Raw genomic sequence first — 288,358 nt, 5'->3', positions numbered from 1 at the left:
GTGCATAACGCACAGGCAATCGGCGGACAAGGAGCAGAATTCCTACAAAAGAAAATAACAATCTACAAGCCAACGAGACCCCTCAGGTCAACCAACGAAATCCGCCTAGAACTAAAACCATATATCAACAAAAAACTCTGAGGAGTTTTTTAGCCGCAAAAGCCGCAAAAACCTGGAACAACATCCCAAAAGAAATAAACACTGAAGATCACCTAAAATTCAGAAAATTACTAAAAACCTGGCTCTTCAATAATAGAGACTAAAACCGAAACAACAGTAAGATAAAATGACTAAACAGGAAAGGACATTGACAAGCTCCCAGAACCGACTATGAAGCACCCACGGCACCTGGACGGGTGACGCCGGACAGAGTGGTTCACATGCGAGACCCATGGAGACGGAGGCAACAACCCCAGCCAACCCTTACCAACATCCCCAACTGCCCGTTTAGCTGCTACTAGGTACCACTGGGTTGTGGAACTGTAGAGATACCACCAATCACCACACCAACTGAGGTGTGGACACTGGCAGGTGCACTAGCCATGTAAGTGAGAGTGAGGAACATGCAGGGTTGTTGACGGAGCGGGCGGAGGAGGCAGCGAGTTGTTCAAGGGGCCTCGAATGCAAGACGGGCATGGACCATCCAGAGGCACAGGGTGCCCAAGCACCCAATCGGGTGAGATTACGCAAGCCCAACTCCTCAACTCAGGATAGAGATGCCAACTAACCAATACCACTAACAATTTCCTCCTCTGCATACACCTCTCAAACTCCAAACCAAACACAACCACAAAGCTCCAGCACAACAAACCGCACAAACTTCACTACACTGCAACAACAAAACAATAAACACACATACACTCGCACATCAGTACACGACGAATACCGGCCGCAAATACCCCAGGCCCAGCCGACGGACCCACCGGGCTGAGGTTGCCAACAGCACATCACTGCACTCTTTCACTTTTCCAGCCTCCTCCCACTAACTCACCTTCCCTTCCTCTTTCAGAGCCCCTCCGGTGGTGATAGTGCGCAGTACAAATGTCCTTTAACATTAACATTAACATTAACATTAACATTAACATTAACATAATGGGCTAAAAGCTGAATCAAAGTCCCCAGAGGAGGTCCTAATTTTTGTTTGTTTCTAAGGTAGACTCTGCGGAATTCCGTCCTTCAGTGGATGTTCTGTAGTCTCGGGAGGATAGCTCAGGTGCAACATGCTCGCCTTGGAAGCTAGACGATGCGGAGCAACACAGATCCGATCCCCGGCTCCGCACTTAGAAACCTCTGGGTTTCAAGCATGTTATAGATAACCAATTATAATTTATAATTATTATGTTAAGGTCCTGAACAGGATAACGTTTAAGGAAAGTATCCCCTACCTTTGATAATAGATAAGTGGAAAACAGTATTTAGAGTGCCTTATGGAAACCATGAATATTGGGGGATGCCCTTTGGCTTTGTGAATTCGCCCTCAGTATTTCAGAGATGTATGGGTCGCATTTTTTCTGATGGAATTGGGCACACCACTATGTGTAATTAGATGGCATCTTGGTGTTCTCTAAAGACGCCATCACTCAGGCTAAACATGTACAGTAGGTCCTGAGGAGACTACAGGCTAATCAGCTTTTGGTAAAACCAGAGAAGTGTGAATTTGATGCTGCCTCGGTTCTATATTTGGGTTACAGGCTGTCCTGAGTAGGCATCTCCATGGATTCACGCAAGGTTGAAACGATCCTTGAGGGGCTTGTACGGGCCCCGGTAAAGGAAGTACAACGCTATTTCGGACTGGCCAACTTTTACCAAAGATTCACCTCCCAGTTCGCTACCACTGTTCTTCCCCTTATCAATCTATTGAGGACTATGTCAAGTTTTGATGGACCACGGAAGCCGACAAAGACTCCAACTGTCTGACACTTTCATTTACTACATCACCGATCCTTAGGCAGCCTGTTCCAAACAAACCCTATGTAGTGGAAGCTGATACATCCAACACTCTGCTGGGGGTTCCATTGAACAAGTACAAGAAGACGCTTGGGAACATCCCATATCGTATTCATGCAAGTTAAAAGATTCTGAGAGACATTACTCTGTGATATCAAAGGAACTGTTGGCCATAAAGTGTGCCTGCAAAGAAAAAGGCAATATCTATTAGGGGTTCATAACCCTGTAGAGATCATGTCCGATCAGCTAAATCTACAGGTTCTACAACAATTTGAATGTTTCAACAGTAGGCAAGCTCATATGCGAATTTATTTGCCTAGTATTACGTTTTCCTCGCATACATCCCAGGATCGGCTAATGCCATTGCAGATGCCTTGTCTAAACGGGACTGCCCAGAAATCGATGACCTAAGTACCTAGACAAGATGTTGGAAGAAAAGAAGTTTGTTTATGAAATAGGTAATTTCCTGGATAGGGCCATGGACACCAATCTCTTTTGTTTTCTGGTCAGTTACGATGTTACTCAGTATTATGGTTCCACAGGAAGGAGATTTATATATCTACTCTTTCCCTGCAACAACAAGTCCTTTCCCTCTGCCGTGATAGTTCGGTGTCTGGCCACAAGGGGCTCTATGTCAACAACACTTCTGATACCCATCTTTCGATTGGATGTATAGGAGTATATTTCATCCAGTCCTGTACGTGCTCAAAACATCATCACAGCGAAGACCCTGTACAAAATGCCTTACTGTGACAAGTCCACATAGACCATGAAGAAATCCAACCCATGATTACACACTCAACCCAAGAGGATGGAGTAATGCGGCTCAAGCCTCCTTATCCAATAACTAGCAGTGATGGATAAAATCTGTCAGCAAGAAGAAGAAAGTGAGCAAGGTTCCTTGTTGCCTTCCAGTGGGCAAGTTATGCCAACCAGGGGCACCTAATGCTCCATGGTGGAAGTTATCCATGGATTTTATAGTGAAAATGCTACCTTCCCAGGATCACGCAATCATGATGGTAACCCTGAACGACCACTGTACTAAGATGGCACACTTTTTGACCATTGGCAGAGGGCATGACTGAAGTTTTTCTCATTGATATTTTTCGCCTACATGGCCTTCAGAATAGTATTCTCTATTTGAGAGGCTTCCTCTGATTTACCCAATCAAATATATGGGCACCCAGAGTTCAACAAGTGCAGCACCTGCGTTCCATCACGGAGGCATGCTACCCGACGAAGACCCTGGCCACTGGCCAGTCCTGCAATCTACATCTGTAGAGTCCTATGTCATCACGCACAGAGCGGGGAACCATAATAGGCAAATATCAATCCAGACGGGGCTCCAGGCCCTGCCGGATGGACCAATGCTCCCTTTCAGTGTATTTACACTGGGTTGAAGCGACCAAGCACCATTCCACCCCACCCAGAGCTGCCGCGCCACACTGACTTGGACCAAGCAGGACTCAACATCTGCACACTTTGCCCATAGCACCAAACGCTACACACAGCAGCAGAAGCCCAAGCACTTATGAACACCAAGTGGGCCCAAAGAGCCAACCCGGCATTCATATAGCACCCCATCTGTCCCCCGACTCGGGGTGTCTCCCTGACCTAGGCAAGATGTATGCCGCAAAACATCAGGGGCTACGCGGTGCGTTCCATTCCTGAACCAGTGTCCTTGCAGGGAGCCCAAGAGTACTGCCTTCCCTTTGCTCAAGTGCAGGCAAAGGTACTCATAATGACACCTAACATTTCCCCTCAAAGCCCAGCAGCGAGAAGTTGCAGATCCCTGCCCCGGGGACAGGACCATTTCAACTGGGGATTGCGAGTGTCATACCCAGGGGCAGAACCAGCCTCAAAATGTTGTGGGGCTGGATGCCGGTTTTGAAAACTGTTAGCGAGATGGGAAAAACCTATTGCCCTATTGAGGACTCCCTGCCACCTCCGGCCCCACCTGTCCTCCCCTAGCCCAAGAGGCTGAGTAGACATTATCCCTTCCTTTTGCTCATTAGATGCATCTTTCACCCCAACTCACCAGAGGCGCAGCCAGGATTGTGTACCAGTGGGGCCTGGAGCCAACATAGCAGGCCCCACACCCTTGTTTTTCCCCCGGCCAAATGTGCAGGGGTGACTGAGCGTAGCGAGGGAGTGTGTACTAATTAAGAGGTAGGTGTGGGGATTCTCCCCCTGAGAAAACGTTTTAAATAATGGAAAATCAGTTTTGTAGAGTAAGATATGAAAAAATCCATTAGATGCCAAGTCTAATGCACAGGAGCATTTTCAAGTGCATTTTCATAATACTTTTGCCCACTTTATGCCAGTACTCTGCAAGTGTCAAAACCATTTTCATATCGATTGTGCCCACTCATGTCCACTCTGGTGCACCTATATATGCCACTATTCCCACATAAGAAAATACTCTTGTTTGCTTTGTCATAATTCCAGTAATGATACTATAAAAAAAAACATGTTTATGCTGGGTCTGCCAACATATGCCAGTATCCCCATGTAAGAACATACTCCTGTTGGTTTTGCCTTAATGCCAGTAAAAAGAAAAACATGTCACAGTAAGAAACCACATCCTTGCTGGCTACATAAATGCAGCCTTCCCATGTAAGAACCCTCATCATGTTGCATTTGCTCCCTAACTGCAGTAAAAAAATGTCATGCAACATGAAGAAAAACATTGCCTTGCGGACTGCACAAATGCCCCCTCCCCAATGTAAAAAACACATACGTTGCCTTTGGGCTTACCAGTGATAAAATGAAATGCCAGAGTAATAAACATGTCCTTGCTTGCTAGCCGGTAAGATAATTCAGCGGGTTGAGCGTGCACTGTTGCAATCTGAGTGTGATTCGCAGGTTCAAACCTTGACCGAGGTTGATAAATGAGTACCAACTTCGGTTGGGTGATAATTGTATATAAATATGTTCTGTGTACCGTGTTTTGGCAAAAGCGCCATATAAATAACCTATCATTATCATTACACAAATCACACCCATTGTTTTGATTGGAGAGCACCCCTTGCCCGTGTTTTGGGGTTTTCTTGGTCTGCAGATTGAAGGCCGCGCTCTTCTTCTCATGAGTCCCTCCTTATTATCTGTGGGGGTTGCGCTGGTAAGTGGGATCTTATTTCCTGATATAATTTCTCCCTGTGCTCCATGTATCACAGATGTGACATCATTTCATATGAATGGAAGATTACGGACCCCAGATTGCAGTTCCATGGAAGGCTAAACTAAAATGGCCCTGAGGTTTTGTAAATGTACTTTCATGACTTTAAGACGCAGCAAAAGATAGCGTGCTGGTTTTTTTATAAAGTCATGCATTATATATCATGTGAGGAAAGTATGGCATTAAAAAAATGAACATGCGCTTGTATATCAAATAGGAACATTTATAAATGTAAGGTTTAAGATGTAAACCAAATGCATTTAAAAAAAAAAAAGAAAATAAGAACACATGGAAATAAGGGAGACAGTTTAAACATTGAGTGGCATGTTTTAATAGTCTTGGAAGAAGGTATATTATGGGTGGTTTGCCTGCAGTGTGTTTCGTGGTTGCTGTGGAGAAACCCTGTTGGAGCTGCTGATCGGAAAGTCTATTTTCACTTTCCTTTTTCAACGAAGAGGAGGAAATAGCTTTAAAGCACTGCAGGCAGAGCAGAGCGCGCGCGGTGTGCTTGCAGTGTGTTTGTGTTCCGTGGCTCTGGGCTCAGGACTTCAGGGTCACACTCTGTATTATAAGCGTGATTGAACAAAGCTGCACAAATAGAGCGACCCCATTCTTTTAAAAAATTGCATTCTAAAGGCCCTCCAGGCCCTTTGTGCCCCTCTGCCTCCGGCACTTTCTTCCTGCTTCTCCCTCCCGCCTCCCAGGCCCTCCCACCCCTGTGATTGGCTGTATCCCCCGTGCTTTCCAGGGCCTAGTGACCCTGCCGTGTGACCTGCCTCCACTTACACCGGAGCATCGGGTGAGAGGGGCTCTTAGAGCGACCCCATTTTTTTCAAAAATTGCATTCTAAAGGCCCTCCAGGCCCTGTGTGCCCCTCTGCTCCGGCACCTTCTTCCTGCTTCTCCCGCTCTCCTCCCGCCTCCCAGGCCCTCCCACCCCTGTGATTGGCTGTATCCCTCCGTGCTTTCCAGGGCCTAGTGACCCTGCTGTGTGACCTGCCTCCACTTACACCGGAGCATCAGGTGAGAGGGGCTCCTAGAGCGACCCCATTATTTTCAAAAATTGCATTCTAAAGCCCTCCAGGCCCTGTGTGCCGCTCTGCCTCCGGCACCTTCTTCCTGCTTCTCCCTCCCGCCTCCCAGGCCCTCCAACCCCTGTGATTGGCTGTATCCCCCCTGTGCTTTCCAGGGCCTAGTGACCCTGCCGTGTGACCTGCCTCCACTTACACCGCAGCATCAGGTGAGAGGGGCTCCTAGAGCGACCCCATTTTTTTTCGAAAATTGCATTCTAAAGGCCCTCCAGGACCTGTGTGCCCCTCTGCCTCCGGCACCTTCTTCCTGCTTCTCCCTCCCTCCTCCCGCCTCCCAGGCCCTCCCACCCCTGTGATTGGCTGTATTTCCCCATGCTTTATTCATATAACCCCAGTGTTCCCCTGTCCCTCCACCTGCGATTGGCCACCCCAAGCTCATCACTACCTACTGCCCGGCAGCCCCCTGCGGCTAAGGGCCCCAAGGCAAAGGGCGGCTCCAGCAGAGGCGGCTCCAGAAAGCGTCTGCAGGTGTCAGCAGGGGAAGCCAACGAAGCCAGCAGCTAACAGACACCAACAAAAACGGTAAGTGTGGCATGGGTGGGGTGTAGAGCAATTACTCTACACCAGAAAGCCCCCGCCACTCTACCTTATCTTCCCATATCATAGACTGCCATAGACTTAGTCCATGCATACTTAGCAAGCTGTGTAACCACCAGCCGGATTTCAACCATGGCAGTGTTTGAAATGTTGCCTGCACTGCATCCTAACATACTAGTCAATGTTAACAAGCGTCACGCCTGGAGGGAATTGTGGACGCTAGCATGCATCGCATCTAGGTAGGTTTGTAAGTGCCGGCATCTGCCTAATTGAATGGAATTAGGAAGGCTTAGCATACACCACACTTGATAGAACTCCTATTGAAAAGTCAGAAATGTGAATGTTGGCATGCACCACACTTAGAAATGAGAACATTAGCCTGTGCCGTATCTAGACAGAATTGTGAATGTTAGCATGGGCCACACTTAGATTTGAGAACATTAGCCTGCGCCTTATCTAGACAGGATTGGAAATGTTAGCATATGCCACACCTAAATGAAACATGAATGTTAGCATGTGCCACACTTAGATTTGAGAACATTAGCATGCAACATATCTAGACAGGATTGTGAATGTTAGCATGTGCCATGCTTAGAGTTGAGAACATTAGCCTGCGCCGTATCTAGACAGAATTGTGAATGTTAGCATGTACCACACTTAGATTTGAGAACATTAGCCTGCGCCGTATCTAGACAGAATTGTGAATGTTAGCATGTGCCACACTTAAATTTGCGAACATTAGCCTGTGCCGTATCTAGACAGGATTGTGAATTTTAGCATGTGCCACGCTTAGAGTTGAGAACATTAGCCTGCACCGTATCTAGACAGAATTGTGAATGTTAGTGCCACACTTAGATTTGAGAACATTAGCCTGCTCCGTATCTAGACAGAATTGTGAATGTTAGCATGTGCCACACCTAGACAGAATTATGAAGATTGCCAAGCACTACACTTAAAAGGAATTGAAAATGTTGGCATGTCCCGCACTTGGATAGAATTATGAACATTGGCCTGTGCGGTATCTGGATGGTATTGTAAGGGTTGGTGAGTGCCACACTCAGACTGAATTGTGTAGGTCAGCAAGTGCTACACTTAGACAGAACTTTGAATTCTTGCATGTTAAATGTCACATAACCCACTAACCAATATAAACACTAACTCTCTGCATACTTAAAAAACTCACACATCCATCTCTCGCACAACCAGCTGCACGCACGTCACCACACTGCAACAACACACAACAGCACACGTGGACTGACACCGATCCAATACGGGCACCAAAGCTCAGCTCCCGGTGTCTACTGCACGTCACCACACTGCAACAACACATAGGCCGCACCAACAGCACACGTGGACTGACACCGATCCAATACTGGCACCAAAGCTCAGCTCCCGGTGTCTACCGAGTTGAAGATGCCAACAGTACACCACTCCTCTCTCTATCCTACTCCCTCTTCACCTCACTAACCCATCCCACCTTCTCATTTCCAGATCCTCCAGAGCGCCTGGGGACCAATTCCGTTGGTGACGATGCGCTATATAAGTACCGTTAAAATAACATAACATAACATATAAGAACACTCATGTTGTACTCATGTCGTATGTACCCTGTAACACCAGTAAAATATGTGATGCCACAGTAAGACCACATTGCCTTTTGGGCTGCACAAATACCCCTCCATCCCACCACGTGGGAACAATTATGTTGCCTTTGCCATTAACACCAGTAAAATAACATGCCAGGCCACAGTAAGGGAGTATGCCCTCCCCCATGTAAGAACACTCATATTGTTGTTGCCCTCAATGCAAGTAGAAAATGCAATGCCACAGTAGGACCCAGCCAGCCCCACTGTAGTAGCCACCCACCACTCTAAGCCCACCTTCACATAATAACACTCATGTTGGCTTTGCTTTGCCCAAAAAAGCCTGTAAAACAAGCCATGCTCCTGCCAAAAAAATGTTCATGCTCTAATGACTCACTGCGGGCACCAGCCTTGAATAGACACACACGGATACACACATTCATACACATTCATCCACCGGTCATGCACCCATGCAGCATATCTGTCACTCACACGAGCACCCAGAACATTTACACTGCACTCTCATTCACATGCGCAGTCCCATCCATCTACACCATCCACACTGCATTCATTCATATGCGTGCACTTACAGACACCCCCTCACATACATACATACCACCACTTACACATTCCTACACATGCATTCCTACACATGCATTTGCTTGCATAGAGGGGTGTACTGACCAATAGGGAACTCTGGAGATTTCCAGGTAGGCCTCTGCACCCTGGGCCTCTTTTGTGTGGTATTTCTAAATTTCCCCATAGGAAATTTGCTGAAAATGTATAAAATGGGGATCACTTTGAAAATTAATTCCAGGGCCTCTTTTGGTTCCCAGTCCACCCCTGCTTGTATACACACAAACACAAACGTTTTTTTCAGTTAATGCTAATTATTGACAGCATGGGCCATGTAAAAGATGACCCAACAGTTAAGCCTTTAGCTTCACCGTGGGGGCTGGAGGGTGTACTGATATCCCATGGGCAGGCTTTTGTCTTCTGCCTCCAACTTTGCCAACGATGCCATTATTGACTGTTCTCTCGCCTCGGATAGCAGTGTATTTACTAAGAAGTAAACACACCTCTCTCCGAGGTGAGAAATGTGGCAACTTCTTGCTGTCTGAGCCCCGTGCTGGGCGTCAGGAGCAGCGTGAGCCCTGCTGCATCAAAGTGGGTTGGGGGGGGGGGTTGCCCTCCCAAGCCTGGCACAGCCCATTGTTATACCTCCTCGATGGAGCACCGGAACATTTAGTTGGATAAGAAATGTTCCTGTCATGGAGTCCGGGGCCTGAAAAGTAAGTAGTTGGGCGAGGAAGTCGGCACATGGAGGTAACACGGAACAGGGTTAGTAAGTGGTCATTTAGCATTTCAACTCCCTGCTGGCTGCCTTCCTCTGTTCTGTATGCAGAGGACAACAGACCTGTCCCATGATAATATGCAGCTACTCACCTCCTCCTTCCATTGCTGTCACTAGGATTTTGCGACCGGAAGAAGCTGCAAGGCTGGGCCAATGGTATATGTTTATTCCCTGCGGAAGCATCAATCTCCACAAACTAAAGGCCGTGTCCCTTTAAATGCGCACTTGCCGGTCTAAGTGAGGCCTCTTATAAAAGATGTTAACTTATCACAGACATGTGTGGCCGTGCTTTAAGCTCTTTGGTATGGGGCAGGTTCCAGGCGGGTGTTCTGCAACCTAAATGATAACGGCAGGCAAATAAGAAATTGGAGTTTGCATTAGCAACCGTCTACATTAAATGTGTCCTTTTTACAAACATGAGAACGTGTGGAGCGTCTTTGTCAGGCCACTCGCACCCAAGACCAGAGTCAACCATCCTTGAAAACCTTTTCCCCCAAGTCTTCCTACCTATCCTAACACCCCGGCTTTCACTTCCTCTCACGTTTGAATCTCCTAACCGCTTCGGCCGAACCTTTCTTTTTTTATCATCTGGTAACTGCAGCAGGAGAGGGGGTTCAGGGTATGCACCCCTTTGAAGGATCTACGCAGCTAAGGAGTGCGCGACAACATGACAACTATTTCGTATGTTTCTGCAGAGAGAAAAAATGAACGAGTCATATCTAATAGTTTTGATTTGTTCGTCGACTTCAGATTTCCACCAGTAGATGGCGACACATGACTATGCATAACACGGCAACTAAGACAAATGTGAACTACTACTACCAGATGAATACCGGAAGAGACAGTGCGTTTTATCAGTGTAATCAGGGCCCCCCGAGGGGTGCATGGCAGTCTGTGTGGTACACCGGGACCTCTGTCCGGGGAGGCATGAAGGCACCAGTGCCTACCTTGACTATATCATTGTAGATGAACATGATGTTAACCTGGTGTGTTTGCTGCCATTTGTTGATGGTATTGATGCTAGATGCCGCAATGTAAGTGGCGGTTTATAGGTGTTTGTGTGCCATGAGCAGGTGTGTGTGGTCTTTGAGCTATTCAATAATTTTAGAGCAAATGTGTTTCAATGTATTTCTTGCACGCAGCTGCGGTGAGGTGAATTTGACCTGGAATTGAAGTGCACGGAAAAAAAGAAAAGATGAAACTAGTTTTATTTCCATCGCAGGCGTGCATTTCTCTATTTTGAGGGATGCATGGGCGTGATCAACCCATGTCTGTCTGCGCGTCATAACGTATTGCTCCTTTAGCAGTCGCGTTTGTTTTCATGTTGCTTTTCTTTCCTTTCTTGCTTCTGTTTGTGTTTCTTAGGAGGGGAGGGGCGTTATCTATCCCTGCAAGTGTGTTGGTGGCAGGCGCTGCTGAGGTGCTAGTTCTATTGTGGAGATGCCGGTCTCTTGCAGGTGAGTGTAGTCTAGTTTGAGAGTGTACTGGTGTGTACGGCTCGGGTTTTTCTGTTAATATGGATTTGAGGGTAGTGATGATTTTATTTGGTTGCTTAGAGTGCGCTCGGGTGTGGCAGGCCCGTGTCCTGGGTGTGGCAGGCCCGCGTCCTGGGCGTGGAAGTCCCGTGTCCTGCGTGTGGCAGGCCCGTGTCCTGGGTGTGGCAGCCCCGTGTCCTGGGTGTGGCAGCCCCGTGTCCTGGGTGTGGAAGGCCCGCGTCCTGGGTGTGGAAGGCCCGTGTCCTGGGCGTGGCAAGCCCGTGTCCTGGGTGTGGCAGGCCCGTGTCCTGGGTGTGGCAGGCCCGTGTCTGGTGTGTGACAGGCCCGTGTCTGGTGTGTGGCAGGCCCGTGTCCTGGGTGTGGCAGGCCCGTGTCTGGTGTGTGACAGGCCCGTGTCATGGGCGTGGCAAGCCCGTGTCCTGGGTGTGGCAGGCCCGTGTCTGGTGTGTGGCAGGCCCGTGTCCTGGGTGTGGCAGGCCCGTGTCTGGTGTGTGGCAGGCCCGTGTCCTGGGTGTGGCAGGCCCGTGTCCTGGGTGTGGCAGGCCCGTGTCTGGTGTGTGACAGGCCCGTGTCTGGTGTGTGGCAGCCCCGTGTCCTGGGTGTGGCAGCCCCGTGTCCTGGGTGTGGAAGGCCTGCGTCCTGGGCGTGGAAGGCCCGTGTCCTGGGCGTGGCAAGCCCGTGTCCTGGGTGTGGCAGGCCCGTGTCTGGTGTGTGACAGGCCCGTGTCTGGTGTGTGACAGGCCCGTGTCTGGTGTGTGACAGGCCCGTGTCCTGGGTGTGGCAGTCCCGTGTCCTGGGTGTGGCAGGCCCGTGTCTGGTGTGTGACAGGCCCGTGTCATGGGCGTGGCAAACCCGTGTCCTGGGTGTGGCAGGCCCGTGTCTGGTGTGTGGCAGGCCCGTGTCCTGGGTGTGGCAGGCCCGTGTCTGGTGTGTGGCAGGCCCGTGTCCTGGGTGTGGCAGGCCCGTGTCCTGGGTGTGGCAGGCCCGTGTCTGGTGTGTGACAGGCCCGTGTCTGGTGTGTGGCAGGCCCGTGTCCTGGGTGTGGCAGGTCCGTGTCCTGGGTGTGGCAGGCCCGTGTCTGGTGTGTGGCAGGCCCGCGTCCTGGGTATGGAAGGCCCGTGTCCTGGGTGTGGAAGGCCCGTTTCCTGGGTGTGGCAGGCCCGTGTCCTGGGTGTGGCAGGCCCGTGTCCTGGGTGTGGCAGGGCTGTGTCTGGTGTGTGGCAGGCCCGTGTCCTGGGCGTGGCAAGCCCATGTCCTGGGTGTGGCAGGCCCTTGTCTGGTGTGTGGCAGGCCCGTGTCCTGGGTGTGGCAGGCCCGTGTCCTGGGTGTGGCAGACCCGTGTCTGGTGTGTGACAGGCCAGTGTCTGGTGTGTGGCAGGCCCGTGTCCTGGGTGTGGCAGGCCCGCGTCGTGGGCGTGGAAGTCCCGTGTCCTGCGTGTGGCAGGCCCGTGTCCTGGGTGTGGCAGCCCCGTGTCCTGGGTGTGGAAGGCCCGTGTCCTGGGTGTGGCAGGCCCGTGTCTGGTGTGTGACAGGCCCGTGTCATGGGCGTGGGAAGCCCGTGTCCTGGGTGTGGCAGGCCCGTGTCTGGTGTGTGGCAGGCCCGTGTCCTGGGTGTGGCAGGCCCGTGTCTGGTGTGTGGCAGGCCCGTGTCCTGGGTGTGGCAGGCCCGTGTCCTGGGTGTGGCAGGCCTGTGTCTGGTGTGTGGCAGGCCCGTGTCCTGGGCGTGGCAAGCCCGTGTCCTGGGTGTGGCAGGCCCTTGTCTGGTGTGTGGCAGGCCCGTGTCCTGGGTGTGGCAGGCCCGTGTCTGATGTGTGACAGGCCCGTGTCTGGTGTGTGGCAGGCCCGTGTCCTGAGTGTGGCAGGCCCGCGTCCTGGGTGTGGAAGGCCCGCATCCTGGCTGTGGAAGGCCCGTGTCCTGCGTGTGGCAGGCCCGTGTCCTGGGTGTGGCAGGCCCGTGTCTGGTGTGTGGCAGGCCCGTGTCCTGGGCGTGGCAAGCTCGGGAGAGAAGTGAATACGCTGTCAGGGTTCTGGTTGTAGTAATGAGTGGGTGGATGGTGCTCGGAGGTGGCAGCTTCGTGCTTCGGGGGTGGCAGTCCCGGATATGTGGTGGTGTGTTTTCCGATGGTTGCGAATGTTAGTTACGTGAATTGTTGAATACGCTTTGGTTGGCTGTGAATGTGGCAATGTTGATGAAGAGTTTGGCTGTGAGTATGAGGCCATGGGATTCTGTCTGGAATGGTTGAATGGCTGTTAACCCCTTCCTGTTACTTATAAGTTAGGGGGATGAGTAGCATGGTGCTTGCATTGGCCATAGCAATGCAATGCTATAGAATGTAGGGTAGGAATGGAACGCTGGGTTTCCTCAGGGTTCCATGAGTGTCTGTTGTGGGTTCAGGATGGGAGCCCTACGAAGAAGAGGGATGTTACCTGCTCCCCCTCCTTCCTTCTAACCTTCTCTCTGCAACTAAATAAAGTACCCGGTCTTATGCTCCTGGTCACGTGCTCCTGGTGTTCCTTTTTAAAAAAAAAAAAACATTTGTTTATTAGAGTTTTATTGTATACAAAAAAATATAACCTGCCCCGCCACTCTCAGATGGCCTCAAACCCCCATCAGTACAATGCCCGCCCACCCTCATTGTAGTTCTCACCGCAGACGTTCCCACCACTCATTCCTCTCTTTCAGGGGGTTTCAAATCTGCAGAAAAATGAAATTCCTCCAACTGGCCCTATTCCACCGTCACCCCTTCCTCCAGTGAGGTGGAGCTGTACCTCTCGTAAGAACAGTGAGCAAGGGGTCCACGTCTGGATTCCCCTGGTAACTGGGAAGTCCGGCGCCAGTAAAGTGTTGCGAGTCCGTCAGCAACCCACCAGAAGCACCGGCAGGGTTACCGCTGGACCCGTAATGAGGCCCATAAAGACTGTGCCCTTTGTTTAAAAATAAACATCTGTGACTCACAGCTACGTGGGTTTTTTTCAGATGGAAATGTCCTATCACAGTTTCAAGTGACTAAATATCTCTGCATATGAAAACTGCTGCTGCTAGCATGGAAATGTGTTACAGAAATAATTGTCTGGCCCTTCTTAACAGCGCAAGTCAGAGACTGTTTATCACCTGTGTACTGTCGTGCTCGCAGAGCCCTGTAGCTGAGCAAGGTGCAGTCACCAATGGTCCTCCATGTCATAGGAGAGTGCGGGGCTAGAAGCCAGGTAGCCCAATCATCATTGTGCGGCTGAACACAATCACCGTGGTAGCCCTCAGCATCAGCGGGCAGACTGGCAATATCTGTGCAGAGTCCATGGTGTTGGTCCAAGTCATGATGGTAAGACTTTCGGTCTAGGGCATCAGGAGTGGCTCTGAGGCACAGCCTGCAATATGTTCCATCATGTTCTGGGTCAGGGTGTTCCCTAGTGCTTGGTTGGGTTCTGGGAGTTCATGCATAGGAAATCAGGTTCGGACTGGCCTATAGGGCAATGCCGGAACAAGAAACGCAAAATGCTAGTGTGGCCCAGTTGTTTTGGTCAAAGTGGGCCACTTTATTGGTCAATTAGGGCCAGTTTGATGAGTTCCTTCACTATGCGGCTCATAGCTTTGACCAGTGTTGCTGAATAAATATTCTATAAAATGCACAATTTGCATCACATTTTATCAAAAAACTCCCCTTTGGATACTGTTCAAACAGCTGTCCCAATAGGAATGAATGGCAATTTGCAACTGGGGACCACTTTTCCATTGGTGCCCAACACAATTTTATGCCCTAGTCCGACCCTGTAGGACAAAGCCTTTCACCTATTCAAAGCAACCTGCAATGGATTACAGGGCGCGTCAGATAAACCAGAGGATAGGAGCTGGCGCCTAAACTGGGATACCAGATTGAATGGGTGTAGACAGGGAATCAGATTAATAAACTAAAGGGCCCTCTAGGATTACACACGGGAAATAGGAGGTTCAAATAGCATTTGGGAACTCAGAGGAGCCCTTTTCCCCTTCATTAGTCTGTTGCTCCCCACTAGGTTGGCCAACTTTATAAAATGGATACTTTAGGGGAGCAGGTGTAATACAAGCAGTTTGTGGTGTGTGTGGTTCCGTACCGTGGCATTCGTGCCCCCCCCCTCCTTTGTTCCTGTAACCTTTTGGGGAACATTAGTGGCAAATGGCATTTTACCACACATGCAGCACAATCAATACCAAAAAAACTGTAGGCTACTAAGCATACAGGGCACTGACCGGTTAGTTTTCACTTCAGGGTCATCTCGGGATTGCCAAGAACCTATGCAGAAAAATGCATGCAAACCGTGTCATCACAGAACATGTAAGGATATTACAAGGAGTACCATCAGTCATTGACACTCAAGGTCATCATGGGAAGGGACATTACAAGAAGCTGCCATGAGTACGCTAAAGACTAATAACGTTTTTTTCGGGGCAATATATGAATGGTTGATATTATTACACATGGAACAATTCTAGTAATACACAAGTGAGGCTGTTTTAGTAGTAAAAGATGGAACATGACTCAGATAAGACACAGAGGTGTACCCATTTCCACAGGATATCCATCTTTGGTTAAGTGGTTAAGCTGCATTTCACAGAGTCTGTCATCTAAGTACTTGACCACATATCTTTTCAGCTTACGGTCACATGAATATTTGTTATAGTTTTTTTTAGCATGCTTTAAAAAGTACACCAACTACATATGTAAGGGAGGAAGGGTCCTTTTGACCCCCCTACATCCCGTATGAAGTGGAAGTTATGCTCATTCAATTGCTGGAGACGTCCCTCTGTCCGGGATACCACCGACGTAGCTTGGAAGCCATTGCATGACACATAACAAACTCCATTTCTTACATCCCCAGACTCCATTTTGTATTGGTCCCGACTCCATCTTTTATTAGGCCGCACTATGATTCCTAATAAGCCCTCTCTCCATTCGACCAGCACTGCACACAGTTAACCCAAGCACACCTACCTCCTCCTCCCCTGTCTGCGCTGCAGCTGTCCTGTTCTCACGGAAGCTTGGGCGCAAATTTTTGCAAACTGACAATGTATTTCTTCTCTTCTTCTGAGATCATTGCCCTGTGTGTGACCGGGCGGAAGCCTGGCCTGTGAAAACCATTTGTCTCCACAAACATGCCCCAGCTCCCTGTGATTTTTGTACAAGCGCCCTGGATATCCCAAAGCGGATTCGATGCCTGTTTAGGGCGTCTTTGCCTACCCCACATTAAGTTCTCCCAAGTATATAGAAGGCCCTCAGTACTAGATTTCGTAGTACTAAGGGGGCATTTCGAACCACTCCAAGATGGAGCGCTGCACGCCAGAGAGCAGCAACACAGAAAATGTACAATCCCCTTGTTGATATCTACGTTGCTATGACGACGGTTACTAACGAAAGACACAAAGACGACGGCTAACCTAGCTGCGCACCACCGTGAGATAGAGAGCTACACGGACAGTAACGTACGATGCAGGTAAGCCCAACTAGACAGCTGCATGGTGCGTCCTATTCGGCTCAGATACTAGTAGCAGATCTTAATGGCTGCTTTCATTCATTTTTTATAGTAAGCACGCAACCACATACGAGCACTATCGATCGCTCGGTCAACACTGGGTAGTGGTTGCCACGTGAGTGGGGAGACGCAGGGAGATACCAGACTAGGACAGCAATTAAGGTAGGCGCATTTTTAACTTACATGACCGCCTATTGTAACAATTAAGGGATTGTATTTCTAGAGCTGACCCTGCCCCTTTTTCATATACATTTCTAGGGAATCGGGCAGCGATCACTAATACCAACATCCTCATTCAGGATACTACAGGGTAGACAAGAGTCCTCTAAGACCAAGGTAATTGTACCCGTTTGACTTACTTGAGAGTACGCAAGAAGGGGGTCAGAATATTCGGAATAGCCCGTTTCCAACATAGTGCTCCACGTTTATTCTGTTACAGCATGCCACCAAGATTAATCCAACACGCTCTAGCAGCCCGACCAGCTTTGACCTGCAGGAACGCTGCCAGGGTCCCTACCACGATCTTTACTAACCATCATGCTGCACTAGATGAGAACTGTTTCAGCACCTGATGCGATTGGGGGCTCGAGTGCTAGACAAATTACAAAAAAACTTTAATTACTGCATGACTGTGTATGACACTGGGGATTTATCCCTATAGTTTGTTTTTTGCGACATCCTAAGCATTAAATATATATGCTTTTCTCTTTGATAGGCCCCAGGAAGAATGCCATGAGCACCTCCCTTTTGTTACACTGAAAAAGGTCACCCTCTTAAAATCCTACGCAGGTAATAATTCATACCTTGGGTACGGTTCATTTACCCATTTGATGGGGACAACTGGAATTTTGAGAATTAATAACTCACTCCAGTGTTTTGTGTTTTGTTTTTGTCTGTTAGGGGTGGACACAACTGCAAAGAAAATGTCCTCCGCCAACACACTAACACAGGCCAGACGCTTATACAAATACCAGGGTTGTAATCCTGATGAATGTTCTTGATTCATTACCATTAAAGGCATGGTCTAGTAAAACATTTTATTTAAAAAATAGATAGGCAACATAAAAAAAATACTAGCATTCTCTTTTTTAAAACTTCCTATGTAAAATTTTGAGCTATTCAAGCTCAAAATTCGCAAAAGCAAGCACATGGGCGCATCCATTTTGTGAAATGGATGCCCTCCTGTGCTGGCTTTTGCTTTTGCGGCACTAATGAAGGAAAAGCCAGCCAGCTGTAGTAAACAAAAGCTACCGCTGGGTGGCTTTCCCTTCATTAGTGCTGTACGCGGAGGACGGGGACCGGAGACCAGAGCAGGAAAGCTGCAGCTGAATCTCGGTAAGTGCTATTTATTTAAAAAAAAAATAAGCACTAGCTGGGGTTTTTTCTCTAAGTTTTCCGGGCTGTAGGAGCCCGGAAAACTTAGAAATAAAACCGCAGCTTTAAAAACGTTGTATTTATGTTTGCGGTCGCTTTTGAAGCGACCGCAAACATAAATACAACGTTATTGTGTTGGAAAACGCTGCGGTTTTTCTTTCCAAGTTTCTCAGGCTCCTCCGGCTCGGAGGAGCCTGAGAAACTCAGAAAGAAAAACCGCAGCGTTTTCCAACACAACCGCGTTGTGTTTCTGTCTGAATCTGCTTTCCCATTTGGGGCTCTCGGGCTCCCCGTGGGGAGCCCGAGAGCCCCAAATGGGAAAGCAGATTTAGGCAGAAACAACGCGGCATTGCGGAAAACAACCGCGTTGTTTCTGCCTGAATCTGTTTTCCCATTTGGGGCTCTCGGGCTCCCCACGGGGAGCCCGAGAGCCCCAAATGGGAAAGCAGATTTAGGCAGAAACAATGCAGCATTTAGCATTTCCCATTTGGGGCTCTCGGGCTCCCCACGGGGAGCCCGAGAGCCCCAAATGGGAAATCAGCTGTAGGCAGAAACACTACGCGGCATGTAAACACATTTTGGTTTATTTTATTTATTTTAGTTTCATTTTTTGGGTTTATTCCATTGAATTATCCAATTTGATGGGGTATCAAGTGGTGCCGACACGTGTTTCTACCTTGCAGGTCTTTTTCAAGGCTGATGAGTAAAGGGCATAGTTATGCCATGGCCTATGCTGGGTGCATTGGTGTCTGGTCCTTCCAGTTGGGCCTGCATTGCTGGTGGTTGTGGGGCTTGGTCCGCCCTTGTCTTATAATTGTTGCTGAGGTAATAACCTCCTACTGTGGTCACGTCTCTGCCATCGGATCCAGCAACGAAGGGCGGACCCAGCATCGTGTCAGCACCATTTGATACCCCATCAAATTGGATAATTCAATTGAAGAAACCCCAAAAAAAATGAAACTGTGACCTTTGTGGACATCATTTTCTTCATGCCATAGAGCTGGAAACAATAGAGGACAGCTCTATTCTCAAATCAGCACACGCGCCGAACGAGTGGAAACTAAAAAAACAACTTCACCATAGCAAATGCACCTGTACTGCGCAGTAAAAATTAGATAGGGGGAAGACAGTGAAAAATGGCTTTTGAAACTGGGTAAGACGGTGCAAGCTGTCAATTAGAAATGTAAACTGGCAGCAAATGTTTGGTGTGCTACGGAGCAGGAATACTCACTCCATTTGGCAGCATTTATCTCCTGCCAGGTGTACGAAATCGGAGGCTATTGTAAACCCAATCAGAGAGGAGGAGTGGATCAGGCATGTAGAGAAGACCTGGAAATATAGTGCCATATCCACTCCCCTGGATAAAGAACCATCAGTTCGCTGGCCTCTGATATTAACCCTGGAGGTGATTGTACTAGCCATTGAAAAACGGAAGTGCTCCAAATCCCCGGGACCAAACGGCTTAGCAAATGCCAGGACCCCATAGGGTGGGCAAAGATGCTCGGGTTGCTATTTGAAAGGGCGTGCAATAGAAATAGTATTCCAACATCATGGCAGGAGTCTATGCTGGTACTTGTCTATAAGAAAGGTGATAGGAGTGTACCAGACAACTATAGTGTCATGATCTCTGCTTCCAAAAGGTCAGGGTTTTCCCAACTCCCTTGGAAGCAGATCCATAACCCAGGTTCCGAGTGCCAACCAGTCCCAATTGGGACCTTTTGGACCCAGTCCTGGCGCCAGTGGCACCAGGCTCATAAATATGCCCAGTCCCAGCGCTGGAAGCGCCGGGCTCATAATGCTTGGGTGGACTTACCTGCAGCAGACCATGCTGCTTACTTGCCTGCCAGTTGAGCCTCTGATCCTCTTCTGTTTGAAACTACTTTTCCTGTTGGGTGGGGCAGGAGCCACTCCCTAGGTTCAGAACACTGGAACTCTTCTGGAAAGCAGGAACTCTTTTCTTACCTAGGCGTGGCTGTGGAAGGAGACACCTAAGCACTACAGGAGGCTATTTAAACCACACCCGATGGATGAATCTTGCTTTGTGTTATTCTGCATCCTCTGCAGCAGAACGCTCATCGTGTCTTCTGCATCTGATCCTGGGCCTAAGGAAAAAAGCTTACCATCCTGAATCCAGTCTTCAGCAACACCTATAAAGACAAGAAAGAACAGGTTAGCATTACGGTCTTCAGTGACAGCGCTTCACTTACCTGGTCCATCGGCTGTCACCAACGCCTCGCGCTGCATTCCGGCATCTGAAAGACAAAGGCTTACCTACTCTTCGTGCGCTCCGGAGGTCTTCGCACTGCATTCCGGCATCTGAAAGACAAAAGCTTACCAACTCTTCGCACGCTCCGGAGGCCTTCGGCGCTGCATCCCGCATCTGAAAGACAAAACAAGGTGCGTTTAAAGACATTGGGGAACTTTAATACTCACGTGCCATTACTCCTTTCCACATCTAACCCAGTGGGTATTCCGGCACCCTGCAGCCGCTCCGAACTTGTTCCTAGCAAAATAAAAAGACAGTTAGAGCGCATCGTGAAGCAGGCAACAAGCACTTACTTACGTGCTTCCAGGCGCTTCTATTCATCACACGGGCTCCATCTTCAACTCACTTCAGCCCGTCATCCGCCATCGCCGGAACCCTGCAAAACAAGAGACATCATTACTAAAGACTTTTAAAGACATTAGAATTACTCGAAACTTACCGTTCGTGCAGTAAACGACGGACAGCAGTCCTCTGAAGTCAAGAGGCCTGCTCCCCTTATCCAGTGAAGAAACTGGTTACAGCACCCTGCCCCGAGGCAGATGGAGAGCACGGCGTTCACTTACCTCAGACATCTTACCCTTCGAGTCAGACATACAGTGCACAGAGGTCCAGCCCAAAGAGCCAGCCGTGTGTTACACATCACCTTTGAAGATACGGTATACGCTCAGTCAAGACCGGCGCCTCTACGGGAATCAGGTGAGCGTTACAGAACACAAAGCCTACCGCAAAACTCCCGTCCAGGCGCTATGGAAACCTCGGATACCGACCAGCTAGCCCAGTTACTTGGGGAACTAAGGGCAGAAGTGCATGCAGCCCGTCAGGAAACGAACGCTCTAAGAAGGGAACTGATTATTTCCAAGGAGCGAACAGATGATCTCGCTAGACAATTGCTACAGTCACAAGCCGGACAGACCCCGTTACCCGCATCTGGGGGAAATCTTCCTTCTACATCCTCTATGAATCCAGTGCAGATCAACCTACCAGGGAATGTACCTCTGGCTCCGCCCGAACGATTTTCTGGTGACCCAAAGAGGTTTGCAGTATTTATCAATCAGTGCCGGTTGCATTTCTTATGCCGGCCAGCAGCCTTTCCAACTGATCAAGCTAAAGTAGCTTTCGTGCTTTCGTACCTTAGTGGCAATGCGGCAGACTGGTCGATCCCTCTAGTAAATCAAGATGATCCGGTCCTCCATGATTTTCAAGCTTTTCAGCTCAGTATGGAAAAACTGTTCGCAAGACATTCACAGGGGCAGGCCTTGGACAATGAGCTTCTTTCGTTGCGACAAGGTAATCAAGACCTTTTGGCTTATATTGCGTCTTTCAACAGACTGATAGTGGAAACTCAATGGCCTGAGGACAAAAAGATTACGCTGTTTTATAGAGGTCTACGTGGAGAGCTCAAAGATGTGTTAGCCCAAGTAGTGAATCCCCCACAAGATTGTTCGGACTATATAGACTTAGTCGTTCAAATAGATCACAGACTGCAGAACAGGAAGGCCGATCGTTCCAAGTTTGATGCTCGAGTATTTTCCAAACCGCCAACTCCTTCCAAAGGAGTAGACTCCGGGGAACCCATGCAAATAGGGGGCCTGAAAGGTCCTCTAACACAAAAGGAGCGGGAAAGGAGAAAACAGTTGCAATTATGCCTCTATTGCGGAAACTCAGGGCACTTTCTTCGAGACTGTCCGGTGAAACCTGCCAAGAAGGCAGTAGGAGCTGCAGTTACCAAAGTTACAAACTCTGAGCAGGGAAACAACCTCGCCCGACAAGAATAGAGGTCCTCTTGCCGAGCGTGAAAACCAGTTCCGTGACCTCGCATTTCGTGATACCTATGGTCCTCATTAGCCCTGATAATCCGGATCGATTACATGCAATTGAAGCTTACGTCGACAGCGGTGCCATCGGCAATTATGTGGATCATGAAATGGTTTTGAGGATGAATCTAACTCTTTGTCCCAAGGCTGTAAAGGACGTCATTACTACGGTGGATGGAACGGAGATAGCCTCCGGACCAGTAACGCATACCACTCAAGAAGTGACGCTAGTAAGTCAAGATGGACACCATGAGAAGATCGTGTTCGATGTGATCAAGGCTCCTCAGTTTCAGATTATTCTAGGAATACCTTGGTTAGAGAAACACAATCCTCTGATCGATTGGCGAGCAAGAACGGTCCAGTTTCCAGAATGTGTCTCTACTTGTCACCCTCCACCTGGTGTTGCACTGGCAGCAATTTCTTCAGAGACTCCCCAGTTACCTCCCGAATACCTAGAATACCAAGATGTTTTCCGGAAGGATCAGGCTAACTCTCTACCTCCTCATAGGTCTTATGACTGCCAGATAGACCTGATACCTGGATCTACTCCTCCTTGTAGTAGAATTTATGCCCTCACCGAGCCTGAGAACCTTCACCTTCGACAATACCTGGATCAATACCTGGCAAATGGGTTTATTCGTCCTTCCAAGTCCCCTGCTTCTTCAGCTTTGTTCTTCGTTCCAAAAAAGGAAGGAGACCTTAGAACTTGTATAGATTATCGCTCCCTGAACCAGATCACCGTCAAGAATAGATATCCATTACCTTTGATCCCTGAACTCCTGGACCAAGTCAGAAAAGCATGCATATATACAAAGCTGGATCTTAGAGAAGCCTACCACTTGGTACGAGTAAAAGAGGGCGATGAATGGAAGACGGCCTTCCGCACCAAATATGGGCTATTTGAATATCAGGTCATGCCCTTCGGACTTTGCAATGCCCCGGCCGCCTTTCAATATTTTATGAACGATGTCCTCAGAGAGCTCATAGATGTGTGTGTTGTTGTTTACATTGACGACATCCTCGTTTATTCTTCATCGGAATCTGAACATCGGAAACACGTGAAAATGGTCCTCGAAAGATTGCGTCAACACAAACTTTTCGCTAAGTTGGAAAAATGTGTTTTCAACGTGACTGACGTTGAATTCTTGGGATTCATATTATCACCTAGCGGAGTGCGTATGGATTCAAAGAAGGTCGATGCAGTTCTCAAATGGCCATCACCATCCTCCGTAAAAGGTGTGCAAAGCATGTTAGGCTTCGCCAACTTTTACCGCAGGTTTATCCCCGAATTTTCTCGAATAGTCCAGCCCATCACTGCCTTGTTAAAGAAAAACAAACGTTTTGAATGGTCTACCGAGGCGGAACAAGCTTTCCAGGATTTGAAGACTAAATTTATCTCTGCACCAATCTTAAAACACCCTCGCCCGAACTCCCCTACATCGTGGAAACTGATGCTTCAAGCCTTGCCATGGGGGCAGTTCTATCACAAAAGGACCCGGTAACCAATCAGTTGCATCCCGTGGCATTTTGGTCCCGCAAATTCTCGCCTCCTGAAATCAATTACACGATTACTGACAAGGAACTTCTGGCTATCAAGTCTGCCTTTAAGGCTTGGCGGCATTATCTGCTGGGGGCCCGACACACCGTTACTGTGATTACGGATCACCGAAACCTGCAATATTTGAAAACCGCAAAAGCCCAATCCTCTAGACAACTCCGTTGGGCATTATTCTTTGCCGAGTTTGACTTCATAATTACCTATCGACCTGGTACAAAAAACGGTAAAGCTGATGCCCTTTCTCGGATGGGAGTGGAAGAACACTTGATCAACCCTAAACCGGTACCAATCATTCCCGAACAAAGAATTCTGGGTGTAATCGCCACACAATCCATAGAGGAAGTTAAGGATAAAGCCAGGCAACTTGTAACTCCAGCAGACATACAGAATTGGCATCTGCAGGGAAAGGACTTTGCAGTAAAGGACAACTTATTGTATTTCCAAGAACGATTATACCTGCCCAGCACAGATTTACAGAAAAAAGTAATCTCTTGTTATCACGATGCTTTAATGGAAGGACATCCCGGTATGGCCAAGACCTCAGAAAAGATCAAGCGCTACTTCTGGTGGCCGTCTTGGAAAAAAAGATATCAGAGACTTTATAATGTCCTGTGGAGTATGCGCCCAAAACAAGAGTCAAAAGGAAAGACCAGCAGGCCTCTTACGCCCTATTGACATCCCACCTCGCCCTTGGCATACGCTTTCTATGGACTTCATCACCGATCTACCTCCATGCTCCGGATACAATACGATTCTAGTAATCGTGGACTTATTCTCCAAGATGGCGCATTTCATTCCGCTCAAAGGCTTGCCAACAGCAGCAACTCTGGCCCGAGAATTTCTCGAAAACATCGTCCGACTGCACGGTTTTCCTTCGGTTCTAATTTCGGATCGAGGTAGTCAATTTATTTCTCATTTTTGGCGAAGTTGCTGTCGGTCGGCTCAAATTGATGTGAGACTATCGACCAGTCACCACCCTCAGACCGACGGACAAACCGAGAGGACCAATCAAACTCTGGAACAGTATTTACGCTGCATGCTGCAACAAACTGAAAACCTTGGAAAGACATCCTTTGGATAGCCGAATATGCCTACAATAACTCTGTCCATTCGGGAACTGGGAAAACCCTGTTTTTTCTTTTATACAGCAGTCACCCTCGAACCTCGGAGTTGGATCCCCTCCAAGATCTTGAAACACCAGCAGTAGACTACCTGCATTCTACAATCACCCAAGCCTTTAAGGAAGCTGTTTCTCACCTTCAAAGGGCTAAAGAACAATACAAGAAAGGAGCAGATCAACATCGGAAGGAAGCCCCTCAATATCAAGTAGGGGATCAAGTCTGGTTATCCACCAAATATCTACCTCTAAAAGGGCCACGCACATTCAACCCAAGATACCTTAGTCCCTATTCCATGACTACCATAGTAAACCTAGTAGCGGTCAAGTTGGACTTGCCCCCGCACATGAAGATACATCCGGTCTTCCACGTCTCTCTATTAAAACCCGTGCACCCTCAAACCCGACTAACTAAATCTCCAAAACCCATCCTAGTTGATGGAGAACTCGAGTTTGAAGTCAAAAGCATTCTGGACTCCAAGATCTCCAAATCTAAACTATTTTACCTAATTGACTGGAAAGGCTACGGCCCCCAAGAGAGATCCTGGGAACCTGCTGAATATGTCCACGCTCCTCGCCTAATCAAAAGATTTCACCGAACATTTCCTGACAAGCCAAAACCCCCGGAGAAGCCCGGTTTGGGAGGGGCCTTGAGGGGGGGTACTGTCATGATCTCTGCTTCCAAAAGGTCAGGGTTTTCCCAACTCCCTTGGAAGCAGATCCATAACCCAGGTTCCGAGTGCCAACCAGTCCCAATTGGGACCTTTTGGACCCAGTCCTGGCGCCAGTGGCACCAGGCTCATAAATATGCCCAGTCCCAGCACTGGAAGCGCCGGGCTCATAATGCTTGGGTGGACTTACCTGCAGCAGACCATGCTGCTTACTTGCCTGCCAGTTGAGCCTCTGATCCTCTTCTGTTTGGAACTACTTTTCCTGTTGGGTGGGGCAGGAGCCACTCCCTAGGTTCAGAACACTGGAACTCTTCTGGAAAGCAGGAACTCTTTTCTTACCTAGGCGTGGCTGTGGAAGGAGACACTTAAGCACTACAGGAGGCTATTTAAACCACACCCGATGGATGAATCTTGCTTTGTGTTATTCTGCATCCTCTGCAGCAGAACGCTCATCGTGTCTTCTGCATCTGATCCTGGGCCTAAGGAAAAAGGCTTACCATCCTGAATCCAGTCTTCAGCAACACCTATAAAGACAAGAAAGAACAGGTTAGCATTACGGTCTTCAGTGACAGCGCTTCACTTACCTGGTCCATCGGCTGTCACCAACGCCTCGCGCTGCATTCCGGCATCTGAAAGACAAAGGCTTACCTACTCTTCGTGCGCTCCGGAGGTCTTCGCACTGCATTCCGGCATCTGAAAGACAAAAGCTTACCAACTCTTCGCACGCTCCGGAGGCCTTCGGCGCTGCATCCCGCATCTAAAAGACAAAACAAGGTGCGTTTAAAGACATTGGGGAACTTTAATACTCACGTGCCATTACTCCTTTCCACATCTAACCCAGTGGGTATTCCGGCACCCTGCAGCCGCTCCGAACTTGTACCTGCAAAATAAAAAGACAGTTAGAGCGCATCGTGAAGCAGGCAACAAGCACTTACTTACGTGCTTCCAGGCGCTTCTATTCATCACACGGGCTCCATCTTCAACTCACTTCAGCCCGTCATCCCCCATCGCCGGAACCCTGCAAAACAAGAGACATCATTACTAAAGACTTTTAAAGACATTAGAATTACTCGAAACTTACCGTTCGTGCAGTAAACGACGGACAGCAGTCCTCTGAAGTCAAGAGGCCTGCTCCCCTTATCCAGTGAAGAAACTGGTTACAGCACCCTGCCCCGAGGCAGATGGAGAGCACGGCGTTCACTTACCTAAGACATCTTACCCTTCGAGTCAGACATACAGTGCACAGAGGTCCAGCCCAAAGAGCCAGCCGTGTGTTACACATCACGTTTGAAGATACGGTATACGCCCAGTCAAGACCGGCGCCTCTACGGGAATCAGGTGAGCGTAACAGATAGCCTGCTGTCCATGTTGCTTCTGGAGATCTTTTCTCATCTTCCATACTAAAGGAACTCCAAGCTTGGGTGTTAGCCAAAGGCATCTTGTATCCTTTCCAGACGGGCTTTTGGCCTGGGTCTTCTACCGTCCACAACATTCGGCTCCTTGATAGGTTGAAAAGGTGGGTAGAGGGAAAAGACAGACCCTCATTATATGTCACCTATGTCGACTTTCAATCTGCGTTTGATTGTGTCGAACGAGCAATAGTGTGGGAGAAATTGGCCGTGTTGGGATGTCCCCCCCAGGCTGCTATTTGAAATTGAACTCCTCCACTTTAACACCAAAGCACGAGTTTGCCTAGATAATGCAGGTCTTATGTCTTTCCAGATATCCAGGGGAGTTAAGCAAGGTTGTGTGCTGGCTCCCCTGTTGTTCAACTTATATCTGGTTGATCTGCCGTCAAGTCTGATAGCTAAGGCATTTTGTCCTCCTATTGTGGGTTTGCACAGGGTCGCCAGCATGCTATATGCTGACGACCCTGTGCTGCTAGACCACACCTACAGTGGTATGAAAAACATACTGAACGAGTTAGCACTGTTTTCTGACGAAAACAAATTGGAAGTGAACTTGAATAAGACAAAGCGTGTGCTTGTGACGAGCAGAACGACAAACAGAGCAGCAGTGAATGTACCATTGGGATGTACCGAGTATGTGAGAAGTTACACTTACCTGGAAATGGGCATAGTGGCAGACTATTACTACATAAAGGAGGCTACATCTTGTTGCCTGGTTCGCTAGGCAGACGGCAGGATACACCATGCAGGGAATTCGGATTCTCTATAGGCAGTGTTTTTGTCCTATGATTTTGTATGGTCTAGAGACCCCGACTATGGGGGAGGTACAGGCTTGGACTGGCTTATAGGGCAATAGGCCCAGGGCCGAACCAAAAACGCAAAATGCTTGTGTGGGCCAGTTTGATGAGTTCATTCACTATGCGGCTAATTGTTTTGACCAGTGTTGCTGAATAAATATTCTTTAAAATGTACAATTTACATCACTTATGATAAAAAACCTCCCCTTTGCATACTATTCAAACAGCATCAAAAAAGGAATGAATTTTCATTTGCAGCTGTGGGCCACTTTTTTTCATTGGTGCCAGAGACAATTTTATTCACCAGTCCGACCCTGGGGAGGTTTCCTGGCTGGATGGCGTGGAAGGTTTCTTCTGGCGTACCATTTTAAAGTAACATCCTTTCAGGCCAATGGAATATCTTAGATTTCCAGGTGGGGCTGATTTCGCTCAGCGGCCAGTTATTGAAAAAGAGGGGAGAATTATATATGAAATCCAAGTCCTCCCTGATATGTCCGCTGTTGAAGTCTATGGCCCTCATTACAACACCAGCGCTAAACCATGGCGCTATTAGCACCATGGTTGGTGCCGGTGTTGTAACGGGTCTGCCATGGTTCAATGGGGAATTACCACCCCATTCCAAGGTTGGTGGGGCGGTAATTCCCCATTGAACCATGGCCCTTCCCCATTCCCATTTTCGCCCCATAGGGCTCTATGGGAATGGGGAAGGTGCTAAGTACGGTACCGCAAATTGCGGTACCGTACTGAGTACCAAGGTCCCTTTGCGGGTCCCTACTTTAACGGCTGGTGTAGACCAGCCGTTAAGGTCGGGTCCCGCAAAGGGACCTCGTAATCAGGCGCTAATGGGTTAACGGCGCCGCAGCCTTTTTTACGGCGCCGTTAACCCATTAGCGCCAGGGTCGTAATGAGGCCCTATGAGTGAAAGTGAGGGCAATGAGTATAGAAGTCGGGCAGGAATTTTGAAGATCTAAACCTCGGCTTATTCAAGAGTATTGGCTGGATTCCAGGTTTTGACAATGGTAGTAACTATGATGACCACAAGGAATCCTTCCAACGCAAGGCTGACCTTTGGGATTGGAATAAAAACCACAACCACATAGCTAAATTGCAGAGTTATATTCAAATAGCAAACGTGACTCATAGCTACCAGAAAACCCAGCCTTACAGGTACAGAAGCCTCCAAGGTTACCCAATTGGGACAGTCAAGTCACCAGAGTCTTCAAGAAAGGAGGAGGCAGAGACAGATGTGTAGAAAGAAGGAAGGCTAAGAGAGGTGGTGCAGAGGATCTGATTGTTGCAGGGAGTCTAGTATAAGGACGAGAAAAGAGAAAATAGAATACACCAGAATACACCGGGAGGGCGAGATAGGGTCTAGAGGCCTTCACTGGAAGAGGTCTTCAGCCACCCATACTGGCTGTGACTATAGTAGAGTTTCTTGTCAGCACTTTGGGGCCTACAGCCAAAGCTCACCAGGCCCAAGGAGATCTAGAAAAGCCTGACTCAAGCGTACAATCATTAGATGCAAGCCCAAGCCTCTCATGCCGGGCAGATGAACAGGTCCACCTTAAACGCAGCATCCTGACCAAGATGGCAACTGTCGAAAGCACAAGCTAAGTCAAGAGCACTCAAAACCTGATTGGCTGTGAGAGGCTTTCTTTTGATCTTCAAGAGGTGAAGACCAAAGGGAGAGAGGGACTGACTGATGAACAACAGGCTTCAAGCAAGCTACAATTAGTCCCTTTTGATTTATTTGAAAACTTCGAATTTATTTGCGATTCAGGTGGTTTTGCTATGCGTTCTGCTTATTAACTGGGAGCCAGTCGGGTGCTCAGAGAGGTGGTTGGTGCGTTCCCATCTTTGGAGTCTCAGGAGAAGTGTAGATGTAACATTTTGGGCTCCTTGTCAGTAGCTTATACATTAATGTGGGATTCCCAGGTAGAGGCTGGTGGGGGGTGGGGGCCTGCATATTGCTAGCACTATGATTGTTGTGGTTTGTTGTGGGAAAGAAAGGTATGGCATAATATGCCAAATGGTGCAGACTTGGAAGAAGCACTTTGTTACCATGGATTTGACTTGAAGGGTCCGATGTTTTTGATGATCGGATTTGGTTGTGGGTGGGTTGTCATTTCTTTAGGGGAAGGAATTAATGTCAGGTTTGATGCAGTGGTTTTCGAAAATCATAAGTTCCATTTTCGTTGGGTTATGTTTGAGTTGATTTGCCATCATCCATGACTCAAAATGTGAGCGCCAGTTGCCAAGGCCTGGTTGATTTGTTGTTGCAGTCTGGGTGAGTTTGCAGATGATCTGAGAAATGTCCACATAGTTGAACATGTGAGGCCTGAGTTCTAGAGGATTTCCAAGAGAAAAATCATGTACAAGATGAAAAGTAGTGGAGGTAACCTGGCTATTTGGAGTACTCTGCAAGTTATGCTGGGACCTGTGGAATGTCTGTCATGTCCAAGAGGAAGCTGTGATCCAGTGAAGCGCGGCTCCTTCTAATCTGATGTCCATGAGACTTTTAAGCAGTAATTTGTGAATGATAGTATCAGAGGTCGCTGAAATGCAGAAGGGCAAGGGCACTAGGTGTGTTTGCATTGTTGTATTGTTAGGGTGCCACATACAGAAGAAAGGGTGGATGTCATTCCCCACGTATGTCTGAATCTGTGTTGTGACTCATGCAAGATGTTGGCTCTATGTGGTCCCAGATTTGTTGATAGAAGAATTGTTCCAAAATGTTTCCTAAATGTTGAATGGTGCTTTGTAGATAGGATGGTAGCTCAAAGGGTCATTGAGGCTAGCTTTGGTGTTCTTAAGTAGAGACTTAACGTAAGCAGTTTTAAAGGGTTGCAGGTGGGCACATTGCTCTATTGCTCAGCCAATGGAGGAGGAGGGCAATTCAGGTTATTGCATTAAGGCATTGAACATGTTTTGAGACAGAGATCCTGCTGGGCTCCTATTGAACGTGCTCATGAATTCTTGCATCAATATCTTATACAGATCTCTGGAGGTTGAAGCACGGGATAGCAAGGAAGTTAGTTTGGGCGCTTCTGAGTGGTCTCACGGAGGTGTGTAGTGTAAATCTACAGGCTAGGTAGATGGGTGCTTGGTTGGCGAGGCTTTTGTGTGTAAACTCAAGTGCTTTAAGAGAGACTCTTTGGGAGACTGAGAACCAGCAGAGACTCCGTCTAGTGTCAAAGATGTGGAGGTTCCTGGGTAAGTTAAGAGACGCTCTGATGGCATTATTTTGGATGATTTGTAGCTTTTTAATGTTACATCGGTTGGTGCCCAGGTAGAGTGCATTGCAGTAATCAATTTTAGATAGGACCAAGGTCCTAGCTAGTGTAGTGCAGTTGGCTGGAGATAGGAAGGGGCGGCATGCTGTGATAAGCTTGCATGTGTAAGAGGCAGCCGAAGTAACTGCATTAGTTTGCCTAGCTAGTGAGAGAGTGAAATCGATGTAGACTCCAAGTGTTTTTGTATCTTTAGCCACTTTGATGGTGTTACCATCAATGGTGAAAGATTTAAACGATGTGTCTAGCTTACTGAGTCTTTGATGGGAGCCAAGGATGAGAAGCTCGGTCTTTTCATCATTCAAACACAGTTCGTGCTGGGCCATCCATGCCTGGATGACTTGGTAAATGGCATTGATGGCTAGCGAATCGGCTTTGTGGTCACCTGGGGTAGGGATGAGTATCTGGGTGTCATCGGCGTAGTTGGTATAAGTGACACCCAGATAATCCAAAATGTCAAAAAGGGGTTTAGTAAACACATTATAGAGTGTCGGGGACACGCATGATCCTTGAGGGACTCCACAAGTGACTGGTGAGGGATCAGCGATGGCAGTGAGGGAGAAGACCCTCCTGGATCTATTAGCAAGGAAGGAAGTGATCAAGGCTGTGGCTTTGTCCGAGGAGTGGGCTGCGGTTTTGAGGTGGCGACATAGGATTTGATGATTTACTAAATCGAAAGCCACGGAGAGGTCTAAGAGTAGCAGGAGGGCCAGTTTACCCTTGTCTTTTAGGTCTTCAATCTGGGTTTTAAGGTCTAAAAGAGCAGTTTCTGTACTGTATTGAGGACAGAAAACAGATTGCCTCAGACCTAGGAGTTTAGTAGTTTCCAAGTAATCTTGGATCTGCAAGTAGGCAGCACGATCCAGAATTTTTAGAAGGAAAGGGTCCGTGGTGATCGGTCTGTAATTGGTGGGTATGTTAGCATCCAAAGTGGGTTTTTTGAAGAGAGGGATAACCCAAGCATCCTTGAGGTTGTCTGGGACAATCCCCAAGCTAAATGAGGAGTTTATTAGTGTGGTGATAAAGGGCGCTAGGTTATGCAAGGCCTCCTTGATAATGGTGGCAGGGCATGGGTCCCCCTGACAATTGGAGGATTAAGGTTATTGATAATGTGTTGAACTTCGATGATGGAAAGAGGTGCGAAGCTGAATGCTTTCAAGGATTCAGGGTTGGCGTTAATATTAACCTGGGGAGTTTTGTGGTGCAGGCTGTCCCACAAACTGATTATTTTTTTTCATTGATTTTTGTTTGGAGAGTGACAGTTTTTCCAAGGAGGGCCTTTTGAATGTTTGCACACCAGGTGCTGTCTTTAGGACAGGTGTCTGGTGGAGTGGCGGGGGATTCAATTCCTTTAAAATTCTGAATAGCTCCTTGGTGTTAGATTGGGCTGTTTCAATGCGTTTGTTGTACGTCTCTTTTTTAGCCTGACGTATGGCTTCTTTGTAATTTAGAGTAGGTAAGGCAGTACATGCTTTGTTAGCTTCCGTTGGATTACTTTTCCAGCGTGCTTCGCGGGTCCTTTTTTCCTTGCGTAGGGTTCTCAACTGTGGCGTGAACCAAGAGTTGAGGTGGGCCCGGGGTTTGGGTTTTCTGAGTTTGGCAGGAGCAATAATATCAAGGGCTTTCAGCATCGTCTGGTTGTACATGTCTGCCAAGACTGTAGGATCAGAGCAAGAGGATGAGAGATCATTGAGAGCAGGGAGGATGAGTGGGAGTGATTTAGCACAGGTTATGTTGCGCTTATTTCTTGTGGTGGTGGCGGGTGCAATATTTGGAGTAGTGTGGATGATTCTAGTTGGGCTGCTGAATGTGATTAGGTGGTGGTCTGTCCAGGCACATGGTTGATTGGATTCGATGATAGTGTCACAGTTTAGGTCAGCTATCCGGTGGAGAATCCTACCCTTAGAGTGGGTTGGCGAAGTGACCTGTTGTGTGAAGCCTGAGTTAAGTATCAGGTTGTTGATATCATGGGCAGAGGCATCATTGGGGTCTTGGTAGCCAAGGTTGAAATCACCTAATACAAGGATTTGAGACTTGGTCTTAGTGTTGTTAGCGAGGATGTGGGATAGGTCCTCAGCAAATGTCGATAAAGGACCGGGAGGTCTGTATATGATGTGGAGTGTGATAGTCTGGTTTGGGGTGATAGCTAGCTTGACAGTGAGTAGTTCGGCTGAGGTGATTTGTCAGGGAGTGGTGAGGCGGAGATTGATCAAGGTTTTGTGCATAGTGGCTATGCCACCTCCTTTGGATTGATCAGTGTTACGGTCGCTTCTAATAATAGTGTAGCTATCAGGGATAGCTAGGGATAGAAGAGGTCCTGAGACAGCATGGAGCCAGGTTTCAGTGACGTCTATGAGGTCCAGGTCATGAGTTATAATGAGGTCAGCCATGTCGAGTGCATGAGCCGTGAGTGACCTAGTGTTGATCAGGGCAGCCTTAAGAAGATTTGGGGGGCTATGGTGTTGGGTACTTGCATCCGGGGTGATGTCCAATATAGGTGTGGGTGTGTGGTGGGAGGCAGTGGGTGTTGTTTCGTGGCGAGAATGTTTGGTTGGCAAGCTGGTAATGGTCGGACGTTGGGAGAAGTGGGGGAGTCTGGAACCAAGTCTGAGGTTCCTCATGGGCACAGTGCAAGGTTGGTTAGGAGTGGGTTTCATGGCGAAGTGTTTGAGCCAGAGGGACGGATCGTTGAGGTACAGGTTGGTAGGATGTTCAAACGTAGTCATCAAGGTAAGATGTTGCTGCTGTGTGCTACACGGAGTGCCGCTAAACCATGACACGTGTGAGGTGGGAGACATGTTGGGTGCAAGTTGAGATGCACAGGATGATGAAGAGTGGACGTGTGGGCAGGTCAGTGGTGAGGCTACAGACGGGGAGTTATGCCCGTGTAGAAGTAGTCCAAGCAATTCAGCAATTTTAAAGGTGAGACGTAGAGCAAGGTGTGTGCAGCTAGTGGAGGTGCTCTGGGCAAGCATAGTAGCCGGTATATGACGGTGCCAGTAGTTTTAAGCAAGAGGGTAGCCTAAGCGCAGAGTGTGAGCAAAGGGCTGGGCATAGGTCTCAGAGCAAACGGGCAGAAGTAGGATAAAGTGCTGAGATGATTAAAACACTAGGCAAAATCACAATGTCTGCATGCTATCAGAGAGGTAGCACAGGCAGTAGTAGGCGATAGATAGGTCGGGCTAAACAATACAGAATGGATGAGGGGGCTAAGCATGAGGTACAGAGCAAACAGTCAAAGAGGGCAATGCATTACAATGACTAAACACTAGGCAAAATGGTAGCACAGGCAATTATAGAACGCTCGGTAGTTCGGGCTAAACAATACAGAGTGGATGTGAGGGCTGAGCATGAGCTACAGAACATACAGGAAAAATTGGAGAATGTGCTGCGGTAACTAAACAGAAGGCACAAATGCAACGGTCTGCACAAAGGGACAGTATATGGCAGTCAATAATGTGAGCAAGGCCTGACAGGACACATAGAATAATAACACGCAGCATGTATTCGCGGTGACCAACAGATCAGTGTTGCACGTGAAGCGATAAGTTAGGTTGTGCAGGGAGCGGTGTCAGAGTGCAAAGGGCTGCAAACGGCACGAGCGTGCATGACAAGTAGGCGGACCTTAAGTGAGTGCACATAGAAGGTAGAAGTGGATGAACGTAAGGAAAGTAGCTACGATAGTAGGCACTGATGCATAGGCAGAACAGGTAATGTGGAACAAGGAATCAATGTTAGAATAAGAGTCTTATGGTGACAGGATCGTGTCAAGGAGTCAGTGGCAGTGCGTCTTGACGAGGGCCCCATACACGATGCGGAGGGTCACGGAGATAGTGGACCAGAAAAAGGCCATAGTTTCTGGGAGAACGGCGAGGAAGGCTGAGGGCAGGCTAGGACAGGTATTGGCCTTGTTTCCCTGGGCCTTGGTAGGAGTGGGCCAGCTTCGCCTGCCGGCTCACGATAGGTGGCTAAGATTAGCTAAACAGCCAATCAGTGCTCAGCATAGTCTGCTGGGCTCAGTTAGGCACTGGAGGTTGCAAGTAGATTGCGGGCGGCCAACTTTGAATGTGCAGGACTCCTTGTGGTGGGTAAGGATGGCAATAAGCATCTGGCTGCTGTTAGCATCAAAATCACAGCACACGGGCTGAACACATATTCGAGCAGCAGGGCATCTCAAGTGGCGGAATATGCAGCAAGAAATCCAATTCTCGCTCGGGTGCTAAGGCGCTTACCAATATTAGTAGGCAATTGCGGGTGACTTCATCACGGGGTCCCCTGCTCCTGCAGGGTCAGGAGGAGCTCCTACTCTACAGCAGAGGAAGGGTGGAGTATGGTATGTAGTCGAATAGCCTTATTATATTGCCACGGTTAAGAATCAACTTGTCTTTTGAGTCGAATCGTTCAATCATTAGCTTAAAGACTGGCATCTTGTCACGTTCCATTCTTGCATGGTTACGTTTGAGAGGTTGTGGTCGAGTCCACGATTCAATTTGATTGCCCATCAGATTTTTGTCGACCCTCCCTGATCCTCTGGGTACTATGTGAGTACTACGAGGGTAAGCCTCCGCATTTCTAACTGTATCGTAGTGGTTGAGCACTATTCCCCCTGTGGTCGCTCCTTGGGAAATTGTGCTTAACTTCAGCCGCTTTTCGTGCAATGTCACGAAAGGTGGACTTAGTGGGGCGCGTGGTTCTCCTTCCACAACTACCGGTTCTCCAACAAAGCAACAGGTTCTTGCAATTTTCATCCCTTCCATCGGGGGAGATGGACCTCCCCCAGGTTGAAATACATTCTTATCCACCGCCACTATAGGGCGGGCCTCTGTGTCATCAAGTTGGACATTTATATTACTCTGTGATGCGATTGCAGGCAAGCTAGGCTCCAACGTGTTTTTAACACACTTCACCGGCATAACAGTTACCAGTGCGTCCTCATGTTCTATGTCATCATATGTGGACATATTTCAGAGCTCAGCCGGTATGTTGTGGGAGGGGCATTCCAAATCCACCACATAAGGATGTGTGGCCACTTCTTTTGTCATGTCAGGTTGAATCCTGTTGCTATTACTCAAAGGTAATACCAATGTAGATGTGTTAGTGTTGTTGGTCACAATTTGCACCATTTTTATGTTCCTCAAAAATGTCTGTGTTCCTTTTAGTTTGTTATTTTTCTTGCCAGGCACATTTTGGGATTTTAATTCCGACAAGTTCGTCGGAATCTGGGAACCAACACCAAAGATGGGAAATACGTTGGGCTTCTCAGCTGTCTGGATTGTAGGAACCGTACTTTTCTTAGGACTTGTGTGTGCTAGCATATTGGATGCCGTTGCTACTTGATCGTTGATACATAGCTGCCGCTTGAGCGCTCTGGCCTGTTCAAACGCAGTGTTGAAGGAAAAATCGACAATGTTGTCACTCTCCGATGAGTCACTGATCATTTGTCCTTGTGTGATTAGTGATGGAATTACCGGTAGAAGTCCTAGACGCAGACTCCATTATCCCAGCTTCCACGCGAGTAATGGTTAGTTCATGCTGGTCTATAACTAGAGTTGCTTTTTCTGGGATGGATCTACCTGAGCCACTATTCTCTCCAGTGAGATCTTGGTGAGTGGACTGTATCTTCGCCTTTGGGCGCACTAGAAAGGGCAAGTTCTGCTCCTTTGTTGAGGTTTTGCTGGAGTCAGGTTCGTCACATTGCGAGTTTCCTGATAATCCTATACCGTCGTGTTTAAATAATGAAAGTGCTTCTCTCGTCACTTCCGCAAAGAGTTTTTTGTCAATGGAGTCATTTTTCCTTTGATCACACAGCGATTTATAAGTTGCGTCTAGCCTTTTGATCCCTTCATTGTGGTCAGTGAATGAATGGCCACATATTTGTTCCAGATGGCCCACTTTACTGTTCAGTAGAGCCATCAGAGTTGTGAGGTCTTTGGTCGATTAGTTTAGATTTTCATATAATTTCATGAAAGGGGCCAAAGAAATCGCCATTGACGAAATTATAGTGGCTTGAAGCTCAGTTGGTGACACAGTCTCCTTTGCCTCTGAGTCAGTGATATGGTTCCCTCGCTGCCGAACACTCCTATGCGTGGACACTCTTCCACGCCTAATTTTTGGAAATGGGCGCTCTATGAATGAAGAGTCAGGAGAGTCGCCCATATCAGGTTCAGTATTGCTAGAAGATTGTAAATTTTGTCTAGACTGTTTGGTGGCCTTTGTCTACACTCTTTTCAAAATGGTTGACCTTTTTTGAGAGTTAAACTGGTTAAACAATAGGTCGTTGTTAGGCAGAAACCTGTGCAGTTCCCTCTGGGACCACTGCAAAAGATTTAGGACTACAGGTGTTTGGCAGTAAACCCACTTGGTAGCAGTCTGTACCACACAGATTCACTTGGTAGCTGTGGCTGAGCAGTCTCACTTCCCTCAAGAAGAGTTAGGCAGTATACAGAGTATTCACAATAGGTCAAGAGAACACAATACAACAAGTAAACACTGACCAGGGCTTGGTGTAAAAGAGATATAATTATTTGTTTAAAACCACATCTAGAAAAACACACAGGCACGAATAGTAAGCAATTCAAAAACACGGTCACTAAAAGATATACACTCCCTTAAAAGAATATTAGACAAGTCTTAAGTAAAGCCCCACTTATTTTCAGACAGCGGTGAGCGCTTAACATAGATGGCACTCTAATAATTCGTTTTAAAAAGGGAGAGAAAAACAGAGAATAAATTGGAACAGATCCCAACACTTTTTCACGAACACAACAAGAGAGGAAGGCAAAGTAACACAGTAAATTCAGAGTCAGTAGGCCGGATCCGCTTTGAGAGGATTAAAACGAAATGTGTCCAAGGTCACACGGTTGCAGTGCACACAAGTCTTGTAACGGTTCAAAAAGGAGTTGGACCAAAGAAAGGGACCAGTTAGAGGGTCAAGGCGGACAGGCCAGTCCAGAAGGTTAAGGGGTTATTATTACCTTGTAGCAATCTTTAGAAAGGGAGGCCTGGCGGACACGGTACCTTAAAGTGGTGAGAATACTCCAGCAGGGGCAGTTGTTCCTGGCAGTAGATGCAAGTCGGTGCTTCGTCCGGGGGAAGAGAGGATCTCGTCGGGGAGGAAGACAGGAGTCCGTTGCACTGCCAGGGAAGAAACCAGCCGCGGAGTTCCTCAGGTACAAGGAGCGGTCCGTGGATTCGCAGTCCAGTGGTAAGTGGCTATCCGGCTGCCGGGGTGCTTGGCACGGGCAATTCGACCACAGACCGGTCTGGGGTGCGAAGAGAAGAAGGTAAACTGGTTGTGCCCACCAGTCAGAGGAAGAAGCCTCTCCAGCCGGGAGATCTTCTCTATCGTCGGGAAGTGGTGAGTCGGTTCTGCAGGGCTCCACCGGTGGTGTCGTCGTGGTAGGTCGGCTCAGCTTCTCCCTCGTCGGATTCTCAGGTCCTGTGGCGACTTCTGAAGTTCCAGTCCCCAAAGCCCTGCTTTTATGCAGCATACCCCCATTCACTCAGCCTAGCTGTCAAACAAACATGCTAAGTGGTGAGCCGGCCGGCTCCCCACTTGGGCCAATCACACAAGAGTGCGACTTGAGTTACCAGAGTAACTCAGTCCAGGGTGCCTAAACCCCCTCCCACACCCCCTGTGATACCCAGACAGAGTGGCACCAATTTTGGAGGCTTCTGTGGAGAAGCCCGCCAAAAAGTGGAACAAAGGGCTCGACTTGGGTTGGAGTCACAGAAGAGAACACAAACGCCATTTTAGAATAGAGTCCTGGCAAAAAATACCAACCGGCGAATTAATATTAATTAAATAAACCGACGGTATGTTCGAGGCTATGAGAATTAAATAATTAAAGTTCGTAGCCTCGAACAATGGGAAAATCCCATAGGGAAATATTTGCGGTCGAATATAAAAAGTAGTATCCACTGCCACCAGCCAAAACTCGATCAGGGGGGACGGAGATGTGCCCCCTCGACTAACAGACCCCGGGGCAATCGAATTGCCCCCACCAGTACGTCCACAATATGATGGTTTGTACTGGTTTCTGTTAATAATTTGGGACTAGTAAAGCCAATGGTGACTTTACATGCCCTGGGAGACAGTAGTCAGTCCCAGGGTATGGAGTCTATGGTGGGGTGTCACTATGACACCCCTGTGTTACTGCACGGAGGGTGCGGTGTAACACACATAGTAAAAACACATGAGACCCTATGGAGTAAAGGACCCCATAGCCCATAAAACACATAAACAGTCAAAGGGACACCATAAATCATGTCCAAGAGTGGGAGAAAAAGAGCCTCACTCTTGGCAGGAGAAAAAAACAAACTCCAGAAATCCAGCAAAGCTGCTGGGGGACTCACTAGGTTAGGAAATTCAGCCTAAAGATAGAAATCTCCCTAACACTCGCCCTCCCGCCCCCAGACTAAGGGACAGGAGGATTTAATCCACTCCTGGATGAATCTCATACCTCTAGTCGATGATATACATCCTAGAGAGACCATCAGCATTTTGGTGGTGACACCCTGACCTGTGCTCAATGGTGAAATCAAACCCTTGTAGGCAGATTGACCATCTCAATAATTTTGGGTTGGTGGTCAGTCTGAATGACAAAAGTAGAACCATACAAGTATGGCCTAAACTTCTTCAGAGCCCACACAATAGCAAAACACTGTCGTTCAATGATTGCCCACCTTGTTTCAGGATCCTTCCATTTTCTACTGATGAAGCAAATGGGGTGCTCCCTACCTTTCCCATCCAGTTGACTGAGGACTGCACTTTTCCTACATTTGAAGCACCTGTTTGCACAATGAAAGTTTGGTGGTAGTCAGGAGCTCTGAGCACTGGGGCTTGGCAAAGGGCCTTTTTCAGGGTTTCAAAGGCCTGATTGCATTCCTCATTCCACCTAACCTTTTTAGGGAATTTAGGAGAGGAGATGACATTTAGTGGAGAAGTTATGGACCCATAGTTCTCAATGAAATTCCTGTAATACCCAGTGAGACCTAAGAAGGCTCTCACCTGGGTCCGAGTAGTAGGTGTTATCCAATTTTGCACAGCTTCAATCTTACTGGGCAAAGGACTTATTTGTCCACCTCCTACCTCATGTCCAAGGTAGACCACTTTACTCTGTCCAATCTGGCGTTTACTTGCCTTTATGGTCAGATTGGCCTTTCCAAGAGCCTGCAAAACATATCTCAGGTGGTCCACATGTTCTTCCCAGGAATTGTTGAACACTGCTATGTCATCCAAGTATGCCATTGTAACGCTCACCTGATTCCCGCAGAGGCGCCGGTCTTGACTGGGTGAATGCCGTATCTTCAAAGGTGATGTGTAACACACGGTTGGCTCTTTGGGCTGGACCTCTGTGCACTGTATGTCTGACTCGAAGAGTAAGATGTCTGCAGATAGAAAATATGGGATTAATGAACTGGGGTTATTGGGTGCCTCTCTCCTCTTCCCTTTCTCTTCTCCTGTAGAACCCCAAAGGTTAACACCCTCACCTTAGGTAAGTGAACGCCGAGCTCTCCATCTGCCTCGGGGCAGGGTGCCGTAACCAGTTTCTTCACTGGATAAGGGTGCAGGCCTCTTGACCTCAGAGGGCTGCTGTCCGTCGTTAACTGCACGAACGGTAAGTTCTGGGCACTTCAAATGTCTTAAAAGTCTTTTGTAATGATATCTCTTGTTTTGCAGGGTTCCAGCGATGGCGGATGGCGGGCTGATGAGAGTTGAGGATGGAGCCCGCATGAGGAATAGAAGCGCCTGGAAGCACGTAAGTAAGCGCTTGTAGCCTGCTTCACAATGCGCACTAACTGTCCCTTTTATCTTGCAGGTACAAGTTCGGAGCTTTAGAGAAGCTGAAGGGTGCTGGAATACCCACTGGATTCGGCGTGGGAAGGAGTAATGGCACGTGAGTAATAAAGTTGCCCAATGTCTTTAAACGCACCTTCTTTTCTCTTTCAGATGCGGGATGCAGCGCCGAAGGCCTCCGGAGCGTGCGAAGAGCTGGTAAGCTTTTGTCTTTCAGATGCCGGAATGCAGTGCGAAGACCTCCGGAGCATGCGAAGAGTAGGTAAGCCTTTGTCTTTCAGATGCCGGAATGCAGCGCGAGGCGTTGGTGACAGCCGATGGACAAGGTAAGAGATGCACTGCCACTGAAGACCATAGTGCTAACCTGTTCTTTCTTTGTCTTTACAGGTGCTGCTGAAGACTGGATTCCAGGATGGTAAGCCTTTGTTCCCTTAGGCCCAGGATCAGAAGCAGAAGACACGATGAGCGTTCTGCTGCAGAGAATGCAGAATAACGCAAAGCAAGATTCATCCATCGGGTGTGGTTTAAATAGCCTCCTGTAGTGCTTAGGTGTCTCCTTCCACAGCCACGCCTAAGAAAAGAGTTCCTGCTTTCCAAAAGAGTTCCAGTGTTCTGAACCTAGGGAGTGGCTCCTGCCCCACCCAACAGGAAAAGTAGTCCCAAACAGAAGAGGATCAGGGGTTCAACTGGCAGGTAAGTAAGCAGCATGGTCTGCTGCAGGTAAGTCCACCCAAGCATTATGAGCCCGGCGCTTCCAGCGCTGGGACTGGGCATCTTTATGAGCCTGGTGCCACTGGCGCCAGGACAGGGTCCAAAAGGTCCCAATTGGGACTGGCTGGCACTCGGAACCGGGGTTATGGGTCTGCTTCCAAGGGAGTCGGGCAAGTCCTGATCTTTTGGAAGCAGAGATCATGACAGCACCCCCCCTCAAGGCCCCTCCCAAACCGGGCTTCTCCGGGGGTTTGGGCTTGTTAGGAAATGTTCGATGAAATCTTTTGATTAGACGAGGCGCGTGGACATATTCTGCAGGTTCCCAGGATCTTTCTTGGGGACCGTAGCCTTTCCAGTCAATCAGGTAAAATAGTTTAGATTTGGAGATCTTGGAATCCAGGATGCTTTTGACTTCAAACTCGAGTTCTCCATCAACTAGAATAGGTTTTGGAGATGTAGTTAGTCGGGTTTGAGGTTGCACGGGTTTTAATAGAGAGACGTGGAAGACCGGATGTATCTTCATGTGAGGGGGCAAGTCCAACTTGACCGCTACTGGATTTACTATGGTAGTGATGGAATAGGGACCAAGGTATCTTGGGTTGAATGTGCGTGGTCCTTTTAGAGGTAGATATTTGGTGGATAACCAGACTTGATCTCCTACTTGATATTGGGGGGCTTCCTTCCGATGTTGGTCTGCTCCTTTCTTGTATTGTTCTTTAGCCCTTTGAAGGTGAGAAACGGCTTCCTTAAAGGCTTGGGTGATTGTAGAATGCAGGTGGTCTACTGCTGGTGTTCCAAGATCTTGGAGTGGATCCAACTCCGAGGTTCGAAGGTGACTACCGTATAAAAGAAAAAATGGGGTCTTCCCAGTTCCCGAGTGGACAGAGTTATTGTAGGCATATTCGGCTATCCAAAGGATATCTTTCCAAGTTTTTTCAGTTTGTTGTAGCATGCAGTGCAAATACTGTTCCAGAGTTTGATTGGTCCTCTCGGTTTGTCCGTCGGTTTGAGGGTGGTGGCTGGTCGAAAGTCTCACATCAATTTGAGCCGACCGACAGCAACTTCGCCAAAAATGAGAAATAAATTGACTACCTCGATCCGAAATTAGAACTGAAGGAAAACCGTGCAGTCGGACGATGTTTTCGAGAAATTCTCGGGCCAGAGTTGCTGCTGTTGGTAAGCCTTTGAGTGGAATGAAATGCGCCATCTTGGAGAATAGGTCCACGATTACTAGGATCGTATTGTATCCGGAGCATGGAGGTAGATCGGTGATGAAGTCCATAGAAAGCGTATGCCAAGGGCGAGGCGGGATGTCAATAGGGCGTAAGAGGCCTGCTGGTTTTTCCTTTTGACTCTTGTTTTGGGCGCATACTCCACAGGACATTATAAAGTCTCTGATATCTTTTTTCCAAGACGGCCACCAGAAGTAGCGCTTGATCTTTTCCGAGGTCTTGGTCATACCGGGATGTCCTTCCATTAAAGAATCGTGATAACAAGAGATTACCTTTTTCTGTAAATCTGTGCTGGGCAGGTATAACCGTTCTTGGAAATATAATAGGTTGTCCTTCACCGTAAAGTCCTTTCCCTGCAGATGCCAATTCTGTATGTCTGCTGGAGTTACCAGTAGCCTGGCTTTATCCTTAACTTCCTCTATGGATTGTGTGGCGATTACACCTAGAATTCTTTGTTCGGGAATGATAGGTACAGGTTTAGGATTGATCAAATGTTCTTCCACTCCCATCCGAGAAAGGGCATCAGCTTTACCGTTTTTTGTACCAGGTCGATAGGTAATTATGAAGTCAAACTCGGCAAAGAATAGTGCCCAACGGAGTTGCCTAGAGGATTGAGCTTTTGCGGTTTTCAAATATTGCAGGTTTCGGTGATCTGTAATCACAGTAACGGTGTGTCGGGCCCCCAGAAGATAATGCCGCCAAGCCTTAAAGGCGGACTTGATAGCTAGAAGTTCCTTATCTGTAATAGTGTAATTGATTTCAGGAGGTGAGAATTTGCGGGACCAAAATGCCACGGGATGCAACTGATTGGTTACTGGGTCCTTTTGTGATAGAACTGCCCACATGGCAAGGCTCGAAGCATCAGTTTCAACGATGTAGGGGAGTTCTGGGCGAGGATGTTTTAAGATCGGTGCAGAGATAAATCTAGTCTTCAAATTTTGGAAAGCTTGTTCCGCCTCGGTAGACCATTCAAAACGTTTGTTTTTCTTTAACAAGGCGGTGATGGGCTGGACTATTCGAGAGAATTCGGGGATAAACCTGCAGTAAAAGTTAGCGAAGCCTAACATGCTTTGAACACCTTTTACGGAGGATGGCGATGGCCATTTGAGAATTGCATCGACCTTCTTTGAATCCATACACACTCCGCTAGGTGATAATATGAATCCCAAGAATTCAACTTCAGTCACGTTGAAAACACATTTTTCCAACTTAGCGAAAAGTTTGTGTTGACGCAATCTCTCGAAGACCATTTTCACGTGTTTCCGATGTTCAGTTTCCGATGAAGAATAAACGAGGATGTCGTCAATGTAAACAACAACACACACATCTATGAGCTCTCTGAGGACATCGTTCATAAAATATTGAAAGGCGGCCGGGGCATTGCAAAGTCCGAAGGGCATGACCTGATATTCAAATAGCCCATACTTGGTGCGGAAGGCCGTCTTCCATTCATCGCCCTCTTTTACTCGTACCAAGTGGTAGGCTCCTCTAAGATCCAGCTTTGTATATATGCATGCTTTTCTGACTTGGTCCAGGAGTTCAGGGATCAAAGGTAACGGATATCTATTCTTAACGGTGATCTGGTTCAGGGCGCGATAATCTATACAAGTTCTAAGGTCCCCTTCTTTTTTTGGAACGAAGAACAAAGCTGAGGAAGCAGGGGACTTGGAAGGACGAATAAACCCATTCGCTAGGTATTGATCCAGGTATTGTCGGAGGTGAAGATTCTCAGGCTCGGTGAGGGCATACATTCTACTACAAGCAGGAGTAGATCCAGGTATCAGGTCTATCTGGCAGTCATAAGACCTATGAGGAGGTAGAGAGTTAGCCTGATCCTTCCGGAAAACATCTTGGAATTCTATGTATTCAAGAGGTAACTGAGGAGCCTCCGAGGAAATTGCTGCCAGTGCAACACCAGGTCGAGGGTGACAAGTAGAGACACATTCTGGAAACTGAACCGTTCTTGCTCGCCAATCGATCTGAGGATTGTGCTTCTCTAACCAAGGAATTCCTACAATAATCTGGAACTGGGGGGCCTTGATCACATCGAACACGATCTTCTCATGGTGTCCATCTTGACTTACTAGCGTCACTTCTTGGGTGGTATGCGTTACTGGTCCGGAGGCTATCTCCGTACCATCCACCGTAGTAATGACGTCCTTTACAGCCTTTGGACAAAGAGTCAGATTCATCCTCAAAACCATTTCATGATCCACATAATTGCCGATGGCACCGCTGTCGACGTAAGCTTCAATCGCATGTAATCGATCCGGATGTTCAGGGCTAATGAGGACCATAGGTATCACGAAATGCGAGGTCACGGAACTGGTTTTAACGCTCGGCAAGAGGACCTCTATTCTTGTCGGGCGAGGTCGTTTCCCTGCTCAGAGTTTGTGACCCTGGTAACTGCAGCTCCTACTGCCTTCTTGGCTGGTTTCACCGGACAGTCTCGAAGAAAGTGCCCCGAGTTTCCGCAATAGAGGCATAATTGCAGCTGTTTTCTCCTTTCCCGCTCCTTTTGTGTTAGTGGTCCTTTCAGGCCCCCTATTTGCATGGGTTCCCCGGAGTCTACTCCTTTGGTAGGAGTTGGTGGTTTGGAAAATACTCGAGCATCAAACTTGGAACGATCGGCCTTCCTGTTCTGCAGTCTGTGGTCAATTTGAACGACTAAGTCAATATAGTCCGAACAGTCTTGCGGGGGATTCACTACTTGGGCTAACACATCTTTGAGCTCTCCACGTAGACCTCTATAAAACAGCGTAATCCTTTTGTCCTCAGGCCATCGAGTTTCCACTATCAGTCTGTTGAAAGACGCAATATAAGCCAAAAGGTCTTGATTACCCTGTCGCAATGAAAGGAGCTCATTGTCCAAGGCCTGCCCCTGTGAATGTCTTGCAAACAGTTTTTCCATACTGAGCTGAAAAGCTCGAAAATCATGGAGAACCGGATCATCTTGATTAACTAGAGGGATCGACCAGTCTGCCGCATTGCCACTAAGGTACGAAAGCACGAAAGCTACCTTAGCTTGATCAGTTGGAAAGGCTGCTGGCCGGCATAAGAAGTGCAACCGGCACTGATTAATAAATACTGCAAACCTCTTTGGGTCACCAGAAAATCGTTCGGGCGGAGCCAGAGGTACATTCCCAGGTAGGTTGATCTGCACTGGGTTCGTAGAGGATGTTGAAGGAAGATTTGCCCCTGATGCGGGTAACGGAGTTTGTCCGGCTTGTGACTGTAGCAATTGTCTAGCGAGATCGTCTGTTCGCTCCTTGGAAATAATCAGTTCCCTTCTTAGAGCATTCGTTTCCTGACGGGCTGCATGCACTTCTGCTCTTAGTTCCCCAAGTAACTGGGCTAGCTGGTCGGTATCCGAGGTTTCCATAGCGCCTGGGAGGAAGTTTTGCGATAGGCTTTGCGTTCTGTAACGCTCACCTGATTCCCGCAGAGGCGCCGGTCTTGACTGGGTGAATGCCGTATCTTCAAAGGTGATGTGTAACACACGGTTGGCTCTTTGGGCTGGACCTCTGTGCACTGTATGTCTGACTCGAAGAGTAAGATGTCTGCAGATAGAAAATATGGGATTAATGAACTGGGGTTATTGGGTGCCTCTCTCCTCTTCCCTTTCTCTTCTCCTGTAGAACCCCAAAGGTTAACACCCTCACCTTAGGTAAGTGAACGCCGAGCTCTCCATCTGCCTTGGGGCAGGGTGCCGTAACCAGTTTCTTCACTGGATAAGGGTGCAGGCCTCTTGACCTCAGAGGACTGCTGTCCGTCGTTAACTGCACGAACGGTAAGTTCTGGGCACTTCAAATGTCTTAAAAGTCTTTTGTAATGATATCTCTTGTTTTGCAGGGTTCCGGCGATGGCGGATGGCGGGCTGATGAGAGTTGAGGATGGAACCCGCATGAGGAATAGAAGCGCCTGGAAGCACGTAAGTAAGCGCTTGTAGCCTGCTTCACGATGCGCACTAACTGTCCCTTTTATCTTGCAGGTACAAGTTCGGAGCTTTAGAGAAGCTGAAGGGTGCTGGAATATCCACTGGATTCGGCGTGGGAAGGAGTAATGGCACGTGAGTAATAAAGTTGCCCAATGTCTTTAAACGCACCTTCTTTTGTCTTTCAGATGCGGGATGCAGCGCCGAAGGCCTCCGTAGCGTGCGAAGAGCTGGTAAGCTTTTGTCTTTCAGATGCCGGAATGCAGTGCGAAGACCTCCGGAGCATGCAAAGAGTAGGTAAGCCTTTGTCTTTCAGATGCCGGAATGCAGCGCGAGGCGTTGGTGACAGCCGATGGACCAGGTAAGAGATGCGCTGCCACTGAAGACCGTAGTGCTAACCTGTTCTTTCTTTGTCTTTACAGGTGCTGCTGAAGACTGGATTCCAGGATGGTAAGCCTTTGTTCCCTTAGGCCCAGGATCAGAAGCAGAAGACACGATGAGCGTTCTGCTGCAGAGAATGCAGAATAACGCAAAGCAAGATTCATCCATCGGGTGTGGTTTAAATAGCCTCCTGTAGTGCTTAGGTGTCTCCTTCCACAGCCACGCCTAAGAAAAGAGTTCCTGCTTTCCAAAAGAGTTCCAGTGTTCTGAACCTAGGGAGTGGCTCCTGCCCCACCCAACAGGAAAAGTAGTCCCAAACAGAAGAGGATCAGGGGTTCAACTGGCAGGTAAGTAAGCAGCATGATCTGCTGCAGGTAAGTCCACCCAAGCATTATGAGCCCGGCGCTTCCAGCGCTGGGACTGGGCATCTTTATGAGCCTGGTGCCACTGGCGCCAGGACAGGGTCCAAAAGGTCCCAATTGGGACTGGCTGGCACTCGGAACCGGGGTTATGGGTCTGCTTCCAAGGGAGTCGGGCAAGTCCTGATCTTTTGGAAGCAGAGATCATGACAGCCATGCAGAGGTCCTCCATCCCATTCAGAACCTGGTTTACCATCCTTTGAAATGTAACAGGTGCATTTTTCAATCCAAAAGGCATAACCTTAAACTGGTATAAGCCAACTGGGATAGAAAATGCAGTTTTCTCCTTGGCATGGTCTGTCAGGGCTGTTTGCCAATAGCCTGACGTCAAGTCAAATGTGCTGAGGAACTTGGCTGCACCAAGTCTATCCACCAACTCATCTGTCCTTGGCAAAGGGTGGGCATCAGTCTTAGTGACTGCATTAAGAGCTCTGTAAAGAAAACACAAAATCTAAGTTCTTTAGATCCTGCCTTTGGTACTAACACAACTGGGCTAGACCATGGACTAGTAGAGGGCTCTATTACCCCGAGATCAAGCATCTTGTTGACCTCACCTTTGATGTGGGTTCTTACATTTTCTGACATTCGATATCCTCTGCTTTTGACTGGCAGACAGTCACCAGTGAGTATGTCATGCTGTCCCCAAGGGGTCAAGCCTGGTGAACGTGAGAACAGAGAGGCAAACCGATTTAACATAGATTTGCACTCTTCCTGTTGCTCAGGTGTCAGATTTGAAGAGAGATTTACTTCAATCTTTTCATCTAAAGGTAAGCCTCTGAGGAGATCAGGAAGAGCTTCACTCTCTTCTTCTTCCTCTGATGTTGCTAGAAGCAAAGCTCCTACATCAGGTCTGGAGACATACGCTTTTAGTCTGTTGGTGTGGAAGACTGTTGGAACCTCCTTGGGATTGCCCAAGTCCACCAGATAGTTGACCTCTCCAGGTTTACCCACAACTTTGAATGGTCCCATCCATTTGTCTTGCAAGGCCCTCTGCCTTGTGGGAATCATAACGAGAACTAGCTGGTCCTGAGTAAACTCGACCATGTTAGCCTTTTGGTCATGCCAGTGCTTGACCAATGCTTGTCCAGCTTTCAAGTTATCACTTGCTTCTGCCATCATTTGTGACATTCTCCTTCGGAGACCTATCACATAGTCAGTCACTCTGGCTGGCTTGGGGGAAGGAGCACTCTCCAACCCCTCCTTGATCAGGGCCAATGGACCTCTGACCGGATGACCATAAAGAAGTTCAAAGGGAGAATAACCTACTCCCTCCTGAGGGACTTCTCTATAAGCAAAGAAAAGGCATGGCAGTAGAAGTTCCCACTTTCTTTTAAGGGGGTCCTCTAAAGCACCTATCATGCTCTTCATGGTCCTGTTGAACCTTTCAACCAGCCCATTTGTATGAGGGTGGTATGCGGTTGAGAACTTGTAAGTAACTCCGCAGGTTTTCACCATGGCTTTCATGTAGTGGGACATAAAATTTGACCCCCTGTCAGAGAATACTTCCTTAGGAAACCCAACCCTGGTAACAATACCAAGGAGGGCCTTAGCCACAGCCGGAGCTGTAACAGTCCTCATAGGAATTGCCTCAGGGTATCTAGTAGCATGGTCTACTACGACAAGTATAAACCTGTTGCCTGAGGAAGTTGGAGGATCAAGGGGACCAACAATGTCAATCCCTACTCTCTCAAATGGGACTCCCACAACTGGGAGAGGCACTAAAGGTGCCACATTCTTGGAGCCAACCTTACCAGAAGTCTGGCAGGTGTGGCAGCTCCTGCAGTATTTATCTACTTCAGCCCCCATCTTTGGCCAATAGAAGTAGAGTGAGAGCCTTTACTTAGTCTTCTTGAAACTCAAGTGACCAGCCAAAGGAATCTCATGGGCTAACTGCAAGAACTGTGGTCTGTTCTATTGGGGTACCACAAGTCGTTTGTTGTCCCCAGGTGCAGACTCTGTTGGTTCACTGTAGAAGAGGCCATCTTCCCAGTGCAACCTATACTTCCCAGGCTCTTGCCCTTCAGCCTGAGCATCTGCCTGGTGGCGAAGACCTTCCAGAGTTGGACATTCTCTCTGTCCCTTACTGAAGTCTGCCCTGTTGGGTCCACCTTCTGCCAGTAAAGACTGCAGCTCAGGATAGTCAACAGGATCCAGATCTCCAATGAGTTCCTGGCCTTCCACTAGCTCTTCTTCAGAGTCTAGTTCAACCACACAGGGTTGTACCTCCCTCTCAACCTCAGCTGGGGGGGAGTTACTGGTGTAACTTTGGACAACCTAGGGGAAGTCCTTGTTGGCTGCACTGGAGTGCTGACTGCTTGTTTCTTGTTAGAAGTCTTAGGTTTACCCTTTGCTTCTTGTTGCTTAGAGACAGCAGCTGACATCTCCAGTGGATCGGGAGTGATATATTTCTTCATCATCTCCTTGGGAGTACCTTTCATGGTTCTCTCCCTTGCAGGTCTGGTGAGCTCCTGTAACCTTTTACTAGGAGGTCTGGGGGTATGTGACACTACTCCAAAAGTTTTCAAGTCATTACCCAGCAGAACCCTTCCTGGCACCTCACTTTGTATGCTGACAGGTATTTTCACAGTCATGTCATTACACTGAATGAGAACTGGTAATTGGGGAAGCATCTGCACAGGCCCTACAGCTAACTTGGTGAAGCGTTTGGGTGCCTTAGCAACATCCTCAGCCTCAAAAAACGATTTGTCCACCACAGTTATGCTGGCCCCAGTGGCCCTAATGGCAGGAGTCTCCTGACCATTCACCTGGACACTGTCCTTATAATACTCTTTAGTATTATCTGGGATAGAATTATAGACATCTAAGTTCTGTTGTTCCCACAAACCCAGAGACACTAAAGAAACACTGGCTGAGACTCCAATGGGTTCATCAGCCAGTAATAGAAAGTTTCCACTTGCCATTTGTACTTCCTCCTCTGGAGCGAAGGCTAAGGAGACAAGCTGGACCCCTGAAGGTTTACCCTTACATCTGGGATCTCCTTTCACGTGGTCAGTAGAGCCACAAACAAAGCATTTCCCAAATGCTTTCTGGAATGGTGGCTTGTTCTGACCTCCTTCTGGTTTGGCACCAGGAGGTACACTAGCCTGATTTGGTTTCCCTTGTGGCTTACCCTTTTGGTTTGTTTGGGGCCGTCTTTGGAATTGGAATTATTAGAATTCTCTTTGGAGTCCTTTTTTGGCTGTTTTCCCTCATCCTTTTTCTGAGTAGCCCCAGAATCCTTGTGAGTGGCCCTGTTGGCAACCCACAAGTCAGCAGCCTTAGCTAACTTCCTGGAATCTAATTCCTTTGAATCAGCCAAGTGCAGTCTGAGCTCAGGAGAGCAGACATCATAAATTGACTCCAACATTACAAGATTCTTCATTCCTTCATAAGTGTTAACTCTGTAACCCTTAATCCACCCCCCTAGGTTTTTCAAACTTTCACTCACCCAGGTAGCCCAAGGGGTACCATCATGCTTTTTGAGGATCCTAAACCTCTTAATTTACTGGGAAGGGGTCTTCCCAAATCCAGCTATCAAAGCTAGTTTCACACATTCATAATCCTTCTTATCCACCTCCCCCAACTCCATTACCACATCAGTTGCAACAGGGGGAAGCCTAGAGAACAACCACAGAAGTAACTCATTCCCTGTGATGTCCTGGAGCCCATGATTATATTCAAACTTTTTCAACCAATCCAACACATCCAACTTAGGTTCATACATACCCACTACTTCCTTAAACATCCGGGGTCTTTTGGGACTGGAACACCTAGAAGAACCAGAGGAGAGAGAAGCATTTTCCACAGACAACTTTTTCATTTCTAGTTCATGATTAAGCTCTATTTCTCTGAATCTTAACTCAGCTTGCTTCTGCTCAGCCTGGGCATTCATTCTTCTGAACTCTAGCTCTTGGTTTCTTTCAGATTGATCAATAAAACGTTTGTACTCTAATTCAATCTTAATTTTTTCAAGTTCAAAATAAGCAGGGTTACATGTAGGACCTGGGATAGGCCCAGTAGGTACAGTAGGTAAGGCAGACAGAGGCTCAGAGTGGCTAACTTCATTAGGTTCACTTTCCTCTTCTGACTCATTATCAAGACTTTGATTCAGATCAGTACCATCACTGTTTTCTACATTTGCTGGGGGGGTATATTCCTCTGTACCACCCAGACTTTGGATTTCTAACAATCTTTCTATAGGTTCCATTTTCTTGCCCTTCTCAGAGAGATTCTTATGTCTACACAATACTTTTAAGCAATCAGCAGTTTTGGCAGACAATGATTCTAGGGTATAACTCTCCATAGCAGACATAGTTAGAAAATCAGCTTTTTAGTGCTAAGCTCTGTGGTTAGTTGTCCTAAAGTGTTCAACAAGCACTCTAAAGTGTATACTCAATACAAATCCCACCGCTGTACACCAGTGTTAGGCAGAAACCTGTGCAGTTCCCTCTGGGATCACTGCAAAAGATTTAGGACTACAGGTGTTTGGCAGTAAACCCACTTGGTAGCAGTCTGTACCACACAGATTCACTTGGTAGCTTTGGCTGAGCAGTCAGACTTCCCTCAAGAAGAGTTAGGCAGTATACAGAGTATTCACAATAGGTCAAGAGAACACAATAGAACAAGTAAACACTGACCAGGGCTTGGTGTAAAAGAGATATAATTATTTATTTAAAACCACATCTAGAAAAACACACAGGCACTAATAGTAAGCAATTCAAAAACACGGTCATTAAAAGATATACACTCCCTTAAAAGAATATTAGACAAGTCTTAAGTAAAGCCCCACTTATTTTCAGACAGCGGTGAGCGCTTAACGTAGATGGCACTCTAATAATTCGTTTTAAAAAGGGAGAGAAAAACAGAGAATAAATTGGAACAGATCCCAACACTTTTTCACGAACACAACAAGAGAGGAAAGCAAAGTAACACAGTGAATTCAGAGTCAGTAGGCCGGATCCGCTTTAAGAGGATCAAAACGAAATGTGTCCAAGGTCACACAGTTGCAGTGCACAAAAGTCTTGTAACGGTTCAAAAAGGAGTTGGACCAAAGAAAGGGACCAGTTAGAGGGTCAAGGCGGCCAGCCCAGTCCAGAAGGTTAAGGGGTTATTATTACCTTGTAGCAATCTTTACAAAAGGGAGGCCTGGCGGACACGGTACCTTAAAGTGGTGCGAATACTCCAGCGGGGGCAGTTGTTCCTGGCAGCGGATGCAAGTCGGTGCTTCATCCGGGGGAAGAGAGGATCTCGTCGGGGAGGATGACAGGAGTCAGTTGCACTGCCAGGGAAGAAAACAGCCGCAGAGTTTCTCAGGTACAAGGAGCGGTCTGTGGATTTGCGGTCCAGTGGTAAGTGGCTATCCAGCTGCCGGGGTGCTTGGCACGGGCAATTCGACCACAGACCGGTCTGGGGTGCGAAGAGAAGAAGGTAAACTGGTTGTGCCCACCAGTCAGGGGAAGAAGCCTCTCCAGCCGGGAGATCTTCTCTGTCGTCGGGAAGTGGTGAGTCGGTTCTGCAGGGCTCCACTGATGGTGTCGTCGTGGTAGGTCGGCTCAGCTTCTCCCTCGTCAGATTCTCAGGTCCTGTGGCAACTTCTGAAGTTCCAGTCCCCAAAGCCCTGCTTTTATGCAGCATACCCCCATTCACTCAGCCTAGCTGTCAATCAAACATGCTAAGTGGTGAGCCGGCCGGCTCACCACTTGGGCCAATCACACAAGAGTGCGACTTGAGTTACCAAGGTAACTCAGTCCAGGGTGCCTAAACCCCCTCCCACACCCTCTATGGTACCCAGACAGAGTGGCACCACTTTAGGAGGCTTCTGTGGAGAAGCCTGCCAAAAAGTGGAACAAAGGGCTCGACTTGGGTTGGAGTCACAGAAGAGAACACAAACGCCATTTTAGAATCGTGTCCTGGCAAAAAATACCAACCGGCGAATTAATATTAATTAAATAAACCGGCGCTACGTTCGCGGCTATGAGAATTAAATAATTAAAGTTGGTATCCTCGAACAATGGGCGAATCCCATAGGGAAATGTTTGCGGTCGAATATAAAAAATAGTATCCACTGCCACCAGCCAAAACTCGATCAGGGGGGACGGAGACGTGCCCCCTCGACTAACAGACCCCAGGGCAATCGAATTAGCCCGACCAGTACGTCCACAATATGATGGCTTCTACTGGTTTCTGTTAATAATTTGGGACTAGTAAAGCCAATGGTGACTTTACATGCCCTGGGAGACAGTAGTCAGTCCCAGGGTATGGAGTCTATGGTGGGGTGTCACTATGACACCCCTGTGTTACTGCACGGAGGGTGCGGTGTAACACACATAGTAAAAACACATGAGACCCAATGGAGTAAAGGACCCCATAGCCCATAAAACACATAAACAGTCAAAGAGACACCATAAATCATGTCCAAGAGTGGGAGAAAAAGAGTCTCACTCTTGGCAGGAGAAAAAAACAAACTCCAGAAATCCAGCAAAGCTGCTGGGGGACTCACTAGGTTAGGAAATTCAGCCTAAAGAGAGAATTCTCCCTAACAGTCGTGTACAGTCAGCATCACTTAAGGCATGAATCGATGGCTTCATTCGTTTGTAGCTTACATTAGACTATATGTCTTCGTTTTGTTTCAGTCAACTGTGTATTATGAAGCTTCAAAGTTGTTTTTTGCATTAGGTCAGAATGCAACATTGACTCTTTCTGAAATGTAATGATACAGGCTTTGTTCATTGAGATCAGACTGTGAAGCACATTGTTTGCGATGTCTAGCGGGTCACGACGCTCATCTCTCTTTGAGTCCTGGCTTAAATCCTCGTGTTGAGGTAGAGTAGCAACCACATCCGAGTCAGCTGACTCTACAGGTGTCGGATGTGACACGCGGAATACCTCATCATTATGGTCTGCTTCAGATGACCTATCTAGATTGCAAACCGGCGAACTTGCACTAGTAGGCTCTGTCAGCTTATTTGCAGGACTTGCTAAATGAGTCGACAGTTCAATGACGTCAATCAAAGGTGCCGAAGTCCTTTCAGGCCTATTCAAATTGATGCTAACATGTTTCACTTGACTCTTTACAGTAATCACGCCCCCATCATTCTCCTTCTCAGACGTCAATGGGCGTGCCCCAAATTAAGCGAGAGAGGCTCACACGAAGCGAGAGACGGCTGCGTGAGTCCGTCCCCACAGGTAGCACCGTCTCCCTCACACGAAGACCCCACCCCCAGGCGAGCCGAGGGTAACGGCCCCCGGTCAGTGTCAGTGTGTGTGCACGACTCGCCTACAGCCGCCGCACTCGGTGAGTCGTCATATACAACTCCGTTACAATAGGGCGGCTTATTGTTTGTCTTAATACCCCCTAATGCTAAGTTGGAAGCCGGTTGTTGCATAAAGGTTTCGTTACGTGGGTGGACAGTACCATCAACTGTACACGCCCCCGAAACAGTGCATGCATCCGACACATCACACGGTCTCAAAGAGTCGGGCAGGGGGTCGCAGGAGATACAAGTGTAGCGTTCAGAGTGATAGAGTCATGCTCATCAATAGTTGAAGTACATGAACAGTAGCGACTTACTTTACTAGTACTGGGTCGTTGTACCATTCCTCGTCCTTCAATGCCTTCAGGACACTCACGTTTTTTCTGAGCGCGTGTCTTCAATACAGGTGTAACAAGTATAGACATCATGGAAAGTACGCTGTTCTCTCACGGCCGGACGCCACTCGCCAAACAGCCTAACAGCAGGAAGCACAGTCCTTTCTCCACAGAGAGCATATTTTGACAGTTGGCCCACTGAAGGAGACTGTATACCCTGAATATCATGTCTTTGGTTTCTTGATAAAATTGTTTGTAACTGCGGTGAACGTGGACTTTCGCAATCACCACTTTGCCAATTGCGCGACGACGCACAGGCGCAATGCCATGGCGACGCCTGCTCTGCCGTGAATTTTCCTGCAGCTACTGAAGTGTACACGATCTACTCTACTGCTTTGTTTCCGTTTTTATTCTTGTTAAACACCCTCGTTGATGATAGTTTTCCAGACAGTAGCAACTGAGCAAAAGAGAGAGAGAGCCTAGACACTAGAGTTTATTAAACATAGGCTGAGTCCGAGAGTGGAGAGGCTTAGGGTAGGGCTTGAGCCCGCAAGGCCCACCCAAAATCTGTAAATGCCCACTCAGCAGCGCTGCGTGGACCTTTACAGACGTTAATGGCACTGCACTGGGCCCAACTACATTAGCTTCAGGCCTCACTTGTTAAATAATCCTGGCTACGCCTAACAATGGATGAGAGTGAACTTGTGTGCGATTTTGAAACCCCAAAACGCGAGGGCCTATGAAAAATAGATCCGTGATTTCGGTGTTGAGACATAATACAAGCAGTTGTGGAAGAGAGTGTTGTGCAACCTTGCCCTGTCTCCTTCCGAGGTCAATCCAAGGAGCAACATTCAGCTTTCTATCAATAAGACCATTGTTTGAGTGCCAAGAGACAGTGCACTTGGCGGTGTGCGGAACATGATTCGTCACATTCCTGTTATCGGAAGTGACCTCAGCTTGCTATCTTTAGAGAGGCTCGCCATTAAAAACAACGCTACAACTTGTACCCAAAGCAGTCGCGTTTACAGATTTTCGCATGGGCGTTGTTATAAGGTCTGGAAGATAAAAGAAGCCTTCCCGGGTGGTCGAGGGCGCCCTCCCAGGTGTTTTCCGTAGCCATAACACAGAGTTAGGGAAAGGCTTTGATACGTGCGGCTGGGAGGTTTTCCCTTTGTTTTGCCAGCTAGGCTTTGAAGTCTGGCTTGGGAGTGAAGGGGTTACAGCCGGGCGCTGAGATTTCATGGTGTGGAGTGTTATATTACCTACCCCTCATCCTTTTGAGGGTTGGGGTGTAGGTGTGGGGAGAGACATAAGACCTGGGAACTAGCACGGCTCTCCACTGGCAGCAGATATCGATTGACAAGTGGCATGAGTAGGGGAGGGTCTGATGTGGGGACGAATTATGGGAAAAGTCCTGTTTTTTTATGGGGAAATCGGGTTCTCCAAATGTGTAGTCAAAGAAGGAGGCATGACTTAACCAGACATCCTCATGGACTTCCATGCCTCATTTCCACAATACTACTACAGTCCAGAGCAGTGCCAGCTGGTACATTTGTAAAGTTGTGGGGTCTATAGGTTTTACCTGAGTTGACCTGAGTGAGCACATCTAAAGGAATCCAGTAACGTTTTGGGCAGTTTTCCCCCTTAGAAATATTTTAAAATAATGGGTTGAATAATGGGTTACAATTCTAGTTTCAGGAGAGGCTTCAATTACCTCACTGCCTTACAAAAATGAAATGCACACATCAGCCCCCTCCCCACGGATGCAAGTGAACATATAGCAACGCAATGTGTTCTTTCACATCCGAGGGGTGGGGGCTGGTGTGCACACTTGCTTTTTGTTAGGCAGAGAGGCGAGGGAAGCCTTTTCCGAAACTAGCCGTGTGAAAGGGTGTTGCATGTTAGCTCATTATGTATGTATGCATGTATGCAAGGAGTGTATATGTAATGAATGTATGAGTGAGTGTGTATGATGTATGGGGGGCTGGGTGCGCATGTAAATGAGAGTGTATGGTCAATGGGATGTTGAAATGAGTGAGTGAATGTGTAACTGTGTGTGTGTGTATATATGTATATGTATGTGTGTATATATATATATATATATATATATATATATTGCACGGCCACGGTAGTGGGCCGTGTAGTTATGGTTAAGTTGCTGTTTTCATAGGAAGAGCACTTTTTGGGCTGCCTATAACTCTGCTCCCCCTGGACGATTCCTCACCAAACTTTGCAAAAAAAGTTTGGTGATGTTTGGTCCAGGGGGGCAAAAGTTATAGGGGGGGTCCCAAAATGTTTTTTTTTTCCCATAGACTGAATGGGGGAAAAGCTTTTTGCACGCCTACAGCCCAAACCGCTGGATGGATTGTCATCAAATTTGCGGCAGGGGCAGGATCTTGGTCCCAAAAGCGTGCTTTTGTAAATTTGGTGCCAATCCGTGCAGTAGTTACCTTTAAAACAAACAAAAAATATGTCAAATAAAATTAGTGATATGTATGTCCGCTCCGCGGTCACAGTTCCCTGTTCGCTCCGCGGACAAGATACCGAATGGCCAGGGGGGTGGTGTCATGACCGCGGACACGCGACGTCTTCGCCGATTGGCTACAGCGAGCCGTAATGTGCGTTAGAATATGTGGATGCGGCCGACATCTTGGATCCGAAGACCGCGCGGTCGCCACCAGAGGCGAAATGCTGTTTTGGAAACTGTTTTGCTCTCCTACAGTGCGTGGGGAGGATCACAGAGTAAGAGATGGCTTAAATACTGTATTTGTTTGGGCGACAGGTGGTAATGATGTATTCGCCATGCAAAATGGTGTTTGGGAAAGTCTTCTGAACACCTACAGTGCTTGGAGAGGTTCAGAGCGTAAGAGATGACTGAAATACTGTAGTTGTTTGGGTAGCAACTGTTAATGATGTATTCTCCATTTCCGCCTTGTTCAGGATATTTGTACATACAGAAAATGAGGGGTGCGTTAAGGGTAGTATTTTAGTCTGTGCTGTGTAGAGGCACCTTGAAAATGTTCGAAGGACACGCGTTGTGTTACTGACCATTCAATTGAGTACATGACTTTATTAGATGACATTTTCCTATGGGTCTGTTATTGATTAGTATGCCACCATGGTTATGACATGCTGCAGTGGTTGTGGCCAGGGCCTACAGCCTTGGATGCATGGCCGTAGGCCGGAGGCCATACTTTCAAGACTGTTGGCCCTGGCCACAACCACCGCAGCATGTCACAACCATGGATACACCTGTAGTATTGACTAACGATTACATGGTTGTGGGGAATGTGTACAGCACCCAAGAACAAAGTTATAAGCGCTGGAGGTGTAAGCCAGTGCACACCCACACATTGCTATATCTATGGACATACAGCTAGGAGTGCAGTCTCTGGCCAGAACAAGTGAAGCAAACTACACCTACCAATACACCCGTACTACTGCACATCACTGAGGTGGCTGTGGACAGGATGTACAGTTTTGGTTGCATGGCTGCAGGCTGTAGCCCATACAACATACTCCTAAAACCCTAGGCCCTGCCCATATCCACTGCATCATATTAGAGCAATGCACACACCTGTAGTATATGTTAACATGTGAGATGGTTCTGGGGATTCGGCCAGGCACCCAGAAATGACCTTCTAAGCAGTGGAGTTATAAGCCAATGTACACGTATACATTCAGATGTATGTGGACATATATCCAAATCTGTAGGTCCAGCCAACAAGCACTAGAGCATATTAGACAGGCACGTTAGTGGTTATGTTATGGTGGAGTTGCTGTTTCCATAGGAAGAACACTTTTTGACTGCCTTATACCTGTGCTATACTTGGAAGAATCGTCATCAAAGTTTGCAAAAAAAATTCCATCGCTCACTGTGACTTTATTTGGAAAGTTTGATGATGGTTGTATCAAGGGGGTGCAAGTTATAAGGGGCAGGGGTTCTGAAAACGTCTCTTTTCTCCTTAGATTGAATGGGGGAAAAAGTACGTGCACGTGAACATGTGACTCATTGCCTGATAGGTTGTACAACAGCATAAAGTAAGTGAGCTTTTTTTGGTGCCTCCCCTATGTTTTATTCTTGTTTTAGTGTATGCGGATATCGCTAGTAACACATCGAAACCAACACTGCATTGGACTTCACACACTCATGTAACAGTATTTCGGAAGTTGACCTTTGAGGGGGCCGGAAAGGGATGTGGAAGTACAAAAAGAAAAAGTGGAGCTTTTTTGTCACCAAAGTTATACGTTTAAATGGAAGTTCCTGCTTACTGTTCCACGAGCAATTACTGCATGTGGGTTCTAATGTTTACGTTTTATTCATGTTTTAGTGTACGCGGATATCGCCAGTAATACATTGAAAACAAGACTGCATTGGACTTCACACACTCATGTAACAGTATTTCAGAAGGTGACCTTTGAGGGGGCCGGAATGGTATGTGGAACTGCAAAATTAAAAAGTGGAGCTTTTTTCTCACAAAAGTGATCCGTTTAAATGGAAGTTCCTGCTTACTGTTCCATGACCAATTACTGCGTGTGGGTTAAAATGTTTTTGGAATAAAATTGCCGTCAGACTGGCGTCTTCAGTTTTGTAAACTACGGCACCCATCTGCAGTGTTTGCTGAAACATCTCTCCGGGATGTGTATGGGAGTAGCGGTTCTCATAATTGGATTGCAATATGTCGCTTCAAAGAAAGAATGTATTTGGCTTCTGAGTGAAGGCCACGAGTTGCTTTTTTGGTTGACCGCTCAATACGCCCTCGCATCTGAGTGAATGTATAAGGGGCAATTGTTTTTTGACCTTGAGTGAAAAGGGAAACTTACTGGCAGTTCACGGAATGAAAGGGTAAAAAAAATAGCAATTGATAACGTTATGTTTCAAAAAGTTTGTAAGGGACATGGAACATCAGTATACGAAGAATCTTCCATGTGAACACATTAGTGTACCTTGCAAAAACAGAATGGAGGCAGTAAATATTGTGTAAGTTTAATTTTGCCCACTCTGCAGCGAACCACGCTTTATTGTTCTCTTACCACACATCTAATTGTGCCAATATAATTGTCGTATTATCTTTCTGCGCTATTACATTATTGCAGTAATATTTGAGAGTGCACAGGTTGTACATTTGTAGTGTATGACTGCGCTCATTCTTTTTTAGCATTACTATTTCTTATTTGAAACCTTAACTATCTCCACATAGCTTTTTGTAAACCTTTGCATGCTTTTTTAGTCTTTTTTGAAATCAAGCGACGTAATTTTTTTTCATTCTCTCTTCCTTTTCAATTTATAACTGCATTATCCTCTTCCTTTGTAGTTGGCCTTTTTTGTTCTCTGACGGCGAATGCAAAATCGCAGCGTTTGTAGCTTTGCACTGTAGGTACAAATGGACATTAGTAACATTTTATTAAAATGTCATGTTTGAACACGTACCTTTGTGCAGTACTTTGCACATTTTATGTGTCTTTTTTGAATTTTTTTTGGTACAGGTTGGTTATTGAAACGTATTTTCTGTAACCTTGCCCGTCTAGGTATATCTTGCCGTATTGTGCGTGTCATGGGTTTCACTTGCCAAGTGACGGCTTCTTCGGACGGCAAATGCAGCTGCTGGTGAGCGGTTGCCTGTCCATAACAATTATGTGGAATGAGACTTTAAGTCCGTTTTGTCCATACACTAAACTCGCTATGCGGAGCAACGTCACTTCATTTATGGTGCTGTAGGCTGGAGGTTATGACGACTTTTGGGAAATCACTGTGGAAACAAAGCGACTGCTTCAACGAAATCCCAAAATTTTTGTCTGCCAAAAAAACAATGTGTTCGTGATCTTCGACATTTGCAATGCCGCCCTTAGAACTATTGTTATGATTGTACTAAAAATGCCCTTACTCCGATGGTCTCTGCCACTTTGTTGTTAAATAAACATACTTTGCAAACTGTAAAATTTTCACGTTTTCTTTTACATTGGACTGCATCATTTCCAAATGTTAGTTATTAGGTTGTACGTCGCTGTATGTTTGTTTACAAGTGCGGCGTTACGTCACGTACTTGTGCTTTTTGCAGCCTACCATGGAAAGGGAAGAGGGACTATGTATGGAATAACCGCCTTCCATTTCTATGGTGGCCATCTTGAAAGAGGATTTCGTTTTGTAATCCGAATTGCGACCGCCGCCCCGGATTACAACTAATCGTCCTTTTCAGTAACACATGTTACTGCTTTGCTAATTTAGAGTATTACTGGCACAGATTATGGCGTCTCTGTACTTTACTGAGAAATATGCAGTATTTGGAGTGTATTCAAATTATTTATTTTTTTCCCTTACACTGTGAAAGGTTGTTATTAACGCATTATTATCCTTGTTGACGGGTGGGTTTATTTTTTGGCACGGCAGACAATAAGGGAATTTGCGAACGGCAATGAGCAAAAAGGCAATAAACGGTAATATGGGTTGGCAGATGTACGGGGATACATTTTGTCCGTTTGTTATGTGCAAGGTAGAGCCATTTGTTTCTTATGCTTTCTCATAACACCAGTGCTGCTGTTTCTTAGGGAGGAAGGATGCTTTTAGCTGATGTCTTTTTCAGATAAGTACAACTTTTGCGAACAATATATAATGTGTAGTGCATTGGTAATCCCTGCATACTAATACATGTTGGCGTTGTGTACAGCAAATGTTGAGGGTAGACGTTCCGACATAAATATAACATCTATTTCCACACTGCCCACGAGGCATAGATGGTACAGTTAAGTGTGTACTAATTCCGGGGACATGTCACAGTGCTGTATGCCAGCATACTTTTATGTGGCATTCTTCGCAAGGTGTATACTGTTTGCCAAACGACTCTTGGTCAAGGGACGTTATGGTTACGTTGCCCTACTGAAAATCTGTGACATGCAGTACACAATTTCTTTCTTTGCAAGACCTTACACTTAAATTGTCCTACTAAAAACCCATACAATTCACTAAAAAAAAAACTTTAAGCGGACATTATGGTTACGTTGCGCTACTAAAAACCTGTGAAATTCTCTAAAAGTTTTTTACAAACGTGACATAATACAAAAGTCTCATTATGGTTCAAAGTAAAACCTAAAAACCCTTGAAATTCGTCAGTTATGGTACGCTAAGCAACACTAACTACCCGCAGCACTGTGCACTACTAACAGTAACACCCAGGACATCAAAGATGACATCACAAATGTCATTGATGACATCACTGTTGACATCACATGTGTAGGCCCTTCGTTTTTCTTCAGTGCCATATGTAGGCAAGGTGGCTTTATTTACTGACAGTCACAAACGTAGCTTTCAAAAGGTATTACATTTATGGATATTGATATTCTCACATGTTCTTACACTACTTTTCTTAGAAATTATTTGCATCTCATAATGTACATATATAGGGGAAGAATCAGGCCTGCAACAAAGCAATCATTTTTGTGCGTCAATACTATCATGTACATTCTATACAGTTGCTAATGATACGGCCTCTTGTTTGGTTACTTTTCTCTCAATATATAAGCCCCATATTTGTATGCATTGTAGTCTATTTGCGTTTTGTGTGTATTACTAGAAATATATACTAACCAAAGCATTATTAGTACATGTTTCACAGACCAGAAAAGTTTCATACAGAAGCATTCACCATTACACAACTTTGGAAAGTACAAATATATGTACAAGTATGTGGTGTATGCTGCAGCCAATACCTACATTTCTGTATGAGCAGATTCCTGTACTAGAAAGAACACTGCAATGGAGTTTTCTGTTCACGCCTACATTGCGTGATGAAGTATGAGGTTTATTACACATGTCCCGATAAACCCTGATACTTTTTTGCCAAAATTACCTACACAACCCCTTGTCTGAAAAGTAAATGCACATGTGATGTCATCAGTGACATTTGTGATGTCATCTTTGATGTCCTGGGTGTTACTGTTAGCAGTGCACAGTGCTGCAGGGAGTTATGGTTGCTTAGCGTACCATAACTGGCGAACTTCAAGGGTTTTTAGGTTTTACTTTGAACCATAATGAGACTTTTGTATTATGTCACATTTGTAAAAAACTTTTAGTGAATTTCACAGGTTTTTAGTAGCGCAACATAACCATAACATTCCCTTAACAAAGTTTTTTTAGTGACTATATATATATATATATATATATATATATATATATATATATATATATATATATATATATATATATATATATATATATATATATATATATATATGCATATATATATATATATGTATATATATATATATAGTAAAAAAACTTTGTTAAAGGGACGTTATGGTAAAGTTGCACTACTAATCACCTATGAAATTCATTGAAAAAAATCTGTTAAAGGGACGTTATGGTTCCAAGTAAAACCAAAAAACCCTTGAAATTCACCAGTTATGGTCAGCTAAGCAACCATAACTCGCGCCACCACCGTGCACTGCTAAGACTAACACCCAGGATATCAAAGATGACATCACAAAAGTCATTGATGACATCACTGATGACATCACATATCTGGCTACTTCTTTTTTCCTTTGCTTACATATCTAGGTCAGTAACAGTCAGGAACTAAAAATTCACAAAGTACTATATTTGTAGACTTATACTTTAAATATGTTCTTACGGTAATTCACTTGGGGTTCACTCACAGCATATGAAACATATACATAGGGAAAACACACACTTGGAAGAGAGCAATGCTTTCTATGTGTGAAGATAATCAGTAAGGTTATGAACACTTTCTTATAGTTCTGCTGTTTCTTTATTACTGTACTTTCCCTGGATATGCTCATATTTGTACACATTGTACTCACACCACTTTCCATAGGGTCCAGCCACATTATGTGATAGTTATCCTTAGGGAAGTAGTAGCTTTAAAGTAGAGCAATCATTTCTGTGCATGAAGATAATTACTTAGGTATGAAGATTGTCTGGTAATACTTTTGTTTTTATGTTTACTTCATTTTCCCTGTATATACTCATATTTGTATGTGTTGTTGTTTGTTTGTGTTTTGTTTGCAATAATGCAATTATGTAGTAAGTCGGTTTTATTAGGTAGTTACTAAATGTTTACAGTATGCAGAACTCTAATAAAAAAGCATTTATAATTTTTGTACTTAACATAGCAAGAATATTAATATTGCACCTCAATCATGTCTGCTGCTCACTATACCCATGTTTCTACATGTGTACCTTAGTATACTGGAAAGAACTTCATAATAGAATGCTATTTGGATTAATGCATTGCTTAATGCACTACGTACCTCACGATATTTATTCCAATGATCCTTGACACTTTTTTATTAACATGACAATAAGAATCCCTTGTACAGACTTTTCATAGAAAGTAAATGCACATGTGATGTCATCAGTAATGTCATCTTTGATGTCCTGGGTGTTAGTCTTAGCAGTGCACGGTGGTGGCGTGAGTTATGGTTGCTTAGCTTACCATAACTGGAGAATTTCAGGGGGTTTTTGGTTTTACTTGGAACCATAACATCCCTAAACAACGTTTTTTTTCACTGAATTTCATAGGTTTTTAGTAGCACAACTTAACCATAACGTCCCTTTAACAAAGTTTTTTTTACTGAATATATATATATATATATATATGTGTGTGTGTGTGATGCTGGCTGGACCAAGGAGCTGATTCTGGTGGGTAGAGGATGGGAGGTGGGGTTGTGGCAGTTGATAGGTGAGGGACAGGTGGGGAAAGGGGATAGGAAATATGGGCTCCCAGCCAGATAACCCTCGGTGTAGGACACAGGGGTTGGAGCCTTTAAGTTTGCCACGCTCCATTTCTAAACTGGCTCCACCCATAACCAGTTAGCCCGCCCCTGTCCCCCCGAAATGTAGGTTTCATTGCACTCCTAATTTACACTCGGTTCTGCATAGCAACACATGAAAGACTACAGTAGATGCAAGGTCACCAACAGTACACTGGATCCTTTTGCAACACTTGTCGGTGCTTGCTGTCCCCAAAGAAAAGCCTTGCAGACTCTATAAACAATATATGTCATCATTGCTCAGCTTTCAAGCAGGTTCTGGCCAAAATCAGATCATAGGGCCTGTACCCCTGTCTTTCATTTTGTGTCCAAAGCAAGCAATGCGGCTGGTCTCAACAGTACATGCCAGCAGTCCTGCAGTAGAACACATGTTCCTGCTGTTACTGCCCAAAGAAAACATGAGACCCGTCTCAGCAATATAGGTCTGTATTGCCCACCTTTCATGGTTGTAGTGCCCAAATTAAATCCTTTGGTCTGTCATATGACTGCACTGCCCCAAGTTCTGCATCATGCTGCTCCCGGAGGAGCCTTTGTGATAAACCTATCTACTTGTAGTGATCGTTTGACAAAGGTTTGCATCATGTACACAACACATGCACATCAAATGATCAGGTGTAAAACTTATGGAGAGCTGAGAATCTTGAGAGCAAAGGGCTATCCCTCCATTTGTTGCCATGTCTGCTGCCAGGGAAACAACTAGACTCAAAATAACTTGGGCAGTAGGAGGGGGAATCTCACTTCAAATGGTGGCAGAGGGGCTACATTCCGAGATTTTGTGTGGGCAGGACAAACTTACTTGTATGGAGCACCCTTCCCGTTCTCGCGAAGGAATGCTTTTGGGAACTAGTGTCACATTTGCCATCTATGGTGCAATTTAAAATACAATCGGCAAGTGACATTGGCCAAAAATGTGATCGGATTTAAAGACAAAATGCACACTTTTAATGGTACCTGCCATTATGGTTATGCTATGGTTGTGCTGGTGTGCATGATTGTCTTTGTCAATTACTAATTCATGGCACACAACCATCTGTATTATACCATAATTGATAGCCTAGTTTGGATCCTTCTTAACTGGCCGGGCTCAGCTTCTTTCTCTTCCTACGTTTCACTCTGCTCCAGTGTCTTTCTTGTGGTGTTCCCCCAGGGTCTGCCCTGTTCCCCACACTATTTGACATCTACATTCAGCTTTTGGTGAAGCTCATCCATGCACACGGCCTCCGGTGCCATTCATATGCTGATGATATGCAGATCATTGTTTGTATCAATCATCATCAACATGATGCTGCGTCTCAGCTGCAGAGCTGCCTGGAGGCGATGGGAGGGTGGATGAGCGATATTTGGCTTAGGCTGAATGGGGACAAGACGGGGGGCTTGGTAGTGGGTCCCGCTTCTGCTGTCTCTTTGGGGACCTCTGATTTCTGTCCCGTCTCCCTTGGTCCGCTCCCACACCCCGTTTTGGGGGTGAAGGATCTTGGCGTTAAATTGTGTGCCTCACTTTCATTGGATGCACAGTTGGCAGCTGTCTGCTAGTCTGGACACTTTAGACTAAAGATCATATAGAAAGTCCTACCTTTTATTCCTGCTCAACATCATGCCCCTATGGCTGCTTTTCTTGTTTTCTGCAGTGCAGATTATTTCAATTAACTTTTTTTAGCCCAGCTGCAGTACATGCTACGACAGCTTCAAGTCCTACAAAATACAGCTGCATGAGCTGCCTTCATGTTCTGTTTGCTTCCCACATTTCTCATGTTCTCCGCCAGCTTCAATGGCTCCCTATTGGGAAACAGGTACAGTTTAAATCCCTGTGCCTTGTACACAAGGTCTTTAATGGGCTGGGCGTAGAGTGCCTTCAGTAGAAATTCCAGCCATATGTTCCCTGTCACCTGCTCCGATCCCGGGAGAGTGCAGTTACCCTTCTCCCAGGATTCAACTCTCTTGTGTTGGCGATCCCGTCTTTTCTGTGGCGGCTGCCAAACTGTGGAACCCACTCCCTCAGTGGTTACGAGTCACAGAGAACCACTTGCCATTTTGGCGAGCCCTAAAAATATTCCTTTTTTAGGCGATGGTTGATGCTGGTTAATATACCGTTGTTTTTTTAGCACCAAGATGCCTATGACTGAACACGCGCTTAATACATATGTTTAACATAACATAATTCAATGTCAGTGTGATTGGCACTACATTTAGGGCCCGATTCATGCAATTGGGTGCAGAAAAGGCACAAGGGCAGCGCACCGATAAGGAATCTGCGCGAGCTGTGGCGCAGAGAAATTCTTGCGCGGCACGCGTATTCATGGATTCACAGAGACATCAGTAGCCGTCGCACAAGTAACAGCAAGCTGCGCGAGTAATGCCCCCAACACCCCTCCACGCACACTAAAAGCAAGTAAAATGGCTAACACGGTGCAAGCCTCTGCGCCATCCCTGGCCCAGCATACAGCACCCCCCAGCTAAATCGTGCAGAAACACCCCGCTATTCCCGGGTGCACCCCATCAAAAACACGATGCTCCCACGCAATGGCAGTCGCTACACCAGCCAAATCGCATGCCAACACCTCACAATGCCCGGCAGCACCCCAGCGTAATTGCGTGAAAACACCCCACAATGTTACGCTCACCTGGTTCCCACAGGGGTGTCGGGCGGAACTGGACAGCCACGGTCTCCACCAAAGTGATGCTTAGTGCAGAGATGACTGACTGGACTGGCCCACCTAGCTTCATCTGCTTGACCCGTAGAAGTAGTCTCCTAAAGGCGGAGAAAGGGAATTAGCCACCCGTGGAATTGAGTAATAGCCCCTCACTGTGTCCCCATTTATCACCTGATATTCCCGTTCACAAAGCTCACCTTATAGTTTTGAATGATGAGCTCTCCATCCTGCGAGGAACGCAGGGGCGCGTTGATGGCCAGTTACTTCACTGGCTTGAGGATATTGGAAGAGTTCTAGACAAATCTTGGCTCCAAAACTCCTGGTGAAGGACCGTAAGTATATAGTTCTTAAGAGTTCAAAAATGTCTGAATAATCACTCTTGTCCAATTCCTTTGTTTATCTTGCAGCTTAGACCCAAAAGAAGATAGTTCTGTGGCAGCTGAAAGCGTTCAGGTAAGAGTCTGTGCTATCCCACACTGTCCGTTAAATGATGCCAAAGTTTAACTCGCTGCTTTCTCTTTTCTTACAGGTGCAGCGTAAGAAGATTTGGCGTGCTGGTGAATAATACCTCTGGCGGTAAAATCAGGTAAGTATATGGTGGCAAGAGATTGTCCTTGTTTGTTTCCCCTCGACTCACCTTGTTGTTTTCTTGTCCCCCTTAGGTGCTGGAATGCGGCAACATAATGATGGAGACTGCGCCGGATCGTAGAGATGCTGCGAGGAACGGTGAGTATGACGCGGCGCTGCTGCTGGCAATGCGAAGTGTTTAAAATAAAGTATTTTTCTCGTTCAAAAGTGCGATGAATCCGGAATCGGGTAAGGAACCCAATAATGTTCTTGTTCTAACCTTTCTTATCCTTTCTTTCCCTTCTTTCTAGGAGCTCTGGACTCGAGGCGGGCGTGGCACGAGGCTGGATGCTGACTGCAGGCACAGTGAGCGTTCCGCTGCAGGATGCAGAATAACGTGAAGCGTGTGCTGCTCTTCGGGCGTGGTTTAAATAGCCACCAAAGTAGTCCCAGGTAAGTATTCCTCCACAACCACACCCGAGTAACAAAATAGCCCCTAGGTAAAATAGTCCCTTCCAAGCCTCACATTGGCTTGGATCTCTTGCAGCATGGTCTGCATCAGGTAAGTTTTAACATATGAGCCTGGTGCCAGGACTGTTCCCCCCATATGATCCTGGCGCCATAGACGCCAGGACTGTACCCATTTAGCCCCTAACAAGGGTTGCTGGGCTTTCTCTGGGTAACATGATGCCTGCTTCCGGGGTTGCTGGACTTGGTCTGGATGCCCGGGGGTAGGCATCATGACACACGATCCCTGGGCGCACTCCACAGAAAACACGTGCCCTCACACGCAATGGCAGCTCCTACACCAGCCAAATCATGCAAAAACACCTCGTAATCCCCGGCCGCACCCCAGCGTAATCGTGTGAAAACACCACGCAATCCCTGGGTGCACCCCATAGAAAACCTGTGCCCTCCCACGCAATGGCAGCCCCTACACCAGCCAAATCACGCAGCAACACCTTGCAATCCCCGGCTCGGCCGCACCCCAGCATAATTGCGCGTAAACACCCTGCGCGCCATGTGCACGCCCCATAGAAAACACATGCCCTCACACGCAATGGCAGCCCCTACACCAGTCAAATCACGTACCAATACCTCGCAACCCCCGGCCGTACCCCAGCGTATTCGCATGAAAACACCTTGCGATTCCCAGGCGCACGCCATAGAAAATGCATGCTCTCCCATGCAAGGCCAGCCCCTGCACCAGCCAAATCGCGCGTCAACACCTTGCAATTCCCAACTGCACCCCAGCCAAATTGTGCATCTGCACCTCGCAATCCATGGCATGCAGCCCCCTCCAGACCGGACACCCCCATCGCCCATGATCCCACCCTGCAGGCAGCCACCTCCACATGGGATACCCCACCCCCGATCACCCGTGACCCCACCCAGCATGCAGCCCCCTCCACATGGGATACCCCAGCCCTCTTCACCCGTGTCCCTACCCTGCAGGCAGCCCCCTCAAGGAGGGACACCTCCACCTCAGCCCCGATCACCCGTGAACCCACCCTGCAGGCAGCCCCCTCGAGACGGGACACCCCCACCCCAGCCCCCATCACCTGTGACCCCACCCTGCAGGCAGCCCAGTCCACATGGGATACCCCAGCCCCCTTCACCCGTGACCCCACCTTGCAAGCAGCCCCCTCCACATGGGAAACCCCAGGCCCCTGCACCTGTGACCCCACCCTGCAAGCAACCCCCACCACATGGGATACCCCAGGCCCCTTCACCCGTGACCCTACCCGGTAGGCAGCCACCTCCACATGGGATACCCCAGTCCCCTTCACCCATGCCCCCACCCTGCAGGCAGCCCCCTCCAGATGGAACACCCCCTTCCAGTCCCCATCACCCATGAACCCACCCTGCAGGCAGCCCCCTCCCGACGGGACACCCCCACCACCTATGACCCCACCCTGCAGGCAGCCCCCTCCACATGGGATACCCCAGGCCTCATCACCCAGGACCCTACCCTGTGGCAACCCCTCCATATGGAACACCCCCACCCCAGCCCCCATCACCCATGACCCCACCCTGTAGGCAGGCCCCTCCAGACGGGACACCCCCACCATAGCCCCCATCACCCGTGACCCCACCCTGCAGGCAGCCCCCTCCAGACGCGACATCACCTGCATGCTGTATCCTGACATAGTGACACATCATCACTCCATCGACTGTGTGTTGTGCACCTTGACTGCCGTGTTGTGACACTAGCCAGAATATCCACAGGAACATGTATCCTGTAAACTAAAATTAATGCATTCACCTGGGCCACATCCATGAGTGTGGCACCTGCTCAAACACAGTTGCTGTCCACAACCATCTCCCAACATACACATGTAACAAGTTAATGTTATAGTTAGGCCCTGCTGGCCATGTGGCAATGTCATGTCATCAATACCCAGGGACAAATTGTTCAACAATTACAGAATCAAAACCACCCTCAATATGTGTCACATAAAAAAAATCCTGGCCAGGTGTCTCACGGCCTTTGCATCATTGAGCTGCTGTTTCTTGAAGAGATTTCCTAATGTACACGTCACTGGTCTGCCCATGTGTGAAGGCCATGGCAATCAGACAGTGCACCACGCACAGAGACAGCTGCATTGGGCAGCCAATGGGCCTCATCATGAGTTGGGCTGTAGCCCTTAAATGCGGTGGTAACAGTATTACTGTCGCATTTAAGGGCTGGCCCTACCACGAGTTTGGCGCTAAATCGACTGTTTTACCTCCAGCTTTTTTCTGGAGGTGAAAATCCCTGTTTTCGGCTGTATTAGCCCGCAGTATTAGCACCGAAAATTCCCCATTGGATCCAATGGACCCAATCGGGAATGGGGATTTACCGTTCAGGCCCAACCTGTGATCCGGTGGTAATACCACCGGACTGGTCAGTGCTAGGGCTATTACAGTCGGCAGTATTACAGCCGGGAATACAGCCCAACTCGTGATGAGGCCCAATGTGTAAATACAAAGAAATGCCACTAGTGTATCCCAGTGCAAGAGGTTGGCCAACACCAGAGATAATGATAACTGTACAAACACATGCTGGTGAAGGGGAAAGCACAACATGTGTGTTACACAGCATCAAGCACATCATGTGCCAATATCCTGAACATGTAACACTCCAGCAGTCCCCCTTCCCAGCTCCCCCACAATCACAGAGAGGGCTAATTCACAATGATGCTGCCCATGTGAAAGGAAATGCCATTTGACAGTGCACACTCAAACTCCCACTTCACACACAACCACCAGACAGCCACATGTGCATACACATCCCTCAAATAAACTCTGAACATTACACATGCATGTAAGCAACCACACACATGACTAACAATGAACAGACTGGGCTACTAAATGGACTACCAAACAGGCACACTGAAAAAATAACTGTGACAAACAATGACTGTGAGATAATAAAATAAATATATTGAACAGTTGTATAATATGCATGCAGACTGTAAATACATTTTACAGATGTCCATGTAAAAATTAGAAAACTAAAAATGTTCATGTGTATACAAATATTTACAATAAAAAATAAGAAAACATACCAATAAAGCATGGTTTACAGGATCCCTCAAACACACCTTAAAAACTATGTACAAAGTAAACATGGAGGATAGTCCAAAGAGTCCACTCCAAAGAAAAACATAAATAAAAGGAAACTTACATAGAAATAACTATGTACAAAGAAAATGGAGAAATGTCTGAAATCCAACATCCAAATAATACAATAAATCAAAGGAAGCATACATCTACAAAACTATGTACACAGGCAGTGGGCGAGTCCTCCTTGTCACCAATCTCACTCAATGTCTGGACCAGGGCATCACCGAGCACTGCGTCCACTACCCACAGGCTGGCCTCTCTTTTCTCCTTGAGGGCTTGCAGGGCCACCAGCATGCTCCTCTCCATCCTCTCCGCCTCCCTACAAGTTGCCTCAAGGATGGCAGCCTGCCTCCTTGCCTGATGCAGTGCAACCTCCGCCATGGCCATGGTAACTCTCGCCTCCCAAGCACGCTGCCTCTCTGTGCTGATTCACTGCCGTTATCGCACGAACACGGAAGACATCCTGGTTCTCAGGTCCACATTTGCGTCCCACCTGATGTCGGATACCTACCCCCTTGAGATGGTATGCCCTGAGTGCAATAGCCTCCTCCTCAGAGCCTGCTGCTGCCATATCGTCCGGTGCCTGCTGCGTGTGGACACCCTCCGGGCTGATGACATTACCCGGGGGTGTCTGGCCCATGCCCTCCTCCTGGGTGCTTGCTCTCCCTCCATTGTCATTGCTCCTGTCGTAGCCTGGATCGGCATGGTGACCACCTCAGCTGATCCACTGTCGACTCCCAACTCATGCAGGGATGTTTGCTCCACCAGATGGGCCAACATGGGTGGGACTGGTGCACAGGGAGCCCTGGTGGGATCTGGGCTGGAATGCGCCCAGGAGGACGACTGGAGCACAGAGGAGCAAGACGAGGAGAGGTTTGCAATAGTGGTCAGCCCATGCAGCACACCCAAGACCAGGAATGCTGCCAGGCAGTTGAGTAGACACCAGACGTCATTGTGATGATGTGCAAGCACATGCAGGAAGCCTACACTTAATCAATACCGAGCAGCAGGGGTACCACTTTGTCCCGAATGGCAACAGCCATTGGCATTGGGTCGTCGGTCTGGCTGGAAGCATCCGACACCTGGGGCGGGGTCCGAGAAGGCATGCCGGCAGGTGCATACAGCTGTAGGTGCTGTTCCAGGGAAAGAATTTTGCACATGCATCTCCAGGGTGACCTGCACAGCCTCTTGCCCCAGTAGTCACACCCACCTCACCACCCCCACCCCCAACCCCACCCCCACCCCCACCTGACCCCATGGACTGGGGTATTACGGCCCCATCCTCCTCCTCCCCCCCCCGACATCCTGGATACCTCCCGAGCATCTTCAGCCCTGGATGGCCCCTGTGTTGGCTCACCTGTCCTCCACGCTGCTGAGGATTCCACGTCCACCTTCTCCCTCTTGGACTTCCCCTCAGCAGCGTTGGCCGATGGTCCAGACGCGGCACCAGCCTCCTCGCTCCCTGATGGTGTTGTGTCCAGGGAGCATGGCTGTGCCTTGCGCCTATGCCTGGTGGAGGCATCCCTGCTGTCTTGCTCCACAGCACTGTCTCTGCCCTCTTCTTCCAAAGCAACTGCAGATAAGGAGACATAGAACACAAACATCAGGGTACTGCAACGATATGTGCTTGACACCAAAATCTTTCCCATGAAGTCTACTGCTAAAGGGTACAACCATCATCACCCTACACAACACACAGGTACATGCAATGTACATACATGTCTGTCCTTCACAACAGACAATCACATCGGGGGACATGGCACTGTCACAACCTATCAATTGTGCATGCTACACACACATGCATCCTGGCCTCATACACATGTCATGCACAAACATCACCTGACAGTCCCCAAGCAGTGTACTGAGCAATCACATCAGAGTCCCCTCAACAGCAGTCACGTAACATGACTAGGTCTGTGTTACATATATCCAGGAGTGATGGCCAGTCGCACAGTCACATTTTAGACACATACACATGAACACTATGCATGCACATGAGGATGACAACACCACCTCACACGGGCATGTCTCAGACACATGTAACAAACCATGTGCACGTTGTGAAATGGTGCAGTACAACACACAATGCAAATGTAAGACCATTGAAATCACACATGGTTCACTGAACACATGTAGAGCACTGCCTGGGACATGAACACAAACATCCATACAAGAGGCATCCCACCATACATGAACATGCACATGCACTGTGGAGCCCATCAACACATGGACACTCACCTGACGACTCCAGACGTTTCTGCAAATCGCTGAGCTGGGTGTGCAGCGCTGGGTAGAACTTCTCCAGGACCCGCATGTCGGTGGTGTTCATCTAGCCCCTGCACCCCCCTTGTTTGGCATCAGCCTGGAGGAATACAGGGCCTTTCTGTGGGTCCTGGATTTCAGGTCCTCCCAGCGCTTGTGCACGTGGTGGTAATCACGGGATGCCACCCGCTCTGCGTTGATGGCATCCATTAGCCGGTCCCAGATCAGCTTCCGTCCTTCCTTGCCAACTCGCATTGGAGCTTAGAAGAGGACATCATAATGCCCCAGGACATGCTCCACCACCAGGATGCTAACTTCCCTGTCAGTGAAGTTGACAGCCCTCTGCCTTGCTGCCGAGGGGTTGCCACTCACCTCAGATGATGTTGATTCAGACATGGCAACCGCAAAGGCATGTGTGGGTGGGAAAGGTGGTCCTGGGGCAGGGCTGGGCTGTGGAGTGGTGGTGATGGAATCACCATCAGCTGAGGTGGTCACAGGGCCAACAACAGGAGCACTGACAATGGCTGGACAGCAGGCACTCAAATGGCAGGGCCGGTGGGCAGCAGGCACACACAGTGGGCAGGCAGCAGCAGATGGATCATAGGAGGCAGCTCAGGGCAGTAGGAGGCAGGTAAAAAGGCTCATAGGCAGGAGCGTGGGTCTTCTGTGTCTCTCACGTGGGCCTTCTGTGTCTCTCGCATGGGCAGACGGAAACAGAGTGATGGTTACTGTGCATGTTCGAAATTAGCGCGCACATGTGAAATCAGAGGAAAGGCCCTCATTGCATAAATTACGTGACACGCGCTGGGTGTTTGCGTTCAGATTCAGGATAAGGAGTGCGTAGGAGAAAATTAAACCGTACGTGCGAATTGGAGTGGACGGACAAGTGCATTACAGAGAATTTTGGAGTGCCACGCAATACATTCACCACTGTGACATTGCAAACATATTATTTTGCAGGAGGATTTGCCTCTGCGCACACGCGCATGTATTTTACTTTTTCTAGAGGCTACCGGTGAGTCACATATGCATTATTCATACTCTGGGTGCCCAAGTCACATATGCATTATTCATACTTTGACTGTCTGTCTGCTATCCAAGAATGGTGTGCCGCCAATGACCTCTGCCTTAATGCCAGTAAGACTGAGATTCTACTCATCGGTACTCCCACTCCCTCCTTCCCTGCAGCTCTCTGGCCTGCCTCCCTTGGCCCCCTCCCTGCTCCTACCTGCAAGGCAAAAAACCTTGGGGTCATCTTCGACTCCACACTCTCCTTCTCTCCTCATATTTCTGACGTCGCCAAGAGGTCACACTACCAGCTGCACCTCCTCAGAGGTATTCTTCCCTTCCTCTCCTTCCCCCAGAAGCTCACTGTCTCCCGAGCCCTGGTTCTCTCGAAGCTGGATTACTGTAACAGCCTCTATCTTAATCTGCCTGCCTCCACTCTCCGCCCTCTGCAACTCATCCAGAACAGAACTGCGAGACTTGTCCTTGGCCTCAAGCCCAGGGACCGTATCTCTCCAGGACTGAAATCTCTACACTGGCTCCCAGTGGCTGCGAGGATAAAGTTCAAAACCCTCTGCATTGTCCACAAGGCCTTCTGGGGCATGGGTCCTAAATACCTTCAACTCTCTCTTCCCAAATATCTTCCTCCCCGAGCCCTTCGCTCATCCGCCTCCAACTCCCTCATGGTCAGCCGCTTCTCGAAGCAACGAGCTGGGGGTAGATCTCTCTCCGCGGCAGGGGCCTCCCTCTGGAACAGCCTTCCTGCCTCCCTGAAACTTGAGGAGAACCACCTCCGGTTCCGGAAGCACCTCAAAACCTTCCTCTTTGCTTCTGCTTTCTCTCTCCCTCTCCCCTGCTGAACGGCTAATTAAATTCTTCACTAAACTGCACTGATCCTGCAACTTGACCACTCTAAACTGCCTTCGGTCCTGGTCCCAGTCACTGATCCCCTGGAACCCCTCTGCACTACGGGACTGTCTCTGTATCCCTACACCCCCCCCCCTTCCCCAGCACTTGCTCTGCACTTACCTTGCACTTGCCACTAGCTGGCCCTTTTTTATTTATTACTTACGCCACTTACCTTTACTGCACTTCCCCCCCCCCCTTCCCCTTTTCCCCCCTCCCCCACCCCTGCACTTGTGTGATCTGAATGACACCTGGCCTAGTAGGATCGTTTGTTTTGTCTCCCCTTGTTCCTCCCCTCCCTGCCTCGTCGCGCCTTGAAACACCTGTGTATAGGCGCGTTACAAATATCATATCATATCAAGTGTATTGCATACCACCATTATTAGCATTGCAGTAGCTTTCCTGGGCTTCACGTACGCATTTTTTGTGTTGGTGGGTGCCACAGCGTATCATGTTGAGGGATCTGCAGGGGCAGCTGCTGTCCCCGGCAGCCAGGGTCAGGGAGCTTCAGCAGTATCTGTTGTTGCCCCCTGGTACACAGACACGCAGGGGCAGCTGTTGTCCATGCCCCAAGGGACATCCACGTAAACCCCTGTCCCCAGCTCCCATGTTGAGGGACCTGCAGGGGCAGCTACTGTCCCACCATCAGTGGGTGATGGCATGGCCCAGGCCACCAGTGGTCCAGCCCCCACTGTTCTGAGTGGTCCCAGCCACACAGGGTCTGCACCACATGCCAAGAAGCAAAAGCGTGCAGAACAGGAAAAGGCTCAATCCCAATGCACGGCACAGGACACTGCCACGTCGAGGAAGAGGAGCTTCAATGATGAAGAACTCTAAATCCTTGTGGACTACGTGCGCGAACACCACAGTGACATGTGCACACAGCCAGGGAGCACACATACGCCTGCTCAACGTATGGTCCACTGGCAGTGAGTCACGGATGACAAAGCAAAAACAAAGAGGTGATGGCTGGAAGGTTTAGAATGAATCTTAACCACTTGCATTGCTCTGGGCAACCCTCCAGGCCACCGTTCTTCGCCTGCCTAGCAATTACAGAAGGAAAAGACAATATTCAAATCAGGCTTGGCCCCACCCCAAAAGGGGCAGTCCAGCCCGAACTGCTAGGCCACATCCCTTCTGCACGAGACCACAAGCATCCCCAAACATGTTTTGCCCTAGTTGGGGCTCATCAGTGAGGAGTAGCTTGGGTCTCTAGGCCCAGCAGGCACGGGACCCACGTCTGGGCATACCCGTCCCACTCGGGGTGACAAAGCAAAAACAAAGAGGTGATGGCTGGAAGGTTTAGAATGAATCTTAACCACTGGCATTGCTCTGGGCAACCCTCCAGGCCACCGTTCTTCGCCTGCCAAGCCAGGCAGGCTGTTTTGCCATTGTCACCCCGAGTGGGAAAGGTATGCCCAGACGTGGGTCCCTTGCCTGCTGGCCCTAGAGACCCAAGCTTCTCCTCACTGATGATGCCCAACAAGGCTGAAACATGTCTGGGGATGCTTGTGGTCTCGAGCAAAAGGGATGTGATCTAGCAGTTCGGGCTGGACTACACCTTTGGGGGTGGGACCAAGCCTGATTTGCATATGGTTTTTCCCCTTTTGTAATGGCTTGGCAGGAGAAGAACGATGGTCTGGAGAGTTGCCCAGAGCAATGCTAGAGGTCAAGATTTATTCTAAACCTTCCAGCCATCAACTCTTTTGTTTTGCTATTGTTACCCCGAGTGGGAAGGGTATGACCAGACGTGGGTCCCTGCCTGCTGGGCCTAGAGACCCAAGCTTCTCCTCACTGATGATGCCCAACAAGGCTGAAACATGTCTGGGGATGCTTGTGGTCTCGAGCAAAAGGGATGTGATCTAGCAGTTCGGGCTGGACTACACCTTTGGGGGTGGGACCAAGCCTGATTTGCATATGGTTTTTTCCCCTTTTATAATGGCTTGGCAGGAGAAAACGATGGTCTGGAGGGTTGCCCAGAGCAATGCCAGAGGTCAAGATTTATTCTAAACCTTCCAGCCATCAACTCTTTTTTGTTTTGCCAGTGAGTCAAGGATGACATCAACACCTTGGGCAATGAGAGGCACACTGCTTGTGATGTCATGAAGCGGTGGAATGACCTCCACCACCTAACCAAACACAAGCTGGGTTCCAACCTCGCCTCTGCTCTTGTGACTGGAGGAGGGTCACCACAGGAGCAGGAGCTCACACCACATGAAGATGCCATGAGTGAGTTGATTCATGTGGATCAGGTGCAAGGCATGGGAGGCCTGCCAAATTACAAGGACATGTCCGGTGAGTGATGAAGCGTGTGCATCCTGAATATGTGTATGTATATTAAATAAATTAGTATGATTGTGTAGCCCTTATGCCTGCATTTGTACGACTGCCATGGGTGAATCATGTCAAGGTGTACTGACTTGTGCTTAGTGTACTGCAGAGTGCATACAACCCATGTGCTGCACATCCGTTGAACATGGCTTTGGGACAGTAGTCATCACCAACCGTCTGATACAAAAAGACATTTCCAGCATGCCAACACAACATGGCATCTAGATATTTTCATCAGTGATGTTAGTGACTCGGCTATGCCAGTGAAGTGCTTGTGTCTGAAGCACCTGCTACACATCATGCACTGCATGTAGTAGAAAGTCCATCCACACATGTCCGTAGGTGGTTTCATGCTACCCATACCTTCCATAAACACTGGCAGCGGGTGTGACATTGTGCCATGAGTGAGATAGCATTTTACTATACTGTGAAAATCCTATCCGCAGCTAAGGCACCCCCTTGTAAAACATTAATCATGTGTCATTCCTGTTGACCTGCCACTCGCAACACACACTCCATGTGTCCATGGCCCAGTCCCTCTTGTGTATTACTGTCCCCTCTTCCTATCTCCCAGCACATGTCATTACTCTCTCCACATCACACACCTGGCCCTCCACACTCGGGGCATTTCCACATTGTGTGCACTCCCTGTGCCAGTGGTACACTGGAGGTACATGTAATTGTAGTTTACTTGGCTGTGATAATGTGTGCACATGCTCTCATGTACGTTAATGTCATGATGCATATCCACTTGATAAGTCACAATTAGCATGTTTTACTCTGTTTGCTGTGCCATGGGACAGGATGTGCGTCCACAGATACATGCCTGTTGGCAATGTTTGCAGTGCTTACATGGTCAGGGATATGGGATGTAGTGGCAAGTCTACATAAGCCATGATCTCAGAGCTTTTTGTACATAGTGTGTGTATGCAAATTATAACATGTAAACAGCATGGCAATGTGTTGCAGGACAGCATTGTGATAACAATGTATGTAGTCGATGCAATTAACATTATTCTTCATGTCTTTATATGTCCATGTGCAGGTTATGTGCCACTAGATGCAGGGGAGGAGGTAGAGGAGGAATGGGAATCTGAGCTGGAAACGAGCACCAGTGGAGGACGTGTTGTGGCAGCCCATGAAAATCCACTGGTGCTACAGGCCATCCGGGGCATGGCTCAGTATGAATCTGACTCCAATTAAGCCAGTAGCTCTGGTGGTGAACCGGATGTCCATTCTTCTACGCTGTCGGAGGTGAGTGCATCAAGTTTTGGAGCTGCTCTAGCCCATGTGTCTGCAGGGGGTCATGTTCCCTCACAGGGCCAGTCATTGTTGTCACGTCAATCTGTGGTGGTTACGGCTGCAAGATCACGCTCCGCAGTATTGTTTTCCAGTCCTGGTACGGATGAACAAGGGAGGTATGCAGTCCTGCAGCCACAGACAGCAGCATCACATCAAGGGCCATGCTCCCTTGGGTCAGGCAGGTGTGAGGCCTGCACACGTGGTGGACGTGTGGCAGCTGGGGAGACAGTGTGGGAGCAATCAATGTTGCCTGTTGCACAGCAACAGGGTGCTTCCTATGAGATGTTGGCTCAGGGCATGCATAGAGTGGCCAATTCCATGATCCCCCAAGAAACACAGGTAGAGCACCAGCTGTGGGCATTGCAGTCTACATGCCGCTCACACAGGCTGCACATGGAGGCCAGCAGCAGGAGCTGATGAGCCGATCTGAGGTCTCTGCAGGCATCCCTGCTTGCAAAGGGTATGGCTCACACACAAGCCCTAAGGCAAGAGTTTCTGGCCCACAGAGCTTCAATGGAAGTGCTAGAGGCAGCCCACAGTACACAGCATCAACAGAAGATGTAACTGTTGAGGCATACGATATTGGAGGTAATTTGTGCATTCCGTGAGGTGTTGCATGAGGACCTCTGAGGCTTCATGTTGCAGATGCATTCATCTGAGTTCCGCCTGGCCACTGCCCTTGAGGACCAGGCCAGTGCTCTATGTGGTCAACCTCCCTTACCACTACCACTATTGGATTCCACACAGGATTCTACACAGGAAGGTGGCCACAGCAGTGACAGGCCTCCCAATACAAGATAGCCGTGCGTTCCATGAGCCCATGGGGGGAATTGTTTTTTTCAACATCCACCCATGTTGGAGTTGGCGTGCACCCCCACTCCTTCCCCCTCCTGGGTGCCCCCCGGTCCAAGATGGACATTTATTCTTGTTTTTTTTTATTTTCACCTCCTGGCCAGATGTTGGCATATCATATTTTCTTTTGAAAAAGAAAAAGGTAGTTGCACTCTCTCTTTCATGCGCCAACTTAAACAAAGAAAACTCCACTCAATTGGAATATAGAAATACATTTCTATATTGGTGCGGGTAAGTGCCCTTTGTGATGACACATGTTTCAACGGACCACACCGTCTTTTTCAAATCAGGGCTAATTGGTTAAAAAATAATACAATACAAATAAAAATAAAAAAGTTGAAGTCCAAAAAAAACATTCAATGTGTCAAGTGTAGCACAGACAGAGAGGGTGGGAAATGGGAAGGATTGATTGGGATGAACAGTGTGACATTAAGCATCAAGGCAGAAATTGATTCATTGTGTAATGCCATTCAATAAACAAATTGGAGACAAAAGCGGGATACGAATGGAAAAGGGTTTGGTTGGAGAGAAAAAAACAAATAAGATGCCATGAGTTCATTTGTCTCTGAAAACATGAATATGCAAATTGAATATAAAATCGTTTTTTGGAATAAATGAATCTTACCAAATATTATAAGTTTCTTAATTTGGAACGTTGCTTTTCAGCTTAACAAAAAGATTCACAGGATCAATCCCAGCCTGCCAAATAATATTCAGGTTATTAGATTCTGTATTGGCACATCTGTTAGCGTATGGCTGTCTAGTTAGTGTTCTTAGAGGTATGGTTACGTTCATATAGAGTGTAATTGACCGTTTAAATACATCATGTTTATCTTTTAATATGATTAAGTATCTCCGTTCGATTGTGTCTTATTGTGAATACAGAAACAAAGCACATCTTTCGTGCTCCTAACTAACGAGAGAGTAAAACATTCCGGGTGTCTGATTCAGTAGTTGTACCATTCAATCTAACAACGAGCTGCTTAGAGAGTGCGCTTCTATATCTCCTTGTGCTACGTGTGCTCATTAGATCGGTCTTTTCCCATGCCGTGCGGGCTGGGGCAGCAAGATAATCTGTCATGATGCCTACCCCCGGGCATCCGGATCGAGTCCATTATCCCCGGGAGCTGGCATCCAGATACTCATTAAAACCCCAACAGCCCCAGCTGGGGGCTGTTTGGATTCAGTCCTGGCGCCTTAGGCGCCAGGCTCATAGACTTTACTTACCTTATGCAGACCATGCTGCAAATGAGTCCAAGCCAACGTGAGGCCTGGATGGGACTATTTTATTACAGGGACTATTTTTTACTCGGGTGTGGTTCTGGGGAACTTTTTACCTGGGACTACTTTGCAGGCTATTTAAACCACGCCCGAACAGCAGCTCATGCTTCGTGTTATTCAGCGTAACGTTCACCGTGTCTGCAAGTCAGCATCCAGTCTTCTGCCACGCCCGCCTCGAATCCGGAGGTCCTAGACAAAAGGAAAAAAAAGGAGAAGAGGTTAGATCGCAGACATTATACTCACCAGTCCACCGCATCTTTCAACTCGGCGTTGCCTCCATCATTTTCTTCGTCGAAACCCAGCACCTGGGGGGAAAACAAAAGGAATAACAAGGTGAGCCGCGAAAACCGACAAAGACAATCTCTTTGCCACCATAGGCTTACCTGCTTTACCACCGGAGGTATTATCCTTTAATTCGCGGCATCTTTCTATGCCGCACCTATAAAGGGAGAGAAAACAGCAAGTTAAACTCATGCAACTTTTACCGGACAGTGGTTGGTAATACAGACTCTTACCTGAACGCCATCAGCTGCCTCCAGGCAATATTCTTTTGGACCCAGCTGCAACCTAACGAGGGAATGGAACAAGAGTGAACATCGGACATATTAAACTCTTTGAACTTTATAGACACTGGAGTCAATATTCCTCCGGAACTCCTCCAGTACCTTCAAACCAGTGAAGTAACTGGTATCTACGTGCCCCTGCATGCCATGCAGGATGGAGAGCTCATCATTTAAAAGCATAAGGTGAGGTTACCAAGAGGGGATATCGGAGGTGATTAGTGGGGAGAACGAGAACAGTTGGGGGGGCCATCACTAAAGTCCACGGGGTGGCTAAATCCCTTTCTCCACTTGTAGGAGAATACTTCTATGAGTCCAGCAGACAGGAGTAGGTGGGCCAGTCCAGACTGTCATCTCTTCACTACGCATCACGTTGGTGGAGACCGCAGCTGTCCGGGTCCGATCGACGCCCCTGTGAGAACCAGGTGAGCGTAACATAATCCCTTAAGCGGGTCTTACCTCTGCAGTACCGCATTAACACCTCCGTACGATTCTGTCCGCGTTCGTGGAAGAATCCAAAATGGCGGCTTTAAAAAGTTGTTGGTGTGGTTGTCACAGCAACCGCAATGCTCCTTTGTTAGTTACTAATATGAGCGCCATCTTTTAGTGTTGTGTAAACGTACCGCCTATTATCCACGGTTACGTGTGATCTTGCTTTCAGAATAATACAAATTCCATAACGTGTATTCAAGGTATTTGTGAAGTGAAGATAAGAAATGTCACCAAAATACAAAGGAAATATGATTCAGATTGAAGAACGATTATCCCGGACGTTAATGTTCTGGATTGATAAAATAAGATGGAAAATAAGAGCACTCATTTTAAACATGTTAAATTAAATTTGTTGCTTACAAAGTATATCTTTTGGAAGTGTTATTAAATCAGATTACGATACAAATAGACTAAATAGAAAAATAAAAGAATGTAAGGTAATTGCGTATTACAGAATAAAGTGAGGGTGAACCAATGTTAAGGGATATACCTTCCTGTCCATATATGCAATTGTCTATTGAGTTTCAAATACTAGCATTCTGAGCTGTTAATTGGAATGCGGGGTAAGCTTGTTATACGTTGACTTTGTAATAAGTAACTAGCACAAAATACATAGCTTATGCAAAATTCAAATGTCTCATAAGAAGGAGGACATCTCATTGTCTGAGTTCAGACCTCTATCTACTGTCCGAAATCTACATATTAATTTCGCCTCCTCTTCTCTCAGTCTCTTCTCTTGATCACCTCCTCCTGGTCCAAGTGTTACTTTTTTGAGACCCAAATATGTAATGTCTTGTTTGTTGCTTAATTGATGTTTTCTTTGCCAGTGAGCTGCCAGTGGTAAATTAGTGTTTTGACTGCCAATGCTGGACATATTTTCATGGATTCTGATTCTCATTTCTCTAATAGTGCTCCCAATGTACATCTTTTTACATTGACAAATTTGCGTGCACCACAAATTTAGTTTTGCAATTAATAAAGTCAGTGATTTTGTACTTAGTGCCTCTTTAAAAGCTTGTGTAATAGTAGAATGCAGATGAGTTACTGCCAGCATTTCTAAATGCTGGGGCGAATCGAGTTCTGAGGTTCGAGGGTGATGTCCATATATGGTTAAAAGGGGCATTGTCCGGTTCCTGAATGTACAGAGTTATTGTATGCGTATTCAGAAATCCATAAAATGTCCTTCCAATTACTTTCGGTTTGGTGGAGCATACAACGTAGGTATTGTTCAAGTGTCTGGTTGGTTCTCTCCGTCTGACCATCGGTTTGAGGATGGTGACTGGTTGATAACCTTACGTCGATTTGTGCCAATTGACAACACTTCTGCCAAAATTGCGAAATGAACTGACTACCTCAGTCAGAGATCAATACGGAAGGAAATCCATGTATTCGAACAATATTTTCGAGAGTGCTGTGATGGGGTGTACAACATATGAGAAGTCAGGAATAAATCTGCGGTAGAAATTAGCGAATCCAAGCATGCTTTGCACCCCTTTAATTGAACTGGGTGATGGCCACTTGAGAATTGCGTCCACGTTTCGAGAGTCCATTCGGACTCCTTTTGGAGTCAGGATAAATCCAAGGAATTCAACTTCTGTAGCATGAAAAACACATTTTTCCAATTTTGCATATAACTTGTGCTGGCGTAGTTTCTCAAGGACTGCACAAACTTGCTTAACATGGTCTGATTCTGAGGAGGAGTACACTAGAATATCGTCTATGTATACGACAACACAGACGTCAATGAGTTCACGAAGGACATCGTTCATAAAATACTGGAAGGCTGCTGGTGCATTGCACAACCCGAAGGGCATCACCTGATATTCGAATAATCGGTACTTGGTGCGAAAAGCGGTCTTCCATTCGTCGCCCTTCTTTACACGTACCAGATGATGTGCCCCTCGGAGATCTGATTTAGTGTAGATGCAAGCATCCTTTACTTGGTCTAGTAGTTTGGGGATCAGAGGCAATAGATATCGGTTCTTCACCGTGATCTTGCTGCCCCAGCCCGCACGGCATGGGAGAAGACCGATCTAATGAGCACACGTAGCACAAGGAGATAAAGAAGCGCACTCTCTAAGCAGCTCATTGTTAGATTGAATGGTACAACTACTGAATCAGACACCCAGAATTTTTTACTCTCTCGTTTGTTAGGAGCACGAAAGATGTGCTTTGTTTCTGTATTCACAATAAGACACAATCGAACGGAGGTACTTAATCATATTAAAAGATAAACATGATGTATTTAACCGGTCAATTACACTCTATATGAACGTAACCAGACCTCTAAGAACACTAACTAGACAGCCATAAGCTAACAGATGTGCCAATACAGAATCTAATAACCCAAATATTATTTGGCGGGCTGGGATTGATCCCGTGAATCTTTTTGTTAAGCTGAAAAGCAACGTTCCAAATTAAGAAACTTATAATATTGGGTAAGATTCATTTATTCCAAAAAACGATTTTATATTCAATTTGCATATTCATGTTTTCAGAGACAAATGAACTCATGGCATCTTATTTGTTTTTTTCTCTCCAACCAAACCCTTTTCCATTCGTATCCCGCTTTTGTCTCCAATTTGTTTATTGAATGGCCTTACACAATGAATCAATTTCTGCCTTGATGCTTAATGTCACACTGTTCATCCCAATCAATCCTTCCCATTTCCCACCCTCTCTGTCTGTGCTACACTTGACACATTGAATGTTTTTTTTTTGGACTTCAACTTTTTTATTTTTATTTGTATTGTATTATTTTTTAACCAATTAGCCCTGATTTGAAAAAGACGGCGTGGTCAGTTGAAACACGTGTCATCACAAAGGGCACTTACCCGCACCAATACAGAAATTTATTTCTATATTTCAATTGAGTGGAGTTTTCTTTGTATAAGTTGGCGCATGAAAGAGAGAGTGCAACTACCTTTTTCTTTTTTGATTTATAAAGCTGAGTGGAGGAACCACATTTTCTCCGCTGTTGCGCAACTCATGCGACACAAAATATCTCTGCAATAGATCATAGGGCGCTAAGGTCCATTTTGATAAGTGTCCCTTGGAGAAAGGTTCCTCATCATATTTTGTTTTGCCCTTTCCTGGTTGTTTTCTTTGTAAATGTTTGTATTGATTGCCCTTGAGGTGTGCCATTGACTCCTCATGGACTTTACATGTGTAGTGGTGTATGTGCAGGCATGCCTAGTGAAGTCATCTAGCATGTTAGCATGGGGGTCCACAGGATGGCATGTGCAGGTAATCCGTGGCACGTGTGTGCTGTGTCAATGATACTGCAGAATGAGTGTTTTAATATGTTCTTCCATGTTGTTCCAGTAATATGTGATATGGCGGTGACTGCTGTCCCGGGTGAGACATCCTGCACCATTGGAAGTGCACACTCCTCATGCCCTCCACCAGACACTGTCCTTCCTTTGACGAATTAGGAAACATACTTACTGGTGAAGATCATGTGGGACTTAAAACATGCAGGCACAGTAATTTGGTAAGCGTTTGCACTGTCTTGCATGTTGGGAATGCTTCATTGTTGGGCATCTTTGCTGCATGTGTGGGTTGTCTCATATGTCCTTTGCATGCTAACATGGCATTGTGGTAATTCGATTAGAGCTCATGTAACCTACCTATGTGGATACCTCAATGGGGGCACCGACTGTGCTGTGCAGCATGTCATTGTACATTTGATAACCAGGCCATGGACTCCTTGATCTGTCATTTCCTTGTTATTCACTCTGTGTCACTCCCTCTCTCTAGTGTGGTACACTGTACTCCTCTGCAAATCAAAATCAATGACCATTCACCCTGTGTTGCTCCTGCACTCTGTGTTCTATGCATATTTTCTTTCTGTGATCAATTATGATCATCTATGTGCATGTAGTTTGTGCTGTTACTCTGCATTGCATTCCATTTAGGTAAAGCGTCTCCCAACGGTGTGCATCGTATGCAATGCAGGTGAGTTCCATGGATAGGTGAGTGCATGCCATTTGCAGACATTTCGGTGGTGTTTGCATGGGAGCGGGACACTGTGTGTGTTCACTCTGGATTTACTAACCTTTTGCTCAATCACTATTCCTCAAGAGTGTCATTAATCAGCCAGGGGTGATTTCAATGATGGTTATGGTCATGTTAATATGATGTATTACTGGGGCCACTTTTCACTGATTATGATAACTGTGCTTTCTAACTGTGTGTCTGGCTTTCATGGTTGTTTGTGAGTGTGTAAAATGGTCGACAGTTTGTGGACTGTGGCAGGTGCAGATGTTTGAGCTGAGGTGTGGCTCATTCAACATGTATCAGGTCTAATGAGTGACACATCTGATCCCTATCAGGGTTTGTGGGATTAGGGATGTTTATCACATTTGCCGGGTCAAATTTATGGTTCAACTATTAATGTGTGCTACAGCACTGTGAATCCACGAACATGTTGCTATGTCTACTGGTATGTGGGCTATTTGGTTTTACAGCACATCAGGTTTCTCATTGTTAGTGGGATTTCTTCCTTTTCTCAGGCATGCTGCAACATGGTGTATACAGCTTCTAGTGCAACGTATCTAGGTGCATGGTGGTGCAGAAAAGGAATAGATACAGCATTACACCATTGGTATGCAGTGACAATGAAGTCTGCATTGACCATGTTCTGGTAGTTTACAGTGTACTTTTACCATTATTTGAATCTTCGGTGTGTAGTAGTACTTTGTCCCATCAAGCAGGGTTCCGGTGTAGAAGCAAGAGGTGAGTGGCTGATTGTAAAGACATCCACTGTATATTCTCCAAGACCTCCTTCACAATACCTTTGTTATGTGCTTGCACCACATATGTCTTGCTAATACGCCTAACTGACTGAACCAACTATTGACAGACACTTCATGCACAACTCTCCGCACCTCGACGCACCCTGAGACTCACCATCATCATTATTCATTCTCCTCATTCACTCACGTCTCCCCTGAAGTACTCAACCAAGTTCACAAGTACATGAAGGTGTCATCCCTAATGGTGTACAGCTGCTCCTACAGAACCATCATTGCAAAGTTCTCCTGTAGGTCTAATGCTCTTGCTGATATATGCATACCCTTCTTTACTGGTGTTTAGTTTCAATCCTACATCAGGCACTCACATGTGTACAACATTGCTAATATTACATATGCACAGCCTTCCTGCCCACCAACATACTGGTGAATAGATTGATACACCTTTCGGGAGAAACTGCTAGCAAGGTTGGTCCACCCACAAAAGTACGGCCATTAGGGCATTCTTGGGGATGTACGTCAACACCAGTGTGCATTGGAACAGTCCGGGGCAACAGACACTGGGGTCACATGATGAATGGAGGCATCCCTCCATTCATAATGCTGTGCGGTCTTAATCATCCTTGATGTCTTATTTGCTTTTAGACAGTGATGCATTCCAATCTCATTTTGATGATCCATGAATGAACGGTGGACTTGCTTATGTCATTCCAGAAAATTGATTCCATGAAAACCCCCTTCTGTGTCCTTTGTTCTGCTCTACTTCAGCCGCCACCTGTACCATCATGCAGGTGTCCATTCCTTTTCCATGCATCTTTGACCTATACATTTGCCTGCTGCAACACATATTTTATACCTTTTCATTATGATTAATTTGCTATGATGAGGACAGAGTGCTCTTCAGCACTGTTCCTGGTGACACACTGGCACCCTTATTTACTATGTCTGCCACACAGCCACCCTGGACTGGTGCCCTCAAAATGACCTTGGCTTGTGCACCATTTACAAATGTGCACGTCCCAGTTGGCTCCACTGCAGCCTACTTCTGCCATTGTCCTTCCTACATGTTCTCACTCCCTGAACACTCATTCCAAGGCATGAATGTTGCATTTATGTTCGACTACCCCTTTCCATTACTGCCACATATTTGTGTGATTGTGAAAGAGTCCTACTTGCAGGTGTTGATGCAGAGAGTTAGTGTACACTTACACAACATCACGCAGAGGTGCAATGTTACACGTGCTGTGGTACTCTCCAGGCTACACTACTGCTACTGCCTATTGCACAAACTCCATGCTTCTAATCCACACCCTGTGTAATTCATTTGGGACAAGACCGCAGTTATTATGCTTGACATCAAGGCCAGGGACCACATCTGTCTGCCATTGATTGTCCTCCACTGGCTAGCCGTGGCAGACAGCGTCGAGTCATAGGAAGTATGCATTGTGCTCTGTGATTTGTGAGGCCTGCGTACTCCCTATCTGCTAATATTCCTACCTCAATGCTGTCCCTCCATACCCATTTAATCATGTTACTCCCACCTTCTTCAGGTGAGCCAGTTCTTGATGGAGATTTTTTGCAGGGGATCTTTATCATCAGCAGGGTCCAACCAATGGGATACCCATCCTGCCGCCCTCTGTTTGTAGACTCATATCCTTAAAGGAATAGTGCGCTCAAAAATATTATTGTCCCGAGCATTCGGCCAAGTTGTTTTAAGCATACGTTGATCGATTGTAAAAAGATTTCCTATGCACCGTACCTTAGTTTTCCTCACTTTTATACATGCAAAATCAGGCAGCCGGGCGTGGCCATCTGTAACGCTCACCTGACTCCCACGGAGGCGCTGGCCTGGTTTGGATTGCTGTGGCCTCTTCTAGGGTGATGCGCAGGACTCGGAAGATGGAATGGACCGGACCCCCAAATCTGGCTTGTCTGGCTCGTAGAAATATCCTTCTGTGTGTGAAAAGGGAGTATTAATCTGCGGGATAATGCGTAGGCCTCCCACTCCCCTTCTCACCCTCCACGAAACCCTTCTGCGATTCCCCGTGAAGTCTCACCTTAGGGTCTGAAAGGACAAGCTCTCCATCCTGCTTCTATTGCATGGGCGTGTTGTTATCCAGTTACTTCACTGGATCTCGGATTGGTGAGAGTTCAAGTTCGCTTGACTTTTCCGGTAAGGTATCGTAAGAGTTCTGTTGCAAGTTCAAGCTTTAAATAACCATTGTCTGTTTTTCTCTATTTTAGGTGCTGAATGAAGATTCCGAGTTAGGGAATGGAACCGTCGAAGGAAAATTCTGGTGAGTTTTTGATGAGTTTGCAAAGGTAGCGGGCGCCCCTCTCTCGACAGAACAAGGCCTGATAACCTGTTCAGTGGTTATTAACCACTTGAGAGTTCGCAGCCACTGCTTTTACTCACTGTGCCTTTCACAGATGGGAAATATCCATTTGCATATCAGTCTTTGTCCTGCCCAGGGGCAGTCCAGCACCGAAATGCAATGGCAATTCCAACCTGAACGAGAGTACCACCAGCAACCCCATACACGTGTTTCACCCTTGTTGGGGATCATCAGTGAGGTGAAGCTGATGCCTCTCTAAGCACAGTGAGAGGGAGACCACGTCTGGTTGCCCCCAGGAGACCTAGGGTTACCAATCCTAGGTTCCTTGAAATTTAGTTTGCAAAGGTAGCGGGCGCCCCTCTCTCGACAGAACAAGGCCTGATAACCTGTTCAGTGGTTATTAACCACTTGAGAGTTCGCAGCCACTGCTTTTACTCACTGTGCCTTTCACAGATGGGAAATATCCATTTGCATATCAGTCTTTGTCCTGCCCAGGGGCAGTCCAGCACCGAAATGCAATGGCAATTCCAACCTGAACGAGAGTACCACCAGCAACCCCATACACGTGTTTCACCCTTGTTGGGGATCATCAGTGAGGTGAAGCTGATGCCTCTCTAAGCACAGTGAGAGGGAGACCACGTCTGGTTGCCCCCAGGAGACCTAGTGTTACCAATCCTAGGTTCCTTGAAATTTAGTTTGCAAAGGTAGCGGGCGCCCCTCTCTCGACAGAACAAGGCCTGATAACCTGTTCAGTGGTTATTAACCACTTGAGAGTTCGCAGCCACTGCTTTTACTCACTGTGCCTTTCACAGATGGGAAATATCCATTTGCATATCAGTCTTTGTCCTGCCCAGGGGCAGTCCAGCACCGAAATGCAATGGCAATTCCAACCTGAACGAGAGTACCACCAGCAACCCCATACACGTGTTTCACCCTTGTTGGGGATCATCAGTGAGGTGAAGCTGATGCCTCTCTAAGCACAGTGAGAGGGAGACCACGTCTGGTTGCCCCCTCAGGACAAAGACTGATATGCAAATGGATATTTCCCATCTGTGAAAGGCACAGTGAGTAAAAGCAGTGGCTGCGAACTCTCAAGTGGTTAATAACCACTGAACAGGTTATCATGTCTGTTCTTGTGAGAGAGGGGCGCCCGCTACCTTTGTAAAACTATTTGTTAAGGAACCTGGGATTGGTAACCCTAGGTCTCCTGGGGGCAACCAGACGTGGTCTCCCTCTCACTGTGCTTAGAGAGGCATCAGCTTCACCTCACTGATGATCCCCAACAAGGGTGAAACACGTGTATGGGGTTGCTGGTGGTACTCTCGTTCAGATTGGAATTGCCATTGTATTTCGGTGCTGGACTGCCCCTGGGCAGGACAAAGACTGATATGCAAATGGATATTTCCCATCTGTGAAAGGCACAGTGAGTAAAAGCAGTGGCTGCGAACTCTCAAGTGGTTAATAACCACTGAACAGGTTATCATGTCTGTTCTTGCGAGAGAGGGGCGCCCGCTACCTTTGTAAAACTATTTGTTAAGGAACCTGGGATTGGTAACCCTAGGTCTCCTGGGGGCAACCAGACGTGGTCTCCCTCTCACTGTGCTTAGAGAGGCATCAGCTTCACCTCACTGATGATCCCCAACAAGGGTGAAACACGTGTATGGGGTTGCTGGTGGTACTCTCGTTCAGATTGGAATTGCCATTGTATTTCGGTGCTGGACTGCCCCTGGGCAGGACAAAGACTGATATGCAAATGGATATTTCCCATCTGTGAAAGGCACAGTGAGTAAAAGCAGTGGCTGCGAACTCTCAAGTGGTTAATAACCACTGAACAGGTTATCATGTCTGTTCTTGCGAGAGAGGGGCGCCCGCTACCTTTGTAAAACTAAAAGTTTTTGATGAGTGTTTCCTCTAGTGTTCTTGCATTAATGCACTAATGCTTGTGTCTTTTCCCCTTAGGGGCCGGGGTTCGGAAATGCCGAAGATACAGCGCCGACCCGAAGTGAGAAGAGATGTCCCAATAAATATCAGGTAAGTCTTTGATGAGCGTTCCGCTAATGTCCTTGCATTCGCTCACTAATGCTAATGTCTTTTTCTCCTTTAGGCGCTGAAATGCGGCGGAAAATCCAGATGGTCGCTGATGGGCAAGAAGGCGCCTAGTAAAGGTGAGTGGAATGCTGCGCTGCAGCGAGCTATGCGATGTGCTTTTAAAAATGAATATCTTCCCTTTAGGATCGTCGGCGAGATGACTCTGGAATGCGGATTAAGCAGGTAATGTCTCTTCTTTCTCCTGTTCTCCTCTCTTCTCCCTTTACAGGTGTTCCAGGATGCTGTTGGGCGTGGCTGGAGTCCGGATGCAGGAGCAGACACGGTGAGCGTCCAGCTGCTAGGTGCAGAACAACGCGAAGCGTGAGTTGCTGCTTGGGCGTGGCTTAAATAGCCTTCAAAGTAGTTCCAGGTATGTATTGTTCCTCTAAGGTATGTATTCTTCCTCCGGCCACACCCGTGTGGTAAAGTAGTCCCATAGGTAAAATAGTCCCATTCAGGCCTCTAGGTGGCCTGGATGTTGCAGCACGGTCTGCATCAGGTAAGTTCACACCAAGCACTTCTTAACACAAAGTCATCCTTTATGAGCCTGGCGCCTATGGCGCCTGGACTGTTGTCCAACATGAGCCTGGCACCAAAGGCGCCAGGACTGAGTCCAAAGGGCCAATACCTGGGGCCGCTGGGACTTCGCTCGGGAACATGTCTGCCTCTGGGGTTGCTGGGCCCGGTCTGGCTCCTTGGGGGTAGGCATCATGACAGTACCCCCTCCCAAGGTTTTGGTTTGCTTGGGAATTTCCGGTGGAATTTCTGTATTAACCGAGGTGCATGTACCTGGTCGCTTGGTTCCCAAGACCTTTCCTGAGGCCATATCCTTTCCAATCTATTAAATAGAAGAGTTTTGACTTTGCCACCTTGGAATCTAATATGTCTTTAACTTCGAATTCCAGCTCCCCATCTACTTGAATTGGTTCTGGTGGTTTAATTAGTCTGGTTCCAGGTTGTACTGGTTTCAACAGTGATACGTGAAAAACGGGATGGATTCGCATGTTAGCTGGTAGATCGAGTTTGAAGGCCACCGGGTTGATTATAGCTTTGATTGGGTAGGGCCCTACATATCTTGGATTGAAAGTTCGGGGTCCTTTGAGTGGTAAATGTCTAGTCGCTAGCCACACTTGGTCCCCTATTTGGTACGCAGGTGCTTCACTACGATGTAAATCAGCATTTTCTTTGTACTTTTTCTTGGCTTGCTGTAAATGAGTCGTTGCTTCTTTGAAGGCTCGAGTTATCGTGGAGTGCAAATGATCTACAGCTGGCATTTCAAGACTTTGAGGGGAGTCAAGGTCAGAGGTTCGAGGGTAATGGCCATATAAGGTATAAAAAGGGGTTTGTCCCATTCCAGAATGTACAGAATTGTTATACGCATATTCTGCGATCCAAAGAATGTCTTTCCAATTACATTCAGATTGGTGCAACATACACCGAAGATACTGTTCAAGGGTCTGGTTTGTTCTCTCGGTTTGACCATCGGTCTGGGGGTGGTGACTAGTGGATAGTCGTACATCGATTTGTGCCAGTTGACAACACTTTCTCCAAAAATGGGAAATAAATTGGCTTCCTCGATCAGAGACCAGTATGGATGGAAAACCATGTAAACGAACAACATTCTCAAGAAATTCCTTAGCCAGGATGGAGGCTGAAGGTAACCCCTTTAATGGGATAAAATGGGCCATTTTGGAGAAGAGGTCCACAATCACCAGGATAGTGTTGTATCCATAGCAAGGAGGCAGGTCTGTAATAAAGTCCAGCAACAAGGTGTGCCAAGGTGCCGGTGGGATGTCCAAGGGTTGTAAAAGGCCGGCTGGGTCTTTTCTTTTGACCTTTATTTTGGGTGCAAACTCCGCAGGACATCACAAAGGATTTTATATCCTTTCGCCAGGAGGGCCACCAGAATTGCCTTTTGATCTTTTCTTCAGTTTTAGCAATACCAGGATGTCCTTCCATTAATGTATCATGATAATGGGCAATAACGAGTTCTTGCAATTCCTTATGAGGCAGAAATAATCGCCCCTGGAAGTAGGGTAGATCATTATTGACGGAAAAGTGTGAACCCTTTTGACTCCATTCTTGCAAGGCTGTAGGGTCTAAAAGTTGTTTAACTCTAGTTTGAATGTCCTCAATAGTTTGTAAAGAGGTCAACCCCAAAATTCTCTGTTCAGGTATAATCGGTACTGGTTCTAAGCTTGAATTTGTTTCTCCCATCCCAATCCGGGATAAAGCATCCGCTTTGCCATTCTTGCAGCCAGGGCGGTATGTGATTACAAAATCAAACTCCGCAAAGAATAAAACCCATCGGAGTTGACGTGATGATTGAGCTTTGGCCGTTTTTAAATATTGAACATTTCTGTGATCTGTAATCACTGTGATGGTGTGTCTTGCGCCGAGAAGGTAATGACGCCAAGCCTTGAAGGCGGACTTAATAGCCAATAACTCCTTGTCGGTGAATGCATAATTAACTTCAGGAGCCGAGAATTTTCTGGACCAAAAGGCTACAGGGTGCAATTGGTTAGTTACAGGATCCCTTTGAGACAGGACAGCTCCCATGGCTAAGCTGGATGCGTCGGTTTCAACAATGTAAGGGAGATCTGGGCGCGGATGTTTCAGTACAGGTGCGGAGGTGAATTTAGTTTTTAGTTCTTGAAAGGCCTGTTCTGCCTCATTAGTCCATTCGAAGCGTTTATTTTTCCGTAAGAGTGCAGTGATGGGTTGAACCACCCGAGAAAATTCCGGGATAAATCTTCGATAAAAATTGGCAAAAACCAAGCATGCTCTGAACACCCTTCACAGAGCTAGGAGATGGCCATTTGAGGATGGCGTCCACTTTTCGTGAGTCCATTCGGACTCCCTTTGGTGTCGGGATGAATCCAAGAAACTCGACTTCTGTGGCATGAAAAACACATTTTTCGAGTTTTGCGAACAGTTTGTGCTGGCGCAATTTCTCAAGAACTGCCTTGACATGTTTTCTGTGATCGGATTCCGAAGAGGAGTACACCAGAATGTCGTCGATATATACGATGACACGAACATCAATAAGTTCCCGAAGAACATCATTCATAAAGTATTGAAAGGCAGCAGGTGCGTTGCACAATCCGAAAGGCATCACCTGGTATTCGAAGAGTCCATATTTGGTGCGGAAAGCAGTCTTCCATTCGCCGTCTTCTTTTACACGCACCAGGTGATAAGCTCCCTGAAGATCTAACTTGGTGTATATACAAGCATCTTTTACCTGGTCGAGAAGTTCAGGGATCAGGGGCATAGGATAACGATTCTTAATCGTTATTTGATTTAGGGCGCGGTAGTCAATACAAGTTCTAAGGTCGCCTTCTTTTTTCGGCACGAAGAACAGAGCTGAGGAAACAGGAGACTTTGACGGGCGAATAAAACCATTGTCAAGGTACTGATCTAAATACTGTCGCAAATGAAGATTCTCAGGTTCAGTAAGGGCATAGATCCTACTACAAGGCAGTTGAGCATTGGATACCAGATCGATTTGACAATCGTACGACCGGTGGGGAGGTAACGTGTTGGCCTGTTCTTTTTGGAAAACGTCTTGGAATTCTTGGTACTCAGGCGGTAGTTGTATTGTGGCGGAGGTTACTGTGGCCAGGCCCATGTTTGGATTTCTTGGATAGCAAGTTTGTGTACAATCAGGAAAGGTTATTCTCTTTGCTCGCCAGTCAATTAGAGGATTGTTTTTCTAACCAAGGAATTCCTAGAAACTGTGGGGCCTTGATTACGTCAAACACAATAGCCTCCCGATGTCCATCCTGACCCACTAGTGTCATTTCTGTAGTAGAATGTGTTACCGGCCCTGAGGCAATTTCGGTTCCATCAACTGTGGTAATGACATCCTTGTTGGTTTTCGGACGGAGAGGGAGATTAATCCTGGAGGCCAATTCACGATCAACATAGTTTCCGATAGCTCCACTGTCGATGTATGCCTTTATAGCATGCAACCGCCGAGGCTGTCTCGGATCCACGAGGACCATTGGCATGATGAAATGCGAGGTCAAAGAGTTTGTTTTCAAGCTCGGCAAGCGGACCTCTACACTTGTCGAGCTTGGTGGTTTCCCGAATCAGGTTCCGTTAGATTGTTGTCAGTGGCTCCAACCACCTTTTTGGGTGGTTTTACCGGACAATCTCATAAAAAGTGGCCAGAAGCCCCGCAATAAAGACATAATTGCTTCTGCCGCCTTCTTTCTCGTTCCTTCTGAGTTAACGGTCCTTTAACTCCACCGATTTACATAGGTTCTGAAACGTCGGTACCCTTGGGGTTAGCGTGAGTATTGATCAACACTCGGGTTTCAAACTTAGACCGATCTGCTTTTCTATTCTGAAGTCTGTGATCAAGTTGGACCACTAAGTCTATGTATTCCGCGCAGGCTTGGGGCGGATTTACAATTTGAGCTAGAACGTCTTTAAGTTCTCCGCGCAGGCCTCGATGAAATAATGTGATCCTTTTATTTTCTGGCCACCCTGTTGCCACAATCAACCTATTAAAGGTGGCGATGTAGGATAAGAGATCCTGGTTACCTTGTCGTAAGGATAGCAGTTCGTTGTCCAGGGCCAGTCCCTGGGAGTGTCGAGCGAATAATCTTTCCATGCTTGCCTGGAAGCCTTGAAAATCCTGGAGAATTGGGTCATCTTGACTTACCAAAGGAACTGACCAATCGGCAGCACAGCCGCTGAGATAAGATAATACAAAAGCTACCTTGGTTTGGTCATTAGGGAAGGCCCCAGGTCTGCATAGAAAGTGTAAGCGACATTGGTTCATGAAAACGGCATATTTCTTGGGGTCCCCAGTAAAACGTTCAGGCGGGCCCAGTGGCATATTTCCAGGTAGATTGATTTGTACCGGGTTATTCGAAACCACAGGAGTGGGATTACCCCCGGAACCAGGTAACGGAGTTTGTCCTGCCTGACCTTGCAACAGCTGTTTGGCCAGGTCATCAGTTCGTTCATTGGATAGGATCAGTTCTCTCCTGAGAGTGTTAGTCTCCTGACGGGCGGAATGTACTTCTGCCCGTAATTCCCCCAAATGTTGGGCCAGCTGGTCTGTCTCGGAAGTATCCATAGCGCCCGGGTAGGAAATTGTAGGTAGTCTTCGCGTTCTGTAACGCTCACCTGACTCCCACGGAGGCGCTGGCCTGGTTTGGATTGCTGTGGCCTCTTCTAGGGTGATGCGCAGGACTCGGAAAATGAATGGACCAGACCCCCAAATCTGGCTTGTCTGGCTCGTAGAAATATCCTTCTGTGTGTGAAAAGGGAGTATTAACAATCTGCGGGATAATGCGTAGGCCTCCCACTCCCCTTCTCACCCTCCACGAAACCCTTCTGCGATTCCCCGTGAAGTCTCACCTTAGGGTCTGAAAGGACGAGCTCTCCATCCTGCTTCTGATGCAGGGGCGCGTTGTTATCCAGTCACTTCACTGGATCTCGGATTGGTGAGAGTTCAAGTTCGCTTGACTTTTCCGGTAAGGTATCGTAAGAGTTCTGTTGCAAGTTCAAGCTTTAAATAACCATTGTCTGTTTTTCTCTATTTTAGGTGCTGAATGAAGATTCCGAGTTAGGGAATGGAACTGTCGAAGGAAAATTCTGGTGAGTTTTGGATGAGTGGTTCCTCTAGTGTTCTTGCATTAATGCACTAATGCTTGTGTCTTTTACCCCTTAGGGGCCGGGGTTCGGAAATGCCGAAGATACAGTGCCGACTCGAAGTGAGAAGAGATGTCCCAATAAATATCAGGTAAGTCTTTGATGAGCGTTCCGCTAATGTCCTTGCATTCGCTCACTAATGCTAATGTCTTTTTCTCCTTTAGGCGCTGAAATGCGGCGGAAAATCCAGATGGTCGCTAATGGGCAAGAAGGCGCCTAGTAAAGGTGAGTGGAATGCTGCGCTGCAGCGAGCTATGCGATGTGCTTTTAAAAATGAATATCTTCCCTTTAGGATCGTCGGCGAGATGACTCTGGAATGCGGATTAAGCAGGTAATGTCTCTTCTTTCTCCTGTTCTCCTCTCTTCTCCCTTTACAGGTGTTCCAGGATGCTGTCGGGCGTGGCTGGAGTCCGGATGCAGGAGCAGACACAGTGAGCGTCCAGCTGCTAGGTGCAGAACAACGCGAAGTGTGAGTTGCTGCTTGGGCGTGGCTTAAATAGCCTTCAAAGTAGTTCCAGGTATGTATTCTTCCTCTAAGGTATGTATTCTTCCTCCGGCCACACCCGTGTGGTAAAGTAGTCCCATAGGTAAAATAGTCCCATTCAGGCCTCTAGGTGGCCTGGATGTTGCAGCACGGTCTGCATCAGGTAAGTTCACACCAAGCACTTCTTAACACAAAGTCATCCTTTATGAGCCTGGCGCCTATGGCGCCTGGACTGTTGTCCAACATGAGCCTGGCACCAAAGGCGCCAGGACTGAGTCCAAAGGGCCCCTACCTGGGGCCGCTGGGACTTCCCTCGGGAACATGATGTCTGCCTCTGGGGTTGCTGGGTCCAGTCTGGCTCCTTGAGGGTAGGCATCATGACACCATCTTGTGTTAATCTTATACGTTTATCCATCGCCCTAAGTTCAAGTGCCCCAGCGCCACTAAATCATATCCCCCGCCCCTGAAGCTGACATCACCATTCCTAGTGATATTCTTCGCCTATCTCCATGACTTTACTGTGCAGCATAGCCAAACACGGCCAGTCATTAACTACGTCTTGACGTCAATTGACGCAGAACGTGGAATATCAACACACATCATCTCACAGCACAGGGCATCCCAATTCTGAATACAAAACAATATTTTTAAAGGAAACCGCAATGCTATGCAATTTATAATGTGCTTTTCTTTCACAATAAACGCTCCGAGAACATCCGCCGATTTCCATATTCAACCAAATTTGAAATTTCATTCTTTGTTTTGATCCACAAATCTTTATTGTGAGTCACACAGTGTTCCTTTGGGTATAAGAAACGTATTGGACGCACCATGAATTGCAAGGCTTCGGCATCAGCTTGTTGCTAGACCACCGTAAAAGATGTCAGATTGCTCCTTGTCGCGGGTACCGAGAAAGGGCATAATGGCCCGGGGCGATCGTCCCACAACAGCATGATAGAAATCCAGCAATTTAGTTGTATCTGCAACTGCCTGCTGAAGAAGCCATCAATTGGTATCTGGAAACGATGACATTCGCAGAATGGCAGGATGTAGCTGTGTAGAAAACATAACAGAAATGTGTCTTAGTAGCCGTTCTTTATTCTAATTTATCAATTTACCCTTTAATTCTGCACTGTGTGAAAACTAATGATGAACACAAAAGTGAAACAATGTAAACAAAAACATTGTAGAAAGTTGGAGTCTACGATATGCTTGAGAGGTTAGTGCTATGGAGTATGTTTAACTCGCCATGGGATGCGGATGTGGAAGCTGACTTAAGAATTCGAAGTACACATAGACGGCATTTTAACGGAATATTAGTGTAGAATTTGGCGTTGGTGGAACCTGGGGGAACCCAGACGTGGACTACATGCATTTCGGTGCTGGACTGCCCATGTGCCTGGGACAAAGACAAGTACACACAGGTTGTTTTGCGTGTCATTGAAATATGCCACTGTCATGATCTCTGCTTCCAAAAGGTCAGGGTTTTCCCAACTCCCTTGGAAGCAGATCCATAACCCAGGTTCCGAGTGCCAACCAGTCCCAATTGGGACCTTTTGGACCCAGTCCTGGCGCCAGTGGCACCAGGCTCATAAATATGCCCAGTCCCAGCGCTGGAAGCGCCGGGCTCATAATGCTTGGGTGGACTTACCTGCAGCAGACCATGCTGCTTACTTGCCTGCCAGTTGAGCCTCTGATCCTCTTCTGTTTGGAACTACTTTTCCTGTTGGGTGGGGCAGGAGCCACTCCCTAGGTTCAGAACACTGGAACTCTTCTGGAAAGCAGGAACTCTTTTCTTACCTAGGCGTGGCTGTGGAAGGAGACACCTAAGCACTACAGGAGGCTATTTAAACCACACCCGATGGATGAATCTTGCTTTGCGTTATTCTGCATCCTCTGCAGCAAAACGCTCATCGTGTCTTCTGCATCTGATCCTGGGCCTAAGGAAAAAGGCTTACCATCCTGAATCCAGTCTTCAGCAACACCTATAAAGACAAGAAAGAACAGGTTAGCATTACAGTCTTCAGTGACAGCTCTTCACTAACCTGGTCCATCGGCTGTCACCAACGCCTCGCGCTGCATTCCGACATCTGCAAGACAAAGGCTTACCTACTCTTCGTGCGCTCCGGAGGTCTTCACACTGCATTCCGGCATCTGAAAGACAAAAGCTTACCAACTCTTCGCACGCTCTTGAGGCCTTCGGCGCTGCATCCCGCATCTGAAAGACAAAACAAGGTGCGTTTAAAGACATTGGGGAACTTTAATACTCACGTGCCATTAATCCTTTCCACATCTAACCCAGTGGGTATTCCGGCACCCTGCAGCCGCTCCGAACTTGTACCTGTAAAATAAAAAGACAGTTAGAGCGCATCGTGAAGCAGGCAACAAGCGCTTACTTACGTGCTTCCAGGCGCTTCTATTCATCACACGGGCTCCATCTTCAACTCACTTCAGCCCGTCATCCACCATCGCCGGAACCCTGCAAAACAAGAGACATCATTACTAAAGACTTTAAAGACATTAGAAGTACTCGAAACCTACCGTTCGTGCAGTAAACGACGGACAGCAGTCCTCTGAAGTCAAGAGGCCTGCTCCCCTTATCCAGTGAAGAAACTGGTTACAGCACCCTGCCCCGAGGCAGATGGAGAGCACAGCGTTCACTTACCTAAGGTGAGAGCGTTAACCTTCGGGGTTCTACAGGAGAAGAGAAAGGGAAGAAGAGAGAGACATTTAGTAACCCAGTTCATTAATCCCATATTTTCTATCTGCAGACATCTTACCCTTCGAGTCAGCCATACAGTGCACAGAGGTCCAGCCCAAAGAGCCAGCCGTGTGGTACACATCACCTTTGAAGATACGGTATACGCCCAGTCAAGACCGGCGCCTCTACGGGAATCAGGTGAGCGTTACAGAACGCAAAGCCTACCACAAAACTCCCGTCCAGGCGCTATGGGAACCTCGGATACCGACCAACTAGCCCAGTTACTTGGGGAACTAAGGGCAGAAGTGCATGCAGCCCGTCAGGAAACGAACGCTCTAAGAAGGGAACTGATTATTTCCAAGGAGCGAACAGATGATCTCGCTAGACAATTGCTACAGTCACAAGCCGGACAGACCCCGTTACCCGCATCTGGGGGAAATCTTCCTTCTACATCCTCTATGAATCCAGTGCAGATCAACCTATCTGGGAATGTACCTCTGGCTCCGCCCGAACGATTTTCTGGTGACCCAAAGAGGTTTGCAGTATTTATCAATCAGTGCCGGTTGCATTTCTTATGCCGGCCAGCAGCCTTTCCAACTGATCAAGCTAATGTAGGTTTCGTGCTTTCGTACCTTAGTGGCAATGCGGCAGACTGGTCGATCCCTTTAGTAAATCAAGATGATCCGGTCCTCCATGATTTTCAAGCTTTTCAGCTCAGTATGGAAAAACTGTTCACAAGACATTCACAGGGGCAGGCCTTGGACAATGAGCTTCTTTCGTTGCGACAAGGTAATCAAGACCTTTTGGCTTATATTGCGTCTTTCAACAGACTGATAGTGGAAACTCAATGGCCTGAGGACAAAAGGATTACGCTGTTTTATAGAGGTCTACGTGGAGAGCTCAAAGATGTGTTAGCCCAAGTAGTGAATCCCCCACAAGATTGTTCGGACTATATAGACTTAGTCGTTCAAATAGATCACAGACTGCAGAACAGGAAGGCCGAACGTTCCAAGTTTGATGCTCGAGTATTTTCCAAACCGCCAACTCCTTCCAAAGGAGTAGACTCCGGGGAACCCATGCAAATAGGGGGTCTGAAAGGTCCTCTAACACAAAAGGAGCGGGAAAGGAGAAAACAGTTGCAATTATGCCTCTATTGCGGAAAGTCAGGGCACTTTCTTCGAGACTGTCCGGTGAAACCTGCCAAGAAGGCAGTAGGAGCTGCAGTTACCAAAGTTACAAACTCTGAGCAGGGAAACGACCTCGCCCGACAAGAATAGAGGTCCTCTTGCCGAGCTTGAAAACCAGTTCCGTGACCTCGCATTTCGTGATACCTATGGTCCTCATTAGCCCTGATAATCCGGATCGATTACATGCAATTGAAGCTTACGTCGACAGCGGAGCCATCGGCAATTATGTGGATCATGAAATGGTTTTGAGGATGAATCTAACTCTTTGTCCCAAGGCTGTAAAGGACGTCATTACTACGGTGGATGGTACGGAGATAGCCTCCGGGCCAGTAACGCATACCACTCAAGAAGTGACGCTAGTAAGTCAAGATGGACACCATGAGAAGATCGTGTTCGATGTGATCAAGGCCCCTCAGTTTCAGATTATTCTAGGATTACCTTGGTTAGAGAAACACAATCCTCTGATCGATTGGCGAGCAAGAACGGTGTAGTTTCCAGAATGTGTCTCTACTTGTCACCCTCCACCTGGTGTTGCACTGGCAGCAATTTCTTCAGAGACTCCCCAGTTACCTCCCGAATACCTAGAATACCAAGATGTTTTCCGGAAGGATCAGGCTAACTCTCTACCTCCTCATAGGTCTTATGACTGCCAGATAGACCTGATACCTGGATCTACTCCTCCTTGTAGTAGAATTTATGCCCTCACCGAGCCTGAGAACCTTCACCTTCGACAATACCTGGATCAATACCTGGCAAATGGGTTTATTCGTCCTTCCAAGTCCCCTGCTTCTTCAGCTTTGTTCTTCGTTCCAAAAAAGGAAGGAGACCTTAGAACTTGTATAGATTATCGCTCCCTGAACCAGATCACCGTTAAGAATAGATATCCGTTACCTTTGATCCCTGAACTCCTGGACCAAGTCAGAAAAGCATGCATATATACAAAGCTGGATCTTAGAGGAGCTTACCACTTGGTACGAGTAAAAGAGGGCGATGAATGGAAGACGGCCTTCCGCACCAAGTATGGGCTATTTGAATATCAGGTCATGCCCTTCGGACTTTGCAATGCCCCGGCCGCCTTTCAATATTTTATGAACGATGTCCTCAGAGAGCTCATAGATGTGTGTGTTGTTGTTTACATTGACGACATCCTCGTTTATTCTTCATCGGAATCTGAACATCGGAAACACGTGAAAATGGTCCTCGAAAGATTGCGTCAACACAAACTTTTCGCTAAGTTGGAAAAATGTGTTTTCAACGTGACTGAAGTTGAATTCTTGGGATTCATATTATCACCTGGCGGAGTGCGTATGGATTCAAAGAAGGTCGATGCAGTTCTCAAATGGCCATCACCATCCTCCGTAAAAGGTGTGCAAAGTATGTTAGGCTTCGCTAACTTTTACCGCAGGTTTATCCCCGAATTCTCTCGAATAGTCCAGCCCATCACTGCCTTGTTAAAGAAAAACAAACGTTTTGAATGGTCTACCGAGGCGGAACAAGCTTTCCAGGATTTGAAGACTAAATTTATCTCTGCACCAATCTTAAAACACCCTCGCCCCGAACTCCCCTACATCGTGGAAACTGATGCTTCAAGCCTTGCCATGGGGGCAGTTCTATCACAAAAGGACCCGATAACCAATCAGTTGCATCCCGTGGCATTTTGGTCCCGCAAATTCTCGCCTCCTGAAATCAATTACACGATTACTGACAAGGAACTTCTGGCTATCAAGTCTGCCTTTAAGGCTTGGCGGCATTATCTGCTGGGGGCCCGACACACCGTGACTGTGATTACGGATCACCGAAACCTGCAATATTTGAAAACCGCAAAAGCCCAATCCTCTAGACAACTCCGTTGGGCATTATTCTTTGCCGAGTTTGACTTCATAATTACCTATCGACCTGGTACAAAAAACGGTAAAGCTGATGCCCTTTCTCGGATGGAGTGGAAGAACACTTGATCAACCCTAAACCTGTACCAATCAGAATTCTGGGTGTAATCGCCACACAATCCATAGAGGAAGTTAAGGATAAAGCCAGGCAACTTGTAACTCCAGCAGACATACAGAATTGGCATCTGCAGGGAAAGGACTTTGCAGTAAAGGACAACTTATTGTATTTCCAAGAACGATTATACCTACCCAGCACAGATTTACAGAAAAAAGTAATCTCTTGTTATCACGATTCTTTAATGGAAGGACATCCCGGTATAGCCAAGACCTCAGAAAAGATAAAGCACTACTTCTGGTGGCCGTCTTGGAAAAAAGATATCAGAGACTTTATAATGTCCTTTGGAGTATGCGCCCAAAACAAGAGTCAAAAGGAAAGACCAGCAGGCCTCTTACGCCCTATTGACATCCCACCTCGCCCTTGGCATACGCTTTCTATGGACTTCATCACCGATCTACCTCCATGCTCCGGATACAATACGATTCTAGTAATCGTGGAATTATTCTCCAAGATGGCGCATTTCATTCCGCTCAAAGGCTTGCCAACAGCAGCAACTCTGGCCCGAGAGTTTCTCGAAAACATCGTCCGACTGCACGGTTTTCCTTCGGTTCTAATTTCGGATCGAGGTAGTCAATTTATTTCTCATTTTTGGCGAAGTTGCTGTCGGTCGGCTCAAATTGATGTGAGACTATCGACCAGTCACCACCCTCAGACCGACGGACAAACCGAGAGGACCAATCAAACTCTGGAACAGTATTTACGCTGCATGCTGCAACAAACTGAAAAAACTTGGAAAGACATCCTTTGGATAGCCGAATATGCCTACAATAACTCTGTCCATTCGGGAACTGGGAAAACCCCGTTTTTTCTTTTGTGCGGCAGTCACCCTCGAACCTCGGAGTTGGATCCTCTCCAAGATCTTGAAACACCAGCAGTAGACTACCTGCATTCTACAATCACCCAAGCCTTTAAGGAAGCTGTTTCTCACCTTCAAAGGGCTAAAGAACATTACAAGAAAGGAGCAGATCAACATCGGAAGGAAGCCCCTCAATATCAAGTAGGGGATCAAGTCTGGTTATCCACCAAATATCTACCTCTAAAAGGGCCACGCACATTCAACCCAAGATACCTTGGTCCCTATTCCATCACTACCATAGTAAACCCAGTAGCGGTCAAGTTGGACTTGCCCCCGCACATGAAGATACATCCGGTCTTCCATGTCTCTCTATTAAAACCCGTGCAACCTCAAACCCGACTAACTAAATCTCCAAAACCTATCCTAGTTGATGGAGAACTCGAGTTTGAAGTCAAAAGCATTCTGGACTCCAAGATCTCCAAATCTAAACTATTTTACCTAATTGACTGGAAAGGCTACGGCCCCCAAGAGAGATCCTGGGAACCTGCTGAATATGTCCACGCTCCTCGCCTAATCAAAAGATTTCACCGAACATTTCCTGACAAGCCAAAACCCCCGGAGAAGCCCGGTTTGGGAGGGGCCTTGAGGGGGGGTACTGTCATGATCTCTGCTTCCAAAAGGTCAGGGTTTTCCCAACTCCCTTGGAAGCAGATCCATAACCCAGGTTCCGAGTGCCAACCAGTCCCAATTGGGACCTTTTGGACCCAGTCCTGGCGCCAGTGGCACCAGGCTCATAAATATGCCCAGTCCCAGCGCTGGAAGCGCCGGGCTCATAATGCTTGGGTGGACTTACCTGCAGCAGACCATGCTGCTTACTTGCCTGCCAGTTGAGCCTCTGATCCTCTTCTGTTTGGAACTACTTTTCCTGTTGGGTGGGGCAGGAGCCACTCCCTAGGTTCAGAACACTGGAACTCTTCTGGAAAGCAGGAACTCTTTTCTTACCTAGGCGTGGCTGTGGAAGGAGACTTCTAAGCACTACAGGAGGCTATTTAAACCACACCCGATGGATGAATCTTGCTTTGCGTTATTCTGCATCCTCTGCAGCAGAACGCTCATCGTGTCTTCTGCATCTGATCCTGGGCCTAAGGAAAAAGGCTTACCATCCTGAATCCAGTCTTCAGCAACACCTATAAAGACAAGAAAGAACAGGTTAGCATTACGGTCTTCAGTGACAGCTCTTCACTAACCTGGTCCATCGGCTGTCACCAACGCCTCGCGCTGCATTCCGACATCTGCAAGACAAAGGCTTACCTACTCTTCGTGCGCTCCGGAGGTCTTCACACTGCATTCCGGCATCTGAAAGACAAAAGCTTACCAACTCTTCGCACGCTCCGGAGGCCTTCGGCGCTGCATCCCGCATCTGAAAGACAAAACAAGGTGCGTTTAAAGACATTGGGGAACTTTAATACTCACGTGCCATTACTCCTTTCCACATCTAACCCAGTGGGTATTCCGGCACCCTGCAGCCGCTCGGAACTTGTACCTGTAAAATAAAAAGACAGTTAGAGCGCATCGTGAAGCAGGCAACAAGCGCTTACTTACGTGCTTCCAGGCGCTTCTATTCATCACACGGGCTCCATCTTCAACTCACTTCAGCCCGTCATCCACCATCGCCGGAACCCTGCAAAACAAGAGACATCATTACTAAAGACTTTAAAGACATTAGAAGTACTCGAAACTTACCGTTCGTGCAGTAAACGACGGACAGCAGTCCTCTGAAGTCAAGAGGCCTGCTCCCCTTATCCAGTGAAGAAACTGGTTACAGCACCCTGCCCCGAGGCAGATGGAGAGCACGACGTTCACTTACCTAAGGTGAGAGCGTTAACCTTCGGGGTTCTACAGGAGAAGAGAAAGGGAAGAAGAGAGAGACATTTAATAACCCAGTTCATTAATCCCATATTTTCTATCTGCAGACATCTTACCCTTCGAGTCAGCCATACAGTGCACAGAGGTCCAGCCCAAAGAGCCAGCCGTGTGGTACACATCACCTTTGAAGATACGGTATACGCCCAGTCAAGACCGGCGCCTCTACGGGAATCAGGTGAGCGTTACAGCCACAAACAACCCATTACAATGTAAGCCAGCAATACCGGTCGGAAAATGAAACCTTGACTAGTTCGTCTATAAACATTTCCACAGTAAAACGTACATAATATTCACCATTTCCATTCTCTCAGCGTAACGCAGTGTGTCCGTTCAGATCAACACATTGTCATAAAATGAAATTACAGGTTCCTTTGTCCAGGTTTGGAATGGTGAACCTTATCATATTTGATGGTATTACACCCCTCCCTTCATTCATTCCATTCCGAATCCTCCCTTTCTTCCAGGGACGAAAAACAATCGACCCTTCTGTGGAGTGCCTATGCGAAGTTTGCTTTTGGTGAAGGGAAGCCACAAATCAAAAACATACTGTGTAGGATGCGTGGGTGTGCACAGCTCACAAGCAAAAATCAAATGCTGTGACCTTCACTCCAATGGGAGTGATTCGCCCTGCAGACCAACGTGGCATTTGGAATATTTTGGAAAAACAAACAAATTGTTTGTTTTTAGAAAATATTTTGAAAACCAATGCAGCGCGATCGTGAATACTTTTTTACTCTTCGAAATTTATAGTGCTTTACTTATTTTATGAAAACAGTTCCAGTTAGTGTCCTCACCATTGTCACATCTGCGTGCGCCCTTTTTTCAAGGAGGAATGTGCTCTGCTGATGATAACGTGAGACACTCGCAAGTCATAAATACAAGTGCCCTTTCATCTCCACTGCACTTCCTGCGCACTAACAAATGTTGGAGTAGAGGCGGTATAACCCGCCCCCCTGAACCATCCCCGTACCGTCAAATGACATCTTAGCTAAGGTGGGAGACACCTCCACCCCTCCGGTACCTATTTGCATCAACCATGTTTCATATAAGTGTATTAAAGATGTGCTAATGTTTATGCTTTGAACCTCATTTTTTTTACTTTCAAATGCCTTATTTTTCGAGGCCCTCTGCCCCATTGCTCACTCTCCCAGCGTTGCGCACAGCCAGTCCCCACTACCTCTGTCAGCTCAGCCCGTCTCCTGTTCTCATGGCAATGCAGCTATTCATTTTTGCAAGTAGCAAGTCTCGATCCCTGACAAAATGTGCTCGTACGAGAATGTCAGACCAAGCCCTGCGCCGACCTTAGTGCACAATCCGTCTCTGCTGACTGACTCATACCATCTCCAACCCCTTCCTGCAAGGCCCCCTGAACCCATGACCCCTGTTCCCTTTGAACGCATCTGGTCCCCAGACCCTACACCCACACCACCTCAAATTCACCTCCCATATACCTAATCAGGAGTGGTCATATATTTTGGTAACACTAACACCTATCCCCAAAGTGTTTGAAATCGTAAGACTCCAAAAGCCGCAAATCAAAGATCAGCCCTTCTGATAAGGCATCCGATAGCACCAACCCCTATCACATGCCCCCATAAAAAATATAGGCCAGAATTCACCTATTTCACACCAACGGCCCACCTTTCATACTTTGTTTTGCTTACAGTCAGTAGTTCTTGCATGCCAAGTTTGTTATCTAGCCTAGGTCTCATTCCTTAGTGGGACGCATATTTATTCAACTATTTGGAGACGTGCTTGCTAAGGCAACTGCAGACCCCGCAGTGGCTTTCATGCTGATATCCATCTGACCCTCCCCTGAACAGTGAAGGACGCACAAGAGCTCACCGGAAGCGGGAAGGGGGAAAGCACAGAGTTACTCTATGGCATCCTCCAACAGGCATTTCTTGCAAAGAAAATTGACAAAGAGGATTGCAGGGACACCGTCTGTTTCAGGGGAGCATTCCTGGAGACACAGGGTCTGGGGAGGCCATGTGTACAATGGCCCCTGCGCGTAAAATAACTTTGAAGTGTACATGGTGTTTGGCACCTCGGCTGTTCCTATCCAGTCAGCCCTGCCAGGACAAGTGAGCGTTACCATGATTCACAGAAAAATGGAAACAGCTATTCATAAAAGTTCAGTTGTATTTTATTTTGTTGCTGATGTTCATGGCACAAATGTACTACACATTGTATACTTCGGGTTGCAGCACAGTGTGGGAAACCCCTGTACTGACCAGTGTCACTGGGGAATTCGACTTGAATGGCACCAACGGCACAGGCGGGTATTACGGGTATTACTAGTCGAACGCGGTATCCAAGCCTCCCGTGAAGCCACCATGTAAACGCATGCTAGGCCACCAGCCTGTACCACCTGTGGAAGAGAAACATACAAACTGTATTTAAATGAACATGATAAGTGTACAAACCTTATTTGAAAATGCAATCTTGTATCCTATGGCATAGTTGCCAGTACACATTTTACTTCATGGATCAATGAACCTGGGCTTTAAAGTGTAGACACATTACAAAAGTGAACAACTATGCATTCCATTACGTTTGAGGCAGAGAGAAATATTGTATCTTGGTTGTAAGTGAAAGACAGATAAGATGACCACTATGATTTCCTCACATCGCGAGGGATGTATAGAATTGCAAGACTATATTCTTTTGGCAGTGATAGCTCAAAGTTACGACAATATAGGAGACAAACATGAAATGTTAGTGGCCTAAGGGACATCACATCTAGAGTACACTTACTTGGATTGCAAGAGCAAACTATTGCACGAAGTTCGTGCATAACCACCATCATAATCCTCAACACGGACCTTGTGAGGCAGGCTGGCCTGAAGTCATGCAGACTGGTAACGCATAGCGGTAGTGGTTCTTCTTCCGATATGTAGGACAAGCATCCAGAGTTTTCTCTGCAGCAGCAGTTCTCTTCCTCGGTTGGCATGACCTTGCACTGATTACAGGTACACCAGGTGGAAACGTCTTCCATGTGACTAGGCTCAGGCTCTTGATCCGGTGATTCGTCCTCCCAACTGTCGTCCGAAGCCCCATCGTTTCCGCATCTTTCTCTTTCGACTAATTCTGCCTCGGAATACTCTGGCTCGTACTGGTAGGGGTGTATTGATACCATTATACGACAAAATGAAAATAGATAGTAATGATAGTACTAGTATCTGTTCGCACGGGCTAAGAGCAATGAAGATAGCTGAACAGAGCAGAAACGGGCCACAGGATACACAAAAAAAAGACAGTGAAACGATTGAAAAAGCAACTCTGATGTTGTCTGATGAGAAGCAGTCTGTTTATACTTATTGAGGAAAGAGGTGTCCTGCCATTTCCATGTGTCCATGGAAGAAGAACATGTCCATGTCCATGTCCATGTGTCCATGTCCAAGAACATATAGAAGCCTTCGCCCTGCTTCTACCCACAAGATTCCACTGATATATTTTCGACTCAGTGACCAGCAGAGCAGTGACATAGATAGGAGCTCTAATAATACAATAATGTTACTGCCCGATGTCAAGAGGAATTTTAAGGGGAAAGAACATATTTTAATAAGCATGAAATATCCCTACTGACAAAGCTAATTATTTTCTTACTCCCTGAAAAATCATTTGTTTCCAAGTAGGGAGTAAAATCGTGTCGGAGCTCTGCTTTTAACCCTGACATAAGAGGTGAAATGACAGGGCACATAAGGCAGCTTATAGTTTTGCCCACCTTTCTCACCACAGTTTAGATAAAATTCAAAAGGAGCCTCACAGAGGTGTCTTCAGGAGCCCCATTGAAGAATATCACATATATTTGCCTTTTAAGTCAATAGCAGCAATGCTCACAGGTGCAACAGATTGATTGCCTTTTTCTTTGACTAGGAATCCCTCCTCTGAGATTCATAGATATAATTTAAACAAGATGCATGGGGATGCTAGAGGCAATAAATGCAAACACATGATTATATTTAGAAGCCCTCAGAAGCTGAGAATAGAAGGAAACAGAAGATGCAGATGCATTTGATTTGATTTATTTTTGAAAGTTGCTGAATTGTTCTTCTGCATGAAGGAGTATTCTCTGTGCGCCACCCGTACCCCTCCCCGGCTCCTGTGCTACCCTCCAATACTAGTTGACAGGCTTTGTAAAAAGTGAGGGATTGTAGTAGCAAAAAGCTGAGATATTTGCATACCCACAATACTTAGCAAGCAAAATATATTTAAAGCCTCACAATGACATTATGTGCAGTTTAAGAACATGTCATGAATCTGCATGTGCACAATTACTATGAAGTGAATACAAACTTGTTTGCAACATACCCCACCTTAAAATTGTTGGGTAGGATACGTGCTATGGAAACAAATTACCACATAATATGTTAAGGTCCATGCCCATCGAACTCTAAAAATATGGAAAGGATGCATATTGTGTAAAAAAAATTGTTAGTTATTTGAATATATGTTGCCCTGATATTATATACAAATAATGTCAGGCATAGCCCATGACTATTATTCCTTGCAGGGCAAGTAAATGATGTTGCAATGTTGTTCTCCACTTATAGGGTAATGTTAGCCATGCTAAAGTAGGAGACGCTGAACATAACTTTTGCCTACTCAGTCTTTAGAGGGCACATTGATATTTATAATTCATTATTTTACAAGGGGGCATGCTAAAGTGCTTATGAGACATATGTACAAAGAATAGGAATCATGGGATGAGGTTACACATCCAAGTAGCCTGCTTACTTAGTCAGTATCTGATATTTGAGCTGACCGTTGGGTTACATAGTCTAGGTGACGCTTTTGCTAAGGCACCATGAGTAACAGAAATTCTTGTGCTTGAACGTTGTTCATATTATAACAAACAGGAAACAAGTGGATGTAGGTACAAGTCTGGTAAATGTTTGCAGAGCCAAGGTAGTTATAGTCACCGTTCTCTCGAAATATCTTAATGCGACCTGGGATGGAAGTTAGAGTCATAAAGTGTAAGTGTGGTAGAGGTAAGTATAGGAGTCATGGGTGGGGAGGGTAGCTTTTTTGGTTAATGCGTGCAGTCATATCTTATCAATATCTTCTGTTATTGGAGCCACTTTTACATATTAGTTTTGAACTTCTTGTGGGTGTATTCTGTTTGTAGTATTTTTAGGTTTTTAAGGTCAAGCTTGCATAGTAGGGCAATGAAAATAGGCTAGACCAGAATATCAAGACTAGTCAGCACAATTTAGCTTTACTTTGTGAGAAAGCAAATATTAGGTACCTGCTGTGGCTTGTGCCTTATTAAATGTTTATGAATTTGTGGGAATTGTCTGTGTGCGCTGGTAAAATTCTTCCGAGCTGTACCCAGAAGGAAACTGGGCAAGCGCACATGCGCACAGCTTAGATGGAACATTGCTTGCCAGTAACCCTTTGTTTAGTCTAGCCTTCATGTAAACTTAGTCAAACCTAACTTCTCAATCAGATTGTCAATCCTCGGCATCGAGTAAATGTCAAATATCAAGAATGAGTTTAGTTTTCGCAAGTATATGTAGAAGCCCAGGACTGGTCAGGCTTTGCTACTAAAACAATAGGGGAGGACCAAGGACTCTCAGGGGGCTCGATGATATCTGCCTCAATCATTTTCCTTCTCCTTCGTAATGATGTTCTTTAGAGTTTCCGGGGTTCTGCTTGGTTAACTCGCGCTCTGAAACACTTGTGTATGGGTGTGATACAAATAAAATATGATATCACATCATATAATTTAAAATTATTGGTTGTCTCTGCTGGTGTTCGAATGTAGTGAAAAAAATCAGCAACCCTATCTGGTTGCTCTGAAAATACCTCGGGGATCTGAGCTAGCATATTGCTAATCTCACTCTGTTGAGAGGGTGACAGATCAGAGAAACTAATGTGTTTTTATGATCAAAGTCCATGAGGAGGGCAGCTATGGTAATGGTGGTATCTATACAGGTTCTACCTTCCACTCTTTGAGAAGCTTGACATGATAGAGTTTTCTGGCATCCATCAGGTTGGCAGGTTGGAAGAGAAAGCAATTCAAGGGGCCCTTTCTTCCCCAAGACTTCATAAGGACCATACCACTTGGAAATCTTCTTATTCTTGGATGTGGGAGGGAAGACTAGGACTGATTATCTGAAAAGGATCAGGTTACAATGTGTTTATTATAGACAGCTTGTGGATGTTCTTGAGCTGGTCCCAGTTGTTTCTTTACAATTTCTCTCATCGCAGTCATATGGGTTTTTGGTTTCTGCGCTGTTTGGGAAATTGGTAGAATGGCCTCCTCTCTTTCTTCCGAAGTTTCCTTTAGCATGTCTAACATATCTCGGGGTGCCATCTCATATAGTGGTTTGAATGGGGAATATCCCAGTGAGGCTTGTTGGGTTTCCGGACTGCGAATAATGCCCTGAGTGTCATGACATCACACTTTTTTCCCATCTGTTTCTACCAGTGTGTTCATTTGTTCAATAGTCTCTTTAATGTCTGGTTGACACATTCTACCAACCCATCTGTCTGGGGATGGTAAACCGATTAGGGTTTTGATATGAAGCAATTCTTTGACCTCTTGCATCATTCTAGGCATGAAGGTTGTGCCTTGATCTGTGAGGATCTCCTTCGGAAATCCTACTCTCAATAGAAATGGTAATAGATGTTTTAATATTTGCTGCGTGGTGCTGTAATGCAGGGGGAATGCTTCTGGATAATGGGTAATGTAATCCAGAATCACTGGGATAAAGCTGTTTCGCAATCTAGAAATTTCTAGGTGGTCTATAAGGTCCATCGCTAACCATGAGAACGGGATTTTGATTGTGGGTAGTGGTTGTAAGGGGGCTATCAGAACTGGGGTTGCCAAGGTTTTCTGACAGACTTCACAGGTCAGCACAAACTTTTTTACATTTGCCAAACCTCTCAGCTAGTGGAACTTGGAAAGGATCTGGTTTTGGGTTTTGTCAACCCCCGTGATGAGCAGCTGTGGGATGTGAGTGAGCTAGCTCCAAAATAATGTGCCTATGTGTTCGGAAAACCACTAGCTCCCCCCTCCCCATAAGAGAACCTGCTTTTTTTTTACAAAAAGAAGGGACTGGCTTATTTGCGCCTGGGTTCTTCACTGGTTACCTTTTTAAAAGCCTATGCGAGGACCGGCTCCTTTCTTTGTGCAAAGGCCAGATATGGTAAGGGAAGATCCGCCTCCTTGAACCCCTTTGACACTCTCTGTTTTCTTTTCTACCTCCACCTCTTGGGGTACAGGGAACATGTTTTTTTCTAGGATCCCTTGTGCTACTTTCTCTCCCTCTTTTATGATGCAAGGATTGTTTCTGTAATTGTGCAGGAGAATATTAATATCCCCTTGGAAATCAGGATTGATAAGCCCGCCATAACATCCAAACCATATCTCCATGCCAAGCCCTATTTAGAGGCTAGTCTAATATAAGGGCCCTAGGAAGGGGCAAGGATAAGGCCGGCAGGAGTCAGGCATCTCTCGCCAGGTGGAAATAGAATTTCTTGCATACTTTGGAGACCAAACTCTATGGACTCTGGTGCGGCTTCCATAGGGGCTTTGGCCTTGGAATTTACTTTAGTAATTAGTACGGGTCCCCAACTTTTGTCAGTCTGTAGACATCCCACTATATATGGCAGGTCAGAAGAAGGACGCGGATACTGTGATGCTATTTTAGTCAGTTTTATCAAACAATAATCAAAAGGCCTATATTTCCCTATTGCTATGGAGTATTTCATGCCTATATAAATTACTATGGTGCTCGTCGGTCTTCAGGATTTTACCAAAACAAAGAATAGGTCTGCTGTCCAAAAACAAATACTAACTGATCCTACCACTATTTTAATAAAATATAAGGGATTGATTTCCAGGAATCCCTTCTAGCTCTCTGTCTTATCTTTTGTCCTAGGCTAATCTGACATTTGAACTTCATTAACAGACACTTTATGGGATTTGTGCTTTCTTTACTGTTAATGTTCTCCCTTTCCTATGGTGATTTGGTTTGTGTCTCGTTGCTCTTATACGCTTCACTTCTCTTTACTTCATAGAATTTGCTTTCTCAGATTGGAGTATTTGCTACCTCTGATCCACTTCGCTCTTTAGCCTTTAAATTACTAGGTATTTTCCCTACTTTCCAGAGTACTTGTGCCTTTGTATCAATAGCATCTCTTTCAAGCTTAAAGATGTTCTTTCTCAGAATATTATCGTTTCACTTCATTAACTTTATATTCCAGTTCTCATCAGTTTCACTGAGACAAGTCTTTCCTGATTGTTAACTAACTATTGCCGCCCGGTTTTCCCCGTTAACTTGCTATTTGTGGAGGAAAACGTCTCTGGGACTGGTGCCTGCTCGGGTCTTCTCTATTCATTCCTTTTCTCCAGCTTCTTGCTTCTGCCAGTGTCTCGCTGTTTGTCGGCTCCCTCTTGGTGGTCACATATCACTTTGTGTAACCAGCTGTCTTGCTGATTCCTCAGGTGAGGGGTTTCAGCATTGTTATATGGGCGCACTGCCCATCATGAAGCTGTCGTGGTTACACCACCACCAGCACTTGAGTTACCGTCTCCTTGGGTTCTCCGTCCACTTAGATGCCGATCCTTTAGCAACTCATCTCACATCAGGAGTACTTTCGAAAGTTGCGTGCTTCGCTGCTCTCTTCGGCTTTGCCTCTCTCAGGTGTTACGCTGTTCAGGGGCTTCCCCTGCGTGCGTACACCTCTGTCAGCTCCAACACAGCTTCTTGGCGTGTCCTCTTCTTCTAGTGTCTTTGTCCTAGTTAAATGGAGATTTCTCTTTAACGAGACAGCTCCTCTTTCTTGCCCGTACCAATATGTGTGATCCTTAGTCAAGTCTCCAAGTTTTATACAGTTCTTCATATTGGACAATACAATATATGCCACCGTGGGGAATGGCTTAAGGAGTTCCTCATTGGAACCGGAGTCCTTGCCCCCAAAGGGGGAGTCTTTTCCAGTGAGGTCCCACTTGCCTCGACCCGTAGGGAGAGTGTTGCGGAGCGGGCTCATTACACTAGCCTCACAGGAGGTGGGGGGGGGACTCTCACTTGGGGAGAAGGGACAAATTCTATGGATCCATCACAGAGAACATTCATAGTGATTGAGGACTCTAAAAAGCACTAAATGCAACATAACACAACCTTTGGTCGTACCCATTCCTGGCCTATAAGTGAAGGAAGATGCATTAGCTGGGTCACAGAGGGTGGCTGATCTGAGACCAAGCTCTGACCTGAAGTAATCTGGAGCACGACCTGCATGAAAAGCTTTCTTTCTTGAGTCTATCAGTGATTCTGGGCTTTTCATATTTGGCATCAAACATCTGACCTGTGTTGGCCAAGTGAGCACTCATCCAAAACCCACAACTGGAGAGTCCTGCAGCAGGGAGGCCTGATGTTTAGAGGAAGTCAGTGGATATGGAACCCGAGAAAGTGTCTTAATACGAACCATAACAGGGTTCAATCACAAAAGCGAAAGAAAACTGATGTCCCCAAGTTTGATAAAGTATTCTCATAAATAAGACCTACGTTTCAGGAATTATTGCTGAATGCCAGACCCAGCCTCATAGAGCAAGCATGTCAATGGTTTAAAATCCCTTTGCAGTCACAAATGTAACACCTCCCTTACTATAAGTCGGAAGCTGCTTTGTTAGATATACTTCCATCCTTCACTATTGGCAGGTCTAGAGTTTCCCATCTTACCATTCTCTAGCAGTGTCCTTCTCTGTCTTCCATCTTGTCCCCAGAAATGTTTTCCATTATTACTGCCTGCTCTACCTATGTGCCCCACCCCTGTATATTAGGCAGCAATTTCCTCACAGTGGTCCTTTGGCCCTGAGTGGCGCTGGCATGGTCTGTAGGTCCTCAACAGCCTGCTGACCAGAAGTTCTTCAACCAGCAGCTCCTAGTCTACCACAACCCACCCGGATTAGACCAGAGTCGGTAATGCAATATTAAGTCAGGTCCATCTTCTGTTTAAATACAATCATTGCAGAGGGATGCAGAAACCGGCACACTGCTATTTTCCATCCTGCACAATTGCACTATTGCACCAGTGATTTGGTTTCTGAGGTTATCGTTCACTGTTTGACTCATGGGGGGGGTGGGTCCTCTCCTATAAAAGGGTCCATTGGGTTTGCAAATGTCCTGCAGTGTTGTTACTAGCAGTTACTACTTATTTATTTTATTCATTTGAAAAAGTGGATATGGCACTCTTTATCTTTAATGAGACAAGACACTGTTCAATGGGGATAACGACATAAAACAATATGAAACAGCATTAAACTAACAAAGACATATCACAGCTTGGAGCCCATATGGTGTGAGAAACTGGCATACTTCCTGGCAGAATGATCTGCTGATGAACTGCCAGAGGTAGGACCCCTCGAAGAACCTGGAAGGAATGGGGGAGCAGGCTACACACTCGCCATTTAAAGTCTCACCATCTTGTGTGATTACATAACAGGCTCCTGGTTTTACCACTTTTAAATACAGGAATCACCTTCGAAATGCTCTATGGCGAGAATGCTAGTCTTTCTGTTTGCCGTGTGCCTTACAAATTCTCCATAACATGGATCTCACGTCTATGGATACCAATGGCTTTGCAGTTTGTGGATGGGGGACTGATGGTGGGGATGTGTGTTCTTGAATGTCTGGAAGCCAGGGTAGGATGAGCGAAGGACACGTTCTTCAAGCTTGAGCAACTTGGAACAGTGATACCCCTGTCACAGTGTTGGGAATGAGTGTGTGGGCAGATGCTGCCTCGAGAGCATTTCTAATCACATCCAGGTGAGATGCCATTGCTGCGTGAATGCTGCCTTTGATAGAAATGATTACACTTTGATGAAATTGATCAATATGCTTTAGTACTTTATCAGCTTCTAGAGCAATGATCCATTTGCTACTTGAAACTCTGCTTGCTTATCCTTCAGTGGTCCCTTTCCACCATGTCATTTGTCTGAGCATTGTAAGGGGTCAGAAATGAGTGATGGACACAAAGTTGTCGTTTTCCCAATGTTTGTCATATTTATTAAAAGTAAAGAGGGGTGAGATAAACAAGTATCTGTCCCTATCATAATAGGAATGTTCCTACCTAGCAAACTAAAACAAATCACAGATGACTTGTGTCCAAATGTATCTGACCCTCACACGAATACATACAACCAAAGTGCATAAGGGAAATGCATCTGGTTTCAGTTCAACAAACCTGTGCAAAAGTTCAAACTTACAATTTTCACAAAGCACTCCTTCAGTCCATGGTTTGGTTCCTTTCCCCTGAATCAATTCAGGAAGTCTTTTGAAAAACTTCTGATTCAATGAAATTCTATTCAGTTGAATGAGAAATGTCTTTTCCATCCAGTACGTCTTTTAACTTGGTAAAAGTTAATGGGCCTCATTACGAAGTAGGAGGTAGCCATGGCGCTATTAGCGCCATGGCCTCCCCCTTACCGCATTCCGGGTCCGTGTTCCCGGAATAGGGACTTACCAGGTCATTCTAACCTTGGAGGACCTGGTAAGTCCCCATTCCGTGAACCATTCCCCATTCCCCATTCCCATTCGAGCCCCCATAGGGCTCAATGGGAATGGGGATGGAGCTAATAACGGCTCTGAAGTCCCTTAACGGGTCCCTTCCATAATGCCTGGTAAAACCAGGCGTTGAGGAAGGAACCCGCTAAGGGATGCGCTAAGGGACCTCGCAGTAGGGTGGTAAGGGATTACCGGCACCGCTGCCCTTACCGGTGATGGTAATCCCTTACCGCCCACCTCATAATGAGGCCCAATGACTTTTTCACAAAACACTTGTTCAAAAACTAAAGCACTGTTTCTTCCACAAAGTATTCTTCCCAAGATGCAAAGTGGTTATAGGAATATCACAATTGTTCCTTTGGTGGAATAGTTTTGTCAGGACAGCACATCAAATGTCTTTTGTTATATAATGGTTTGTCAGGATGATAAAGTTAATAGTTTCTTCCCACAGCAGTTTTTTACAACAACCACGTTTCTTCAAAGCCACTGTTTCTTTCCTGGTTCACTTGCCTGCAAGGACTAAATACAACTTGTCCCTTTCCTGGTTCACTCGCCTGCCAGGAACAAAAACTCCCACAACTGTAGATGATCTCTTCTGCTAGTGACAATATTTGTTCCAAGTTTATCCACACCAATATCCCTTGTGCGGAGGGTTGTACAATGTTTGCTTGTCTTTATATTCTCTTGGCTGTTGGCAATGTGGTTTACAAGATTCCCCAAATGGATCAGTTTTCATGAAAGCAGAATTGCGCCTGTGTGGCCCTTTTATCTCCTCTTTATAGTCTCTTAACTGTTGGCACTTAACCCAGGGCCTTGGACTGGGCACACTTGTCCCCCTGCCCCTTTCATTCCATGTCTGGCACTTACGTTATCTAGAATGTAGTTGGCCTGGTCCCCCAGACTTAGTACAGTAGTTTTCTTTTTGTTTCTGTATGTTCTCCCCCCCCTTATCGCCTTAACATCTGTCACGCAAAACACTATTTGAAACGTCGTTGCAGGGTACGGCAGCTAAGGATTGTATGTTCTTCTCCCTCTCCTCCTCCCTCGCTCCTTCCATTTTGTCTTACACCTGCACTTGTCGTAAGGCCAGCAGGCCAAGTTGCTTGTAATTTTTGCAAGATCATTCAGAATTTCACGGCATAAGAATGACTCTGTATTCCCCTGTTCCCGTCCTGCCTTGAAGCGCTTCACCTTTGTATAAGCTCTTTATAAATAAACAATTCCAATTACAATGTGGGTTCCAGGTTTCCCCAAACTGATATCTCATGAAAGGAGAGTTGCGCCCTTGTTGCCCTTTTATCTCTTCTTTATAGTTTCTTGATTGTTGGCAATGTAGGTTACAGGTTTCTCCAAGCTGATATCTCAAGAAAGGAGAATTGCACTTTCTGCGCCCTTTTATTCTACTTGTTCGGTATTCAAAACAATCTTTTACTGATAAATCTTCTGCTCGAAGCACCCCAGGGTTGCCTTGCTCTTTAGGCAAACTCACCGGCTTCTTTCCGCATCTCTGTGTCACTCCTTGATGCTGCGTTGTAGTATCAGTGAAGGCAGGCCTTCAGTGAACTGTCAGGCCCTCTGCGGTCCGGCAATGTCCTTGACAGCTCCTCTGTAACTGCCGTTGACTGCACGGCCCTTCTCTAGAGCTCCACAGGCTCTGTCGGACCTCTGCTTTAACTTGGTGTGTACAGACTCTGCCATTTCCAGAAAAGCACAGCAATCTTCCTTGTTGGTCCAGTTCAGGGCTTCATTTACTGCTTTCAATAAGTCTAACTTGGGCTCAATGCTTGCATATTTATGGCATATACTAGATACTCAAGGACATCTGTGTAGAACAGTGTGAGACAGGCATGGTAGTGTTACGCTCACCTGGTCTCTGCGGAGGCGTTGGGGCACGGCTGCAGCCCTCCCGGGGGTGATGTCCGCTCGGGTCCAACTTCGCCCTCTGCGCTTATGTTGTGACTGGTGGTAATAGGTGATGCTGCTCGGGACTGCTCCTGCATGGAGAATAGGGGGCGTGAGTATGCCAGTTTTTGTGTCTGATGCCCTTCCAGACCCCTTCTCCCAAACCGTGCTACCAGTTGGATGTGCTGTCCCTGGAAAGCTCACCTGTTGATTCGTTATGGTGAGCACTCCGTCCTGCTGCTTCTGGCAGGGGCGCTTGTATGATCTGGACCGAGTTCCTTCACTGGTCCCTTGCATGTGGTAGTCCAGTCCTGCTGGGAGTAAGCCACTATACTTCAGGTAAGTGTTCCTGTTTGCCTTTGTCTTTCCTCGTCTGTTTTTGTTGTATTGTATAGTTTGTTGTCTTGAATTGCTGTCCATTCCACTTTTGATGTTTGCTCTTTTGCTTTCTTCCCTTGCAGGTGATGTTGCCGGCCCGGCAGAAGCTGCAGAGCTTGAGGCGACAACCAGAGGGAATGAGGAACAAAGCTGCAGTGGTATAGTAGCTGGTAAATTGTTAACTAGGGGCGTACGGGGTTCAAATGCGGCGCAACCCTAGGATGGATGTTCTAACCTTCTCTTTCTTCTTCTTCACAGGGTCCGAGTTCATGGATGCTGAGTGCGGTGCTGCGGCGTCAGGATCAAGATCACTGGATGTCAGGAGATGAGTCTGCAGATGAAGTGATGAAGCACCGGTTTCCTGGAGGTGAGTATGCAGGAGAAGGCCTAGTTTCAAAGGTAAGTAAACTGGTCCAAGTGGCCGTGAGTGTCACATTGCACGTGAGTGCACAGTAACGGTGTAACGCTTACCTGACTCTGCGGGGACACCACTCTTTATAATGTAACTTTCTTCTCTGAGTGCGTTGTTCTAACCCTTAGTTTTTATTTCCCGAAATCTTAAGCTCCAATAGACTAGGAATCTATGAGGAAACACAAGAACATAGATAAATGTAACTTTCCCAAGGTAACTTGCACTAACTAATCTTCCTATCTATCTTCCCCTTCAATCTCTCTACTCTTACCTTTGATTGGTATATTGTGGGCTATCCATCCTGCTTCTGCGCAGGGGCGCTTGTCCTGAAGATGGAAGGGGGTGGCAATTGGGATCTTACTGTAGAAGGGTGATTGGAGGGAAGGCAAATAGGCACAGGAAGGAACCAAATAGCCACTGTATAATAACCACCTATCAAACTGGAGTGACTCCTAAACCCTTGGACTGGATTGAAAACAGGACCTTGAGGTGATGTGTACGAATGACAATAAACCTGAGAAGAACTGTAACAGGGGTTCAATATGGAATGGTACAGAATTTCCTAATGACGTTGTCCAAAGTATAAACAATGACAAAATGAACGGAGAGAATTATTTAACTATTGCGAGTTCAATGAAGTGTCACAAGTTCAAGGTGTTTCACAGAGAAGACATAGCAACAGGAACCCTGAGGCAAGAGTCTGCGTGTTACTAGTGACAGACTCCTCACAAACGTTTTGAGTGCCGGAGCCCCGACACTCGACACCTGACTGGAACTGATCATGGCGCTATGCGCACTATCCACCACAATAAATATACCAGAAACAATACTGGCGGAAAGCGCGAGCACAGCTAAGCGTTGCCGCTAACTTACTTCAATTAGAAAGATTCGCCCCAAACGTGTAACGAACACCAAAGGCAAGTAGAGCGAGGGGCAAGGTAAGGAATGCTAGGAATAACGGAAGCACGGAACCAGGAACTATGAACCATGAAGAAAGAACGGGGTTCTGAGGAGAATCTTGACAGGATCCGCGGTAAGCGTCCTTTGAAAACAAAACAGACGCGAAGCGCGGAACGCTAAGGGGGAGGGGCTTAAATACTGAAGGCGTGACAACAACTAGACTGCACAGCCCCCATACCAGGAATTTCACCGGGGGCCATGTTTGAAGGAGAGGAAGTGTCAAAACTACATAGCCAAGGACCTACCTTCCCTGAGCCCAGGATCTATATGCAGTTAGCCAAGACATTTTAGTAGATTTTGTGAGGGGAAACCCGGTGGTCATGACAGTACTCCCCCCCCCCCCAAAGCCCCTCCAAGACTGGAACTCCCCCTCCCAGGTTTGCACGGGTTATTTACGTGAAAGGCCTTTAACAACCTAGGGGCGTGAAGGTTTTCAACAGGTTCCCATGTTCTGTCCTGAGGACCATAGCCTTTCCAATCCACTAAGTAGTACAGTTTATTACACACAATCTTTGAGTCCAGGATGGCCTTGACTTCATACTCCAACTGATCATTCTCCACTTCCACGGGAGCTGGCGCCTCTTGGATTCGGGTGTTTGGATAGACTGGTTTCAAAAGGGACACGTGAAACACAGAGTGGATCTTCATGGTTTTTGGAAGGATGAGCTTCATGGCTACAGGATTGATTATCTTCTCAATGGCAAAAGGTCCCAGGAATCGCGGAAGGAATTTTCGTGATCCTTTTAAGGCCAAGTTCTGAGTGGATAACCACACCAAATCCCCCACTTTATACTCTGGAGCATCGCATCTTTTGCTGTCCGCAAATTTCTTCTGGGACTCTTTAGCCAAATATAAGTGTTCCTTTGCTTGAGCAATGGATGTTGTGATTTTTTCATGCAGACATTTAACCGCTGGCATTTCCAAAGGTTCTGGTGGGTCGTAGGCTGATGTACGAGGATGCCGGCCGTGTAGGGTATAAAAAGGACTCAATCCAGTGGAGGCATGCACTGAGTTATTATATGCATATTCCGCAACCCATAAAACATTTAACCAGGTGTCTTCGAGTTGATGTAGCATGCATCTGATATACTGTTCCAGAGTTTGGTTGGTTCGCTCAGTTTGGCCATCAGTTTGGGGATGATGGCTCGTGGACAGGCGTACATCAATCTTTGCCAATTCACAACACTTCTTCCAAAATTTAGAAACAAATTGACTTCCCCGATCTGAAACCACTATTGTGGGGAAACCATGCAATTTCACAATATTCTCCAGAAAGGTTCTTGCCAGAACAGCCGCTGTGGGAAGACCTTTCAATGCGATAAAATGCGCCATCTTTGAGAATAAGTCCACTACCACTAAAATGGTATCACAACCTCCACAATTTGGTAAATCTGTGATGAAGTCCATCGAAATTGTGTGCCAGGGAACAGGGGGCACACTCAGAGGTTGGAGAAGACCAGCTGGTTTCCTTTTTTGAGTCTTATTTTGAGCACAGTTGCCACATGTTCTCAAATACTGAATGACATCTTTTCTCCAAGTTGGCCACCAATACGATCTCTTCACTTTATTCAAGGTTTTCGTGATTCCGGGATGACCTTCCAACAGGGTTCCATGATAATTAGCCATTACTTGTTCTTGCAGTTTTGGTGTGGGTAAGTACAGACGTTCCTGATAGAAAGGTAAGTCATCCAAAATTGTGAAACGTTCCCCCTTCGATTCCCATCTCGCCAACTCATCTTTAGTCATGCTGGTTTTAATCTCATTTCGTAGTTCTTGAAATGTTGAATCAGCAGTGTCCATTACTCCAAGTACCTTCTCCCCAGAAACGATTTCCACTGGGTTCACAGGTATATAAGCTCCATCACCTTTTCTGATACGGGATAAGGCATCCGCCTTACCATTTCGCACTCCTGGTCTGAAGGTAATGATGAAATCATATTCGGCAAAAAAGAGGGCCCATCGCAACTGCCTCGAGGATTGTGCCTTTGCAGAGCGCAAATATTGCAAGTTGCGATGGTCAGTAAAAATGGTCACAGTGTGTCTTGCTCCGAGCAGATGCTGCCTCCATTCTTTGAGTGCGCACTTTATAGCCAAAAGCTCTTTATCTGTGATGGTATAATTCAGTTCAGCAGCAGAGAATTTCTTAGACCAAAAGGCCACTGGGTGCAGTTCTTTGGTGTTAGGATTGCGCTGAGACAAAACTGCTCCCATGGCAACATTTGAAGCATCCGTTTCAACCACAAATGGAAGGTCAGGTCTTGGATGTTGGAGAACAGGTGCGGTGGTGAATCTCTCTTTCAATTTTTTAAAGGCTTCATCAGCTTCCTTAGTCCAATCAAATTTTCTATTTTTCCTGAGTAACAAGGTAATGGGATGAACCAGGCGAGAAAAATCAGAAACAAACCGCCTATAAAAATTGGCAAATCCAAGAAAGCTCTGAATTCCTTTGACTGAAGTAGGGGCGGGCCAAGACGTAATGGCATCAACCTTTCTGTTGTCCATCTGAATGCCTCGTGCAGACAGGATAAAACCCAAAAACTCCACTTCCGGGACATGGAACTGACATTTCTCTAATTTAACGTACAAAGAGTTATCCTTCAGAATTTGCAGCACTGATGTTACATCCTTCACATGATCCGAATGGTTTGCGGAGAAGATGAGAATGTCATCCACATAAACCACCACACAGATGTCTAAATATTCTCTAAGGATGTCATTCATAAATGACTGAAAGGCTGCTGGAGCATTACAAAGCCCAAAGGGCATAACCTGATATTCAAAGAGCCCAAACCGCGTTCGAAAGGCAGTTTTCCACTCCTCCCCCTCCTTAATACGGATAAAATGATAGGCGCCTCTCAAATCAAGCTTGGTGAATACTCGTGCCTGTTTCACCTGCTCCTGTAAAGTTGAAATAAGGGGGAGAGGATATCGATTCTTCACAGTAATTTGGTTTAGGGCTCTGTAATCTATACATGTTCTTAAATCACCTTCTTTCTTGGGCACAAAAAAAAGAGGGGATGCCGCTGGTGACTTGGATGGCCTGATAAAACCATTAGCTAAATACTGGTCCAAATAAGACTTCAAGTGCGCATTCTCTTTTTCTGTGAGAGCATAAATTCTACTGTACGGAAGTTGAGCTCCTGGAATGAGGTCAATATGGCAGTCATAAGGTCTATGTGGAGGTAATACTTCAGCCTGTTTTTCTTCTTGAAATATTTCCTGGAATCTTTGATATTCTTCTGGCAATGAACCCATTAGACCCAAGGTAGATTGAGTAGATGCATCAGGCTGTCTTGTAATTCTGGAACCTTCAGTTGAGAAACACACGCTCAGACACTTGGTGGGGAAGGTCAGGGTCCGGGAGCACCAATCGATGATCGGGTTATGCTTCTCCAGCCAAGGTATCCCCAAGAGGATTCGGAATTGTGGAGCTCGAATTAGGTCAAAAGAGATCCTCTCCTTGTGTCCTTCCTGGCACAGCATAGTGAGTGGGTTGGTGCACTGTGTAACAGGTCCTGACACCAATGGTGTGCCATCGACCCCGGAAACATTCTCGGCTTCCAACTTGTTCCTCAAAGAGAATCCCAATTTGCTTGCCAGATGCTGATCCATATAGTTGCCAACTGCCCCACAGTCAATGTATGCCATTAAGGCATGTCTTTCGGTGGGAGTTTCAGGATTAAAAAGGACAATAGGAAACACAAAGTGTGAGGTCGCTGCAACCTTTTCCATGCTCGACAAGTGGACCTCTAGACTTGTCGGGCACTGGAGTTTTCCGCATTCTGTTCTCTTTTGTCCTGATTAACTCCTCCTAGGGGTTTCCGAGCAGGTTTCACTGGGCACTCTTTCAAAAAATGACCAGCCTTGCCACAATAAAGACACAACTGCAGTTGTCTCTTTTCTCGCTCAGCTTGAGATATTGGGCCTCGGATTCCACCCAACTGCATTGGTTCTGAATGAGCATCCACTCCGGGCTTAACCACTGGTTCTCTGGGACGGATCAGAAGGGGCCGATTGTCTTGACGAGCACGATCTGTTCTCCTGTCCTGAAGACGATGATCCAATTGGATTGTTAAATCTATGAAATCTGTAATACCTTCTGGTGGGTTTACTACTTGAGCCAAAACATCTTTCAGTTCACTGGGTAGACCACGATAGAACAGTGTTGTTCTCTTTTCTGTAGGCCAATTGGTTTCTGCCACCAGTCTATTAAAAGTAGCAACGTATGCAAGGAGCTCCTGGTTACCTTGCTTTAAGGACAGCAACTCATTGTCCAGAGCTTGTCCCTGCGTGTGACGAGCAAATAGTTTCTCTAATTCTCGTTGAAATTCTGTGAAGTTTTGTAATACTGGATCATCCCTATTTACCAAGGGAATGGACTAATCCGCAGCAACACCTCCCAGATAGGACAACACAAAGGCTACCTTAGATTGGTCATTTGGAAAAACTCCTGGCCTACACAGAAAGTGTAATCTGCACTGATTTAGAAACACTGCGAACCTTTTTGGGTCCCCTGTAAAGCGCTCCGGAGGAGCCAAAGGTATATTCCCTGGAATGACCACTTGAACAGGAACTGGGGGCGACGCAGAGGAAGAAGCCTGACCACTTCCATGGGGTAAAGGCACCTGCCCTGCTTGCTTCTGCAGCAGTTGACGAGCCAGTTCTTCAGTTCTTTCTCTATTTATTCCTAGTTCTCTTCTAAGAGCACTAGTTTCTGACCTGGCTGCAAAGACTTCGGTTCTTAATTCACCCAATAATTGGGTGAGTTGATCTATCTCAGAAGATCCCATGATGTCCAGGCATAGTACTTTTCAGTATGGCGGCTTCGCGTTCTGTAACGCTTACCTGACTCTGCGGGGACACCACTCTTTATAATGTAACTTTCTTCTCTGAGTGCGTTGTTCTAACCCTAAGTTTTTATTTCCCGAAATCTTAAGCTCCAATAGAATAGGAATCTATGAGGAAACACAAGAACATAGATAAATGTAACTTTCCCAAGGTAACTTGCACTAACTAATCTTCCTATCTATCTTCCCCTTCAATCTCTCTACTCTTACCTTTGATTGGTATATTGTGGGCTATCCATCCTGCTTCTGCGCAGGGGCGCTTGTCCTGAAGATGGAAGGGATTGGCAATTGGGATCTTACTGTAGAAGGGTGATTGGAGGGAAGGCAAATAGGCACAGGAAGGAACCAAATAGCCACTGTATAATAACCACCTATCAAACTGGAGTGACTCCTAAACCCTTGGACTGGATTGAGAACAAGACCTTGAGGTGATGTGTACGAATGACAATAAACCTGAGAAGAACTGTAACAGGGGTTCAATATGGAATGGTACAGAATTTCCTAATGACGTTGTCCAAAGTATAAACAATGACAAAATGAACGGAGAGAATTATTTAACTATTGCGAGTTCAATGAAGTGTCACAAGTTCAAGGTGTTTCACAGAGAAGACATAGCAACAGGAACCCTGAGGCAAGAGTCTGCGTGTTACTAGTGACAGACTCCTCACAAACGTTTTGAGTGCCGGAGCCCCGACACTCGACACCTGACTGGAACTGATCACGGCGCTATGCGCACTATCCACCACAATAAATATACCAGAAACAATACTGGCGGAAAGCGCGAGCACAGCTAAACGTTGCCGCTAACTTACTTCAATTAGAAAGATTCGCCCCAAACGTGTAACGAACACCAAAGGCAAGTAGAGCGAGGGGCAAGGTAAGGAATGCTAGGAATAACGGAAGCACGGAACCAGGAACTATGAAACATGAAGAAAGAACGGGGTTCTGAGGAGAATCTTGACAGGATCCGCGGTAAGCGTCCTTTGAAAACAAAACAGACGCGAAGTGCGAAACGCTAAGGGGGAGGGGCTTAAATACTGAAGGCGTGACAACAACTAGACTGCACAGCCCCCATACCAGGAATTTCACCGGGGGCCATGTTTGAAGGATAAGGAAGTGTCAAAACTACATAGCCAAGGACCTACCTTCCCTGAGCCCAGGATCTATATGCAGTTAGCCAAGACATTTTAGTAGATTTTGTGAGGGGAAACCCGGTGGTCATGACAAACGGGAAGCACCGGCCTTAAGGATGGAACAGCTTATATAGCTGAACTTCTGAAGCCACGCCTGCCAGGTGCAGCCTGCCTGCCACACCCTGCCTCACCCGATGAGTCGCCACATGAAGACCAGGCCTAGGGACCCACACCCGATGAGTCAGCACATGAGGATGTTCTCTGGAATAAAGGCTTTCAGCTCCTGAAAAGTTCTTGTAAAATAAAAGCACTCCTGCACTGAAATAAAGTAAAAGCACTCCTGAACGGAAATAAAGTGTTCCTGCTCACATCTCTATATGAGCCTGGCGCCAAAGGTGCAAAGACTGAGTCCAGCCCCTGTGTTTATAGCTCCCAAAGGGACATAAGTGAGTCAAGTGACCCATTGGCCCCATCACTAGATGGTGTGGTATTTGTGTTCTTGGGCCTGTGGCCATGACATGTAGTAGCAAGAAAGACACAGACTCAAAGATATATTTTCAAAACCTTTATTTCTAAACATTCCTGGGTTGGTTACTTCTTCCCGTTGCCCTGGTATCACTGTGGTTGGGATGATGCTATCTCGAATCCGATTTCGGATGGATATAGGGATCTTGAGATAGACCTCCTGATCCCTGTGCACACAAGTGATACAAACCCTTTCCCCTTGTTTGATTCTTTCGAGAGGGACCAGGTCGGATCTTACTGTGGTCTGCATGCTGCCTGAGTCAATGATAGCCCGCACTGCCATACCGTGTACATCCAGGCTCATGGACAGATGGATTTGGGATGCCACAGTAACATGCAGTTCTGGTTTCTATAACTTGTACCCTGTTCTTCCCATTCATCCTCTATTAAGCATCCGATTTCCATTGGTTCTTGATTTCGGTTCTGGGAGCAGTTCCAAGCTATATGTCCGGGCTCTTTACAAGAGAAATAAACAAATAGGGTGGGCTTACTTCTTAGCTGATAAGAAGTCTGAAGCTCGCCCTTTAGAAGGGGTCCTCAATAGCAGAGTTTTAGACATTCGCTCCACTGAAATTGCATGGCTAGTCTATCAAAATTTAGCAAAACATTTCCTAAATTGTCTCCTTCTTTATAAGGCTCTAGAACCCCTTGGGGAATACTAGGTTTTACCTGTACCTTTATCAATCTTTCCAACGCCTCCTGAAACCGTTTTTCAGCCTCAATCTGGTGGTCCCCTAAACAGGTTTATACTTCCTCGATGGGGGCCATATTTGTAAGTAGCGTGATAGTTTTCTCTGTTTTCCATCCTGAACCAGGGTCCGAAAAGTTTTCGGAGCTTGTGTCAGAACCCTGTTCAGAGGCCTTTTGTCTCTCTGTTAGTTATTCTGGAGGATAAATGGGGGAATTCGTGGAGACATTTCAAAGGTCTATGGCTGCCAAATCCTTCACCACAAGTGCTGCTCCCAATCCACTAGGTCGGATATATGTATAGGGATATCTGACTTTCGGAATGAGGTGGGCCCACTGCTTGAGGTGATAGCAAGACAGAGGAAGAGTATCAAGACAAGTTGGCCCTGAAAGAATAAGTCTTGAGGAAGAAGCAGGAGTTTTGCCTAGAATATGTTGTTTAATTATCGAGACTCTGTCCTGATCTTCTACCTGTGCAATGATGTTATCCTAGCTAGGTAGAAATACGGCATGGGAACTCAACTTTTATCTATTGAACTGTATCTCACCATGACACCATATGTGGGACAGGCATGGTATCAATAGAGACACAGACTGAATGATACATTTTCAAAACCTTTATTTCTAAAAGTTGCTGGGTTGGTCTATTGCCTTAATGGCCCTAACACAAAAGGGATGTTTCCCTTAACTGGTGTTTCTAAGGGCTGTCAAAATCTAGAAGTTCAAAATAAAAATCTGTCTGTCTAAACCTGCCCTCACTCTTTGATAAAAATGAGTTAGGAAGTATTTCAAAAGCAAAAGGTGGTGGTTAAACAAAAATAGGAAACCACAATTGGTTTTCAGGTGGCCGTCTCACCAGATATAGGTTGGACAGCTTCAAAAGGGTTTGTTCATAGAACCTTCTTCATAGTTCAAACAATGTCAATGTCTTTAACACCTTGGGGTTCCTCCCCCCAAGCTTCCTTTCCTTCAGTAACACAAAATAGACAAGAATCCACTTTGATAGGCCTCTTAGGGTTCCCTTCCCCAAGCTTAGGCCTCTTCCAAGTTCAAATACAAGTACAACTTGTGGGCCCCTCAGGGTTCCCTTCCCCAAACCCCAGCCTCTTTTAACTTCAAACACAAATACACTTCTTGGGCCTCTCAGGGATCCCGTACCCAAGCTCAGGCCTCTTCCAAGTTCAAATACAAGTACACCTTGTGGGCCCCTCAGGGTTCCCTTCCCCAAACCCCAGCCTCTTTTAACTTCAAACACAAATTTACTTCTTGGGCCTTTCAGGGTTTCCTTCCCCAAGCTAAGGCCCCTTTTGAGCTTACCTCTTCGTGTCCACTGGCACCTTCCACCATGTTTTCCTGTGCACACTTGTACTTTCTTTACCTTTTTGTGCCCCCTGGTACCTTCCTTCTTGCTTTCCTGTGCAAACTGCACTCTGCCGGGTCGTTTGCACCCTTCTCTCTTTTTGGGCCGCTTCCGCCCTGTTCAATGCTTCAATGTAGTCCTTTTTCCTTTGCATCTCTTGCACGCTCTGTTTTCTGAATTTCTCTTACTTTCTCTTACTTTCTCTTCATTTTATTTCAATCTATTTCTTCAGTTTCCTTTCTTTCCTCTGTTCTGCTCCTTGACTCGTAACATTTCACACATTTTCCTCTGCCCGCTCTGCTTCAGTCAGTCTCATGCTCCCAAGTCTCTCTCTCTTCTCTCTTCTCTCTCTCTCTCTCTCTCTCTTCCCCCCCTCACCTCCCCACAAGACTCACCCAGGCATCAGGGAGGTGAAAAGCGGTCCCTCCTGGTTGTTCGGAACTGAGGTCAGGGTTTCACTACCTGCCCCTCGGATACCCTTGGGGCCAGCACAGGTCCCAAGGTAACAAGCAATGTTTAACCTGCCAACAGTAGCCTGCAGGGTGCTTCTCTCCAGCTCTCTGGAGACACTGCTCCCTAGCCATGCTGCAGCCCCTCTTCTTTGAGACCTCAGAGGAATTAATCGCATGGAGCAGTTGCCGGAAAGAAAGGAAGACAACAGAAGTGCCGTCAGGTGAACGGAAACAGTTATGTAGTCATCTGACATTAAATACACGACCCAGATATGAACACAGTGGTGGGGAGCCTGGGAACTCGGTTTACAAGACCTTATTTTGAACAGCAGAAACCCTGATTTGACCTTTTTGGGAGTGGTATAGTGACTGGAAACTTCCACCTCCATGTTAGATGTTCTCCCCCAATGGGTCCGGGGGTTCTTTTGTTGTCCTCTTCTAGGAAGTGCTTAGAGTACTAATAGTACTCGGTCAACAAACTCCAGGGTGCGCGGGGAACAAGTGGTGGCTGGGCCTTTACAGGTATTCCGGGTGGGCAGTATGTTAAAGCTTATGTTGGGGAAAGTTTGTTACAACAGGGCCTTATCAATCACATGGGTGGAAACATGGTAGAAACCCAGGAGTTGTTAACATGATGAAACGGAACCTGGGAGCTCTTTAATTTGACGTGGAGAGTGGCGGATGCTCAGGGGAAGCCAGATGGCAGAAACACTTAAGATCTCCTCCTGGAATGTACGGGGACTAAACAACTATGTGAAGAGAGTGCGAGTCGCTACATGCCGGTATCGTAAGGGGATTCATATAGCCCTGCTACAGGAGACACACCTCACACCAGTGAAACAATCCCAGGTACTGAAAAAATGGGGTGGGAAAGGGTTTGGATCAGTATATTCTAATTATGCAAGGGGAGTCCTTATTTGGGTGGCACCTGCGGTGCCCTTCCACAAGATAGGAGTTCAAACAGATACTGAGGGGAGACTGGTACAGGTACATGGGTTCCTTGACAAGAAGGAAGTCTGTCTGAGCAATACTTATGCACTTATTACAGCGCAGCCACCATTGTTTTCGCTCCCTATATGCTAGCCTGGCCCCCTTTCGAGGCATGACATGGATTTGTGGAGGAGACTTCAATTATACACTGGACCTGGGGTTAGACAGGTTAGACAAAAATGTGTTATCCCCAACCCCATCCCACCACCCCCGGCTAAGATCTTGAGAACACTGATGGAGGATTTAGAACTGCATGAGGTCTGGATATGGGTGCATGGACAGGATAGAGAGTTTTCATTTTATTCGACTGTGCATAACATATACACAATAATAGATTACATTCGCCCAGGGATAGATCAGCTGGGAGACTTTGTGATTGCCTCCTATGAAGCAAGAACCTTCTCAGACCACTCATCCCTAGTAGTTGAATGGATACTCAGCAACCATCCCGACCGATACCCTTGTGGGAACTGAGAGTAGAAACCCTACGAGATGGTCCCTTCAGGGAAGAACTGGACCAGCAGATAGAAGAGTATTTCAACTTCAATATGGATAGCGTTCAAGGTATGCAGACTGTTTGGGATGCTTTCAAAGTGGTGAACAGGGGCGCAGATATAGTCAAGAAGGGAAGGGTCCAGAAGGTCTTAGAACAACAACTGGCAGACACTGAGGCTACAATTAAGAGGATAGAGGGATCTAGGACCAAGACAGTGGAATCAGAAGGGAGACGTATTGAACTCAGACAGGAGTGTCTTGCGCACTGGGAAAGGTTGGGGAGATACAGCTACGCAAAGTACTCTGAGAAATTGCACAGACAGGGTTATAAGCCAGGTAGGCTGCTGGCCTGGTTAACAAGAAGCACAGGAACTCGGGAAGGGATTGTCAAGGTAACAGATGAATGTGGTGCAGCTAGAGGTTGCAAAAATAAATTAATCAGACCTTTTGGATCTTTTACCAAAAATTGTATGAGGACTCAGGAGTCACCAAAGAGAGGGAAATAGTAAAGACCCTGACAGAACACTGAACGCAGAGCAGAAGGAGATGCTGGATGCTCCACTCACAGTGGAAGAGCTGAGGGATGTGATAGCCATGCTCCCCACAGGCAAAACTCCGGGAGGAGATGGCTTCCCAGCAGAGTTTTATAGGGAATTTGCAGATGTAATAGCCCCAACATTACTTCTGTTGTATGAGAAAGGGAAACTACCCAACAGCTTGGAAGAATCCATCACACTCCCGATTCTGAGGCCCAGAAATGAAGGGAAATTTTGCAAATCCTATAGGCCGTTATCATTAATTAATGAAGACACCAAAATCCTCACTGCAGTGTTGGCCGAGAGATTAAAAAGGGTGATTACAACACTAATACACCCAGATCAAATGGGCTATGTCCTGGGCAGAGCAACAAAAGAAAACATGAGAAGCTTACATGTAGTAATGGACAGAACACAGAAATGGCCAGAGGGCTGCACAGTGGTGGTGCTATATGCCATCAAGGAGTTTAACTCGGTCAGGTGGGAGTGGCTGTTTGCATCCCCCAGAGGCTTCGCATGGGGGGCAATTTCATGAGGTGGGTCCAAATGCTTTACTCTAGCCCAACTGCGAGAGTATGCACTGGTAGGCACGTATCGAAACAGTTCCCAATTCACAGGGGCACAAAGCAGGGTTGCCCCTTATCCCCCTTGTTGTACATTCTGGCACTAGAACCCCTAGCAATATTTATGAGGAAAACATTCTAAGACATGGGACTCTATGCAGAGGGCGTACATCATGTGCTATCCCTATATGCAGGATGGGCATGCGGCGTAAGAAGCATAGCTCTGAACATCTTATACAGGGAGCACGTGGACGGAGGGTTGCGCCTCCTGCACTTCGAACTCTACTACTTGGCAAGACAGCTTCAACATGTGGCAGGGTGGCTTGCGAACATACCTTGATGAGCCCAGGTTTAGCCCCGTTCTTTCTAAAAGAGGTGTTGTGGCTCAGTAGGGAGAGGGTTGAGGACCCTCCGGTCCTCCTACAGTTAGGCATAAAGATATGGACCAGAACCAAAGTAATACTAAAACTCAAAGAACCCTACTCCACCCAGATCCCTCTGGCAGCCATATACAGAGACAATGGAGGAAATTTAGCACAGAGTAGAATATACTGGGATGACAAGGGTGAAGTAACAATTGGAGATCTTTATTCCTCAGAACAGCCCCTGACATTCCAGGAATTAAGGTAAAACATTTGGGATACACATGCGCCTGTTCATAACATATTCCAGAATAATACACACATTACGAAATAAGGGGAAGAGAATAAGGTGCTGGGACTGCTATACAACGTGTCTGAGGGTGGACATGCAGTGTCTAAATTGTATCAGGGACTGCTAGAGGCATTACCCAAAGATCTAACCAAGGGGAAAAGAGCATGGGAATCAGACATGGGCAGGGAGCTCAGGGAAGGGTGGTGGTTGAAGGGGCTGTTATACCCCAAGAAGGTCTCACGAAATGCCAGACTAAAACTGACCCAATATTATATACTCAACAGAGCATAGAAGGTGCAGGCATGGGGCACATGTTCTGGTCCTGCCCAGTAATCCAAGAGTTCTGGCATGGTATGGAAGCAAGGTTGAAGAAGGGTGGCATAACAGGATATGAATGGTTGTCGGAAGCAAGCCTCCTTGGGGGTGTACAAACGGCCCAAAAAAGCTAAGCCAGAAAATAAGATCATATATCTGGCCTGGGTACTAGCAAAAAGAAGAATTGCAATGGCATGGAAGGCACATGATAGATAGTGGGAGGATCTAAAAAGATTGTCCATGGCAGAAGCTGTGGTGTGGTATGAAGCACTCCAACTGGGTAGAAAGGAGTGCTCAGGCGATATAACAACCTGGAACGCCATAGTACGTGCTCTCTTCACCTCACCCGATGACAAACCCCCCTGATACATTAGGTTTACCAGAAATAGATTCTGAATTGGTGAAGGACGGTGACCGGGTTTAGGGCGGAGGGCCAAGAGCTCAGCAGGGGATCTCCATTACCAATGTGACAGAATGCAAGAGAACCTTTAGAAGGTAATGGCTGTGTTTTCAGTTCAAGTTTGGGTTGGGGTTAGGGAGGGATTGTTGGAAGAGGGTGTGGAAGAAAGGGAATGAGTTATATGAAAAATGTGAAGATCTTGAAGATGACAATTCAATTTAAACAACTTTGATCTCGTTATAAAATTAATAAACAAATAAAAAAATTAACATTGCACACTTTCCCCACTCTAGTACTGAGATGAGTAAGAACTGAGAGTAATAGACACTACTTATTCTCACCACTTTGATACTGGTACGAAGAAGATGCTTGAAGGTCAGGCATATCCTGGTAATCAGGGTGAGGCAACCTTAATTAATGGACTACACCTGCAGCCCCTTGAAGGACCACAGGTGTATACAAGGTGGTCTGTAGATGCATATGAGGGAAGCAGCAGCAGAGAAAACAACAGCAGTGGGAGATGAAGAAAACGAAGCATCCAGGGAAGGATCACGAGAAGCTGAGCCGCCGAGGAACTTACCAAGGTCCCAAGAGTCCTGCTGGTGAGACTCTACAGGAGGGAGAACCCTCGGACAAGAAGGCGGGCAGCAGGCACTGCAGGGGAGTGAAGGCAGAGCTACGCACGAAAGCCGGCAAGTGCTGAAAGAAGCACTCAGCAAAAGGCTTTCCGGTTTGGGGAGAAGCCATCAAAAGGAACTGCCGGGTCTGGAAGAGTGTCGGGGACCATGGAGTTACCCGGACACTCCAAGAGACCGTGAATGGAGTAGAGGTCTCTGGAAGTAAGCAAAATTACGCTTATTGAATACTGAACTGGCAATAAGTAAAACCTTCATATATTAAATACTGAAGTGAAAAGAAGGCAAAGACTATTTATTTTGAATATCGTGAAACAGCACAACTGCTAACATTGAACCTCAAAGTGAATGCAAATAACCAATTTGCTAAGACTGAACTTTGAATTGAAAGATAATTGGAAACCAAGGTGAATGAAAGACCCTGATTGAAGAGTTGAAGTAAAGGCTGAATAAGCGCTTGTTGTGAAGCTGCATTTAAGAAACCACTTGTTTGGTGAAGTTGTGGAGTTGCTTTTAAGATACCATTGGTTCAGCTGCAATATTGAACTACTTAAAAAGAGGTGGAAGTTCCTGGCTGCGTGACCTATAACGGGTGGATTGTGTGATCCAAAAACTGCGCCCAGACTAGAGAACTACTACTTGATGAATAAAGAACTGTTGAAAGCGAATGCAAGGTTCCTGGTTGCATGATCTGTAGTGGGTGGATCGTTTGGTCTAACAACTGCCCCAAGACCAGAGAACCCCTATATGCTAACACGGAAGGCGGTTGTTGTGTAAAGAGGAACACTACCATAGGTGCATATAAGACTTGGAGAAGGGATCCGTGAGCTGTAAAGAACTATGGAAACACTGTTTAAAGAGATAGCTTCAAGATACTTCTTTTTGTGACATCTTTTTGACATTGATCTTGGGGAAGGGAACCCTGAGCTGTGCTGCTCTGGAACTATATTGAACTTGGGGAAGGGCATCCCGACATTTACAAAGGTGTGTGGAACTTTGTTCATTCAAATCCAGAAGAAGGTAAATTGAACATTGTGTTAACTGGTTGAGATTGACATTTGGGGGAAAAGAGGTTGAAGAGTACGCCTGAGCTGGCAATAGCTCAGAACATTACTTTTGGGACACTGTTTAGTTTATGGTTGACATCCCCTACACATTGTTTTGTCTTAGTTGTGAGGGCAAACAATGGTTTTGAACACAGACAGATTTTTCAGTTGAACTTACTGAAACAGACCTTCCTTAGTTTCTTTAGGTAGGGAAATCCCACTGTACTATAGGACATGTTAGGTCTTACTCCAGCCTGACATTTTATTTAATAAAGCCTTTTTTATAAGTTGAATCTGTTGCCTGTGTCTCCTTTCACGATGCCAACCTCACACTAACCATCAAAAAAACAGTTAATTTAAAAACTTTGTGCATTGCCCATCATTCATACCATGGAGGGAGCACTTCCTCCTTCAGAAGTTAATTTCAACACCACACTCCTTCCAGAATGCTTAGCTCCAGCAATGCTGCACTAAGGCTAGTCCCCAACTCCAACAAAAAATGGCAAGGAGTATCTCCTTTTTCAGTTCTGACCACGAAACTGTGCGACACCCTACCCAAAACTCTCTGCCTGGAGGAGAACCACCTGGCTTTCAGGAAAAAGGTCAAGGCTTGGCTTCACAACCAACCACTTGGAAGGAAAAGGAAAACAATAGCAACCAACTAAAGTCTGTGCACCAGAAACCTGGGACAAGCAATTTTCAAAACTCTCTGCTCTAACATCTGTGGGAACCAAGCTGACCTATTGAACCTCGCTTGCATGACGCTTTTCCGCACCTTTAATCTCAGTGACATCTACCACTAAGAGCCAGGATGTAACAACAGCTCACTCCCACTCTCCACCCCCCATCCCTCAACTAACTCCTCACTACTAAATTCTTGCATCCTTACACCTACCACACTCCTACAGACGACCGCCTAGGTCAAGAGTACTTAACACATTCAGACCATATCCATCTTCTATCAACAACCATGCTGTTAATTGTTGCACTCCACAATCCGGGGGCTGGCCATGTGACTTACCTGCCAGGCCGGTACAAACCACAAACAACATACATATTTTCATAACGACACATGGGTAACAGGTACTTCCGACCGGCATTCATCAGTACGAAAGGTTTTTATGCATCAGCCTTCCCGCTATCTGACTAACACACCTTGCCCTCCTTTCTTACAGCGCCATGAGCGCCGAGGCCAACATTATTGGCAGAGCAGTGCTATATAAAACCCCTTTACTTTATAGCAGAAAAAGAGCCTTCTTGGTAGTAGAACAGAGAAGAGCAGGTTTGGTAGTAGAGCAGACTCTCAGATTTGACAGCAGAGAAGAGCAGGTTTGGTATCAGAGCAAATATAGGATTTCTGTCTCAATAACAGAAAATAGAAGTGCAGGGTTTGTACTAGAGCAGAGAATATCAGGTTTGGTAGTAGAGCAGAGAAGAGCAGGTTTGGTAGAAAAGCAGCTAAGAACAGGTTTGATAGAAGAGCAGAGAAGCTCAGGTTTGGTAATGGAGCAGAGAAGAGCAAATTTTGTAGAAGAGCAAAGCAGAAAAGTTTTGGAAGCAAAAAGAGCAGGCTGGTAAAGCGTACACACTCATGCTGACCAATGAGTACTAGTGCTGCAGCTAATACTTATTCCCAAAATAACAACATCCCTGGCTGCAGGACAGAAATCTGTAGATGTTCTTTATTAGCCAACTATATGATACATGTATTAAAATATTTCCTGTCAATCTGCGTTCCCATCTACTGTCCCAGGCATGCTTGCATGTACACAGGGTGCTGTATTGTGACCCAGTCCAGTTCTAAAGCTCCAAAATAGGTTCCCCCCTCCGGACACAAGGTGTGAAAATTGTTTTGCCAAGACAGAGGGACAATATGATGAAATGTGACTTCGGACTGCACCTTGGGTCCACCAGCCAGTGTTCGGTGTAGCACACGCTGGCCCAGAGAAGCTGTGGTGACTTCCTGTTCCTTGCTTAGCAAGGCAGGAGGCTGCTTTGTTAAGGTGGTGTCGTCTGCTCTCATGCGGCTGGTGGGAGATTGTAATTTGCGTTGGATTCTCAGCCAGGAGAGGCTGCTTTGCCATCCCTTCTTGCCCTCTCTGTAGAGAGGCTCTAAATGTGCCAGGATAGGAATGACTGATTGGAACTTTTCCCAGGTCATATCCCTTGCATCCTGAGTCACACAAGACTTTCCTTGAGCCTTGAACCCTGACCTATCGAGAGGAGGAAGTAGTCCCTTAATCATCAATGGCTCCAAAGTCTCATTCTCATCACGGCTAGTTTCCTTTCCGTGCATGGTCTTTCTCTTGTCATCTTGGCAAAATATTTGATTCAAGGCAGACTGCTTGTTTGTGTCCGAGAGTTTCAATAGAGTGGGCAATTTCAGACTTCCACTGGCCGGCGACCCAGTTATGACCTCCTTCAAGGTTTTCATGTGATTATTTTTCATTTCTAAGTCAGACCATAGACTGGCCAACTGCTCCTCCTTCAAGAGGAGAGCGGCCTTCCGAAGGCTCTCGTGGATTCCAAGAGGCAGCTCCACCTCATCAGGGTAGTCGCGACCTTTCAACTGTTGAGATGTGCCATCTGAAATTGACAACAATAAATACAAGACTTAAAACTACAGTGAAATGAAAAATGATCCCATGAACCCTATGACATTCAGCATTGCAGACCTACGGGAATGAGCAGGAAAAAAAGGCTCCAGGGTTCAGGTTTAGAATTATTTTTACAGCACACGTTGAAAATAAAATGTGGTGTAAAACTGGAAATGTTCTTTTAAAACACATCAAATATATTCTAAAACATTCATTAATGCAGTCTGTTTTATGTCATTGCTGGCCTTTTTTCCTTGAGCCAGGCTGACGAAGGGCTGTGAGAAAAGGAATGGGGTTAGACTGACAAGAGGCTGGACAGAGATGGAGGAAGGACTAAATGAAGGAAGAGGTAGGAGCATGGAGAAGGGACAGACTGACAAAAGTTGGAGATAGAAGAGGCAGCCCAGGCATCAGTAGAGAGGGGATTGTCAGAAGCATAAGTGATTATGAGGGAGTCAGTGAGGCAAACTGTAAAAAGAACCAAAAAAGTCAGGTCAGAAAAACAAGGGCCAGATGGGAGGCAATGCAGAATGACAAGTGAGGGGCAATAATTGGCAGGTCAAATTGACAAGAAGGTGGGTGGGAGTAGCATGGCAAGACCAACCGTGGAATGGGAGAGAGTGGGCAGACCCCATGCACAAGGGGTCAGGTGACATAGGGAGGGCCTGGCGATAGGCAGTGGGGGTTGTCCATATAGCCATCAGTGCAAGTTGCAAATGTGAGGGGCACAATTGTCAGTAAACTCTATGGTAGGGTCTGGATTTGTTGACAATACACTGCTTACGGAATCGGTCTGGATTGAGAAGAGGCTCAGGTTGGGATAGTAAAAGGTGCCACGAGAGAGAGAGAGAGGGAGATAGAGAGACAAAGAGAGAGAGAGAGAGAAAGAGATCGAGATCGACGTGGGGATGTCACATGGCTCCCCCACTCCTGTACCCTGGAGCAGAAAATACTTTCTTTGCCATTCAGGGAAACACTTCACTCTCTTTCCCATTGGTAGAAACAAAAACAACAAAACACCATTGATGAATGCACTTAACAATGAAAAGTATCTAAAATATCACAAAAACCTGATTTACACTGTGAACATATTTTGCGCATGCTGTATAATCCTGTCATGATGTAGTGCAACGTAACTGGGTCTAGTACAGTGCGATTTCCGCCATTTGGAGGGTATCTTACCATTAGGTCATGTCAGGGCTGCAGTTAGTGGTGGAGAGGGAGAGGCAAGCTTTGGAAACTGAGGTGTTGGTGCATGCTGGCCAGAAGCATCCATTCTCTGTGTGCTGGCAGGGTGGTTCTAGGTGAGTTGGGTTGGGGCACATGGAGTGTGCTGCCAGAGGAGTGCCCCACATGTTCATAACCAGCCTGGGGCCTGATAAGAGTGCCACCTGCGAGCACAGGCGGCTGTCTGGCAGACTGCACTATGGTGTATTAGTTGGAAAGTCTGAGCTCTGCATGGCTAATATACTCCCAGGCCTCTCGGCCAAACCCATAGAAAGAGTAATGGCACACCTGACTGGCACCCATCTGCCTTTCCTACTGTCCCACTAAACAACCCTCCACAACCTGTGCTGGCCATTGGGCCGTATTTGCTGGGTCCGAGATCTGGCAAAATATGTCTCCCCAGATCTCGGATCCAGCCTGCCTCATAGCTGGTCTTGAAGAAAAGGCAAGGCTTTCACTCGATGAAGGTGAGGGCTCGCTGGTGAACTAATCCGCTCTCTACACTAGAGCTCGCAAAGCAGATTAGATCACCAAGGCCCCAGCTTCGCTGCGAGGGACAGAGATCCCTCATTAACACATGGCTGTGCTTTATTGCCGGAGTCTCTGTCCCTCTGCAAAGCTGAAGGCTATCAGATCACTGAGCCCTCAGCTCCGGTCTAGGGGACAGAGATCCCTCGTTTTATATGTGTGCTGGTGCAGGCCAGGGCAGGGCAGAGTTGGAGTATTCTGTCAGCCCTTGCAGTGCAACAACAGACAGCTGTGCTTTTTTAACGAGGGAGTCTCTTCGCCTCAGTGAAGGTGAAGGCCCACTGATCTAATCTACTCTGTGCGCTAGAGTGCGCAAAACAGATTAGATCACTGAGCCCCTAGCTTTGCTGCGAGGGAGAGACTCTCCCTCGTTAATGTATGCAGGACAGCAGACCCTTCTGCTGCCTCCCGAGGGAGAGACATAGGGCCTCATTTAAAGAGAGTGTTCAATGGGGGTTTCCCGTTGACAAAAGCTTTTGTGAAGCAAGCCCAGAGACTCGTGGAAGTCAGCTGTGTGCTGTGGCACGTTGAGAAAGCAGCGCTGTACAACAACACACGGCTGAGTGAAGCTGGGGGTCAGTAGTCTCTGTTATCCTTTTTTGTGACTTTAGTGAGTGATCACTATCAGCTTGACTGAAAAGATTTCTCGGTGTGTGGAGTACACCTTTTGTCAAGGGTCCCAGGCAGTCTGCATCTCAAGCCTCGTGAAAGCATGACATGAGTCCTTCAAAGGAGGAATTGCGTTTTAAGGTTCCACAGTGGAATTCATTACAAAGAAATGGGGAGTGCAGTTTTCTCAACCGTTTCACAATTGCTTTTGTTTTGTGGATGTACATAGTTGGCCATGTTGTTCGATCTAGCTATGTGCTTTTACTTCAGATGCTACAGACGATGCTTATTTGTGGATTGTTAGCTGTGGTTGCTGGTATACGTTGTCAGGGCAGGGGTTGGGCGGGGACCTGCAAGGGAAACTGCTTCGACTGCCTGATTGCCTTATAGTGAGATCCCAGCACAGCCTATGTACAGGTAAGCTCTGAGGCAGTGGGACTGAGCACGTTTTGCAGGATTAAAAGTGGCAATGATTACATATATTGGGGCATCACTGCCATGGAAGTGATTTGAACTTCAATTGATGTATAGCCTGGAAAGAAACATCATGAACGAAATTACACCATTTTGAAGCTAACTTATTTCCATTTCCAACACTGTCCACAACCAGCAGTGGCAGAAGGGTGCTGTACAAGCCACTTACATTGCATTCAGCAGTGGGGCTATGCAAGTGACTGGGCTGCTGTGGTTTATTTCAGGCAGGTGTGTGTCAAGTGTAAGGAGGCAGGACGGAGAGTGAGTGGGTTCGTGAAGGGGAGGTTTAGTAATCAGATTCCATGCCTGTGGATACTGATACATGTGTGGCGTCACAAGATATGAGGGGTATTAATATCAATGCGGGCACCAATATGAAGTGATGTGGGATCAGGGCTATGTCAGGCAGCAATCAAGCAGTCAATTTCATAGTACGGCAGTCCATAGGCAGTGCTTTCAGCCTCAGATAATGATTTTAAGGGCAGGTGGATAAAATGAAAAAGAGGCATTTCATTGGTGGACACCAGGTTTATGATTTAAATATTAGGAATGCCTAAAAGCAGATTGTTCTGACATGATGTTGGGGTATAGGAACTATTTTAAGAAAAAGGTTGTCAATGGTTCCAATGTTGAATTTCTTTTCCCTTTCCATAAATCGCCCTTAAGCCGTTGATCAGCTGCTGAGAACTCTAACAAACGTATAGCTCATGCCTGTATGTCAATGTTACATTAAAACTACAATATAACTCATGAATTGTAACCCCTGACATACCTGAATATCGTTGGGATTTCGCCAGACTCCTTCCAGTGGAATCCATGTGTTCCTCCATCATGCCCCTCCCTTTGGAAGATGTCCGTGTTAAGGAGGCGGCCTCTTCTCCTGTTATGCTACTGTCTGGGGGAGCAGATGTAAGACTGATGAGGTGGTGCAGGCTCTTCTTCCATTGAGTGTAATCTGTTTGATACTGCTCGGTTGAATCGATTGCAAACCAATCAGTTTTCTTTAAAGCTTCCCGTTGGCCTTTCCCTGGAGCAGCTGATGTTTGACTCCCAGTGGTCCTTTCCGCCATGACCTCTCTGGAACTTTGCAGCCCAGGTCTGACTTGCCTGCTATACAAAGTTACTGTGCTATCGCTCTTGGTATAGTCGGGTACATTTTGACTTCTTTTCGCTCCAAACTGAGGGGGAACCCTTGGCGCTCTATCTTTCTTTGCTGGTCCTCGTTTGACAGGTTCCTCTTCAGGTGGACTGCCATCTGGGTCCTTGTCCCGAGCCAATGTGTCCACTTCCTTAGAGATTCCAGATAGACTGGCTTTACGCTTAGACATCTTTCTTTTTTGCTTTTTGTCAGTAGGTAACTGCTCTGGAATTATAAAAAGAAATAGATTAGGAGAAGTCTGAGGATGAGGATGCTTGCTAACATAAATTGGATTTTATGTATTCTTTGTAGAGATGTTACACTTGTGCCCAACAATGTTGTGTGGCAGGATGTGGTTCAACCCACTTTTGTGCTTAAGATCCCTCACATGCTCATATGTGGTGCACTGACAGATGATACACTGTTAGATGAGAGTCGTGGTTCTATCACCCCCACCCTCCCTATCGAGTATGCAGGCCAGCAAGACCAAAAAGCAAACCAAGAGAACAATACCTGGCGCACTGACAAACCAAGTGCACTGTCTCATGGGGGTTGTGATTATGAAAACTCCCTAGTGAGCATGAAGGGCACCGATGTCCAGAAGAGAGCCAACAGTACAACATCGAAATATGTAGCCTGATTGGGAGTGCTCCCCAACATCAAGCCAGAAGTCAGGCAACGACTAAGACGTCTAGAGGACAATTAGAATTTTAGAAAACAGAAGACATATAACCAGAAGGCTGCGTGAAAAAATAATACATAAAAGTATTTTCTCTTTTTCAGTCATTTGCTTTGTGACCTCATTATTATAATCACTCCTCGCAGAATAAAAACCATAAGAAGAAAAATGTTGGTCATATTTTTTCTCTTCTCCCTTCTTTTGGTACAGGCAATATGTGTGAAAGTTACATACTGTTAAATTGATACATGGAATAAAAAGAAACAATTATGTTCCATTCATTATTAGGGAATACACTTGTTTACAAGGAGGCCCTAATAGGTAAGAATGTGTCTTGCAGATGAAATGTTGAGATGGATTGCACACATAGTAGAGAGCCCCCACTGGCACCCTGATAGGTAATTATCTCCCTTGATATGGTGCCTTTTTCATTGATTGAATTTACCAAAGTATTTAGTTATTTTTGAGCTGACCCTTTGATGTCTGTTGTTTTTATCTTTTGCAGGTGCTATGATACTGTAGTTGTAATGTTTACCACTCCAATTGTTAAATAGGCTACGTTGTAAAATGTCCCTCCTGATGAATGTTCCACACCTTTTTCTAGAGGAACAGAAACATGTCGAGACAAATCTCTGGACTCTAAACAGAGATAAAAATCTATGACACATCTATCCAAACCTGGTTGGGTACTATAATATTTGTTTGATAGGTACCCGCAGTGTCTGTGTGTTGTTTTTTTTGTAACACCATTTTAAACTGGCCATCCGAGCCTGCTACGTATTCCTTGTTGTTTTTTTATATATTAGATGTGACAATTGTTGTATTGTGGACCAATTTATTTAATTGGATGTTTTAAATTTTACGATTTTTTCGTTATTAAAAATTTAAACTGATTATTTAAACCTTGACTGGTCCCACCTTTTGATTTACTCACAGTGTTAATGTTAGACACCTCTGGTACCTCCCTGATAGCTTTGTCTTTCTATACATTGACTATTATCCCCCTGGATATAGACAAAGTATACACTGCTAATTCTGATTAGACAGTTGTATACCGGGTTTCCTCTCCTTGTAAGTAGTACAAATGTTATATGCACCATATCTGGGGGAAAGTCATACAGACTAGAATTAAATTGAGCCGGTAAGAGTTCAAGAGATCCGACAGCAGATGTGACCCTAGTGAGGAAGACTAGCATTCTCTAAGCTCTGGGCTACAGGAAGCGTGACTAGAAATGGTGAACAATGAACCAGGGAAGGAAAACCTAGAACCAAGAACATCTTGAAAAACATTGCAACTCTTATGCAAAGCTGGCAATCTGGACTGGTGAATGGGCTGGGTCTTGGTACGTTCTCCCCCTTCCTTTCTTGGGGCCCTAGTCCCCGACATATTGCTCTGCTGTGCCTCCTGGATGGGTCACATTGGTCATGTGCATAATGCGAACATTCCTACTCCTGACTTATCCTTTCCTGTCTCTCCTCCTGCTTGTTGCCATCTCACCTCATACCTCCACACATTCTCCATTCACACTTCTCAATGTTTGGGTGTGTATGGTCCTTTCCTGCTATCTTAATGTCTGTTCCTCTTCTCCTTGAATGCACTTGTCCTCTCCTCCCTTGGTGTTTCCCCTAACCTCCCCCTCCTGACTCGTGTATGCCTCTTCCTCACACTGCCTAATATTCCTCCTCACAAATGCCTCATTCTTCCCTTCCCTTTTCTCTTCTCTTCTCTTCTCTTCTCTTCTCTTCTCTTCTCTTCTCTTCTCTTCTCTTCTCTTCTCTTCTCTTCTCTTCTCTTCTCTTCTCTTCTCTTCTCTTCTCTTTCTTCCTCACCATCTTTTCCAACTGACTCCCCTCTTCTTTCGCCTCCAAAATCACTCCTTCTCTGACTTTAAACACCCACACACTGACTAAATGTTAGTGGTTTATATAGGGGAGTGACTTGCTCCCCTAGAAAATGTTGTGCTTTACTGTATACAGGTGAAGATGTTTCTTAGTTGTGCAAATGAATTGGTGTATTTTAAAGGAAGAGTGTCTCTCCCATGGTCCCTGATGCTCCACAGCCAACTTCTCAGAGACGTGAGGCCAGCCTTCGTAGGGGTCAATAACCATATTGGATTGCCACTGAGAGCCTGTGCAAAGCGAGTCTTCCTCTGCCGGTCCTTATGGTCACACTTTGTATTGTTTGAGCATGTAAGTGGTGCTGGAAACTGAGTGTTTCCAAGGGCGAGATAACTTGTGTGCACTCTCTAATTCAGTGCTTCAATGTATCTTCAGCAGGCCCCATGGTCTCCTTGTGGAATCAGAAAAATACAATATTAAGGCTGTTACACCAAGCAAAGGAAAATACACCGACACGGGCTTGTAAAGATTCCCATAATCTTTATTTCAAAACTGAACAGTATTGAACAAAGTACACAAATAGCTATTTGGCTGTCAATATATCACAGAGTCCACCAGCAGGGTTCAATGTGAGCAGTGAGCAGAATGTGCTAGCTGGACATCAGCGTATTTACACAGTTTGTTATAATAATGTCCAGCCTCTTACAAGTTAATTATACACTGGGCTAGGGTCGCGCCAGGTTAATTTTCGTAATTTACATATCTCGTGCATGCGGTTTACTTTTGAATACATTTACTAACACACACTATTATTCTTTAATTTAATGTTACACCCTTTACGTATCGTTTTAATACAGATCAAACAAATGTTTTGCATGTCGTATTTGGATAGCATTATTGTTCTTGTATACTTGTAGTTTAACATTGCTAATTCAAGTAATCCCCTGATCCCGAGGTCAACAAAGGACAAGGTCTACATGACCCTAACATGTAGCCTGAAGGCAGGTTGGACATTAACCCTCCTACAGAGGTTGAAGAGGTTAAGGCAAGAACAAGAGCACACGAGACGGCCATTTTAGACTACAGGGTGACTTTGTACAATAAACTAAAATGGCGGTTCTAACCTAAAATGGAGGCTCAATTCACTTGAGGTCATGACCTTGTAATACGGTTTCCCTCGCAAAGCGACTGGGCATAGGCCAACATATACAATGAGGACGAAACAATATTATATCAATTCTAACAAACCCTCCTTTTGGCCTATGCCAAGCGCTAAACTACCTTCAATCACTTTACGACTAACTCCATATTTCAACATCTATACATCCCGAATCATTGTCTGACATATCTATCTTTCTTTTAACACATACTCTTTGGAAACCTTCTCTGGGGCGTATATTTTATGCCCTAATACACTTGTTGCTTGCGCGCAACATCCCCCTAATACTGAGGATATACGAGGGAGACACTGTATACAACAGCACAGAAACAGAAAACTTCCCAAGATAATCAGCAGGGCCGAGAACAACTTCCATCCCCATGACCGTAGGAGGTCCCAAAACCATGCACTAAGTTCCCAGTTTACCTCAGGAACATGTACTTCTGAACTAAGAACTTGTAGATTTTGGATAGCCCTAAAGATCGTCAGAGAGGAGTCTGGTATGTAAACGCAGCAAGCGGACCCCACTAATTTACATACTCCTCCACGCTCGGCCAGAATGACATCTAATGCCATCCGGTTCTGAAGAGCCACTAATCTTATCGCTTTCTGTTCTAACGTCATATTATAGAGTATGTCAGTGGTCCGATTGATGGTTCTCTCCAATACTCTCGCTAGTCCACTGATATCTTCTGAATTCGTAATTTGCCCAAAAATGGCACAAAGGATTTCATGATATCTCCTAGAGTTTGTGTTGGAGTATCCCCTTTCACACCTCGTCGTGGACGAGTTTTCGAAACATCTGCAGTACTGGCAATAAATAGCCCAGGTAGTAGAATCCCTAAATAGCAGGTTCCTTGCCAATCCCTGGGCAACCATGGAAATGCCACATTACCGCAAACAAAATAGACAGGTTCGCCTACGTACAGAGGTCTGTTCTCACTAGTCAAATTCGCAATGTTGGCGCACTTTCTAAAATTACCCATTGACCGTGTTCCATTCCTCTGTATGCAGAAGGATACTGAATCGGGGCTATGGTTAACAGAATAAGATGGAGGCGTGGCATCCTTATTGCCTAAAGGAGCCATTTTGAAAGAGATTAAAGACTGAAAAGGACGAGACAATCTATCAGAAGGCCTAACAGAAGCAACGTTTGGCTTACTTCTATTTGCAAAAAGTGAGCATCCCAGGGGCATCAAAACATGCTTTTCAAAGGTATTTAAATTTGTACCATCAAAGTTCCCTGAGATGCTGTCATTCCATCGGCCAAAAAATAGTGCTCTAAGAGAAGCGTTCCAGGCAGTTGTCAAAGGTAAAGGATGAATATACCAACCTAGCCCCTTATCCCCATGTTGCGGTAGGTGTGAACAGATCCAACAATTGGTCTTATTTAAAATTGCATGAGTGGCATTCATAATTAACAAAAGGGTATTATTCTGATAGTTCCGTCTATGCAAAGAATCTCTAGGCGATAAAGTATGCAATTGCACGGAATGAGTGGGGACAACAGATACATTTTCAATAGGTAAAAAGTCCTCTAGCGGATATGCTTCCTCCAGATACCATAACCCAAAACCAACAGTTACTAAAAATCCAGTAATTATCACAAAAAGGCAACAATACACTTTGGGGGTCCCTTTACATGCTTGATTATTGTCTCTGCTAGTCACATTTTTATCTAAAAGTTTGGTACGAGTGGTAGCGGGTACAGGCATTGTAGTCCTCAACCGAAAAAACACCAATTGTTTGTTTGCTGGTGAATCCAGTCGCACGTCTTCTTAATGTCTTTCCCACAACCCTCAGCCAACAGAATCTTCCCGTACAGTCGGGCCAAAAGACAAGCCCTCAAATGATTTTCTCCAATCGCACAGTCAGATCATGCTGCACGTTTACTTCCTTGGACGCAAATTATATTTCACAGTTTCTGATGAGGACAAAGTGTCGTCACTTCCTCCTGGAAGTGGCGAATGAACGGAAATGGGATCAGAAAAGGATTGATCCGGAAGTTCCACTGTTGGGGAGGGCGGAGACAAGATGGCTGTTTTATCTGGCCTTGCGGACTCCGAAGCGGTCTCCGATTCTCCCTTGTTGATTGTTGCTGTTTCAGGCACACTGGTTACAGCAGTGGGAAGGGATTCTGTATCTTCTGTATCATATGGCACAGGCTGTGGGATCCGTTTGGTGTGCATCGCATAGATCCAGTTCTTACGACCCGCTACCCGCACAGCAGTCTGAGTGACTAGCAGGACTTGGTAGGGATCCCTCCACCGAGGTGCAAGGCAAGACAACCTCTCAAAAACCTTCGTGAGGATCCAGTCCCCCAGTCGTAGACTGTGACCGGGACCCTCGTAGCGTACAGGTAATGCCTCTCGCACCTGGTGATAAATTGAAAACAGATTTTTAGTCAACTGGTTACAGTAATCTGAAAGAAGCACATTTTCTATGTCCCGTAGCTAACTGCTTTTTGGCAAACCCCAAATATTAGCAGGTCTCCCCATTACCACCTCAAAGGGAGAGAGCCCAGTCTTAGTTTGAGGGGTTGTTCTCATCGAAAGTAACACGATCGGTAAGGCGTCCGGCCATTTTAGCTTGGTGCCAGCACACGTCTTAGCGAGTTTGTTCTTTATGATGCTGTTATGCCTTTCCACTAATCCGGCACTTTGGGCATGTCTGGCCGAATGGAACCGTTTATCAATCTGTAATCCTTTGCAAATTTGTAGGATTACAGTAGCAATAAAGTGTGGCCCATTATCCAACCAGATGACTCTCGGCAGCCCGAACCTAGGAAAAAACTCTTTCAACAGAGTTTTTGCCGTGGTTATGGCTGTTGCATCTCTAACCAGGAAGGCCTCAACCCACTTACTAAAGGCACAAATGACAACCAACACATATTTAAGATTGTTACAACGTTCCGTTTCAATAAAATCAAAGTGAATAACCTCAAACGGGACAGAAGGTGGAGCGAAACTTCCTCTAGGAGTCGAGGTACCTTTTCCTACATTATGCTGCAAGCAGATCATGCACCCTTGGACAAAACGCTGTGCGGTTTTGAAAATCTTATCATTGGCCCATACACTGTGTAGCATTTCTGTCAATTTATGCGCACAAACATGTGTCGGACCATGAGCCATAATAACCATCATTGTAATGTAGGCGTCAGGGAGTAACTATTTTCCTTCAATATTGTCCACCCAACACCCATCATCATCCAATCTCCATGCGCCCTCGATCCATCTCTTAGTTTCCTCTATGGTAGCATCTGCTTGAATATCTTTTACAGCATCGATACTTTCACCCAAAGTGCAAATATTTACAGTCTCTCTTACAGCATACATTTCCAAACTAAAATCAGTGGTAGTTTGTTTAGCTATCTGATCGGCGAAAGCATTTCCTTTTCCTACATCATCTGTAACCTTTTGATGTGCTGATCATTTGATAATAGCTAACTGAACAGGGAGTGCGAGTGCTGAAGTAATCGCACTATTAAAGTGCCATGCTGAATTTTCGTTCCGTGCGAGGTCAAGAAACCTCGTTCTTTCCAAAGTCTACCGAAATTGTGGACCACCCCAAAAGTATACTGACTATCGGTGTATATATTTACTGTAAGCCCTTCAGAAAGTTCACAAGCTCAAGTTAACGCTATAATTTCTGCGGCCTGCGCAGAATTATGCATAATTCTTTTGGTTTCCACAATCGTGTTCAAAGTAGTGACGGCATAAGCAGCCGTAGATGTACCGTCTGGAAGTTTAAAACAAGAGCCATCACAAAATAGCTCTGCTTGGGGGCTATTCAAAGGCGTGTCTTTCAGATCGATTCTGCCTTTAGTCTCTTGTTCTGTCACATAAAGACAATCGTGTGAAGTTTCGTCACCATCAACAGTATCTTGCGAGACAGGTAATAGTTCAGCCGGATTTAATACACAACACCTCTGAATTTGAATGTGGGGGGCAAACAAGATTAGTTCATTTCTTGTCAATCGTGCAGAAGTGAGGTGTTGCGTTTGAGTTCTATTCAATAAAATATCTACAGAGTGAGGTACCATTAGGGTTAACGCATGACCCAGGACCATTCCCTCACTCTGTTTTACAGACGCAGCAGCAGCAACAGTGCGCAAACATCTTGGCAAAGCACATGCTACAGGATCAAGGGCGGAGGAATAGTAGCCGCATGGCGTATTCTTCCCTCCATGCTCCTGCGTTAATACAGCCAAAGCACATCCATCATGTTCATGCACAAACAATACAAAGGCCTTATCATAATTCGGAGTTCCTAAAACCGGCGCTGAACACAGCGCGGATTTGAGCAAATCAAAAGCTGTCTGGTGTTCCAAAGTCCATGGCAATGGCAAAGAAATGCCCTTCTTTGTCAAAGCCAGCATTGGTTTAATCGTTAACGAAAAGTTAGGGATCCACAATCTACAGTAAGAAGCCATACCTATCAGGGATCTAACTTCCTTCTGCGTATTTGGGACAGACATGCCAGAAATAGTCTTTATTCGTTCAGGTGTCAACCGTCTTCCCTCCTTTGACAGGAGGTAGGCTAAATAGGCCACCTCCTGACAACAATATTGGAATTTTTTAAGTGAAGCTTTGTGGCCACGTTTCGCTAGATGACAAAGCAACAACACGGTGCCTTCTTTACAGACGCTCTCAGAATCAGCAGCCAAGAGGAGGTCATCTACATACTGTAGTAATGTGCAAGTAGCAGGCAACTCGAGAGTATCGAGCTGTTCTTTCTCTGCCCTACTATAAATACTTGGACTCTCAGTGTACCCTTGTGGTGCACGAGTGAATGTAAACGAGCGTCCACCTAGGGTAAACGCGAACAAATACCTGCTATCCTTGTGTATGGGAATACTGAAAAACACATTTTTAAGATCAACAAAGCTAAAATGAGTGGCAGAAGCCAGCATCATGGTTAGTATCATTGTAACATCAGGTACAATAGGAAATTGAGGAGCCACAATTTTGTTAATAGCACGTAAATCAATTATAAAACAAAAGGGAATCGCATTATAACCTTTTTTGTATACTGGCAAAATGGGGCTGTTACATAGGCTACCCGTAATCTCCTCAATTACTCCACGATGTACAAAATCAGAAACTATACATTTCAAAGCCTGCACGCCTTCAACTGAGATCTTAAATTGCGGGATGCGAGGAAATTTTACTCCATGTTTCAAAATAATTTTAACAGGTTCAATTTGGAGAACGCCCACACCATTATCATCAATTGCCCATAAGCATTCTGGAACATTACTGAATTCTGGCGGTAAAGGTCGAGTCAAAAACTGAGAGGCGAGTGATTGCTGAGGTGAAATTGTTAACCGAACTCCGTCCGGAGAACGATGTATTACTGCATGCAATGCCTTCAGCAAATTTAGTCCCAGCAAGTTCTCCCCACAGTTTGTGGTAAGTAGAAATGGACACTGTTCTGTGAAGGGACCCAGTGTTATTGGTACCGGCAAAGAGACGGGACAAACTACAGGTGTGCCTGAAAACCCTACAGAAACATTGGACTGCCCTGACAGTGGAATATTTGGAACCCGTGAATGATCAATGGAACATTTCTGTGCTCCCGTATCTACTAAAAATAGATGCTTCCTATTTCCCACCGCCATCTCAACGTAGGGGCCTTTCTGATGAACGGGAATAGGCATAGGTTCCAAATCCTGCTTCGGACAATCCTAGCGAAACAGAATATTATCAAAAGGAAGCTCTTCAGAGAGGTACGCGGCAGAAGGGTGATCAAAAATGTTTCTATTATCCACAATCGAAACTTGCTTATCTTGTGAGGGAGGTTGCTGTGGTTCTGGTGCAAACTGACCTCTGGCAGGGCTCCCTGCACCTGGGCGACCTCTGGATCGTCTACCCATGTTCCCAAATGACCTTGGCTGCAAGGTCGGACATTGTGCACGCCAGTGGCCTTCCTGCCGACAATAGGCACACTGGTTAATGGTTACCGGAGCCAAGGACGCACTCCCCTGTGGAATGTACTGTCCTCTAAATTGATTACCCCCTCTGGGCTTCTAACAATCTGTTGCAATAAAACTTTTGTTTTCAGGTCACCCTTTTTTTTTCTCAAGTTTTTCCTTTTTAGTATTCACACGATTTTCATAGTACTGAGCCATATGCAGTACTTCTGATTGAGACTTCGCCTGCCAAGCAGTTTCAGAAGACATAATCTGTAACTGGATGTCAGGCAGCAATCCACGTACAAATTTGTCGACAAACAGCCTTTTCCCTGACTCTGTGCCTAAGTCTAGTCCACTGAAATCTGAAAATACCTGCTCGAACCAATTGAACAAATCGGTAGCACCCTCAGACTTTCCTTGGACACAGGCCGTAAGCTTGTCCCAAATGATTCTTTTTTCAGGAACTATAGTTTTCAATTTTACAATGATTCTATCAGGCAAGGTTAATATTACTTGAGGCGGTCGTTCGCCAGCTGGCCTTTCTCTATCTAGCCTAACCATGTTATCCCATGTATCTCCCAACCCAGGTATGTCATCTATAGTCCTAATCTGTTTCCACAAATCGACTGGCAGGAGTACGGGAAATAATAGGTCAATATCACTTAAGGTGAATACCGACGACTGTAAGACTGACTGTATTTCTTTATAGAACCCGGTCGGATTCTTTCTTATATCGGGAATAGATTGCTTTATGGTGTTCACTTCCTGTCTTGAAAACGGGACGTGAACAAACTGTGATACATAATGTGCGGGAATGTTCACAGCGAGTATACCCTGTGCAGCATTAGCCGCAACCTCAACCTTCGGGACAAATGTCGGGGGAACCTCTCTCATAGGCAACTGAGATGTAGGCAACTCCGAACGCTTATTAAGCAACATAGCCAAGTCGAGCGCTAAAGCAGTCGAAGAAGTATGAACCGAAAAAGCTCTCTTATAAACACTCAACAATTCTGCGGGACAACAAATCTTTCTATTTACGCACTCGTTCTGCAGGTACTCTACCATCACCTGTATCACTTTCTTTTGCATTTCTAACATATACTGACTATATGTGTCATATACTTCATCTGGAGTTATAGACATATCCGAAATCCATCTTATCGCATCCTTTATACAAATTCGTGCTTCCTCACCTTTTAATTCATGGCGAGGAGAAAACCGTTTCTGTAAGTACATAATACCTAAACTACCACCATCTGCTTCCTCATTCTGTAACCCTTCCAACTCCTTCCTATACTCAAAATTCCTCTCAACATGCTCATATACCTTCTCCGCAGTATCTCTGGACAACACTAAGGCGTTCGAATCCCGTAACCCTTGTGGGAAATCTACATTATTTAATCTATTCCACATTATACTCAAATGAGTCCCTAATCCTTCAATAAAACATTTTTCTCAGGAATACCTTTTAAATTTTCGAGTGTGGAAAAAACATCAGCTTGTTCACCCTTCTCCATACAATGTTTAGCCCAAGCAATCAATTCACTCTTTTTTTCTGGGGGCACAGTATTACGAGTCACAACCCTTGATCCTGCTCCCTGGTCTACTACAAGCGATGGAGAATCACTTGGAAGAGGAAGAGTAGGCACATTCTGAATATCAACAGGTGGAGGCAAGGGGGCAGGCAGAGGAGCAACGGCTGGGAGAACAACAGGAAGAACAACAGGGAGGACCGGAGGAACTATAGGAGGGGGAACAACAACGGGAAGGGGCAAAGCACCGGGAGGAGGGACATACGGGGGTGGCGCGGAGGCATCGGGCCTTTGTTCATGCAAAAGTTTATTAATCAATTCATCTGACGTATGAAAATCTTTTGAAGGGTAGATTTTCTGAATGCCTAATTGAAACGCCCTGTCCGTATTCCTAACTGACTCCAATTGTTTATTTTGATCATATAACCGTGCCTTTCAGACACTTGTCATATGTCTACGCATATGTTTCTCTATACTCTTTTGTTGCTGCAAAGCTTCTGTTTTCCAACTGTGCAATGCGTCAAATGCTGCAGGTCTAGCCTTTTTCTTTACTAATACAGACTCTAGATATTCTATACAAGGGATTTCAAAACTACCATTGGTTGGCCACTGAAGATTAGAATTATGTCTGGTCTGTCTGTGCCAAATGTCATTAAATGCTATACTACCAAAGCCTTTCTTACAGTACATAGTACATGCCGGCGACCCCTCCTGTGGTGCGGGACGGCTATCTTCCAAAGATTGTCTGTCGCTGCGGAATAATGCCCTAAAGCAGGCAGACAATTTCCCAGGCATATCAAAGTTCTGGTGTTACCTGGTTAAATAATTGTGCTCGCGAGTACAATGCTCCAAATTCAAATTGTCAGGGTTTGTCGGGACACGATTCACCTGACCAAAGGACTGGGAGGCCCGATCGGGTTACTAAGGACAATGCTAAGGACCCACGTGTCTGGTAATTTTCGGCAAATTTACCCACCTCGATGTATCGAACCTCTTCAAGACGTCGTCTCAGGCTACAGCTCACCGTTCAGGGATCGGATCGTGCAGTTTCGTCGAGGAATTCGCTGCTCGTCTAGAGTGGCTGTTTCTGTTGGCACCATCCGATCTCGGTCCGATAGCCGAGCCAACCTTCAACGAGACGAAGTCAATCTTGAGGGTCCCTACTCGGGCGCCATCTGTGGAATCAGAAAAATACAATATTAAGGCTGTTACACCAAGCAAAGGAAAATACACTGACACAGGCTTGTAAAGATTCACAGAATCTTTATTTCAAAACTGAACAGTATTGAACAAAGTACACAAATAGCTATTTGGCTGTCAATAGATCACAGAGACCACCAGCAGGGTTCAATGTGAGCAGTGAGCAGAATTTGCTAGCTGGACATCAGCGTATTTATACAGTTTGTTATAATGATGTCCAGCCTCTTACAAGTTAATTATACACTGCGCTAGTGTCGCGCCATGTTCATTTTCCTAATTTACCTATCTCGTGCATGCGGTTTACTTTTGAATACACTCACTAACACACACTATTATTCTTTAAATTAATGTTACACCCTTTACGTATCGTTTTAATACAGATCAAACAAATGTTTTGCTTGTCGTATTTGGATAGCATTATTGTTCGTGTATACTTGTAGTTTAACATTGCTAATTCAAGTAATCCCCTGATCCAGAGGTCAACAAAGGACAAGGTCTACATGACCCTAACATGTAGCCTGAAGGCAGGTTGGACATTAACCCTCCTACAGAGGTTGAAGAGGTTAAGGCAAGAACAAGAGCACATGAGACGGCCATTTTAGACTACAGGGTGACTTTTTACAATAAACTAAAAATGGCGGTTCTAACCTAAAATGGAGGCTCGATTCACTTGAGGTCACGACCTTGTAATACGGTTTCCCTCGCAAAGCGACTGGGCATAGGCCAACATATACAATGAGGACGAAACAATATTTTATCAGTTCTAACATCCTGACCGAGCTCCTTTTAGCCCATACTGTCCTTATGGCCGTTTGGTTCCCTCTTGCCCAGTGTGCCCAATGTTACAATGCTAGGAGGTCTGCTTGTTGTGCCAGAACACTTACTTGAGAGGTGGTGTTCTGCTATTTCTGTGTGGAGCACTTTATGGGGCCAATTGCACCAAAGGGGTGTTGCTGATTTAGAGGGTTTATTCATGTGGGGAGTTTCCCTTGTTCTCTCAGTCTATGTGATGAACGTCTACCAATTGACTTGTGTATGGTGGTACAGGCAAGGGTATCGTCTCCGGACTTAGTATCACATACTGGGGGAAGGGGGAGGCAGCTAGCCCCTGTGGCATCTTGTCATGCATCATTGTATTTGCAATTTGGCATCTCTGTGGCATTGTTGGTTACCGATGGTGCCTGGATGGATTCACTATGGAACGGTGTTTGGTGGATCTCACTCCAAGATGGCCAACCATTGGTACGGCACGCCGTAGTTGTCAAATGCTTCAAGCCAATTTATCGCTGTATCGCATTATCTGCTGCATTGAACAATTGATCACTGCGTCACAAATTTCAGGTGCGATCCTAGCCATTGCATGACGCTTCTTGTTCCCCTGTTTCAATCACTCCTTGATCTGAGCCCACTCTTCTACGTCTTCATTTGTACATGCACAATGCTTTAACTTCCTTTGCATTCCCTTGCCTGCAGTGTCTTCCTTTTCTGACATCCGCACTGTCTAATGAGGTTACTCCTTACTCCTGTTGGGACCTACCTGCCTGCCAGCTGTTTAGTCACCTGGGGGCAGGGTGGCTTCCAGGAGGGATTGCCCATTTCTCTTTGTATCAAAGGACCCTCCAGCATCCACAGGCGCGACAAGTCCCTGATGCCTCCCCATCCTTTGCTGCAAGAGTTTAGCAGGGGACTTCATCACGCACTGCAGATGTCAGAGCTGACTGTTATTAATATGGTACTAAATGAAAGTAACAGGAGAGAAAAAACTTGAGAAAAAAGGTCCAGCAGCAGTCCTAGAATAAGGACATCTACGACTCTTCCAAAAAGTTCAAATGGCCTTGGACATACAGAGATCACATTGCATAGGAGCTAGACACCTCAGACAGACTAATGACCAATCACATGCTTTCTGAGACAAGCCTGAGAAATCCAGTAACAAGAAACGAAACAGAAAGGATTGGGGGACATGCACAGAGATTTTCAATAACAGCGGATTTATCATTCAGCAAAGATTACAGGTGTCTGCAAGGATGATTGTCGCACTACACAAGAAAATAATAGAATTCACAGAATCATATTACCTGTGAAGAAGTCCCCTGCCTTCCTTATCAACCCTGAGGAAAAGTCCAACCCTCCTAAGTACCTCGGTAGAAGCAAGGCAACATGCAAGTGAATCCCTTTAAGGGATTCGAGGAGCATTGTCCCCACGGTGCTGGCAGCACCGGCACTCTTGGCTTCCCTCAGGTGGCTGTAGACACATAAGGAAGGAATGTTAGCTAGGCCAAGGAAGGTGGTAGGAAGTCAACCGGCCCCAAGCCCCACCAGAGAACTGAAAACCACCATCAGGGAAAGGACCTAAAGCCCTCATCAACTTAAAGAGGAAGTGGGAGTCAGGAACTCCATGATGGTAGATATAGTTCCTAAGACTGCGGTCGAGCAGTCAATGAAGACCCACTGAAGGTAGGTGAACTACAAAACCCAACCCTCCCATTAAATATCTACACACTTGAGTCTTCTTAGTCCAAAGAGAGGCTGGAAGATGCCTCGAAAAAGGAGCCAGGAAAGGAGGAGCTGGAAGGCTAGAGGGGGAGACAGCCCTCATGGAAAGTGGCAAAAGTCAGGAGGTGGAGGATATGGTGGGAGAGGTGTCCATAAAATTGAAAGAGGAGTTAACTGTGTTGTCAAAGGATGTTAGCCGAGTCAAAGAAAAGGTCAGGAGGTTGTTGGAGGAGGTTTCAGAATTTAAAAAGAAGGTGTCAGAAATTACAGATGCAGTTGGCGAAGTGAAAGAAGTTATTTGTGAACATCTTAACAAGGAGGATGTTAAGATTGAATTGAGTTGGAGGGTGTGGAGACTGAGATTAGTGAATATCGGAGGGGGGGATTGTTGAGCGTAAGGAGGCAGAGGTGTGTCAGGAGGTTGGTTAAAGATATACAGGAGGTGGCTCAAGGTTTATTGTTGTTAGAGGAGTTTGGAGAGTTAGCAGACGTGGTTAGGGAAAAGGAGGAGGAGGAGATTGGAGATATGGTGAGGGGTAGGAGATGTGTTAGAGTAGGTGGCTGGAGGAGGCATACAGGAGAGTACAGAAGAGGTGGTAGAAGGAGAACTTAAGGAAGTGATAGGAGGGAAGATCAAGGTGGTAGAGGAGGCGAGTCACAAGGAGGTTGTTGAAGAAGACATTGAGAAAGTTATGCATGAGTGTTGTCGAGTGAAGTCTGTAATCATTAAAGATATCCAGCGTAGGCAAGAGAATGGGGGGTGGGCTCAGAGGACTGAAGAAGAGTTAGAGATTGAGGAGGATGAGGGGGCAAGAAGAGGCACATTGTGGTTAAGAAAAAAAGACAGAAGAAAGAAAGAGATAAAGAGTTCATATAGAAACTAATTAGAGAAGCAGAGGAGAAGAAGGAGGAGAAGATCACGAGGTGGAAGGAGCTTAACAGAGTGTACAATGAGGCTAGAAAAAGGATAGAGCTGAAAACAAAGCAATTTAAAAGAAGGAGACAGTGGGAGAGAGGGAAGACCAGAATACGGTTTAGGGAAAGCCAGGTACTCAGACACTGTCAGGAAGTAGAAGAAGGCCTGACTGATCTTAGGCAGACAGTAGAGGCGGGAGGAGGGATGACCAGAAACAGGAAAAACTTGTGAACCCTGTTAGAAAGTCCAGGATCCGCAGGAGGCCATAGACCCAGCCTGAGCCAGTTCCCGCTCCACAAAAAAACTGTGATGCTCCCTTCAAGTGGCCCAGAACCAAATGTTTGGAGTTTCCCTAAATAGAATTCAGGGACCCCTTTAAACTCACACTGGTAAGATCCAAGGAGATACCACCACACCAGTAGCAGAGAGAAAGAGAAGGAGAGACTGAAATGGGGAAGTGATCGACAGCGACTTTTTAGTTACCTTTATTCACCTTGTTTGTTGTTTTGGACCCAACTTGTACCCCAATTCAAAATAAACCCTTGTTGCACTTTAAGTTCTAGTCCAGTTGTCTGTTGATTCCAGGTGGCCATCCTATCAGAATGTACACCACAGACGAACAGAACACCTGAGAGGAAAGGTTTACAAGAAGAAACATACCAAGGCATCAAAGCTAGAACAATCCCTAAAGACAGATTTCATTTGCCATTAAAGGGGGACACAAATAGAACAACCCCATTGACTGGGAGATATAGGGAGTTCTCTCAATCACTGATAAGGCAATGATGTGACTGAACAGAATGAGAGAGAAAAACGAATATCAATGAATCTCTGTCCCACACCCTGTAATGCTTGTATGAAATGCGAGTTAGAACAACATGTCGTCAGTGCGCAGCCATTTTAGACACTCCTCTCCCATCACTGTAATAAAAGCCTGCGTCTCCGTGGGCCTCGCAGAATAAACAAGCATTTCGGTAGCGAAAGCAGAGCAAGGTCACATAACTACATAAATATTGTTGCTGAGTAGACTTGCTGTGGAGAATAGTTATGGTATTGCCCACTGAAGGATGTATACGGGAAGGGAGCCTGAGCGTCCTGTAGGTGCATTATAAGGGGTTCTGGGAATGAATGCGAGGAGAGGGGCGCTGGGTTTTTCCACTCCTGAGTGTTTTTTTCCACTCTCTGCCCCTTCCACTTGTGATCTGCTCTTCGTCCGAGGGCAGACACAACTGAGAAGGGCAGGGTCATGCCCCCCATAAAGAAGAGAGCATTCCGTGGCAAAGTTAGTTAGAATTTGGACCCACGGGTGATGCAGTTTCGCTGAGAGAGAGGACGTTCCGCCTCAGACCCCGTTAGCACGAGTGATCTCTTCGCCTACCTGCTCAGGGTCTAAGCAGTGTCGTAGTGGCCAAGATGAAGGTGTCTTCTGCGTCTTTGCTAACGGTGAAGCAATTTATATCTATATTTCTATATATCTAAGTGTATGTTTGTTTATGTATGCTAAGTTCATATATACATATATTGTTTGAATAAAGGGCCTACAACGAGTCATCTTCATTTTGTTTTACTATAACAATTAGTCTATGTGTGATTTCCTGCCTGTCTGAGTCCAATAATTTGTTTTGCGCAGGCCCGGGGAAACATAAGTGTAAATGTTCTCCTCATGTGGCCAAGCAAAAGCAAAATACACTCCTGCTCACAAATACATGTTTTTTGTTCCCTAAATTGCTGATGATTTTCCTGTTATTCTCTTTCCCCTATCGTGTTCAAGGGTTGCCGGTGCTTGTTTCATTGTGTATTGATTATGCAACTAGTATCTACTTTGGTCTACCTGCTGAACAGTCTTCAGTAGGAGTGTATCAAATTTCAACTTTGAGTAAGTATTTGGTCGATTTCCGGATGAAAAATAGCTATTTGACTCCGGACGAATAACTTCAAGCTATTCGGCTCCAAATAGAATACTTTGCCTTCCTATTATAATGCAATGTAACAACTCAGAGAGGCAAATATAGCATGCAAATTGTAAAAAAGAATGGAATTTAATGTTCACAGAAAGCATCTCTGATTAAAGACTAAGATACATATGTTTGTGTATTGGAGAAACGGTGGGGTGAAGATAATTAAATGGTGAGCATGAGTTGTTCCTATTGAAAATGCCTATGGAGAAACTTGAATTCATAATAGTTGGTGGAGATGAAAAGGGATGGCAAAGTCTGTTATATATTAGGCAGAGTGACATTCCCACGCCTAAAATGCATTTGAGGAACTTCATGCTGGGAAATCTCTCCAATTCCTTTGTGGGCCATTCTGCCAGAAGAAGTATAGAGAGATAGGTGTGAGAATTGTGATTGGGACATATTTGAAGAGCTATGCTTTGTTGGTGAAATTGGTTGGAGGGGAGGATGTTTGAAAATCGGTAGACCTCCCGACAGGTGGGCTGCCACTTCTATGTCAATGAGGCTGGGAACAAGAAAGTTACATTTCAGGCAGTGCAATATGAAGCCAAAGTTCCCAAACCATATTGGCCTCTTGTGGGAACTTGCTTATTGGGAAATCTATTGAATACAATAATGGGCCAGTCGGTCCCAACAGGAAAGGTGTGAGGGATTAGAGAACCTTTCTGTGTGGACAAAAACAGATGGGGAAGACTGTGTCTACTGATGTTGTGAGATGAAGGGTTGAAGAGTGATCTAAACAAATAGTAGAGCCTTGCATCATGTTGTGTCGTAGAAAGGAGGGGTGGTACAATGAAGTGGATTGACATTTGGTGGAATTGAGCGAATGCCCAACAGGGAAGTCTTTCTTGGCGCTTGCAAGGTTTGGGCATAGTCAATCACATATCAGAGTTTCCTGTGTATGTTTAACCTTCTTCAACCTTACTTGTCTCTCCTGAAGAGTCCTCTCCCATGTCTTGTATACGAGGGCAGCGGGGGAGCTTTCAAAAATATTCGGGAGATGAAGTGCAATCACCTCACATGTACCCTTGACTTGTATCCTGCATGAGCGAACTGAAACGGTTTATAAACTAAGATTTGATATTCACTTTTCATCTAAGGCAACTTATGCGCATAAGAGATTCCAATGTGTGTGATTTGCCATGGCAGTTGCAGAGTTCAGTATCCATTCGGATCTTTGCAACCTAGCACTTTGCATTAGTAATCCCTGCCTCTTTCTGTAGCAATGGTGTTTCGTATGCAACATCCTTCCATACTTATGGCCCCTACTTTTGTGTAAATCATTTATTTTCTGGCTAGTGAGTGTTAACTAAGGATGAGATGTTAATTAAAATAAAGGATAACAAATGAAACAAGTACCACATTTAAAAGTGAATTTTTCAAGTTTAGAACATGATTTATAAATAAAAATGATTCTGCTTTATATATGGGTTCAACCGAATACTTTATAAACAATTCGGTATTCGTCCGAATGTCTTATTCGGTACACCCCTAGTCTTCAGTGCCTCCAGAATAGTGCTGCTTGTTTGATCTTAAGAGTGTGCCATAGCTTTTTTATTTCTCCAGCACTCTGCTTAGTCTATCTATACGTTAGTGTAAAAAATGTACTTCCCTATCCACGATACATCATGCTACTAATCACATTTGCGCAGAAGAAAATGGGGATAAACCTTTTTACTGTTCAAGCAACCACCTTATTGACAATATCACCTATTGCAAGTGTTACACTGGATCAAGTTTATGTTAGAGAGTTTACTCAAAACATAGCCCATTTTGACACCCTCAAATAAAAAGACTGACATTGTCTATTTAGTGGCTGTTGGTGTACATGTGCTTTAAAAAGACCTAAAACATAGCAAGAAATTGAGATGGACATGCTCATCAGTGAGATGATATGGTAAAGGCAACACTATGACCAGCCCCTGGAGTCCAAACAACTACATATTTACAATGATTCACAGGAGAATTGTTCCGAATTTTAAAAGGAGTGAATGGGGCAGGTGTAGAAATCCACCATGAATACCTAAGTAGCAATGAAAGGGGTGACTTTCTTTGAGAGGGGTAGGCAAATAAGGACATAATCAGATGAGCCATGAAAACCACCCATTGCAGGTCCTTCCATAGGTTCTTGTGTGGGAAGAGAGGATACAGCCAGGTGAGCTAAAAGCAGTGGAAGGACGTTTTATAGAAGATCCGTCTCAACCACAAGAACGGATGGGTTTTTGGATGCTCACAAATCCCAGATGAACTCGTGGTGGGCTTCCGAATCACACGCAATGATTTGTTGTCCAATCCAGAGCAGCAGATCTCATTACAAATAGAGATATATTTGTCTATATAAGGCCCTACCCACTGTCTGTTCCTTTGTGGGTTTTTGTATCCTTTGAAGGAAGGTGTTACAAAGGGCATGTTCCTTTGGAGGGGTGTTTGGAGTTTGGAGAAGTCTTTTGAGGAGACTAGAGGAGTGTTGACTTTTAGTTGTTGGTCTGTTGTGTAGAATCTTCCTGTTAAGTGGATTTCTGAAGACATGATTCTTTTCCATTTTGTCTACGAGTTTGCTCAATGTGTTAGTGTTCCTTTAAAAAATAAAAAGTTGTCTTTTTCCATTTGTGCTTTTCCCCTTTTTTGTCCCTTTAATACATTTTAAAAGCCAAAAGAAAATTTCACACACCTTTGGCATGCGTCTTGTCCTTTCACTTCAAGAGATGGACACGGACTGATGTATATCACATGCTACTCTGGTAAATCTCTGCTTCCCCCTCCCAGCAAAATGAGGTGAGCGTGATCTTCAACAAGATTCCCCAGATCCTTCTGCTTCTCCTCACAGGTGGTACCTAATGGCATGTGGCTCTAACTGGTATGTCATTCCCCCAAAAATCTCTGCAGATGACACTTGTGTTGTTCACCTACTGCAAGTCAGTGAAACTGTCCATTTTTGTATAGGCTTGACTATTTTTACCTCCATCTCACATGTGGAAGTAAACATTCTAAATGTGCCCAAAACATATTTTTGACTTTTGTTCACTGTAAAGAAATACATCCGCTCCCCTTCATACAGTAAAGCATAGTTTTTTAGAGTGGGCCTTTGCAAGGGAGTAAACCCGTGGTTATCTCTAATGCCCCCCTGACACCACTTGATCTGTGTAAAGGAATAAAAGCCCCAGTATTGAAGCTTTACTGAATTATAAAATGTACAGTAATTACAACCACTACTGTACATCGTCCTGTTCCACCATTACAGTGAATGTGGAATGGGACATCATTTGTTTTATTAATGACTTCACAGGTTACAACTGGAGGAGGTTGTATTTCTAGAATAATGCCAGAGGTTTTCCAGAAATACCACTTCTGCCAGAGCTAAACTTCATAAATACCACTGCAAGAGGTCACATTTACCCTGGTGGTATTTCTTAAAATAATTCCACCCAACTCGTAATGACACCCACATTTAATAGATGTAGTGTGCTGGTATACAGCATCCTAGATCATGTACCAGGAGTACTAGAAACAAGAATAACCAGAGAGAGACAAAAATACCACAAGATGGTGACTCAACACCAGATCTTGGAAGGATCTGCTTGGAAGGGAGGAGATAAGGAAGCACGTGGCCAAATGCAATGAAACATCAATGGATCAAGGACATAATGAGCACGTTGTGGTGAGCAAGCAAGCACATACCTGTGATGAAAATAATGATGGAGGCTGATGAATAGACGAAGCAGGGGAAGTAGACAAAACACTGCAGCTAATTATGACATTCCCTGCATCTTTATTAAGACGATGGAATAAAGACTGTTCAGAATCCAGCACTGATACTACCAACAGGCAAGGAAGGCTGATCCAGGGGCAGACTGGGCTATATGGAACTCTGGAGATTTCCCGGTCCGCCTTTGCAGACTTGGCCCTCTCTTGTGTTGTATTCCAAATTTTTCCATAGGAAAAGGTTTGGACTTGCTCAAAATATATGACATGGGGCCACTTTGAAAATTATTTCCAGGGCCTCTTTTGGTTCCCAGTCCACCCCTGTGCTGATCGACTCCTAACGGCACAAACAAAGGTCATGTAGGCAATGTGAGTGCTACCAGACATCAAGGAAAAGAGAGAGGAACTGCCGAACAAGCAATCTGAAAAAACAAAGACCCTCATTAAAACAGAGGTTGAAGAGAACAGGAACTATCGGGAACTGCGTTGACAGTTCCACTACTTTTTAGAATTATTTTCACCATTCCAAAACTGTTCATTTTGAAGTTAATTATTTTGTTACCACCATATAGCACTTAAAGCTAAACTGTAATCTGTTTGATGGCAATTCACAAAAGCTGGATGATCTCTCAGACTGAGTGGACTGTCGCTGCCTTCACTTTAGCCAGGGTAAGATGGACGAGGTCCTTCTAACTCTACAAAGGAATCTCTCTTCTCTCCCACCTCACCCAATTTATGGAAAATGTGTCAGGTCATCAACTCAGGTTACAAGCTATAGATGTTATACATCCAGGCCATGTGAAAGGGACACTATATGTAGAATGTGCCCATTCAGACCACTGGAGACGTATGCAGTTGTAGTCAGAGCCATAATGAGTACTTGCTTGGTCTATTGTAATGCACTCCTGTGGGTAAGTCAATTAAACTTATTAGCAAACTCCAGGTGGCTCAAAACAGATTGCTTTCGGAGTGTAGCAAAAGTGAGCATGTCTAAGCTGCTCGCAGTAATCTGCTGTGACATCCAGAAGCAGATTATGGAATTCAGATTAAAATTCTCTGCATTTTCCTCAAATGCATCCATGGGGCTTCTCATGCCCACCTAAAGAATATCACGTCACGGTATATCCCAAGTCTATGGAAGATCACAGACTATTAATTCCTAGGGCCCCCCCGTCAGACCAGGGGAGGTTAAAGGACTTTCATTCTTGGGACCCAGGCTTCAGAATAAATTGCCAATTTGTGTTCATGGCAGTGCAGGTTTTTCTAGCCTCAGAACCCTGTAAAAGAAGATTCTGTCATGTAGGTGTTAGGCATGGGCTCCATGGGAGCTAAAACCAGAGAGTGGAGGCTAATTATTTCCCAAAAACGATATATATATATATATATATATATATATATATATATATATATTAGTGCCGCAATCGCTGCACTATAGTTACGGTGTGTAGCTAGTTCCATAGGAAACCCGAACGTTGAATTGCTAATAACTTTTGATTGCAGGACGGATTTGGCTGTTATTTTGCAAACATTGGCCCTAGCTAGTGGGCCAGAAGGAAACCTGTAAGTGGAACATAAACAGTGGCCACGGCCGAAGGACATGACTAGTCAGTGCTAGAGAAAGGTAGTGGTGGAACATGTACAGTGGCCAAAGGTCATGGCAAGTGGGACCCAAAGAAAGGTATTGGTGGAACATGTACAGTGGCCAGAGTCGAAGGTCGTGGTGAAAGGTCATGGCCAAAGGCCATGGCTAGTGAGTAGGAAAGAAAGGTAGCATTTTAAAAGCTACCATGGGCACGGCCGAAGGTCCTGGCTAGTGGGCCTGAAGGAAATCTATAGGTGGAACATCTAGAGTGGCAAAAGGCCATGGCTAGTGGGGCGTTAAAACATTATGGTATAACAAAACCCTTGAAATACACTGTAAAAACCTTAGTTTAGGTGCAGTTAAGACGAATGAAATGTATCGGTGGAACATGTACAGTGGCAACGGCTTTCATGCACGGTCACCTAATCAGCCTAAAAGAAACCTATTTGTGTAATATTTACAGTGGACACTGCCGAAGGCCATGGTTAGTGACCGGTTAAAAAATTATGGTATAACAAAACCCTTGAAATTCACTGAAATAACATTAGTTAAGGTGCAGTTAAGGTGACCAGATTTAACGAAACAAATCCCTTGAAATTCTGCAGATTTGCGGAGTCTTGGCCTCTTAACTCGGCGTGCTCCGGTTGCAAAGCCCATGAGCACATACCTATTATAAGCGAAGTGATTCACAATGAGATACAAAATGGCATTGTGGGGGACATCAATGGATGCATGACGGAGTTGGCTGATAATTTGCTAGAAGAAAGATTGTAACGCCCTCCCCGTGCCCCCAGCGAGATAATTCTGGGAAGGATTCGTTTAAAAATGAAAATGTTATTAAGAAAGCAAAGAAACACTGTTTTCTGCCTACTCTAATTCATTTCCCCATAGAGAAAAAGTAAAAAATCTGCACAGCACACAGCAAAAACCGTTGGATGGAATTGGACCAGGTACGAAACAACTTTGGCACAGAGCGTTTACTCTATTTCCAGGAATGATTTGGGGTTAGTGCATCCAGTAGTTGTGAATACATGAATGTGGCCCTCGTTACACCGGTCGTGCCCTCATCTTGACGTCACAGAAACAAAAGGTGTACATCGTTCCTGGCCCATTTCTCCCCATCACTGATGTACCGCAGATGTGAGAAACGATATTCACTCAGACAGCCATTTAGACCCTATCCTGATGACGATATTGTAGAAATAAATTTGCAATCGATGGAGCAAGTAGACTGACTGTAACAATGCAGAAGGTTGATGACGTCACGACAAAGACTATGACATTAAAAGGGTTATATATGAAGCCCATATGCATTCCTGCATGAATCTACACAGACACTCAGATTGAATTGCTCCTAGACATGAAGGACATGCTTATGAACGTCTTGGATAGAGGACGGACATACCTTTGCTATGCAGTAACCGCAAATTGCAAAAGAATACATATGAACTGCTTGCTGACGCTGAACGCAACTAACACGAGCGGCCATGTAAATAAAGATAGAAGCCACTGCCACATTGAAATGAATGGAAGGCACTGAAAGGGCTCAAGAATGCAGAAAGGGACCTGAAATGCTAATTTCGCAGAGGGGCGCAGACCATGCTGTCAGTGCAGCTATTGTGCACAGCCTTGCCAAGGACACAGAGGGAGAGAAAAGTTTCACATTAGCAGAAGAGATAGTACGCCTGCATCTGTAAAGCCGAAAATCCTCATAATTGCAAGCAGGGAAAATTAAGTTTGTGGTCCCTACATTACGTGACTTGAACCTGGAAGACAAAGCCTATTAATTTGAGCCAGACAGAGACTGTTATTCCAATCTAGCTGAAGACAAGATGATACACAAGTAATACCAAGTTGAAAGCTTAATATCCTGTCTAAAGGCCTAGAGGGTCAGAGATGGCAACTTGTTGGTTACAAGCAGCACCTCTGGGGCTGTTTCCAACTTCTTGAATAGTTAGTCATGGGCTGGTAACTTTCCAAAGCGCCAAGGCTGAGAAGACCCTTGCTGACCAACCTCTACCCACTTTCCATGCTAGCTCTCACTTTGTTGCAAGGCCCAGTGGCAGCAGGCTAACCTGACATGCCTGTAGTTGCAACATTTAGGAGGTGGTCACAGGAGAAGCCACCAGATACAGTTTAGCCAATAAGGTTACTAACCCCATATACATCCTACATGTAGTCTACCTCACTGGCCAATCCCATGATACCTTAGGTTTTTGCAATGTATCATTTATTTTGTGACATCACATTGCCTTAAAAGATCATAATCATAACATACCTAAGAACGACGAGAACGTATTGGAGAATTGTGTGTTGTCCATAACTTGATACCTGTTTCGAAAGCTTTCCATAAACAGTAAGATTTGTCAGATTTTTTGACTCTTCTGTTTTTGAGTGTGGAAGATTTCCACGACACAGTTCCTTTTGCTTATAATTGGGGAGATTAACAATCCCTCACCTTACTTTAGTTGTTAAAATATTTGACGGGAAAGGGGTGGTTGGGACCCGGCAGACCATTGTGAACTCTGCATCTTCAGGACCTCCTCAGTGATGTGTGGAAATCAGCTCTGCGGTCGCCGTACCCGCGCCCCCAAGGGAGGGCGGCCGAGATGGCCTCACTGAACAGAGAGAACAGTGGATCTAGCTGGTGCCTCCAAAAAATTTACTAAGCGCACACTGGGCAATAAGTATTGATGTTTATTACAGTTGGGTGAGCACAAATCAAACAGAACAGTGGACCAGAACTGATTGATGAGAGCTGACAAACTGGCATGCAGTGAACATCATTTTTAAACACTTAAAGGGATGGTCTAGTAAACATTTTTATTTAAAAAATAGATAGGCCACATAAAAAAAAAATACTAGCATTCTCCGTTTTAAAACTTCCTATGTAAAATTTTGAGCTATTCAAGCTCAAAATTCGCAAAAGCAAGCACATGGGCGCAGCCATTTTGTGAAATGGAGGCCCTCCTGTGCTGGCTTTTGCTTTTGCGGCACTAATGAAGGAAAAGCCAGCCAGCTGTAGTAAACAAAGGCTACCGCTGGGTGGCTTTCCCTTCATTAGTGCTGTAGGCGGTAGACGGGGACCGGAGACCAGAGCAGGAAAGCTGCAGATGAATCTCGGTAAGTGCTATTTATTTTTTTTACAAAAAATAAGCACTAGCTGTGTTTTTTTTTCTAAGTTTTCCAGGCTGGAGGAGCCCGGAAAACTTAGAAATAAAACCGCAGCTTTAAAAACGTTTTATTTATGTTTGCGGTCGCTTTTGAAGCTCCGGTGGGTCTCTTTGGGTCTCCGGTGCTCCCCGAGCCGGAGGAGCCTGAGAAACTTGGAAAGAAAAACCGCAGCGATTTTCAACACAATAACGTTGTATTTATGTTTGCGGTCGCTTCAAAAGCGACCGCAAACATAAATACAACGTTTTTAAAGCTGCGGTTTTATTTCTAAGTTTTCCAGGCTCCTCCAGCCCGGAAAACTTAGAAAAAAAACCGCAGCTAGTGCTTATTTTTTGTAAAATAAATAAATAGCACTTACCGAGATTCAGCTGCAGCTTTCCTGCTCTGGTCTCCGGTCCCCGTCCTCCGCCTACAGCACTAATGAAGGGAAAGCCACCCAGCGGTAGCCTTTGTTTACTACAGCTGGCAGGCTTTTCCTTCATTAGTGCCGCAAAAGCAAAAGCCAGCACAGGAGGGCCTCCATTTCACAAAATGGCTGCGCCCCTGTGCTTGCTTTTGCAAATTTTGAGCTTAAATAGCTCAAAATTTTACATAGGAAGTTTGAAAACGGAGAATGCTAGTATTTTTTTTATGTGGCCTATCTATTTTTTAAATAAACATTTTTACTAGACCATCCCTTTAATACAATGTTTATAAGGTTAGAAACTGTTGCACTTCAAGCTTTGCGTTTTTGCAGTTCTCACGAACACTACTGGTTAAAATATGCCATTCCCATATAGCTAAACAACGTTGGTCAAATATGATTGAATCAAACAGATCTGCCCTCACTTAGTTCATTTCCTCCCCATGTGGTGCCACATTGCTTTCCCACTCCTCCCGCAAACAGTTTGCAACTAGTAAAACATTTTGATCATCAAGCAATTGCATACCAACACGACATTACAGATCAGACTTACGATAGAAGGTCTATTGTCTGCATTTATTTTGACCGAGCGAGGGCTTAAAGAGGGTTGTATTTTGGCCTCTTTTTTATTTATCCTTTTTATCCTTGATCTGGGTGAACGATTAATGCACTCTATAAATGATGCGCCAAAAATGGGTGGACAACAAATTGCATGGATGCTTTATGCAGAGGATTTGATTTTGTTATCGCAAACTCCCAGTGGATTGCAAAACCTATTGAATGAACTATCAAGGTATTCTACAGATAACAATCTCATAATCAATCTTGAAAAGACCCAAGTAGTAACTTGTCACCGAAATAAGTCCATCTCCCTAAAAAGTTATAACTGGCATCTGCAGACTATAAAATTAATGAATGTACCTGGACACAAGTATCTGGGTACAATGGTGTATAATGTTCTCTCAGATACATCATATATTTCAACACTGAATGCAAAATTGCAGAATTTGAAATCGCAAGCAAACATTCTAGTATTCCAATTTGGGATATCTCATGCAAACATATCATGATGTTTTATCAAAGTAAGGTGGTCCCGATTTTATTGTATGGGGCCGAAACAAAACTACCTCTAAAATGCAAACTGTGGGATGTTTGTGAGAGTAAGTTCTGGAAATCAGTGTTGAAATTACCAAACTGCACTCCAATATCCATAATCCGTTTTGAATTAGGTCTAATATCACTTTCTGCTCAACTACTATGGAAAATGTGCAACCTTTTTCGTAAATGTCTGTTGGGTCTTGGAACAAAGAATATTTTGTGCGCTCTTGCTTATCTTATTAGCTCAGATCATACATTTCCTTTACAGTGGCGAAATTATGTACTAAACGCACTGTCAGATGCGTGTATATCAATTGAGACATTGCTAACGAATCCTAATTGCGCGAAAACGAAATTGTTCCAATACGATTGGATTTGTAACAGAGCAAAATGTTGTACCTATAAAGACTTTGACGGACATTTATTTGGATCAAAAAAATATAGAGTAATGGCTGATTATCTGTTAAAATTTCCATCTTCGCATATCAGACAACAATATATGCGATTTAGACTGAATCTGTTACCAACAGCTGAAATATTGGCAAGAAGGGGTTACCTTTCAAAACATTCGAGTCATTGTCGATTTTGCTCCAATGAGAAATGTCCTGAAACATTGAAACATTTGGTTGTTACTTGTCCTGAGTTAACATCAATAAGGAAAACTTATTTTCAAGGCCTGTTATGTGTGTACACTCCCATGACTGAAGATGAAATTTGGTTTGTAATTTTTACTAGTAGAAAATTGACAGTCAGAATTGCGATAGTGCAATATTTAGAAACTATTTTGTCATTGGTTAACATTGACACAAATCACAAATTAAGCAAATAACTGCAATGGCAAGCATGATCACAGAATGTACGTTGCTTGTTTGCATAGAAATATTTTTCTGACTTCTTTGTAATTCTCCTTATAGTTAGCTAACTATGTATATGAATTGTTTGATTTAGGATTTCTTTACCTTTTATCTTTTTATTTTCCTTTTTTCTATTTTCTATTTTCTATTTTATTAAATCTCCTTTCCTTTTTGGATATTATGTGAATAATGTATATATTATATATTTTATGCGATTGTATTATATTGTTATTCCTTTTGTACTAATTATTTGAAAGGTTTTTTACAACCAACCAAATAAATAATAAAAAAAAAAAAAGTAAAAACATTTGTGCTGACCTCCCGTTCTTCATTAGCCTGCCATTGGTCAGCACCACAGCAGACAGAACACGGGACACCCTGAACTAGTGGGAAGGGAAATATTTACTTGGCACCTGCAAGATAGTTACCTTCATAAACATTTTCATGTACTCTGTGAGGGCTGGTTGCTTCCCAGGGATGTCAGAATTTAACATCTGATTGGTTCTTTGAGACACGCAGCTCCAGTCCACCTCCCTGTTCCCATGCCTGCTAGCTAAAGGGCAATTAAGACAGTCCTGGTTTTGTGTGAATGAATCGGGCCAACTTTCCCAACTCCTGTTAGCAACCGTGAGACTGGTTTGCCGGCTTTGATCACGTTACCCTGTCCTGTGTCAGCAACTCTGGTCTGCTGTAGACGAGCAGCTTGTGTTCAGCTTTCCCCCTCCCTTGGCTGCAGTACACAGGACATGTGTATGATGCAGGCCTTCAGGATAAAGCCCAACTAGGAGTCCTCCGTAGTGTGTGTTTACCTGTGGTTTCCCTTCCCTCATGCTGGTACCGATGAGTTCCCTCATGTCATTGTTATCAACAAGGGATCCCTCTCCAGGCTGAATGCAGGGAGAGAGAAAGAAAGAGAGCGAGAGACAGAGAGAGCAGGGCCGGTGCTACCACTAGGCAAGGTTAGATGCTTGCCTATAATGTGAAAAAGTTAGAGCGGCGAATGCTGCTAAAGGCAATAACCACTTATAAATATTTTGTATACATATTGTTATTATTCTCTCTCTCTTTAGCCGTGAGCTGGGCGGCACTCGCAGCACTGTCTGCAGCAGCAGGCAACGCAACAGGCACTGTGAGGTTCGGGACTCAGGTGTGGGTGTTGTGTGCTGTGCCATGCGCAGGGACTCAGGCCGCATCTGTGCATTAGCACTGCATGTGCCCTCATGACTGAGGCTCGTGCAAATGTTCTTCTTCTCTTCTGGACGGTTGTCTGATCTGGACTGTCCGTGGCCCGCTCTGCACACCAGCGGTAGCCTGGTGCTGTGGGTGGTGGCCCTGTCGGCTGAGAGAGACTCAGACACACACACAGCACAGACAGGTGAGGCATCCCATATTGGTGTAATTGTTCTGCCTCTCCATCTCGGGCGGCAATAGCTGTACTGGGTGGAATAGAGAGTAGATGTATCAAAGCAGAAGGGAGAATGGGTGTATACATGTATGCGTGTGCCATTGTGACTCCTGTGGCCGTGGGACCTAAATTAGCTGAGTCTGCTGGACTATTTCCCAGGTCACAGGTCAGCCGGGAGAGCTGCAGGGACAAGGGAAGGGGCCGGGGGCCAAGGCTGATGTTAGAACTGCCTGCATTGCATATAGCTGACAGTACTGCTTTCCAAACCAATAACAGCCTAGGATAGCAGATACTGAGTGACACGGACACTGTGACTGTAACAATTCCATCTGTTTTCCTGTCGTATTCGCTCATTGCCTCATAGGATTCTTGTCTTTTATTTTTACAACACTTCAAAACCTCTGGTCTGGGGCTGTGGGCGCTAAACAAATATAAGTACATTTGTACCTATATTTTTGGCACCGAGGTATGTGTGTGTGTCCATCTGTCATTCAGGAAACGGCTCTGCCGTCTGCCACCAGATTTGCCTTTGATCACAGCACAGGTCCTGTCAGCCGGCCTGCTGCACTGTGCCTTGCAAAATTTAGCATGGAAGGCAGACACAGATCTCAAGTTAACTCGTGCCTGTTATGTGCATTCCATTAAGCTACTGCTCTCATATGCTTTCCTTTAGTCCTAAGTTTATTGCAGTTGACCAAATATTGAGGTGTGTGAAGAATCCTATGGATCCCTCACTGAAACCCTGCCTAAAGTCTCTTCATGGTTGGCCAGGAGAAGGCAGACTCTTCTTGAGCTCAGCTCTGGGGGTGGTGTAATGCAGGAAGATCGCCTGAGTGGAGACAAGGCCCAGGTTAGTGAGGAGATTCTCTGTGATGAGACACAGTATTTTTTCTCTAATAGGGAAACTCTTACCACTGTGCCAGAAGAGGTTATGACTTATTGTCATTTTTATGTCTCTCAGCCTCCTATTCAACCTAAGGACCTGAACCCTATTGGTGTAACACCAAAGCATATTATACCAAAAGGAAGACCTCTTTTGGTTTCTACAATTAAAGGCCCTCCTCAATTCCAAGGGTACACTACAAGAGATTGTGGAAATGTTGTCTTCTCTAAACCATCTTCCTCAATAAAAGTAGAAACTTACAGCCCCTCTGTTAAAATTACTAAGGGAATAACATCTACCCTTAAATATAATCCAGAAGTTAAAAAACCTAACTTTTATGAAGTAAACTACACATCCTAGAATCCTTTAGGGACTGAGACGGGGAAGAGGGCTGAAGAGGCGTGAAGATGCAGTAGTCAGGCAATTAGGCCTAACAGCCAATTGAAACTAATGGCTCACACCTGTGAGGCATAAAATCCCCCAGCAGGACAAGAGAGAAGGAAGGAGCTGGAGCAGGAATTGGAAGGCTTGCAGTAGCTGGCAGTCGTAATAGAAGGGGAGAAGCACACGGCTGTCAATTCACGAAGTAGTGGGAGCACAGAAGGGCCACCGGAACGTGGATACAGCAGATTTCACCCACAAATTCTGAGAGGGTCCTGTGTTCTCAAAATCTGTCTTGCTGTGACTGCACAGAGGAAGACGTGCTGAGGGTAACATTTTTCCCATGTGCGCCAGGTTGCTGTGATTGCAGAGGCATGACGGTGCTGAAGCCCTAAACCCATAGCAGAAAGCACGACGAGGGACTGAGGAGTGGGGGAGACTCCCAAGCAACGTGGCCGGACACCTGCAGAAGGGTGTGGGTCCCAAGTGTGCCCAAAGCAGTAGTAGAAGTCGTGGAAGTTGGGAAAGTGAAGCAGCCCGCAACCGCAGTGGTCCTGGAGCCGGTAAGTGAACCTCTGCTTTTAGGTTCACGCAGTAAGCCTTGCTGGTAACTGTATCCAGCTCTAAAATAACTTGTGTCTGCTTGGAAGCAAGTAAAAGCTGTTTGTTACAAAATCCTTTCTAACAATGGTTACAAGTGAATACAACATCAAAGGGAGGTCACATATGGCCAATTGTGTTTCCTGAGAGAAGTCCGAAATCATATCTGTGAGATTGAGTTGGAATACAATTGCTTGCAATTATTTAAGTTTCAACATCTACCTTAAAGTGTGTCGCATGTACATAAATATGTTTTCCCTTTGGAGATTGAGCCTTGTAACATCCTGAACAATCATTCTTTATTATCAGAAGTTATTATACAGACAAGGGGAACAACCATTACCCAAGCCAAGAGGCAAACCCTTTCCATAGTGGAACAAAGCTGTTTAAAACCATCCACCTAATGTATAAAGTTGTAAAATGTCCAGTAGCCCATGATACAAGTGTGGCATTGTTATCTGAAGCTGAAAGAGTGACACTACAGCTTCTGGGTAGCTTGCTGGAGCACAGAAGTTGTGAGTAAAGCTGGGGAAGGGAGCTGCGTGATTGTTAAGATTATGAAGAAAACAACCTTTAATGCTGAAGACTGCTAAAGCTGAGAGGAAGTCAGCCTTGCTCCCCTTTTCTTGGAGCATAGAAAGGAAGAGTACCTTGCCTATCTGTAGAGGTTGAAGTGTCTTGTAAATACATGCCTAATAATTCTTACATATAAGACTGAAGCAGAAGTACCTGAACTGTGTTGGTGTATAAAAACTGTCAGTGGATGTTACATTGCAGTAGTCTGTAGTAGTGGTATACTGAGAGACAAAGGTGACTGTTCTCACAGCAACAAAAGTAAAAGGGTGGTTGTTAAGAGGGAAGCAGCAACCCAAAGAGAAGCATCCTGACAATTATACTGAATGTACTGCAGAGGTCCTAACTAAGTACAAAGTTGTAGAAGAAGAGGTTTTGTGTCTATTCTTTGAACTGTGGCAAACAATCTTGGATGGAAGTGAACCCTAATTACCATTGGTGCTATTTTGTTGACTGGAATTGGAAGTGATCTTTTCAACCAAAGCCAGAGAATTGTTACAAGTGGATTTTTGTTTGATGAACTTTTGTTTGATATAAATACTGTTTAATTATTGCTGATTATCTTATGTTGTTTTATGATTACTTTTGAATGTTTTGTTGTTTAGTGTGAGGTCTAGGTTGCCTATGTTTGGAGTTGTTTCCTTAGTCTTTAGACTATGTAGGTAATTCCCTGATAGAGTAGGGCAAGCAAGGCTTTATTTTCAAACTTTTACTTTAATAAAATGTCTGATCTTGAGAAAACTCCAAGCAGTTTTCCGCCTCGCAGAACTGACCCCTCACTTTATCTGTGTTGTGGGAAATGAGGCTGTGTTTTCTTTTGCCCCACCCCTATCTTCCTTAGTTTTGTGGTCTTGTTTTCGGTTGTCCTCTGCTAGGGCTTTTGTGTCTTTCATCATGGAGACCTAATAAATTAAATAACGCTCCCATTTAAATACACTTTTTCACAAGGAGCTGCTATGCGGTTCGTTGCTCTGCCCAAAACTAGGATTTAAAGGCTTAGGTGGGAATACTGTAAATCGAATTGGGGAAATAAAACTATTAGCCAGGTCTTGCCTGGGGAGGGGGGTGAAAGGAGGCAGAGGTGCAGAGGAGCATCCTGCCTTAAACCTCCAAGTTATCCTGTCTGCAGAAGCAATTCCTTTTTATGCCGCTACTCAAGTGCTTGAAGACGTGTATTTTGTTACATTATATAAAACTCTTTTTCACCCTTTGTTGCAGGAATAATAATCAAATGAGCTAAAGTAACTTCTCCCTTCTAATGAGTGTGTCACTGTTCCGGGTTGCTGTATTTGCAGACCGTTCTGTTTGTCAGTATCTATAACTGAGCCTAAATACTCACTTGCTATGTGTGTCTGTTCACAACAACCCTGTAATTGGGGCCAGGCTCAGGTGGCATATTGCAAGGCACGTGACAAGACAGGCGACAGTCACCCACTTAACCAGCATTGTATGAATGTGTGATTTTTGAACTAAGATGAGATATAGGCAGATGGAGTGCAGTTTTACAACGCAGTCTATAATATGCCAACTTTATTCATTAGAGTCCAGGAGCAGCAAAACATTATGCCCTTCAAGAATATATTTGTATGATGAGACGTTCTCTTTGTACCATGTATGTACCCTCTGTTTACATTTATCCTGAGCCATCGAGACAAGTGGCTCTGCCTGAGCAGTGTGCACAGCCATCCTCACTGATCTGCAGCCTGGTCTCTCAATGGGAGGGCACAGTAACATGGTGTCAAGCCTTTTGCTATGTGGCATTATAATGGGTGCATTTCCTTTTCATTGCTGTGATAAGTGATAAGTGTGGGAGTGACTTTATCTTTAGGTTTACTTATTTATTAGGCACACATTTCAATGGGCACTATGGCTCAATGCAACACTTCTATGTGCCTTTTGTGTCTCCTCTCTTGTAAAGGCCATACTAATTATGTTATAACGCGAGCGACAGCTGTTAGGTTTTTGTGCTTTCTTTTAGCATAGACATATCTTGCTAAGTTACCTAATATTCCATGACTGCAAACCACATTTGTTGTCACTGTTATCAATAAATAATAATATTACTTACCTGTGATACCCTAATAGTCTTTAGGTTTTTATAATGTGTTTCCCAACTTGGCTATTGACAGAGAAAATGACCATGCTGAGTCACTGCAGCTGCCAGCCTAACCTGGTGCACGGGGGCCTGGTGAAATCTCAGCAGAGTGGTTTGTGCCAGAATAGGCTTGTTGAAAAACCAATGTGGGGATGTTTGAGTGGCTCCTCACTTTTCTGTGCCATGTAGTCAACACTGAGATTTCTTTTTCCAGGGCATCTCAGTCCAGCAACTGTCAGCTGTTTCTCAATGCCTTCCACCAGTAGAGGAGTGGGTATAAATGTCACAATGCCTGGGTAGCATGTTGTAGGTACTCACTGATCCTGTGTCATGGTGGTGCTGGTAGTCATATGTCTGGCCAGGATGCTTCTGGTAGTCACAGCATTGCAAGGGCAAGTTGCTAGACTGGCTTTGTGCAGCCTGAACATGCTTTCTTACAGTGACATGGCATTTTTTACTGTCAAATCCAACAGAAGTAAGCTCTTATATGGTAATACTGGCATCTGCCTCAATCTACATGTATGGGTGCAGCCAGCATGAAAATGTTTTTTATACTGCCATATATTTTTTCCCCACTTGGAATTTAGGAAAACTACAAGCCCCACAATCCCAAGAAAAAACAGGACTGGCTGGCTTTTGCACATGGCCATGGGAACCTTTAGAGCTCTGCTCTGTAAGGCAGTATTAGTATGTGCCTTAAAGTACAACATGTCAATATTTGTACCAAGTGCAACACGAAAGTTATGTGTCCAAGTCCCTAAGTGGGGGCACCAATCTGACACTTTGCCTAGGGTGGAAAAATTCCTTGCACCCCGAGAGAGCAAGAGAGAGAGAGAGAGAGAGAGAGAGAGCGAGTGAGTGAGTGTGAGTGAATGTGAGAGTGAGACAGAGAGAGTGAGTGAAAGAGAGAGAGAGAGTGAGAGTGAAAGAAAGATGTCTCGGGAGGATAGCTCAGGGGCAACATGCTCGCCTTGGAAGCAAGAATACACTGAGCACCACAGGTTCGATCCCCGGGTCCACGCTTAAAAACCGCTGGGTATTAAGCGTGTTATAAATAACCTATCATATCATCATATCATATCTACAGCTACCACAGTTCTCTCATCCCCCCATCCCCCTGGATGTGTCTCTGCTTGCTCCATTTATTCTCGCAGTTGACAGGTGCTCCCCCTTGTCTGGCACGGAATCAGCACTTTCATTACACTATCTCTCCAACCAACTCCAAACTTCCTACTCGCTCTCCAACCTCAGCCAAACCCGGGCTGTCAGCTCTTACTCCTACTACCCACACAACTAGACAGCGAACCTGGCTTTATATACCACTTCAACTCCTTCCCCACAGTTTGACTTATTGTGAGAGTTTGCAACTGTGAGGGTGAATAAGTGACAAGCTGCAGTTGGCTGTTCCTAATTGGTGCCACAATGTTTAGTTTGGGATTTGCAGGCGGGACCAAGGCATTATAAGACTGTGCCACCATTATGTTTTTGACTCGTGCTTCCTGTGTGTTCTGGGACTCCCCTCGATGCCAGGGTATGTGTATGCCGAGGCATGGGATCATTAGTTTCAGGAGTTTGCAGCAACGATCAGTAAAGACAAAGCATTTTTGTAGGCTGTGTGGCGCTGCCCCTTTAAGGGCGCGCGCATGCGGTGGAGCGACGTGTCACTCCGTTGCGTGCCGTATAAATAAATGGGGCCTTCCTGGCGGCTGCAGAGTGACCGGGGAACCCGTACCAACAACACTGTGTCCGTGTGTGTCTGTGGGGGGTGGGGGGCTCACGGGCCTCATGGAGCGCGGCAACAGTGGCGACGAGTCGGGATTGTAACCCAGGACTTTCTGCAGTAATTTCTGTGATGTGCTTTGATGGGCTTACATGAATCTCACCGTTCGAAACATGCCGCAGAGAGGGATACAAACCACGCGATTGTTGGCCATCTTACAATCCGGGCCTAGGAAGGTCGCGGCTTCTTTGTGAAGACACGTGAGCCATCCAGGCCCAATTTCTGGAACCGATTGTGGCAGATAGCCATATATTGCACATGATGTGCTTTTTGAAGTGAATTTTGTACATTTTCACTCATTTCCGTCGAGTGTTGGGTGTGGAGCAAGGGCAGGCAAGCTGCTGTGTGTGTACCCTTGGCCCACCCTGCTCAATTTTTGGGGCCTTTTGTCTGGACTGTGTCTGCAGTATCTACTTCCCATTGTCTTGGGGCATTGTGCCGGGTTGGGACTTCTACATCCATGGATGCATATTGAAGAGTGTGCAACTGTGAAACATCTGTGGCCTACCAGCATCCAGTGGAAGGGAACCAAAGGTGGTCCACGCTGCAAGGTGAGGTGGTGCGAGTTGCGGCCCCATTCAATCCATCTGGAGTGCCAGTGCGCTCGCCACCATGAATGCCAACCAAGCTGTGGCCCAGCAACAAGCCCCTCCAGCGGCAGTCCAACAGGCTCCACCGGCACTGCCACCAAGACCACTGTTAAAACCACCGGGGGCCCTGCAGCCAATGCCTGGGTTTGATAATTCAGGTGCACCTTCCAGCCTAGGGCCTAGGTAGAAAATGTGGATGGACAGGTTTGAGATGTATTTCAGGGCCACCATGGAAACCAACGACGACAGTAAGGTGGTTACCCTTTTGTACTGCACTGGCCCTGCAGTACACGAGGTGTTTCTATCCCTCCAATCTCAAGATGGCTCATATGCTGCAGCAAAGGATGCCCTCCACAATTATTTTCTTTCCATGGAAAATGCAGACTACGAACGTTTTCTCATGGGCGCGGCCCGCCAGAAAGACGATGAGACGCTGGACACATTCTATGGGAGGCTGCGCAGTCTCGCAGTGCCCTGTTCCTGGAATGACCCTGAAATGATGATCAGGAACCAGCTAATTCACGGGTGTGTCTCTGGTAAGCTGCGCTGACAGATCTTGAGAGAACCCGGCATCACCCTCCCTCGCATCTTAAAACTGGGAAGGTGTCATGAGGTGTCTGAGCTACGGGCGTCCCGCATGGAGGCTGGGGTGCATTCCAACAAGGTGGAGGACATTTGTGCTGTGGGCAGAGGTAGAGGACTCAGGCGCCCAGCGGTCGGTCACCGTTCCAGTCAACTCGTGCATGAAGTGCAGGTTTGGCCTTCCACATCCTGCAGAATGCCCAGCCATCGGAAAGTCGTGTGGCCGCTGCGGTGTCGCTGATCACTATACCCGCATGTGCAAGGCCCCAACTCTGATGGTTATTCCAAGCGGTCCAGTCCGGGAGGGATCTTCCGCCAGCAGCGCTCATTGAATGTTGCCCAGGTAGACCAAGGGGATGACGGAAATGGCCCAGAAAGTGAGGAAGAGGAGGAAGAAGAAGAAAATGTGTTCTTTGTGTCGAGTGTGGGTGTCCTGCGCTCAAAGTCTAGGCGAAAACCCCAATGCAGTGTACTGGTCAACGAGGGCTCTGTTCCGATCTTGTGGACACTGGCGCCTCTGTAAACATAATGGCCAGAGAACATTATGATGCCACACAGTCCCCGGTGGGCCTTTCCACGCCCAAGGCTCGCATTTTCACCTTCTGGGGGGCACAACCAATCCCGCTTGATAGTGCGTTTGTCGCAGAGGTGAGGCATGGTCGGGCAAAGATTCATGCAAGATTTTATGTCACTCCAGTGAGCAGCAACACCCTTCTGAGCTGCCCTGGGCATCGTGACCTTCACTTACTCAGTGTACGTGGATGATATCCAGACGCTGCTGGACAAACTCTCCTCTCTGTTCCAAGGCATCGGGCAAATGACGGGAGACCCTGTCCGGCTACACATCGATGATTCCATCCAACCTATGGCATTGAAACATCGGTGGGTGCCATTCCACCTAAGAGATCTGGTGGATCAGGAGTTAGAAAACCTGGTCAGACTCGACATAAGGTGGAGGGCCCCACTCCCTGGGTCTCCCTGATCGTGATCGCCTGAAAGCTGAAGCAGCCTGACTCAGTCAGGTTATGCGTGGACATGCGCCTGTCCAACAAGGCGATAAAGCGGGAAAGACACCTGACGCCCACTATCCATGTCATTGTAACTGAGTTACAGGGTGCACGGTTCTTCTCCAAGCTAGTCCTGAGAGCTGGGTACCATCAGGTGGTGCTCCATCCAGATTCCAGATACATCACCACCTTTACCACCCATCGAGGGCTATACAGGTACAAGAGACTCAGCTTTGGGGTGTCTTCGGCTGCCGAGGTCTTCCAAAACATCATCATAGGGGCCCTAGTGGACCTGGAAGGGATGCTAAACATCAGTGACGATATCCTGGTGTTTGCCAGGTCCGAGGCGGAGCATCAATCCCAGCTAGCGAAGACATATGAACGCCCCCGATCCCTGGGTCTCACCCTGAATTGTGACAAGTGCAAATTTCTCAAGACTGCCATCGAGTTCTTTGGCTTTGTCTTCTAGGAGGGTGGGGTGTCGCCCGACCTGTGGAAAGTGAGGGACATCCAGGAAGCCAGACCGCCGGAAAATGTGGCTGAATTACGGAGCTTCTTAGGCATGGTCACGTACTGTGGCCGTTTCATCAGTAACCTGGCCTCGCGGTCTGAGCCACTGCGGACACTCGCAAGAAAAGACGTCACCTGGCAGTGGAGGAAGTTAGAACAAGCAGCCTTTGATGGCATCAAGGGTGCTCTCACTGCTGAGGACATCATGGCCTTCTTTGATCCGGCCCTACAGACAGGGGTTGTGGTCGATGCAAGCCCCTATGATCTCGGGGCAGTACTCACCCAGGTGGGGGCCAACCAGGAAGTCCGCCTGATAGCATATGCCAGCAAGGCGCTGTCGGACACTGAACAGCAGTACTCTCAAATCAAGCGAGAGGCACTGGCGGTCTTGTTGGGCTGCAGACACTTCAGACTGTATGTGCTGGGAAGGCCAGTAACGGTGGTCATGGACCACAAGCCTCTGCTTCCCATTCTAGCAGGCTCGTCCTCTAAACCACCTGTGAGGATAGAACGCTGGATGCTGGCGCTCCTGGAGTACGGCGTGTCACTGGTATATTTACCGGGCAGCAACAATGCTGCGGACTACCTCTCCAGGCACCCGAGGGGGGACGACCCACAAACCAGGAGTGCGGAGGAAGCGGATGAACATATCCGACTGGTAGTCGAAGCAGAAAAGCCCAACTCAGTACCAGTGGGAGAAATGGAGCAGACCTCGCTGGCTGATGAGTGTTTCGGCATTCTGAAGGCGGCCATGTAGCACGGCGCATGGAGGACTGTGATGGAGTCCCTGGCCCGAAAAACGCAAGAGGCCAAAGTGACCCTGGAGCAGCTGTGGAGGGTGCGCGAGGAGCTAGGGTTCTCGGAATCTGGCCTGCTTCTGCGAGGGGACCGCATAGTGGTACCACAAGCCAAGGTTCAGCAAATCATCGAGCTGGCACAGCAGGGGCACCAGGGGGAGCCAAAGACAAAGGCCCACCTCCGACAGAAAGTTTGGTTCCCGGAGCTGGAAAGGAGAGTGGAGGAGTTTGTGGCTTCATGTGTGTGGTGCCAGGCAGCATCACCAGCGCTACAGGAGCCGACTATCGAAACCATGCCCAGGGGAACAAAACCATGGGAGGTGGTACACGCAGGCTTTGGATCCACGACCAGGGGCACACACTTCCTGGTGGTAGTCGATGAGTGGTCCCGATATCCAGAAGTGGAATTTGTTGAGTCCGTTGCAGTTGAAAAGGTGGTGGTGGTGGCGCTGGAGAAAATCTTTGCCACCCATGGACTGGCCAAAGTGTTGTGCTCGGACAACGGAGCGCCCTTTCAGGACGAGAGTTTTGTGGACCTGATGAAAGGGTATCAAATACACCACAGGAAAGTCACCCCACTGAGACTCTGAGCAAATGGAGAAGCGGAGCAAATGATGCGAACACTGAACAAGGTGTTCCGGATTGCTCAGGGCAAAGGCGCTGCAGAGGGCGCTATATGTGTTCCTGCGAGGATACCGGACCAACCTGCACACATCCACGGGGGTGGCGCCTGCGGAGGTCATGTTTCAGAGCTGTCCGAGGGATGTTCTGCCAGAGGTGGGAGAGCGTGAGCCTGCGGTCATTGATAATGAGCAGGTGGAAAAGGAGAGAAGGGCACAGATAGATCCGGAGAATGCACAAAGGGGTCTAAGTCCCCCATGACTGGTCCCGGGGGAAGAAGTATTGGTGAGAAATCGACACCCTCAAGGAAAGCTCTCCCTCACCTGTGAGCCGGCACCGCTAGATGTGGTGGCAGCAAAGGGGTCAATGGGCACAGTATCTGATGGAACGCCTCTGTCACCCGCAATGCCAGCTTCTTTGAAAAACTGGGCGAGTCCAGGGCAGAGACACTGGCAGACATGGACATGGAGGAGGTGCCTGATGAGGGTGTTGGGCCCTCGTTTCTATCGGGGTCTCCGACCCGCGAGGTGCATGACGACGGAACACCGACCAGAGAGACTGGCAGGAGGTACCCCCTGAGGACAGGGCGAGGGAAACCTGCCCATTTTATGGACATTGGGCCTCATTACACGGATGGCGGTAAGGATTTACCGGTACCGGTAAAATACCGGTACCGGTAAATCCTTACCGCCTTACTACGAGGTCCCTTTGCGGGTTGGGGGATTTAACGCCTGCTTTTTGCAGGCGTTAAAATCCAACCTGCAAAGGGACCTCGGAGCTAATTACGGCACCGCAAAATTGCGGTGCCGTAATTAGCGCCTTCCCCATTCCCATAGAGCCCAATGGGGCAGAAATGGGAATGGGAAAGGGCAATGGTGGAAGGGGGATTTACCGCCCCTCCAACCTTGGAATGGGGCGGTAAATCCCCTTTCCACCAAGGCGGTGCCGGTATTTTACCGGCATGAGCCATGGCGCTAATAGCGCCATGGCTCACCGCCTACCGTGTAATGAGGCCCTATGTCATGGACTAGATAAACTGTTGTTGTATCCCGGATGCCACGGGGGCCGAAGCTCACCTGGGAACCAGGGTGGGTGTCATTAAAGGGGTCTCGGGGGACATGCTGGTATAGTGTGCTGCGAGGTGTGGTAGCTAGTGCTTCCTTTTCATATGTTTGTTGTTATGGAAAAGGAGGAGTGTGACACTGCCCCTTTAAGGGCGTGCGCACGCGGTGGAGTGACGTGTCACTCCATCGCATGCCGTATAAATAAACGGGGCATTCCCGGCGGCCGCAGAGCGACCGGGGAGCCCGCACCAACAACACTGTGTCCATGTGTGTCTGTGAGGGGTGGGGGGCTCACGGGCCGCAGCAACAGGCTGCAACGATTTCCTGTGAGCACTTTGACTATGTATCTATGCACTGCCAGGCACCGAGTAGCATTCTCCACTCTAGTGTTGCCAGTAAATGCAATGCGATTTTGCTGTCTGGGCGGGTATGTGGAACAGTCTGTGAGAACAGATTTGCTCGATACCTATGTGTGCTAACTGAGCCATTGATGTAGGAAGATTGTTTGGTTTCATGGTCTATGCAAGCTTGTTAAGCAAGTCTGTGGAAAACGTCAGAATGTGTCTCTGTGGCCGGAGCAAGGTTCCACTGGTAGCATTAGAGAGAACGGGCTTGTGAGCCACATTTTTGTTCTGCACCGTGGAGCCTGTTCCCTTCAAGGGACTATAGTCATCATTACGTGTTAGGTGTTGAAACTGGTACTAATTCCGCCATGCAGAATTATCATTCCCAGAGTTTTTTCCAGCGGAATTAACATCACATTATAAGTTGACAGGTGTGTGGAACAACCATTGGTGGTAATAGTAATTCTGTCAGATGGAATTGGCATCTAAAAGTCTAAAAACAACTCTGATCAGTAAACCCTATAAACCCTCTGCAGAATTACAGTTACGGCTGGAAAATTGGAGGAATAATCAAATGGTAGTTCCTCAGGTGGAATTACCACTAGGCGGAAATATCATAATTTCACATATGGGAAGCGCCATTGTGGGCATCTTTAAAAACTCAATCCATTTAGAATAACCCATTTCCTGTTGCCATTCAACCCCAGTGTCAAACATGCATGGTGGCAGAGGCAAAGGGAAGGTGCCTGAAATTCTAGTGAGAAAACCCAAGTTCAGTGAGGCAGAGCTGCAGGTCTTTGTGAACAAGGAAGCAAACCATGATGGAGTACTATTTATGTTACAATAATGTAAAACCTATGTTCGTGTGAAGAAATGCGATTTGGACAGAGATACAGAAGAATGCTGCAGCGGTATGCACAGTACCACAGGAAAACAAAGTTTCTTGAAAGCGGTGGAATGACCTAAAGGCCAGTGTATGCAGAATACTCTCCCTCCACCGGCAAGAAAAATACTGCCATGGGAGGTGGCAAAGTGGAGCCACTCACCCTCACGCCCTGCGTGGAACAGACCAGCAATGTCCTCCGCATAGAGGACACTGAGGGAATTGGAGAAGCAGAAGTTAGTGCAGCCGGTCAACCTGAGACTGGCGGGCATAAATGTCAACTCTTTAATCTTTAATGTGAATGCACAACCCGATTCCCAAGCCTAGAGATATCCTAAGCTGTAGATTCAGAGGGCCACAATGTTGATGTCACGTCCTGTCAAATGGCAAGGGGACCAATGCTAGTGCAACAATGTGCATGTGCTATCCATGGTGGGATACCATGTCCACATGACTTTGAAAATAGAAACACACCATTGCATCTGTGGACATGTGACTTCATGCAATCTGGAGATGCACCTATCAGGGCAGCTCAGGGCCATGCACGCATTTACAACTTCTGCCCACATGCATCTGTGAAACATCCAAATACCACTCAACCTGTGCCAATAACAGCCCTGACACATGTAAATGTCATGTGAGTGAGGCATCTGCCAATGATGGCCTGAATACACTGTAGGCCAAATCCCCACATCTCCCTGCTCTTATCCAACCTTGCAAGTGTTATGTGCAGGACCTGACACAATACCCTGTCCATGAAGGTACAGTCCCATGCTAACTCCACAGAGCAATCCACTATAACATGTCACATGAATGTCAACTATTCCCACATTCTGCATGGGGTGTGCACCTCTGTGGCCATATGTACCTATGGATCGAGAGACATGCTCCTACATGTGTACTCACCCTAACCCCTTTAGTCTTGGCTATTCTCCAAAATACATGAGTGTCTTGCTATGCCATGTACCAGTCTGCATGATGAGTAACTTTATATCATCCATCACCCAACAGGTTCACAGCCCACCTACAGAGATGAAGCCAGGCACAGAAAATCAATGTCAACTCGACATGCCACTGGGAGCACAGAGGGGGGAACTACAACTGGTAGCATCTCTGCCTGCACCCTTGAACCTGCAGTCATGGCAACCGGAGGAAGACCCCTGCCAAAACATCACCAATGGCACGGCTGCTGATGCTGCACCACCACCATCCGGCACCACAACTGATACTGTTGCTGATGCTGCAGCCAACCCTGTTGCCAGCACCACCAGCCTGCAGGTGCATGTGTAGACCAGTGACCACTCCAATACCACACCGGCCACCCATGGAGTGACACTGGCCCCCACTCTCCTGGGCTCTCACTCACCCCCTTACCTGTTTCATTGATCCAATGTCACCAGCACCAGGACACAGACACAGCAACCGCTGATGATGGCATTGGAGCAGAAGATGCAGGGTTCGGGTGACGGTTACCTGAGCCAGACCTCCAGCCCTGTCTGCACCCCTGACAGCATTCCCTAGTACATCCTTGAAGGGATGTGAAGGAGGCTCTACAACATTTTGCAGCGCCAAGAGTGCATAGAAAATATCACAGAGCAGCAACTGCAACACCTGCAGGCAATTAGGGCTGCCATGCAGGGATTATCCAGACGCATGGCAAGGGCTATGGACAGGCAGTGCTGCCACCTATCTGCAGCAACAGCATTGAATGCAGTTATGGGTCAGAGGGTCAGAGATCTCACAAGGGCAATCTCACTTCATACAGAGACCATGCAAAGAACCCTGCCCTTCACCTTGCAGCATATCCAGGGCCAGGGGTCAGAACCATCAATCACCCCCACAGAAGGCTCAGTGCCTGGCAGCCCCCGTCTTTGGTCACAGTGGCTGAGCAAGCTGCCATGACAAAAAATGAGACTGTCACATGTGGCACTCAAGGGAGGTACAGGAGACAGTGTTAGGGATGAGGGAGGTAGGAGAATAAAGGTGTTGGGGGTTAGGAAAGTGGCAAGGGAAGGGTATTGAGGATGAGAGCGGTGGGAGGGCGCATGTGTTGGGAATGAAGGAGGAGGGCAGTGTAGGGACTCATGGTGGCAACAGTAAAGACAGACACAAGTGATCACAGTTCAAGGGTGTTTATTGAACTATAAATGCAGGGTGGAAAAACCCCTAACCTAAACCTAAATCTAAGATGGGAGTAAGCATCGACCATCATATGAAAAATAAGGCAGTCCTAGTGGCGTTGTGTCAAAATAAAGGGGCCTATACTAAGAAAAACCTATTGCCAATTCCTTACAACTAATTACAGAAAGTGTGTGGGATAGGGTATCAAAATAAAGGAAACAGTGCTCAAATAATATGTCAGGATGTGATTGCCTTGGGGTCTCCCGTCCCCACGTTTTTAGCACGGGACAAGGTGGGACTTTGGAGCACAGAGCACGCTTGAGCCTTCCCAGCACGAGCTGACAGTTCCATTCCAGTTATCAGGTTTTTCGATGGTAAAGTCTCTTTTCAATAAATGTCTCTTGCCCTCGAGGGCCTGATGCATTCCATAACAAACAAACACAAAGTTCTGCCCTGGGTCCCCCTCTTCTGGAAGCAAACCCCTCAGTAATTGTATTCAACAAATTCATAAACAGTTCCCTTCTCAGTGAACTTTGGGTGGCAGATTTCCACCCCTGGATCTCCCTCGACCGGGCTCGGATCCCAAATGACAAGGGGGACACTTTCCTTCCCCTTGTCTCACAAACCTTAATGTCTTTTTAAACAGGTTTTCGGGCTTTGCCCATTTTTGTCGGTTTCCCTCTGCTGGGCTCACTCTCACCGACTTTTCCGATATATATATGTGCTAATTTTCACCATGCAGGATTCACTTCGCTTAGCTTTAGCAATCATCTGCCGGTCAAAGACTTTCGATGTTACAGAGGATTTTACAAGACCCCTTTATGACTACTTTGACCTTTCTTCACCTCATCCCAAGGCTTTCTGGTTACGGTAGACTTTAACGTTGGGTAATCGCCCAGAGTTTCCTGCCTAAGCACACACGTGGTGCCGGCCTCTGTTACTGGTTTTCCCCCTCTCCTGCTTCTTAAAGTTCAAATTAGCGCTTGGCTAATTTTCGTTCAACACAGTTTGGTTTCTTATCGATTCTCCTCTGCACTCACCAGCTATGATGAACCACTTGCCTTTCTTTATCCTAGGAGTCAAGGTTGGTACCATCAAGACCGACATCCTTCCCCGTCTTGGTTATCAGCAGAGGAGGGTCTCACATACCATAAACATCTGCTGCAACACACGTTGGCCTTTGTTCGCGGTTTTATGATTCTGTTTTCGGAGGTTTTACGGGCCTGGCTCAGAAAGGGCAAGGTCACTTCTCTCCTTGTCACCTCCTTGGTCTGTGCCGTCTTTCTCCTCTGCTTGAACTGCTGTGCTGAATTAGCTCTTACGTCGTGCGGACTGCCTTGCTCGTATGGTGCTCTTGTGCTCCACCTTTTATCCCTGTGGGGAAGGGAAAGGGCCATCAGGTGTGTCTGATTCTGCTCTATTGCCTGACTTTGCCTGACCCTGGTATTGGGACACGTCAGATAAACGGCTCTAGTCTTGTGTTGTGCGACAGTGTTCATGTGGAAAAAGGGGGGGCAGTGTTTTGGAATATCCTACGTGGTAGGATGGGGAAAAGGTGTTGAAAGAAGTGTGATACCGCGTCACGCCCATCAGTGTCCCACTCCCACTCCCCAAGGACCCCCCATCCAGGTGATCCTCCCTCACTGGTCCACCCCCAGGAACTGAATCCAATAGCGATGGCTGTGTCCTGGCCACCTGGATGACGATCCCCAGGGACTAGCCAGGGAGACACCTTTGGGTTTCTCACAGAAGGCACAGGTGTTTTTAGGAATGCAAATAAAATGCATATACACTTGAACAGGTGTGAGCATAGACATCTTTGAATGGGTGTGACAGATTTATTATGTAACTATATACAATCGTGTGAGGTGTGTGAAATCAAATGTCCTTAAAGGAAATTCTCAATCAGTACTTACCGCACAAGACGTGTGTCTCTGCTTTCATCCTGGTCATTGCATGGCAGCAAGAGGTCTGCAGCGTTTGTCTCCTCCTCATCTTGGGGTGCTATGTCGACATCCGGGGGCAGGGGGCCATGTCTCCTAACGCACATGTTTTCCAGCATGACACACACAACAAATGTTTTACTCACCTTGTCCGGCTTGTATATTAGGGGGCCTCCTGTCTGACGGAGACACTGGAACCATCCCTTCAACAGGCCAAAGGTAAAAGTCATAGGGCCTCATTACATGTTAGGCGGTAAGGGTTTACCGGTACCAGTAAGGGCATCGGTACTGGTAAACCCTTACCGCCTTACTATGAGTTCCCTTTGTGGGACCCAACCTTAGCGGCTGGTTTTACCAGCCGTTAAAGTAGAGTGCCGCAAAGGGACCTTGGAGCTAATTACGGTACCGCAATTTGCGGTACCGTAGTTAGCGCCTTCCCCATTCCCATTATGCCCTATGGGGGCAAAAATGGGAATGGGGAAGTGCCTTGGTGAATGGGGAATTACTGTCCCCGCTCACCTTGGAGTAGGGCGGTAATTCCGCCATCCACCAAGGCGGACATGGTAAAATACCGGCGGCAACCATGGCGCTAATTGCGCCATGGTTACCGCCTACCATGTAATGAGGCCCATACACTGTAACTTGAATGCCAATGAACATGTTATCTGTGGATATTCAGTGCTGGGCACTAATGCATTTGCTCTGATAAGCTTTATGGTAATCATGGGCACTTTGTGATAATGCTCATGCTTTTGGGTAATTACATGTATGGGTTGAATACTTCATACCAGCACTGCCAGTCACTGTTGCACTGTCATCTTGCACAGGGATACTGTGCTGTGCCCTGTGTATGTATGATTCCCCTATGCATTGTGCTACCTGTAGTTCACTCTTAGTACATTTGAGTTTTTTGTTTTTCTGCCATGCCCTGACATTGCCCTGCAGGGCCTTGTTAGGTGGGGTAGTACCCCTTATGTGTTGTGTTAGAGGTCAGGTTCTTCAGGCACTGGTCTTTGACAGGGCATGCATTACATTATCGCCAAATAGGTGATTGATCACCCCCCACCATCATTGCTACCCTTCGCACTTGACAGGCCTATATGTGTTGTTTGATGGAATTGTCCTTACTCATGATCCATGTCCGTTGCCTTTGTCTCCATATCCAGGATCCATGTTGGTTGCCTTTGTCTCCATATATGCTGGCAGTGTACTGTTAGGCAGGACTGAGGCAACATGGGTGGAACCTGAGAAGTGGGCAGTGGGTCATGGTGAGGTCTGCATCACAGGTCACCTGTACCTTAAGGGAATGTTATTGTTTCCTGTTCTGGAACACCTCTTCCTAAGCCTGGGGGACCACCAATGTCACATGTGTGCAATCCAGAGCTGCAATGTTGTCAGAGAACTGGGCAGCTTCACAGAAAAGTGCATTTACCGTTGCATGGTGGTGGGCAGGGGGCTGTGCTGAGGTGCAGGCTGCATGATCGCGTCAACACCTTGCCAAGTACAATAGAAAATGTGAGCATGAAACATGCCATGCAGCATGTCCACAGTGTGCTGGAAGATGCCTGTGGCAAAAAAAGTGCAAAACTGACACAAGCTTCAGCAGGGATGGGGTGGCTGTTCTTATGTTGCCTCTGCTTTGTAGATCTGTCTGTTTCAGGAAGACCAGTTCAGCTATCGTCTCCCTAGAGTGTTATCCGCTCCCCATCAGTGTCCAGGGTGATGGTCTATCCCAAGTAACGGGCCCTCACCTTGTAAGGTGTTTACTCTGCCTTTCTGCTGCTTGCACTCTGTGGTGCTGCTGTGCATGCCTCTGCAGCTCCTAGATCTTGAGGTTTGCTACTGATAGTGGCTGTGTGGTGTTGGGCAGCATGTTTGGGGATGATGTGGACCTTATATAACCTTTCTGGGACCACTGGATACACCTGTGGCTTCATTTCCATTACCTGTATGCGTTTACCGCCACTGTTTGGGTGGCAGTAACTGCTCTATGTTTTTGGTGGAATTAGTGCCTATTTTTGCTTGTATTTTGGTTGTATTTCCACTTGTAATGCAGTGCACGCACCATTATTGCTTCCAGCCCTAATGCCTCTGTGGTTAATTCCACTGGAGAAATTAGCACCTATTTCCAGTGACCCTTAATTCGGCGGAATGGTAAAATTGGCAGTAATTCCACTAACAGCTTCCTGAATAAATAAACGGTGTCTGTACAAGTATATGGGAAACTTTAGCCAAGCTGCCATTCGGTACTACATTCCCTAATGCAAGTGTTATCTCTTTTAAGGGAACAGTGTCTTCGGGCCGCATGTGAGCATCCCCTGCAAGGAGATTGGGACTAAGTGGGAATGTCCAGGTGATTCACCCCATACCACCCTGGGAGAATCATGAGCTTGCCTGGGGAGCCACATGCCCGGTGGGTTCGCCCCTCTAGTTGTTCCCGGAGCCAGGCAGGGGATCACATCACAAAGGAAACACGAGTATATGGCGCAGAACACACACATCACTAAAAGTAGACTTGCACTGGCACTTTGAAGCACCCATACTGGGAAATTACAGAATCAGAATAAAAAACCTATAAACTAGAAAATCTGGATTGAAAAGAGGACTAAGAAGACTGGAAGCGAGGGAGGATGCAGATCATTGACAGGCCTCAAGGCCACTGAAGCATATGCAAGTCACATACATGGAAGTATGTACTGTTCTCTTTCTGCCTAAACACACTACTATCTGGTCAATGATCACTCAGTGCACGCCAGAAATACACAAGATATCTGTACAATGGAACAGACACAGAGCCCTCACATCTGGGGCTGCTGACACACAATGGGCCTCATTACCAATGTGGCAGCCACGGAATGAACGGTGCCGGTAAGGGACCGGCACCGTTCATTACGGGCCGCCACATTACGAGTTCTGCAGCGGGTCCCGCTCTGGACCTTTGGCCAGACCAGACGTGCAGAGCGGGACCCGCTAGCATCCTCCCCATTCCCATTGAGCCCTATGGGGGCTCAAATGGAAATGGGGACGTATCGGTTCCGGGTCCCGTGAAAGGGAATTACCGGGCCCTCCAAGGTCAGAATGGCCCAGTAAGTCCCCTTTTGCGGGACCCGGACCGAGTTTCGGGGTAGCGATGCTGCTAAAAACGGCATGGGTACCTCCAAACTCGTAATGAGGCCCAATGTGTCATAGTGAACAAGTACAGAATGGAGGACAGAAAAGCATACCATGGAATACAGAGTGAAAGATTGGGCAGAAGCGATCCAGGCAAGGGAGGGGTCCTGGGGGAAGCAAGGCTCCAGCTTGTGTAAATCAAGCTGCTACACAGCTGGCACTGGAGACTGCAAACATTGTCGGGGCCTGGAAAAGCAACACGTGTGCTGTGAGACTGCCCAGTCATCCGGGAATACTGGAATCTGATTGGGAAAGTACGCAAAAGGGATATTGCAGAAGGTATCCCAAAGGCATCCAAAGTGTGTCTATGAATGTGGCTTTACAGCTCGGGTGGAGGGGCTATACGGTGTTATCGGCTCACACCCTAGTAAAGGGCCGCTGGCGAAGCCAAGAGCCCATAATGTGGGTTGTGAAAAATACCACTAGTTGCACCCCTCCTCTTCTTAGGCATGTAACACGCTTAAAAACATGGCCATGAAGACAGCTATTTTCACAGGATTAGACAGACATGTCAAAGAATGTCTGAGCTGACAGCCATCAGCTGGGAGAGCCAGTTGGAACGCTGGAGTGAACATTCCGAAGGTGGAATGTTGGCAAAGGGAAACAATGAGCATCCACTGGAAAGTTGGGCGGAAAGGAGCAGCCTTTGTCACACTGGTTAAGGCCCTCTTCTCATCCACAGTTTGCAAAGGGCTACCCAGCATCCAGTGTTATAATTAAGCGTTAGTTTCCGAGATGGCTAGTAATAGCAGTTCTTATTTGCCAACAAGCCAAGTTAGCAGTCCTGAGCAAAGCCAGGGCCATTATTATGGATCAATAGCAAATAGGATCCCAGTATAGCCCGCAATCGGGTGTACTAATGCTATTAGCACCCAGTCACAGGTGCATGGGGCAAGATTGACCTCAGGATTTCTAGTTCATACACTGAACGCAAAATGTAGTGTGCCCACGAGAAAACTAGAACATCGACCAACCCCTTATGGTAGAGGATTGAGCTAATGAGACAGGAGTGGGCGAGATTTTGAGAACCTCACATTTCAGCAGGATGCGGCAGAGCTGTACGTTGTTTCAAATGGTGCTGTTGTGAGAATGAGTAACATGCGGTCAAAACCAGTGATTATGAACGACATGGACATGCTGTTTGACCAAGATAATGATTTGCAGTTGCTTCTGGCTTTTAGAGGCATACAACGCCTGTGGAAACATTCAAGAATGTGCATATGGTCAGCCACAGCTAGAGAACGATTTCTTTGACACTGGTGCAGGAGCAGTAGACCATCTATAAGTGCTTTACAGTCATGAAACCAGCTTCCAAAGAGTTACATATTCCCAACAAGAATGGGGTTAGAAATACAAAGATGTTTGGGGTTGGTTTATGCCCAAAACAACAAAAGCGTACTATGAAGTTGCCAAAACCACACACCTGCCTCCTCTTGACTATATCCCTCTTGAAAAACAATGGTGGATGGAGCCATTCTTTCAGTCCAGGCTGCTTCCCTTTCAAAGACCCGCCTTTCCACTTCATATCCCTCCCCTCACTATTCTTCATCAAACAGAGCAAACAGTCAAATCCGGCACACCCACGCTTCCTGGAATATGCACATGAGACGCTGTGCAATACAGTTCAGTATTAACCCCTTTGGCATTTTTCTTCTAGTGGGCTGTGGACTGGTTGACATAGGGTTAACTTTTTTTAATTCCAAGACGTGACTATTTAATTGGACAGCCCTCCTAGGATGCGTAGGGGGCCATTCACCGTAGGTGGCATTGTGGCGTCCAATGATCAGCAGACAGAGGAGCAGCAGGAACCGGGGCCAATGACTGAAGGAGATTATGACAGGTTTTGTGTGTCAGAGGACTGACTGACAGGTTCCAAACTGCTATTTCCAGCCATAACTCGACATAAGGTGACTGGAGAGGGCAGTTTGGTTTCAGATAAGGGAGGAAATTAAACATGTCGCAGGACTGGGGTCATCCTTATTGTGGAAGTTCCGTGGGCTTGCTCCCCACTTCAACTAAAACCCCCATCTTTTCTAACTTTGTTTCTCCCGCTTGCTGTCGGCCAGCGCCATGATAGCCTTGTGGTGAACGTGCACTTCATAAGCAAATTTAACATAAGATAACATGCCATAACATAACATAACTTGCAATGACAGGCTATCTTAGTTGTATGGCTCACATCCTCTGGCACAGCCCCTCAAGAAGGAGACTATCTGTGCAATAGTCTAGGTAAAGACCTTGCCAGGACTTCGGTGCCTGGGAGCCATAGCCCAAGACCTGATAGAGGGACCATGGGTGTGGGGAGTTCATCAGCCCAGTGTAACCCAAAACCTTTTTAATCACCATTCATATAAAGAGGGTAAGTTTCCACACGGCCCCAAAGCACTCGCTAAAAATGGTATGTTCAAACAGGGTGGGCGCTCGGCAGTAGAACCCTCACCCTGTTTGAATATACATTTTTAGGGATGTAAGAACACACATCATATTGGCCTTGCCTCTTATGTGAGTACAAAAAACCATGCCACAGAAAATGTCAATTCTGCGTGCCCCTTTGCGCTATAAACACCCTACCCCAATCCCTCCCCATGTAATAACATTCATCAAGTTGGTTTTGCCCAAAAATGCTATTAGTGGCGGTTGGTGAATTTTTTAATTGATGAAGTGGAAACATTTCCAACAAATATGCCAGAGTGAGGAAGCATAGCAAGGGAGCCCAAACTAATCAAAGGGGATTTGGGGGTGTATCTCCCTCCCTCGAGAACATTTTGAATAATGGGTTAAAAATATACATTATACAGCACACCTTCTGCAGGAAATTGAGTAAACAGCCAGACAGTTTGCAATTGATTTTGTAGGGTAACTGTAATCCAAATATCCAATAGATGCAAGTCACCAGCAGTGCACAACAGCCTTTCCCAACACAAGTTCATGATGCCTTTGCCCAAAATATATGCCAGTTTAAAAACATGTTCATACTGGCTGTGCCCATACCTGTCCATTCTGGTTACCCCAATATATGCCAGAATTCCCATATAACAACACACTAATATTTGCTTTGTGCCTAACGCTAGTATGGACACTATAACAAAATGTGTACGCTGGGTCTGCCAATATATGGCAGCATCACCACATAAGGACATACACAGGTTGGCTTTGCCATTCAAAATGCAATGCCACAATAAGAAAACATGTCCACATTGGTTACAAAATGTAGGCCAATCTTGACATGTGGTAACACTTATCATGTTTGCTTTATCCTTGATGACTCTGATTGAGTCGCCACAAATAAGCACTCAAGACTCTGCTGACGTTCCAAGAGTTTTTATTGTTTACCAAAGCAGACAGCATGGCTGATGGATAACATCTGGGACCTTCAGACCAACTGGGGACTTAGGTTTTTTGGCACTACGGCTGTCTATCTCTCTTTCAATGTCCTTTGGTTTGTCGCAACCCTAGCTCAGGCCTCCCTAATCCCGGTTAGTACTAGCAAGCACACTGTGACACGTATCTGTCAGTTCAGTATTAACTTTATTTTGGTTAATAACCATAAAAGTACAAAACCATAAATGTTGACATTAAAATATATCAATACTACACATCTTTCCTAAATAAACATCTGTCTGCTTTCTACACATGCACAGTCTCACCTTCCGCTCTCCTACTCTGGCATCCCAAGACGGTCTACTCCTCACCATGCTACTATCCCTCTGATGTTACATTTCGCCCTTCCTACTTCCACCCGTTGATGTTACCTTATTTTCCTCCTGTCACTCCCTTCCCTTTTCTACTCCTGTGCTGGCCATTCCTACTACCTCCTGCTACCACCCTACTACTCTCTCCAATGTTGTCTCATCTCCCTCCTTACTACTACTCCTACTCTACTACCTCCACTTCAACTATCTCTCTGCTGCTACTACAACTTACTACTAGCACTTCTCACTCATACTACACTTCCACTACTCCCACTACCACTACTTCCAATTACACCTACTCTTTACCCCTACTCTACCACTACTAAACTCACCCTCTCATTCACAGACAACCACTCCACAGACCCCTCTCTCCAATAACCTCCTCGCTCCTTCTGCACTCTCCTCCTCTGGTCTATCACATGTTTTCCTCCACCTCCTGTCCTCGCCCAACTACAACCCACACTAAACTGATCCCCACTTACCTCTTAAATAGCCTATCCCCTTGCAGGATTCGCTAGCTCTCCCTGCAAATGACTTACTTTATTCTGAGGTGTGTGATAGGTGAGGGCTGAGAGGAGGCTTCAAAAAGGGAGTGTAAGCTCTGGCTCCTTTCTCCATGCAGTGTGCCTGTGTTTCTAACAGGGGCAGCATAGAGGCCCATAGAGAGCTGTTGTTGGCTTTGGCCTATGTGGAGGCCCTGCTTTGTTCAGGCGATGCCTGGTGGTTTAGTGGGAACTTTATAATGATAGGCTTTTGGTTATTAAAACAAATCCCTGGTGGTTTAGTGGGTTATTCTCTTCTGCGCAGGCTCCATCAGACGCTCTCTGTTGGAGCCATGTCCAAGTAGCTTTGTCGACTCGCAAATCCTCCATGGCATCATCTTCTCTCAAGGCACATCTTGCCATAGTCGCCGCATCCCGCCATGCTCTACTGATGCTCTGCCTTTCCTGGATGCCTGCCACCTACGTCCTGGTGCCAGCAGCAATGATTTCATCCTCCTCCAGCGCAGCACTGTTCCGGGATGCCAGCTTTCAAGGTAAGGAGGGGCTGGAGGGGGTACCGCACTCTCTTTGGCACCGAAGGAGTCTTCAGGGTCAGACTTCCACCATCTCCTGACAGGACCGGATTGTCATGTAAAATGCCTCACAAGAGTAACAATTAGCTAGACTGGCTACACCAAAATGCCAGTCTAGCCACATAATAGCACTTATCATGATGACTTTATCATAGGTGCCCAGAAAAATATGCCATGCCACAGTAAGAAGAGGCTAGACTGCCTGCACCCAAAGGCCCCTCTAGCCAGGTAATAATACTTACCATGCCTACTTTATTATAGATGGCCAGTAAAAATGGTCATGCCACAGTAACGTCACTGGGCCAAAGTCTAGAAAGTCCCCCTTATAGCATACCTCTGGCACAATTGCATTTACAAAGCCTGCCCTATAGCCTATCTATGTCATAATTTCAATCAGAAACTCTGCCCTATAGCATACCTCTGTCATAATTGCATCTGAAAGTTGCATCTGGAAAGTCTACCTTATAGCGTATCTGTATCATAACTGCAATTAGAAAGTCCTCCTAATTTGCACTTAAAATTCCACCTAAAAACATATCTGTGGCGTTGTTACAGACAAGTTTCTCCCTAAATAGCATACCTACATTCCAGCTTGCTAGAAGAAAGTCTGCCTAACAGCGTATCTGTGCTGTATTTGCAACTAGATAAGCAACCGAACAGCATATCCGAAGGTCTAGCTAAACCGCCTAAAGGCATATCTGCAGCCTAGTTTACAATTAATACATTGGCAGATATCACCCTGTTTAGTTGAACCCAAAAACCATAAATCATCTCACCCAGTGATATGTCATACCAGCTGAACTTATAAAGTCCAAATATAAAGTGTCATTTGTATCTGAAACTGTAGCTATTAGCAGGTAGTACCGTAGTACTGTTAAATCACAGAAAGAGTCAACAATTAACACCTGGTGTTATAGCTATAGTAGGATAGTGGGACCAATATCTTCCAACCTAGCTATGTCACAGCTACTAACCATAAAGGCACCCAATCCACCAATATCTGCCAGAAACGACCCCCGTGCACCGCCTCCCCCATCTGTCCACCCCTGCCTCCGGTCCCTCCCTCCCCAAATCATCCCACCCCCCCCACCACATCCCCTATTGACCCCCTTTCCAAACACCAAGCCAGAGGGGCACGATGGCGAGCCAACCACCCTAAATCCATTAAGTCCACTGCTCCTCCTAACCCCCCCACCGATCAGCCTACTTTGATCATACCCGCTCCCCTAGCTAGCTTACAGGGCACACCCTGCCCAGCAATCTTGCACCCACTGCTTTTCCCATTAACCCCCACCATCATCCCCCCTGACCACACCCATTCCCCTCCCTAAAAACTGCACGCCTAGCCCTAGCAAGAACAGAAGCCTCATCTCTCTCCCCTCTGAGCCCCCCACCCTCTCGCACACACCAATCACAACAAAGACTCTAAAGAGGAAATGTACCTGGTCCCCCTCAATCTCTCAGCTCTCATCGCCTCCCCTGTCTCGAACCTCCACCTCATCCCCCAATCACCTCCCTACCCCCACGCATCACCCTGCCTGAAACCCCTCTCCCCCGATTTCTCACCGACCGCAACTGAAACCCCTAAACCCCCACACCCCTCCTTCAAATCCCCCGTGCCAAACCCAATCACCCGAAAAAAAGCGTCCGTCCATTCCCACTCGAAACCCGCCATCCTTTCTGCTCGCCCTCTTTTTCCATCGATCATCAACCACCTGTACAGAGGAGCGGGGTTTCACTGACGGGCCCATAGATCAGTGCGCACCCTCTAGTACTTGTAAGACAAGATAGCTGCACCATGTGAGGACTGGAGGTGCAGGATTCACTTACTCCAACACGACTCAATAATGAGGACTCAGTAGTTTGGCAAAAGGAAGTCAGTTTAATGATAAGTACATCAAACGGAAACAAATGGAAATCAGCTGCATTACGATCACCTGTCTCGCTCCGATTTCCTTGAACTTCAGTTGAACAGCAATTCTTATAGGCAATATTCGTCATCATTGACGTCTAATTCTACAAAACTCGACATGCAATATAATTGGTTAGGAAAGGTAACTTAAGTATAGGTGCTATATCTGTATATGATAATAGAGCATGCAGATTGGATAATTCTTATCGGGTGGGTGTCTACGCCCTTCCCACTACATCACACGTGATTGACATCACTACAAGTACGATGTCCTATTGGTTCTAGTATCTATAGGACTCATGATAACTCGGTCCATTGTGATTGGGCAGGTTACACCCCTAGACATAAATCCCCATTTTAATTAGCAGCATGCAGCATGGACATCCATGTGCCTGGTGTCCCAAGTTTCACCCTGCCTCCCTTCCATCAATCAGTATCTTAGGCCTATGTGTCAATTAGTTGGCTGGGTATGGCCTCGAAAATGTAGCCTCTTATCGGGAAAAGTTATGGCATCCTCGGGTCCTGGATGACATCAGGTGGTGGTACCTCTTCGCGCCTGGCTGGTCACATGTCTGTTCACCATGAATCTGCTTCAGTTTCCAGCTTTTCGTGTATTTAATTCTGTTTCGGCCTCGCCACCTGCATGGGCCCCCCTTATCTTGACCTTCATGGGGCAGGCTGGTATGCTCTGAAGTTTGAGTCTTGTTAGCTGACGCTCTCCTCCCTTTCTCTGGTTGACCTCGATTTCCCCGGCATGAGCCGCTCTTTGTTGAGTTTCGATTCCGCTCCTTCTCTTGACTCTGGCTGGGTTCTGAAACTCGGCATGTCAGGCCCTTGGCAACCTGGGTACATTTCTGATTTTACAAAATGGAGTCGCACTTGTATAATGTGCCTTATTGAGGTAGATATATGGTTGGCGCTTGCCGCTCTAATCTTCTACTAAGCATTGCAAGCAGTATCGATATCTTTAGCTTCTTGCGTTCCAAGCCTATTTACACACGTTTAACTGGTTGGTTGCTTCCATTTTGTCTCGTAGCAGTGTTTCCTCACATTTTAACATCGTCTCTTTCCTGCATCCATTACATATATTTTCACAACTGCTCGCACTGGCGTGTTATCTTCGATAGCCATTTTTGTTCATTCGCGAGTCTGTCCAGGCTCTTATGTCATTTCCACTGGCCTTCCATTAAGGCTCTTTGGGTCTCTTCATGGACCGTCTGTAGGTACTCTTCATTGCGTCTCAGCGGCTGGTACGGCTGTCTGATAGGGTATCATGCTGCCCAGGGTTGTCTGGTTATGGGCGCTTCAACATGTATGGATCTTCTGATGTATACTGGGCAGAGTCCCAGTGCAGCTCTTTGTTTTTTCATTTGCTCCTCATACATCACATACCTTGGCAAGTACACTCCTGGTACCTTGGAATGAGGGGATGGGGTGCAGGCCATGTCTGGGACATCCTCTACACTCCCCCCTCTGGTCGGTTCATCGACCACTTCTGCAACCTCTTTTGCATTTGTTTCTTTTGATTCTTCTGGTGTCGTGTTCATCGTCTTCAGGGTTTGTACATGATGGTGTGAATGTGTGAGCCTTTGGAGTCCATATTTTTATCACTCCTTTCAAACTCCCTGCTGTTTTCACACGTTCGCCTTTGCTCCATGTCATTAGCTGGCATTGTCCATTTGGGCTGCAGTAGATCCATTTTCCTTCACACCTTCTTTGTTTCGTGGATATGTGAACTTTGTTCCTTCTGTCGTAAATTTGCTGGCCTTCACAAAGTCTCTTATCTCTTCATCAGTCAGGTCTCTGGGCTTCCACCCTTGCTCAACATCAACTATTATTTTCATCCCTATGGCTTTCTTCGCAGTTTTCTGGCACTGTGTGATGATTATCTTGATAACACAGACTCCTAGCAGTACCATTGCTAATAGGGCTCCCAGAAACTTGAATATATCTGCCATCCATTGTGGGACCCACGGGAATAGGTCTCCAAACCAACTGTCATCGTCCACTTCATCACTTTCATCGATCATCTGGTTTTTCAGGTTTGTCAACATACTTATGGCCTCTGTTAGGGTTAGGTTTTCTTCATCATGTGATGGTACAAATGTGCAACATGATTCTCCGATTTTTGCACAAACACCTCCATCCATTGCTGTGATCATGTCAAGCACATATCTGTTTTGGAGGGTCATCAGTCTGATTGCTCTCAGCTCTTCTTTGATGGTGTTGAATCCTTTTATAGTGGTATTGATGGTCTGCAATAACTCCCATCTGGTTATCTGCAACCATTTAGCATTCACTCCAATTTGGATGTGTGGCAAGAGCATCGTGGTGAACACTGTTGAGGTGAGGCTGAACAGCCTATGTTCGTATGGGATTGCCTGGAATGCCTCTTCTGATTTGGTAGAAAAGTAATTTTCTCTCTTCATTCTGGATCTCAGTTCCACAGACCTCCTTCTCCTTAGATGAGCATCTGCTTTCGGGAAACTGTCCAACTTCAGGTCATTCTTAGGGATCACCAGTGCGGGAACGTGGACGTTCACTATCGTGCATATAGCTCCCCAGTTTTTCGGCAGTCTTATGTATGCCTTGGATCCACATGCCCAGTAATGGTCCATTATGACTGCAGTTTCTTGTGTCATTCCTGGGGCTTCAAAGATTAGTCCGCAGTTTACATTCTCTCCCATCTTCCTCGTGCCATTACTTCTGAAGCATAGTTGTGGGCTTTCCAGTGGTACTATCTGCAGATAACTTCTCATGTTAGCAGCTTTACCAGTTTTGGCCATAGAGGTTTGCATAACCTCTGTGAATTCTCTACTGCTTCTTTGTAGGCTCCAGGACCAGCCAAGCTCGGCAGATTACTACTCCTTCTTCCCATCCATCGGGGGAAACCACTGTTCCCCAAATCTGCATTTGGCCTCTGTTTTTCCAGATTTGAGCCTCTTCTGCAGTTTTTCCTCGAATGTTCAATCTTGGGTTTATTTCCCATTTTATCCCTGATCCTTTGACGTCAGGGTTCTCGTACTTGATCACGTGATTCCTTGTGTGCGCACTGTTTCTTGTTTTAATGTCCTGGACCTAGCCATCTTCGTCCGGGTAATCTTTTTCATTAGCCCATATCAGCGAGGCATCTCTTCCCATAAATTGTCCTCTGGTGTTGCACATTGCTACGTGTGACATACAGTGTGCTGTAGGGACATCAATTTCTACAGCTACTAAGATCTTATATTTTCCCATGCTGTATGGTAGAAGCGCACAAACTAAGCATTCTCCTTCTGACTGCCTTCGTCCTACTTCCTTCATGTGCTGGTACCATATGTTGTTTCCGAGATGGGCTGTGCTGTCCAGGTAATCGTTAAGTTCATTGTTATCTTCGTATGGGCTTCTCTTTATTCTTAGTGTTTTTCTGTAGTTTGCTATGACTATGTCCTTAAAAGCGTCTGTGCTGCTTTTCCACTCTGGGCATCTTGGTGGAGCAGGGTCCTTCGGCTGCATCGCTGTGGTAGGAAAATATTTTCCGTTTCTCTTCCTCTCCTCTTGTAATTTTTCATCAAGGTTCTCTGGCCGCCATTGGCTCACCAACTCCTCAAAGTGTGGCTGTGTCGTAGATCTGGTGCTTGTTAGCAGTGTTCGAGCTGGCGTGCTTGTCGTTATAGTCTCTGCAGTTCTATATTTTTGCTCCTCGTGCAGTTTCTTTGCTCTGACTATAAATGGGAACAAATAATCTATCAGCATTTGTGTTTTCTCTGTAAGTTCCTTTGCGGCTACTTTTGTTCTTTTGAGGGATCTTGCTATGGCCCCTCTCTTGGGTTTTTCACTTGGCTTCTCTTGGTCACTTCCACTATTTTCTGGAACTGATTGTTCGGCAGGCTGTCTCCCCTTCTCTGTATCCTTCGTTGGAGGCCCTGCAGCCATTGACACTTGCCCTTGTCTGTGTGCATCCTGTGTCGGTGCGTGCAGTGGTCAGTGCTGCATTTTCATTCATTCCGTGCTGACCCTGTCTCCAGCTTTTCTCTTCATTCGTTACCTCAGATGTGTCTAAATCACTGCTAATTACATTTAATTTTAGTTCTTTAATTTTACCATCAGATTTCCTTGGGACTGGAATGACTATATAGGGTCTGGGTGCTTTCGTAGGTCCCAGACGTTCATCATCTGGTTGGTGCACTGAGATTGGGACACTTCGTGCACCAATAAAGAAAGCAGTTCTTATTGTTAATGACAGAAAAACAATAATAATAACTATGCATATACACGTAATCGTTCAGAGCGATAATTTACAACATTTTCTTCCAGGAAAGTGGGGGCGCCCTTCTGTTGGGGGTAAAACCAAGTTACTGTTCTGGGCCCCCATTTTGAATGAGTTCATAGTCAGTTATTTATTCCTTCTCTTGCTCTGGTCTCGTAGTTCGAGAGTTCATTACTATTAAAGCGACGAGTGCTTTCCAAATGTCCCCCCTCTTGTGGGTGATGACGGTAGTCTCTGGGTATGCAGTACAGTTCCTGTACTAGTTTATGGAAAAGGGTTAGGCTAGCAACTTTGGTACATCACATTCATCATGCATATCTATAATAGGTAAGGTCCCCGTGCGCTCCTCAAATTTGCTTTGGTCCTGAGGACATGCTGGAACTTGCTCAATGCGAAGGAATGAGAAGATGGTACTGCTGAAAATCACACAAAAATAAAATGTTGTAAAATGAAAATAAAAATAAAAACAAAGGCAAACATAAAAAAACAAAAATAAAAATAAAGCAAAATAAAAATAAAAATAAGAATACGGAAAAGTAGAGGATTAGTAAAAAAAATAGGATCGTGTAGTTCTTGTCTTTGCCCTCCTTGATCTGTCCTGCGGCTGAAAATTGAAGAACTGTGTCTTTGTCCTTGGTTTGTTCCACGGCGGAAAGTCTTACTGGAATCTCCTAGGGTATTCTCGTTGAAAATTGGATAGCTCCACCTGGAGCATTATGCTGTGGAGGAGTGTGTCTATGTGGGGGGTGTTGGCCGGATCTCTAAGAAAGGAGACGACGTCAACATCTGCAGGCCTCCCCACCATTTCCAGATAGTCCGTGACTAGTCTAAGCAGGACATTGTGAGCCAGCCGGGTGTCCTCAGGAGATAGGGACATTTGTCCTGTTTGGCTGGGTCCTGGTCATTAGCTTTTCTTTTGATTAGCACAGTCTCTGCACCTTCCTGTTGCATGGACTACCACAAGGTGATTTAGTTTAGTCCACAGCTGATTCAGTTTAGCTAGATTTCTTGGGTCTCTGATGAAAGTACGTGTGTCAGTTGTTCTCCCAACAAGTCCTGGGCATTTCTCGATTACTTGAAAGAACAAATTAAATGTGAGTTCATCAATGTCTACTGGCAGTGGAAGCATTTGTGTCCTCCTTGCTGTGCTCGGGTAGCTCGGCAAAGGCTTCCGTGATGACAGTCAGCAGTCGTCTGATTACTTTTTTGTTACCTGGATCATGAATAAAGTCTATGACAATGGCTTCTCTTCCTATGAGTGCCAGATAAAATAACACCACGAGTTGAAAATAAGTGAGTACATCCCACTTGAGACTTCTGCTGGAATGTACCATAAATTCTGTGAACAAAGTCTCGATACTGGTTGCTTCAGGATACCGTGTTACACTCTCAGAGAATATTTTGTTTGCAGTCTATCAGAGTCTTGATTCTTTGTACTACTTGGGCATGACGTGCTTTCAAAAGTTCGTTTTATCAATGTTGTTGTGTCTTTGGATGCGCTTCTCTTTATCCTGCAATTGGGATGCACAGAGTGTTCATTTTATGACCTTTATTATCTTTCACTGGCTTGAGAAATGTCTTGTTTATAAGCCACCATTTCAATCTGTGTTCCTTTTGCCTTTATTTTGCTGCTCATGCGTCCTTCTTCCTCGCCATGGATCTGGTCTGCACGTGCTGAGATTCTTCCCCGTTGTCTGTGGTTTCTTTGCAGTTGGATGCAGCAGGAGGGCTCTCCCCTATATAAGGTTTAATGTCATGTATGAAGATCCATGCCCTTCTGCCCTGGAGCTTGACGGCGGAAATGGTGCAGTCCTCTATGATGAAAGGGCAATTGAATCGTGGCTCATCCTAACTCTTCCTGGTAAAGTTCTTCACGAGCACGTTGTCACCATGGAAGATGAGGGGCGCATGTAGACCTTGTGCGGGGTCAGCTTCAGCACTTCCTAATGTGTTTTGTGCTGCACTGTCCCCTTTTCGCCATCGCTGCAGCTGGCCTGAAATGACAGAGGCGCTGGATGTCATAAAGTTAAGGTACTCCTGCATCTCTGTTCCCAGAACCTCTCTAGTTGGCTGGGCATCACATCTAGCTCTATCTCGGGGGGTAAGAGGGGTACTCATTCTTCTGCCTGTAACTATCTTGTGCGGCGTAAGATGATGGTCGGAGCCGTGTTGGTTCGGAAGTGCATACAATGCCAGTGGTAGACAGTGCAGCCATCCCTTTCTTAATGTGAGCTTCAATTTGGCTATCCTCTCTTTTAACAGGCCGGTGAGCCGCTCACATATCCCATTTCCCTCCGGGTGATACGCCGACGAGAACTTGTGCTTTATACCAAGTAATAAGCTGATCTGTTTGAAAACTGCATTAACAAAGTGAGCCCCGTTGTCTGATCTCATTACCTCACACACCCCCCATCTAGGGAACACTTCCCTCACTAGAAATTTGGCAGCACAGGTAGCATCTGGGTGTGTACAGGGACCTGATTCTATCCATCTAGAGAATGGGCACACCACCACAATTAAATACCTGTACCCGTTGCATACTTGAATCATGTCGACATAGTCGATATACAAGTGTTGGAATGGGCCATTTGGCCGGGGGATAACTCCTCTCATGACTTTTTTTGTGTGCCCAGCAGTGAATTGCTGGCAGATTATGCAGTTCACCATGAAGAACCTAATGTGCTCTGCTAAATTCGGTGTAAACCAGTCTTCTGCGAGCGTTGCAGCGATATTTTCCTTAGTCATGTGTATAGGGTAGTGTAGTTGTTCTAATGGCACTTTTAGCAGGGAGACAGGCTTTACCGGTTTACCAGTGCTGTCTTGCCTCCACAATCCGTCAGAGGGGTTTAAGGAACACCGTTGACGCTTCCACAAATTTTTCGCCTCCTGAGGTGCCTCCCCTTGGAGTTCCATTGGCTGAGTCTGCCCCATTTTACTATAGGTTTCAGGTGTGGCGTGTGCTACCATCATCCTCTCATGGGTACGTGCCACCTCCACGTCCATGATTGTTTCATTTTTTGACGCCCTGCGCTTGGCTTCCGTGTCCGCTTCATGGTTTCCACGTGACACGAAATCTGTCCCCTTGGTGTGGGCAGCGCATTTCACGACCGCTATGTCCACTGAGAGCTGTAGTGCTTTTATCAACTTGTCCAATAAGGCTGCGTGTCGCACTTGCGTGCCGTCCGCTCGGAGGTAGCCCCTCCTTTTCCAGCGTGCTAAGCTTGCGTGCACGGTAGATGTCAGATAGGCAGAGTCACTGTACACCGTTACTTCCTGGTCTGCATGATTCTCAATGGCGAGTATCAGTGCCACTAGTTCTGCAGCTTTAGCTGAATAGTGAGACGGTATTCGCGCACTGACGAGTACCTGAAACTCCCCATTCGGCAGGTGTTTCACTACGGCCACGCCTGTGTACCTTTGTTCGTCTTCTTGGTCGATTCTTGATGAACCGTCAATGAACACGATTTCACCACCCGCCAGGGTGTTTTCCTTTACTCTGGGGATTTCATCATAGAATTCTTCATAATTCGCACAGTCGTGTATAGGTTCTCCTTCTGTGACTGGCTCAGCTATGAATGTAGCAGGGTTTACAGTTTTACATCAAACTATTTTGATCGGTGGGTTGGAGATAATCACCTCATAGGCAGATGCTCTCTGTGATGTCAGCGTGCCCTTTGGCATCTCTAGTATGGCGAATAATGAGTGCTCGACGTACAATGTCATGGAGCACCCCATCACAATAGATGACGCCTTATCAATGGCGAACGCGGCAGCAGCTAGATTTTGTTCACATGGGAAGTGGCCCTTCATGACCGGGTCCAGACTCCCGCTGTAGTATGCTAGGGGCTTGTACCCCAGCGAGGTTCGCTGCGCGAGCACTGCTGTCATAAAATTGCCATCAGAGTGTGAGAACAGGTAGAATTCCTCTGCATAATTAGGAATCCCAAGAACTGGGGCCTTACAAATTTCCCCCTTACGTTCTGCAAACCCTTTTTCCATTGCCTCAGTCCATTCGATTTTTTCCCTTGTCGCCTGGGCTTTTCTTAGGGCCTGAAGCAAGGATTTGGTATACGAGCTGTAGTCGAAGACCCATGCTCTGACATAGTTGCACAGGCCTAATAAGCTTTGCATTTGTTTTATCGTGAGTGGTTTAGCCGTGTTCATGATAGCTTCAGCCCTTTCTGGGGTTACCTTTTTTCCCTTCGTGAGAGATTAGCTAGCCTATGTATGGCACCTCTCGCTGACAGTATTGTAACTTTTCCTTATCAACTTTATATCCTTTCTCAGCCAGGATTGTCAGTAGCTGGACAGAGTCACGCCTGCATTGTTCCTCAGTGATGCTGCAGATCAGAATGTCATCCACACACTGTAAAACAACACTGCCTACTGCAATATTGTTTAGGCCCATCTGTAGGACTCTGTTGAAAATGGATGGAGACTCACAGCACCCCTGTGGCAACCTCGTGCTTTTCAGGCGCATTTGTCTGAAAGTAAATGACGTCAGATCTTGAGTGTCATGGTGCAACGGGATGGAGAAAAACGCATTTTTCAAGTCAATCACCGTGAAATATTTTACCTCATTTGGTATGTTACACAGAATTGTGGATGTATTAGGGACTAGAGGGAATTCGGCTTCAACTATATCGTTTAATGCTCGTAAATCTTGGATTAAACGCCAAAACCCTCCCTTTGATTTCTTGACAGGGTAAATCACTGTGTTGCAAGGTGATTCTGACATCACTAGAATGCCCTGCTCAATCATGGCGGAAATTGTCTTTGCGATTCCTTCATCTGCCTCCCTGGACATAGGATATTGTCGTGCTCTTGGTAAAATTGCTCCTAGTTTCAGTTTAATTTTTACTTCACCTGCCCTCTTCAGAAGGCCTATGTCATAGGGCCCTGTAGTCCATACCGCGGCAGGCACTTGGGCCATGTCGTCATCAAAGTATTCTGGACGTATCAATGGCAACATCATTCTCTGTGGCACCTCCCGTTTGATCATTTTGACCCAAAATGTGAGACTTACTTCCACCCTTGTCTCTTCCAGGTCAGGGTGTTCTTCGAACAGATCGTCATCGGTGACGTCAGTCATTCGATATACTTCTTCGATGGCGATGATCGCACACCATTGTCTGCCTTTGTCATCATATCCTTTGACCAATACCACTTTCCCTCGCACTGGGGCAGATTGTATCATTACGGGAAATACTTGTCCCTCCTTTTCGTGCATAGGTATTCTGGGTCTTAATAGAAACTCATCAGGTGTTCTCATAGTTCTATCTGCGAGGCCTGGCAATCCTGCCATGAGCACCGGCACCCCATATGCGAAGACTTCTTGCTCTAACGGTATAGCTTTCATGGCTATGCGCCCTGAGTATGCTCTGATCATTTCGCTCACATTTGAATAAATCATTCCTGCAGTGGAGCACACTATACCGTTCTCGGTAAACAAGGTTGTCATATTCATCTTAGTCATTAAGTCCCAACCCAGGATGTTTACTGGGATCTGACGTGAGTATAATAAGGGTACATTCATTTCGCGCTCTCCCACAGAGACTGGGAGTGCGTCTGTAAAGGGAACTCTACTGTGAGCTCCTGTGAAACTCTGAGTATCTATGGCCTCGCTGGACAAGGAAAACTTGCCTTCTCATATGCACGAGTGCGTCGCACCCGTGTCAACTAAGAAGGAATATTCTTTACCCCTTATGACGACATTCACCCGAGGTTCCCTATTGGGTCTGGTGTCACCGATAGGATAGAACACATCAGAGCCTCCCGTGAGCTGTCCTATTTCATATATAAATCCGGCCCACTGTATACTTGTTGATTTCCCCCAGCCCCAGGGTTGACTCCCCCTCCGGTGCTAGTGCCCTGTGACATTTGCAGTGGTGTCTGCTGGGATTGTCCCTGCGGTACGTTCCCCATGTGCGGGGGTTGAACCACTTACTGTGCACCTTGCGGCACGCCCGACGCCTGCTGCTGCACTGTGTGATTTTGTGCACTGCCCTGCTGCGGGACGGCAGGCTGATTCACCATGCCTGCCCCCATCCCCTGGCTATTTTGCCACATGCCTTGGCTTCTGCACATGCACGCCACATGTCCTGTCATCCCACACAGCCAACACACTGGCGGTGGTCGGGCCATCTGTCCATCTGGCATAGCTGGACTGCCCATCTGCGCATTCTGAAAGCCACTTTGATTATTCTGAAACCCTCCCTGATTATCTCGAAACCCACCCTGATTACTCTGCCATCCTCTTCCTCCAAAACCCCTTCCCCTCGGTTAAAATCCTGCGCTAACTTGGTTATTCTGCGTTGGGTTAGTCGTCTGCTGAGCGTGTGGTTCAGCTGGGCTTGTCAGCATGGCTCCCTCGAGAGCATACTTTGAGAGTTTCCTTTGCACCAGCTTCGCCTCTTTTTTCCGATTCTTTTCTTGCAGCAATCTACAGTAATGTGCAATTGTCAACTGTATTTCAGCCCATGGTTTAGCCTCTATTCCTACTAATTTCTTGAGCTGATTTTGCACTGCTCAGGCAACCCTTGGCATAATATATGGTGGAATACAGGGATAGATTTCGTCCAAGACTCATGCGTTTCGAGCACCCACGCGTCTTGAAAATTCTGTATATAAATCAATGGATCCTCTGACTCTTTCATTTTCCGAGTCATTATAGCCGCCATATCAGACGTGTCTGGATATAGCGTTTGCAGGCTTTCCATACTGCTGCTCTACAGTTATTAAATGGCGCTCCGTCATGGGAGGTGTTGGTCAGGGTTACCCTGGTGTAGCCTGCCCGTTTCCATACATCATCTGCTCTCTCGCCAAGTATGGCAATTAGGAGACCCTTAATGTCCCCTATAGCTAGGGTGACACCCCCTGTCATTTTCTCTAATTCATGTATCTACTTCCCGGCTCCCGATGTCAGCATTGGAAGCTTATTTTTTAAGTTCTCTCGGTCCATATGTGGCCATGGAATATATTGTGGTCTTGCTCCCCCTTTTTCTAGTAGCGGGAATTGGAATACGCAGTCTTCCTTTTCTTTCCCCATAGCTCTCTGGTCTGTTGGGGTGGCATTTCTGCCTTGCCGTCTCCCTGGCAATGCCCTTAATCTATCTGCATAGGCAGGTGCTGACACCCCCCTCTGACCGTGGGGTGTTCCTTCATGTCGGCCGGACTGCGCGACATACTTCGGTGCCCTACATGTGGACCCGCTAGCGTCTGACCATCGTACCCCTCGGTGCCCTGGGGACCGTTTCTCGCACTGTCTCCCTTCCTCTTGTGCCATATCCTCCATTTCCCCACCGGAGTCAGACTCTGAATACTCCCAGTTCATACAACTCCTTGCATCTTCTTCGTTCTGCCCAGTCTCCAGCGTGTCTAGGGACAGTCCCCTGCTCCCACTACTTCGGGTGACATCCTCATTTAGCTGAGTGCTCTCCATCTTCCCTTCCCCATCAGATATCTGTTCTAGCCCCATCTCATCGTATATTTTATCAATCGTTTCCACAATGCTTCTGGTGTCGAAGTCATCTTCAATATGACTTCCACCACAGGTAACATCTGCTGTTACCTGTGGTGTGAGGAGCTGCACTACGTGGTCAGTACTGTTTCTATTGCGACTGACTTCCACTTCAAAAATCTCCCCAGAGCGCGGAGCGCGGCGCGGAGTCCGGTGCAGAGTCCAGTTTGCCTCCAGTCCGCCGCGCACCGCCGCGCACCGCTGCAGAAGTCGAAGAAACGGAAGAAAAACGTGTCTAGTTGCCGTCCTCTGGTAAGAACCAACATGGTAATGATAATTGACACGAGACCACAAACTCGTTTAAGAACGTTGAGCTCTCGTAGCTGTGGGGAATTGTCTGTAAACATTGAGCCCACGGCGGCGCCAGTAACAAAGGCACAAATCGAGCTGCTGCCCCCCTTCCCTCCTCCCCGCCGTCCTCCCTCTCTCCCTCCTCTTCCCCCCCTTCTTCCATAACTCCTACCCACTGTTCCCTTTCCCTCCCGTCCTTTCCTTCTCCTTTTCCTGCCCTTGCTCCGGCTCGAAAAGCCGACAGCTTGTTAAAAATGAGGACAGCCAATACAGATGGCGAAAACAACACAGCTCCCAATGCCTTACCAGCTGTTGCGACCGAAAAGTGCTTGCCTAACACAGTAAATTCAGCCTTGATAAAGGCAGCGTGCAAAGAGCCAATATGTACAGCTCTAATCAAACACGATGGTCTTGACACTAGAGCTGCAACTGCGCTGGATAATGAACGCTTGCTAGCACTAAATGGGAGAGCAGAGGCCTCTATAAATGCTGTGAACGATCTTCGAAAAGAGGCAGAAGAAAATCTGTTGCCTCTACCAACCGACGTGCACACGGTCAATGAAAACAAATCAGCTCAGATGCTGGAAGTAAGTGGAATGGTGGAAATTGACACTGCTTCTTTCCAATCCCCCTTTGATGTCACTGACATCGAACTTCTGGCATTAAAATTACCAAATGGAATAGGCGACCACACAAACTTTACATTTGTTCCGCCACTAACTACTGACAATACAATTTCCAGGCTGTCCATTGATTGCCCTAACTTAAATCCATCTATGGAAATACAGATGCCAGTAATAGAAATGGGCAGAGGGCGACCGGAAACTTCTCGCATGCCACAAAATGAAGCTGCCCGAAACGCCAATTGCAATGAAATGGCTCTACCTACAAATGCTGAAGCAATTACAGCGGTAGCCACAACTAGAAGTGCAGTGGCTGTCTCTAAGGCTGTTCCTAATGCCACCACGGCAGAGTCGAGCTGCTTCTCACACAACCCAGTATCCCATCACCTTTTGTCGACTCAAGCTCAGAAGAATAGCCTTCGAGTTGACCTGGCAGGGCGAGAAGCACGGCTCACAGAACGTCTCACAGCAGACTATCAAATGGTGAAAGAGAAACTGATCAACAGCTTTACAAACGCCTCATCTAGTATGACTGCAAAAGAAAAAATACCTTCTAACCTTGCAAATAGACTGCAGCAGTCTAGGAACGACACCTTTAAAGCTCGAACTAGTACACCCTTTCAAAAAGAAGTCCATCTTCAGTCAGACATGATCGCAAATATCAACTCAAAATCAGTAAGGGATCATTCTAGTACACTTCATCATCAACGAAATAAAACAGCAACTTACCAGCATGCTACAAATGTAAGTAGAGCAAGCCAACTAGAAGAGCCGTCCAGTCAGGACATAAATTCAGACACAGTCAATAAAGAGAATCTATCAGTGGCAGCCGGTATACAGATCCACAACAACGTACTAGCAGCTACATCATTAGCTTTGATACCATTTACTAAGCTATATGAAACCCTAAGTGAAACATCAAAAGATCAAAACGTATTGCTGCAAAATCTGGTAACCAAAGTCGCGACTCTCCAAGAAACCAATGCTTATCTTATGGCAAAAGTCGATCGTGAAGCCGAGATTTCCTTCCAATGGCAAAACCGGCTAGGCGACCTTGCCATGAGAGCCCACACCGACAAAACTGATCTAATGGAAGCGATCTTAGAAACATTGAAATGGGTCAGACATGCCGATGCAGCGAGATCCGTGGCCGTTGGAAGTGATCAAGACAGAAGACACCCACCGAAAGCAAGATGTGGAAGTGAAAACCCAATAAAAAACCTAACACAAAACACTTTGGCACCCTGTGGAAAGACTAAAACTAGGAAAAGTATCGTCCAAAATAACAATGACGGCCCCTCCCAAACTAGTGAGATAGATAGAGTGCCCTCCACAATACTCGACCCAACGGCCGCTGTCACTGTTCAAGACCACGACGAAGGCGCAACTGCGTCTGCAAATCAAGTATCTAATTGCAACTCAGCACCAATTAATAACTTACCCAGTGCAGTCCCACTGGTTGAACAGCAAAACACCGATGGTGTAGTTCCCATAATAGGGAAGCTCAACACTTTTGGAATTTTCATGGGGCCCGCAAAGACGCTTGAAGGTTCACAACAGGCAAAACCTTGTGAAAAGGTAACAAAAGTATCACTTTCCAAACAGAATAAAAGAAAGAGAAAATTTAACGTGAGCAAAAACCGATCTAAAACTAAACAGTTCGTAAGAAATCTTTCCACCCCTCAAAAGCTCAGTCTTTTCTCTCGCTGTACACAAAACACTCAATTGGACAGCATTGCGTCAGTGACATCAGCTAAATCAGTGTCATGCGCAATTGCTAATCCAAAGGTGGTGGAAAAACCAAATCCAAACAAAAGAAGACGTCTGGAGTCCGGATCGGAGGCAGATAGAAATGACTTAAGTACTACCGACCTATGTGATCTCTCAACATATTCAGTTGAATCCGATGAAACAACGTCGCCTACACAAGATTTAGACAACTCACACCCTATCGTGATGAGCCTTTGTCCAGCTGCGAAAAAATCACAGCAAGAAAAAACAGAAAAAAATCAATTTCCAAATGTAAAAGCGACGCGCTCTACTCAAAGTCGTTCTTCTGGTCCCGACTCAAGTCAAAACGAGAACAATAAAAGCGTATCTGACCGAAAAACAAAGACAAGCACGACAAAGCTAAATCCAAAGATGACGGCTGCACAGTGGCGAAAACAAAATCTAACTAAATTAAAAGAACCATCGAATGCACCGCAGACCAAACATCATAATCATTGGAAGGTCAGGCTTGAGAACATCTTTTCTGATGACAATGAGGTAAATTTAAATCGCAAAAATGTGATGTGTCTTCTACATAATTTCCCCATACTAAGAACGATAAACTCAAATGACATTGCAATCGTCGAATACATCGATGAAGACTCATTAGACAAACTCTATTTACACATCAACTCTCAAGCTGTAGAAAATACCCTAATCTCCGCCAAAGATGAACTGATGTTGTATGGCTTTGATCTAACTTTAGAGACCAAAAAAACTAAAAACTGTCCTGAAAAAAGATCTACTGAAGACCGCGAGTCTACACATGAACAAAGACGAGAAGCTCTCAGGAAACGATTCAACGTAAATGAAAGAGCAGAAAACGAAAGACACTCACAACCTTCTACACAAAAAGCTCCCTCAAATTGCATTTCACAAAACAAAACCCAAAGAACCTAGCTATTGGAAACCATTAAAGATGACACAAATGTATTAATATCATGGAATACCAGAGGCTTCCGACATTTGTTTCAGAACTTTGAGATCTACCTGGAAAACAATTTTGCTGTCTGTTTACAGGAGACGTGGCTGCGGGAGGTACCATTAAGAGATGGATACTCTATGTTGCTTAATCCCGCAGGGAAAAATCAATTTGGTCGCCCTTTCTCAGGTCTGCTGACCATGATAAATAATGCAAATGGTTGGGAGATTTTGCAGTCTTTCTCCCCAAATTTATTTGTTCAAGGAACAATACTGCAAAACAAACTGGGCGCTGGTGCAAAATCAAATCACCTGCTCCTACTCAATACATATTGGAATATAACGATGATCTCTTTTCGTCGATTCATACAGTCAATAACAAAAATCATTGATGATAGCATGGAAAGCTACATCGATTTAAATGTGATCCTGTGTGGAGACTGAAATTTCTCCTGGTTCGAAGATGGCAAGATCCTCACAAAGCATAAACACCAAACCAATGTAACTGGTAGAGGCTACCAATTTCAACAAGCACTGATCACCAGAAACTGTATGATGTTGAATGGTCAAACAAGAGGAGACATTCCTCCAAATCACACGTGGCACCGGGACTGGTGCAAAAAAATAATTGATTACATCTGGGCCTCTAAAACGATGTGTCATGATATCGAACATCTGAAGATTTTGTATTCGACACTTAGCGACCATAATCCGCTACAATTAACTTGGAAAGCGCTACCAAAAACAGCGATGAGTAAATTTACTCAGTAAATGGAAGTAAATCAAAGAGGCAACAGACTCAAAATAAATAGTCGACAAATTGAGAGTCTAACTGAAAACATGTCTTCAAAAACTGTTGCTGCGAAGGACAAATTAAATTATACGGCACTGCTGGCACAGTTCCAAACCAAGTACAATCATGGAACCAATTGCAACTATATAAAGAAATACGAATTTAGCGCTTTAGTAGCTCAAAAGAAGAGACAATTACACCAAGATCTTCGAAAATTGAAAAAAGACCAGATTTCAACAAGCTTGCGCTAATGAAACAACGCAAAATGAAATACCGTAATTGGTTGAAATGCTTCGCAATCATGAGAGACCAAGAGCGAGGTGAGAAAATTCTAATGATGATTAACTGTCACAAAACTAAGGAATTATGGAGCATCATAAACAACAAAGATGTATTTCAGAATGCTAAAGTGCATCACAGTATATCAAAAGTAACCTGGCAACAACACTTTGAAAAGGTTTTTACAATCAAGGAAAATACCAAGGTCGATGATATTCCACCAGCCGATCAATTTTGGGACACAAACGAATCAAAAGAAGACATCATAACAGCTATTAAACACCTAAAAAATTCAAGAGCTGCTGGGCCAGATGGCCTCACAAATGTCATGCTAAAAGCAAACAACGAGCTTTGGGCAACGTTCATCGTACATTTGTTTCGAGTGATAGCCACGACGAAGACCTTGCCTCACTCGTGGAACTCTGCCATCATAGTTCCCATATTCAAAAAGGGAAATCGGGACGACCCGGCAAACTATCGTCCCATTGCCCTCTTGGACATTGTGGGCAAGATTTTGGCAACCTTCCTACAGCAGAAGCTTTCGAAATGGGCCTCAGCCTCTGGTCACTTTGATATACGTCAAACTGGTTTCACCAAGGGTGTTGGCACAGAATTAAATCTGACAATACTAAATGTGCTCAAACTAGAAGCCCTGAAAAATGGTAAAAACCTGTTTATTGTATTCATAGATATGAAACAAGCATTCGATTCATTAAATCGACATAAATTATGGACAAAATTAAAGAAATGGTCCTGTCCACCAGAATTATTGCAACCAACAATGGCTCTTCATAAAGACACTTCTATCAGAGTACGAATAAATGAGGTAGGGGACCTTTCTGAGGAGATAATAACTAACAAGGGAGTCAAGCAGGGGTGCCCCTTGGCGGCCCTCCTCTTTAAACTATTCATATCTGATGTCTCTGAAGCCTTTCCATCGGTGCAATGTTTTCCACCAAAAATAAATGATCAGAATATCAGTTGGACCATCTATGCTGATGACATTGTTCTAATAGATTCAACTCCCATTGGCCTTCAAAGACTGTTAGTAGCTCTCAATAGCTACCTAATAGACAATGATCTAGAAATTAATGCAGAGAAGTCTAAGATCGTGGCGATTGGTGACTCATCCAAAAGACTAATCAGAAAATTTAGATGGAAACTCGCAGACGTGCAGATAAAACACGTTTCAGTGGTCCGCTATCTAGGCATCCAATTTAACACCTCAATTAGAGAAGTCGAATGGATGGAAGACTTAAAACAACGCATGATAACTTTTTCCCTGCAAGGGGCAAAGTTACACGCCGAATACGGGAAATTTACACTGAACCCTGTATTAACCTTTTACTCCCAAAAAGTGATTCCATCGATCACATTTGGAGCTGAGGCTGCCTGGAACTTAAGTTACAAAATGTGGTCTTCCCTAGAGGGAACGTTTTGGAGACGTATTTTCAAACTGCCAATGAGTGTATCGATGATCTCCATAAAACACGAGCTGGGAATTGATTCCATGCACAATATTGTTGTATGGAAATCTTTGGCTATGCTACGGAAGATGTCACTAGAAGATCCGGTCCCCGCCTATCAAATCTTATCCTTAGACCCCTCTAAATAACATCATGGTATTCTGTTAGAATGGACAACTAGACTAAAACGGATACTTGAATACGCAGACATAAAATGGGAAACAGTACTAGCAACACCGCAAATTGCCAAAAAAAAAACGGAGAGAATGGAACTGGATCCAAAATTTGGAACGAAGAAATGTTCTGAAAACCTCATTTGACCTAGGACTAGCAGTCAACAGCTTAGATGGATTACCAAAATATCTGCGAAAATTTCCATCAAGGAAACATCGAAATCAATTTTTGAGAGTTCGATTAAATGCGCTTAGAACCAAGGAGATTTTATGGTTTAGACGCGACACACACGTCTCCAATAATTTGTGTAGGTTTTGTGAACTTTCGACAGAATCATTGAAACATCTGATCAGGGAATGCCCACAACTTGCGCATTCGCGAACTAGTTATCTCGGGAGCTACGCGCCTGTTGATGGTGACACTGAAGGCTGGTGGTACAGGATACTATCGAGTAATAATGTACCACTCACATGTGCAGTATGTGACTTTCTAGAGCACAACCTGAACGATGATTTCCTCATTTCAACAAACACCAGTGCTGTATGATAACCAACTTCTTGAAATCAATACACTGGATGCTGTGTTGCGTTGAAAATAATTATATTGGAAACAACAATACTGAGTATTTATGATTCATGTGAACTATCTTGGTTTTCTTGATTGTAATTGAAGTTTGAAATGCAAACTAATTCTTAGAAATAAAAAAAATAAAAAAAAAAAGAAAATTTGTCCCACATATACCTTGCACCGAGTCGCTTGCAGGAAAGAATTCTTCTACATCTTCCCAAACTACAACAGGATTGGGTTTTTTAACTTCCCGCTCCGGATATTCAAGATCCCGTGCCCTCTGTCTGCGCTTTCATTCTGTATCCTCGTCTATTTCCTTGCGCTTCCTCGCTTCTTCTCTAGCTTTGTCTACTTCCCTCATTCTTTCGTTTCTACGTTCCTTTGCCCTTCTAATTTCCTCCTCTTCTCGTCTCTTCGCTCGCTTCTCACGATATAGTTGTTCTCGCCTTAGCCAATCTTTTTTTCTTGTCCTTTCATCCCTTACTTCCATCTCTTTCTCTCTCTCTCCTTTGCGTCTCATCAGACCTCTCTCTTGGCCTCATATCATCACTTCCTTTTCCATCCAACTTCAATAATATCTGACCTCCCATCCATTCGTCTTTCGCGAATGCTATCTCATCAACTCTACCTTAATTTCCCTTATGTTTATTTCCCTCTTTCTCCTTATCTGGAGGTGCACAACTCCGTGCCCAATCTTTTCCTTCATCTTCGCATCTCTCTTTGTCCCTTGAGACCACAGAGGCGATATTGTTTTCCTGTTCCTTTCCCTTATTATCGTCACTACTGTACATAGGCGACTCATATGCGGGGTTGCTATACCCTGTGGCTGCCTTAAGTTCTCTTAGTGGGTAAAGCCCCTCCATTTTACTCCCTTCAATGACTGGCTCAGGCGGGGCTGGTGGCGCGGTAGGCATCTCATCCCCCTCCGTAGATACATTTAGTATCCAGTCTGTGGGTGGTTCTTCCACCTTCGTTTCTTCAAACATCTTAACATCTTCCACAATTCTAGAACTGCAAGACGTTTCTCTAGCTTCTTGCCTGTATATGTGGCGTGTAGGAAGGTCGTCATATGCTGTAAAACAGCCTTTAGAAAGGGACCCATTCTGTGACCAAGGCATGAACATTTTGTGGGCGGTACCCTTAACCCACTCTGTGCTATACTTCTTGAGTTTTGGTGCATGCCTGGTTAGCTGCTTGCACAAATGTGCAAGTAGAGTAACTTCCTCCATTCTTGATTTCGTCACCTACAATGTTTATACAGTTTTTTATCCTTCCAATAGTATGAGCAAGCAGCAAATACACAAGCTCCGATCCAATCTTTTCCCGCCAAAATTTTATAATATCAATTTGCTCAGAAAACGATCAATTCGTTGGCGATTCCCTCTTAGTTACAGAATCGCGTAAAAGCCAAATTACATTTCACACAATCAATAATACAATTACTTTACATTCGACGTACAACAAAACACATTTGACAGACTAGACGGACACCAGCTGGTCATACATAAACCTGTCTTCTAATCAATACCCCGTCATGGAGTTTAAACGAACTCCTTTGATGCGTCTTTAAACGTCACCGTAGTCTATTTGTCCCTTATTATATGGGCTTTGAGTTCACATTTCTTCTGACTGCTGTATTAAAGTGCACGAACAAGGCAAATCCTTACGTTTTTATCTCAGGTGCCCCCCTGGTAATCCTTAGTTTTTATCTCAGGTGTTCCCCTGGTACCCCTTGTTTTTCTCTCGGGTGTCCACCTGGTATCCATTGTTTTTCTCTCGGGTGTCCCCCGGTATCCACTCGTTATCTCTTATGCTGGAGTCATTACCCCATATACATACATATATATATATATATATACAGTCTTCTCTACCTCTAACTATTTTAATTTTTTCTCTTCCATATATGCCATATATGTGCTATATCTGTATATGATAATAGAGCATGCGGATTGGATAATTCTTATCGGGTGGGCGTCTACGCCCTTCCCACTACATCACACGTGATTGACGTCACTACAAGTATGACGTCCTATTGGTTCTATCTATAGGACTCCAGATAACTCGGTCAATTGTGATTGGGCAGGTTACAGCCCTAGACATAAATCCCCATTTTAATTAGCAGCATGCAGCATGGACATCCATGTGCCTGGTGCCCCAAGTTTCACCCTGCCTCCCTTCCATCAATCAGTATCTTAGGGCTATGTGTCAATTAGTTGGCTGGGTATGGGCTCAAAACTGGAGCCTCTTATCAGGAAAGGTTATGGCATCCTCGGGTCCTGGATGACATCAGGTGGTGGTACCTATTCGCGCCTGGCTGGTCACATGTCTGTTCACCATGAATCTGCTTCAGTTTCCAGCTTTTTGTGTATTTAATTCTGTTTCGGCCTCGCCACCTGCATGGGCCCCCTTTATCTTGACCTTCATGGGGCAGGCTGGTATGCTCTGAAGTTTGAGTCTTGTTAACTGATGCTCTCCTCCCTTTCTCTGGTTGACCTCGATTTCCCCAGCATGAGCCGCTCTTTGTTGAGTTTCGATTTCGCTCCTTCTCTTGACTCTGGCTGGGTTCTGAAACTCGGCTTGTCAGGCTCATTTGCAACCTGGGTACATTTCTGCTTTTACAAAATGGAGTTGCACTTGTATAATGTGCCTTCTTGAGGTAGATATATGGTTGGCGCTTGCCGCTCTAATCTTCTACTACGCATTGCAAGCAGTATCAATATCTTTAGCTTCTTGTGTTCCAAGCCTATTTACACACGTTTAACTGGTTGGTTGCTTCCATTTTGTCTCGTAGCAACGTTTCCTCGCGTTTTAACATCGTCTCTTTCCTCCGTCCATTACATATATTTTCACAACTGCTTGCACTGGCGTGCTATCTTCGATAGTCATTTTTGTTAATTTGCGTGTCTGTTCAGCCTCTTATGTCATTTCCACTGGCCTTCCATTAAGACTCTTTGGGTCTCTTCATGGACCGTCTGTAGGTACTCTTCATTTCGTCTCAGTGGCTGGTACGGCTGTCTGATAGGGTATCGTGCTGCCCAGGGTTGTCTGGTTATGGGCGCTTCAACAGGTATGGATCTTCTGATGTATACTGGGCAGAGTCCGCTCTGTACGCTCCTGGTACCTCGGAATGAGGGGATGGGGTGCAGGCCATGTCTGGGACCTCCTCTACACACCCCACCCCTCTCGCTCCCTGGTTTCCACCCTCTCCCCCCCACCCCCGATCACTGCAGCTCCGACACTAACATCACCTACCGAAGTTAATTGCATCCTATTTAATGCCCGATCCATAGCAAAAAACAGACACAGCATCTTTGACCTCCTCGCCTCTGACAAACCAGACCTGGTCTTCATCACTGAAACCTGGTTCTCTGACGACTTCGCCCCTATCGCCAACAAAGCCTTCCCCCCGACTAGTCCCTCATCCCACTGAACCGTCCCTCAAGAGGAGGAATAGCATTCATCTTCAAGTCTCACTTCCACACCTCAATCATCGGCAACCAACCTTCCATTGCTTCCTGCGAATCACTCCTCGTTAAACTATACCTTTCCCCTTCATTCTCACGCAGCTTCCTAATAATCTACAGACCCCCTGGCTACGATAGACAATTTTTAAACAACCTCTGCGATTCTATTGCCACCCTTCAACTAAACCATCCCAACCTCACCCTTCTAGGAGATTTCAACATATAGCTGGACATCCCCACCAACCCTATGACACACTCTCTGGTTGAAGGCCTAGACGCGATTAACTTCCAACCCCACATAAACGGCCCGACTCACTATAAAGGACACACTCTTGACGCTATCTTCAGCTCCCACAACCTGATGCATCTAAAACCCCCCACCCCTATTATCTGGTCCGATCACTTCATTGTTTCTTTCGCCTTTCACTCACCCAACCTGCTTCCTGTACCCGAACCTGAACCTCCCAATCTACGCAAATGCTGGAAAAAACTAATAATCCTTCCTGACCTAGCCAACGCACTCCTCCAGTCTCCTCCACCTACCTGCCATCCCAATAATCAACTAACCCCTAAGGCCTTTGACTCATGGCTCAACACCTCACTAATGCGGCTCACACCCTCGTGCAAACCATCAGCCCACCGTGGCCTGTTCCCTAGATTGTTCACACCTGAATTGAAGACCACTAAACAACTGTATAAATACCTAGAATGCAAATGGCGGAAAGACAGAAACCCCCCTGAGCAGATCCACCTTGGCCCAGCACCTTCATCAATAGAAGGCTGAAATCCGGTAAGCAAAAAAAGCCCATTACAACTCCTGAATCCTAAACTGTAAAAACCCCAGCAAAGAACTTCACAAAATCATCACCGAATTCACCAAACCATCATGCGTTACCACTGTCTCGACCCCTTCACAATCACTGTGCGACTCACTCTCTCTCCACTTTTACACCAGAGAACTCGAAAGAACAAACGCTCTAACCAACAAACTAGCTCTCTTACACCCACCAGCCAATCCACCCCGAATACCAGCAAACCCACCGCCTCTGACCACTACCCAACCAACGTTTGACTCCTTTGGTCCAATATCCCCCGACCAATTTCTCAAACTTCTCTCTGCCCGCAAACCATCCGGCTCTCCGCTAGACCCTTGCCCGGCCACAACCCTCAAAGAAAATGTTGCTTCTACCTGCCCAGGAGAACACGCAAGATCCATCATAAATGACTCCCTTTCTTCAGGAATTTTTCCTGACGCATTCAAAACGGTTCATGTCAAACCTCTAATAAAAAAACCTTACCTCGACCCTCTCAAGTCCAAAAACTACCACCCCATCTCAAACACCAGGGGCCTCATTCCGACCCTGGTGGCACGGAGTGAACGGCGCCGTAAAAGGTGCCGGCGCCGTTCACTCTGTACCGCTGCATTACGAGTTCCCCTCGGCGGGACACGGTAAGCACACCTGGGAAAACCAGGCTTGCTTACCGGGTCCCACGAGGGGAAGAGGGAGCAAACAACGGGCCATCTCGTAATGGCCCGTTGTTTGCTCCCTCTCCCATTCCCATTCAGCCCTCTGGGGGCTGAATGCGAATGGGGAAGGACCGTGTCCGGGTCCTCGGAGGGAGGAATTACCGGGCCTTCCGAACTCGGAATGGCCCGGTAAGTCCTCATTCCGAGGACCCGGACCCTGATGCAATTTCGGCGGCAGCCATGCCGCCAAAAGCGGCATGGTTACCGCCAAACTCGTAATGAGGGCTAACTCATCGACCGAACCGCCTACTCCCAACTAAATGCCTTTGTCGAAGCCGACAATCTCCTAGACCCCGCACAATCAGGTTTCAGAGCCCGACACGGAACTGAAACCACCCTAACCTCAATCTGGGATGACCTTAAAAACACAGCAGACACTGCGGGATGCGCCGCGTTAATCCTTCTTGACCTATCCGCCGCCTTCGACACAATCAACCACTCAATCCTCCTTGACCGCCTCAAATTCGTGGAACCGCTCTCAAATGGATAGCTTTGTTCCTCAAAGATAGGTATCAAATAACGCTACTCTCCACCTATTCCTCCCAAGCCCGACCAGTCGACACAGGAGTCCCACAAAGAGCATGCCTATCAGCCCTCCTGTTCAATCTTTACATGGCCACCCTCCCACGAATAATTCGTTCACACAACATCCTGTATTACAACTACACTGATGACACTCAACTAATTCTAAAACTCCTGAACTCAAAACCCAACCACCGACCTGACCTCGCTGCCTGCCTCCTCGACATAGAGCTCTGGATGACCACAAACCACCTCTTGCTAAACCCCTCCAAAACTGAAATCATGGTATGTGGCAACTCCGAACTTCTTCCACACCCACTACCCTGGCCATCTGCCATGGGCAAATCACTGACTCCCTCTAATTCAGTAAAAAACCTTGGATGCACCCTAGATTCTGACCTAACACTCTCGCGCCAAGTCAACAACGTCTCAAAGTCCTGCCACTTCTACCTTAAAACTCTTAGGTGCATCTTTCCAAACCTCTCATTTCCCAACAGACTCTCTGCGGTCCAATCAATTGTTATATCAAGACTGGACTACGCTAACCCCCTCTACCTCGGAGTCCACGCATACCGTCTGAATAAACTACCAAGAGCACAAACTCTGCAGCCAAACTGCTACTAGCACTCGGCCCAAGAGACCACGTCTCCCCAGCCCTCAAAACTCTGCACTGGCTTCCGGTTGCCCGAAGGGTGACCTTCAAAACCTTATACATTTCTCACCGAGCACTGCATAAAACTGGACCTCAATATATTCAAGACAAACTAAAACCCTTTCACCCTCCACGTACTCTAAGATCAAGCTCAGCCGGCCTCCTAGTCATTCGTAAAACAAACTCAGTCATGTTAGGTGGATCATCATTTTTAGCCTTGGCCCCCACGCTGTGGAACACACTCTCACCCCACATCCGCCTCACTGAAGACCTCATGTCTTTCCGCAAATCACTGAAAACTTGGCTCTTCCCCTAAAACCGACCCCATACTCAAACCAACTCAATCTGAATAACAGCATCTCAATGAAAGCATCTAAAAAAAACTGCTAGATCTTAATAATAATAAGACAAATAACAATACAACATCAAGAGCCAAGCAAGAAATCGACAAAATAACCGCTAATGTAAACTAAAAAGACAAACAGAGTAAAGTAGACCAAAGCAATGGAGTGGATAAAAAGAATAAATTGTACGAAAACAGTAATGCAGTTGAAATTAATGAAATAGATGTAATGATTCCAATGGACGAAAGGAACAAAATGGACGAAATGAATAAAGAGAAGAGGATAAAAGATGAATACAGGAGACTAATGAATACACAGACAGATGGCATGGAATGTATGAGTGCATGGCATAAATGGAAAGTACAGAATAGAGGATTCGAGTACATGAGACGGGTGTAGTGCATGAGACAGATGGAGAGCACGGAACGGATGGAGTGCGTACGACAAGCGACATGGGTTGAACCTGTAATGCAGAATAAATGAACGAAAGGAGTGGAGCGGACAAAGTCGGTAGACTGGATGAAGCGCGTAGAGCGGATGAGTGCGCTGAGCGGATGAATATGTTGAGCAGATGAGTGTGAAGAGCGGATAAGGGGCAGAACGGATGAGTGTCTAGAGCGAATGAGTGTGCAGAGCGGATGAGTGCGTAGAGCGGTTGAGTGCGTAGAGCGGATGAGTGCGTAGAGCGGATGAGTGCGTAGAGTCGATGAGTGCATAAGAGCCAATGAGTGCGTAGAGCGGATGAGTGCGTAGAGCGGATGAGTGCGTGGAGCAGATGAGTACGTGGAGCAGATGAGTGCGTTGAGCAGATGAGTGTGTAGAGCGGATAAGGGGCAGAACGGATGACTGTGTAGAGTGGATGAGTGTGTAGAGCGGATGAGTGCGTAGAGCAGAGGAGTGCGTAGAGCGGATGAATGCGTAGGGCGGGTGAATGCATTGAGCAGATGTGTGTGTAGAGAAGATAAGGGGCAGAACAAATGTGTGTGTAGAGCGGATGAGTGTGTAGAGTGGATGAGTGCATAGAGCGGATGAGTGCATAGAGTGGATGAGTGCGTAGAGCAGAGGAGTGCGTAGAGGGGATGAGTGCATAGAGCGGATGAGTGCGTAGAGCGGATGAGTGCATAGAGCGGATGTGTGTGTAGAGCGGATGTGTGAGTACAACAAACGAGTGCCTGAAGGGAATGAGTGCCTGAAGGGAATGAGTGCCTGGAGTGGATGAGTGCCTGGAGTGGATAAGTACCGAGAGTGGATGAGTGCCTGGAGTGGATGAGTGCCTGGAGTGAATGAGTGCCTGGAACGAACGAGTGCTTGGAACGGAAGAGTGCGTGGAGCGGACGAGTGCCAGGAGCGGACGAGTGCCTGGAGCGGACGAGTGCATAGAGCGGACAAGTGCGTAGAGCAGATGAGAGCGCAAAATGTCTGAAGGCATGGAACGGATGAGAGCGTGGAACAGATAAGAGCGTGGTGCAGATGTAGGTTGAGGGACGAAAGTACGTTGTGTGAGTGGTTAATAGAGTGGAGCGGAGGTATGCTGCCAAACAGATTTAGGGTGTTGAAATGATGTAGGGCGTGATGGTCTCGAACAGACGTAGGGTATTAAGTGGATGTAGTGTGCGGTGTTTTTCAGACATTGTACGGTGGTGAGCAGATGTAGAGTGGTGTGGGTGCGGAGCGGGTGTTGAGTGCAGAGCGGGTGTAGAGTGCGGAGCGTGTGTAGAGTGCACAGCAGGTGTAGAGTGCGCAGTGGGTGTAGAGTGCAGAGCGGGTATAGAAAAAAATGAATGAAGAAAACAGAGCGAGGAGCGGATGCTGAGTGCGGAGCAAGTGTAGAGCACAGAATGGAATGGATATAGTAAAGGTGGGAAGCGGGTAGTGGATGGCAGGAACGGTGGAAGGATCTGGAAGAACGGGCGATGTATATAGATGAGACGGGTAAAGTATGAGGAAGGAACGAGTGAAGTATGTGCATAAAATAGGTCGGATATATTGAAGAGAACGATTGAAGTATGTGGAAGGAACGGGTGAAGTGGATCGATTAAATGAAAAATGTGAATTAGAACGAAGGAAGTATGGAAGTATGGGGTTGGAACAAGTATAGTATGTGAGTGAAACAAACTGAGTGGAACCAATGAACCGGGCGAAAAGGATGACCAAGGAGAACCGAGAACAAATGGAGTACATGGAACTATTGGAGTGGGCCCGATCTCAAACACCTAATGTAAACCACATACCACATCTCCACGCTTACTCTCTTCTTTACACCGCCACTCAACTAGAAGACAGCGATACTATGGCACCATTCGGTATAACTGTTCTCATACCATGATCTGCCTCATACTCCCCATCACTCTAACTAATCACCGCTGGTTACACACCCTCCAGACTAGGCGTTCTTCGCAGGCCTAACGCAGCCAGAATCGGTCTGGATAAAAACCTGCCAGAACGAACACATACTCCTGATCTCCCAACCACCACACCTACCGCTAAGAAGCAGCTATCACACAAATGCCACACCAGCTGCACACATATCCGGTGCTCACAAGCACCTTTGACTCTCTCTACTCTCTCTACTGAATGCCAGTATACCAAGGTAATTACACTTACCATGATTAGTTTATAATGGATGCCCAGTAAACATTGTCATGCCACAGTAAGTCATGGCTAGACTTGCTGCACCCAAATGCCAGTCTAGCTATAACACTTATCATGCTTGCTTTATTAGAGATGACAAAACACAAAGATACACTTGCACACCAATATCTGAATGGTAATCTTATGAAAGATAGTTAATATAAATCATGGGTGCACAACATACGGCCCGCGGGCCAGTTGCGGCCCGCCATGCTCTTTTGTCCGGCCCGCGAGGCACAAAGACTTTCCTAATGGAGGGCGGCCCGCGGCCGCCCTCCATTAGGAAAGTCTTTGTTGTCTTCCGGGCCGGACAAAACACTGGCCCTCATTGGCTCAGCACACACACGCACCACGTCGCTCCTACGAGCCACGTAATGCGTGTGTGCTGCACCAATGGAGGGCCAGCACTACGGCTGGCGTGGTCCATAAGGCTTGATGCCCGAAGGCATTTCAGCCTTGGACCACGCCAGCCGTAGTAAGATTCCAGCTTACCTGCTGCTTACCTGCCTGCCTTCCAGCACGTCTCCGGTAAGTGGTCTGTTTGTGTTTGTGTGTCGGGTCTGTTTTGCTTTATGTTTGTGTGTGTATGTTGCGAGGGGGGGGGTCGGATGTGTGTCGGATGTTTGGATTTGAATTTGAATGTATTTGTGTGTATGTTGAGATGCGGGGTGGGAGGGTGTCGGATGTGTGTCGGATGTTTGGATTTGAATGCATTTGTGTGTATGTTGGGGTGGGGGGGTGTTGGATGTGTGTCGGATGTTTGGATCTGAATGTATTTTGTGTGTATGTTAGATGTGGGGGGGTGTTGGATGTGTGTCGGATGTGTATGAATGTTTGGATTGTAATATTTTTTGTGTGTGTGTTGAGATGCGGGGGTGGGGGAGTTGTCGGATGTGTATGAATGTTTTGATTTGAATGATTTTTGTGTGCTGAGTTGGGGGGTGGGGGGGTTCGGGTCTGTATGGGTGCATGTTTGTGTGTGTGCTGAGTTGGGGGGTGGGGGTTTGGGTCTGTATGTTTGCATGTTTGAGAGTGTGCTGAGTCGGGGGGTGGGGGTTCGGGTCTGGTTGGGTGCTTGTGTGTGCTGATTTGGGGGGTGGGAGTTTGGAGTTGGGGTGGGGGGTTCGGGTCTGTATGGCTGCATGTTTGTGTGTGTGCTGAGTTGGGGGTGGTGGTTTGGGTCTATGTTTGCATGTTTGAGAGTGTGCTGAGTTGGGGGGGTGGGGGTTCGGGTCTGGTTGGGTGCTTGTGTGTGCTGATTTGGGGGGTGGGAGTTTGGAGTTGGGGTGGGGGGTTCGGGTCTGTATGGGTGCATGTTTGTGTGTGTGCTGAGTTGGGGGTGGTGGTTTGGGTCTATGTTTGCATGTTTGAGAGTGTGCTGAGTTGGGGGGTGGGGGTTCGGGTCTGGTTGGGTGCTTGTGTGTGTGTGTGCTGATTTGGGGGGTGGAGGTTTGGAGTTGGGTGGGGGTTTGGAGTTGGGGGGTGGGGGTTCGGGTCTGTATGGGTGCATGTTTGTGTGTGTGCTGAGTTGGGGGTGGGGGGTTGGGTCTGTATGGGGCATAGTGTTTGGTTGGGGGTGAGGGGGCCATGGGGCATAGTGTTTGGTTGGGGGTAAGGGGACCCTGGGGCATAGTGTTTGGTTGGGGGTAAGGAGGCCCTGGTGCATAGTGTTTGGTTGGGGGTAAGGAGGCCCTGGTGCATAGTGTTTGCTTGGGGGTGAGGGGGCCTGGGGCATAGTGTTTGCTTGGGGGTGAGGGGGCCATGGGGCATAGTGTTTGCTTGGGGGTGAGGGGGCCATGGGGCATAGTGTTTGGTTGGGGGTGAGGGATATGGGGCATAGTGTTTGCTTGGGGGTGAGGGGGCCATGGGGCATAGTGTTTGCTTGGGGGTGAGGGGGCCATGGGGCATAGTGTTTGGTTGGGGGTGAGGGGGCCATGGGGCATAGTGTTTGGTTGGGGGTAAGGGTCCCTGGGGCATAGTGTTTGGTAGGGGGGTGAGGGAGATGGGGCATAGTGTTTGGTAGGGGGCCATGGGGCATAGTGTTTGGTTGGGGGTGAGGGGGCCATGGGGCATAGTGTTTGGTTGGGGGTAAGGGGGCCCTGGGGCATAGTGTTTGGTTGGGGGTGAGGGAGATGGGGCATAGTGTTTGGTAGGGGGCCATGGGGCATAGTGTTTGGTTGGGGGTAAGGGGGCCCTGGGGCATAGTGTTTGCTTGGGGGTGAGGGGGCCATGGGGCATAGTGTTTGGTTGGGGGTGAGGGGGCCATGGGGCACAGTGTTTGGTTGGGGGTGAGGGGGCCATGGGGCATAGTGTTTGCTTGGGGGTGAGGGGGCCATGGGGCATAGTGTTTGCTTGGTGGGTGAGGGGGCCAAGGGGCATAATGTTTGGTTGGGGGTAAGGGGACCCTGGGGCATAGTGTTTGGTTGGGGGTAAGGAGGCCCTGGTGCATAGTGTTTGCTTGGGGGTGAGGGGGCCTGGGGCATAGTGTTTGCTTGGGGGTGAGGGGGCCATGGGGCATAGTGTTTGCTTGGGGGTGAGGGGGCCATGGGGCATAGTGTTTGGTTGGGGGTGAGGGGGCCATGGGGCATAGTGTTTGGTTGGGGGTGAGGGGGCCATGGGGCATAGTGTTTGGTTGGGGGTAAGGGTCCCTGGGGCATAGTGTTTGGTAGGGGGTGAGGGAGATGGGGCATAGTGTTTGGTAGGGTGCCATGGGGCATAGTGTTTGGTTGGGGGTGAGGGGGCCATGGGGCATAGTGTTTGGTTGGGGGTAAGGGGGCCCTGGGGCATAGTGTTTGGTTGGGGGTGAGGGAGATGGGGCATAGTGTTTGGTAGGGGGCCATGGGGCATAGTGTTTGGTTGGGGGTAAGGGGGCCCTGGGGCATAGTGTTTGCTTGGGGGTGAGGGGGCCATGGGGCATAGTGTTTGGTTGGGGGTGAGAGGGCCATGGGGCACAGTGTTTGGTTGGGGGTGAGGGGGCCATGGGGCATAGTGTTTGCTTGGGGGTAAGGGGGCCATGGGGCATAGTGTTTGCTTGGTGGGTGAGGGGGCCAAGGGGCATAATGTTTGGTTGGGGGTGAGGGGGCCAGGGGGCATAGTGTTTGGTTGGGGGTGAGGGACATGGGGCATAGTGTTTGGTTGGGGGTGAGGGTGCCATGGGGCATAATGTTTGGTTGGATGTGAGGGGGCATGGGGCATAGTGTTTGGTTGGGGTGAGGGGGCCATAGGGCATTGTGTTTGGTTGGGTGTAAGGAGGCCATGGGGCATAGTGTTTGGTTGGGTGTAAGGAGGCCATGGGGCATAGTGTTTGGTTGGGGGTGAGGGGACCATGGGGCATAGTGTTTGGTTGGGGGTGAGGGGGCCATGGGGCATTGTGTTTGGTTGGGTGTAAGGGGGCCATGGGGCATAGTGTTTGGTTGGGGGTGAGGGACATGGGGCATAGTGTTTGGTTGGGGGTGAGGGCCAAGGGGCATAGGGTTTGGTTGGGGATGAGGGGACCATAGGGCATTGTGTTTGGTTGGGTGTAAGGGGGCCATGGGGCATAGTGTTTGGTTGGGGGTGAGGGACATGGGGCATAGTGTTTGGTTGGGGGTGAGGGCCAAGGGGCATAGTGTTTGGTTGGGGGTGAGGGGACCATGGGGCATAGTGTTTGGTTGGGGGTGAGGGACATGGGACATAGTGTTTGGTTGGGGGTGAGGGGGCCAAGGGGCATTGTGTTTGGTTGGGTGTAAGGGGGCCATGGGGCATAGTGTTTGGTTGGGGGTGAGGGACATGGGGCATAGTGTTTGGTTGGGGGTGAGGGCCAAGGGGCATAGTGTTGGTTGGGGGTGAGGGGACCATAGGGCATTGTGTTTGGTTGGGGGTGAGGGAGCCATGGGGCATAGGGTTTGGTTGGGGGTGAGGGACATGGGGCATAGTGTTTGCTTGGGAGTGAGGGGGCCATGGGGCATAGTGTTTGGTTGGGGGTGAGGGCCATGGGGCATAGTGTTTGGTTGGGGGTGAGGGACATCGGGAATAGTGTTTGGTTGGGGGTGAGGGACATGGGGCATAGTGTTTGGTTAGGATGAGGGACATGGGGCATAGTGTTTGGTTGGGGGTGAGGGGGCCATGGGGCATTGTGTTTGGTTGGGGGTGAGGGACATGGGGCATAGTGTTTGGTTGGGGGTGAGGGACATGGGGCATAGAGTTTGGTTGGGGGTGAGGGGGCCATGGGGCATAGTGTTTGGTTGGGGGTGAGGGGGCCATAGGGCATTGTGTTTGGTTGGGTGAAAGGGGGCCTTGGGGCATAGTGTTTGGTTGGGGGTGAGGGACATGGGGCATAGTGTTTGGTTGGGGGTGAGGGGGCCATGGGGCATAGTGTTTGGTTGGGGGTGAGGGTGCCATGGGGCACAGTGTTTGGTTGGGGGTGAGGGGGCCATGGGGCATAGTGTTTTGTTGGGGGTGAGGGTGCCATGGGGCATAATTTTTGGTTGGGTGTAAGGGGGCCATGGGGCATAGTGTTTGGTTGGGGGTGAGAGACATGGGGCATAGTGTTTGGTTGGGGGTGAGGGGGCCATGGGGCATAGTGTTTGTTTGGGGGTGAGGGGGCCATGGGGCATTGTATTTGGTTGGGGGTGAGGGACATGGGGCATAGTGTTTGGTTGGGGGTGAGGGACATGGGGCATAGTGTTTGGTTGGGGGTGAAGGGGCAATGGGGCATAGTGTTTGGTTGGGGGTGAGGGGGCCATAGGGCATTGTGTTTGGTTGGGTGTAAGGGGACCATGGGGCATAGTGTTTGGTTGGGGGTGAGGGACATGGGGCATAGTGTTTGGTTGGGGGTGAGGTGGCCATGGGGCATAGTGTTTGGTTGGGGGTGAGGGGGCCATAGGGCATTGTGTTTGGTTGGGTGTAAGGGGGCCATGGGGCATAGTGTTTGGTTGGGGGTGAGGGACATGGGGCATAGTGTTTGGTTGGGGGTGAGGGGGCCATGGGGCATAGTGTTGCACTCCAAGAGTGAACCCAATAATAAAGCTAAAACAGGCACAGTTGGGAGATGTTCATCTTTGGCTTTTTGAGGAAACCTGACTCAACGAAGGCCATACTCCTCTTGGGCAACCCAAATAGCAAACTGTAGCAGTCCAAAATAACGGCATGTCCAATCTAGGGTCAATAAAATATATATAAGTTAATTAAACAGGCGAGATACAATAACTAAATAGAAATAAATTATAACAATGGAAAATGTGTAGTACAAAATGTAAGTTTGAAATGCAAATAAAAATCGTTACCCCTCAAAAACATTCTTTTTCCATGTGTTTAGTACAAATTGGGGGTTTAAAAAGCCTCCTGCCACGCCCCACCTACCGCCCCGCCCACATTTACTTTTCGGCCCACTATAGCCCTCATGTAAGGTACTTTCGGCCCTCTGTCAACATCAGTTGTGCACCCCTGATATAAATGAATGAAGTGTAATATCAGAGTTCAAGGTGCAGGGGAGAAATACTCAGCCTTTGTATCTAGGCCGGAATATACTAGGAAACAAAGAAATCCAGATTATGGAAAACTGCGTCCCCTGGACACTTTCTAAAAGACAATAAGCCTAGATGGTATTTGTCACAAATATTTTGTTGAAATCTATGCCCCGATGAAGAGTATATGAATCTCGAAACACGTTGGGCCAACTTGAAAATACTAAATAAAAATGAGAAGATCATCTTCTCAGATGAAAAAGAATTACTGGAATTTTTTGGACAAACCTTTATCTACTGTATTGTGAATATTTAAGTCACAAGAGTAATCAATTGTACAACAAAATATTTGTGACAAATACCATTTAGGCTTATTGCCTTTTAGAAGGTGTGCAGGGGACGCAGTTTTCCATAATCTGGATTTCTTTGTTTCCTACTTTATTAGAGATGCCAAAATGCCAGTCTAGCCACGCAATAACACGTATCATACTTGCCTTATAATGGATGCCTATTATAAATGGTGTTTTAGCGCACACCCCCACCTGCCTCTTCTCCCCCACCAATACCCTCTCCCTCCCAATCCGCTATAGCCTAAACTCCACCCGCCAAAATCAGCTCCTCAGCCCAGCATTAAAAACAAGCACACACACATTCATACAACATTCAGTCGCTCATTAACATACACCATTTTCTCACTCATACACACACGCATCCAGCCACCCATGCATCATACACTCATTCACACACAGATTAGATACTACATATAAACACCCTTGCATGGACGCCTACATGCATACACACATACATCATAAACATGCAACACCCTTGCACGAACATTTGCAAAAAATAAATGTTTTTCATACCTTTTTTGCTGAATTCATTGCTCAGTTGGACTCCTCTACAAGCATCCCATGGCTCCTGGCCACGCTCCACACTGCCATGCAAAGAGAACTCGGAGTGCCTAAATCCCATGTCGACCGAATGGAAATAGTGACTTCAGAAAGAAGTTATTTCCGTTTCGGTTAGCAAAGAAATTATTTATTTCTGAAGTCTGAAGGGCCAATGACTCGAAGGTGAGGGCACCGCTCATTTTTGTGTTCTTCGCAGTATTTCCATCATCATTACTGGAACGGGTGGGTCAGAGCTTTCCAGCTGGCAGTGTAGATTATAGCTTTTGTCAATATGAGTGATTTATAGATTCTGATTGTATATAGTACATAGGATTGGAGTGTTGTTGTGTTGGTGTTCTGTATTGAGTTATGAAATTATGTTATTTAATGCCAGTATGATGGTCGTCTTTTAGGTCCGTGGTCACTTTATGGGCCTCCTACCAGAACCTCAATTTTATAGGTGGAGATACATTTTATATTTCTGTCAGGATGGTCACCATTTTGAGAGAGTGAAATTTGATGGTAATGTTTCAGAACTCAGGTGGGTTGCGCTGTGCCCCTTTCCTGTGACCTGCAATTAACGTGTTTTCTCCCTCATGTTCGGTGGGATTTGTGACCAAATGGCTACTGCTCTACATGTGTACAGGGATGGGAAATGGCTAAACCACGTACTTGGCCGCTCACTAGTACTAAATCAGCAGTGATCCCAATCATAAAGGTGAAAGAGGCACATCTCAAAAGGTATACCTCCTTTGCCTTCTGTGTTAGCAAAGGCCAAGGCAGGCTATATCTTCAGGGGGGTGTGAACTGATAACAGAAGCAACCCAAACAGACATAGTAGATAGACTCCAAAGTAAAAACACGTCTAATCACGGTTCTATAAAAATAGAGACTTTTAATTATTGTAATTGTAATTGGTTGTTTATAACGCACTGAATACCAAAAGGTTTCTAAGCGCGTACCCGGGGACCGAACCTGTGTTGCTCCACGTCGTCTTGCTTCCAAGGCGAGCACGTTGCCCCTGAGCAAGCAATAAAATGCAAACAACTAACTAGAAAAAACTAGAAAAACCAACCCCTGTAAAAGAAAACCCAGAGAATATAGACTTTGTAAAAGGGCACTCTGGGTAGTTGAGCGAGGATATTCAGGTCATACATTTGAAACAATGTTCAAGGTTATTTCTTGGAAGAAAAAGGTAGTGAAGAGGGCTTAAAAGTCACTATGGTCCCAAAAGTGTACAAGGGGGACAGCGCTTGTTCACAGTACCTTTATTCTTGTCACAGATGCGCGACCGCATCGAGCCAGGCTTTTCAACATCGAACCCAGAGTCTGGTTGCTTTTGGCTCCGGGCTGGTGTCGAGTTGGGAGTGGTAGCTGGGGGTCAAACGATGCAGTGCTGGTAAACAACGACAATGGTTGCGGGCCAAAAATGCTGGGGATGGCCCATGCTGGGTGCAGAGAAGTGGAGACTGCTCTTCGGCAGTAAGCATGCTCTGCTATCTCCACATGGCATCAGAGCACTGCAGCAGCATTGGCTTGGAACTCGAAGGAGCTGGTGACCAGTCGGTGGTGTCGAATTGGGACACTGGAAGACTCAGTTGTTCTCAGATACAGAGATAGCAGAGCATCAGTGTCGGCATCGAGGGAACTCAGAGATGAAAGAGTGAGGTAGAGACACTCTTATCTTCCGTTGGGGTTAAGGCACTGATTACCCAAAGAAGTCTGCTTCTATAAAGACTGAGATTTTGTATCTACAGGCACACCTCTGTGGAGATTGGGTGAGCATGAAGAGGGAGAAGATGGCAAAGGGTATCTTAGCAGTAGCATCCTGACTGATCTCTCTTCAGTCATGCAGGGGAAGGGAGACTCTAGTTCTTCACCGGACAGGGGTGGTCAATTCTGATCCTTGTTAAGGCCAGCCAAAAAAGAAACCTTGGTGGATGTCTGCAGCTTCCCTCGTCTGCTTGTCTGTTCGACTCTTTCTGAATCTTTGACACCCATGTAGAGACCTCATCCTGTCTTGACATGAAGAGGATGAGGAACTCGGGAATGGTTTTAAAGTGGGATTTATTAAATTTACTCCAAATGTGAAGGTTGAGGTCTTCTTGGGCAGAGGCTGAGACAGATAGAGTGCTGTCACATCCACCAGTGCACGGACACTGCTAAAGATATACCAATTCAGGATCTTCCTCTGTAAATCACAGATGATTTTAGAAAAAAGAGGATAGTCGCTTTTGCTACCTGCTGTAAACATGGGCGGTTTTTCTCGTTAGTGGTCCATTTTGCTAATACACCTCACCTTTCCACATCATTTTTAATGGTAGCCTTCCATAAGACTGTTTCCACTGGTCTGGGAGAGTGGCAGAGAGCGCATTTCATATGCATTCTTGCTGAAAATGTATGTTGGTCCTTGTTAAAAGCAGATTCCATGACTATAGTTTTTGCCACAACAGTGTTTATCAGTGAGATACCTTCCACGAGTTCATTTCACAAACAACTTGTAATATTATTTTTTTTTTAATTCTTTTCCACACAGTGAAAGGCTGCCAAGTGGTGCTTCTCAGGCAGCGGTTACCCCGTTACCCATCCTCACTACTTTCTTCATTGTACATTCCCATTCCTTTGCACTGCCCCTATTCAAACCTACGACAAGCCGTTCCTGCTGTTCATTTGTAAGTTGTACCAAGCACCAACCCTGTCCCCACCAGTTCCTTAAAGCCATTTTTCAGACATGTATAGCAGACACTTGCCATTCAGATTTGCCCTAGCCCTCTCTGGCCACTTGTTGGTCTTATTACCTGTTATCCCACCCCATTTGACTGTCCCGTCCACTCCTCCCACCCGGCTGCTTGTTGGTCCTATCTGCCCTCTCCTGCTTGTCGCTTGTCATTCCTCCCAGCCACTTGTTAATCGTGCCCCACCCCTACATCCTAATCACTTGTCAGCTATGCCTTTTCCCACGTTTGATCTAGCTAATTACCATTTCTGACCTGCCCCCTCCTTCCTTGTTAGCTCTGCCTTGCCTGCTGCCTCCCTGCCACTTGTCACTGCTGCCTCATCTTCTCCTTCACTGTCCATTGTGACAGTCCTATTCTGCGCCTTGTTGAGTACCTTCCATGAAAGAGCACATTGATTAAAATGTGCTTCTTAAAGCTTAAAGGGCAAATTGACGACATGCAATGCAATGAAAATCATTTGAGGAAATATACTTGATAATTTGATCAGCTCCTGCGAAATTACATCAGGATGAGCTCTGTATTCTGTGCCCAGTTTTCAGCTGACCAGTGGAGCCCAGTGAGGTTCTTGACAGGTGACGGAGTCAGCCAAGCTCACTCCTCTCTAAGACTTGGAAAAGACAGAACAGAGCTAAAGCACCCATCTTGGAAGGGCAAGGGCCCACCGCACCAAAGCCCATCCAAACCATTAGACCTTCTAAGATTGTAGGGAAAATCATTGGTATTGGATAAGGCTTCTTATAGCCCTTCTCCTGTTTACTAGAAATCAGTATCTGTATTGTGCACACACAACAGAATCTACATAACACGTTCACACCCGTGCCTTCTCCCCACACTTGGTTGTGCACAATCCGGACATAGTATTCCCAAACTACTAGTCACGATCTGAAAAGACTGTACATAATCAATCACTTCAATTCATACAACAACATAAATAGAGAAATGCTTCAGCAAAGATGAAGAATTTCGTCAATGCATCTGAGGGTTACCAAGATTAAGGAAAACTGGTTTACTAATAAAGCCTAATTCCAGAAGTGATGTTCTCTATATAACCTAAAATGACATATATGTATTAAAATATTTAAACCTTATTGTCAAAGTCTGTGGACAAGCCATTAAAATAAGTTTTAAGGACTCAAGTGAGCCCTACATCTGACAATACCTACATTTCCCTTTAGAACGCTCTAGCCCTAACCTGACCCCTTTTACCTCCACAATATAGTAGGTAGGAGGTTCAAATGAAGTCTTAAAAACCTTTTCCTGCATAGCAAGCAGGGAAACCTCTTAACATATGGCTCACATGCGAACAGGAGTTTCATAAATAAAAGTATGTTGTGATATAATCCATATTTCTCATTTGCTTCTCTAAACAACAGCCAATCCTGCTGCCTTATTTTATTTTTTGGGGGGGGTCATGTCCAGGGTCTCACCAGACCACTCCAGGTCCTGCAACCAAGATTCACAGCAGTTGACCCAACTCGAAAAACAATGAGAACTTTTATCGTGCATTAAGATATTTAGAAAATAAGGAGTTCTCAAGAGTCAGCCTGACCTTCCTATCAAAGGATAGAGCCTTCAATTTCAACCCAGCTACCAAAGATAAAAGGCCTAACTCTTGACGAATTATGGGGACAGGGACACAATTTGGCAAACCCAAGACTCTAAGCCAGATCAGTCTTTCGAGAGCTTTCCAGTTATTCCCAGGGATTGCAGAGAGTATGTATTCTAGTGTTGTGGGGTTGTTTTGCGCGCCAGATACCTTATGTTCCAAAAGATTAGTTACTGGTGCCCATTGTCACACTCTGTGTGATCAAAGGGTTCCCACAACCTCTTTTTACACACAGTTTACTGATGCAACAACACAATTTGCACCAGTGTAAAACTGAATTTATTGTTAGTATAAGTAGTGTCCGTTGGTGACACGTGTTTCGGCCGTTGGCCTTCTTCACAGCCGGACATATATTGCTTAGTCACACAACTATAGCTCCAACCAAAACAAATTGGTGCTGAATGTTGGTCACTCTCTCCACACTTCTTATATGAACCAATCAATGGGTGCAATGCCCGAACCAGGCCTGAATACAGCAGTTATAACGAAACTCCAAGGACGAGGTTTGGGGATTGCACCCATTGATTGGTTCATATAAGAAGTGTGGAGAGAGACGAACAGTCAGCAACAATTTGTTTTGGTTGGAGCTATAGTTGTGTGACTAAGCAATATATGTCGAGCTGTGAAGAAGGCCAATGCCCGAAACATGTGTCGCCAATGGACACTACTTATACTAACAATAAATTCAGTTTTACAAAATTGTGTTGTGGCATTAGTAAAGATTGCAGATAGTATGTCTGTGTCGTAAAGTAAGGTTGGTACTACTTTTTCTTTCAAGTAATTAATCACAGTTAAATAGGACATTTGCCATGCCTGTTTGAAAGCCATTTCCTTTGTGCTGTGTAGAATAAGCATTTCCTTTTCATGTGATCGAAATGCTCTTTCATCTGTTGGTGATTATGTATGGTAAACTATACATAAGCAAGTTTCGTTTAAGCAAATATCCTGTAAAAGCGCCACGATGCCCAAGGGCTGTTGTGCGCTTTATAAATGCAAATAAAAAAAATAAAAATAAAAAGTATATATATCGCTCTACCACTTCACCTTTCACTCCTTTAATTTTCCACGGAAAGGAGGGTTCTTTCCTTCCACGCCCACAGATCATAATCTTAGTTTTCTGCACATTTATTGCCAATTCATGCGCCTCCATAAAATGACTGAGAGCATCTAAATAGCGCTGAAGACCTATTAGGGTTTGATCGAATATCACCAGGCCGTTAGCGTATGCAGTTACTGCAATCTCATAGATCCTAAGCCTGGAGGAAAGGCATTCACCCGACCCAGCCACATGCCTAGATCAGAGAGGCAAAGATCAAAAAGTGCTGGGGCTAAAACGCAGCCTTGGCATTCCCCTCTGTCAGTAAAAACAGGTGTAGACAAATTCCCATTCCCATCCAACCAAACCTTCATTTTTGTGTTTGCATGTAGGGGAATCAAAATCTCAATGAGCTTTCCAGGGATTTACCATTGATGTAATTTTTTCCTAAGAGTTTCCCTGCATAACCCGTCAAAAGCAGATTAGAGATCACTAAAAAACATATACAGTGATATCTTCCCCTGACAGGCACATTTGATCAAAAGGATAATAAGACAGCCATGCAGCTGCGTACCCAGGCCACGCTTGAGCCCAGCTTGGTTTTCATCGAATCTACCTGAACTTTTCATCCATTCAGTCAAAGAACTTAAAACTAATGATGAGAAGATCTTGCTACTCACATCAAGTAGGGCTAATCGACGATAATTAAAAGGAGATAGCCTTTCTCCTTTTTTAAAAATCGGTATTATAATAGCAGCCTTCGAAGATTCTGGAATACTTTGAGAATCAAGGATGTTCCGAAACAAAGTATTTAGGATTTCTGCCCATAATTTCGGGTTAGCCTTCATTTCCAAATTAGACAAACCATCCAGACCCATTGCTCCAGACGGATTGACGGCTTTGATCAAAGATTGATATCATCCCTATCAAATGTTAAATACCAGGGCTGATCCCCATGCACCAAATCGAAACCCCTAACCTTCTTAACAGAAGCATACGTACTACTCAGATGTGCTATCCACACCTTCTCAGGGATAGAGTTCAGCTGTCTAGATTGTTGGGCCCGAGGGTCATTATTCATAACTTCCCAAAAAACCCTTGTGTCATGTCCTCTCAAGGTTTTAAACATTGTTTTCTCCCTCTAACTGGTATAATCGTGCTTAACGCCTTTTCAGACAGTTTATTCCAATAGACAGCTGGATCCCTACCCCTTCTGAGAACTCAGAGAACCGTTCTCAGTTGCCTTTTCCGCAACCGCAACTGAGTCTTTCCATCAAACGTTTGTTTTATCTCATCTTGCCCAGTAAAGTCATGTGTTTGGAACTCCTTAGCTCTTGATTACATAAAAAAATCGATGTTTGATCCGATACATTCTCGCCAAATTCCTCCCTAGATTAAAACGTCATACAATCCATGAGGTGGGCATTACATTAATTTATCAATCGTGGCTTCCATACTAAACAATTAGCTGAATTGTTCACACACAGATCAGTCACAGAAGTTGCCTCTCGTTTTAATTGCAGTATTTGAAAAGCTGCCCCAGCAAGTAAGTGGTCACGATCCTTAGTGTTGAAAATTTGAAATCCAACACAGGGGTCTAGCATCGCTTGAGAGATAAAAATGTCATCTATAGTGGAGGATGCCACATTTGATTGCCAAGTTTTCCCTCATTCTTTTCCATCCACACACAGTTCATTCAAACAAAATAAGTGACATTCATTAATAAGGCGTCTCCACATCAGGGCATTCTGTCTCCCCTTACTATTACCACTAACTCTTTTACACTCTTCCTCACATAAATTGTTTGCACAAGAGCAACTCAAATTCCCTACTATGAGCACCTAGTCCCCACCATCCCCTGCAAACCATTTGCTTAATAGAACAGGCCTGGGTGAACATGTTGCAGATGGTCTGCAACATGTTCAGCCATGTCATAACAATGCAACAGAGTGTGATTCCAATATATGTGGATTAGCAACAGCTCCTTTGCCGGAATTCCCTCCTCCTGACTCACAGATAACATTATAGCTAAAATTCCCTGGGGCCGTCTACTGGACCAGCCTAAGTCCACCTTGATGGCCTTAATTAGAGCACCTGAGGGCCTCCCCCTGGCACCATGGACAGCTGATTGCAAGTGAATCTCATACCCATACAAGAAAGGAGCTTCCATCAACCACACTTCCTGGATATTAATCATTTGAAATGTCATTAATAAAGCTAAACCTCCACCCTCTACCCTTCTTTAGAAGATGATTGAAACCCCTAGCATTCCAGGACGCACAGTTCACAGTTGTATCCTATGCATGGAATGAATCACACCTTTTGTACAATCCCCTGCCAGACACCGCAGGAGCCACCTGCAATCATTCTCCTGATTATACATGTTTTTAACCACACCCTCACTACGTGTTTCCTTATAAGAAACCGAATGCCATTTGACCGAATCCGACTTTTTCAAAAACGATGTATTCGAATGATACCATGTTTTGGAATATTCACTTGATCTTCCCCCAAGTCTGTGACTTAATCCTATATGCGCACTTCCGTATGTGCAATTCTCAGTCCTATTCACCTTATTTCTGCGATCTTTTCAACTTTGCTAAGTAATTTCTTTCTTATTTTTTGTAGTACTGTCCACATTATTCATGGAAAACTTAAGGTATGTCCTATCTATCAAAGGTAGGAAGCAACTCAAATATCTTGGTTATTTAAATAAACCCGATCACACTAAAAATGATAAACATTGGTGGAAAGGCACAGAATACGCTAAAAATGACTGCAGGGGAAGAGCATGCACCTCAAATGACACTATCAATTTTTACGAAACACCATAAATACGACCCCAATATGATAGAAGCCAAAGCAAAAATGGATTTATTAAACACAACTCTATGCATAACGTGTACAATAGCAATGCATTATTATTGTGCATTTGTTAAATTTGTCATGGTGTAGCATTGTGTGTACGATTTTTCCCGAAAATATTAATTCTGTATTTGAAAAATATGTGTAGTTATTTTGAGTTATTTTGTTAACCTTGTGCATAATTTCGAAAATATCACCTTTTCAATCATGTATCCATAGTCATTTTAGAACACGTTGCACTTTTATCACTTATTTTCGGTAAAATCACCTACATCCCTCCCTATGGACTACTAAATACTTTTGATTCTGGGCCAGCCTCTATGCAAGACACCCTCAAACGTGTGTCACTCTCCGTAGGCGGCACAGAAGAGGTCAAAGCCCATTATTAGAAGAGCTTCCACCTCACAGAGCAACAGTTTGCAAACAAATTTGGACGTTATGTGGCGGAAAACAATATCAATTCTCCTAGGGTCTGGAAAATCCACTAAGACAATGTCACTGGAATATATATTTCTCAAGTAAGGAATTCTTGATTGGATCTTAATATTAGTTCCAAGCCCAAAATTCCATAGACTCCGACCTGCTTCAACAGTGAGTAGATCGGGGAGTGCTTTGATGGAGGCAACAATTTATCCTCCCGGGCTTGGGACTTTAATATGGACCTGGATTCCGACTACGACTCCAGAGAAAAAACTTTGTGAATCACTAGGGGTTTAGAAAACATTTCTGCCAAATTCAGACCTTGACAACAACAGGATAGATGCATCCACATGTACGGAGGCTTGTTCCACCTCTACCTCTCCTGCACCATCCCCGTTGTCAGTTGTAGACAAGTTACATATTTCCTCTACCACCTCTTGAATGTATTTTTCTGTAGAAAAGGAATTATCTTTATCTTTATTAATAATAATATGTATATAACAGTTTAGTTTTACATATTTTGCGTCAAAACATCACATAAGATCACATTATTAAAATACATATCACAAATTCTATACGCGATTAATAATATAAAATGTCCTGAGACAGGTCTTTTAAAATTGCTAAAATCCTCACATAAAATGTCATTAAATAGAACATCAGATTTACGTTGTGACCTTCCATTAGCATCACCCATATGTTATTCATATTGCACATAATCATCGAATTATCGTATTTCATTAAAAATTAGGTACGTATTGTTTGTAGACTTTCACACTCACATATAATATGGTATGCTGATTCGATAACGTTCACACCACAGAATCGGCAGAATCTAAGATTGCGCGGTATTCCCAGTCGCGCGCCAAGGATTTCTAAGACCTCACCTGAATTGAATTTAAACAACAAATACCATCGAATGGTGGAGCAATTAGGGTAGGATATCTGATATTTTGGTTTGACCATCCTCATTCTGATAAATTCTATGAAAATTCCACTGTTCGACTTAGTTGCCAAATTTACTATTTTTTGTTCTCTGTCTATTTCACATATCAGTTTTTTCAATTTATTTTTAATCTGAGCTACAGAATATAGCAACCAACAGTGAGTCTCATTTTTGATCAGTTTAAGGTAATTTAGTCTCCATCTATCTATTGTTATGAAATCCATTTGACGATCTAGTCTCTTGTATTGCTCCATCATTCGTACCATAAAGGTATCATTTGTAAGTCGCGTGAGTTTCACATACAAAATCGCTGAGGACAATTGTATTTTGCTTCTTATACTCAGTATATCACATTCGAGTAGCATATATTCGTATGGCAATGATTTCGGCATTCGCAGTAGTGTTCTTAGCATCTTGGCTTCAAATTTATCAATATTGTTGCCATAATTACTGCTCCAGATTTCCGCACTATAAGTCAGACATGAAACAATTTTAGCTGCATATAGTTTCATGACTGTTGCAATAGAATAAGTACCCTGGTTACCTATAAAATTGCTCAGTGCCATAATTGCAGTCATACATTTCTTTTTAGTTTCTATCCAATGTGTCTTCCATGTAAGCTTGTCGTCTATGACCACTCCTAAGTATTTGTATGCATGTACTACTTCGATCTGTTGTTTATTTAATTTCCAACCTCTTGTATAGCTCTTCTTCTTAACTGGTTGTGTTTCGAACTTCATGATTTTAGTCTTGGTAATATTCACAACAAGATTATTAATATTTGCATATTTTTCGAGCTCGTTAAGTTTTGCTTGTAGTCCTTTGGGTGTATAATCGAGCAAAATCAGATCATCAGCATAACCCAGCCATCTTAGCATAAATTTGCCTAACTTGATGTCATTCATGTTAGTGCTTGTCACATTTTGGAGGAAATCGGCAAGATATAAATTAAACAGAGTGGCTGCTAAAGTTCACCCTTGCTTTACGGCACGTAAAGTCTGAATGTTTTCTGAGAGTTGTCCTTCCGCGTCTAGCCGTATTCTGACCGTAGTATCTTTATATAGTTGTTGGATCATATAAAGAAGGCCTCTTGGTATCTTCCATTGTTCTAATTTGGCCCATAGTTTGCTGCGTGCTATGGTATCGAAGGCAGCAGAGGAATCTATGTATGCAACATACACAGGCAGCTTTCGATTTTTCCAAGAATATTCAACTGTGTTTACTAGGATGGCTATATTGTGAGCTGTGGAGGACCCACATCTGAATCCTGATTGGTATTCAGGCAAGATTTTACACCTGGTTATCCACTGGTTTAATTCTTCTAGTAAGACTTTACCAAATATTTTTCCAGGAATGTCAAGCATCGCTAGCATCCTGTAATTACTGGGTTCTTTGCGATCTCCTTTTTTGTGTATAGTGTAGGGGAGGACTGGTCCAAGACGACCCCCCTCGCCTGCACTTTCTCCCCAGGTAAGGACTATGGCTCTCTTGGGCGTCTCCTCATGCCACCCGGGCCCAGGTGGTGGAGGGCTCACCCACTGGAGACATTGCCCGCACGTATTAATTGCCCACACGTATTAAAATTCAGCTAGGCCTAGACACCATTTTGTCTGGTAAAAATGGTGTGAGCTCAGCGCACTGTAGCGCGGCCCCCACCCTCGGAGGGTTTCAGTCATCCTTGTTGCCGCAGCACCCTGGTAGATCCGCTGCGAGCCCGTTCCCACGAACCAGAAGGATATGAGCTAGTGTAATACACTAACATTGTAACAGTTCACCTCCCGCAGTGTATCGTATCATCGCTCCCAGCATGACCCGGCCAGCAGGCCTAGGCAAAATGAAAATGAACAGTAAAATGGTCGTCACAGGCCTGACAATCCTCGCATATCAATGTGTAGAATACTTGCAAAGGATGCTTTCCTCTCATAAAATCCCTGATATTATAAAAGCCCGTAAGATGTATGATTAAAAGAGATCATGCCCCCATGGTATAAGCAATGATGAGCATATACCATTGCAGTTGGTTGCAAATAATAAAGGAACGCACCAGGAAGCTATTTGTTACGTGTACTACTGAGATACTTACACCCCATGGGCTCGCGCCATAACTGAACTAATGCTGCTAGAATACACGAGGAAACGAATGTAACCAGACTGTGGAACTCATGTGAAGGATGCGCAAGAAATGCACTTGTTATGTGTGTATGTCTAAGCTTCTTATGGGCCACCCCCGTCACGTACAGTGGCGAGTCATTTCCTATGTATTCCACCAACCCGACTACTACCTCACTTACTGCAAATATATATATGCATATAATTAAATACTGTAGTTGTTAAAACATAGTGTACGAATACGGTGTTCAGACTGGGTATAATCGAGACACATCCAGCAAAGTTGAAATGCATGTTTTAAAAAGGATTTGAATAAGTATTATAGAATGTTCAAATGTTTAATGTTTTTTCCTAACTCAGCAACACACGAGGGAGATACCTTTGTGAAATACTTGCAAGGCCATTCCCCCTCCCACCCTGTGAGGGCTGCCAAAGGCATGAGAGCAGAGACCGCGCCGCGCTGCTTTACCTCCCCCAACCAGACTGGAGCCGCTTCAAAGATTTGTAACCCCCTCTGTAGCACCCAAGGCCACCACCCGCCACCTGCATTATTTACAGCACAGCAGTAAACCTCTGCCTGAACGTACGCGCCCCCTCGTAAACCTCACAAACCCACCGGACCACCTCAGACTTATGGCCCTGTGCAGTAAAGACACCTAACACTTTGACAAAACACAGCGGAACATCCATAACAACTTCTAACAAGGCAGAAAGACATGTACCGCCCGTGCCAGGCCCTGAAGCTTAGCCCCTCGACCTATGGCCCCGGTCAACAGGACACCGGTAACCATGCCCTGACGTATTACCTCCAGTCCCCTCACAAGGTGCATTCCTCCTGTGTTGCATTAACCTGTTGTATAACCTATTGTAAGATTTACTGAAGAAGATAATGCTAAAACTGCTCGAATGACTGCGGTGTGCATGGCATAGGGCTAATAAGTCAGGAAGAGACATTCATCTCTGCCACTGGCCACGATGGCCCCACAACACCGCCTGGATGAACTCCGCCACCCGGCCAGGCCCAGCCCAACCCACGAGGCTGCCCAATGACGTCTTCCAGCCAAAGCCAACCACATAACAGCAGCACCTATAGTTAGTCGTCGCCACCCAATCCCCATGAATTTGTGCCCCCTATAGTGTGTAGGTTCTTATGACGTTTTTTGTAAATATATACGCCTGTCTTTGCTATTGTCAGACAGAGCGCTCTCGGAGTTTGCAGAGTTCTTTGCATGCCCTATTCTGATTGATAAACTCCCATTTACGCTCACCCGCACTCTGTCTTGGCCTTATTCCCATTTTGGGAGAGTCCTTCATTGTCTCTCATTGCGGGGAGGATCGTGCTGTTTGGGGACGCTTGCCTTCAGTGGTGACCGCGACGTGATTTTATTTCTTCCTAAACCCATTATAACCGTCCCCTTTTGGCACGAGAATCTCCGGTCGAAAAGGGATACGCACGGTGAGCCGTCTCCGGGAGGCTGCCCGCCAACGGCGACCGGTACACTAAGAAGTGCGCACTCAATGAGAAAGGGTACGGGATCCCGATTGGGAAAAAATCCCCTTTGAGTGCCGCTCGCCGGAGCCGGGGCTGACTGTTGAGTTAACGGTGACACTGCCTGGACGGACCCAGTTTCGGAGACTATCGGTTCAAGACGGGCACGTGAGTACTGAGTGTGAGCGATTGTAAAGGGAGCGGGGAGAGAAGGGTAGGACAGGGAACGAGAAGGGGGTACGAAGATATACTAAGGATTACTCTAAAATTTCCTTTCTTTTTCTTTGCATATGGCCATTAGGATTACGAGGTGAATAAAGAGATAGAAGTGACGGGAACCTAGCTCCGAAAGGGGGTGGAAGGCGGCGCCGCATAGTGCTATATTGACTAGTGCTGGGAATATATGACGAAGTGAAATACAAGATAAAAGTGTTCAGCAAAAGGGGGCACTGAGAATATATTAGTGATCGCTACTACTTCTTTTTCTTTTTTCTTTAGGGGTAGGGGGAGAATAAAAACGGAATTAGCACAAACTTGGGAGAAAAATAAGAGAACAAGGGCCCTACTAGAGGGGGGGAGAAGGTTAAAACCTATAAATATATGCATATGCGCTAAGTAAGATAGACAGGGACAGCCGGCTAGGGAGGAAAGGGAGGGCAGCGTGAATGGTGTGTGGAGTGTTACCAAGAGGTGTGTGCACCTCGTATGTGTCAAGGGACGACTTTGATGTTGCGAATGTGTAAAACGGCTATAAATGTATAATTGTCAAATGGTCATGGTAAGTGTGACCGGATAAAAAACTCTTTTGAAGCAACGCTGAGACAGTGACGTGAGTGGGTACCTTTTGATTTCCGGGGTGATAGTGTCAAAATAAATGATGGATTGCTCTTGTATGTGTCCCCCGAAGAGAACAAAGTAGAAATTGTGTACAGACAGTTTTTGTATTGGGCAATTAAGGGAGGGAGAGCCCAACCGAGCATAACACTGGATGTGAAGTAGAATACGAAAAAACAATATCGATACTACAGTACCATTGGAGTTGCAGACATACAGAGACACATAAGCACTAGAAAGGCACACAGAGATGGGGCCTGAAACACCATTATCACATATTTGTAAAAGCCTTCCAGGGCACGCGGAGCGGATTAAGAAATACCACGACCAATGGGTAACCGAGCTGAAAGGAGAGGGGCTACCCCAGATATGGCCAGAGGGTGGGTCATTTGACAAAAGCGTCCTAGATATGGTGATGACATGCATTTTCTTGAAGTACCGAGGGAAACAGCTGCAGAATAGGAGGGAAATATTAGATCTTTGGCGGTTATTCGAAGAGGTACCACCGCCTAAAGCGCCAGCACCAAATCCTGATCTCCCATCTACTACAGACAATCCACTGGTGTTACAGAAAGATATCAAAGAATTGCCAGGTGTAACACCACCAGTAGAGGTAATAAGTTTATACCCGATATTAAAGAAACCTGTACCCGCAGAAGGATACAGTGATCCAACGTATGTACCTCCCCCGACAACTACCACACCCCATCGGCCCACTGCACCCCCACCTTATGAAAGTACAAGGGAGCGAGGCCAGGCGGGTACACAAAGGGTGGACATAGAGAAACTGACAGATGATCTAGAATCAAGACTGTCGATAGCAAAAGATGAGCTCTCGAGGATAAAAAACATATGCGAACGGACAGCACTGGATACAACTAGAGCTGGACGTACGTCTAGAGCATCGGAGGAAAGCAGAAGGCCCGAAGAGGGGTGGAAGAAGGGCGAGATCCTGTTTAGGATTGAGGAAGAACCAACGCGAATAATAGAAGTAGGGACCCGAGAGGAAGATGGTGGTAACGAAGAAAGGCTTGGGGGACTTAGAGAGGAATTACTATGTGATATTAGAGAAGAGCTAGACGAAAGCGACAGATTGAGTATGGCAATAGGAGGGGGAAGCGAGGGGGAGGAAGGTGCATGTTCTATGAGAACCCTAGATGATGAGTGGTCGGGACGACTAAGGAACAGAGTGGGGAAAATGGCATCAATGGGAACATCAGCAGCCAAAACGGGTCCGGATGCAACAACGAAGGGAAAGTTACAGCTCCCGTTGATACATAGGGGAGGAGGAAGGCCTAACTATATCCCATGGGCACAGATGGATAAAGCTAATTTATTAAAGCTATTGCCCCCATTATCAGGAGGGGCTAGTAAGTGGATATACGCCTTCGAAAAACATACAGCTGGGGTACCACTAGCTGTAGGAGATGTGAAAAGTCTGCTCGTATCAGCGGTGGGCGACCAGGCTGAAAGAGTATGGGTTAAAGCCGGTTTCCCGGGAGTAACATTAGATTGCGACCGCCATGATGGGGCCTCCTTTAACACAGTGCGTGCTAGGGTGTGGGACGCCTTACGCGAAACATTTCCAGACACACCTGACTTACAGTCCGTGATGCAGTGTGCCATGAATGACGGGGAGGAGGCTATGGATTACATTTTTCGGGTCCAAGAGATGTGGAGAGCGGAAACGGGCACGCCCTGGTATCAATCGACATCTTTATTTTACTTCATTATAAAAAGGGGGCTCCCAAAGGAAGTGCAGAAGGCGCTTGACAAAATAGCAGGTATAGAAGCAAAGGGATGGCCGGAAATTCAGAGCATAATAGTACACCATTGTAAACGAATCAAGGAAAGGGAGAAGGAGGTGGCGCAGAAAAGATTGGCAGACGAGGCGAAGTTGGTGCAGACAAAGTTAGTGAAGGTTGCAGCAGCAGTAGCTGCGCTCCCACACAGCAGGGAGGGGGAAGAGGAGGAGGAGGGGCTGATAGCAATACAAGGAAGGATGGCAACTAATTGGGCGGGAACAGGACAGCGGCAGTGGAACGAGCAAGAGCAGGGTGGAGGTCCGCAGTGGCAAGAGTGGACCCCTCGAGGGGGACGAGGTGGGTATAGGAGCCGAAGAGGAGGTGGACCACAGGGGTACGGAGGAATGGGAGGAAGTGGATGGCAGGGTCCCAGGGGCCCTCAGGGGAGCTGCTGGAATTGTGGGCGATGGGGACATTACTCCAGGGAGTGCAGAAGTAGACAAAACAACGGGTTCCAGGAGGTGGAACAGTATGGCCATCCCCACCCGGGAAGCCCATATGGCCTTCCGATGGGACAACAGCAACTGAGAGACCCAAGCCAGGGTAACACGAGCCAGCAACAGGGACCCCAATATAGAACACAGAACCACCCACAAAATATGCCTAACAACGACAGCATGCAATATACACCAGGCAACCCTTTCGCGACAGCAGCTAACGGGGCCCCCGCACCAGCACCTTATAACGGCATGTCAGTGGTCTCAGGTAACGTATTTAATGAAGGGGGGGCCATGAGACACCCCGCATAGGACAGCCCACAGAGAACACTTGCGTGTCCAGTTCTATCTACCACCCACAGTGCAGCAGAGGAACCATTGGTGGGGGCGCAGATAGGAGACAGGCAATTTATATTCATGGTTGATTCGGGAGCGGAGAAATCATGTGTCAGAGAGGGCCGATTCCCGTTATCTAACAGGAAGTTAGAGACGCAGGGGTTCTCTGGGGCTGTAATTGAAGTTCCTTACACAGAAGCTTTGGATGTAACCATAGGGGGCAAGACCGTAAAAGCACCCTTACTGTATTATGAACAGTCCCCGATAAATTTGCTGGGGAGGGATCTTATGAGTAAACTTAACATGACCATATCATTTACCGAAGGAGGAATAGTGTGTTCTACACCCGGGATATGTCCCTTGCGGGCAATGTTGGTAGTGCAAGCCTACACAACCACACAGGAAATACGAGGGCTGCCACAAAAGGAAGAGATGTTTATTGCAGGGCTAAAGACATTGGCCCTCATAGTCCCAGAGCTAAAAAACATGGATTGGAGGATTCCAGCAGAATTCCTCTTCCGCCCCATAGTGTGTCCGAATGCAACACCAGGATCAGTGGTGTCGTTGGATTTGCACGCTGTGCAGGTATCAACGAAACGGATCGCTGTGATTGGAATGGACTGAGAAGGATGTGAGTGGCGCACCGTACTGTGTACAAACGCCAACCTTGCCCTACGCGAGGTAACAGATGAGGATCTCTTTTCAGACACAGAAGTAGATGGTGAGATAGTAATGGAAATAGCGATGCCCTGTGACATTTTGATCCAAGCCAGAGAGATCCCCGTCCAATTGATGGCAGTGGTAGGAACACCACCGTCATTTTTTGATGACGACATGAGGCTAGTACCAAACAATTTATGGACAACAGGCCCACATGATGTAGGGCTGTTGCATGGAGTACAACCTGTGAGAATAAACCTAAAACAAGGAGCTATCTTACCAAGAGTTAAACAGTATCCATTGTCCCGTGAAGCTGAAGAAGGGATAAAAGAGACGATAAATGCACTACTAGTACAAGGAATAATAGTGCCTTCAAACTCCCCGTGTAACACATGTATTTATCCAATCAAAAAAGCAAAGGGGGGATCTTGGCGGATGATACAGGATTTACGCCCCCTCAATGATATAATACAAAAAGAGTTCCCTCTAGTCCCGAACCCTGCATCCATACTATGCAGTATCCCAAAAACAGCATCACATTTTACAGTAGTGGACTTGAAAAACGCATTTTTCTCAATACCTCTGGCTGAAGAGAGTAGATACCTTACAGCGTTCACACTGGGGGGAAAAAGATATGAACACTGCAGACTGCCACAAGGATACTGTGAAAGCCCGAGCATATTCAACCGCATATTGCATGAAGACTTGGGGAACCTATCAGTAGAGAGTACAATTATTCAGTACGTGGACGATTTATTGGTATGTGCACAAGACAAAGAAACGTGTAGAAAAGATTCAACAACGCTCCTGACTTTACTGGCCAACAAAGGATACAAGGTAGACAAGGAGAAGCTACAGTATTGTCTGCCTGAGGTCCTATACCTGGGACAGCTCATATCAAAAGATGGAAAAAGAATAATTCCCGACAGGGTAGAGGCAATAAGATCGGTAGGAGAACCCACAACAGTGAAAGATATGCAGAAATTTTTGGGGATGTGCAATTATTGCCGAGCATGGATACTAGACTATGCGGCATACACCAGGCCCCTCCTACAAGCACTCAAAGAAGCACAACAGGAGAATATAAAAATAAAATGGTCAGAAGAAATGAGCACATCGTTCAAATCACTGAAAGAGCTAATTTCAAGCGCTCCAGTACTAGCAAACCCTGATTATGGACACGAATTTTACCTATTTTCCCATTGCAAAGGAACACTTATGACAGCGGTGCTGACACAAAAGACATCCTTAGGACACAAGCCCCTAGCTTACTATAGTGGTACTTTAGATGCCGTGATGCAGGGTCATTTCGCGTGCGAACAATCGCTCGCAGCAGCCGCATTTGCGATTGAAAAAAGTGCCACAATAGTAATGGGATGCCCTGTGACACTGTTTGTGGAGCACTCATTATTTGCAATACTTGAAAGATCAAAAAGCACACTGACCACACAGCGGGCAACGGCATATGAGATTATATTGTCCAGCGCCAACATTCACATAGTGAGATGTAAAACAGTGAACCCCGCCACATTCATTACAGAAGCGTGCACAGTAGAAGACATGCAAAATCACGATTGCGCAACCCACACAGGAGAAGGAGGGGAGGGCACAGTGGTGTGTGAAAACGCTCTCAGCGAGGGGGAAGTGTACTTTGTGGATGGGTCCGCATCAATTGATATGGACACGGGAGAAAAACACGTTGGCATGGCGGTAGTGAGATTAGAGGAAGGTGAGTTTGAAACATTAGTACAGTACCGCCTCCCGTCGCATTACTCTGCACAGGCAGCAGAACTGGTTGCGCTCATAGAAGCACTACACGCAGCAAAAGGCTGTGCAGTTACAATATACACAGACTCAGCTTACATGACAACGACCGTACATGGAGGTCTAGCAAGATGGGGCCGTAGGGGTTTCAGAAGGGCAGATGGAACACCAGTGCAGCATGCAGAGTTGTTAAAAGAATTAATTGAGGCCCTACAAAACCCTACTGCCGTAGCAATAGTGAAGTGCCAGGCCCATACCTCCAACTCAGACGTTGTGTCTTTAGGGAACGCGGCAGCAGACGCTGCCGCCAAGGAGGCTTCCTATTTTCAGAAATACGACACCGGTGAGTTCATGATCAAGAACACAACAACCAAAGAACTGTCAGAAGGGTATAACATGATGTCCTTATCACAAATCCTAGAATTACAGGAAGGAGCTAGTGCAGAAGAAAAACTAACATGGACGAAACGGGGATGCAGCCAATCAGGGACAGATCTACTATGGCGGCAAAATAACTCAGGGAAAGTGGTAATGCCACTGCAGTTACTAGAAGTTGCATTTCAACAGTTACACTTCCCCGCACACAACACCAAGCAGCACATCGCAGCGGAGATACAGGAAGAATGGTTTGTGCCCTGTCTCCAAGAACATGTGTCCAGATTGACAATGGAATGTACAACATGCCAAATATACAACTCAGGAATGACATTACGCACACTCCGGGGAACAATTCCCAAACCCATTGGCCCCTTCAGAGAACTGCATATAGATTATGCAGACATGGGGGAAAGGTGTAATGGCTCGCGGTACATGATCGTGGTGGTGTGCCCATTTTCGAGGTGGGTGGAAGCGGGACCATGTGCGCGACCTGATGCCAAAAGCGCCGCCAAGTTCCTAGTAAGGGAAGTGTTCCCGCGCTGGGGAATTTGTGACGTAATACGCTCAGACAACGGCTCTCACTTTGTGAATGAACTTTTCAAGGAAGTTACCACGTTATTGGGTATAAAACATAAATTATGTTCGATTTATCATCCACAAAGTAATGGCGTAGTGGAAAAGATGAACGGCCTGTTAAAGGGCAGATTATCAAAACTATGCTTCTCATTAAAGAAAAATTGGATTTACTGTCTACCACTGGCCCTATTTGAGTTGAGAAATCAACCAAGTAAAGACCACCACTTGTCCCCACACGAGATCCTGACTGGGAGACGAATGAACACAGCACACTCTCCACTGCGTGAACACTCAGATGCTCACAGAAGCGCCGCAATATTGGGGGATGAGTTCACAGACTACCTAAGAAAATTAACAAGGGCAGCGCGCGCAATATCGAAGCAACTGTCCCCACCCTTCACTAGAGAAGAGGGAAATGTAACAGGATCTGTCACAGAGCCAGAGCAACAGCTACAGTTAATGCCAGGCGACTCAATTTATGTCAGAAGCTTCGTGCGTCGGTGGAATGCACCACGATTTCATGGCCCATACGAAGTAATATTTTGCACGCCCACGGCAGTAAAAGTGAAGGGTTTGAGATACTGGGTGCACTTAACCGACGTACGAAAAGCATACAGCAATGTACACGAGGAGATAGAGGAGGAGGCACAGACAACAGCAAACGATGCAAATGAGTAGGATGTCTAAATATCGACTTGCGTGAGTGTTTGTGTCAACACTGGACCTGAATGGAATAATGTCAGCACTGGAATTGAATGAAATAATGCCTGACAAGGATATTACACAAAAAAAAAAAAAAGAAGGGTGTGTATGTGGGATTTCTTTTTTTTTATCTAGGTGAGTGATGTATAATTAATGAAATAATAATATTATAAATTGTATATACCCTTGTCTGTGAATACCCCTCCCCCGCACCCCCACCCGCTTCCATTCCCCGTCAAATGTATTGGCACAGATGGTGCCAGCAAAACGTTTACATGCATGCACTTAATGCACTTTTATATCTCAAACAGGAGCTTCCATGGCATCTAACGGGCAGCCTGCAACAAATAGAATTAGTAGAATGAGAGAATTATATATATATGAAAGATGTAGATATTCGTATGAGTGTGGATTATCAGTATGCATCACATTGTTTTTTATGATGATGTTTGGCTTGGTTACATATTGGTTTATAGCGTTCATCTCTATCGAGATGTACGAGGGGGGAGGGAGTAATAACACTACTGGACCAATTAACAGTACCACCGGGCCCAATACAACTGCAGATGTCAATACCAGGGAAGGTGATTTTTTGATATGGGACGGAACTAAACTTGTCTGGGGGTATCATACCACACCATCAAGTGTTGTGACCGCACAAAGAGAAAAGCCACATGGTGAAATGCAGAGCAACACAGTGTCTCCACCAGGGGTATCCAGTTACAATGCCCATAGTCTCAACGATCGAAACCCGTCTGCCATATCATGGTTGTATGACACCCCCACCAGCAAACTTGCCCACATTCCAAAAAACAATCTGCCAGATAGCGTCAGGAAAGAAAACGAAAAACTACTAGAAATGCACGAAATACTATATGATGAATGGGCCCAGGGGGGCGGGAATGAGAAAGGGGGGTCTAGTTTGCCCACTGCTCAGGGGGTTGGGAAGTACATGAGTAACAAGAACACCAGACGAAAGAGAGAAACAGGGAGGAAGAAGTATGATGAGTATTATGGGCTAGGTCTAGATAAGATGGAAGACCCACGACACCCCCATCAAACAAATAAGTGGTATGCAGACATGAGTGCCACAGCTAAACAGACAACAAACGAAAGCTGTTATGTCTGTTCCCTCATCCCCCATGCATCAGGTACACCCAAAGTATTGTTACCCAAAGAGTTGCCTATTGTGGATGCCCAATGTCTCCTTCATCTCACGCTGTGCAGGATTAAGAACACCTTCCAGGCACACGAAGTGATTTTTCAAATGCTGCAGAACGAGAAAACCTGTTACCCAAAAACGACAGGAGTTGTATGTTTGAAAGAACCATTTTTTGTGATAGGAGGGACACTTTTTTCTGACAACAAGCGGAAGGATGAAGAAGTGCTGTGCAAAGCGGAAGCACTAAGAGGTGTGGCGCCGGATAAATTACAGTGGATAGAGGAAACATGTACACCAGTATGGAGAGAACACATTTCGAAGCTAACTTGGGTAACTGCCATTGAAAAGCCATTCAAACTACAGAGCGAAATGGACTATAAACTGTGCTTTAAAGGAGAAGGGAGAACCCCCATGGGAACAAACAAGAACTGCAACAAGACCCTCACCATCCCAGACCTAAAGAAAGGGACTGCGGCCCTCATGGACACGTACTGGGTGTGCGGCAAACAGGCATACCTACACCTCCCCCAGTCATGGAGTGGCAGCTGCTCAATGGCCACTCTACACTCGGCACTAATGTTGATACCAGAGAGCCACATCGATGGGAGCAAAAGGACACAGGAACGCATGCAGAGTGTGGCTCAACCCACTGCAGAGTCACAAATATATGTCCTGTCTTCTGGAAGCAAGGGAGAAGTGCTGACCCGTAAAAGACGAGCATCAAATTACATATCAAAAGCATCATCAGAATTATTGGCCCAGATCCCAGACAAATATCGATTATTCAGCTCAGCAGAAACATTTTTTGCCTCACTAGTCTCAAGTGTCCAAGCAAGGGCAAATGCAAAATGGCTCCAAATAACACGCTGGGAACTGATTCAGCTGGCGAACGACACTGAAGAAGGATTCAATATCATCAGAGTGGAACTAAGAGCTTTACGACTAATGACCATGCAAAACAGGTATGTCCTGGACCTGTTGACGGTGGTGTTTGCCGAAAAATAGGAAGTGCCTGCTGCACTTTCGTACCTTCCGAAGACGCAGAGAATGGCTCCCTGTCCCATGTGATCGAAGCAGTCCACAACCTAGGAGAAAAAATGAAAATGGAAGGTGGAGCAGAAGCGAGTACCTGGTTCGACAACATCTTCTCGTGGGTTCCCTCATGGCTTGGAACAACTGTGAAATTTTTAATACCAGCTGTTGTGTTCCTCCTTCTACTTTTTTGCCTGTGCCAGGTGGGCCTTCGAGTCTGTGCTAACGCAGTACCAAACGGTGCAATGATGATGGTGACAATGGGCAACTCACACGGTACAATAAAAACAATGCAAGAAGCACAAGTACAAACAGGGATAGATAATTCGCCCAGATACCAACTGGTGCCCATATACCACGATAAAGATATTGTAGATAAGTTGTGGCACACCACCATCAAAGAGCCCCGTATACTAGAATGGTATGAGGAAGTTTGGGTAGATTTAGAAGCAGATGGGGGGTGCATATATCTAACGTGTACTCCAGATGAATATGCCCGGAGAGGTGAGAGCTTAAGAGCAGTGTGCAGGGCATGGATGCCCATCAAAGGAACTCCGGCATGGGATGAGGCAGTGATGGACGAGGCAGAATGTAGGAGGATAGAAGATTTAAAGAATTCGTTACTTTAGTAACGAAAGGGGGGAAATGTAGGGGAGGACTGGTCCAAGACGACCCCCCTCGCCTGCACTTTCTCCCCAGGTAAGGACTATGGCTCTCTTGGGCGTCTCCTCATGCCACCCGGGCCCAGGTGGTGGAGGGCTCACCCACTGGAGACATTGCCCGCACGTATTAATTGCCCACACGTATTAAAATTCAGCTAGGCCTAGACACCATTTTGTCTGGTAAAAATGGTGTGAGCTCAGCGCACTGTAGCGCGGCCCCCACCCTCGGAGGGTTTCAGTCATCCTTGTTGCCGCAGCACCCTGGTAGATCCGCTGCGAGCCCGTTCCCACGAACCAGAAGGATATGAGCTAGTGTAATACACTAACATTGTAACAGTTCACCTCCCGCAGTGTATCGTATCATCGCTCCCAGCATGACCCGGCCAGCAGGCCTAGGCAAAATGAAAATGAACAGTAAAATGGTCGTCACAGGCCTGACAATCCTCGCATATCAATGTGTAGAATACTTGCAAAGGATGCTTTCCTCTCATAAAATCCCTGATATTATAAAAGCCCGTAAGATGTATGATTAAAAGAGATCATGCCCCCATGGTATAAGCAATGATGAGCATATACCATTGCAGTTGGTTGCAAATAATAAAGGAACGCACCAGGAAGCTATTTGTTACGTGTACTACTGAGATACTTACACCCCATGGGCTCGCGCCATAACTGAACTAATGCTGCTAGAATACACGAGGAAACGAATGTAACCAGACTGTGGAACTCATGTGAAGGATGCGCAAGAAATGCACTTGTTATGTGTGTATGTCTAAGCTTCTTATGGGCCACCCCCGTCACGTACAGTGGCGAGTCATTTCCTATGTATTCCACCAACCCGACTACTACCTCACTTACTGCAAATATATATATGCATATAATTAAATACTGTAGTTGTTAAAACATAGTGTACGAATACGGTGTTCAGACTGGGTATAATCGAGACACATCCAGCAAAGTTGAAATGCATGTTTTAAAAAGGATTTGAATAAGTATTATAGAATGTTCAAATGTTTAATGTTTTTTCCTAACTCAGCAACACACGAGGGAGATACCTTTGTGAAATACTTGCAAGGCCATTCCCCCTCCCACCCTGTGAGGGCTGCCAAAGGCATGAGAGCAGAGACCGCGCCGCGCTGCTTTACCTCCCCCAACCAGACTGGAGCCGCTTCAAAGATTTGTAACCCCCTCTGTAGCACCCAAGGCCACCACCCGCCACCTGCATTATTTACAGCACAGCAGTAAACCTCTGCCTGAACGTACGCGCCCCCTCGTAAACCTCACAAACCCACCGGACCACCTCAGACTTATGGCCCTGTGCAGTAAAGACACCTAACACTTTGACAAAACACAGCGGAACATCCATAACAACTTCTAACAAGGCAGAAAGACATGTACCGCCCGTGCCAGGCCCTGAAGCTTAGCCCCTCGACCTATGGCCCCGGTCAACAGGACACCGGTAACCATGCCCTGACGTATTACCTCCAGTCCCCTCACAAGGTGCATTCCTCCTGTGTTGCATTAACCTGTTGTATAACCTATTGTAAGATTTACTGAAGAAGATAATGCTAAAACTGCTCGAATGACTGCGGTGTGCATGGCATAGGGCTAATAAGTCAGGAAGAGACATTCATCTCTGCCACTGGCCACGATGGCCCCACAACACCGCCTGGATGAACTCCGCCACCCGGCCAGGCCCAGCCCAACCCACGAGGCTGCCCAATGACGTCTTCCAGCCAAAGCCAACCACATCACAGCAGCACCTATAGTTAGTCGTCGCCACCCAATCCCCATGAATTTGTGCCCCCTATAGTGTGTAGGTTCTTATCACGTTTTTTGTAAATATATACGCCTGTCTTTGCTATTGTCAGACAGAGCGCTCTCGGAGTTTGCAGAGTTCTTTGCATGCCCTATTCTGATTGATAAACTCCCATTTACGCTCACCCGCACTCTGTCTTGGCCTTATTCCCATTTTGGGAGAGTCCTTCATTGTCTCTCATTGCGGGGAGGATCGTGCTGTTTGGGGACGCTTGCCTTCAATAGTAAGTATGATGCTTTTCTTCCATGAATTGGGGATCATCCCATGTATTCCAATCCATTGATAAACAATGTATAGGACCTTTGCCCATTTTTCAGGTGATTTCTGTAGTAAAGCATTACAGGTGTTATCTGGGCCGGCTGCTCTGGATTTGGGTAATTTTTTAATTAATTTAGTTAGCGATTCGACAGTAAAGTTGCCTTTCCATTCAGTTTTTACAGATTTATAGTCAGTTTCATCTTGTGCTAGTCTACCAATTGTATTTGTGACATAAGTGAGCCACTTGTTTTCAGAAACACAATTAATCGGGATGCTCCTGTCTTTTTTCTCATTAATAATATCCCACATCTTTTTGCTGTTCTTTAGGTTAGCTGCATCAGCAAGCGAGCGCCACGTCTCTACTTTTTTTTCTTTGTTATGAAATTTCAGCCATCTTCTATATTCAGTCTTAAGGTGACGTATCTTGTTTGTTGCTTGTTCATCTTTCTCTGCAATATATCTTCGTATGTCTTTTCGTAAGTTTTTCCTTTTTAGTTGGATTATTTTATCAAATTTCTTCTTATGATCTAGATTCCATCTTTCATTGTTTGTCTTATATATTCGTTTATCGCCAATGGCTGATCTGACCGTTTCTGTTATTTGATCAAACATATTTAATATGTTTTTGTTGTTATTTTGATGTACTTCACTTGTACCAGCTATTTCAACAAATAGGTCTAACAGGGGTTCAGCTATTTCATTACCCTTCTCGATATTTTTGGGATTCCATTTTATTCTGTTACCTGCTGTATTAAGGCCAATCTGCCCATTATGTTGATATTTTTCACTCTGTGGTGTTTTACTAGTTAATAAGAGGTATAGTGGAAGATGGTCGCTTTCTTCTCTGCACCCGACTGCCATGTCTTTAACCCATGTCCGTGCCCTTTTGTTTACTATCATATAGTCTGTAATGCTCATACTCAATCCCGTTATTCGTGTCGCATTCATCTCCCAGTCTCCGGGCGTGTTGCCATTTAGTACAGTCAGTGCAAATTTGTTTAGCAACTTTATCCAATCTTTTGCATTTTTATCGAAGTTCTGGATAATGGGTTCTGACATCATTTCTTCCATGTCTACCTCAGTTTTATAATTTATTTTTACATTAAGATCACCTACAATGATCAACGGTAGGGTGTTACCTACTTCAATGAGGATTTTGGATAGTGTAGCAATGTTTTCCTTACTATATTTGGCTTCAGGAGGGTTGTAAATATTTATAAGGACAAAGGTATCGATTACAAGTGTCTTACATGATACCAATAATGCTAATACCATCTTAGTGGATTCAGGGTGCTTGACGCCTTCCCATGGTTGCTTGATAGAGATTAAAAGCCCTCCTTTAGGTCTGCCTCGCATCCCTTGGGTGGCGGGGCTTACATAGTTGTTACGGCCATCTATTTCGCAATCAGAGGTCAGCCATGTCTCTTGAAGGGCTATGATTCTAAACATTTTTATATTCTCTAGCAATCCTTCGTCGCTATTGTAGTGTGAATGTCCCCGGGTGTTCCAGGACATAATGATGTCAGGAGCATCAGGAACTTTTATCAAAGTGAGCTTTGAACGCTGTAGGGAGCCACTGCCAGTATCCATCGACAGTCTCTTGACGAGTGGGTTTCTCTGGTTTGTCATTTTTATTTATTTCCTTCAGATTTGGTTGATCTTTAATTTTAGTTTGTTCCCTCATATTTATGCCTGGTCTTTTCTCTGTATTATTTTCATATTTTACTTTCGGTATATATATCTCTTTGCATGTATATCCGATAAGTTCAAGTTGGCGTTTATGGCTAAATATGTAGTTGTGGATTATGTCAACCCGACACCATAGGTTGGTTATGATTTTAGTAGCACTTACTACTTGGTCTATAACTTTAAAGTCTTCAGAGACTATCATCCTTAAGGGTACTATTGATGCACAAATTTTTAGCACATGCTTACGATTTAGGACTAACTTCTTATTTATGCCTATTTTTTCGATTTGCAGTGCCTTAATAGTATCTCTCTCATTAGGGATTTCTGTGTCGATGGTTTCGCCCTCATTTGGATGTTTTGCTTTTACTTTGTTACATGATATTTCATGTTGTGTGTTGTTTTCCTCTTCATTGGTTACACCTTCATAGAGTGTTCGCACATCTTCAATGATATCATCAACATGATTCGCTCTTTTTTTATTCTTTTTGGCTTGTGTCTTTTTCAGCTTCTTAGATGGTATCATAAAATCTCTTATGTCAGTGTCTGGCAGCTTAGCTTGCTTTTCGGTTTTAAGACAATTTCCTTTTTTACAAGGTGGTTCATGTATATCAACATCATGTGTGCCGACATAGTTGGCTTCCTTATACATTGATATACTTTTAGAATCTCTAGTTTTTACTTGCTGTTTATATTCTGTTTCAGTGGGGCCAATTTTTTTCAATTCGAACAGTCTATTACTGTCAACTATACACCCATTATTTGGTGCTTTATCTTTGTTCGTAGTGTACATGACTGCTTGGCAGACTTTCTTTTTCCTGTTGGAAATTATGGTACTCATAATATGGTACTCTGGCAGCTTCACCAGATTTGGAAGAGGAGTTCTTCTTCTTACGTTTACCTTTCTTCTTTTTGATATTTTTATTTATTTCGATTTTCTTCAACAACGGTTCTTCTTTCTCCCCTTCCTCCTGAGAGAGGAGCAGTTGTGTTCTTAATTTTCTTAGGAACTTCTGAGAGCCACAGTTTCCATTGAATTTGGGAGGTTTCTCATTCTTTGAATTTTGGGTCATCACATTGGTACCTTTTAAACTACCTTTGGGCCTTCGACCTCGAGGGGGTACAATAGTCTTCCTTGTCTTATCATCTTTACTCTCTATTGAAGTCTCCAGCGGCTTTTTACTGCCCCTCTGATCCGACAATTTGCTTCCAACATAAGAGAATTCAGAGTCCTCTTTTTCCCAGGGCACAGCTTCTGTGTTAAAAGTTACTGATGAAAATTCCAACACCTTATCATTACTAGAGTTATTTAAATGGCATCCTTTGGCTACCAATCCGGTATGATTTTGGGCAGTAATATAGCCCTCCATAAAGCTACATATAGAGCTCATTGAACTCAATACCGCTTTCATTTCTCTCACATCAAAGTTAAAATTCTCATTTACTTTAACAAGACAGTTTAGGACTAAATGTATTGCCGAAATAGGAGATCTTTCATTATTTGACAAAGGTGAACTATTTACATGATAATTAGTGCCCATTCCTGAATTCAACATAGGAGGCTCCAACTCCAACTCCCTTTCATGATCACCATTTTCTTGATCATTCTGGCACAAGTGAGAGTCTTGTACAAGCGGCGAGAAACTTCTTAGCGGATCGTGTGGTGGAATATATTCAATCCAAACAGGTCTGGAGATTTCTCTAGAGAGGGATGGGACTGCTGTACAGAATTGATCAGCACTGCCTCTCTCCCACTTCTCACAGAACTTGTATTAAGAAGCGGCTCCAAAGAAAGGGGAATTTACCTAGCTAATTCTTGGGAGACAACTGGAGCTAAGATGCACAGTTCCGAGATGAGGCCCACTGTGGGAATTTGGCCACTTACATCAGGGAGGTGGTTTTCCCATATTGCAAGATCATCAACAAGATTCAAAGTAGGTCCTTCCCCTTGCGAATCATTCCGAGGGCCAGGCCACACCTCTTCATTTTTATGGCAGTAGCCTTTTATTTTATTGTCAAGCCCACCATCCAAAATTTAAGATAGAGATTTACTTCTAGATACTCTAGAGGTGCCCCCTTTCTGCTTCCATGGTCAGTTACCACCTTCACATCTTTCCCCGACGAACCGACATTTTGCAGGATTGCCTTACTTCGCAGTACATAGATGGCCATGCTTAAAAATTCTTACCACAGTTGTTCTCTTCACCACCTCACCCACAGCAACTACTGAACTTCTGTGTGCTTTACGGCACTGTAGGGGTGTTAAAGGTAAACCCCTTCCTCTTCTGTAGATCACTGGTATTGTGGGCTGCAGAAAGGGAATAAGGACTGCCAGTAGTCCTCGAATCAGACTCCAGTCTGACAAGTAGGCAGCAATCAAGAGCAGAGGAACATCAGAGGAATGCCGGGCCACAAACAATCAAATTGCGCCGATCTCCCTGCATCAACTGCAATTTCGTGATATGCATATAGATATATCTAGATATCAGTGTTGCTTAAACCAGAACCAATAGACTGGTATTGATGGATAACATTTTTGGAGCAGACTTTCACGACAATGAAAGTCACACACCTGGGAAGGCTACCCAACAGCTGAGCATCTGACAGAGGTAATTGAGATGAAACTGTCAATGTGAGATGTGATTTTGGAGAGGGTAATATGTGAATGGGGGAAAAGTGCATTGAGATCATGGTCCCCGAGTCATGCAAATGAAAGTACACACTGAAAAATGGCACCCGCGGAACAATAGGAGCGGGTGCCTGTCTGGAGACAGGTATGTTTGTGATCCTCTGAGGCATGAAAGAGCATAAATAAAATGGCAGTGCACTAGCCATTCGACTGCACCCAAAGAAAAAAAATTCTAGTACAAGTGCCTGACAGGACCTCAATCGCTTTACTAGGGATAATCCGCAAGTTGTATGTTTTTTCACTTAAAGGACAGAATATTACTAAAGTGCATCCATAGAAAATGCACCAATGCAAAGGTGCAACAGTTTTAAAGTGTAAATGCAGTTCCACAAAGTCCCTATGCAGGATCTATTGAGGAATATGAAAGGGTTCTGGGCCTGTTGATAGAGAGACTATGTACTCGGACGCAGTGGTGGTTGGTGATTTTTTTAACTGGAAGAGTTTAAATGTATGCACCGAACATGCTTGAGCGACTGAGCGCAGGGAAAGAGCCTGCACCAAACCAAACGAGGGAAGTCTGGGGACTTCTCTCAATGAGAATTATTTTTAAGTAATGGCTTAGAATGGTACATTTTACAGCACTTTCTGTGGAAAATTGGGTAAACAGCCACACAGTATGCAATCAGTTTTGTATGGTAGCACATGAAAAAACCCAATAGAAGCAAGCCACCAACATTGCAAAGGACCATTTTTCAACACATTTTCATTATGGCTTCGATCACAAAATATGCCAATATAGAAAACATGTTCATGCTGGCTGTGCCAATACATGTCCATGCAGATTGCACCAATATATACCAGTATTATCATATAAGGACTCCCAGCTTGTAAAAAATGCCACGCCACAGAAAGTAAGTACCAGACTGGCCATACTAACACAGGCTAGCGTACCACATAATCACACTTAAGTTTACTGTTTCCCTTGATGCCAAGTACAAAAATTCCATGACACACAACGTATAAATGGCCTAACTGGAGTCACCAATGTAAACCAGTCTGACCATGTAAAACACTCATCATGTTTGCTTGACCCTTGATTTCAAGTAAAAAGTAACAAATGCAATGTCACAGTACGAACATTAATGCAAACTTACACATCCAATGTAGGCAAGGCTTGCCATATTATAGCACTCATCACATTTGCATTACCCTTGATGCCAAGTAAAAATGTCATGCCATATTAATAAAGTATACAGAGACTAACACCACTAATGTAGGTCAGTCTAGCCATGTAATAACACTTAGCATGTCTGCTTTATCCTTGATGCGAAATAAGAAATATCATGCCACATTAAGAAAGTATATGCGGACTGGCACCAATCGTGCATATACTTTCTTAATGCGGCATGGCAAAATGTCACACCACATTAAAAAAGTATATGCAGACTGGAAATATTTGTGCCAATCTGCATATACTTTCTTAATGTAGCATGGCATCTTTACTTGGCATCAAGGGTAATGCAAACATGATGAGTGTTCTCAAGTGGCGAAACTGGCCTACATTCAATATAGGCCAGTCTAGCCATGTAATAACACTGATTATGTTTGCTTTACCCTTGATGCACAGCAAATATAGGTAGACCTGTGGCATGATATTGATAGGTTATAGAGAGTGAGGTTGCAAAGTTGAGGACTTTGTTTAGAGTGAGGACAATGTAAACAGGAATGCCAAGGAGTAAGCGTGAGTAGTAGTCGAGTTTGCTGAGCATGAGGGATGAGATTAGAGTTTTCATAGAGTGGTGAGTAAGAAATGGCTGAATTTTCAGAATGTTGGCAAATAAGTACAAGCAGCACAGGTAATGATAGTCATGAACTGCTGCAGTCCTATGACACTATCCAAGAAGCCCCCATGGTTGTGAGCCTTAGGCGCGAGAGCAAAAAGATCAGGCAGGAAGGAAGTAGGAGAGGGGAGGATAGTTATGGTGTTGGAAGCGGGGAGAAAGATGACTTACATTTTTGAACAGTTCAGTATGAGGCAGCAGAGAGCCTTCCAATGATGGATTGAAGTGAGACAATTGCAATCTGTTGCTAGATGACAGGATGAAGGAGGGAAAGAAGAGACGGATTTGTGTGTTGTTAGCAAAGAAGTGAAATGCAAAGGAGGAGATAAGTCATCCCAGGTCAGAGGAATAGCTGGTGATGAACAGAGGCCCAAGGACTGCTCCTTATGGTATACCAACAGGAAGACAGGTGTGGTCTGAGGTTTGCATTTTCTAGTAGATTTTGAAGGAGCGACCTTTCAGGTAGGAGGCAATCCAGGCAAAAGAACATTTGTGAAACTCAAGGTCAAGAGGAGTGGTTGGCAGTGTCGAAAGCGGCAGAGAGGTCCAAAAGAATGAGTATACTAGAGTGTTTGAGGTGGTGAGCATCAGAGAGAAAATTAGGTACATGTATTAATGCAATCTCAGTGGAGTGTTTATTATGGAAGCCAAATTGAGCAGGATCACCAATGACATTATCCTCAAGGTATTTAGTGATCCGGTTGAACACTACCTGCTCAAGGACCATTGAATAACGGGCTAGAAAGGAAAGAAACAGCGTGATGCTTCACTGAGATGTTTGGGTCAGTAGTGTTTTTTTTCAAAAGCGGGAGGACAGTTCCAGATTTGAAGGATGCAGGAAAGAGACCACTTGTGAGAGAGAAAGATTAAAGAGCTGTTTGGGCAAGATGGGCTAATTCCGTGAAGGAAGGGCGCCAATTCTATAGAAGAGGTGGGCGAGAAGCAGTTGAGAGTAAAAGGGGTGGGCGGAGATGTGGTGGACAGAAGCAGGATGGGGAGGGAGGGAGAGGTGGGCTGTGAGAGTGTCACAAATTTTAGAGTAATAGTAGTGAGCAAAGTCATTAGCAGCGGGGGAAGAAGCAATGATTAGGGTTGTTAAGTAGGACGATTTGGCATGGTCAAGTGCACAAGAGAGGGCAGCAAGGGACATTTGATGAGGGTGGGGATGAGAAGGTGTGAATGTACGCGCAGGATAGTGTTGGGCAAAGAGAGCCATAAGTGCATAGTGAGTGGAGAAGCATGAATAAGGCAGGAAGACAGTAGAGAGGTCCTTGCATGATCAAGATGAGGGGCAAGAGAGTCCTGGTTGAACTTCCTCTTGGTCATTGAAGTGGGCAGAGGAGGAAAACAGGCTGGAGAGGCAGAGATGTTCCAGTGAACAATAGAGTGGTCATAAAGAGAGGTGGTCTTAAGATGATCTTGGGTCCAACAGCCAGGGCAGAGCCCACTATCAGTCACTGGGGGACTAGCCTAGGCTAACTGTGTGGTCTGTGGGTTTGAATGTGTCCCCCAACCTAGACTTCAGATGACCCCTCAGGATGGATCCAGTTTCTAGTCTGTTTAAGCACCACAAAGCAAGCATTGGTTTTCGACCATTTATACATCTCAGATAATATGTGACCAGATTCAGACCTTTTCTGCAACTTAGAGCAAGTTCCAGAGTTAGGTTTCATAAGCACTTTACAGTTGCCTTTGGTGGTATGGAGACTGGAACTGACTGGCCCTCAATTCAAGGACACATTTTCTGATCAATGTATTTTGCCTCAGAAACACATTCAGTTAGTTGGTGTTGGTGAAACACAATGAGGAATCCGATTTATCGTAGGACAGGCAAAGATAGCCAGCAGCCTAAAGCCAGCGCTTTTTCTAACTGACAAAGCGAAAGTCAACTTGCTATTTGGTCCCAATCACCCTAGGATATTGTTCTTTGGGTGGGAGGGTCACACAGTTAACTTCTGGAAGCCAGTGGCCTGAGGTATGAGTAGAAGGCAGGAGATGCACACATGAGCTGGTGGTCCATAGCCAACCTTGAACCAACAAGATGTCAAAATTCCCAGTGTTGTGGGGCTCTGGGGGAGATTCCATGGAAAAAGGTATGTTCTTTCCAGAAAAATAGTTGTCCCAATTTAGTGGAAGAAAAACATAACGATATGGAAAACTAGTGGGTCCATATTAGGGCTTAGCCTGGGTGAGGCTGCACATGTGCACTGAGGTCCTTTATGGTCTATGCAACAAATTCTCTGGTTTTGTCATGTGATGAGGATGCTTCATGATTCTAGAGGCATGGCGACTTCACATAAGGGTTGTTTTGTCGCATTCCCCTCGATTTTCATTAAAATGCACATAATATATGGTTGTATTACCTTCCATATATATAGCAGGCTCAGCTTCGAAGGTTCGCGGCTTAGCTCTGCTGACTGGAATCACATCTATGGTGGGTTGTGATTTTTTGGCTGATTCCTTGACTTTTTCTGCTTGTGGCATAGGTTTCTGGGAGCCTGGTGGCATCAGCTGCAAATCATCTGTCAGTCTCTCCTCTGCCTCTTGGCAGAGCAGGTTTGTGGCACTCACTGACCAGAGATTCTTACCCATTAATGCCGGTGTTGCCTCCCCCTCTTGTGCGCTGGCTGGTGTCTCCCTGCAATAAGATCAGGAAGTAAGATTTAGATTAATCTGTTGACAGAGCATTAAGTCCAAAGACCCACAAGAGGGAAAAGATGCCATAATTTGAACTTTGCCACATTTCCCAGATAGGTCCAAAGAACATTGTCTGGTGGCACTGCATTAAGAGGCATATTTCCACTTCCTGTGCCATACTGCTACATAAACCCTAAACCAAATTATTACTTGGGAATGCAATAGTATCAAGATGTTTTAACCACACAATGCTGTTCAATCCAGAGCGGCAGCCTTTGAAGACATGCGTTATTTTCCAAATGGCCTCCGCCAGGAACTATCCCACATCATCTCTGATTACCTCGAGGTGTCCAAAAAAGAACAAACCCTTCATCTGGAATCTCCTGTCATTAGCAAAAATAAGATGCTATTCTTGCAAGTCTCAGGAGAGGCTCCCAGTGTTTGGGACTCTCCCAACTAAACGCTATTACCTCTCCATCAACCCCCCTATACGCTGCAAATTTGAAATGATCCTTTTACAAAAAACACATTCTTCCAGTCTAACGCCATCAACCGATTGTGCTGGTTATCCACCAACCTTTCCCTATCCATTCTCCTGAAAATCAGCTGCCCTATATTTGCATAAACCTTCTCATCCTGCTCAGGTTCCATTTGCTAATATGCCATTGCGATGCTGTACCAGCGTGATTGTACACTAAAATGCAATAGGTGGGAAAAATATTTTGTCAGTAAACAAGCTCTTTTTAGTTTTGGCTATTAGGTGCCACTGAAGGCGCTACCTTTAAAGCCGCAACTATTGTTATTAAAATAAGAGCTTTAACATAAGCACTTGAAATAGCGGCTTTGAATGTGGGTTTATAATGCTTTTCAATACAGATGATGTATGAGGATGGATTTATGTAGTTTGGCTATGTGTCCCCCCCAATGGATGCCCATTCCTAAGTGAAATTTATTGGATTTCCCTCCCATTCCCACCCATTTCTCTCCAACCACACCTCTGTTTGCACTCTTTGGCTGAATTTGTATTGTGTGATGAATTTGTCAGGCATTTTTACTTCCAGAATTAATGTTAAGAAAAAGATATTTGACTTTATTGATGGTTTTAAAAATATTTACTACAGCTTTGAAGTTATGTTAAACATTTGAATGTATTTTATATTTAAAATAAACAATTTAATGTAATAGTTAAGTTTTGGACTAAGATGTCTTCCAAAATGTTCAGATAGTGATTTGTGGGTGTTGGTCCAATGTTTGTGATGTAAGCAGCACCTGATTGGCTGTGCAGTGAGTCATGTCAGTATGATGTGGGTTGTTCTCCATTCTGTGCGTGTTTACTGAGGGCAGCCATTTTCTCCACCATCCCACAATAAGCAAGTTATTTTTATTGTATGTCATCCTGCTCTCCATCTTCCAGCCTACTTCTGCAGGAGTCTGTACTAGTACATTCTGGTTTCACCATCACCATCTGGTGGCCAATGCTGGATTTGACTTTTATGGACTTCATTGATTCACGGTGCGTCAATCCTTCTCAACTCTCATGCTGGACTTCCTTTGCATCTTGTTCTCATGGTGGCCCTGAATCATGCTGTTCCCATCTTCATCTTGTACCCAGGCTTAAACATTATGTGTTACTACTGACTTCTGCAATTGTTTTTGCTCTCCCCTCTTGCTTCGGCACTCTTTTTGACTGCTTACTCTCTGGTCTCTTCTCTTCTCCTCTCCCATCCCCTTACTTTCTTCTATGCACTTACTCTATCAGAATTGTCCCTGGATCTAGTATGATAGCAACCTCGTCTGTCCCCCCCCCTTGCATACCCGCCATCTGAAATGTCGTCAGGCCTAATACGATAGTTGCTTGTTTTGTTCCTCCCCTCCCTTTCTGCAACCCTCTCCCTCCCCTTTTGTTTTTCTCCTGCTCTACCAGAAATGTTTTCAGGCCTAGTATGGTAGTCGCCTGTCTGTTTCCAGTTCCTTCCCACTCTCCCCCTCCCTTCCTTATCTATGTCTTAGCTCTTGCACTATGTGAAATGTCGTCAGGCCGAGTACGATAGTTAATTTCACATCCTTACTGTTCATGGCCTGTAAGAATGTCATTGTATTTTCCCTTGTTCCCTCCCTTGCCTTGAAGCGCTTTGAAAAACTTTGTGTATAGGTGCTATATAAAAAAACTATCATATCCTATTGTATCAATTATGAAAATGTTTATCCGTTAGCGCCAGAAACAGCAATATCAGTTGTCAGACTCGTCTGCTTTATGTTGGTGAAACTACTGACATTTAAAGTTTAAAATATGCCTTTTTTTGTATTTTTGCCGAGGTAATGCCCAGTTGTCTAGTGCCCGATTTACAAATACGCGATGTAAATTGGGTCTTATGTGCTCTTATTCGTGTTGCACATTTCACGCACATCGGGTTTCGGTATTTTTGGTTGGAAATGGCCACAGGGTTTTAGAATTCTCTGCAGACTCCGAAGTAGCCACTCTTTGTGCTGGATTACCCCACGCCTCTTTCGTAAAGCCAGTGCTCGCCTATATCCCATAGGTCACCTCTGATATCCTTAATGATTTTGGTAATTACAGCCATATTGCGTTGACGTTCCTGCTCAATCTCTCTTTTCCAAAGCTCATTCTTGTTTTTCTCTGCACTGTTTTGGAGCCGAGCCGTCATGAACATGTCCACTGCTGCCTCTGAATTCATGTTCAATGATAATTAACTCTTGAAAACCACGCTCGAGGGGTTCCCCCAGTGGCTTTTCATCTTCCATTGATGGAAAACTTCAAATCCGAGGGTCAAACTTCTAGAGAAGATAAAAAACGGTCAAATGTTTTCAGAGCCGGAAGACAAGCTTTCGTCTCACTTCGAGGAAGGCATGGGGTTTTCCATTTCGACTTGAAGTGAATTTGCCCTGTGGCTTTCTGTGCGCTCAGACGGCAGTGAATGACAATGTATTTTATAAATCACTGCGCAGTGCTCTCGAAGACAGAGGCATGCTTACACGGCACGTGATGGTGGCTGAATCAGCACAGGCTGTGGATTTACACTTGATCTTAAGCAGCCATCATTGCGCACCTTGTATTCGATAAATGCATACGAATTGCATATTTGGGTTCACATTACTATCCCTTTTTAGTCACATGCAGATCCCAGCCTGTATTCTCAACTGGATTTTTGTAGGCACTGTTTCCACACGTTGTAAATCGCTACGCTGCCCTGCACTCGTGCGAGGTTCACGCTATAAAATAAATAAAAGTGAACTGGTGTTCAGGGCTTTAATAGCTCCATAAACAAGCACCTCCAATCTCTCCAAGGTGTTCTGGAAATCTACAGCCCACCCCTTTGCCCAACGTCCCTGTTCGCAATTGTACATACATGTTTACTGCTGTATGTAATAAAACTACTAGTGCACAAAGGAAGATTGCTGTACATAATCTAACTGTTAGTGTGGATTGACCCTTTTCATGTATTCCCATCGTAAACATGGAATGACCTACCAAAGAACATAAGGAACACAAGAAACCACCTATCATTCAGGAAACTGCTCAAATCCTGGCTCTTCACTGCATAACTAGAAGACCACCCACAACAACACCCACATCGCTTATCGACCATGAATAAAGAAACCAACCTCGGCCCCCACCAAACAACCAAGCTCGATCAGAATGCACCCCACGACAGCCCATAAGACATCTCGAGAGATAGTCACAAGAGGAGGACACTACAGACCGAACACATAGTCAGACCAAGATGAAATCACTCAGTCGACTTACCCACAGCATCACAGCACGTCCCACACCGAAATTTCAAGCAGACACTCTCACTTGGATGGAAGGGTAAGAGGAGACCACTACTCCTGCTACGACACCCAAGGGGAGAATAGACACTCCAACCTCACTATACATAGTTCAATAAAATACTACAGTAGACATAGCTCATTAGAACACAACAGGGAATGCGTCGCGCAAAAACTACACCTTTGCCAGGTGTGGGCCTCTCTCTCTCGTTTTGCGGGACTCTTGATTCTTGCTGTGTTTCAGGACTGCACTGAATTATTCAAGTGTCTCTGAAATCCAGCGAAGCCAGTTGCTCAGTTGGGCGCAGGCCTCTTTCCCACTATGCGGATCTCTCAGTTCTAGCCGTTCCCGCACCAGGCAGGATTCCCGAAACCCAGGCATTCAGCCATATTGTGATTAGCTGCAAAACATTTAACCCACTAACCAAAAAACCGCGAAACTTTCTACACACTTATCACACTCTAACTAACACAACCACCCCTCGCACCGCAATCCGCATGCACTTCACCCGATACTCGCACCATAAACTCAGCACCCGGTCTATACCGAGTTGAAGCTGCCAACAGAACACCACTCCTCTCACTATCCTACTCCCTCTTCACCCTACTAACCCATCCCACCTTTTTCGTTTGCAGATCCGCCAGAGCGCCTGGGGACCAACACTGTTGGTGACGGTGCGCGGTACACATTTCTTTAACATTTAAATCCCCTCTTCAGCAATTCGATTATCGTTGCAGGTGCATTCCAATACTCTATTGTAAAGCACCTTTAAACAGGAATGCACGGCTTACTGTGATTTGTCTTGGGCAGTGTTTGTCATCGATGTTTGCCTCAAAGAAAAAAATGCACCACCACATTGTTATCTGTTGTGTGTAGATAATACTTCACAGGCCTGCCACATCTCAGGTCACCAGCCTGCTGAAGCTGGGGAATTTCACAGTAATGCAGATCAATGTCACCTCATTGGACGCCTTTCTCGTTTTTACTAGGGCCGGCTGTGCCCGATCCTACACTTAAAAAAAACTAAAGGGGGCCCTGTGTCTGACACTGGGACATATCTGACACTGGGACATATCTAAGCACCACGGTGCCTTCGTTACTGATTAACTCGCGCACACACTCCCAGAAACAGGCATAGAGTCAACTTGGACAAGACAGCGCCTGACACTGACAACACACCGTGCGGTGTTTCCCCCCAAACACAGTGGCATCTGCTGCTAAAAGACAGGGCTTACACTGAATAAGTAACTGATCTGATCACCTGACACTTAACCACCACCCAGGTGCAACAGGCAGCTCCTCGGTCACCCGAACCCGAGAAATTGCATAGCTCCTGACGCAAACATGAGCATAGCATCTCACAGCAGCACAGTGGTTGACATGAAGCCAGCGGCACCCTAGACACTCGCAGGGCGCACACCGCATGACGCCAAGAAAAGGTGGGCCCTATAGGAACGGGGTGAGGAACCTTAACCAGTGAACATCTTGGAGTGGAAATCCTAAGTATCCTCCATTCATAAACCTACTAATACCAAATCATCTTCCCTGTTTCAGCCTCACTCAGGGCCACAACAACACCTTAGACAAAAGGGTATAGGACATCAAGTATACATTATAACATGGATGTATGCGCTGGGATCAGCTCACAAAAAAAGTGTCACTTAAAGGGTCACACATAAGACATTGAAGAGTCACAGAAATGCAAACGGCAAGCATGAAAATGCCAGGAATAATCAAACTGAAAACTTGGCAGGTCTGTGAGGGATGTACGTGGGACATAGTGCAGTGTTACCAAATCGAGACAGTGCAGAGGAGGTTATGTGGGGACTTTGTTAGGGCGACCAACATTCTAAAATCAATCTGCAGGCCATTTTATCACACAGCCTAACCTTTTTGAGCCGCCACAGCGGGGGATGACAGAGGAGGTTGTTTTTTGCAGAAGACAGCCTCTTCATTTTGGGGGGTGAGAGCCCATTAAAGTGAATGGACGTGTAAGGAGCTTGGTGGGTGAAATAACTGATTCCAAGGCATGTGACACCCGCCAAAAGCAGGTGACATCCAGCAAAAGCACGTGAGTTGAGAGTTGTCCATTGGCAATGCCAACAGGCATGGGAAAGGCACTTGCCAGGCACTGCCATAGTGGTATTAACTGGCTATGGATGGTAGCAGGTGCAACATGAGGAGAGTACCTGGGCATCTTATAGGAGTACCTGGCACATGCCTAACACCTTTAAACAAGCCAAAATGGTTGGCTTTGCCAATGCTTGTTTAAAGAAATGACAGCAAATTGAGGACCTGATGCAAAATGATGCTATTGTACGAATAGTACAAATGACAACATGTGTTTAGAATGCTTTCCCTCAGTCTGCAATCCTGGGTAGCCTCCTATGCGCCCCATTTTCTGTTACTAAAAAGGGACCTATGTAATGTCTACCAGTTAATACCGCAAAACAGTGACCTTTCTTCTAAATATGGACTGCTTTGTGGTCACTAATTAGCATAGTCATTTGTGTCATGGATGCAATCATATCACACTGATGCAAACACAGGCATGATAGTATAGGCCCTGATATGTGGCGTTAGATATGGGTACAGAAATGGACAGTCCAAATCTGCCATAAAATGTTACACTTCCCCGTTACCTATTGCCACGCATTGTTTATGACATCACTTCCCTAGAGTGAAACACACCCTTGCATTGTACGGCACACCATTTGTGATTCTAAAACAAGATCTAACTATACAGGCCCACAGAAATAAGAAACAGATCAGTAAGGATCATCAGGCTCAACAAATCTTCCCATGGACCCACTCACTGCTGTACTAATATGACACTGATATGACATAGTGTGATTTTCCCCTCCACAATGCCATACTTACGTCATATCAAGGGTAACTGCATTCCTCTTCAACATTTTTGTGAGAGAGCTTTTGGTGGTAAGCTGGAAGGTGGATGCCAAGATAGACCTGGCCTGATCCCTCAGCATCCCGTTGGAGTCCATCAGCGACCTAGCAAGATTGTTCAAGAACTTTGGCCCAATCAAATTCAGTTTTACTAGTGTTTTCCACGCTTCCAGTTTTTTCATGGCCTGCTCGCCTGAAGTGTCTTCGTAGAGTTGCTCTACCACTTCTTCCTTCAGCTCCTCTGGAATGGCGTAGGCCTGGAAGAGCTGCACCATTCCTTTTGTGCCCAGAAAATAAATAGATAATGGGGCTGTGGCCAAGCGCTGAACAATGGCCCTCACCACAGTGTTAAGATTTATCACAGTAAGCTTTGTTCCCAGCCAGGCACTATTTGCAATGTCAAAAAGAAGGTCGCGCGTTCTGATCAGGTCTGACTGTCGCAGTGTTTTAGATATTACGGTGTCAATATCTGCAGGTTTTTCCCATTGTGAAACTTTGTTCTCCTTAAGCAGAAAAGTCATTCCTTTGTCTAACAGTTTATCCTTTGGAAGCTTCACAAAGCGAAATCGAAACATGCCTGGCGTTAGATGATCAGGTGTGCCACCTGGCCACATGACTGCCCTTATGACAGAATTAGGAATGTAGCCATCTGGTGCAATGGGCCATTTCCTACAAAGCAAGGATTCTGTTTCTGGCCTAGACTTAATATTGGCTTTATTATCTGGAGTCCGCACCCTCTTATGAGCTGAAGGCAATTGATCTTGTAATAATGAGCTAAACGGTTCTCCTGGATGTGTGTGGTGCATTGCAGGCAGTTTGTGACTCCCAGGAGGAAATCCAGTATCCTGATCAGCCAGCATAGTTATTTTTTGATTGTCGAATACATGCTCTAATTGAAAAATTGGTTTTAACATACTTACTGCTGTGATTGCGATATCTTTGTCAAGCAGGTCTTTATTGCTGGCCATTGATTTTGAGTCACGTTGGTATTTGGTCTTCTTTCGTGAGTAAAGATATTTTGGAACCAAAACAATATCAAAAGATGAAATGGAGCTGTGTATAAAGGGCAGTGGGTGTTCAATTAAGTCTTCTCCTTCCTCATTAGAAGCCAATGTCTGAAGAAGATCGTCAGTGAGATACTGGAGGCTTGATATCAAGTAGATGTTGCGGTTCAATCCAATCAGCAAATCTCCCCGAAGGTTGGCAAAGCAAGTGCTGCTAAACCCATGACGGATACCAAATTCTGCTTGTAGGATGCCTTTGGTGTTCCAGATGCGAATCGCACCATCATCTGCCACAGTAAGTAACAACCTCAAAGTTGGACAGAAATCAAAAGAGGTGATGCGGCTGGTCTGGATTTCTTCCGATTCAGTGAAACTCTCTTCCATCTCACCTCTCAACCAAAGAGATTCATGAATATTCCAAATCCTGATCCTGTTCTTCTTGGTTATTGCACAAATGTGTCCTGGAATTAGCTTGATATATGGAAGATAACAATTGCTGAAGAACCTTGCCAGGTGCTTCATTTGAATCTCTTTCTCTTTTACGATGATGATCTGTAAGGAAATGTAGCTATCTGTACCAAAGGAGCACAGAAGACTGGATTCCATGGAGACATCATTTAGCCAGTGTGTTGATCCGCTGCACATGGAAAGAATGTCCCCTTGATGGACCTTGTGCTCACCCATGCAATAGTCCCGTGGGGAAATTAACTTTATTTGTCCACTCACATGCCCACTGAACACCAGATGTGCCATTGTATCCCCTAATTGCTGTCTGGCAGATACAATGCAGCACACTTTGTCTTCCTTATGCTCTGCAGTGGCTACAATATATTTTGCAGGACATGGGCACATGGCTGTGTTCAGCACAAGCACATCCCCTGATCCAACAGCAACAAATAGTTCCTCCATGTCTGGGTCATAAACATAATCTGTGGCACTTTCCAGCACCATATATGGCCAGGTTAGAAGTAAAAGTTCCCCGGTAATTGGAGATATGAATCGAATCACGCCATCTTCGGTGGATGCTATAATCCTGGCTCTGTTTGAGGAGCAATTAACCCATCTCAGCTTTTTCAAAAAAGACCCAGTGGCATTAAACAGCTTGTAGAACGTGTTCAAAGACCAAATGGAGAAGGCATGGGTGGTATGGCAAAAAAATGAGTTTTCGTCGATCATTTGAAAGTGGAGGATCTCGTCCTCCAAGTTGATGCTTGTCAAGGGTTCTAAGCTTGAGAGGCTCCACTCTTTCACAAGGTGATCCATGGAAGCTGTGAAGAGTGTTTGTACTGCTAGCCGGATAACCATGCTTGTGATGGGTCCTTGATGGGCTTTAAATTCATAGACTGAACTACTGGTGTCAAAGCTCCAGACATGCAAGTGCCCTGTCTCGTCCCCTGCATAGAAATATCTCTGAAGCCAATGCAAGGTGCTGCATGTTAACGGCGCCCCCTTTGGGTTCCGTAATGACTTGATCTCTGTTTTTTTCTCATAGTTATATACCTTCAGCTGGTCCTCACAGAGGACCACCATCCAAGAAGCATTTGTATCAAACGAGATGTGGTTGACAAAATCCCCCAAATTAAGATGAATTACTTTTGAAATGCTCAGGGGCACATTGATGCCATAGCTGATATCCCAGAAGACCATGGCACCCGCGGATCCGGTGACCAATTGCATAGAATCCGCATTGTAGGCCATGCAGATGACAGGAAACGGGCTCTTGACTGACCCATGGGGCTCCATGTTCTGACAGTGGTCCCCGTACACTCGGAGGTAGCGGTCATCACAGTAGGTGATCAGGATATGTTTGCCGGTACTGTAGCACACATTCTTAATGCGGGCTTTAGTTTCAAGGGGGTATATCTTGTGCGTGATCATATTCACATCTGAATGACTTTGAATCCAGACTTTGACCTAAAAAGGAATGGGAAAACAAAGCATAAGTTAACCCAAGTGCAATAGACGAGATATGCTTGCTGTTGTTGAACAATTTACATAGTTATCGTTTATGTCACTGAAATTCTCTGCTTCTGGGAGACCTTTCCATGAATTTATACTTTATTAATAACACTTCCAGTGGAAATACATAACCACCAAGAAAACTATACAAAACTCTGCTAGGAGCATTTATCACGTTTAAGTCCCAAGTTGTGAATACAGGGCTATCTGGAAGCAGCACTGCTGCAAAACATGTTTAGCTAGAGTTGTCCCGCGGGAAAGGGAATACAGGCTTCCTGCTGAAGTACACTGCCCCTTTTGCATCAATGAACCCGTGATTTAAAAGGCATGAAATTAGCCCTCCAGGCTGCCGTGAAACACACAGGGCGAGACGATTGCTAGTTCGTTACAGCACCTGGAACCGTCGTCTGGGGTGATTACAGTTCAAACCACCTTCCAAAGACATCCAAGTTGTCCACGTTGCTAGCTGCACTGCTGAGCACGCACGAGAGGTACATGACCCTGCATGGTGAGCCCAAGGTCCCCTTTCAACCTGGGTAGGCCGCCCAGCAGGGCAAGTCCAGAGCCAGACCTGCCCACAGGTGATGGGAGGGAGTTTAGAGGGATCCCTGTCCCTGGCTTGCTTATATGGGCTGGGAGGAGAGCTCAGGGGCAATAGTTTGAAGTTTTGTTTATTTGTAAAGCAAACCATGCCCATGGGCAACCGGGCGCATAATCTTAAGTACAGGTTACAACAAAGTATATACAAAGGGCCAGATTTGCTGGTAATACATAAATACAGAATACAAGTAGTGAACCATACAATGAGGCCTATATACACAGATAAGGTATGTTACAGATACAGATAAGATATGTTACAAATAGGGACCGGCTAGTGGGAACCTTAAGCTTTCTGGGTGAACAGCCAAGCTTTGGCGTTGTTCTTGAACATTAGGAAAGAAGGTTCAGTTCTTATGTGGGTTGGCAAGGTATTCCACAGTTTGGAAGGTAGGACAGGGAAACTCACGCCACCCGCTTTTTGGAGTTTGAATCTAGGCAGGGTTAAGCTATGTACTTGGGCTTATCTAGTGGGCCGGGAGGAGGAGTGAAGTGCAAGACGCGATATGAGGTAGGGTGGGGCATCATTGTTCAGGCATTTGTGGGTCAAGGCTAGCGTTTTCAGGGCAATTCTTTGTTTTACTGGAAGCCAGCGTAGGTCAGATCTAAATGTAGAGATGTGGGACCGTCTAGGGATATTGAGAGCTGCCCTTATGGCATTATTTTGAATAGTTTGGAGTTTATTGAGGTTAGTCTGGCTAGTCCCTAGGTAGAGAGGGCTACAGTGATCTATTTTGGACATGATGAGTGTTCTGGCCAATGTGGTGCAGTTGTGAGTGTTTAGAAATGGTCTGCAGGCGGTGATGAGTGTACATGTGTAAGCGGAGCCCGACCTGACAGCATTTGTTTGTCTGTTCAGAGAGAGGGTAGAGTCCAGATAAACGCCTAATGTTTTGGTGTCTTTGGAGACCTTAATGACGTTGCCGTCAATCGTGAAGGACTTATAGGCTTGGTTAAGTTTGTTAAGACGATAAGTGGATCCTAGTAGTAAGAGCTCCGTCTTATCGTCGTTGAGGCAAAGCTCATGTTGAGCCATGCATGCTTGAATGACCAGGTAGACATCGTTCAGGGCTTTGGTGTCGGCTGTATAATCACCAGTAATGGGAATGAGTATCTGGTGTCGTCCGCGTAGTTAGTGTAAGATACACCCAGATAGTCAAGCACATTGAAGAGGGGCTTTGTGAATACATTATACAATGTAGGCGATACACAGGAGCCTTGAGGGACGCCGCAGAGGATGGGAGAGGGGTCTGCCGATGCTGAGGGTGAGAATACCCGCATAGATCTGTTGCTGAGGAATGAATGGATCCAGGCATTAGCAGAGTCAGAAAAGTGAGCAGCGGATTTGAGATGTTGGCAAAGTATTTGGTGGTTGACCAGATCGAATGCCGCAGAGAGATCAAGGAGAAGGAGTAGCGCAAGCTTCCCGTTGTCCTTTAGTGTCTCCATCTGAGTTTTCAGGTCGACAGGGCTGATTCAGTGCCATGTTTCGGGCGGAAGCCTGATTGTCTTAGCCCTAGGAGTTTGTTGGACTCAAGGTAGTCTTGGATCTGCAGGTAAGCTGCACGATCAAGAATCTTAAGCAGGAACGGGACTGTGGTGATTGGTCTGAAGTTAGTTGGGATATTAGGGTCAAGGGATGGTTTTTTGAGTAGTGGGATTACCCACGCATCCTTGAGGTTGTCAGGGACTATACCCGTTTTGAAAGAGGCATTTATGAACAATGCGATGAAAGGGGCAAGGTGGTGCGTGGCTTCCTTAATGATGGGGACTGGGCAAGGGTCGCCTTGGCAGTTGGACGGTTTAAGGTTGTTTATGATTCCTTCTACTTGAGGGATAGTAAGAGGGGAGAAGGTGAATGGTTTAACTGATGGGTTAGCTTGGTGTTGGGGGCTAGTTGTAGGTGTGAACAGTGGTTGGTCCAATTGTAGTGACATTTGTTTATCTCTGATTTTAGATTGAAGGGTGGCAATTTTACCTAGGAGTGCTGTCTGGATGTTAGTGAACCAGTTGCTATCTTTAGGACAGGAATCAAGGGGGGCTACCGGTGAATCGAGTTCCTTAAAATTTTAAATAATTCCTTGGTGTTAGATTGTGCTGAAGCAATGCGATTATTATATGAGTCTTTTTTGGCCTGGAGAAGAGCTTCTTTATAATTAAGGGTGGCTAGTATGAGGCTGTCCTTGTGTGTGTGTCAGAATGGTGACTTTTCCAACGTGACTCTGCATTACGTTTCTCTTTACGTAGCACTCTGAGTTGCGGTGTGAACCACGAGTTTAGGTGCGCGTGTTGTTTGGGTCATCTGAGTTTAAGTGGGGCAATGGAATCTATGGCTGTGAGAACTGACTGGTTGTAGATGTTGGCTAAGATAGCAGGGGCAGAGCAGGAGTCGGTGGCATTATTGAAGGTGGGGAGGATGAGAGGGAGCAGCTTTTCTGTGGTTATGTTCTTTTTGTTTCTGGTAAGGGTGGCTGGGGCAACAAGAGGCGCTGGTAGTGAGGCTGCTTCAATGCTGAAGATGATGATGTGGTGATCCGACCAAACGCAAGGAGCGCTGGAGAGAAGGCGGATGTTGCAGTTGGTGTCGCTGAGCCAGTCTAAGGCTCGTCCTTTATTGTGGGTAGGTTTTTGTATGTGGTGAGAGAAACCTAAATCTGTTACGGTGTTGGCAAGATCGAGTGCCGCCGGGTCATTAGGGTCTTGGTAACTTAAATTAAGGTCACCAAGGATGATAATTTGAGAGTTTGTTTTTGCTTTGCCAAGTACTAGAGTGGTGATATCATCCACGAAGGAGGTGGGGGGGGCCAGGTGGTCTGTAAATTAAATGGATAGTGGCCGTTTGGTTGGCCGATAGTGTGAGTTTGACCGAGAGTAGCTCTGCGGTTTCCAACTTAATACTCGGTAGAGTTCCAAGGCCTAGTGAGTTTTTGTAGATGAATGCGATACCTCCACCTCTGGAGGTGCGGTCGCATCTGGTAATGGCATATTTCGGTAGGATGGCCAGTGAAAGATCTGGGCCAGAGGCGGGGTGCAGCCAAGTTTCGGAGATGGCGATGAAGTCAAGCTCCTGAGTCTTGATGAGTTCTGCAATGTCCAAGGCGTGGGCTGCTAGAGACCGAGCGTTAATCATGGCGGCCTTAATCAGGCCAACGTTGCTGGGCTTAGCCTTAATCTGACTGGTGTTGCCTGAGGCGGCAAGGTTAGTCTGTGGGCCTTGAGGCGTAGGTGAGGTAAGGGTTTGTGGGGACAAGCTGGGCTCCACAGTTTTCTGAGATACGTTAGGGTACAAGGGGTGACCCTTCTTGCCCATAAGTCTACAACCCAGTCTTAGGTTTCTTAAGGCGGTGGCGCAAGGTTGATTGGGCGTAGGTTTTTTAGTGAAGTGGTCAAGCCATAGGGCTGGTGCATTGAGGTAGATATTGGGGTGCTGGGGAGCAACGTTAGTGCAAGTGTCAACAAGTCTGTAGGTAGGAGCCATGGTTGCAGTGTACAAAATGGTGGGTGCCAATATGCTAGGGGGTGATGCGTAAGGCGCGCAGGTGGATAGCCCTAGTACGAGGAGTGCTTCTAATAGCGGGAAGAGGAGGTTTAGAGCAGGTGAGCGTGGTAACATGGTACCAGAGTAGAGTGGAGTAGGGCACCAGGCCAATGTAGCGGTCACTAAGTTGGTAGAGCGGAGTACAGCAGGCTGGGTTGGCAGGCTCTAAGGCTATGTAGTACAGAGTGTACTGACATTAACAACAGATGTTAGTTACATAAAGGTAAAGCAGTGCAGGAATGCAGCGCAACTTAAATCTAACATTAGCCACACCGGGAAGAGCAGTGCAGGTGTAGCGCAGCTAGGTGCGAATGACCGGCACCTCATGTAAGACAATGCAGAATACAGCACAGCTAAGTTCGAATGTCAGGTACCTCAGGTAAAACAATGCAGAATACAGCACAGCTAAATTCGAATGTCAGGCACCTGAGGTAAAACAATGCAGAATACAGCACAGCTAAATTTGAATGTCAGGCACCTCAGGTAAAACAATGCAGAATACAGCACAGCTATACGTTCGAATGTCAGGTACCTCAGGTAAAACAATGCAGAATACAGCACAGCTAAATTCGAATGTCAGGTAAAACAATGCAGAATACAGCACAGCTAAATTCGAATGTCAGGCACCTGAGGTAAAACAATGCAGAATACAGCACAGCTAAATTTGAATGTCAGGCACCTCAGGTAAAACAATGCAGAATACAGCACAGCTATACGTTCGAATGTCAGGTACCTCAGGTAAAACAATGCAGAATACAGCACAGCTAAATTCGAATGTCAGGTAAAACAATGCAGAATACAGCACAGCTAAATTCGAATGCCAGGCACCTCAGGTAAAACAATGCAGAATACAGCACAGCTAAATTCGAATGTCAGGCACCTCAGGTAGAACAATGTGGAATACAGCACAGCTAAGTTCGAATATCAGGTACCTCTGGTAAAACAATGCAGAATACAGCACAGCTAAGTTCGAATGTCAGGCACATCAGGTGAGACAGTGCGAAGTACAGCACAGCTAGTTTCTAATGACTGCCACATTGAGCAAAAGCAGTACGGAATGCAACAGGCTGAGCCTAATTGTTAGATCTATAGGCTGGGCAGTGCAGAGTGGGGCTGGGATATAACACAGTGAGCAGCAAAGGCAGAATCCTAGATGTCCTAGAATCGCATTAAATCTGCATAGCATAATCAGGCTGCGGGCAGGGAGCAAGGTAACATAGCATACGGCTACCGGCAGATAGCAGGATGCACAGTATGACAACGCAAGCAAGATGCAAGTTAAAAACCAGGAGATTACATGTCAGACGTAGGCAAGGGCACGAGAGAGTCAGCGGCTCGAGGATTGCTGCGTAGGCATGATCGAGGGCCAACTGATGAAAGACAGCTGGGATTACCCGTTACAGGATGGTACATTTGCTGGTGAATATGCATGGAGATACAAACACGGTAACTTCTGAATTATAGTCAGTAGGTGTAGTAATTTCTCAGGCAGGCGCTATGTGGCTTACCAGAGCGTCAAATTGAATCGAGGAGGGCTAGGAAGTAATTCCTGGTGCCGGTCCAGCATAGAGTACGGCTCTGGGCTCTGTCCGGCTCGTGACAGGCTCAGGACAGGAAGAGGAGCCTTCGGACGTGTGCCTTAGGAGGCGGGCCGACTTCTCGCCAGCCGGCGAATGAGGGCTCAGGATATGGGATGGCTCCAGCCAATCCTGGCTCGGTAGGCAGGGGGCTGCCACAAGCAGCACAGAGAGTGCCTTAGAGGCCCCAAGCGGCCATTTTGGAGGGGGGAGCCCAGGTGGTGTGGCTAATGCACACAAAAGCCAAAAAGGGTGCAGGAAGCTCTGGGTGCTTAGATGCACAGGAATGAGGGAGCAAGATTGTGGCAGGGGCGGATGTATTAAAATTATGAATTTAGGAATCATAGGTTCTCCTTGCTGTAATGAGATGTGAAGGCCCAGCGGCTTACCACAATCATGAGGGGGCCATCTGATGAGGTTGCACTGCTCCAGCAGTCGGTGGGAGCTCCTGCTCCTTCTGCTGCTCCGGTTTAGGTTTGTCCGAATAGGTTTGTCTTGGAAGCAAGACATCACTAAGAAACATAGGCTTGAATCAGGGTCTCACATTAGAGTCTTGTCTCTGGTATTACGTGCTTATAAAAGATTAATTAATTCTCTGTGGAGTCATGTGTGCACATTGACATGGCCAGGTTGTTTTTAAAAAAAAAATCTTTCAGATGGTGTCCATGGGGAGCAGTGTGGCCTGGTAAACTTATGCGAGACCCAGCAACTACAGCTACTAGCATGCAACACACTCCCCATACTGTGACAATGACTGGTGAACCGGAGGTAGAATCACCTCCCAGAGACAAACTACGGACCACAATACACTGGGACCAATGGCCAAAACCTGACCCAGACCAAAAGGATATACCTTGTTGCCCTATGTAAAATGGACTTTCTTTACCCATCCAGGAGCTGAATGGGTGACCCAACACCTGCCACAAGGTCCCCAAACCTGAAGCAGTGGATAATCGGTGGTGGAGCTAGAGCTGCGCAGCAGTAGGGGAGACAATGGAGCACTCCGGTGTGGTGGGGAGCAGAGAACAAACAATGCTGGTGGACGCATGGCTAGAAGAAAGGAAACTGGGGCTGAAAAGGGGGCAGGGCTAAAAGCCCTCAGGAAAGCTCCCAGGGAAGAAGCAAGCCCACAAGGGGAGGAGGTAGGATGAGTTAGGGGTAGAAATGACAGAGATTGGCCTTATACACCTGACCTGAGTGCCAAGTGGGAGCTCAGGGAACTTTCCAGACAGCAATGGGATCGTTATATAAACCCAAGAGAGTCACTATTCAGTAAGAGGTGTTTGGTTAGGTTTCAGGAGGTGCAGCAGGACTAGGATACTAGCCAGGAGTGGGCAGTAGGTCGAGGAGGAGTTGGAGGAGTGTACTGGAGTGTCTGGAGAGAGTGATGGTAAGGTTTTGGAATTGAGAGAGTGGTTCACATTCTGCTTTGGTAGTGAGAGAGCGAGAGGTGGAGTAAGACTAGGAAGGAGGAGGAGGGTAGAAACAGAAGGGAGTAAGAGGAGGAGTCAAAGTAGGAGGGAGAAGAAAAGTGGGTCATGAGTGAGAGGAGGAGGAGTAATAACAGAAGAGAGGAGGAGAATAGATTAAGGTGTAAACCCAAGAGGGAGGAGAGAGACAAAGGGAGGGAGAGAGAGGAGAGACAGACAGAGAGAGAGCCAGAAAGAGAGAGAGAAAGAGAGAGGGAGAGAGGGAGAGAGAGAGAGAGAGAGAGAGAGAGAGAGAGAGAGAGGGAGAGAGAGAGAGAGAGAAAGAGAGAGAGAGAGAGAGTGGAAGATAAAGCTGTGCCATTTATCCCACAACAGAGTAGGGCAAGCCTAGATAGTAGGGGAACCCTGCCAATAATGAGCCAATACTGCAATATGCCTTGGAGGTGAAGGGAGGAGGCATGGGTTAGGGATGTGGGAGCCCCCTTTAAGGTTGAGGGCACATTTACAGGGACCACCACTAGACCCAGAGTCAATTGCCTTATTTTGTATGTCTCATGTCAATACAAACTGGAAAATGTACTGATTGTCATGTGTGCTATTGACAACGTTCTCACAATACATACACACATACATCCATGCATGCATACATACATTACTGTATTGTTTGCTGCCAATGAAGAAACATCTATTGAGAAATCCTGTTTCCTCAAACTGATAGTTTATTGATAGTCAAAATTGATGTAAACGGCCAGAACCAGTAGAATAATGCACAACTGCCAGAACCAAAATGATGGTGGGTAACCATAATATTTAAAATCATTCTCACCATCAAAATGACACCGTTTACACAATAAAAAAGTCCAACTTCTTCAGGTTAAATGTCAAATCACATGCAATCCCTCATTAAATATCACCATATTATATATACTAGAACACTGTCACAGGATATAGACTTTAATTTCCGGTAAAAGCAAATAAGACTCCGATGAAGCCAAACTACTCCTAGATTTGTTAGATGCATATTTGGATCACCTTACAATTTCTCTGCTGACTCCCCACAGCCTTTCCTTTGGCCAGATCATCTAGGAATTCCCTTTCCCTTCTCCTATGAAATTAGACTTAAATATACCGGTCCAAAGTATAACAAAGATCCTATTAGAAAATGGTTGGTGACTACGACTTCTGCCATTGCAGTACTAATGGTTTGCATGGCACATCGTGACCAGAACATACTTGACCCACAAAGTTCCTCAATACTTTTCATAATACAATATCCTCGACTATTGGCTCTATCGCCCCAATCAGGTTAGAATTTGAAGGAAAAATACAAATCAACCCTGGTATTCTATCACCTTGAGCAAAGAAAAGCTGCAAATGCACAGGGCCGAACGTAGATGACTATCTAACAAATCCACAGATAAACTAGTCTCCTAAAAAAAAGATGTATCTACAAAAAATACAGAATGAAAATAAACTACTTCATGGATACATATTTTCTGCCAAAAAGTCTTCAAAAGAGCTATTTAAGGTCCTAGCTATTTTTTGTTGACAAAATCTATTGATTAGGACATCAAATATTCCCTCTGTAATGTGGTAGCTAAATTATTTCACAATAAAGTTATTAGCATTCTATCTGAAATTCAAGTCAATTGCCCTATCCAATATGAACATGTGTTCAACATGTGCTGGGACTCAAAATCTAAGTAAATGTACACCTCTACTGGAAAAAGAAACTCACACTCTCATTACAAATATAAACCCTTCTGATTGACCGCGAGACGAATGTCCAGCCAAGGTAATAAAATACATTTTCCAGCCATAGCAGGCCTAATTAGAACCAGCATTGACACCTCAATTAGAACTCGACCCTTTGCTGAGACATTCAAACACACCTTTCGAGGATAAAAACCTTTCTTCAGAGCACATCACAATCAGCCACTGGGCATTTCACTCAATATTCCTCTCTGAAGATTCCCAGTGCTGTTCCTCGAGGAGCTGCCACCTCCCCATTGTTCTTCAATTGCTACCTTCAACCCAACACAAAACCTCGATACATTTGGTATCCATTTTTATATAGATGCTGACATCACCCAAATCCTACTAGTGTTATTGTTGTCATCATTTAATTAATCGTTCTCTCTGGGTCTGTCTGCTGTTATTAGATGAATAGATTGTACTACCCTAAAAATTAATTAAAACAAAACTGCATTCTTATATTTCATCTTCACTTTTGGGCCTGATGTCCTCGGCGTGGCCCAAATCTGGTCACTAAAGTTTGCTGTCTAGGTATTACCATTCATAACCAAAATCACTTTGGCACTTGTTTTGAACAAACTCACCAAACTCTTGCCTATTTTTCCCTTCAGTCATCCAGTTCGGTTGTTCTTTCACTAGTCTGATTAGGGTTTCGTGTATCATGCTTGTCAAGTGCCAGGGTGCCAAACACAACTAAACTGTTTTGGAAAAAGTTAGCAAACTACTTTTTCTGGGGTGGGGGAGGCAGGCAGGTCTCACTTTAGTCAAGGTGCAGATCTTCTTCTATCCTGCTAGGAGGTGGAGGTGCATGGCAGACCTTTATCTTCTGGGTGCACCTGGTCTCAGAAAGTACCTCCACAGACCTCCACAGGGACCTCATGAAGGAGAAATGCTTACACCTCCCTAGCAAGACATTTACCGCTTTTCCATACCAGCCCAGGTCACGCCTCATCCCCTGCAATGACATCAGTGTACATGTAAACCAAGACCTACCCGAGTAGGGGGTGCCACAAGAGTGAGGCCACTTTTACTGGTGCAATTTCAAATTAGCCAAACTTTAGAACTTTTAAGATAAGTCTCATTTTGGAGGGAGTGACAGAGTTCAGGTTATATATGCATTGTTATACCGTTTACCATATACAGAATAATGTACCCCTAACGGTACATCATATAAGGGATAAAGTGAACCCATTGCAATCAGTTGATAATGGAAGTGAGTGAGCAGTTCTGTAACCCTGTAGCGGCAAGCAGATGGACACGTTGTGTCCTTGTAAGGACACAGAACTCTAAGGTGGCTTGCAATATCTTTTTTCTGTACATCTGGGGCTATTTTATTTCTTATATTACATGGGCCTTCCCAAATCCAAATGCTACAGTACACCACACTGCTTTTCTGGCATTCCCAGAGGCATCGGCAGGGTAGGGCCTGAGCAGGCAAGGCCCACCCAAAATCTGTAAATGCCCACCCAGCAGCGATCTTACAGATGTTAATGCAACTGCGGGCGGCCCAACTACATTAGCTGCAGGCCACTCTTTTTAGACAATCCCAGCTATGCCTCTTTGACCATGTCACCCTTGCTGGTCTGTACTCTTTGGTATAAGGGGCAGAGAACTGTTAACACAATCTTCTCAGGCTGAAAAACTATAGAATTTGCTGTTATTGGCTTTGCCCTAATTGAAGATCACTTTATATTTTTGCAAGATCTTAGAAACAACTTCTTTCCACCTTAATCTTGGCTATT

General features: G+C 46.1%; 1 protein-coding gene across 1 annotated transcript; it reads right to left on the bottom strand.

Annotated features, from left to right (window-relative positions):
- Nucleotides 1-137,921: 137,921 nt before the first annotated feature.
- LOC138565931 (uncharacterized) lies at nt 137,922-268,057 on the bottom strand. The gene is made up of 3 exons (XM_069643041.1): nt 267,789-268,057; nt 142,611-143,201; nt 137,922-138,989 (listed from the first exon to the last, which is right to left on the bottom strand). The coding sequence occupies exons 1-3, from the start codon at nt 268,015-268,017 to the stop codon at nt 138,145-138,147; spliced, it is 1,665 nt and encodes a 554-aa protein (XP_069499142.1). The 5' UTR covers nt 268,018-268,057; the 3' UTR covers nt 137,922-138,144.
- Between the last annotated feature and the right edge of the window lie 20,301 nt (nt 268,058-288,358).

Source organism: Ambystoma mexicanum, chromosome 2p (assembly GCF_040938575.1).
Source record: "Ambystoma mexicanum isolate Mex_15411 chromosome 2p, UKY_AmexF1_1, whole genome shotgun sequence".
Classification (NCBI taxonomy): domain Eukaryota; kingdom Metazoa; phylum Chordata; class Amphibia; order Caudata; family Ambystomatidae; genus Ambystoma; species Ambystoma mexicanum.
Note: the sequence above shows the minus strand (reverse complement) of the source record. Positions and strands in the feature narration are given on the sequence as shown.

Excerpts from the sequence above, each read along its gene's own strand:
- LOC138565931 (XM_069643041.1), bottom strand. The coding sequence starts at position 268,017 with ATGGGTAAGAATCTCTGGTCAGTGAGTGCCACAAACCTGCTCTGCCAA. Across the intron at positions 143,202-267,788 it reads GCCTGCTATATATATGGAAG|AGCAGTTACCTACTGACAAA; the intron begins GTAATACAACCA and ends TTATAATTCCAG. Across the intron at positions 138,990-142,610 it reads GAAATCCCAACGATATTCAG|ATGGCACATCTCAACAGTTG; the intron begins GTATGTCAGGGG and ends TGTCAATTTCAG.